Source organism: Vidua chalybeata, chromosome 1, assembly GCF_026979565.1.
Source record: "Vidua chalybeata isolate OUT-0048 chromosome 1, bVidCha1 merged haplotype, whole genome shotgun sequence".
NCBI classification, from domain to species: Eukaryota; Metazoa; Chordata; class Aves; order Passeriformes; family Viduidae; genus Vidua; species Vidua chalybeata.
In genome coordinates this window covers 37,989,402-38,260,599 of record NC_071530.1, presented here as the reverse complement: position 1 = coordinate 38,260,599, position 271,198 = coordinate 37,989,402, and the positions used below count along the sequence as shown (strand labels likewise).

The window sequence follows — 271,198 nt, the reverse complement described above, 5'->3', positions numbered from 1 at the left end:
AGGGCTGGCAGTGATTAAATGGTGTTCCTAGAGAGCAGGGGGAGGAAGCCCTGCCCACAGCTTAAGGTTATTTGAGCAGGAGGTAAGGTAGGAATCACATGAATCCCAGAGTGTTAGAAAGGGAAGGGAGCTTGCCTGCCTGCCCGTGGAATGGCTAATCCACAGCGATAAACTGCTGCATGCTCAGGGGAAAAATCAGCAATGAGACTGTGACAGAGAAGAGCTTTCATTCTTACTTTTAGTACTAAAATAATAAGTAACAAGTGACTACACAGAATTTATTTACTGACGTGTAAATGGGGCCCAGTGACTCACTCATTTTAGTGCTTTCCTTTATCAGTGATGAAGTTACTCTCTCTTGTGAGCAACTACTTCCCTCCCTTTTCTTCAGCCTGAGGATTTACATAGAGCAATACCAGATAAGCAAAGACAGTGCAAGACAGCTCACTGAGTTTATACCTCAGCTTTGCTTGAGTTATGCCTGGCAAAACTGCAGTTAGATTGAATGTGTCTGTGGGCTCTTCCTCACTATGCCTCTGCCTGCTTTCCCACACAGCTGAGAGCACTTTGAATCTGTGCTTACTCATGTCACTTAGAGCAATTTTCAAAGTCCACTTAACTTATCTGCCCTGTCATAGCTGTGACCAGCCTGGCACTAATCCGGAAGTTCAAGAAATATCAGCCAGTTACTCACAGCTGTCTGAATCAGCGAAGAGGAGAAACTTCCTTTCTCATTTTAAGTAGTTTCTATATGTCTAGAGACGTGTTACAGAAACAGAAACTTTACCTGATAAAGTGCCAGCATTAATCCATTTGATGTATTTAAGTGCGGCTGTTTAACAGCAACATATCAAGTTAATGTGATACTGATGGAATAAGAAATGGCATCAGAGGGTTTCAAAAGATTTCTTATCACAAGGAAAAAAAAATTGATTTTGACTTCCCATTTCATTTCTCAGTGAATGAGAACACCTTTGCTATTTACATTATTTACTGTTTACTGTAGTAGAGTCACTGCTGAAAATCAAAGTGATTTGCAGAGCCCTGCCAGTTCTTTTTATATCTCCTTTGCTGACTCAATAAACATCTGACACTCCAGTATTGTAACTAAGTGTACTGATTCTGCCCTCGTTGAAAACATCTTTCTAAGAGAAAGGAATTGTTCTTCTTCTGCTTAAAAATGTGATTTGTCTGGTGAAGCATTTGTAAAAGCTTTTTCCCCCCAGTGTTGCTGTGGCAATTGTAAGCAGTTAGGCATGTACAGTAACTTGAGAAGCTCTGTGAAATCTTCTGATATGCAAATACACTGCTGTATACATGGCAAAGAAGAGTTTTGGGCGCATTTACATGAAACAGAGTTGCAATAACAAACTATTCCCTCATATGCCACTTTGAACTAAAACTTGATCCTGAAAAATGATGCAAAGTAAATATTCCCAAAATCCTGTGGTAGTAAGGAAATGGTTCTGAGTTCAGACTAGTTCTGCCCCAGGCTAGTTCTGTTTCACCTGATACAGCCATCTTTAAACAAAATAGAGCAGGATTGAAGCCAAGGATCCTGAGCAAGGTGCAGCAAGGGAAGATATGCTGGTGGCAGCTGGCAAGGAAAGGGCCTTTCACGTCTCACCCATCACTTGGCAGAATCAAACTGGATGGATGTCCCAGTGGGAAAAGGTGGCCTTCCAGTCTGCAGAGGACACGTTGCATCTGGTCTCTTACATACAAATTCAGGCAGGGACAAAAAAAAAGGGAAATCGAAAGAATAGTCTAATGCAGCACCACTATGGTGTTCTTGGATGGCAGCCATAGGTGAGTCTTCCAGGTAAGCACAGAACACAAAGGAATTATAAGCACATGAATCATAGGAGCTGAGGATGGGAAAGACCACTGGAGGACTAGTCAATGCAGGCCTGATTTCTACTGGGAATTTCCCAATTGACAGTTTTAAGAATTTCAAACAATGGGGCTTTAACTTTCCTTTGGAAGCAGTTCAAGGTGGTTAGGGACCTATCTGAACCTTTCATCATCTCTGTGTGTTTCATGAGAGTAACATTATATAGATTCCTAGCAGCTCTTCCTGCAGGCTGTTAGATTCAGATTTCTTTTTTTGCTGTGTATTTCAGGCTTATTCTATAATGAATCAAACCCAGAAGCGGAGGTAGTTGCTTCAGGTTTGCCTACACTGGGGGTTTCCCTATATTTCCTCTCATGTAAACTGAGTCAACAGGAGACAGTGCTGTGAAAGGCCCCTGGGTGAACAACCTGGGTTACAGTGAACTGGGAAATGTATTAAAATAATGGAACAAGAAAGCCTGCATGTAGCATTGTTGTGGGATGGCTGTAATGTGTTGCAGTTACCCTCTACCACAATGTAGTCTGTGCAGCAGGTCCCTAAGATTTGAGCCACTTCCACAAATTGCTCCTAGAAGCTGGGCTGAGTTTCAATAAGGCAGATCACATCTTCAAAAGGCTTTGCTGGTCTGCACTAGGCAGGCTGTTCATCATAAGCTACTCCGCAATAGATTCCAAAGAAGAAAGAAAGGGCACACAGAAAGATTGAGGAAACCACCTCTGCCCCTTGCATCTGAGAGTAAGACTGTTAGAACAGGAACAGAGACCTGCCTGTACTTAAATTCCACTTTGTGTTCTCTGTAGAGATGAATAGAGTCTGGCATTGGCATTTTGCAATGACTGTGAGGAATTTTAGTGGTTAATTATATCCTCTGTTTCTTGCCTTGCTATCTCTGTGCACATTCACACAAGTCCTAAAAGGAGTTTACTGTTCAAGTGCCTAGGCTCTGGGCCAGGAGCAGTGCCTAGATAGAATACTGTGAAACATCTCCTCATGTGCTGTGATAAAATGCTTGGGGACATACTATAAAGAGCTATGAGTATGCCTGCAAAGTCATGAAACGTTATGTCATCAGTCCTGTGAGCGCCACAAGGTTGTGATCTCAGAGCAGGCTCTCAGCCAGAGTGGGAGAGTAACAAATCTAGACAGCATTAAGCATTCAAGGATTGTGTCACCATTAGATGGTTGTACATTTCAACTGGCTGGGCCCAGGGTGGGGCAGAGGTGGCTGGCCAAAATGTGCAGGTTAGTGCAGTGGGGGAAGTGGGGGAGTAACACAGTGGGTGAGAGGAAGGAAAGGGTGAAAAGTAGGTGACAGCAGTGCTGATATAGTGGCAGGACAGGGGGAAGCCAAGGGAAGATTTCCAAGGCAGTGATGTGCTTAACCATTTCTTCTTGCCCTGGATTGGTCACTTGCTATTGGTGTGTGAAAGGGAAGGCAGTGGTGTGCCACTGTGGTGTGCCAGGTGAGAGTCAGGAAGTGGGGGAGGAAGGGGATTTGGGGTGTGATAGTTAAGCCACATTTGGAGGAAGAGGGCTTGTGTTAACCTAGGGTTTGTTTGAATCGATCACTCTTCACCTTCCCTTTCACATCAGTCTTGCCACCATTTAAATTTAAAATGCTAATAAAATGTAAAGAAGGACAGACATTTTCTGCTGAGATTCCTTACCCTGGACTGGCAGTCTGCACATCCATGCTTGTGCACAATCTGCCCTCTCCACATGTCTCTCCCTCCTGTGTTACAGGGAGATCCTTGCTCGCAAGCAGGGATTCCCTTGGGGCCCAGCAATTGAGGCTGTCCCCTGAAACCCTGGCAAGGTGAGAAGAGAAGGACAATACAATCAGCTAAGAGAGAAAGCAGTAAACACATCAGTGCTGAAATGGAAGAAGGGACTTACATCCTAGCTTTCCTCAGTATCAATTCTCTGGCTAGGTCTCACCAGATACCCTGCCAGCCCCAAAGTATTCAGCAGTCTTGACTAACCTGAGGCAATCATAGTATAATATAGTTTAGTAGGAATGATCTACAACAAAGACCCCTCTCACCCATCAGAATTTGGCAGGTAGCACAAACCCTGCCAGAATCTGACTTCTTTCTTTATAAAGCACTTCACCTCCAAGATCCTGATTGAGACTTAAAAGGTGCCCTGACATGTTCTTGCTCCAACAGTTCATTAGCTGTGTCTTTTCACAATGATTGCTGTATTGCAGTATTTCTTCAGGGCTTCCTGGCTCTCCCCAGGAGACAAGGAGATGCAGGATCAGCGGTGGGGCAGTGCATCAGGCAGTGCAGCCGTGTCCTTAGCAGAGCTCCGCTGCTGATTCCAGCAGATTGCAGTCAGAGAGCTGCACTTGAGTGCAAGCCGGCACACTGAAACACAGGTTTGGCCATCTGGCCAGCGTGATTGCAAATGGATGTGCAGGTACTGATGCATTTTGGCGTGACACAAAAGAGAGCGGGAGGGCAGCTGGAGGCCAGTCAAACCAGCTGAGAAGCGTTAATCCTCACTCACAGCGCGTTATTAGTGGGCAGAGCACAGACTCCAGTGTTCATACCCACTGGAAACTGCACTATGTGGGTGCAAGGAATTTCAGTGAGGATAGAGCTGGGCTTGCTGGGAGTCTTGTGCCAATAGGCTCTGACAGTAATAGCAAGTGTGGGATATAGGAAGCATGCTGTTAATTACTGTGGGTTTCCTGAGACCAGGTCCTTCCTCTTGGCTTTTTGCCCTCCTCCCTGATACTGGATCATTGTGACTCCTTTGGAGCAAGTTCTGTCCCTTCAAATGGGCGTGAACACAGCAGCTTGAAGATCTGGTTTGGATAACTTAATCTGCACACTAGGAAGCACAAATATTCACAGGGAGGTCATTTCTTGCTTAACTGCCAACCTGTACTAACCCCTCTGCCTGTGTATCTGTGTCACAGTGGCAGAGAAATATGTGGCAGGAAAGGGTTAACTTGTTGGGGGCGGTTTGCAGGCAGAAGGGAGGAGCAGGGTAGTATTTCTGTATTAACATGCAGCTGGTTAATGCAGCTGAATAGCCCTGGCTCAGCTGTTACCTTTCTCAAAGCCAATGGCAAATGATGAAAAACCGTGGTAATATCTATTAAAAGTTTGTGGAAGGGGCCTGCTCAGTGGGAGCTTTTCTATCTCACATACAAGTGATGATTTAGAACAGAGAAAGATCCCCTCGAGGGGATTTTGTGAACCATGCAATGCTAATTAACTCCATTGTTGTATTTTGTTTTGAACATAAGAGTCCCTCTGGGATTGCAGCACTCTTTCCTCCTGCAATAGATTTCCATTTTGCACCACTGTATAAAATCTTCTCCACATCCCATCAGCAAAAGGGATTAACAATAGGGAGAAGCATATGTGCATAGTTTTATGGGGTTCTAGGGAGGAATGTCTCTCCCTTCACCTCCCAGATGCATTCTCAATGGGGGTCATTTTGTACATCCTTGTTTTCGCTGTTTCTTTAACCTTGAATTAAGAACAAGTGTACATCAGACCCCGGGTAGCATCTCCCTTTGATCTTTAGCATATTCAAACCACTTCCGAACATGCTGTGCTAGAGTTTGTTTTTGTGGTTGGGCTATTTGGGCAGAAATGCAAAAGTTAAAAAAAAAAAAGAAAACCAAAACCCAGCTCCACCAAAAAAAAAAGTAACAAAAGCCATCAACACCAAGAGTGGAAGCACTGATGAATGAGTGATTTGCTCATATACAGTACATTCTGAAAGGAAAGTAAGAGAATAAATGCTCTCATCTCCTTGAAGCCATTACTGGCTTGTGCCAACAATGTTCAGAAGAAATTTGACTCCCTCTATGCTGGATCAGCTCTTCATTTTCTGGACTTCTGGTGTCCCACTTCAGTTTGCCCCAGCCCTCTTCTCTCTGCTCACTCCTTTTGTATTGAACAGAGTGGATCCTGACTGAGCGTGGTGCTCTGGTTATTAAAATTTAGCAGCAACTTCAGTGAAGCCAGAACAAGGACAAGAACAAGATCTTTCAAGTGAATCAAATGGCTTCTTAATTTGTCAGCTTCAGACTCTGGCCTCCCTCCACTCTGAGAAAGCCCAGATCTTCATAGGGTGCCTTGGATATTCTCTTCTCTCCACTGCCTTGAGTTTCAGCTCTGTACAGCCCAAAATTTACAGTGTTGATTCCTGCTTTAAGCAATCCAGTTGTTTCATGGTAAGAAATACTTAGCAAGCTGTCCCAAGGGAGTGGCTATTAATGTACTGGAGTCTCACTTATGTCTTCTGGATGGTACTGGAACTGCACTGGGAGCTACCTGCCACCAGCTGTAATGGAAATTTTGCATGAATTTGACTAAGAGAAGCAGAGATTTGCAAGTAAGAGGCTTTCATGTGCACCATATAATACTGTAAATTCTTAAGTCCTGATTCTTAATTCATCCTGGAAATCAGGGCAATTTTTGAGTCCTCTGAATGAACAACTGGACAGATATTTAACAGCATCTTCAGGAGTGTAAAAAACACAAGTCATAGAGGAGCCCAAGCACTACTGCCGTTGCATTCAGGCCCCTGAGGGCATGGCTGCTGCCTGCAGACCCGGGTGGAGCTGCTGTCCATCAGAGACTCAGTGGAGACCCTACCCTCCCATCATGCCTTCAGTCAGCTAAGCACAATCCTGTGTATATTAAACAGCTTTATCAGGGATCCTGTGAGGATGCTCATTGAGGCAATAGCCTCTGTGGCATTGGTACTAGACTGATGAAGTAAAATTTTTCATGTAAAACTTCCCTCGCTTCACTGCCAACTCCTTTTATAATTTCCAAAAGGAGGGGAATAAATTAAAATATTTATACTGCCTCCACCCCAAAGCTTCCAGCAGCATATAGCTGGGTGTGTTTTTCTTTTGGAGTAGTGCATTCAGTGAACCCTGTAGTAGGTGCTCCTGACACCCTTTCTGTTCAAATGTTATGACATTGTCATATGTTGTAGGCTCTTGAGGGCTATTACTACATCAGTTTTAGTTGTCTATCACTGTAGTGGTCTACAGAGCATGCTAGTGTGTGTAAAGCAACATACTGAAAGGACAGTGAGAGTCAATCTTTCTGAAAATGCTGCCTAATCTTTTCTGCTTGAGTGTTACAGGTCCATCCAAATACATATTCTTCTCCTTTTCTTTGCAGTCCCTTTATGCAAATTGACAGAATCAAAAAGGCAAAATTCAAGAGAAGAGTCTTGCCATTCTAAAATCCTAAGCTTACTTCAAACACACGTAGTGTTTTAATGACCTCAACTTGTTCTTACTCACATCTGTATAAAAGGTTTACCCCACTCAACATCCAGAGAAGGAACGGTAAGAGCCATCCTAATTTTGAGAAGCATTTCCATTGCAGTGTTCTCATTAGGATCCAATTTGTCAAATCCTGCTGCTTTTTTCTACCTCCTAGTTTATACAGCTACAAGGGGAAATTTCCATTAACAGAAAACAATCCCACAAATCATTTTTTTCTAGTCCAGTCTCTAAGCTGGTCTTTATCACTTGCTGGCTGCTGGCTTCTTAATGAGCAGGAGGGGAGAGCAGTGAAGGTTCTGCCAGCGTGGTCCTCATCATGCCAGCCTGACAAGTGTGCAATGGGAACACCAAATGCCATGGGAAAAACAGAGTCCTTTGTTGACTTCTGAGACCACAGTAAGCCACAGAGTAGTGAAGGTTTTCCACAGATATAGGGAGTGTATTTTGGCTGGAGCTGCTCCTGCCCCTGGCACCATGGAGGCATCACACCCCTCACCCTTTCTCTCCCAGGCTAAGTGTGGAAGACAGTTGAACTCCCAGAAGTTTCATTGCCTCTTGGAGTTTAGCAGCACAGCTCTCGATGAGAAATCGCATCAGCCCAGGGAGGTCCCCACCAGGTTCTCTGGGGCTCTGCAAGAGGCTGCACATCCCCAGTGTGCAACCCACAGCTGGGCTTGCCCAACTTTGGTTTCCTTCTTTCAGCAGCAACGTGGAAATATTTTTGTATTTCCAGGGTATGGATGCATAATGCCAGTGTCCATTTGTCCTCCGTAACATGATTTTCCACACTCTCCTAGAGCGGATGAGAATCAACTCTACTGCCACTTGAGCAGCTTTTGCATACTGTTAGGAAGAAGTTGGATACAGAGAAGGGGGCACAAGGAAGGTTGGAGCTTATTTCACAGACCCTGAGCTTTCTTCCAGGTAGTCTCTGAGCTCTGCATTTCCATGTGAACATTTTTCCCTGTCAGACAGAAAAGAGTGGAAGGGTAGCTAACCCTGCACATCACACCGAGCAAAGGGTACTTGCAAATATTATTTTAATGTGTCCCTGCTCTTCCCTGGCTTGCCCTAATATTTGCAAGAGATAATTTTTAAAGCCTAAATAATATAGGCTTTTGATTGAATATGCTTTTTCTGAGCTAAACTCCACCCTGTCCCTGAGTAATTTCTTCGTCTCAGTTGCCCTTGTTAAATCCTCAGGAGAAGAGGGCAGAGGTTCAACCTCCAAGTCTCACAGCCAAGACACAAAGCCCAGTGGTCACCCCCATGTGCCTGGGGGCTCTGGGGTCTCCTGTATCACACCTGAATACAGCCCTCTGCCTTTTGCTGTCCCTTTCCACTTCACTGCCATGAATCAAGCCCAGATTTTTTTTTTTTTCCAGGAGAATAGCAGTGCCCAGCCTGGTGCTGGCAGCCCCACAGAACTCCTCCAGGTCAGGTCCCTGAAGTGCCCAAAGTCTCTCACTGAGCTGCCAGCCAAGAGGCAGGAGGCAGAGGTGGGTGTCATGCCAGGATGCATTTCAAAGCAAAAGAACCCTTGTTTTAAGTCTGTGCAACAACCTTTCTCCCAGAAGACTGGCAAAAAAGCTTTTAAAATTAATTTGCATAATTGGATCTTTAATTCTCTTTAAATGAAAACCAAAATGGCACTGTTCTCAACAAAAAAGACTTTCACAAAAGCCAAAGGATTGGTTGCAAGGTGGAGGTGTGTTACTGAGCTGAAACTAAGCCTAGATAAAAGATAATTAGGCAGACTGAGCAAAATTCTGCTTACAGAGAGAGGGGAAAGTCTAAGGTAACAGCACGAACTTCAGTAAAATGACTTCTCATTCACGTCACCATAACTGAGCCTTGGTCTGCAGTAACTACTTCAAGTTTTCAGCTCTGTGGTTAATTAGCAACTCTTTCAATAATGTGGATTTTTAAATTCAAGAATGTATTAGATTAATAAACACTGCAGATATTTTTGTAACAGCAGGGCAGAAGTTCTGTTTGTGCAAAAGACCAAGACACCATTTGAGTCAATTTGATTGTAATAATTTAATTCAGTGGAAATTTTGGCCCATTGAGATACTATTAGGAGAACTGTGCATAGAAAACCAGAAAGAGTTCAGCTAGTAAAAAGCTATTTTCATGTGCTTGTAAGTGAAAAGCAACCTTTCTAATGAAGAGCAATGTATTTTATCTCTCATCCTTCCCCGAATTACATGTGCAGCTTTATATGGGGCTTTTACCTTAAAAAAAAATTTAAAAACCCGCAATTTTAGTACATATGATCCACCCCACTTGTTTCTGAAGAGTTGTTTTCATTGTTAAAAATATCCAAATGGCAAGGTACAAACCTGTTCTACAAGAGAGCTCGGTTTTCTTCCCCTGCTCGAAACAATTCATTCTTTAATCAAATACAAAGAAGCTCCATTGGTGTCCTCACCAGGTCTTTTAGTTACCCAAAGCCTGAGCACCAGCTGAAGGCATAAAGCCATAGCCTCCTTAGCCTTTGCTTTAAAACAATAGCGAAATAGAAACAGAGGAGCTGGGGCAAGCTGGCAGAATACAAATGGAAGATCTCTGTGACTTGTCAGTCCTCCTGGGTGCTCCATCACTGCCTGTGCCATGGAAACGCAGCAGGAGCACACGGAAGCTCACAGCTAAATTCTGCTCATGAGTAGCCCAGTGTAAATCCAGAACAACACCACCAGAGCCATTGGACCTAACTGGGATTTTCATCTGGGCAACCACAATGCCTGAAGAAGTAAGACATAGCTGGACTGCTGCAGAAACTGCCAGGAATAAAGCTGAGCTGTCAAGGTTAGTTGCAACTAAGTACTGCTGCCTCGATCAATTTTAAATAGTTTACAGCTTTCACAGATATCAGTATTGCCCTGTGTGGGGGGGTGTACTTTAAAAAAAATTATAAGAATAAAAACTGTGCTGCTATAAATTAGAAAATCCTCATGAAATACAGTGAGAGCAACACATACTACACTGTGGCACCAGGGATGTGATCTGTTTTAAGAAACACATGGCTTTATGTTTAATGAAGGGAGCCTGTTGAAGGATTGCAGACCAGGAGGGCGCACTAGATTTGTTGCTTTATTAGGCTCTGGGTTATGTACTTCTCCTTTTGCTGCATATCCGACAACGTATGCCATTCCATTAAAAACTGAATGGGCTGGGGGAAGTAGGGCAGAAAAAGATCATTTATGAAGGACTGGAGCACTTTATTTTCTACCTTTTGATAAAATTGTTAAAGAAAAAAAATGTTGTCATTTTGTCTAAACTAGAAACAGAAACAGATGGAAAGAAAATGGAATTTGAACAGATAGAGAAGAACAATTACTCTCCACAAGGAAGGAATTGTTAGAAATACTTAAGTACACTCACCTGTTCATTGAAATCATACCCTTTGGATGTAGCAAAAATCTTTCATTATATCAGGGCCAGATCCTGAAAAGACTGCAGTATGAGTTGGAGGCACTTTCGATCCCACACAGGACAATTTGCACTTTATGAGGTCAAAAACTGCATGGTTATGATCAGACTGCTCACAGTTATGTGTTCCATGCTCCATCTCTGTAACTGCCTGAAACTAGGGAGTAAGGGGCACTGGCTGGCCTTTGCTGCTCCTCCTCATCCAGCACCATGGTAGGGCACCACCAGAAGGGTCAGTCCTGAATTCCTCTCTAGCACTGGCTGCCTGCAGGGAGGTCTTCTCACCACACTATTTTGGATTTTGTGATCTGGCAACCAGTGCTACTCCATTTCAAGTTTGCCCAGGTTCCCTTTGTCAGAAAACTGCTCTTTCCAGACATGCCCCAGAAACCTCTTGACATCAGGTTAGCAAGTTTTGCTGGTTTGTCTACAGATGTGCAGGGGGGAGATATGAGGCAAAAAGAGATGTACTGGAATCTGGGGCTAAGGAACAGGAAGGGCTGGATCATCCCTTCCAGGTCACATAGGTGTAACATGAGGCCATATGTCTGAAATGTGATTCAAAACACCCCTCGAGACATCCAGGCCCCCTGCCTGTACACTAAGGAGCTGCCAGAATGATCACACAGAAAATACAGACAACAAAAATGGGCTCCAAAATCCTTTCCCAACCCCTAACTTTAGCATTGGAGGATGGCTGCAGGAAGGTTCAAGTCTGCTTGTTTGAGCTTCGTAATCCCAGGCTGACTCCTGAAAGATGTAGAAACCTCCTTCAGCCTTTAACATGATAACCTTGCACTTAAGACACTGATTTGAGATGTGTAGGTACTTGGGCTCATCTCCCTTCAAACTCAGAAAGGAGTTTGACCCATACCTCCTAGAAATTGAAGGAATAGGTGGGAGTGAGGAGAGGGTATCCTCCTCTTGATAGTCTAACACTGTGTGGCAATGAATATGAACTCATAGAGCTGCAGCTAAGCAGAAAGGAGCATTAATCTCCTTTCCTAGATCACTGATTAGGTCAATGAGTGTGAATATAAACTGCTCTTCAGCTCTTCTCTTCAACCCCTGTCCACACCTGAGCCTGCTCACCTCTTCAGAGTATCATGGATTTCATGCTTTTGGTGGTTTGGTGCTAGCAAAGCACTTAACACTGGCAGGACTTTGCTGAGTAATGGCTTTGGTTGGAGTGCTTTAAGCGTGTTGCACAATTGTGGCACTCTGGTTCCACATCATCACCACCTCAGCTGGCAATTCTACATGCTTCCTGCTCTTTCCTTGAACCCCTTGGTGAACAGCTTTTAAAATGTTTGGTAAGAGTATTCTACACAGGCTCCAAGATATTAACAGTTGGATTTTTCACTCCCCCACAGTGCAAATATCCTTTTATTAGCTGCTAGAGATACTGGATATGCTGATGACAATGTCATAACAAAGCTCCAGTAGTAGTTCAAATAACAGACCCCATATTTACAGCCTTTAGTCTTGGATATATAAATAGACGAAGGCTGTGGAAATCAAAGATTTTCCTCTCACTATTGCTGCCAAAGAATAATCAGTGAAGAAGTTGGCCAGGCAGAAGCGTGAGGGTCCGCTCTCTGGTGCCCCAGGCTTCTCTCTGGTAGGGAATGTGTGCATCTTTCTGCTAAAGAGCTCCATACAGCAACACTGCAGTGATGGCTGACCATCCCCTGGGATCACCCCTGGGGGAACATCCTTCACTTTTAATGGTAGAGGCAGATTTCAGTTTTAAATTCACGCCACTTTTTTTCTCATGAGCTCAGAATAATAAGCTGTGACTCTTCAGTGAGAAAACATTTTAACATTTCTCTGTAGACGTTCAGAGAAAGTCCCAAGCCCATGGGGTCTTGTTTATAATTGCTGCCAGGCTGATAAATCCTGGTGACAGAGGCATCTACAGTAGCACAGGAAAACTGTGCAATACCAAGTTATCATCACCTTCTGATAGACAAAACATTTACAGTTTATTGTCAGGAGGACTTTGGCTACAAAGCCTGTCTTGAGCCAGACTGGACTGACCTTTTGCAGTATGCACAATCAGACAGCAAACACGGCTGAGCTGTCAGAACTTCTGCAATAACCCCAGATCCCTTTTGATAAGGGGAACCAAAAGCACACAGTTCTCCACTACCTCCTAATAATGCCCATGACCTCAACAGTGCCTTACAAATCTGCTACATAGTTTGAGAGCTAGGTGCAACACCTGCTTCCTGGCAGCAGCCATTTGGTTTCCTCTGGATAGGTTCTTGGGAATCTCACATCTAGTTCTCCAAGCATCATATAAGAGTTTTCATTTCTTATCATGCTATCTTAATGCTACCTGTCCAAGAAGCCTCATCCATATGACAGCGGTGAAGAGCTTGACAACTTCCTCCTAACTAACACCCTCCCACTCTGCTTTGTGATCTGTGGTTCATTCCTCACTGGGTATTCTAGGAATTCTATACATGTAGTTGAAAGTATGTAGTCTTTAAGAGTCCAGGTGCATTGCCCTTACTCCTACCACCTTTTGAGGCACTGCTTAATAAAGAAACAACTCAGAGAAGGCTCCAAACAAATCTGAAATGGGTACAATTGTTTTTCCCTCTCTAGTATGCATGTATATATATATATACATATGCATAATTGAAATATTTAGGTTGGAAAAGACCTTTAAGATCATTGAGTTCAACCATTACTCCAGCACCAATGTGTTCACCACTAAACCATGTCCCCAGGTGGCATATTGACATGCTTTTTGGACACTTCCAGGCTTCATGATTCCACCACTTTCCTGGGCAGCCTGTTTCAATGCCTGACCACCCTTTCAATGAAGATATTTTCCCTAATATATGTGTGTGTACATATAGATGTATATATATATATATGTTTATATAAACCCTGCTGTATCACATTAGGGAGTTTAACAACTGGTCCTTGCAACTACCTAGCATACCATAAATGCAGCAATCCATTCAAACATCTTGCTTAATTTGCATCAAAAAAGACCTTTTTTTTTATTTCACAGACGTTCACTAATAGGGGGAGTGGAAAAAAAAAAAAACTTAAGGAAAAAATGAGAACAAGCCAGATAATGAATCATGTTGGGAAGTTACCAGCCTTGGGTGGTGGACATGAAATGCAAGTCCACATTTAGAACCAGGGTACCATTACCTAAGCCACAGCACATGTGTTCAGCTGTCAGCTGTAGGGGAGTTTAAAATCAAAAGGGACTTTAGGCTTTTTGGGTTTGCTATTTAAATTGGTTTAAACTGTTATTTAGATATTTGAGTTCCACAGATCCCTAAAAGTCCCTAAGTGTTCACTTCATCAGTTTGCTCAGTGTCTTCCTTACACCCAAACCCCGTCCTGTGCTTCAGTCATTCCTCTGCCTATGTGGGGAGTCCTTTGCAAAATCATCCTGAGGTCAAATAATTTCGTTAAATAACTGGATATGACTTCTCTCCTTAGAAAATAAATGCAAACTCGATCCAAAGAGGGTAGGAGCTCTTCCATGTGTCTTTGATTCAGGCAGTGAAATCCTAAGTAGAAGGCAGGCTTCTCTGTTTCACATTTTTTGTTGGCAAAGTAGAAAATTCTCCATTCAGCACACAGATTTGCTGCAGTTTGCTTAGACACCAAGTCTCCATCTGCTCTACCAGGGTTGTAAACCTCTTGGCTTGGGTTCTGCTAGTCCTTTACTTCCCTTGCCTTCTTCTCTTCTCTAAGAGTAAGAAACAAACCATAGAATCATTTAGGTTAGAAAAGACCTCTAAGACCATCGAGTCCAACTCTAAACCCATTACTGTCAGGTCCACCACTAAACCATGTCTGCAAAATGCACATTTAATATTCAGTTCCTGTCTGCAAAAGGAATTTCAATTAAAACAAACAAATTGCTGAACGAAAGTGGGGATAATAGCATTTTATTGCTGCACAGCAGGACTGTGAAGTTAAGTAAAGGTTCTGAGGTTGGAGTAAAGGGAGATGTATATGTTACCTAGATAGATGAACTCAATTTAATTTAAAAATGTAAACCCAAAAGATGACTGTGAGTGTACATGTTTCCCTCCTCCACCCTGGACAATTGAATCCGTTTACCTAGAGTTTGATCAAGTTACAGCACAAAAAAATCCTGTTTAAAAACAAGGCACTTCTCTTCCCCTTTTTACTCACATCTTAATGCTTTACAAAGCAAAACTCCAGACACTTTGTGAGTCACATATCACTACCAAATAAGTTGCAGTCATTGAATGGTGCCTCATAAAGGAGGCAGGAAACAGGAAAAGCTCAAAATAAAGCTGTTTGTAAATTAAAGAACTGAGGGAAAGAATGGATAGGAAATGAGTCCCTTATTTCTTCTTCAAAATTATTCTGATTAATGAGGAGAAAGATCAATAGCCTATCTGCAGCTGCCATGGGGAAAACAGGGTGAAGAGTGAATCCAGATCCAAGTATCCCCGTGGTGCCAACACATCACATTCTGCACAAGCTCGATATAATGAGCTGCAGGGTGAGATCTCCTGCGACTGCATTACTTTACCTGTCTGTCCATTCAGTTCCTCATTATAGTTCGATGTGCTCAGTTACAGGATACCAAAAGGAGAAATGTATGGCATAGATTTGTGAGTAGTCAGAGAAAGGATTGCTTTCATTCCTGTAGCACTGCTTTCCTCCTGCTGTAACAAGAGCCCCAGACACACCAGGCTTCCTCCTGCACTGCTGCTGCATGCAGTTCGGAAGTCATGCATACAGCGTTTCCACAACATGGGGCAACATCCAGGCCCACAGCACACTGAAAACAGCAAAACATTCCCACTGACATGTTTGGATTTTGTTTTTAAACCAATCCCTAAATGAAGCACCTCAGATATCGCTGCTTCCTTTATAAATGTTTGGTTTGGGGACTTCGTAATTATGTTTAGCAGCTTTTGTGGGCCAACAGATTCCAAGGCAAAATGACCTGGCAGGATGCTGAAGCCATTTCCACTGTTTTTGGAGCTCTGTGTAAGGACAGAATGACTGTTTTTTGGATGGAGACCCTGGGTGAAACAAGGCAAGGCATCATGCTTCCATCCACTTTGGCTTGCCCCAGAGACAGGGAGAAAGTACCCAGCACTATTTCATTAAGGTTCTGGCATGTCCCTTAATGGCATCTGTGGTAGTTACAGGCACAAAGGAAGCATTTATCCCTGGTTGTTTTTCCCATCTGCAGCCATTCATTTGCAGATTTGCCCAGAGATCAATTCACACTGGCAAGAGAGATAAGAGGGACCTCTGACGCTGGAACTGAGAGATTACAGCAGCCAGGCGTCTCCTAGGGCAATTACAGAGCCGCAGAAGGGTGCTGTATTTTTGAGCATCCCCTAAAACGAGCGTCCCCTAACCAGGCACCCCAGGAACGCTATCCCAGCCGACCTGCTTGCTCCAGGCTCTGCAGAGAGTTGACGGACACCAGCCCTCAGATGCAGCTAGGGAGGGATTCCTCCTTTCTACAGCAACTGGGTACAGACAAAGCAACACACAGAGAAAGGCTAGTGCCAAAAATTATTACCGATACACATTTGTGAGGCAAAACTGGGTTTCCTTTCCCAGTTTTCCAGAAGACACGATCTTCTCTTTGGCATAACCCTGCTCCAAACGGGGAGGCAATCAAAGGGCTTTTAGCAGAAACCTCTTAGCAAGGGGCACTGCTCCCGCAGCCACAGGAGTCACTAGCAGTCAATGGGACACAGTTCTTAAAGAGCTGCTATAAATACTCTCAGCATTTAAAAATGCTTAATGTGTTTGTGAATTCAACGAAAACAGTTATTAAAACGTTCATATTTAGATTTACTGAAGAAAATATTTTAATTTGGTACTTAACTGTATCCTTACACTTGGGCTTAAGCCACCCCTAAAATTGGCTCAGGCTGCCACAAAACAACAGCTTAAACCAAATTAATTGCTGTCTGCCGCAATCCCACCCGACTTCCCACCCCTGGCTGCACATTCCCCATCTGCTTTCTTACGCCAACTCTCGTGCTTGTCCAGCCCTGCTCTGAGCCATCTGGGCATGCAAGCCAGGCACGCACCCTCGACACCCTAAAACCCACCCTTTTCCTACCGATTTAGCACGCTGGGGTGACTCAGCACCAGGTCAGATGCACATTAGAGCCAGTGAAAAGAAAGGCGTGGAATTGCTCAGCTGAGGCAGGGTGGGACCACGAGGTTCAGATCATCCCCGTAGTCCTGCTCCCTCCACCTCTGCCCAGGTCGTTTAATCCCATCCCGTGCTAAATTATCCAAAGTTTAACCTGACCGTCCTCCCCAGACACACACACAGAGTCACAGACACACACACAGACACACTCACACACCGACACGGTCAGTAAATCCACTCAGCTCAGCAGGAGTCCTTCCCAGCATGGAAATGCATGGCTGGAGGTGAGAAGGGCTTCTCCCTTTCAACACCAGAGAGCCATTAGATCATCTAAGTGGTGCTGTCAAGCCATATCCTCAGGCTTCTGCATGCATTTGAATCCCTGATACCCTAAAATCCGGGCTAGAGAATTAGAGACAAAGCTTTAAGCTGAAGAGAATCGAGGAGCTGAGCAATAACCATGTTTCCTAAGGAAGGCTCCTGCAACCTTAGCCTTATAGCAGCTGCTCTACCTGGTCGTTCTAATAGCCTGTTTTAGTATAAGGATGCCAAGGACTAAGTCAGATCTTTCTGGAGGAGATGTAAATCAATTTACAGGAAGTTGAAAAGAAAAGAAAAGAAAAGAAAAGAAAAGAAAAGAAAAGAAAAGAAAAGAAAAGAAAAGAAAAGAAAAGAAAAGAAAAGAAAAGAAAAGAAAAGAAAGAAAAGAAAAGAAAAAAGAAAAAAGAAAAGCCCTACAGCAAGAAGACAGCTGAGATTTCTGACAGGATATCCTTCCCCTTCTCGCAGTATGGATTTACCAGTGTTCTGTGACATAGACAGAGTTTTAAATACAAAGATAAGTGCTCCTCTGTAAAGAAGATTTCTCATACATTATGCAGCACTGTCTCTTCCACACTTCATATGCATCTGTCTGTATCTATAAATAGAAATTACATCTCACGTACATTATCATATATTACAACCTCTGATGATGTGGTAAAGGAAAGGAAATAAGCAAAGGAAGTAGTGTGCTTCAGCAGATCATGCAAACTCCACAGAGCTTTGGTTAGTCAGCTTTGGGCAAACCAGTGCTGGAAATAGTACAAAAACATGTGGAAAAGCAAAGTACAGTGTAGAAAAGCAAAAGGATGAGAAAAAAAGACAGTAAACCAATGGGTTTGTTTTGCATAACAAAAAAAAAAAAAAAAGACCAAGTAATCTTGTGGAGAGGCTAGAAAACCAAAAAGAAGCCTTGCGTGCTTAAAACTGGCACAGCACAAGTAGGGAGAACAGGCCAGAACAGGTCAGCTGGGCAGCACTGGGAGGAAGAAGACAGGATCCCTGCAATGCTGAGGCCAAATCCAGAGTGAAACCCCAACTCTCAGTCTGAAAGATAGGGGCCTGAACTGCTGATTGCTTTCCTTTTTCAGAATGTGTCATCTCTGCATTGCTGGAGGGTTTTCGTCCCTTCAAAAAAGAAGAACAATCTTCACTCTCATGCATTTTATGAACTGATGAAATATCTTCCCAACTTGTTCTCATCAGTGTTTACTTGTTTAGTATTTCAGCTTGACCACAGTGCCTACGGGGCTAACGAGCCATGACTGGCAATACAATTAAAGACAGATTTGATGGCATCCTGGCAGAAAAAAGTGTTTCAATTAAACTGAAAGAAAATTGTTGTTTATGGGCCAGGAGCCCATACTGAATAGACAAAAGTAAGCCTTTTGACAGAAAAAATCAGTGCCACATCTAAGGGATGGGGAAACTGAGGTTTAATTCTTGGCTTTAGCAGACTTGCAGCAGAGCCCATTACTTTGGACCAAGGGCATGTTTTAACTTGCCTTCTGGAAAACGTGGAGAGTTCAGTCTCAGTGTCCCTGAAACTTTCTGGATATTTTCACTAGGGAGGGCTGAGCAGAGCCCAAAGGAAGCTCTACACTGGTTAGCAGCAGCACCACTTCCTAGTTCTCCCCACAACTTCATTTAACAGTAAAACTCAGAGCTCAGTTGTTTAAAGGCCAAGCTAAATCTGAACCAGCCAGGGTTACATTGAAAACCACAAGATTTATAAATAGCAGTTCCCTCTCTCACCCTGTTAAGGCTCAAACAAATAGCAAAACTTGTTTTGACTTTCCTAAAAGTAAAGCTAAATCCTCCAAGTTTGCTCTTTTAATTAACTTCTGTTACTTCTCAGCACTTTTGAAAATAGTATAATTTTGAGCATTGCTTGATTCATTGTGGAACGAGATGGAAGGAGATTTTGGAGAGAGAAAGAATGGTCATGTATCATTTTCTCTAAGGCAGAATTATCACATATAGGCATTTTAAGGCCAGGTAGGCAGCTTCCCCTATTGAAGTTGTGCAATACTTTGCACTTAAATACTATATTATCACTTGCTTCACGTTGTCAGCTTTTACTGCTTGGTCTGAAAGCTCTCACTGGATGGCACAAATTAATTACATGTTTTCCTGGTTTTATCTAAAGGGTTCCTTATTTTTAGCTTTGCCAGAAAAGAAAACCAAACCAAAACCAAACAAAAACAAAAACAAAAACAAAAACAAAAACAAATAAAAAAACAACAAACCCCCCCAAAAAAAACAAAAAACAAAACAAAACAAACAAAAAAAATCAAAAAAGAAAAAACCAAAGCCAAAACCAAACAAAACCAAACAAGACAAAACAAAACAAACAAACAAACAAAAAAAAACCAGGGAAAAATTTAATATTAACAATGTATAGACCTCCTCAGGTGTAATGGTATACATTATATCAGGAGTCTGACAAAACAATGACCTATGAAGTCTATGAAAGACATGAGAAAAGGAAAGTTATAAGACTGACACTGCAGCCCATCTGAGTTCACCCATGAGTGAGTGAGAAGTGTAGAGTCTTCATTTACACAAGAACTGAAGTTGATTCAAGGGCACTGTTACAGTAAGCATCTCTCTTTCAGTTCAGATTTAAAAGCTATGGTGCTTTGCAGGTCTCTCATACTTTCTCTGGGTGTCCTTTAAGCTGCAGGTAAATCCCCCCCTTATACAGTAAACTTTCACCTGAAACAGAGAATACATCCTATGGTTTTATCACCTGTCATCTAAGAACTGAGGCACCTCCTGTGGCTTCAGTTGCTGAAACAAAACAGTGTTTTATTTTGCAAAAAGGCTCATACATAGAAATACTCATAATCCTTTCTCTTTTTCCCCCTCATGTGACACGAAAGGTCAGAAGGTACCTATAGTCCACAGCCTCAGATGACACTGTTGTCTAAATACACATTCAGAATACACGGTTTTAATTGGAATCAACTCAGGAACACATTTAAGCTCACAGAACCTGTCTAAAAAAACCAAAAAGGAAACTAAAAACCATTGCAGCCAAATTTCAATAAACAGAAATGGAATCATGCCACTAGGCAGCTCTCTTTAACCTCAAGTAAAAGTCCTACTTACGCTGGCTCAGCCACCAGCTTTTCTCACAGTCAATGCATGAACTGGTCAGCACGGAAAGTCTTCACCCCTTACCCACTCCCTATCCAGCTTCCATCTCCAGGGCTACCTGTGGTGGCCATCAGAATCCCAAGGACAGGCCACAGAAAATCTCTGGAGTTCACTCCACCACTTCCAGATCGCTTCCTCCTGGCAGAGCACAGCTGCTTAGAGCATCAGAGCCAGGCTGAACACAACAAGTAGTAAATCAACACCTCTCCTTGCTTATGCTACTAATGACACCCCAGATTACTAGCACTTAATTTAATTTACTTTTCAGTGTGTTTTTTACATTTTGCTTTTCTATCAGCTGGGACAATAAAAATCAATTCCTGTAGGGCAATTTAATTTAGGTTTACATGGTGTTTTATATTCAAATTTTCAGTGTTGCAACATTTGTGTGGCAAATTTGTGCAGGACTGTTTTTTAAATAAGTCTGTGAAATTAAAGTAAACCCATACTTAGGGTAGGCACTTTAATAAGCAAAATACTTAAAAACAAGTAAATATTTAGGAAAAACAATATAACGAAAAAAAGTTATTTGACCAACTGAAGCAGATTGGTTAGAGAGATCTCACACACATGCAAGAAATACAGTTACCTATATAAATATTTGGAGGATAGGTGACACAGATAGTTAATAACTTTTTTCCTGATGAGTTTTATGTTAGATTTGTTACAAAATACTGTTGAAATCTTCCCCCCTGGGCAAATCTACCTACCATATAAAAGGTCTAATTTGTGAAAAACATCTTCATGTGCTGAGCTTTGTGGATCAAGGATGGCTGTGCAGATCTACAGGTTGACTGTAACTCACAGTCCATGAATTTAACCATGGAGCAGGCTGGTTGAGACAGTGCATGGGTTTTGTGTTCTGTCCCTCCTGCTCAGGAAGGGTGAAGCACTGCGGTAGCTGATGTAGGGAAAAGGGAAGTAATTTCAGCCACTACTTAGCACCCTACCACTTCCCTGGAGAACGACCGCCTCCAATATATTTTACTTTTTCCAAATGATTTAATAGAGACATGGAGATATTTGTCATTTTCTCCTACCTGATGGGCTTTGCTGCTGTCTGGGAGCAGCAATGTTTATTTAGAGGAACAGGTCTTTCAAAGACAAGTCTTTAGTGTTAGGAAGTTCCTGAGGAGTGATTTTACTTTAGTAGATTTAAATATTTCTAGTAACTTTAATCATTCTTATTCAACCATGCAACAACAGCACGTATGGATTAGGCAACTAACATTTCAATATGTTTCTCTCTCACTGGACAAGGCAAGTCTATACATTTCAGGACTATGTACTAGGTGTCTAGTGGAACTGTCTTGTTCCTGTTTTACCATGGTATAGGGCAATACTAGACAGGGAAAATCTGATCTGTACTTTGGGATAATAATTTATGACTGGAAGGTGACATTTTGATCCTTAATTCACCTAGTCAGACAAGTGTACTTCTGCTAGACCTACAGAAGATTTCTACTGACATTTCCCCCTTTTTGAATTCCTAAGTGTCTCACCATTAGTTCCTGTTAGCATTATTTTTTTAATTTCACCTTCTGCATTGATGGAACCACCCTTGTGGGCAGCACTGGAGGTGGTTGTGCTTTCACCCAACACCACTGGAGGCACTTGGAGATTTAACCAAACCCTCTTTGGTCTTGGACGTGCCAGCAGGTGTCCAGAGCAGGGATATGTATATTAAAAATGCAACAATACACACACTTATCTGCTCCTGGGGACTTGACAGGGGAGAGGCAGAGGGAAGAGGAGAGGAAAGGATGTATATACATTGCTGGAGAAAATTTGTAGTGCATGAGTGTGGTGTTTATTTCTCTAGTTACTTTTTATTTCTTCTTCGTGTTTGACTCTTGTCCTTCTGCCTCCAGAGCTTCAGTGCCTCCTCTGAAAATTAGACAGAGTGGTTACACCTAACACTGCCAACCAGCATAATAGCAGGGCTCAAGTGACTACTGGCATTTTTTGTTTGCAGATCTCACTCAGTCTTTTATTCAAAATGAAAGGAAGAAGTTACAAATAGGATTATGTTTTTAAGACAAGTCTGCACATGCTACACTGCAAAAGAAATAGTCTTCTTCCACTAGAAAATTCTTGATCAAAGTTATTCCAATCTGGATTTATTTTAAGTAGATAAAATGGCAAATGTACATGGTAATGAAATATAGTATTTCATGATGTATATTACGAAATAGAAGAGAATTAGATTATTTCTTTAAGCATATGAATTATTAAATTATCATTAAAATGTATGTATGTAAATAATTCTGTGAGACTTTCTGATTAGATTACTTTGATATGAAAGAACACATTGTGATTATTCTTTGATGCTTTGCAATAAGGATTTAAATTCTAAGTAGATTTCAGGAAGATTTTCTTTTGAAACAGCAGCAAGAGGTAATGGGTGGACAATATTTAATGAAGCAGAACAGGAAACAAGAGCGACTTTTAAATTTACTCAATTAGTTTCCTGTGTGAAAGCTGATGAAGTTACCATAACACAGATTTTTGGGGAAAGTTTCATTTGGTTTATTAGATATTCAACATTCAGGGCATTTAATATAAACTCTTTTGCTACTACTTGCAATACTGGAAGACAAAAAGAGAGTGCTGTTGTGAACTTAGAGATCAGGAGATCTGCAGAGAGAGGATTTGTACCTTAGTGGAAGTGCTGAGCACCAGGAAGATTACATTCTCTTCTACATAAAGGAGAATTAAGCAGGTTTTCATCTCTCTTTTTGCAAAAATTGCAACAATCTCTAGTGGTGGAGTGGACTTTTCCCTTCTTCAGTGAGATGTTGGAGCACTATACTGAGACAGTGCTGGGCTGCGAGCAGCCTGGAGCAGAGGTTACTGGTGTTTGCTGGGCTAAAGATGGGATTGGGATGCCTGAAGCCTGAGAGAAAAAGCAGGTTTAGGAGATGGGGAGCAGCAGAGAGGAGTAGGGATGAAGGTTGCATGAGGTCCAAAGGAAAAAGCAAGCAGGACTTTTGCAGATCCCAGGCACTGCACAGTGATTACTAGAGAAATGTTCATATAATTGAGAGGCGTCCAAGAAATGTAAAAGGAAGAGTTTGAAGGTGGGCAAGCACACAGTTCAGCTGTGCTATCAGCAAGGTGTTTTGAAAGCTGAGGAGCAAAGCACTTCCTTTGCCCTGTTTATGACAAGTGAAGAAAGGAGCAGGGCTGTATTGAAATATGTATGGTAGGAGCCCCATTCATGTGAAGAGGCTCCATTCAGGGCCTTACAAAGGCTATGAGTCAACTGCAAAGAAAAGAGGCATTTCACAGAAACTGAAGTGTGACCCTTTGTTTTGCCTGACCCCAAGGTCCTCAGTGACACAAAAGGGGACCCCAGCACTGATTCTGCAGCAACAAATGCCTGTTGTGAGTGAGTGTATTTGAGGAGCAGTGACAAAAAGGAATGACCCGGGGTTCTTGTTTCCAGCCCTTGTTTCCCAAGGGACTGTCAAGAAGGGAGTCCTCTGTGCAGCCTGACTGAGGTGGGGAGATGAAGGCGCTGGAATGCTCTTCCTAGTGGATGCATTTCCCTTGAAAACCTCTCCTGAAATGCATGATCTGATCATCCACTATTAGGTGTACTATTAGGACACCTGAATAATGAGGCTTCTGGACTTTGCTCTGCAAAGTCTATAGAAATTAATATGTCTTTTATTCAGCTGTTACATTAAGTGGGGTTTTTCTAATTTAGGACTGGCAAGGGGTTAGAGTGTCTTAGTAGCCTGCCTTTGTTTTAACTTTCCATTACTCCATGACTACTTTCTTTCACAATCAGAGCAGACATGAAAGGGATGTTTTGCTTTGCTCTTTTCATTATTCCAGAGAGCTCTAAGTCCCTATTAAAGTTCATGATGGAATCAGGGTGCAGAATGATGGATTTAAAGGTATCATAAAACTCTTCCTGGAAGTAGTAGTCCCCAAATATATTCCAGTTGTGACCTGAGAGAGGCTGCTGGAGGCATCCCAAGCAGCCATGCACTGTCTCTACAGATCCTTTGAGCTGAGGAAATTCATTTGCATATGGATGCCATGCTAAGGAGGCCAGCCTGGATTTCATTACTGCTAATGATGTGTGAGGGAGAAGTGATTTAGTTTATAGCCGTGCCAGGCATGGCACAGTGAGGAAGTACTTAATTCATACAAAGCTCTTTCTTGCTTCTAAGACCTAGAAATCAGGAGACTTCAAGCAGCTCCAGTGTTACAGACACAGTGTCTTCATAATCATGAACAGAGCTGTGACTAAGGCAAGGGAAGGAAAGAGAAAGAAACATCAAGATGTAGTATATTGATGTCATAGGGGAAAGGATAGGAGGAGAAATGAAAGGGAATGAAAAGCAGAAGAGAAGAAAGACCAACGGAGGATGAAAAAAAGCCAGCAGGAGAATTGGCTCTGCTGGAACTGTGGCTGCCAAGGCTGAATGTTTGGACTTTGGAGGTGACAGAATTTGGGTCTTTGCTATAGGTTTCACAATTCAAAATGCAGGCCTGCGGTAAGATATCCATCTTTAGAGATAAGTTTCTGAGAACTGGAAAGGAGAAAAGGGATCCCAGGATACCACTGGAGCTGGAGTAGCTGGGAGTTGCTGCACTGCCTGAAAGCATCTTCCTACTCCACTGGAGCCACCTCTGCTTTTCTAACAGACATTGCCTCAGACAAGGGGGAAAGGAGAGAGGCCTGGGGGCAGGTTCTTGGCACCTGCTTCAGGGGTCAAAGGGGCTACTATGCTCAGGCAACTTCAGGAAGAGCTATTTGAACTGGGATCAGTGCCTTGGGTACTCTCTCAGCTGTGAATGATAAATTCATCAAGCAGAAGAAAGGATCCAGAAAGAAGGAATGGGTGAGTGAGGCAAATAAATCAGAGGGATTAAGGCACACCATACCAGCATGCTGAAAGTGTCTAGAGCATGCACTGCCCAAAGGACAGAATTTAAAAGGTTGAGAAGGCTTGGAGGAGGAACCCAGTTCTCGGGTTTATGCGTCCCAACTTGTCTGGTGTTTTAGAGTCCCCTGCTATCATTGCACAGGGTAGCAGGGAAGAAGGGCTGTGAGCTGCTATCCATTGCTTGGGCACAGGATCTGACCATCTACCTGCAGCCCACAGTATGAAAACCTGAACAAAGATCTTTCAAGAGGAATTACTCCTGCCTTATTCATGGCACAGCAGCTGGTTGTAATGAATTTTAACTGTTTGGCTGCAATCACCCACAATGCATGCAATCAAAAGGGTTATGGCCCTGCTCACTCCTGCAGTAGCCTGGAAATACCATCTTTGAAAATACAGGACAGTTTTGGGAACCTTGATTTAAGCATTGTTGTTGTGCAATTTTCTGAAGAGGGAAATCAGCTGGTCAGTTGGCCAGGGAGATGTGAACGCCACTTCAGTAATCTGTGAATGGGAAATGCAGTTTGAAGAGTTCCCTGATTTCTGCTTCATCTGAGTTGAACTCAAAGGGTATAGAACAGTGACATTTAGCTGGGGTTACTGGAAATTAAATATTGTTTACTTGATATTGCAATTGAATTCAGAACAGCTGTAAGATGTCCTTAAAGAACAAGTCCCAGCTTTAGCATTTGTATGTCCCTGAGAAAATACTGAGATTTGCTGAACCGATGGCCTTTGCATGTGGTTTTAGGCCAACTGTCGCCTCTTGAATGTTTTAGTATGTGCAAGTCACTTGAAGATCTTCATACCCAGCTGTCTGAAAACAGCTCACAGATTTTACCAACTAAAAGAAATGAGAAAGATGATTTATCATAAAAGAAGAAGCAGGAATCAGCTACATTTAGAGATGATCTGAAGAGCAAAGGTGAGACAAAATAAAATGCAATTATTTCCTAGACCAAGGAAAAAAAAAAGGAGAAAAAGAGATTGTGCCAATCCATTATTTTTACTGGGCCTCTATTGGCAGACTGAATTGTGTTGGGGGATGGCTCATTTCTCCTCAGCAACAACAGCAGGTTTTAAATAATGCTTCATATTTCCCAGGTTTAGCAGATGAAGAGAAGTAATTGCTTGGGAGGCAAGTAGAGCAGATTTGCAAACAGAGGAGAATGTTTTATGGCCAGACTTGCAAAGATTTGGCTCCTGCAGATGCCAGAACACTCTGCATCTGCTTTAATCAATGTGGGTTGGTCCTTGTTGATTATTTCTTTGAGATCCTCATGGTTCTTAAGGCAGTAATTTTATATTATCCAGGACAATGTGACTGTGCAACTTCACAGAGAGGGCAACTTACCTGCAAATTCAAAGTGCACAGCTTTTAAACTGTAAGAACTTCTGGTTCAGAGAAGTCTGAGTTTTGTGTTTTGTTTTGTTTTTGAAATGTCATTGTTCTTTCATGTCTGTATTTAGGACCCATTTGCCTTGAAATGTTGTACGGCTTGGCTTGCAAACACTTGGCTTCTACAGACAGCAGAAGACTCTCTATTTGCTTTGATCAAGAGAGTCTGATTATTTCTTTGAGATCCTCATGGTTCTTGGGGTGGTATAGACCAGCTTCAGCTACATCAACATTCAGCTTTTCTTCACGCAGAGGGCAGTTCACCAGCAGATTGAAGCTGAATGTCTGCTCAGTTTATTAGCAAATGACCAAGAGAAAACCAAAAGAGCCTGGAAGTGCTGAGCAATGCAGTGGTGGGTGTAGAGACACCCTGTGGTGTCACCTTGACTGCTTTAGTTTTCATGATGGTTGAATTGAGTTGGAGTCTGATGGGATTTGGTCTCCCTGTTTGGCCTTCCTGTCTCCCTGTTTATAGTGACCCTGCTGTAATGTATCTTCTTTAAGATAAGATCTTCTTTAAACATAAGAGGCAAGGAGAGAAGAGAGAGGGGAAGCAAGCACTGTATATGGCATCTGTAGCATTTAATTATATGAGACAGGGATTTTCCAATAGGCCTTGCAACACAAAGAACATTCAGCTATCAGCATCACAGTATATATTTTCTAAATCACAACACCCACACATTTCCTTAGCCAAGGAGAAGTTTTTCCTCCATAGCTGCATATCTAAAATTAGCCTGAAGGTCAAATCTGAATAGAAATACCCTTATCATTGAATGTGCTGGGAAAGATTGGTGCAGTGGGCTCAATTTTCCCATCGAAAACCTTCATTTATTTTTTTTTAAATAACAGTTCCTTTTACAGTCAAAGAGCTTCGAGAAAGGCAAAATGAGGCCTGCTGTATAAAATCAACATCAATATTCTGCTTTCACTGCAAGGCTATTTTTATTGCCAACTATTTTAAATGTAACAAGATGGATATAGTGAAGCCACAGTGTAAAAGATGCAGCAAGAGGCTTCTGAATAGCAAGTCTGAGCACAGACATATGAAAGAAAGGCCTTGAAATTTAGAAGATGTTTGTATATGAAGAAAGGCACAATGAAGAATTCTAAGTTAAAAAATGCATTGTTGAGAATAAGTGAATAGTTCAGGTCTAAAAATAGTTTTTTAACCTGCAGTTGTATTATGTGAGGACTAAGCAGCCTATGCTGCATAAACGCAAAAGCACTGTCCTGCAAGAAGTGCATTTATCAGCCACAGTGTTTTATTGAGTGCTTTAATAATACAAGTGTACATCAACTGATCCACAGTCAAAAGTGGCAGGTCCCTAAGAAATTTACAAGCACTTTTTTTTTTGTTTTTTTAAGTAAATCAAAATACATATTAATTTGTTCAATGCAATAGCCTTTTGTGTGGGAAACAGAAGGCTAGTGATAAACACAGTCTTAGTAATGCACAGTGATTCTTGATTTTAAGCTTTTATACAAAACTTGTTCCCAGTAGCATGCACCCACCATTAAAGACTTCAGTACAAAAAAATAACCCTAAACACTACATTTAAGTAGAAATGAGATATAATTCTGAATTTGTTTGTTTTCCCCAAATCCACATGAAAGAAAAAAAAAAAAACCAACCCCACACATTAATACAAAGCTTTCTGATAAAGCTCTATACTATTACAGATCCAACATTCTTTGCACTGATAACCAAAATTCCCTGTCTACATTTGAGGGAAACAACTTTCAAGTTAACAGAACAAAAAAACCCAGAACAAATAAAAATAAACCAAAATGAAAGAAAAAAAAAAAAGGAAGTAAGGACAACCTTTTGTCACAAAATGGTTCAAGATTTAATAAAAAATAAGAATGAAGGGAAGGGCTATTGATGCACTTAGTGAATGTGCTTGCACAGGTCCAGCAAATCCTTGAGGAGGTTCCTATGTGGCATATCGCTTGGTCCATTGTCTGGCCATTCTGTCGTGCTCTGCTCTGTTAGTCATGTACTGAGTGGCAATGCTTCCAACCAGGGGGTCAGCTGAAAAGGAAACACAAACCGTGAAACGCGCGTCAGCCCCGCGAGGACGAAAAAGCTGGTTTTAGATCCACATTCATTCAGTTCTCTTAGGTCTAACAAGGTGCCCACATATATCAGCCTTGTTTTCAAAGCAGGGAAGGAAGGAGATGAAGGTGGGATGGATGGCAATTAGCTACACATCTCTTAAACATATAACTGAAACAATTTTCTAAAGTTCTACCTCACAAAAAAAAAAAAGTTCTGTTAATTTTATTTTGAGCTAAAACTCACCTTCAGGTGATGTAATTTATTTATGGTATTGGACTCCCACAACTATTCATATTCTCACTTAAGAAGAGGATGAGCTCTAATTCTGTTATCAGGTTGAATGTTGCTTTGTTTTTTTTAAATACTTTAATTTCAAAGCATAAAGAAATGTAAGAAATTAGGGCAGCAAGTACTATTTTCAAAGCAAGAGAAGTTAATTCCAGATTTTGGGATTTTTAATTTAATTTATAGGATCTTTCTGAGCATTCCTATGGCCAGAATGCTGCATTACATGGTCTGGATCTATGAATTTCTTCACAAATAATTAATCAAAACCAATCAGTTGCCTAAAAAAAACAATCCAAGACAAGACATTCCCATAAGTGACTGCATTTCATCAACATTTTTCTTTTGCAGACAACATTTTTTCTCATTTTAAACAGACAAAATTTATAGCTTCCCCTTTTTTTGAGGGAAACACATGCTCTTGATATTTCTGCTGCGACAGTAAATGGTCTGAGATTGTACTGTGCAAGTCCAGAGGCACTGATACCACACTTTCCCCCGACTTAGGACAGATGAAGATGACTTCTTGTGAAAGCTAGGTATTAATCAGCTTTGTTGTTGTCTGAAGACGGTGCCACTGAACAATCTGAGCATTGGCTTTCTCGGTACAGTTGAAATCTGAGTGTGGTGCTTGCACTGTTAACCACGGAAATTCCTGGGACAAGATGTCAGGCCTTCTGTCGAGCAGAGGAAATCTGGGCTTTTTGTTTGGTTGTTGATGATAAGACTTTATGATAGGGGAAACATATTGGCTTAGCCAAAAATGATTTGATTGGCTGACTGCCAATCCCACCGAATATTAGTGAGTAATATCTAATAAAACAAAATTCTTTTGCTTTCCATGCATAACCTGCACTTTCAGGAAGAGCCTGTGATTTGAATGTTAAGTTTGAACCTTCTAAATTAGTGAGACAAGTAAGTAATCACTGTGACTGCAGTGTACTAAGTCCCTGTAGTCTCAGTCCTGCAAGCACTTACTGCATGTGCTTACCTTTAATATCTTAATATATCCAGAGGAGGTCACTGAGGCCTGGACTGGATTATTTTTACACGCACGTGTGTAAAATAAGTGTATCTGGTCTAAGATAAAATTTAAAAGCTGTAGACTGGAAAGCATATCACTTTTAACTCCACAACCAGGGAGAAAAACTGTATAGGGGATTATCTGAGGGATTTTGTCCTGTGCAAGTAGGAGGTTAACAGTCTCTTAAGTAGCAAAAAATTATTTGTGGCTGGAATGAGGTTTGAGAAGCACTGCAGGGTAAATGGGGAACCTGAGCAATAGGAAAGGGCAACATTTCTCTTCACAAAAGATTTCCCTAAATAGCAACAGGGAAACCTTGTCATTGTGTAATGGCAGCTTGGGGATGAGTGTGAGAGCACTGCAAATTCCCACACCCTCCTCAGACACAAGGCCCCTGTGCAAAGAAACACTTCCACAGACTCATGGAGAAATGTAGACTAATGGTTGAACTTGAAAGCAATCTTTGAAGCAAAATTTGAAGCATATCCTGGTTTTCATGCTTTTAGGGGAAGGTGGGGTTTGGCCTCCGAGGCCTCAGGCTGGGAAGGGTTGCAGGAATATCACAGCATTACCATCTGGAATGCGGCAAGTTCTTATTGAGGTTTAGTGTGTTTTTAAAGTGATGCCTCTGAGATCTTTATAAAACCTAGTATGAGTCAGTGAACAGTGATGTGCTGTAGTAAATAAAGGTTTATCTAGTTCAAATCTGGAAGTTTTTTTCATGTGCAGGATGAATGTTTCTGTGAAAGCATGTCTTTCACATTGAGAGCTGTAAATTGATTTCCTTGATATACTGCATGAATTGTGAGGATCACATCATCATCCCCAAACCTGGATGATAATTAGAATGTTTGGTTTCCTAGTATGGGGTTTCATCTATATCTCCTTTTAGGAACAAGAAAGTATTTCAAAACCATACATCTTTACAAGGCTTTGGAAAGTACAGGCTCTTCCCCCAACCTCCTCCCAGCATGGGACAGTGTCTCCTTTCCTTTGGGGTGAGAGACTCAGAGAGAGGCATTCTTGGTAAGGTGTGGAAATCTGTTCAAGTCCAGTAATGGACGAACTGGGCTATTTATCCGTGTGTTCAAGCCTTTGTCTCTGCAGTCTTTTCTTTGGCAGTTAAAAGAGTGGAGGTGATGGCCTGTAAGATGTCTGAGCTCTACAAAGCTTTTGTTGTAGGTGTGTAAATTCCTGCTGAGTGACCTGAGAATCAACTATCAATCATCTCAGGTGCTTCTCCCAAGCCAGTGCCTCCCTCCACTGGTGTCTGCCTGTATGAAGCAGGACTGTGGAAGCAAAGAGAGGTCTTTGCTTGCTGTAGCATGAGCAGGACCAGCTGCACCCACAGCCAGCTGCCAAGTGAATGCTACTAAAAGGTGCTTTCAGTAATTACAGCAATGAGATTGATTTTTTTTTCAGTTTGGCTATGTGTTTTGTTGGTTATAACAATACTGAATAAAAAAACAAACCCACAGTTTGGGAAAACCACTTGCTCATTTGAGAGCAAGGAATTTATTTCAAGGAATAGAAAAATAGTTACTGACAGCGAGGTTCAGCTATTTCGCATCTCTGTCAGAGGGTCTGGAACTGTGTCGCATGTAAATATTTATGAGGACTTTAAAAAGGACACTTTAATAGGTGCTTGAAGAACTGGCTTATTTTACCAGTTGCTGTGAAGCCATAAAGCCATCAGGAGGCACAACTGCTTTGTTTGGGAAGCCAGGACAGCTGGTGAGGAGGGAAATTTAAACTTCGGACCGGAGCCACCCAACCAGGGGCGCAGCGGCCAATTTGAAGCAGCATGCTGCATTTGTGCCACAGGATGTAAGGACAGTGTGTGAGCTCCAGAAATGCCATTGGTCCCTCCCTGCAGCTGTGTGGGCAGCTCCAGCCAGCAGGTCCAAGGAGACACATCTCTCAACACTTCATGAGTCACGAGTCACCACTGCTGTGTAATTCACCATGATGGGCCCTAACACAGAGATTACAAGATAAATTGAAGCATCTTAATTAAAACAATTAGAAGATATAACTCCCAGCATGCACAGGCCTTTATTATAGTGCCCAAGTCCTACAAAATATCAAGTATGAGGAAGAAATCCTACAAGTCTGAGGAAGAAACAATGGTCCCCATTTACCCCCCTATGCTATGTAGCACATGGCTGAGCACCACCTGGTGCTCATCTGGGCTGCACTGTTTAAGGGTTATTGTGAAATATCCATTAGTAGGACCAAATATGTATTTATAAAACAACCACTGCATAAACTGTCTAAGTAAGAGATGAAAAGGAAAATTGGATCCCAAAATTCATAACAACATTTTTCTTTTGTTTCCATTTCCCACTACCAGAAAGCTTTCTTATTTTCCATTTGTATATATCTGTGGTTTTAATCTTGATGCTAGAAATTTGTTTCTAAAACTAGTCAACTGCTCTAGTTTTTACTTTTTTTTTTTTTTTTTCCTTAAAGAAGTAGCATGATTCATCAATGAATCATGGTTAATTTCAGAATTTTACTCTAAACAGGACTGTGTCCAAATGACAACAATTACCAGGGGATAGGAGTATAAAGCTATGCCAGGAATGTGTTGGTGAAACAATCTTGTCAAAGAAATGAAAATAAACCCACAATAAATTAATAAAAAAGCATATCTATGCAACTCATGGCCTGGCAGGAGATCACCAGATGTGTGGTGGCTGGCTTGAGAGCTGGGATGGCACCCTCTGTGCACAGCTCCTTCCCTGTCCTGTGGGCAGGAACGGGCTTCCCAGCCTTTTGGGTGCTGCTGGCTGTGCCAGCCTGGAGGAGCTGCTGCAACTTTCTGGACCCAGAAAACTTTAGGCCTTGTAATTTACTGTTGCTTCTAAAAACCCACCCTGGGATGCCTCCATAACCTTTAACTTGTGTGAAGGAAATTTTTTATCCTGTACTCTGATTAACTCCATGCGAAATATTAACACACCAGGAATTACAGGATCCAATTTCACATCAGAGGACAGTGCATGAGTAACGAAAATGTATTAAAAAGGCACCATATTATACAGGCAAGAACAGAAGCTATGGTTCAGCAATGTAGTTTACAAGGGAAATGTCAATCTAAAAAACTAGCCTATGAAAAAAGTCTTCTGGATGATTTACAGGAAGACTGCAGCTGCTAAATCCCTCCTCACCTCACCATATGTAATCCTCAAGTTATATTAGAATTCATGAAACTGCCCTGTATTTATGTGATTTTGAAAGCTGGGTGAGCTGGAGCTTGTCCCTAGCTTAAAAAGGTTGTCTGCACTGCTCCACAATACCTTGTCATCTTCTTTTGCAGCCACTTAATATGACTGTATAAGGAAGAACATTTGTGTCTCATGTCTATTGTAAGGCTAATCAAATTTACAGTTCAATTCTAGGGAGTTAATGCTATTGGGGATTTGGATGAGCTGAGGTTTGGTCATTACAAAATTTCAGCTGTGTTTAATGCTAGTTAAACTGCTTTATCATTCAGAAGGCAGACTATAATTCTTCTTTAAAAACTACTTTCTCCCCAAATAAATGAAAATATATTGCTGCACTGTATTTTTCTCAGCTTGTATTCTTACAGCTATTTCTATGTCAGTAAATAGCAATTTCAGAGCAGAATTCATCTCCTGGGCTTTGCAATGCTCTTTTAAAAATACAGCAAACATACTCTAGTGAAATAAAAAACGGAGATGGTGTGTTTAACAGCTTGATTTCAATGTGCCTTCCCCATCAACCACACAATGTGCAATGAAATTCCAATTGGTAATGCCAACATGGTTAAAGAGACACACATTTAGACTTAAAAGGTACATTACGGGTGTTTGTATGCATTTTATATATTTTTATGAGCATTTATAAAGTAGAATTTTATTTCCATTGCAGTATTTTGCAGTTTTAATAGAGAACAGCTGATGGAGCCAGTTATTACGTCACCACAAGTGGGTTCTCAGAAGATTTCTGGAGTACCTTAAAACCTAAAAAATCCACAGCCCTATAAAAATCTCACAGTTTCTTCAGCCAAATATTTAGAATGTACTTTTTTTCTTGGTCTAGTTTAGATTCAGTTTTGTATCAGGCTGTAAAGAGTTGGACTTCAGCTGAAGAGCAGTATTAAAGTGGAAGAATTTCCAAAGGTTAGATGTAATTTGAAAGGTCTTATTCCTTCTCCTGAACTAAATGGCTCCATGCTCATAGCTGTGCGAGCACCCCACTGAGAGGTTCTACAGAACTACCTGATACTGAAACAGCAGTCACCAGAAATTAAATGTTTCCTATTCTTTGGACAGGATGTGTGCCATAAAACAAATAAGTAATTTTCTAGTTATTTTAACTTCAGTTACACATTTAGAAGAATTTTTAGTTTAGGGAATACTACTGTTTTTTGTTTGTTTCTTTTAGGACAGCCTCTCTTACCAGATATTATGCTGTATTTATTTTTCAATTAAAAGATGTGGAGTGCTTGAGGTCTTATTTTTAAGGAAAAGTTGATGTGCTCTCTATGTTATCTACAGGATACCTGCATTAAAGTCATCCTTATATAGCAGTACAGGCAGGATTGGTTACCCCAAAACCAAACCTCCCCAGAATAAAAGTTCATATTTTCAGTAGCTACATTTTGTTTGGTGCTTTCATTGCAAACAGCAGTGCAGGCCAGAATATACTCCTATACTGGTTTGCAGCGAAAGCCAAAATTTCAGAATCCAATATTTGTTGGTTTTAAAATTGTACCAATGTTTAAGATCCAAAAGGCAAACTAAAGAAAAAAAAAATTAAAGTTTGGACCGGGACAAGCACAGAAACTAACACTTCACCGAAACACCAGTTTTTTTAACAGCAAATGGTGACAGCTTGATTCACACCAAAACCACCTTAATTTAAAAATTATTTAATATGTAATTATACTTTCTTACTTGTTTTCAGTGGTATCCAAGTTAGTGTTACAAAAAGACCAGTCAGTGAAAACTGCAAAGGCAGCAGTGAGACATGCTATACCAAATATGTTGCAGAACAATTTAGTGCTCCAAGAGGAAGGGATTAAGAGAAGATGAATTGTTTGTGAGTAATTTTATTTATTGTGTCACTTTGCCCTGGGAAGTTTTCATAGTTAGTCACATATCACCTGTTTCTAACTCAGTGAACTCCTAGAAGACCATGTCAAGGATACTGTGAGTCTTGATGTAGAAAATGAGATATGTGAAATGCATCACAGCATCCTTCAGTGATCTTAGAGCAGCAGTCTTGCTCTCTTTTGCTATCATTAATAATAATGCACAGACTAAGTAATTCTTCAGGGGCAGAGACAGGTGAAGTGGCCCACTGAATTACTCCACTAACCTTTCACCTTTGAAAAGAGTGCTCAAACCCAGGGCATGAGTGAAAAGGAGCGCAGCAGCGCTAATCCCTGTTTGTGCAGCAATAAAACGAGCTCGCGGTTGGGAGTCTGATCAACACACGCGCACGAACTGGAACAACAGCGTGATTCAGGGCAGAACAAAGGGTGGTAGCAGGGATCTGAATTGCTTTACACAGCCTACAAGCTGAACTACAATTTATTCCCGACTTTCACAAAATCACAATTTCAACTATCCACATAGAATGTACTTAACCATCTGCGGGGCTCTTTGAAAGCAATACAGAAGAATGATAAAGTGATCAATGAACACTGCATTACAAAAAGAGAACAAATAAAATTAGTTTTTCCAGTAAAGAAAAATGGTTGTCACTAGAGGAGAAAGGAGCAAATTCTAGAAAGATCAAATGTCTACTAGGAAAAAAGTCAGTGAAGCTAATATCAATTTTAGAAATTATAGTTCACAGTAGAAACTTCATATAATGAAGTCTGCTTCTCATTTCAGGAACTAATTTTACAGATTTGTCTGCTCACTTCTCAACATTCAATAGAAACATTCTAATTTATATAGAAAGAAAGTCAAGCGGTCTTACAGTGGTGCCTTAGCTTCCCATCTGTGAAAGCTTTTCCATCACCCAGGCAAGGTATCTAGATAATTTCATAAATGTGGCTGTACAGATGTATATCACATAAAAGGCTGCCACCCATGAGTTGACTCTAAATTTTGAGCACCGTAGAATTGTCAGAAATACATTTGACTTCTGTGTTAAGTTTGCACAATGATTGCAGTTACACAAATATTAAGGCATACGTGAGTTGATTACAATGTCCAAACTGTTGTCTGGATAAAAAAATATTACCTATCTTCAAAAATAAAAGAACTCTGCAAATCTCGTTTAGGAAACATCCATTTACTAAAATATCCATTTTCTAAGCATGGAGGGAGAAATTCATTCCTCTCTCTAGACTTGTGTTTGATTGCTGTCAGGCTACCTACCACAGACCAGTGTGAAATATGAGGCTGCCTAAGAAAAAGATGTTTCAGAAATAAGGAGTATTATCTGGCCCAATTTTATTAACCCAGCTCTTAAAGGAAAGTGTTGGCAGTGATTTATCTCTGTATCTTGCCAAAGGAAATTATTCTTGTTTAAGGAGAAAGATTTTTTTTCCACTCTTCAGTTTTTAGCAGGATTTCTATAAACTTTACTGGCTGACTGGGAGTTAGCTGAGGCAATCAAGGATCAACGAAGCACAGTGTACTGATCTCGAAGAATTGCCTTTAATTAAGGAAGAACATGCACCTATTAGATGTGCCAGTATGCTGGAACAATTAAAATTCTAAAATAACACACTTCACTTTGATGCTTGGATGCGTCTCAATATTAAAAGCACAGATACATTAGCAATATGTCTGTTCATAATAACTTACTCCATTGAGAAGCAGTCGTTGCTATTAGAAGAAAAAAAATAATAAAAAGGTGTTAGTAACTGCAGAACTTAATTTGAAAGACATTACATGGCATGTGGTTTGATAAAATTTGAAGAAGCTACAGCAATATGCATTTACCTTGTGCAAGATGGCTGTGAGTGGATAATAAGAAAATCACAGCCTTCGGATCTCAACATGTTGTCAAGCAACCAAAATGCTAAGACCCATAATTAAACTGGCTTTTATCCATGGGGCCATAACTGTATTTTCAGAAAAGCACCGTGGATGTGATTTTTTTCATGTGTCTGAAGATTCACTAAGAGAGGGATAGCTATTCTGTAGGAATGCTAGTGTGATTGGCTTTTCTTGTGTCTAAAAATAACCAGAACCAGTTTTCCTCTGGATTTGTCTCTCCTTATTTCCCACTAATCACCTCCTCCAGGCAAAGGATTGACCTATGGGTCTTACACATCCTGAGCAAACAGTTTAACCCCTAAGTAACTGAGGGTAAAGCTATTCTCTGTGACCATGCTTTGTGAGGTGTTAGACATCCTATAATCACATGTACCAAAGGTAGATTGCTCTGCAAGAAAACCAGGAGGTCCTATAGGATCCACTTACCATGTGGACTCCCAGAGGACAGGAAGGGAGGAGGTGTTACTGCATGGTCTGGTCTTTTAGACACTGAGAGACTTCTAGACACTAAGGGACAAATGAGTCCTAAAGCCATTTTCACTCTTAGAAGAGTGTTTGAATGTAAGCAGTATCAAAAATCTTCAGCTTAAACATACCCATTTTAGGTCAGATGCAGGAGTCATCTGAATCCTGCTCTTGAATCTCTCCCTTTATACCTTTATTGCAATTCATCCTTAGAAAATAGAAAAGCCTACATGCGCTATGAATGCTGCATATTTTGGTTTAATCTGATTTTTCCATTCTCGTCCAATTAAACCTCATCATTAATTTGTCAAATTTAAATCCAAACCTCATTATTAATTTGTCAAATTTAAATCCAAAACTGCTATTAAGAATCCCATAAAAATGTCAAAAGAATACAAGAGGCTTTTATTTACAAAAGGCGGGGTTAGTGAAGAATTTTATCCCTTCTAAAGGCCTACTAAATGAAATTCATTCATAGCCCAGGGCCTGAAATCCCTTGGCAGGTTGAACATCCATTGGAACAGGAATGGGAGTTTAGGTGTGCCTTGCATGAGCACACCTCTTACTGTTACCCAATAACACAAAAAGCAGTCAGGCCTCTCCATTCCCTTCCTATACAGGTAATGACTGGGCAATCAGCAGGTGAGTGAGAAAATAATCCCATTTTAGCAACCAACTGGACTATCTACTTCTAGATTAATTTCAGAATATGAATATAATTATGACTAATTATGAACAGGTTATAATAGGACTAGAAGGAAAAAACAAGTTAAACAAAGTAAGTAGTACTCATCATGAAGGCAGGTTCTACTCCTGGATTAGCTGCAATGAAGTTACATGGCAACGCTGAAAAAAATTTGATTTGTGATATTTTGCAGCAATAATTTCTTATTTAGTAACAGTTAGAATAACCGTATTTGGAAATTTTATCTTTCTTACTTGAGGGGTCACATTGACTCCAGTGGCATGCCTGACTAAATGATAATCACTTTGTAAAATGATTTCAGGCATTGGCATAAAGAGTTCTGAGATTGAGCTGTAGAAAAAAGCTATACAAGGTAGAGATGAAAAAGACACAAAAGGTCATTAAGGAATTCCTTCTGCTAGTATAATATAATGTCTTACAGTAAGTTCTACTTTCATGCCACTTTATACAGCCACTTTATCTAATCAATATTATAAAAACCCAAGCAATGAGAATTCCAGCCCCTGAGAATTTTCTGATATCAAATTCATCTTGGAGTTTGAAAATGCTCCACTCCATAGAAGGGCCTTTTTCTAAGCCTTGTACAGATGGAAAATTCTATAAACAATTTACTAATCAAAGCTCTATTTCTGTTTCCTACATGAATATGAAATCTTACAGTACAGCCCATCCTTAAATTTGGGACAATTGCACGATATATTTTGCTATTTAAGTAGCTGTCTACAACTCCATCTAACGCACCTGAACTTAATTTGCTGTGAAAATAGGGATTCTGAAACACACACTGCATATAATTTGTTTTATTTGTTGCCTTTGATAGATCTGCAAAACTGTAAAAAACAAACAACCGTTTCCTCCTCCCCTGCTGAATAAAGTAGAAAATTAGCCATGCAAAATACAAGAGACATGTCTTGCAGCAGTGTAAATCATCTCTGAAGGTAGCATCTGAATGACTCAGGAATACTAATTTCTGAAATCTTATGCAAGAAAGTGAGAGACTAAATGATTTAATAGCTAACATATCCAGGCTTATAAATTTTGCTTTTCAGGACTGACTCGACATTCTTATTGGGAATCTGTTAGCCAAATGTAGCAGGCTTCCTTTCAGGAGCTTAAAGCATTTGGAGCAGTGTGATTTCTATGGTGAAACAAAAATTAATTGTATTTTAGGAACAGCAAAAATCAGTCTTAAAAATAGTCATGTTAATTAGGTTCCTTATGGTGGTTCATAGGCAGTTAGAAACGTATGGCAAGAAATTTGAAAACCTGTCCTTGCCTTCATGTTAAAAAAGGTATACAGGGAAAAAGAAAATCAACAAACACACAAAACAAACCCCCACTTAGAAAAATGGAACAAAGTCTAAATGAAAAATCTGGACTATAAAAGCTCAGCAGGACTGATGCCAGTTTACTCCATCTGAGATTTGAGCTATTTTTATTGACTGGGAATAATTAATATTAGATTAAATTAGAATGTGATGTCTAAATCTATTGATTTTCTATTTTATGTATTTTTCCTTTAAATATATACAGTTATATTAGTGAGACAAATATATTCAGTAGAATGGGTTAAGCCTGCAAGTGATGTATCTACGTCATAAAAGAAAAAAAAAATTTCAGTGTGATTAAAGACATGTCTGTATTGGCAGGCAAAACCTGCATGAAACAAAGAAAATATATTTAATGACTGTAAAATATTTGAGTATTTTAAAAGGCAATTTAGTTTTTATCTTGGAACTCACTGAAATTAAGCTAGAAATCTGTGTTTAATATATGAGAAATAACGAAGAGCTTTATTTAAATACTTCACATTATTAAACATTTAATGTTGCTGACTTATTTTGGTCTTGGTTCACTCAAAGATTTATTATGTGTATGCACTAGAGTACCTGTCTTCTCTCTGAGCTAATGGGCATAGGAAACCTCCACTGGTAGTATTTTAAATTACACATGTTTATTGGAAAGAAAATGAATTGTAACCTTTTGTATTTGTAGCATCCATCATTCATGCATTTTCTGAAGGACTTTTAATTTAACGATGGTTGAGCCTAAGCTTAAAGAAACTCTGTGCAGGAACTTCTTGAGCAGAAATCAACAAACTTTTAAAAGCCTGGTATGTATATTTATCATATAGCTTCTATAAGTTTAAGGTAAAAAAAAACCAAACCCAAAAGTCAGGTGTATATATTTCCAGCTCTACTTCCATTTTGTGATAAGACTTTATTCTAGATGTTCTAGAAACCCTTTCTGAGGAACAATAAAAATGAAGAACAGTTAAGTGTTGTGACAAGACTCTTTTCTTATGAGTGCCAGTTACATCCCTTTACATTTATTTCTTGTCACAGATGTACAAAGCTTCTTTACTGATTTGGAGTTTAGTCAATTTCTGATTTAATCAGATAAGATTTAATAAACTGATGGTTGGGTATTATTATGTCTGAGGTTCAATTTTTCTCACATCTCCTAAAGCAAAAACAAATTAGGAGCAGAAACAGTATTGAAAAGGACAAGAAATCATTAATAGCATGGTCAAAGCTTTTCCATTTAAGGAATGGTTGAAATCTAAGGTGATTTCTTTGAGAAGGAAAAAAACCCACAAAATAAGATGTGACAGGTAATTTGGTAAAGAAGATTTTTTTAAAAAAAGTGGTCTTTTTCTTTTCCATGGCAAGAAAAGAACACAAACAAGACTCCACCACATTTAGCAAAAGTTAAAAGGAGATGCTTCATACATCAAACTGTTAAGCACACACAAAAAGTATAGTGTAGAAATACTAGAAGGTGATTTAGTAAACTCAAAAAAGAATTAAAAAACTTGGTAGCCATGCAGCACCTGAGCTACCATTGCAAAGGCTGTACTGCTCATGCTTCAGCACATAATCTGTTTCTTAGCTGTAGCTAGGAGGGAATTTCCTCTCCTGTGTATTACTGTGTGAGTAAAGTGCTTTGAAGGATTTTTACACTTTTCTCTGAACCACTGAGGGATGAGCAGTTGCAGGCAATGTACCTGACTCAATGAGTAGCTCTGGTCTTCTGCTAGAGAGTGACTGTACTTCTACTCATTATTATTTGCAGAGTTCCAGATACATCAGAATAAATAAAGAACAGGGTAAGTGTGTGTGTGACTGGCATCTGGAGCTGTAGCTAATGACTGCATCATGCCTTGGATACCACAAAATCCAGATTTTATTTTTAAAAAATAATCTCTACCATTCACTTTCTAAATTACATAAACCCACCAATTTTCTCATGTAAATATTTCCAGACACTTTTCAGGAGAAAAAAAAAAAAAATTAAACAGACTGTAGACTTCTGAAACCATAATGGGGGGTTTAAAACGAAGTATTTCTAAACAATCTTACTTCTATAGTTGTGTTAATCTTTTTAATGAAGTCTTGTGAGCTTTGAATAGCCTAAATCTAAACACACTAAAAGCCTCTATGCTCACAAATAATGGTCTTCTACCCATAAGGTGTTGTCCAAGTGCAACTGAAAAGAGCAGTGATTTAGGCCAACATCAATAGTAATCCTGATCCAAGCCTCCTCCCCCTGCACACATAATTAGGAGATATTCCAAGACATATTTTTCTGAGAACTACTAAAGGGATGACAGTTCACAAATGTTTTCCCTGCTGTTATAATAATCCCCACAGTCATGAGTTCATGTTGAGGGGACTTAGTCAACTGATAAGAACAAATCTTGTAACAGTTTCATCAGCTTTTCGTGGCAAAGAAAATTAATTCTATTTCAATGAATATCTATATGTAATTTTCATAATGTGCTGCTGCATTTCTTGCATTTACATCTGTTTAATACCATGTTTATAGATCATGTTCAGAGTTGAAGACATATAGGTGTATGTGTCTGCAAATATTTAAAGACCAGATGTATATCAAGTCTCTTCCTGGCAGTGCTGAGAGGCTCCTAGTGAGACTTCAGATGTGTAAATCCCATGGGAAGTACTGAAAACCCTGCCAGCTGTCAGCCAGCAGCTTTAGGTGCCTAAATGCCTTTAACATATGGGTATTGTGTGTTCAGCTCAGAATATGAGAAGATGTAAGTGATTCAAACTATAGAAATTAGTATTGTATACACACTACAGCATAACTGGTATAGCACAGTATCTTTTAAAAGGAATGGAAAGAGAAAGCACTGATGAGCTACCAGGAATTTGTAAATATCAGCTCTAGATTCTGTGATACGATCAGTGCAAATACAAAAATGTACCTATGTAGCAGGTTCTGCAGAACAGGGAGGGGAACATACAGTATTTATAGACACACAAGTACTTTCTTGCAAAAAGAACTTTGTCACAGTTGATGGGATCTCTTTGCTCATGTTGTTCTCAAGACAACCCCACCTTTGATGTAGTCATTCTGCACTCACTGAGAGAACAAACTCCATCAGTTTTATGTTGGATTTTCCTTTCATGCTCCCTTAGGACAACTTCTTAGATGGCCTTTATGCTGAACACCCATTTGCTCTGCTCCCCGTCCAGCAGCACTGAGGCACCAGAGCAACCTCACACTGCACTTTGTCTTTGCTGAGCCAGAGCCTCCTGAGTGAGCTCATCCTGTTTGGAGACAACTCATGTCAGAGGTGTAAAAAGGAACAGAAAGGTTATGTTGCAACTCAGAACAAACCAAAAAACATTACTCCCTGAACTGATTCCCAGCTGCTTTAACTTTCATTTACTCTGTGTTACTTGTTGGCATGCTTGAGTGACATGGTATAGAGTATTTTCCTGCTTCAGATACAAAGAAAGCATTTTCCATTGTGCTGAAACAGCCCAGAAACCTGCCCACTTCCTGACAGAGTACAGTATACAAACTCTGACAAAAAGGGAAAAAACAGCTCCAAGCTAAAGAATATAAATAATCTCAGACAACAGAGCAATTTCATTGTTTACATGACCCTCTGCTGCTTACAAAAAGGATATATGTGAAAATTAGATTGTTTTGTTGTATGTCTGATAGTACTGTGTTGTGACATTGCACCTTGTAGCCTGTGGGTGCCAGGAAAGAAGCAAAGTAGCAGGGCTTAGCCAGCCTCATAAAATGGGACAAATTAATATTGTTTTACCAGCTTAAAAGTATTTCAGTAATTTTCCAGAATATTCATCACAGTTGACAAATCTACTCAAATATGGATTATTAAAGAATGAGTATTTAAAATTTTAATAATTATTTATAAGGAGTACTTATAATTTTTCTGTCTTCTATATGTCTTGACAAAAATGTTCAAAAAGGAAACAAAATTTCACTACAAACCACAACAGCATGTACTTGGGCACAGGAAAGCCTAAGAGTCCTTTTTGATAAACTGAACAAAGCTGGTAAGATGTTAAGTGAGAAAGAAAAAAAATCAGATTGAATTCTGAAGCAGTTTCTGATAGTAGCAAAACATGCAGATTATCACTTTAAGGAAAAAATTACAAGAATGAGGAAAATGAGAAGTGGCTCATCCCTTGAACTTGCTGTCATCCAGAGTTTCTAAATTCACTTCACAACTGGGGGTGAGGGGAAAAGAAGGAATGATAATTGGGAAGTCTAAAAAAATTGCAGAAGGAACACCTGATGTGAACTGGCACTGAGAGAAAGCAGCCTCTGCTATGGGGAAGCACCAGATGAGGAGGAACATGGTACATGCTTCCTGCTAGATTGAGATATATGGCATAATGGAGAGAAATGAAGATATACCCGGGCTGCTGAGTGGTGAGGAGCACGGACCTGTTCTCCATTACCTTGGGCTGGGTATCTATTTTAAAGTTGGAACATGAAAGCCAAATAGCAGAGCTGTGACCACAAGTCAGCCAAATTCCCACTCAGAGCCAAATGCTCCAGCATGGAACAGATTTTATTATTACAGCTATGTTACATTTTCCTTTATTAAGCTGCCTTGGATTTATTTTAAACTTTATTTCTTTTTGGCCAGGAAAGTGTTTTCAAGTATCACAGTAATTCTGAAAATAGATCTTTTTCATTGATACAGTAGGCATCTATTAGTGTATTAAAATGCATGCTGGTATGGCTGGGGCTTTGCTGGCTGAAGAAGCAGAGCTACTCCTGTGGAACCTGATACATTGACACACACTTGGTTTTTAAGTGGCTGTGGCAATTCTGGCTCTTGGTGCCCCTGTGCCAAACATGATCAGCCCAAAGCAGTGTCAGGAGTGTGGAGTGTGTCAGTGGGCATCAAAGTGTGGCAGCCTCACTCCAACTCCTGGTGGGAGATGCCTTTTCCTGAGAGGGCTTAAATGAGCCTACTCCCCTTTGTCTGGGGTGTGCAGAAGCCAATTCCATGGGTATTGTATATTGGGTATTCCAGGTAGTTCTGTCAGTACCTTATGCAAATTTGTAGAGATTGTGGAATTGCTATGAACAAACATTCAGATGAAGCTTAAGTTTCCCAAGTACTAACACAAATTCAAAATGTGGAGGCGCTCAAAGCTTTCTAGATAGCTGATCTATACATCTTGCACTTGGAGATATGAACCCTGGCTGGAGCAATTCCAACAGCTGGATTTGGGATGGCTGCTGAAGGATGGGACAGGGCAGTGGCATTGCAGCAGGACACCAACTTCCCTCCAAGAATGCTGTCTGAAAGGCAAATGGGCTGAGAAATCACTAATTCAGTTCCTTCCCTTGCATGTTGTCTGACTTAAATATCCCCACCTACTCGTGTTTTGCAGAGGTTCTGGTAACAGCAGCAATTCCAGCAGCTTTGTAGCAGGGCAAATACCATTCAGGCTTTTAGGGCTTTTAAGATTATGTTGAAAAATCACTCTCCAAAGTGCTGTTTTAGATTCCACTGAGGATCAAAGATATGCATTAAATTACACTATTGAATCGTTTTCTGCAAATGATGACAGAACTGAGATTTTATACCCTCAGCAACAAGAGTACAGAACCTCATGCACCCTTAGGAAAATGATAAGAGGGAAAAAAAAGGAAAAAGAAAAAATAAAAAAAGGAAAAAGAATAATGTAATAACTGAATCCCATCTCTAAATTTTCTTAAATACCAGTACCTTCATGCAGGTGTATGTAAGGGTGTTAATATCTTTTGGCAGACCTAAATCATGCCAAACCACATGGATAACTTGTAATTGTAACAAGAAAACAACAACAGCATGTTATCCAAAATTGCCTGTTATACCTACTCTGTGATAAAACCAAGAGGTTTCTGGGGAAGATAAAGGCAAAATGTAAGGATGACTCATATGAATAAAGCTTAAAAGCATGTCTTGTGTCCCTTAGTGAGATGTAAAGATCCCCATAACCTTAGGATCTTTGACTTTGTTTATCTATGCTTAGATAAATATAAGTCATTAAAATGCACAGCCACATTACTTCATGTAGGGTAACAAAGTATGAAACCATCTAGTAAATTCATGATTTATGGCAGTACTTATAAAAAACGGCACATCCACTTCTAACCGGGGTACAATATATTTGAAAGCCACAATGTACATTGCAGAATTTTTTAACGAAGTCTGCTTTTCAGATGTGCTGTGCAACTGCAACTACTATAAAAATGGATGGGTCTCACTTTGAAGTAATGTAGTGCTACTTGTCCAAAGTAACGTGGTGCTACTCATTTACTCTCATAAGTACATTTATTGTGAGGACACGCATGCTTCAGCCTCAAACTATGTTCACAGCAAACTTCACAGGTAACACTAAACAAACTGCCTCACACTTTCTGGTGAGTTTAAAAGGTAAATAGACAAGCATTTTTACACTGATAATATGTCACTGAAGCATCTGAGAGCAGAACAACCAACTTGACTAGTGCTGACCCCAGTGAAGTGGGTACTGCAGGCAGTTTTTTGATCATATCCTTTGCCAGAGGTTAATGCAGAGGTTTTGCCCTTTCTAGCAAAACCTTTTTCTTTCTTTTGCTCTTCCTTTCTTTTTATTCCTTTTTCCTATTTCCTTTTCCTCTTTTCCTTTCTCCACCATTTCACTCAGTGGGTTAAAAAGCAGACAAAGAGTGAAGATGACAGGGCTAAGACAGAAATAACCTTCAGTGGGGCTGCCAAGTGAGATAGGCACATCCAGCAAGGAGCAGTAAATATTTCCACCTGGATGATGGTGATGATGAGCAGGTTAGTCTGTCTAGCTGTGCCTTATGCCCCAGTGAACTCCAAGAGTCAGGAGCATTCAGGAAGGATGAGTGCAGTGAGGATGAGCAGGGGAACAAAAAGCCTCTCTTACAGAAGGAGACTCATAGACACAGGTCTGGTAGTGTGCATCAAATAAAGACAAGAAGGAAGAGGATGGTTCTTAATTAGTACACCAGGAGTGAAAACCAGAAAAATGGTCACCTAAGGTATGGGACAAGACTTGCTTAAAAACAAGTGGGTATAAAATTCCTGTGAGTCAGCTCAGGTTAGGAATCAGGCAGAGGTTTCTAAAGAGCAAAGCAAGTGAGGCTCTGTAGAGCTCTTCAGCAGTTACTTTGGCTACAGTAGCCATCCAAATGTTCAGGCTAATATTTGTGGGAAAGCAAAATCGTGGCTGGCCACATCACACTCTGCCACTCATCCTCTGTATGCACCCCCTGGCACATGCCCATTGCAGGAGCTCACAGAGGGGCGCAGCTGCCACGCAGGGAAGAGGGCCAGAAGCAGCAGCAGAGCATTTGGTTCCAGAATGTCAACTGAGGGATAAAATCACCACTGACCGTGGAACTTGCACGTGGGGAAAATGGTAAGGAGCCAGAGCCAAAGTATGACACCAGAAAGGAAGAGGCTGGATGAGAGAGAGGTAGGCTTTGTTCTGATGTTCTAATCAAGGCTTAGCTGCATGCTATTAAGCAGACATGATTTGATGTTAAGACTGTTCAGACATCATGGATAATCAGGCCAGCCAAGTTCAGATTTCGAATGTGAAGAAGGAAGCCATGCAAAGAAAAGTGTTGCAGTGTTACAATTTATTTTCTCTGAAGCATTTGCAAATGATATTTTTCCTGGGGCTCAAGAACCTTTGGCAAGGTCAGGATGGCAATGATCAACTGAGAAAATTAACATTCTGACCCAGATCAACATCACCAGCTCTGTAACTATAAAAAATAATTAATTTGCTTAGCATTTCAAACTCAGTAAAACACAAAACCTCAGTGGTCATCTGCACTTGAAAGCTCTTTGGATTAAGGCAGTATGGAAATTTACACTCCCCAGGCTCCGCTTGAACACTTAAAGTATAGTTGACTTTTAGTCCAAGCACGACAGGTTTTTGTAACTTAATACATTTTCAAAGTGGGGAGTATCCACACATGGAGTTACTCTGCAGTAACTAACTGCCCACACAGGCCAGCCCTAGCAGCTAACACTGGAAGCAGGCATTTTCAGCACTCAAGCATAAAGCCTATAAACATTCACTCACTCACTCACTCACTCACTCACTCACTCTCTCTCTCTCTCTCTCTCCCTCTCTCTCTTTCATGCAGGTAAAGGTATTTATCAGGTTTTGTGGGGTTGCTCATGCGCATGCCAAAGTATTTACAGGACTGGAGCCTTGATTTGTACAAAGAGACATGTGCTGTGGCCTTGAGTACCACCTCAAAGAAAAATACTAATGCCTGGACTGGGCTAGTGTATCCCACCATTTCTCCCATCTCTCTGATACACTTGGCTCTCTTGCACTCCCAGATAATGCACACGGGTTCAGTCATACACAAACCCTACAACACCCCTTCCCCCCATGGAAAAGTCAGCCAGCTGTTACAAAATTCAGACCTTTCATTAACACTGTTTAGTGGCTGATACTGCCAAGCAAAACAGAGACAATTAATAATAATCAGGACTGAAGGGTCTGAGACAGCTTATGAGTAAAGGATTGTATTAGTTGTTTAAAAAGGACAAACTTGCTCCTGCCTGGAGTGATAGGGAACAAAGGGCGGTGATGTATAACCAGGGAGGAAAGAGACTCTCTCCGTGGCTTTTGTAGATTACTGTGTGAATGACAGGAGCGGCAGGAGCAAACACCTCTTTTCATTTGCTCAGCCTGCCGGAGAAGAATAGCAGCGCTTGCCAATGAAGCTGCAGCTGTGCTTCAGCGCCGTTTAATCACTGTGTATGACTGAGGGTAAATTAGCTGCCATTCTTACTCCTATTTGTTGTTCTAATGAAGATTTGCATAAATGCAAGAGTAGGGGGTAACTGATACTTGATTCTTTGCTTCAGAGGCCAGGGTGGAAGACTCACCCATCCCGCGTGTTTATGTTTGTGGGATATTCAATGTTGCCTTTTCATTTGACCTGATCTGCTTCTGGCTGATGAATGGTGAAAAAAGAGTTCAAAGTTGCTTATCAAATTGAGACCCCTGTTGTGTTTCTGCCTTTAGAAAAGGGCAGACTAGTTAGATGAAGAGAGGACTGAGAGATTAGAAAATTACTCCCAGCTGTAAAAAATATATATGCATGTTTCTGCAGCTACTTATGTGTATATATATGTGATATATTTCAATGGCATATGTATCAGTGACATATCTTTCTATCCATCCATCCACCCACCCACCTGATGGTAAGTAATCAAGAATTTTTTAATGATAAAATACCACAAAAAATAATAGGACAGGCAGTACACCTGCAACACATTAGGCAATACGATGAAAAGTAAGGACTTGTAAATTTCTGTAAGCGTTCTATTGTACATCACTAACATTCAAAGTTCACTTTTAAATAAAAGAATACCTGGCATGAAACAGGCAATTTCCAAGGAAGGCAAAAATGACTCAGCACTTCAAAAATACCTGCCAAACGTGCCTTGTGAGACCGGGATACGAATTAAGAAATTGTGTTAATTCATCAAAAAAAAGGGGAAAATTTTACCATGAAGCAGTGACAAAATCCAAAACTACTTCATAATTAAAGAGAAGATTTGAAAATGAAACATCATAAAATTGTTCTATTTACTGTGGTTATGACAATGCTTATGGTTGTTAACTGAAAGAGGCTAAATGGAAGAACTTCCCATTTTTGGTGTGTTAATGTTGTACATGGTAATATGGTATGGTAACTGTTTTCAGTATTCCTCTTACACACTTGATATGCTAAAACTGTTGTTTGACAGCATCTGTAAGGATTTAAGATTGAGAAGGCAGAAGTAGTGAATTTCTAAATGTCAAATCACTGCTGGAAACTGTCCAGCTTTCAAGACAACTGTATCCCTTCAAAGAGAGTATCTCTAACCCTATGAGAGAGCATGTATTTACTGCCCTACACAGCTTCTCAATCCCTACACAGCTTTTCAGTGTCTCTAGCTCTTTACCTGGTCTCTAAGACACATGAGCCAATATTACTTGGTTTTCGTACACTTCTGTCATCTATCTGCCTGACTACCTACAGACACTTCTGCATATTTTTGGCCAAACACTAACAGAAATCAATTTTTCAGAGACGTTAGAAGAGAGCATTCAATCCACCTGAAATAAATGTGCCTAAAATGGTAACACTCTATCACTCCACCTCTCAGCTGAAAGGAACACCACAGGTTTCAATGTTCTATACAGCAACAAACCTACCTGAAAATAAAAGCAGTCAATCACATTTTTGCCCGCTCTCACCTTATTTTGAGTTTTGAAACATTTCAATATTCTATTACAGCTTTTGATTCAACCCCTGATTATGTCAGAATCTCACATTCTGCCCTTTTCAAAGCAATTCTTAGCCCTTTGGGCAAATTAAAAATAATATTGAAGTGTATAATAAAAAACAAACCAGCAACAACCCTCATGACATATAAACAGATCACAGAATTTTTCTTCAACGATTCTTTAGTAATTTCTATATATTACAGTTTTCCAAGGCTACAGTCAGAATTATGTGTTGGTAAAGAGGGTAAGAGAAAGTGGAAATTACAGATCTAGTGGTCAATGGCATAAAACAAATCTAAAAGAGCTGAGGGGAGAGGTTAAGTGCTATGCTAGTTAATAAGAATGACAGCTTGCTTTGAATACTCGTGCTGACTGTCCAAGATATTGAATAAACCTCATTTAAACCAATTTTCATTATTTGTAGAGTCTGCGTTAGGTATCTATCATTGTCAGTGCTATTAATATTCTTTTCAGAGACCACATTATCAGCATATTTAAACGAAAGCTTTCCTTTTCAATATTTATTAACTCATTAATATTTCTTGGTGGTAATATCCTGGTTGTAATATCCAAATTATGCATACTAAGGTATTTTCTACTGATCAAACTTTCTAAATTAAAAAAAAATTATTCTCCAGTACTAAAACTGCACTTGTTTTTTATACTACTTATATGACTAGCATTTAAATTTTACATTTTTGTGTTTTTTTTCAGTAGGCACCAGTAAACCAGAGCATTGACCAGATATTACTGAGCTGACCAAATGTGAATGATGAATGAACGAGGATATGAAAGTTAATTTGTCTTACCGGGGTTACAGTCTGTGAGGAGGGAGCAGATGGAGAGGAGAACTTTAGAAATGGTTAACGCTGGACTCCAGTTGTCCTTTAAAATGTCCAGGCAGATGACGCCTTGGCTGTTAATGTTACAGTGGTAGATCCGTGTCCGGAACGTTACCTGGAAAGGACAGTGTGTCTCAGTACAACAGCGTTCAAGCCAGTAATTACACAATTGTTAAGCAATGAAGAACCATAGGAACAAACATTCTGCTTTCCAGGCTGAAATTATGGTACTCTGCTACTGCTGGTTAAAGACTGGGCAAGACAAAATAAAGGAAATAAATTCTGCCTCTTGCAGCTGTGGCCAGCAGTGAAACCAGTTTGTGCAGGCTGAGAATGGGACACATTTCCTGAGCTTCCTCCTGTCGTGGTCTTATCAATCTCATTATTTTGTATATGGCCAAAAAAAAAAGCGGTTCCAGCCCCTGATCTTGACAATGTTCATAACTCAAGTCCACAGCTCTTTCACACTTTGAAGGAAGTCAGAACAAGACAGATTCTTCTACTGTCTTCATCTGTTCATCATTTGACACAATAGATAAAGCTGTAAAAAAAAAAAAAAAAAAAAAAAAAAAAAAAAAAAAAAAAAAAAGAAGAAGCAAAAGAGCAGAGCCATCACAGCAATGACTCTTGGAAAAACTTAAGTGAAATATTTTTGACAAAGGCTGCTCAAATAAAATCCTTTTATTTCCAAATTTTAGGTTACATTTTCTTTACATACACTTTTTGGGGTTTTTTAGTAGTTTATTTTGATGATTTCTGTATCTATTTTATATGGTCTTCCAGGTGATCCCATAGGTAACAAACCAAGGAGATTATTTTAGTCCAGAATAATGTCCTCCTTCTTCAAGGTGAAGACACAGGCTTTTTATTTTAAAAGAAGCTCAGCTAGGAGTTCAGAATGAATTCATAGTTCAGAATGAATACTGGGGCTACTGGATAAGAAGGGACAATGTGAGAAAACCACCTCTTGGAGGTCATCAAGGACTAATTTCTCCATCAGTTCTACCCAAATGACAAGTCACACCCAGATGGTTTCAATGACATGTTCCTAAAATCTAAACTTAAGACATAGAACTTCAGACATCTACCTCACCAGCAACAGCCCTGCCAGGAGAGGGGCTCGGCAGGCAGGAGACAACAGCAGGCAAAGCAATCCCTGACTCAGTGAATCTGTGCTCTTCACTCCACTGGGACAGTGCTAATGTAAGCTGAGGGTGCCTACAAACCCAATCCTGCCCTACCACAGATAAACCCCTGTCTGGAGAGTAATGCAAACTGGGGACAGGCACGCTCCTCTTCTGATTTTCTTCAGTATCAGAGATCTCAGTGGAACTATCATGCCACTCAGCAAGCAGAAGAGAGAATACAAGTGAAATAATCACTTGTATTTACTATTATCACTGGTTTACTTCTATTAAAAAATAATTATAGAAATCATTCTCTAGCCCACTGAAAAATTCTGCCTCCTTGGATTAAATCAAGAAGCTTTGACAAAATAATGGAAAGAAAAGATAGTAGATTTATGGTATTAAAACATTGCATTCAACAATAAATACCTTTTCTCCTAAGTACTTTTCCACATAGATCTGGAAAAATGTTTTGGAGCCCATTGTCATGCACCAGTGGGTTCTGTACCAAAGAACCCTACAAAGCAAGTTCACCAGTTTTTAAATGCTTCTATATCTAAAGGTATTGCTAATTAATTAGATAATGTGACAGTTTGCCACTCCATACTTGTAGGTTCTTTCATTTTTCCCCTTCACTTGTAGTTTTGCCTATTTTTTTCCAGCCTGTGTGCTTCACTTCTGGGACTTCTATGAGAATTTAAAATATTTCTGGCACAATGATCTCAATTAATCCAAATGCTATAGCCAGATGAAATATTTTCTCCCCCTCATGAGAAACCCAAGCACATTCAGCATTTGGAGGGAAGGAAATCTTCTGTGAGATAAAAAAAAAAAAATTATTTAAATAATTATAATTTGGTGATAAAATTAAATGTCTGTCTACAAAGGAAAGCTATTTTGAACGAGGAAGGTTACCAATGCACAAAAGCCATAAACTACCTTACACAAACTGCATGTCAAAAGTGCCCAGAAAGGGAGATGGTGTGGAGAACCATCCTGTAAATTGTAGGTGCTCATTAATTCCCCAGGTAGATTAACTCCAGGAACTCTTATACTCCAGTTAGAAGTGAATCAGTGACTGCTCCCTAGCAGGATGTCCCAGGATCTATGGTAAGCACCTGCTTAATTTTAAGTATTGTATGCTAACTTTTCACTACACTGTTGAAATAAAGCTTATGCTTAAATATTTTACCTCAACAAAGGTGCTTCCCTATACTTCCACAATGAAAAATTTGAGGACTTCATTTGGTGTCATCTAAATACACAAAGTAATAAGATATGTGTGGTCTCACTGAATGTGGGGGAAACACTGAATCCATTGCACAGATTAAATTATACCCTCTAAAATATTTACAGACAGGTCAGTCTGAGCTTGTAACCTGCTTTAGAGAAGGTCATCGATTTGAGTGTGTATTTTAAGTGTAACTGTTTTGCTGCCAGCAGAGAGGACAGACACTGACACTGCCTCAGCTGCTTCTGAAGCACTGAAGCAAGGACACTGGGAATTTGGCAGGATTCAGAGCCACTGAGATGAATGGAGGTAGTTAAAAGTCTTTCATGAACTGTTCAACACTCTCTTGCCATCTCAGGCTACCTGGTGGATAAATGTATGTGGGACTACATCTGTTTGCAGTTGGAAGGCTGTTTTCAGAAAATGCACAGACCTGAAATATTGCATTTTTTCACTATGAGTACATATTAAACCTGTGAGATTGAGAAAGGCAAGATAAGGCTTTCTGCTTACCACTGACAAGGTCACCAACTCACCAAATACACCACTGCACTTTAAAATGCCTGCCTAAGACAGGCAGGCATTTAAATAATCAACGTATTAGTTATTTTATAATTACAATATGTTATATTTATTAATTGTAATACTGAAAAATCAATTCAATTAATTAATGAAAAGAATCACAGTGTTCAGAATTGCAGAAGAAGCCGTATCAATGACAGCCTTAATACACTGGAAACTGTGGCCTGAAAGTGGCAGGTAACAGAGTTCTCACCCTGAGGCAGCAGAATACAAATGGGGTGACACATTGCTTTCCTCATCTGTGTATTGCCTCAAATTGCTGATAATGTGGGAAATGCTGAGATGTAACTTTCTGGATGTTGTGCTTACCATATTTACATTATAAGGTTACGCAGGGTCCTCCTATTGTACGTGTAGAGAGAAACCATGTGTTAACACCTTTCTATGGGAACTGCATTTTCTTTATTATGGTCATACTTTTACCTTTGATGTCACTTAAATATTTCCTTTGAATGGTGGACTCCAATTCCATTTGCCCCCTAATGAAAACACCTAAGCAGTCCCATGCAGGGGCTCAAAGGAGTGTGTGTGGGTGTGCAGGCAAAGTCACCTTCACACAATTAAATGGTAGAGGAGAAATGTATGGGTTTTCTTGAACAATAAGTGTTCTCTATGGATTTAGTCTCTTTCATTCTGGAATTTAAAGAGCATATTTAATTTTCGTTGAATAAAAGTACAGGTCAGGAAAATGCAAATTACGGGAAATAGGGAAAAATGGGACTACCTTCTGAAAACTGTGAGTACTACAAACAAACTTCCAAAAGGTAATGATAAAGAATTTATATTCAATCACTTTTGGAAGTAAACAAGAATAAACTCATCTGTTATCTACTGCTGAATGCCAAACATGCAAAGCTATGTCTGGCTGTTCACTGAGTAAGTTTTAGGACTGAAAAAAGACTATTTATAGAACCTGGGAAGAGGAAACTAATATGGATTTCAGTTCAGTGTTTGGAGGCAACTAGTTGAAGGCAAAGTAATTAATTTCTGGATATCAGAGTGATTTTGAACACCAGTTTTCCAGCATGATGTAGTCTTAAAATAACTTACTATTTCTCTTTTCCATGGAGGTCTAAACACAACAGTCACTATGGTGCCTTGTACACCATCTCACACACTTTCAGACTCTACTAAATTCAGTTGCAATCTTCCTCAAAAACATATCAGCAGGAAGAAATGATTCCCTAGTTTTACAAATTACGTGTAAGGGCTTACAGTGTGCCCTTAGGGTTTGCTTTCATCAGCCTCTTTGGGTTCAAACCCTCACCTCCTGCTTCTCAGTCACTGGAGCCTGGTGACTGCGTAGGGAGAGAGGAAAAATCCCCAGAGCCAACCGGAAAATAAACAAAAACAACCTCCTTTTGCTCAGCTAACACTGGAAGCAGAGTTCAGATCCCAGGGCTCTCATTCCCACGATTTTGGGAAGTTCCTTTAAAGAACTTTCATTTCTTACAAGGCTGGAATCCTGCATGCCTGCTTGAGATGAAATTTCTGTCTTCCTCTAATATTCCCCAGGAGTTCTGCTTTAATAAAACTGCAGTGGCACTATCTGAAGTGGAAGAAGTTGTACTGCATACAGAAAAGGTTGTATATATAGGAAAAATATGATGCCATTTATGATGATGTTCATAGAGCTCAGGAGAGATTAAGTTGTTCCCATCTCAGTTTGTCAGACTTTATGAGCAATACATTTGTCCACTCAGAGCAAATAAAAACAAGATCAGGCCTACACTCTTCAGTCATATGAGAAAAATAAAACTATCTAAATGAAAAGTGTATATAGCTCTGAATGACACAACGTTCATGCAATAACCTTTATATTAATTAGCACCCTTTAATTTCTTACAGAGTGCACTTCATTTATCAATGAGCACTGAGGCTGCCTTTCTAAGACAGGATGGACTATTTCCACTTTGTTAGTACATATTTGTAGCATGCACATGAACAATTGTTGAGATACTTCATCATTTATCACAGAGTTCGCAAAAAATGACTGCCCATGATGCTCACTATTTAAGAGTACTTTTTAAGTCTACAGCAAGAAATGAACTTCATCCAGTTCTCAAAACACTTGATTACATCTAATTTTACTTGGTAAAAAACAAATATAATTTATTTTATTGAAGGAAAATACATAGTATCTGCATTAGAAGAAAATAATAAACTGTAATTACATTTTCTTGACCTACAGAGAATGCAAACTGTGCTGTGCTTCTTTGGCGAAATGCACCATGCAAGACATCAGTAGCCAAAAGTGGTAACAATTTAAATGGATATAATAGCATCCACATGAGTTCATCTTTAATATTACTGAAAATGAATCAGTACGCAATGGGAGTAATTATTCATTATATTAGCTGTAATTATGAGGCTGAGTAACTACTCACACTGTTTCATTGAACAGTGTTGCAGGGGAAAAAAACTGAATAAGCACAGCAGCACTAAACATCTATATTATATAAATGCACTCATTTTGCACACAGATTTAACAGCAGGAAAGGTAAAAAGGGACCGTGATAATCTTTGATGTATCCAAGAGAGAAAAAAAAGTCCTAAACAGTACAAAGTTTTCTGAAAACAAAGGAAGAGAAGGAGAGGACAAGGGAAATGGATTACTGCTTGGGTTAGGGATGTTCAGAATAGAAACAAGATAGTAATATGCTTAGTATCAAAAGCTTTCTCTGACAAAGTCACTATGAGTTTTTATAAAATGATTTTCATATAATCAGCATAATCTTTCTTACAATTAGTAGTTCCTTATGGAAAGTCAGCAAAAAAAGTTCTTTTATAGAGAGCGAGTTTTTTTTAACATTTACTGGCCATTTAACTTTTATAAAATAAAACCTCCCTTTTGAAGTTCAAAGCATGCAGGCTGTACTGTCCTACATGTACGCCTCTCTCACTTCACCACAGTGCTCCTGCATGGTGCTCCAGGCATTAGACTTTATTCCTAGACTTTATTCTAAGAAACAGGGGCCTCTTCTTCCTCACCCAATTCCAACTTTTGGGTATTTAGGTACTCCATACATCAGAAGTCCTAGGCAGACTGACTTCAAAAGTAGTAGTTTTTTGTCCTGATCAGTCCATCTGCTCTCATTTTATAGTAATGGTGTGCAAAAAGAAGTCTATCTCTCACATCTGTGTATATTTATCTCTGTGTGTGTAAAAGAGGACAAGAAACAACATTGACATATTATGTATTTTTAGATCATATGGGTTTTATGCAGTAGTAAAACATGCTTGATACAGCAGAATTATGTAGCTTCTGAAATTTCCAACAGACAAATTGTCTTCTGAAAATATATTTGACAAGCAATATTAAAACCAATGCTGTGAGGCAGAAGATATTCCCCAAACAATGCCTCTACAGGCCCTCTTAAAGAGTTTAGTGTACTGGGTATTCACAGGAAATTGGATAAAACCATAAACCACCTAAGTCTTGGTAAGGAAAACAGGAGGTGTTTAGTTAGATAGAGCTGTTTGCATCAAGATTAAATAAATCAATAGAAACTACTGATATAAATTAGAGTATTGTAAACAGAGTGAATAAAGAGGCTATTCATTAGAAGAATCGTTGGCAATTCAATTTGCCAGTTACTAGAAGAATTATCAGATAAATGAATTGAAAGGAAATGTCAGAGATTTCCATGGTGTTGCCTTATCAAATACACATTTTGCATTTATCCACAATAAAGCATAGTTATTGATTCTCTCCTCAATCTAACATATTTCTGCTCACATCTATGTCCTCCACTTTAAAACTCTCATTCTGTCATTTTGAGAGACATTACACTTTCTTAAGCAGCCATCTGGGTTTGAGCTGTCCAGAGCCCTGGACCGCTGCGTGCTGGTTGAGCATCACCTGAAGACATCAGGTGATGATCAGACTCACAGAATGGTTTGGGTTGGAAGGGACCCTGAAGATTATCCACTGTGAACCCTCCTGCCGTGGGCAGGGACACCTCCCCTCTAGACTGGACTGTTCAAAGTTCTACCCAACCTGGCCTTCAACACTTCCAGGTCTGGAGCATCCTAGGGATGTGACCTGTGGAAGAAACTGTTTCACTGCAGGTGGTGCAAGCATGGGAACTGCACTCTGCAGCTCACACGCCTGGAAGAGCTGCTCGGAGGAGAGCAGGATTGGGGCTGATCCTGCTGCCTCTGGCAATGGCCTGCTGGTGGCAGGTTGTCCATTTCACCCTCTCAAAGACTCCCCTGCATCTGATTTCTGCCTGCAAACACCCAAAGACTTCACTTGTTGGGAAAACCTGCCAACTCCATTTATTGTCATGGATGAAGGATTCCTGGGCTGCTCTCAGCAAGAAGATGCAAATAGAAAGACTGGGTGAGGAGAACAAGGGAGGGCGGAGGCACAGCCAAGGGGCCGCAGGAGGCAGCGCTGTGGGAACGCGCCGGGTGAGGCATCGCCATGCCATCAGGAGGAGGAGGCTGGAGAGGGCAGGAGGCAGCTGAAAAAAGCTGTGAGCAGCACAGCACGGCGCTGAGAGCTAATAGGATGTGACAGAGGCTATGATAGAAGTATGACGAGGCAAATGAATGTAAAGGATAAGGTTGACAGGAGACCATTGCGTTTGAAGGCTACCCTTATGATGACAATATCTGGGAAGGGGGGGCTAGAGGAGGCAGACTGAAGCCCTGCCTACATCAGGGTTGCAGAGATGGTAGAAAGGGGTCAGTCAAATGGGCTGTACTTTTTTCTATTACACTGCAGATAAAAGTGTCCTTAACAGCTAATCACATATAAAACAAGTATGAACATGTAGAGTAGAAGCCAGGAAGAAAAAGAATTGCCCCTCAGACATGAGGCTGAACTTACAAAATAGGTCGAAAGTGTCTACCACAGAAGAAGAATTCCACAAAAGGATATTTAGTGCATTGAGATTAGTGCTATGTTACAACTAGGTATTAAAAAACTTGAAGAGATGTTTAATATTGCCATTAAGACCAGACTATATAGACATTGTGAATTATATTTAAAAAGGAAAAGGGCCTCCCTGGTAGTCCAACAGCTGATTTAAACCATCTAGGCTTCCAAGTGCTGAGAATGGTTTTTCCGTTAGTTGATAGGCATAGGAGACTTACAGGCAGGAAACAGAGTTTTCTGTTATTTTAATTTTGATTTAGAGGTGATTTAGCATATTGCAGCTTTCAAGCCCTATGAACCATTTTTCAGTCAACTGAGATTTAAGTCCCTAGCAAGATTAATTGTAGAATTGGGATTAAGAGATTCTGTAAATCACTCAAATTCAAAAATACAGCTAGCTGAATACTAGGATAATGATAGATATATCCATATTGTATCAGCCACAGCTAAATTGAATTGACACTGTAACAGACTGAACGTAGTCAAATATGAGAATAGAAGTTATTAATAAAGATTATTCTTGAGGAAAATGCAGACTCCACTGCAGTGACAATTCCTGGGAGGAAAGTTCTCTTGAAGAGCATTCATTTTTCTACAAACACCTGTACAAAAGACTGGTATGGCTTCCTGATTTGTCAGAGCTTCCTGCTCCAGAGGGAGAGTATGCAGGATATATGAAATTATTGCCTTTCCTTCAGTTGTGTAGTGTACACAAAGTTGCGGTGTTTGTATTGATGGCGAAATTTTAAAGCATCTCGGATCAAAACCTTGCATATTTGGGGAATTCACTGATTTCTTATGTGGACTGAGGACAGAAACTGAGGTGAAATTCTTTCTGTCAGACCAGGCTGACTAAAAGATATGATACCCCTACTCAAATACATATGGACATATAATCATACATGTACACCCACAGATATGCACACACACATCCTCCCACAAGAGACATCTAGGCATGGCTAGATCCCATTCAATACCCCAAAGAAGAGCTCTGCTGTACTGCATAGGATAGAGAGAGAGAGAGAGAGAGAGAGACCTTTCCTCTGTTAAAGCCAAGGGGTGAACTGTCTGAATCCATTAAGGATGAAAGGAAGATAGTTAGCAGGAAAAAGAAATCTCAAAGGTATTTCTAAAAAAGGTTGAGGGGGTCATTAAGCCACTGAAAAAATGTAAGGTTATTTCCTTGGCATGTCATCTAAGCATTTTTATTAATTTCTGCTCTGAACAGGGCACAGCTTTGTCTATTTTTCAGTCCCTTACACTACAAGGGATGTGCTGTATTTTTGGGCTGAAGTGAAACCTCACCTTGTGACTGAGATTGAAGCCTTAGCAGCATCTGGCCTTCAGCAGAAAGTGAGTTCATCACCACATCTATGCCTCACTTCGTGTGTTCCATACCTTGCTTCTGTCTGGCATCTCATAAAACCAATGTGACACTGAGGATGCAGCCGAGAGGAGAACAGTGATCGTGCAGCCCACCCGCTTTCTTGCTGACTCAGCCATCGAGGCGCTCAGCTCATTTCTGCAGTGATACAGCAGCTTCCTCACAGTGGAGGCAAGGAAATATTTTTAATTGATTAGAGCCTCCCAGAAAGCCAAAGCTAATTTGTTAGTTCTCAGAGAAGCTGTTCTAAAGATCTTGTTTTCTGGTTGTAGAGCTAAATCAGAGTTGCAGAGATTGGGCTGGCCCTCCATCACTCCTATCAAGCTGCATTGGTCACACAGAAGTGAACTTTTTTGGGGAAGAACAACTTCCTCCTCTGCATGAGTGCGCTGCAATTGTGAGTGAAGCCAAATGCCACTGATTTATAAGGAAAGCAGGGCTGAAAAGGTCAATGCAATGACCTCTGGCTCAAAAAATTTGGAGTCCAGTTTCAAGGCATGTGACAAAGCTGAAATACTGAAACAGACTGGCTTCAAAGGGGAAGAAATTAATAGTGTGAGAGCAAATTATACTCTGCCTTACCATATGGTTTGTTCTGTGATGGTAAAGAGGAACTTAATTTGATTCTGTGATTATGGTTTAACTTTGAAAAACACTGACAGGTAAGGACAGACAAAATGAAAACTATGGATCCATAGGGGAAAGACTTGTTGGTGCAGACTGGAAGGGAAACCTGATGACAGTGATATGTTGCTATACAAAACCTGAAATATGAACTGGATCACAGAGGAGAATTAATGTGGAAAATGGAGATAAAACTTGAAAATCGTAAGAATGTTGGAGGCTACAAAGGTACAAAAACTGAAGAAATACTTTAAAGTGAAAATTTGAATAGATATTTAAACAAAACCTGAATGAAAGAGTGATTCACTTTCTTTTATGTGATAAAGGGAAAGTAGAGAAGCAGATTAACTATCTAGAAGAGCAAATGAAAATTACTTTGTACACTTGTTAAAAAGAAAAACCAAAATATAGAACATCTTTACTTGTACAAATGTGGTCTCTGTTGTTTATTTAATTAATGTTTTCCAACATGCAATAGGGTGCCCAGCGATCAGAACAGGCATCACAAGTGTTTATAGAAGCAATCTGGATCCCTCAAAAAATATTAAGAACTTTGTATAATACAAATTGAACAGTGTTTACACCACAAACATATTTTAATGATGGTAATAAAGATAAAAGACACACATCCAAAATCAATTTTCAATGCATTTTTCTTACTTAAAAAATTATTTTACCCTCCTCAAGATCTATGTGCGACATACACATACGTGGATGTGATAATGGAGTGCACAACATCTGAGAAGAGATAAGGAAAAGGGATCTTTCTGCAGATTTTAACATGCTGTGGATTAGGCCCCTTAACAGTGAATGTGTTATGTGACGTGGGAATTTGGCTTTGGAACCCCAGGCTGGGTCAAGTAATTGCATCTGGGAAATGCAGTTTCTGTTTCTTCCCAGGTTTTTTGTGGTCACATTTTTGGAAGATCAATTTTGACAGTACTTGTTTAAATATTTCCTTACTTCATAGTGAATGAGGGACGAAAATGGCCCACAGAAATCTCAGGAGTAATTTATGAATTCAATCATAGTGAAAAATGTGAATTAGATCCTTTCTGCTATGTTCTTAGAGGGAGGTAATATTGCCAACACTCAGGATACATTTTATGTCTTTCTCAGTACATTTCACAGTCTTGTACTTTATCACTAGGTTTTTTAAGATGATAGAGCCATAAGGAGTTAGAAAAAATTAGAATATAACTACAAAGAAATGGCCATAACCCTATAATCCATGATTCTGAGAATAGCATAAAGTATCACAAATCTCTACAATCTGTGGAGAAGTAGAAGAGATGCCAACACCCAGTGACACAGATAGCTGTGTACTGTGAGGCCGTGAGTTATGTTCCATGTACTCAGTACCTTTCTTTTGCTAGAGATCAGCCTGGGGAGAACATATTTAACTACCCTTTCCCAGCAGTGCTGACAGGCAGCTACCTTATGATAAGCAGTGGTCTTCCCATGCCGCTTAATTAAAGGGATTTCCCTAACTATTTTACTTATGAATGGGTTTCGTAAGGTCTGGAAAATAGGTGTAATGAAATAGCAACAGTTTGCGAGGTCATACAGCAGGACTGAAAATAGGGGTAATTTAGAACTGTGGCTGAAATGAATAGAGTAAGAATTCATGTGCTCAACACATGCTTATGACACAGTTATATCTGACATTAGTCCCCTGTGCACATGCACCCATTACTTTCTTACAGATGACAATTCCCCTCAACATAAAACTGGCTGTTTACTGAGACAATATGGCATCATCAATTCTCTTATCCTTTACCAAGCAATACATTTGCATATGATTTAGATGCACACATTTCTTACAGTGACAACTGGCATCAAGATAAAGGCAGACAATCAAATCTATTACGAAGCAGGACAAGAACCACCTCTTTCCTTGACATTTCATTAATAAGCAATGCACAGCTGCATTACTCATGTCTCAAAATAACACAGTTGCTGAGCACAACTGAGGGCAGATTGAAAAAGACTTTACCTTGTGGTGAAACAGCAAACTGAACCTTCAAGTTCTATTTTAAAAAGGTGTCTATTGCATACACTGCCACAAGACTCAACAGATTCAACAGAGAGAATGACGAAAGACCTCCTGGTAACTTGTCTTTCAGAGCTAGTTCTTATGTATTAGATCTCTGAGAGAACTTCAAGCTCTATTTTATATGCCATAAAGCCATTTTATCCCCTAAAAATTATAATTTTTACTTTTTGGGGGGACTGAATCCTTGCACAGCAGCTAGCAGAAACAGACTAAGCCCAGTAAGGAAGTAAATAAATAGGGCTTGTTAAAACAGACCTTGTCCTGACAGTGGGCTGGACTGGGGGGAGGTAGGAAAAACAGGACAGGGGAAAGAACAGAACAGGACTGACCCCAGCTCAGCATGCCCAGAGCTTTAACAAACTGAAGGATAAATTATAAAATTTCAAATTCTTTCTTCACTGTGTAATAACAGCTGCCTAAGTCTGAAACTGTGCAGTCAGCAAGGTGTACAACTCCTCTAAGACCTCTCAGTGACATCAAGGCTTCTCTAAACTGGAACACTAAAAATGGGAAAAAAAGTTAGACTGCTATACGCACCCATCTTTAGGTTACTGGCTGGGAAAGTTCAATTTACAAAATGACAAGTGCTTTGCATTCCCATCTCTCATTTGTTTTATAAAACCTTTCCTGGTAATATAAATGTTATCTACTACTGTAAACATTACTACTGTGGCATTAAATTTCTATATATAGGCACTTATATTTCAATAATCTACTCAAACTAATCAAATAGGAATTGGCTTCTCTCTCTTTTAATGCAATATCCTTCTATTATAGACCAACATTGGCACACCCATCCTTTCATAAATGCATCAGAAACAAGGTAAATATTTTTGATCTCATAGCTCCTTCTGTAGGGGTCTTCCAGACACATTCTCCAGAGTGGCAAGGTGAACAATGCACCTCTTTTTACTTTGTTTCATGGAAGACAGCCCCATCAATTTATTTGATTCTATTAACAGCTCTGTGGGATAAATTTTCCCGGTTTCTGTTCCAATTATCGAACATGTGTGTTAAGACTTGCACTCAGTCTTCCAGATAAGGACTTCCAAGCATCACGTATCTCACACTGGTAATTCCTTCTCTCTTTAGACCAGAGGATGCATTTTAGGAGGATGTTTGCCTTTTTTATAAATACATTACACAGGTGGTTTGCAATAATCCTGTGATCAAGCAATAAAGTCCCATTCTGAGATCCTCCAGCAATTATTACTACTGGTTATAAATGACGCTCTGTATTGCCACATTCCACCCATTTTGGTTTTTGCAGTCTTCCTAACCACTAGATTTTTCATGTTTGACATTTCAAGTTAATCATGGTAATGATCTGTCACCTATATGTTATTGATACAGCTCTCTATTTCTGGCTGGTATCATTATAGACAGCATTATAAACAGAATTCCTAAGGATTTCTGTAAATCTCTGTCACTCCAGCTTCTGGACTTTAGTGCCATATTTCCACATTCTTCTGATGTAAAGCCATTACTTATAATATCTTGCACTTGCAGATACTATATGGGGTAGTGAAATAGGTGCACACTTTTGTCTAGACAGCCATACAATCCTGGTGAATTATATGGGTCAACAGGAAAGATTAAGTATCTTCAGCTACTTATAAAGGGTGCATCTCAAATATAAGTGCTTTCATATTAGAAACAAATCCAAATTTAAAAAATAGCTACTGGAAATTATGCAACCTTTTGCTGAATAAATCCATATGGATTCAGCTATACTGGCAGCATGCAAGCAAATTGTAGCCAGTTATTTAAATTCTTTCTATCAAAAGATTCAAGTTTAAGAATTCATTATTGCTTTGAAAGTTTTCTGTTTCATCCTAAAATGATATACCAACATACACATTAAAAAATATCAGCAGGAAAAGACTCCTATCAGACTTTGAATATCCTTCTACTAACCTTGGGTGGTTTAAAAGGATAGTCCGGTGAAAAGGTTATGTCAAGGAAGAAAACTCCACCTTCATATACAGACCCTGGAGGTCCCAGTATAGTTGACCTCCATTCATAAATGTTGTCTCCTTTGGGTCCAGCACTAAAATAGAAAACAAAAATATAATAACCACATACAATCAAGGATATACTACATCAGTTATACTATACCAGTAGTGCCGCTGGTTTTGCTGTAACACCAGAAACCAAAATTGTGTATCACATTTATTAAGTTAGATAGAACATGCATCTGATGTCCTAAGCTCTGTCAGAGAAGTGATATATTCAGCCAGGAAGAAGTATTAAAATCACATAATAAATTATTCAAATAAGCACAGAAAAATTCTCAACTGTCTTATCTCAAATATTTTAGTGGGCAGATGTGAAGTATTTACAGTGCAAGGATATAGAGACTTTGCTGAGATGTCTTGTCACTGTCTTGCTTCACGAGCCATCCTATTTTCACCTACCTCCTCATCCACCTACCTCCTCAGTCAGTAGCTGTGTAATTACACACATTACACAGCACAGGCTGTACTCAAGACTGAGCAGGGTACAACCAACCTTGCAGCTGCACTTGTTCCTAACCTAAGGTCTCCAGTCACTACCACAGAAGGCTGCTTTGCTCTGCAATAATTCTCCTATCTTAAAAAAAAATATAAGCAGGAAGTGGGTTATGTTAATTATGTTAAATCCAACAGGAAGTGTTGGATTATGTTAATTCAAAGTCCTTGGTTAAAAACACAGTACTGAAATAATATTCAAAATGTACAAAACATAATCCTGTATGAAACAAGAAAAATCTCTCACCCGTATGGTGAATTCCTGAAAAAGATGAAATAAAATGCTAACTAATAAAAGTTCTTGAGCATGACTCTTCTAAAAGCCAACACAGACTCCTTTCATACAACATAATGCCTGTCCATACAAATATGTATTTTACTCAGGATGCTCTCTTAAAGCATATGAAGGCTTCTTTTCTGTTCACAGACTGCTGATTACAGGACCTGAATTTTAATTAGGATCAATTGGAATGGTGACTTCCAGATATCTGATTAATATTTTTTAGAGGAAGGCAATGCTGGTAGATATCTCAAAAAATGACGTGGTATTGTCTTAAGGCATTTTTTGTGAAACAATTCTTGTTATGTTTGCAGTGAAGGCTTCTGCAGCGTACAGGAGTTTGTGGAATCACTCAGTGTGTAGAACAGCTGAAAGCTCTTGGCTATGCTCCTTGCCTCACAATGTACCCAAGGTATACAATTATTATACGACATCATGTCATGTTCACTGCTCAACTATTCGTTTTGTTCACTGGAAGTTAATAAAACCCGCTTTCACCTGCAATTCCTTGGGCTCCCTTCATTAAAACTTCCCTGAATACAGCTGCACAACTCAGTCCTGTGCAGAGCACTTCATTAGTCATGGTACCTACATCCATTTTCTATAATAGCTGTTAATGCTTCTTGGCTTTCTAAACTACCTTGCCTTCTCAACAATAATGGGTTACAGAGACAATAACATTATGGAACGTTCATTTTCTATCAGCCATAGTAACAAAACTAGCAATTGTTTTAAAGATGAAATCTGGCTTTTTAAGTGGCACAATAGCAGAAGTGTTGCCATCCATATTTCACAGTGTCGATAATACATCAGGTTGCTAGCTGCCAAACAAATTTAATTTACCCAGTTCTCAGTTTGCATTAACCTTTGAATAATAAAGCACAGCTGAGACTGCTGTAAGAAACAAACCAGAGAATGAATAATTAAAACCACCTCCACTGCCTTTAGAAAGACCAATCCTGAGTCAACAGGGAAGGTTTAATTGTGACTGAACTAGGCATTAAGGGGCTAATTGAACTCTTTGTAAGCCCAAACAAATGCAGTCCTACATCAGTGGTATGGTATACAATGTTCACAGAAAATAAAACTCCTAAAAAAAATGCAGGCAATTATTTCAAATAGAAAAGACAAGAAGCAAGGCAAGTTAAATCTTACACCAAAAAAAGCCCAAAATATATGAAAGGAATCCCTTCTCATTTTCTGCAGGAAAATGTTCTAACACTTAAAGGAGCAATTCCTCAGTCGATGCCAGGAGGTTAAAATGGAAGTGAGATAAATGTCATTCCCAGAGAAATGGTTGGAAATAAGTAACAAAAGCTTGCCCTAGCTCTTTCAGAACTCATTTAGCCAGGAGGGGATGGTTGGGCTCCTTCTCTGAGTGAGGCTGACTTTTTTTGATCAGAATTCTCTCTGATAGTAGCAATTTCATACTGTATATTATTTTTATTTGTTTTGCCTATTTATTTAATTGCATTAACATTTGAAATGAGCAGACATTAATTAGAATAGTTGGAAAATGCTCCATCTGCCAGTTGAACTGTTTCGGCACGTCCAGCTACAAGCCCAGCCTGATCACATTCTGAGGATGCTGATTAACATTAATTGACGGTTTTCTTTGCAAATGAGAGATGAAGCTTTATTAAGTATTATTATTAATTTGAAGAATAGCTTAAATTGTATGGAGTGTGGGAAGACTGCTGTTATTGATGCTGCCTGTTTGAGTGCTTGCTGGCAGCAGGGCTGTTCAGCCATGTGAAATACCAGCCCATGTGCACAGGCAACAGCTGGCATTAAGGGCAACAGCATGCACAAGCATCACAGTTTTTCATTTGTGCATTAATAATACAAAAGGTTTGACAGGTGTATTATCTTTGTTTTCCTTCTTTCTTAATTGTTAAGCCTTTTATTTATCTACAGTACTGGCAACACAAGCAGGCTTCACCAGAGAAAATTCCCACGTGTGCAAGATGTCAGCTAGAGCCTTAGTCTGTAAGGTTTAAAATGCAAGAGGATTTAATTACCCTTCTCTCTACATGGATATCTGCCCGACACACTGAAGCCCAAATGTTTTATATTCAGTATGATTTATATTCCAGCTCTATTAAAGTTACTGGCAACCAAACCACAGATCTCAAAGAAAGTGCACCAAACAGCTCAGTGCCTGAAGTTCTGTAATCTTTGGAAGGACAGATTCAGATGTGCACCCTCTCAGCAAAAGGCAGACTAAATCTGTCCTGAACTCAGCTGACCCAGGGCCAGAGCACACACGTGCTGCCTGTGACAAACCTGCTGTTACACAGTCAGCTCCAAGGGAGAGATAAGGGTGCTGGGCAGCTCCAGGTGGAAGTGGATGAACTGTAAGGTAGTTGGATGAACTCTTAGGAGGACAGGTCTGCTGCTGTCAGACCAGCAGGGCAGCCTCCCAGTGTGAGCCCAGATGCTGACAACCCAGTGACTCTGCAGGGTGGGGCAATTAAGGACCCAGCAGAGAGGTTGTAGTGTGGCTCTGGAACTGGTGTTCTCTATGTTTCCAGTGTTACCTCCCAGGTGGAATATGTGACATAGGACCAAGGAGGTGCAGCTGAGCTCCTGGAGACTTGAAAGTTATTAATGACTTGCCAAGAGCCAGCTGTCTGCTGCTCTTATTCTCCTACAGCTGATGAGACCCTCCACAGAGTACTTTGCCTCTGCAGAGGTTTGCTCAGTGGAAGAGCTGGAATAGGTGGACATGGAGCCAGTTTTCTTCCAGAACAACATCCGTATGAGAGTATGAAATTCAGGACAAAGGAGTGAAAACATGTAAAATGGTCCTCTTTTTATTTCACTCTCCTTTGCCTCTCCTCTATTTCAGTTCTGCCATGGCTTCCCACAGATACTTGAAGGTGAAATGTATGGACATCAGTTACAGTTCTTAGCAAAACACTTTAAATGCTACTAGAGCTGAATTAACTCTGCTTTAAATATGCTTGCCACATGGAGTATTTTCTATTCCCTCAATATGTTTTAGGCAGGCAGCCACTTGAAAGTAGTGCTGCTAAAAACTGCTTGTCCAGTGCAATGCATTATAAACACCAAGCTTTCCCTGCATTTAAAATATCCTAAAGTATTAAATGCAAAATAATGTATTGGAAGAGTTGTATGAAAACAACAGCACCCATGAGATACACCAGATGAAAACCTATCTGGAGAAGTTATTAAAGTACAGTTGATTTTTAGCTGTCCTTTGTATACAAATGTATGTAATTTCCAGAGAATAATTTTAAAAAGTGAAAATACAAAAGGTCAAAAAAATAAGTATGTCTACCTTGATTATCAAGTAGTCATACAAAACAGATTGGTCAAAATAATGTTATCATTTTTAATCTATCTTATATTACTTGATGAGGGGGTCACATGCTTTCCCAGTGTCTATGACTGGAGGTAACATAAACTTGTAGTGTGTTTCTGGTAAGGTGGAAAATGAGGACTATTTCAGTGTCTTCCCTTCTGTTCTTGGTCTCTGAATCCTGCTGGTATCCACCACTGAAGTGGGTACTCTTTAATACAAGGGAAAGGCAAGCCTGTAGCACAAAACATGTAGGATTTTAACTTCAATGCTTTTCTAGATCTGATACATGAACAGTGCATGGCAGGGAACTGATCCGGCCAAATAAAATAGGAAAGCACGTTGGTTGGAGGCCTTCCTATTCCTCAAGACTCAGAAAGAAATTGGAAGATTCTTGTGGAGAGAGTGAGTTTTTATAACAGTGAAGAATAAAGCAGAACAGGATATCATACTAACGTCCATAAACTCACTTTCCATGGCATTGTCTATAGCAATTCACTCCTGTTATTGCTTTATGTAATCTGACTTGCCTTAGCACACAGAAACACACATCAGAACCAGGCTGCAGTCTGTGGAGGATGCAGTCCCTCTCAGCTATCTCTGCTAACTTATGACAGTATGAAAAAGAAGGACACATGGAAGGCTCTTTCTCTTCCTCATGTGTTATTGTGCAGAGCCTTGGCTTCAATTTTAGGAGTTTTCCCTCTGAGGAGAGAAGCTCATTACAGAATGATCTCAATTTCTAAGTATTACAACAGTTTCTTGCAATCCCATTTCTTGCACATCTAACAGATATACAGGAGCAGATCCTGCCTCTATCTGCTTTCTCTGAATGCTTCTGGGAAGCCCCTTGCCTAGAGGGCAAAGTGGATACAAAAGTACCAGAAGATTGGCAAAATAATTTAAGTGCACAGCTGGTGAGGGGAGAAGATGGATGTGGCAAACCAGAAGACTGCAGATTCAGCTTTCAACGAGACACATCTCTTGAGAAGCAGATATGAAGCTTCATTAAAATAAACTTAGTATACTCTCTGCTCTCTGTTTTGAACACAGTGCCAATAATGAAACTAAGGTGCTAGTGATGAAACTAACTTCTAAACAAAAGTCTTGCTTTGTCTGCACCACAGCTCAAGGTTGACCACGTACTTGGGGACAACCATGAGATGAGCAGTGGGGCTGTGCTGGGGAAGTGGTTGCTGGATAACCTCAATCTGGGAAGAAGCAAATCATCAGCAGCTATGCTGATACATCACCAGGTGATTCACAACCACCTCCACAATCCACCTAGCCCTATTCAACAAAATGCAAAAAAAGTGCCATTGAGAAGCAGTGGCATCACAGTCCTGTAAGCCACTGCCATGTTTCTGTACTATGTAATGGATACAGGCAGTATTAGGATACAGATGGTGTCAGCAGTACAGGTTATCTGCTCAATTTCTTCAGCTCCTCTGCAACCTGGAAGCCCACCTGACCCACCACCTCTCGAGCCTTATTACTCCATTGTTACTGGCTATTATTCTTTGTAGTGCATGTATTTTCTAGTTTCTGCCTGAGAGTGGTTTCTCCCCCACCCTCTCTCTGTGTGTTGACAAATCATTGCTCCTTCATCACATGGATCCTTCCTCACTTCAGGTACATGCAGATCCCACTCCTCCTAACACCCGCTTCCTTTCCCCTCATCAAAAGCCATCAACACATTCTGCTATTTTTGCACCTTTTTCCAGAAGTGAGGAGGGGGTGAAAAATGCTACCAGGGTGGTTTATTGCAGTACAGTAATTTTGTTTCCTTCCTTCCCTGGAAAATGAAGAGCCAGCAGAGTGGGAGCTGCAGCAACAGTGGCGTAGGGAAGGGAAAGGGGAGTCACAGCTGCCTAACCAGATGCTACAGTGATATCAGGAGGTACTTTGGTAAATGTATGTAATAAACAGTTGCCACAGCAGCCAAAAGAATACACTTCTACAAAACAAAAACAAAGAGATAGCAGAGAGCACTGAGACTGCCTGTGGCAATGGGCGCTGTTGTGTGGTTAATAATACCTCTGCTATGAATAAAATTAGCAGGCTGGTCTCCAGGCAGTAAAATCAAAGAACAATTAAAGAAATAAACCCTTTCAGAATTAGAGATAAGTGCTTACTTGGACTATTATATTGATGACTTAAATTTTCCTCAAGAAATAAAGCCCCCATTTTAGAATGCATAGTATTTTTTTAATGTCTTTTTTTCCCCTGAAAATCTGCTGAAAATCCCAAAACTCTTCCTTTTCAATTAATCAATTAAATAAGTTATTAAAACTATCATCATCTCAACTCGTTCATCTAGACGGTGCAAAGAAGTGTCATTATTAAAATGCTGGAAGATGCTCATTGTTCTGACTAGTTATAATCTTGACCAAACTTAGATTTTTTCAGCATTAAATTTGAGGCCTAAGAGATCTACTCTAAGTACTCTAAGTAAATTAACTCTTTACTTTAAGTGAATTACCATATATATTTACATTTTTAAAGAGTTGTTAATTTTACTTTAAATAGACTCAACAGTTACTGAAAAATCTTGCCTTACCATGACCTAACACTTGAATTTGGGTCTTTGCTAGATCCAGTATTTTTGGTCACCCTACAATATAAATGGGAATTTATGTCTTACATATACTGGAATATCAATATTATTAGATAAGTATGATTTTTGAGTAGGTATCTTTCATTAGACTTAATTATTCACAATGGAAACAGAGGCTGAAGTGATTGGACCACTTGTCACTCAGAAAGGCTTTGGCAGAGAAAGACACATAAGACAAATCGCTTACACCACTTAGTTTCCATTGCAGTGAGAGAATTCAGCTGAAAGTTTTGAATCAGACTTTCTTCCAGCTCTTCCAGTTTTCTGACTGAGACCATCTTTCATTAAAGACCACATTTTTTTAGAAGTACTTTTAGGCAAGCAGCAAGGGAAGGAGGATATTAAGACATTTTTCTAAGTCAGGCTGCAATTCTTTCAAAGTGGTTATATCCTGCTCTTATTATGTGCTTTTTATTGAAGCCAGTTACCGTTTTCATGTACACTTAGGAATCAATATGTTTGTGGTATACCTGACTGGAAGAATATACAGGAAAACTGATCCCAGTGAGCTGCTAAAGGAGCAATAATATATTACAGGGTATTGCTTGACATTGCTTCTTATGCTTATTGAGACCACTGGAATTCAGTATGGTACAGCATTTTTTAATTGCCAGTCTTCTGCAGTTTTAGCAAGGTATTTCTAGAGGTTTATTTATCATCCAAAGTAAGATGCAGTTTACTTTAGGGCTTCCTGCCTCTTTCTTGCTTGCAACAAACCTGCAGCACACCTGATCAATGTGCCCAAAGTCTGCATGAAGCAAATCCCTTTTTCTTGCGTAAATTTTATCTGCCCTCCTATCACAGGAGTCATTAAAAATTATTGGCTGAAGCTGTGAAGCTGTGTTGTCTTTAAAATTAGTAAGTTTGGGCCACATTATTAATATCAAATAGATTAAGATCAATGTAAGCATCACTTAGTTGATTTTGTAATTTGCTTCTAAATAATATTGTTAAAAATTATTAAAAAAATCCTAGTGGTATTATTCAAAGAGTACTTTGATGCTTTTATTCTCCAAAGCCCTGTCCTCAGAGCATTCCTGAGATAGAAACCATCATGAAGAGAACTGCTTCTTAATGCACAAAATAGTTATTTATATTATACTATCTACAGCAATTCATTCACTGCAAACACCATTACACAGTGTATGATCACAGCATGCTGAGTATTCACAATGAGATTTTAAAAATGGCAATTTTGTTAAGTATTCTCCGCTTTGTTCAGATGAAGAAAATTACATAAAACCCTCCACAGAAGGCTTGCCTTGCTCAGAGTAGGAAACAATCATTCGCCTCCTATTACACACCCATGGGCTCAATTCCCTTTTGCCACACCTTTTGTTTCTTCTTCTTTTCAAGTAATACCAGTATCTGAAGTTCCAGCTCTTTTAAACTACCAGAAATTGACTGTATAGTTTAAAAAAGATAAAATATTTTTCAGCCTGATTTGTCTCTATGGGAAATTATATCAAACATGATTTGTAGCCCTATTTTAGTAAAAGAGAAAACCACAAGTACCTAGGAATGAAAAACACTACAGAAGAATGAATAGGCTGAGACCTTCTAACATGACCTCCAACCTTGCAAGTTGCCAAGTGATATTATTTCCATGTTACTCCAGATTTACTTTTCCTTGAGGTTTTTTTTTGTTTGGTTTTTTTTTTTTTTTTTTTTTTTTTTTGTTTCCCAGGATTGTAATTTATTTTTCAAAACATAACTACTTTTAAATTTCACAACATTTCCCTTTGCTGACAACAGTTGTAATTCACTATTATCTCTTCTCTAAGTTAATCAGAATCCATGACATGCAACAGTGGGGTGGCACCACCAGGCACTGTATTTTTAAATTTTAAATCTAATTTAAAAGGATGAGGTGACTAAGTGCAGACAGATAACACACAAACCCCAGAGCAGCTGGAAGATTTAAGAGGTGTAGTAGGGAAGAAAGCATTCTTTAAAACAGCACTGACTTTTTAGTTTCTGTGGAAACCTTAGAGGCAATGCAGGAGAGAGAGGTAGACAGGGCTAAAGCAGACCAGCTCAAACATACTAGAAAGACTTCTCATGAATGAGTGGAACACACTGAAAGCTTTGGATTTGAAATGCATTTGATATGTTGATTTGATCACTAATAAAAAAATGATGGCAAATTCTTATCAGACATGATGAAAAATGACAAAAAAGCCACACATGATGTATTAGTGGTGAATGGATCAACTGAACTTCAACTAACATGTCCTTCGCTTTGAGATAATGGATTGCTGATTTCATGACAGAAATTTTTTCAAGTCATATCTAAAAAAGATCTTACACTAATGTACTTTAAAAAATATTAGTGTAAAAATATTCTGCTGTAGTCAGACACTAAGAATGATTTAGACAGGATTATTTCTAATATAGGTACACCCACACTTTCTGATTATTATGAATGCTACAAGACAAGGCAGTAGTATTGTTCAATGTCTGCATATTCTCTGCTCCGCAGAAAGCTAGTCTTCTAGCTGGTCCACTAGTCATTGAATCCTTCCTCAACTGGCAAATGATTTATCCAATGGCCTCTAAAGAAGTTTGATTTGTTCAAGACTGTGACTTTTAAGAGTCCTTAGGCAGTTGTCTAAGTAAGAGCCTGGAAATTTTGAAACCTTATGCGACAAGATAATTTTGCAACTTTTTATTCTGAAGGGCCTGATTCTGAGATTTCTGTTTTGTGACACTTTATATAGACTTTAGTTTTTATACATAAGCTGCTTGTAAAACTGCTCCAAAATATTAATGAGGGGAAGCAATGAGAAGCAAATTTAAAGAACTGTTTACAGTTTATCTCAAGTATATAATACAGCTGTGTAACCAACAAGTCTGCTCGTGTCCATTTTGTAAACAGAAGAACAGGCTTAGATACAGACCCCCCCTCATTTCAGTGGGAGATTCACACATGCTTACACATGAAATGCTTGCTTACTCAAGGAAACAACTCTTTATTATGGCAGAGATTAACTAACATGATGTTAAACACATTATAAAACAAGTCATTTCCTCTTGAGTAAACAAGCCTATAAAGCCAACAGGCACAGAAAAAGGAAATTTGATTCTGAAATCCATATACTTCAAAAGCAGATTCTTTTTATTTAGTCAATTTAGTTGAAAGGCTGTCTTATTTCTCCAGATCTCTGGTAAACAGAAGAAAACACACTTGGAAACTACTGGCAAATGGACACATTTTCACAACCTTTTCCCCTTAATTTGAAATTATTCTCTTACTACAAATATGGAGACCAGCCACAGGTCCAAGGTGAGAGAAACCTTAAAATATATCAATCCTTGGTTGAGACTAATTGCCTCCATTGCAGCCCATTCTCTGACTTCTTCTGTGAGAAAAAACCACCATTTACAGGCAATTTTCTTAGCAGTGTCCAAGCTTTGAACTTTACACCACTTGACTTACCAGCCAAAATGAACGGCGACATGACAGAGTCAGACTGGGACCCAGTAATATGGCTTCTTCTAAGTCAAAAGAATATTGTTGAGACTTTTTAATGTCTCTGGGGTGAGGGGACGTATCTGGATACTGTAAACTGAAAATTAAATATAAAGGAATTTCTTGTTTTTTTCATCAGCGTCATTTTCTCCTAGGATCTTTTGGGAGAGTCTTTAGGGCTAAGGTTAGGAGGTCTTCTGTTCTGAAGTGGCTGGAATGCTTTCAAAATCACACCTGGAGTTACCAAGTGTTGCTGGAGTTACCAAGTGTTGCTACAATAGTCCCAAAAATGGTGATGCCACAGACCTCACTATAAGAACAAGATTGTTCCAATGTGTGGCTGGAATGCTTTCAAAATCACACCTGGAGTTACCAAGTGTTGCAGGAGTTACCAGGTGTTGCTACAATAGTCCCAAAAATGGTGATGCCCCAGACCTCACTAGAAGAACAAGATTGTTCCAATATGGTTTTCAGTAAAGTGTAGCTCACCTGGGACAACTACATGAGGCTACATTCTCCTCAGTACACACACCTCTATGGTGCCCCATGGATCAGAACTTCTGATTAGAAAACCGCTCCTATAAATAGCTTTGTTTCATTCTTGCCTGTATTTAAAAGCAGGATTGAAAAACTGAAAGTGCTTCTGAGAAGAATGATGGCAAAATCAGTTTAGGAAAAGGATGCTTGTTTGTCGCATAAAGGTCACAACGAAAGGGTATGGCTGGGAGGAGAAGTACTAAGGCAAACAGCGAGTGTACAGGTACCTCCTGGTGAAAGCAGTCTTCACCTTAGAGATGGAGTTGAGGAACTCAGAGCTCTGTAAAATTCCTCTCAAGATTTCAGGTGACACTACTTTCATGGCCTCACACATGATCTTTCACTACTTTCAGGACCTCACACATAATCTACATGAGAAATGAAGATTCTATCTTATCTAATCTAATGAAGAATCTTATCTAATGAAGAATCAACATTTCTAATTAGTAAGAGGGAACCAGCATTCTGATCTGTAAGTCATAATCAATGATTGTCATAGAAGAGTTAAACATCACATTTTTAAGGTGAGTTTTTTTATAATCACTGCGTATGTTCCCTACAACATGATAAAATACCAACAGTTGAAATTGCCATTATAATTTGTTTGGCAACAACAACTTGGAATACTCACACAGATGTTTTTTGCATGATGAAAATTACATTTGTGTTGTTTTCTTTCCCATTTTCAGTTCCAGCTCATCTCCTTGGCTCAGCTGCTGGTGATACCTGCTCTCATCATTGTTTATTTACTCGTAATACTACCAGTTGTCTGCACTAAGTGACAAACAGCTGGTCTTTGACTCAGAGCTACCACGAGGAGAACCCCAGAACACAGTAATACAGAAATTCACAATGAAAAAATAACATGTGGCGTAACCTATGAACACTAGATCTGTATTACTTATCTTTATCATGTGCTATTGCTTATCTTTATTATCCTAATCAAGCTTGCTTCAATCTTGTGTATTCAAAGAAAACAGCTGGAGCAAATGGCTATGAGCTACAGAAGTGTTCATCTTGTGGTCTGGTTCTGTTCTAGCCTACATGGCTCTTGTCCAAGTTGTTTGCACTGGAGACTCTTTGCCGGTCTGCATCTAATGAATAGTTTTTTTTACAATTCCACCTCTCATTGGAAAAACACCCCAAGTCCCAAGATTATCACTGCTGATTCCAGCCCTGCTGGCAATGGATGGCGGGGAAATACTCTGGCTGCATGTGCCAGGTCTTGGTGGAGGCCCTGAGAATGCCATGGGAACATAAGCCAGACAGCTGCCTGTCTTTATTGGTTATTCACCCATTAATTAGGGGTGTATCTCTACTAATTGCTGTAACCATTGGTAGGTACTCTTCAAAAACCCCATATTTGGTGTAAGAGCTTTACATAAAAATGCCCTGGTCTCTATTCTCTAATGCAAAGGGAAGGTGTGGTGGAAAAAATTCAAGCCATGTTACTATTTAAATAACTTGGATATGATCAAAGTCACCAATGGTTCACCTGTACCACTTGTTATAATTTAGTAGAAACCCAGCTGCCTGAGAAAGACTTAAAACGTATCACTTTCTGTATTAAGAGGAAAATGTGTTCCTCTTTGAGATCATACTGAATCACAACAATGTGCATATGTATTCTTGTCACAGTTTCTACACTTTTACTGTTTTTGATGCCTTCAAAATAATGTTTTTTAAAATTAATGTACTTGCCAATTGTATATTCTGGAAGGGAGAGCAGCTGTTTCCTCACAACTGTATGCATGGCCCTTTGAAGAAAATTTTGTTTATTAATAGTAATCTGTTTTTCATAGCTTCGCAATTTTGTAGATAATAGGGTAAAACACAATCTTCCTTTCATGTTCTCTGCATAGTGAAGAGACAGATGCAATTGCAACAGACTACTTATGCTGAGGGCAAAACTTAGTACTGCTTAATGTGACTTAATGACTAAAAAATGTGTATCATTTATGGATGACATCTAGTACTCTGCTAAGTTGTTATTATTATGGTCAATGAGTATTCTTCCCTGCTGGTTTGTAAAAGGCTTTGGAATTAAATCTGTTTTTATTTTATTTGTTCAAGTAGACACACTGAAAGCAACTGAGCTACCCACATAAGTAACGCAAATGGGTTTTAGTCTTTATTCACAGTCTTTTTCTAAACAGAAGCTCACATATAACAATATATATATTAACTTGAAACACTGGGAGAAAGGGAAAAAAACTCAGAACTGAAGAAAGGCTATTTTACAGCTACATAGACATGTAAACACCTCCAGGAACTTTGCTTAATAAGGCCAGCTACTTTCAGCTATCACTTCACTGCCTGTGACAATTTTTGCACGAAAGAATTTCTTTCTCCCTGAGGCAACACTAGCAAGTTAGTGCAGCTCCCTCAAAATACATAAATGCTGTATTTAAAATTAAATGTATAGCATATGGAGGACTGGAGCTCTGCTTTGGAAAGCGACCTCCTCACCCACCCAAAGGCACTTGGGTACACAAACATACATCCCTGTAAAACATGGTAAATGTGACTGGGAAAATGTCAGAATACAGAAATTTCCTGTAGATTTAAACTCATATCAAGACACACTCTTGTGTAAAAGATACCACAGGGTCCACAACTGATCTAGAATAACCTCAGAGCAGGATGTGCACAATGAAGAAGCCAATTCAGCAGTGTTTAATACATGAGCACTCTTCCCCTTACGGAATACATTACTCGTCTGAATTGATTTCACAAGAATCACAGAATCACTGGGTTGAAAGAGACCTTCAAGATCGCTGAGTCCAACCCAGCCCCAACATCTCAACTAAACCATGGCACTGAGTGCCACATCCAGTCTTTTTTTTAAATGCATCCAGGGACAGTGACTCCACCTCCTTCCCAGGAAGACAATTCCAGTATTTTGTCACCATTCCCACCCAAAACAGACAAGCTGTGACACACAACTTTCTGGGGAAATGAAGGCTCAGTTCTGTGTACTCAAGTGTAGATCTGGGTTTCAGTGATACCAGGGATAAAATTCTCCCTGACTTCAGTACAGTGCACAAAAGAGAGCATTTACGAACCACTTATAAGAACACAAAATGTGCATGATGCTGTGCCTGCAAATTTAAAATCACCTATTTTTAACGAGTCTTGTGGAAAAAAAAAGAAGAGTCTTGTGTGTATAATTGTAGATTCAAATTTAAAGCAGTTGACCTACTTTAAATTGTTTTTGGTTTATCATGTTAGGAAAAATATTCTAAAACTGTAACCTCAGATGATCAAAAAAACCTGACCCCAAACCTTCAAAATAAAAAAGCAGGGTATGGTGGTTTGGTCCCTGAAACCACCAAGCTTTGATCAAGGTTTCTTTGTTGCAGCAGTATTTCAGAATCATATGAAAATATGAACCACACTTGTTGGTTCACTTCCATTCCCATCACTTTAGAGGGAGTCTTTTTTTATGCAGAATGATTTAAACACAATTCTCTGACATTCAGAACTGAAATGTCTGATCATGTGTGAAAGATGAGAACTCATTAATTTGGGAAGCCTATTAACGTGTTTGACAAATCTAGATGTATTACATTTTTGGTGTACATTTCTCCATAAACTAATACTCCCTGTTTAAAATATTTTTTTTTCATTTGCATTTTTATACTTACTTTCAAGTAATTTTATTGTTGGGTTCAGGATTGAAATCTTACTACAATATAAAAAAATGAAGTGCTTTTACATGAATACTTTCTCTGCAGAGGTAAAAGGTCAAACAGAGTAGCACTAGACAGGAGAAAATGAATTAGTAAACTGAAGGAAAGATAATCAGTCTGGTTTCAAGGTTAACTTTCTGTTCTTTACTGCAGTGAGGTTTTTTTTCCTTCTTTTTTTTTGAACTTCTAAGAGCATGCCAATTCCATGTTCCAGCTTGCTATGCTACTGCAGCAAAAACTACACAAATAAACAAAATCTCTAGGAATCACACACACCACCTTACAGAACCCACCCCTGCCTCTCAGTCCCTCCCTCTGAAAAAATCTAGAGCAAAGAAATATCCTTTCTGTTGAAAATCAGGAAACTGAGGTCCTGGCAAGTTGACAGGTAAAGTATATTTATCTTCCCTAAAACCACGACTGTGTGAATAAGAAGTGCTCCCAAATGTGAGCATTCAGCTGCCTCCCCGGATGTGACTGTAAATACTGTGTTTAAATACAGAATCATAATATTTACAAATAGAAAATTACACACAGCATGTCCTTCAAAATCTCTCTGCCATTGTCTCCAGGCTTTTGTGGTAAACAAACTAGCATAAACAGTGGGTAGTAAAAGCAGTTTAAAAATAATTTTATTTTTTGCAAATGAAGCAGTATTAGCAACAGCCATTGCTCTTGTGTTGAGACTGCTGTCTTATTTCATTCCTTACTTTAATTTCATAAACCAAATAAATACATTTTACTTCACAGATTGAGGAAAATCTGCAAATATCAACTTCTTTTTTCACTTTGCAAGCTTTGGAAAGCTTATAAAAAATGTCCCTACATCTTATTGTATGAATAACTTAATCTCTGAACTTTCACATATTTTAAAAAAATGTCAGGAGAGATTTAATGTGGCAAGTGCCTCAAATACAATTTAAATTTATGTTTCTCAACTTAGGCAAATTAGGATTCCCCAACAACGTTATTTATAAGTTTTGCATTGCCATACCTCAAAAAAAGCACGTTCTTTTTTTCTTCCCTTTTCATCTCTGTTTTCCTATAATAGCCTCAAGTATTTTTCATCTGTCAGCTATAAAACATTATAGTTATTTATTACATATGGCCTTGGCATACTTGTTATAGCTACCTAGAGTACATTTCAATACCAGAATACCTTTCTCAGTTTAATACACTACTTATGAATCAAATAAAATCCAAGTGGTTTGGGGCTTCAGCTGACACTAACTTATTACCCCTGAAATCACATCATGAGCAGAAGTGGCTCCGTACATTTTGCTCCTTGTCTGGGACCTGCAGTGAAACTCACCACAATATTCTTGCTCTGTGGTTTATAATTACTTCCAAATCTCAGAAAATGTATTTACATGTACGTTGGAAATTATTTTTTTCTGGGGAGGTCATGTTATGCTAGCCACCACAGATGCCCAAAAATCAACATCCAAAAAAAGCCTATTCAAATATACATCCACAATTATTTTTCTGGCATTTTAAAGACAGTCGTTTGCTTCATTAAAATATTTCACACCAGTCCTCCTCACCAGAGACTGACCCAGAAGCAGAAACTCCTGACTGAGGAGTGGGGGTGGGCAGCCGTTCCCGTGCCAAATATATTCTCAAATCCTTTAACAACCCACACTAAAGACATTCTTCGTTCATTCAATAACATTTCTTATACAGCCACACAGAAGAGAAAAAGAAAGGTTCAGAGCAATGCCGAGTCCTTTGCTGTGGGCCATACAAAGAAAAAGACCTGGGTGAAGGGTGAAGGAATAACTTTTATGAAGTTATTTCTCTGCAGTCACAGGTAGCACAGCTGCAAGTCACTGCTCTACAACAGCTAAAACTTAATTTATATGGGGTGATGCCTATGAAAATATTCACAGTACTACAAAGAGGAGTCATTAATTATCTGCAGGTCATTACCAAATGATAGGACCTAGTACTAAAAATACACATGGAGGTAAACAACAGTGTTTTGTGCACATGAAGCTACTTAAGGACATAAGTTGCTCACTACCCACGCTTCCAAGAAGCAGTTTACTGTTTTTGACAGCAAAGTGAAGAGTTATATTCTAGGAATTGAAATAAATTTCTTTTATAGCATTATTTTTCAGCCAGTACACTACCAGAAGGCATTAATAAGGAAGGCCTATTTAGTTCTCAATTACCCAAGGATGGCATATTTCATAATAGCCTTAAGAGTTTAGTTTTGAATTTTCAGGGAGTATTTTTGCTTTTTGTGGTCATAGAGCATGTGATAAGTACCCACAGCAGGCACGGAATCCAAGACTTGCTATCAGCTCAAAGAAACATTATAATCAGGTCTTCATTTGTTCAGCAGAAGTTCAAAATCAGGATGTCTCGTGTTGACCATCTGTACCTGCTGTACCACACGACAATAGGAAACAGGTTTTAGAGCTTGAGGTGAAGAGACCCAACCTCCTCACACGACACCTTAGTGTGCTGGTGGCTGTCTGTTGTAATTGAGTCTTTTAAACTACAGAAGTAGGTTCAGCCTCACTGCAATGCATCCTGCAGGGAGAGGAAAATGAGAAAACTGACTGTGGTACCTCTAATGAGTAGAATACTTCAGCACATATTCAAATTCACTGTTTGTAAGGGATTTATTTACTTTAAGATAGGCAAGCAAGATCTCTGTCAATGGGCAGAATAAACACTAGAGTGGAGCCATTTGTAACATACTTTAATTGGCAATTTTTCCTTGATGACTAATGTAACATCTTTCATATGAGGATTCTGCTGCTCTGTGATTTTCTGTCCCTGTATTAACAGATATGAAAACTGATGCACAAAATGCATTCTCCTAATATCAGAGCTTAGAATAATACATCCATTATCACAGGGATCACACTTGTTTTCTGTAATCAAATGAATGCAACCAGAGTAAGAAAGTAAGGCAAAATACCACCAAAAAAAAAAAAATCAGCATATTTGCCTCAGAACAGATGGCAATACAAAATTATTTTCATTCTTTTTTTTTATTTTAAAAAGGCTTTTATAGGCTCTGCTCTTCTTCCTTAAATTGGGCAGTACCTGTCTGCCCAAGGGTCTGCACTGGGACCAATACTATTTGATATCTTCTCTGATGACACAGACAGTGAAACTGAGTGCACCCTCAGCAGGTCTGTGCATGGCACCAAGCTGAGGTGTGCAGTTGGTATGTTTTGAGGGAAGGGAAGCTATCCAGAGGGACCTTGACAGGCTCCTTGACAGGCAACGGTTTTAAACTGGAAGAGGGTAGATATAGACTGGATATAAGGAAGAAGGCTCTTTAAGAGGGTGCTGAGAATACCTTGTCTAGGTTGTCCATAGAAGTTGCCGATGCCCCATCTCTGAGGTATTCAAGGTCTGGCTGGATGGGGCACTGTGCAACCTCATCTGATGAAAGATAGCCCTGCCCATGCACCTATTTTGTCTAGATGATCTTTAAAGATCTCTTTAAACCCAAACTATTCTGGGGTTCTATGAGTCTGAGTCTATCACATTGTATCATATTAAAAAATACACTGGACAATCATAATACATCATACTCTATTGAGGACACACATATTTCCATGATTTTATTTTTACTAGAATAAACACCCTGCTTTTCTTTATGTTCCCCAGTGTGTTCTTATCAGAAAATATATCCTTCAAGATTTTGTCAGTACCAACTAGAGCTGCTTGTAGCAGAATGAAAAAACACCCCCCTTTTCTAACACATGCATATGTAAAAAACTTCTCATAAATTAATGTAATGGTACAAACATTGTCATGATACAATTCAGAGCTGTGCTGGCTTACAGAGGATTAAACTTGGCTGAGGAAGATCATTAGGAAAACAAAAGGCTACATAAATAATTTTTTTAAATCATTGAAGTGGATTGTAGAAGCTCACAATGGAGTAAAAATTAAAGAGCTGAATAAAGATAATTACACAAAACTCTCTCCCAAGATCAGCACCATCAGAATGTGATCCAATATAAAGAAATACACACTACCAGAGAAAAACAGAGTAACATAAAAATTCTCCCAGGTCCAATGCAGAAGATGTTTTCCCCTTAGAGAAAACTACATAAAAAGCTTCCTCTCTTCAGAGGAGGAAACAGAATGGAAGGGAATGAAAAGAGGCAGGTAACAGCTCTGCATTTCCAAACATTATTCAAGGTTAGAAAATGAAAATGTTTCATTACAAGGAAAAAGACAAATCTGATCAAAGCCAGTCAACTGGCTTATTTATATCTCAGCAAACACCTTGGGTCTGCATTTTGTCTATCTGCAGAAAGCAAAAGATTTTTCTGACCTCATAAATTGGCAAGAAATGGCTTGTGTACTGATCTATTCAGCTCAGCAGACACTTGGCACTATTTATCCTAGCTCTCACAGAACCAAATACACCTACTATAAGGGCATTTGCTATGGAGTTTCTGAAAGCCAAGAGGAAAAAGCGTCCTTTAAGCCACTGGTATGTCACAGTGCTGTCATGCTTACCCTGGTCTAACTGGCTGACACAGCTGAAGACAGTTCCACTGAATACTACCAGGGTCTCAGCCCTGGACACAGCAGAGCTGGGGTGCAGCAAGGCAGGACTTCTAAAAAATTGTCAGCAATGTCACACTAAATAATTATGGGGAGATGACACCTTGTCTACTGCCTGAAAGTTTCACTCAGCTTCCCAATCATTTGGTGTGCAGATGTCACCACCAAAGAGTTGCAATATAGTGATGTATTGGCATAGAAACATCTAAAGAGAACATGTCTGAACATACAGGAGGGACTGAATTTGATCTGATAGTCTATATTCACATTTACCTTCCTTGGGAATAACTTACTGTATGAATAGGAAATAAAGAGTTTATTCATTAGGCTAAATGAGATTTTACGGCATCACATTCATTCACTCAGCTAAGTATGAATGCTGGCAAGGTCTATGTATGAATTATAGACTTGGACTAGACTGCAGACCGTATTTACTATTTCTTAAATTATGTTAGCTTCTTTAAAAGTATTTACCTAAAATAAACCTCTTCTAAAATTTTCATTCTAAAGTTTAAAACTGTGGAGTCTCTCTCCCATAATGGGACTGGGTCACACGCACACGCTGATCCTGAAGCAAATGTGGCTAAGGAGAGAGCTTCTCTCACACACTGTTTCTAAAATCAGTACAACTACTTTGTATCTTTGTATCTTCCATATGCATGTGCCTCTTCAAGAGCACTTCTAACCTCAGACTCCTTTTAACTTGGTTTTCTGTATACTGATGTTTTCCTTTAAATAAATATTAGCATGGTCAATTGGCTCCACTACATTACTGCAACCTCTGGAGTGAGCAGGACTGGCCACTGAGCACATGCTGTGACAGCTACCCTTTAAAGCAAAAATAAAAGGCTGTTAGAAAAGATGCACCTGTTTTTTATTTAAGATTTCAAATTACCTCTTCAATGTTTTCTGCTTGCTGACAAGCAAATGCATGACCTAGGAATCAGCAACTAGAATTACCTATTTGCTGAAAGTGTGTATTTGCTGACTTAATGTGTTTATCATTTATCATATACACAGAGGAGTTGACAAATACAATCTTCTTGTCCTTAGTAATTTTGTGGAGGAAGAAATAACTCAGTTCATTCTCCTTCCTTACTTTACTTGTTCCTAACTATGGTACTGTGCCAAAAAACAGCTCACAGCTATTTCCCTTCTCTAACATACAAAGTCAAAGTAAATTTCCAGCTGGCAAATAAAATGCAACATTGATTAGGAATGCAATATATTTGAAACATTTGACCTTTAAAGCACAAAAATCCTGCATCTGAAATATAGTATGTCACATATCACAAAGCCATATCAAATCAGGAAACACAGTTGTTAAAGCTGATGAATGGTGACTTTGCAGTTTCATGATTTTTGTATATATGTGTGATAGTCCTAAGTTTGTGAAAAGAACATTGCAAAGTTCTTGGTTCAGAAACATGTTCTACTTTGAAACCTCTTATAGATTTATGTCATATATATACCAATTATGTTTAACTAAGATGTGGGATTTTACCTTCGAACTGATGAAGTGCATCAAAGAACACAACTGAGAGCTTGACACTGAAATACACTCTAAATCTTTCCAGTTTCATGCTATTAATAATTGTCATGTCACAAGTCATCAGACTCTGAATTTCCTTCATATTATTTAGAAGCTCATCCCCTGACAAGTTCTAGAGCAACCTTAAAATGCTTTTCCCATGTTGAAACAAACCAGTTTGTGGGCTTAGATACTCTCTATTGGGTGTCTAGCAATAAGAAGCACAAAAATCCTAAAACACTGGATATGAAAAAACCTTTAGTAATGTACCACTCTGTGACTTAAATTCAACTCATATCCTCATTCTGCATAAGTCTGGACTCAAATTCTATACATATGGTGAAGAAGGCTTATTCAGACCTTATGTTTCAGAGGTTACTGCAGCAGTTAGCCCTACCCAGGATTATCTCCGTGGTTCTTGGGGGAAAAATAAAGGTATGAAAAAGGGGAAAATCTTCAGATATGTACAAGTTCTTCAGTTCTTCCCATTTTGTTACAGGCTATGATGGTAAAAAATAAAACAGGCAAATTCTTCTTACAAAGCCCTTTATGCCAACAATAGGCTGAATATTATTCCCACTAAACACAGGCAAGTTGGTTGCAGAGGCTCCCAGTTAACTGTATGATATTTGGAACATATTCTGGGATTCAGATTCTCCTCTTAGAGAATAAAAACATTTACTTTTTATCCCAATCTTGCTATAACAAGACTGGAAAGAACTTTGTACTGATTCTAATTAAAAAAAAAAAAAAAAAAAAAAAAGCTCCTTCCAAATCTAGTTTTGTATTTTGTTTAGTTGAATGCATAAAACCACTCGCCAGTAGAGGGGGTATAGCTCAACGATTTCTTGTGCTAGAAGGGGCTGTCACAGTATGAAGGAGAGGACAATACAAAGAAGAAGTTGTGTAAATTTACATGCCTTTAGAAAGAGGCATGGGAGAAGGGCTTCTGGAATGCATCATGAAAAAGCAGTAGGAAAACAAATATTAATTTCAAGCTTTTAGCATTTTAATATAAGCCAACCAAAAGACAGAAAACATCACGAGTACCTTCAACTGATTTCAGACTGAAACCTCTTCTGCTCAGTATTTTAGCTCAACAGTGTAAATATCCTACTTAATTTGAATGCAGAAATTCTGTGTGTCAAAAAATTCCAGGAATAGACCCAAGCATCATGTAATTCAATGAGTTTCAGCATTACAGCAAAATAAGATGTTGATGTATTCTCCTTGAGAAATCATGGGCAAAAAACATAATACCATTATGTGAGTCCAATCTAGTTGAACTGGAACACTTGTATGACACTTTGCTATGTCCCCATTGGTAACAGTAAGTCCTGGTGAGGAAAATTCCCTCCCAAAAAAGGAACACACCTCAAGGTCAGACAGGAGATGTGTTTTAATGCTGCAGAATTCCTGGCTGCCATCACACTAACTGCAACTAGCAAAAGGGAAATTTTTTGGATTTCCAAAAATATGCCTGAAGAATGTTGACAAATATATGAGCTGTCACTGACAAGCAAGTTCAGGCTCAAACTACCAAACCAATCTCCTATTTAAGAGGTCTGGGGTTTTGAGTAACTATATTAGACATTTTTATATGAAGACCTCACAAATACCTTTGAGGCCAAGGTGTGGTTGCCCAGCACTTCCCAAATTAGACTCTCAGGTCATGATTCATGTAACCTCTTTAATAAGTGCTCAATTACTAACCTAAATGCATATGTGTTACTCTGAGCTTCAAAGTCAGACTCTGAAACTGGCAGCACCCAACACAGGAAATCCTTTTTGAGTTTGCTCCAGCCCAGTAAGTGAAGCATGCCTTGCAGAGCCTTTCCAGAAGGTTCCTGGTCAGGTATGAATTATGCTGAAGCTTTGTAACACTTCAGAGAAATACCCATTTTTTCTCAGACTTCAGCTGTACAGCAGTTTAAAATAAAAGAACAACCTTCTATGATGTCCTAGAAAGTTAAAAGCCTTTGTTACAGACCAAAGCAATTCATATTTAAAATGCAAAATACCCTGATGCTACAAGTCAAACTATTTCTGTATTTTAAAAGTGAAATAAGTATCCAGTATTGAGTCTTACAGTCCATGGCTTCAAATGGATTTAAAGGGGTGTAATTCAGGACAGCATTAGCTCTGTTGTCATCACTCAGTTTGAATAGCTAAAACCAGTATGACATAGGCAACCATGCACATCTGCTCTATTCATGTAACTGTTGGGGGCTTTATAGACATAAATTTTGTGTAATATAGGCATCAATCAGTTAAAGAAGCAAAGTGTACCTATGCTACATAGTTCACTTCATCTCTGTTAATGATATTCAGGGCAACCCCAAGAGGTGGTTCTTTGTACAGGCCACATACACATGCGATGACTGCCAAGATGATCCAAACATATTTAGAAATAATTTTGCCCATAGGAGAGGCTCTTTGCCCAGATTACACTGCACAACCTCTACTCAACTAAAGGCTTATAAGTCTATTCTATCCTCAGAGAAAAGAGTAAGAAAAAAAAAGAGAAAGAAAGAAACAGGAGAAAATACTGTAGTAAAGAACTGAATTATTTATTTTCTTATACTAAACTAAACAGACACAAGTTCTGCCTGAGAGTCTCTCTTAATCTCTACAGTTGATCAATTTTTCCCTTAATCTTTTGTAATTGCAATATTCTCAGATAGTCCTTGTCTCTAGTCAATTGCACCTTGCCACTCACATGCAACCCAGAAGAGGAGCGAGAAGGACATAGGCAGAAGGCCCCACTTCACCCAAAAAAAAGGTCACACAATTTTCTGGACTTAAAATGTGTATTCATGTTAAATTCTTCTCAAGTGCCAGGAGGCTAATTATATAATTAATGGAAAATCTGACATTAAATGAGTTAATTTTGTTCTCCTCAGTGTGGGTAGCATCTACATTTGAAATTTCCTCTCAAATTGTTAATTACTTTTTCTAATACAGACCATAATTCTCCCAAGTGAGAAACGTGTTTTGATCCCAGGAGCTCCACTGCCTAACAAATTTACAGGGTCAACACTGAATGGAGGAACACCTATTTCTTTTGTAATTAAAGCAATGGCCAGTTTGCTGCAAAAGCTTTCCATGGCAGTTCCTGGAAAAAGCTGGGAGTAATCTGTTCAAAGGACGTGTTGTGGCTTTAGGGTCTCTGGCTGTATTCATACCAGTCTGTATTGAAATCTGAGAGATCTGGGTTCAGTTCCTGACTGTCAGAGGCTCCTGGGTCATCAAACAGGGCAGAAGAGTCAATTAATTTCATTATGTCTCATTTCCAGTTGTAACATGAAGATATAAAGCTCCTTTATGGGGGGGGGGGGAGGAGAGGGAGAACAATAATTACGAAATGTTTAAGAATGAGTAACTGAAATCCTTCCCTATGAACAAATGAAAACAAACAAACAGACAAAAATACCTCATTTTAATTAATTAAGAGAAAAAAAAATATATCAGTGTATATATATATATATTTCCAGTAAAATAACCTGGTTTACTGGAAAAAATATTTTGAGTTAAAATGAAAAAAAAAAAAGGAATGAATGGCAAATTTCACCCAATTCTGCTCATTTAGGATTACTCACAAGTACAAGGATTTGAAAGAAATAAATCTGTAATTATACTGAGACTTTGTTTCACACACAGGCTGCAGTTTCCTGAATAACTTCACCTTATTTACTGCTACTGAGAGCAGCAGTCCTGCCCTCCCTGTTGTCCATGATTGTGTGCTCCAGCTCTCTTGTTTGTGCTGGCATCAGTGCTCGGGCAGCTGCGCAGCTGGACTGAAAATTAATCTGACTACAGAAAAAAAGGTTTTTTTTTTTAGCTAAAGCAGCTCTCTGAACCGACAAGCCGTGTGCTGATACAGAGAGAGGCAGCAATGAATGGCTGATGGATAAAGGAGAGCGAGGGACAAACTCAGTGACCCCAGGGACTTAAATAGGCTTAAATCCATCATGAAACCACTTCCTCAGCCTTATCCCCACTGGCCAGAGGAGAGTTGGTGGGGGAGAGCATCTTTGCACAGACAGAAGGCTAAGGTGTTACTTCCCATACATACTGCTTGTACACATATAGGAAATACAAAGATATTCAAGACAATTTGTCCTGGAATAAAACAAAGGTAAATGACATTTACCATGGGACAGACTCTGGGCGTGGCCAGTCATCACCAGAGCATCACATGTGCTTGGCTTATGCCCCTTTTATAATACTCATTTTTATTTAGCAGAAAATATATGGTAATACAATATAGTAAATCCCCAGATGATGTCAGGGAAAGATTTATTTGACTCAAATTAACCAAGTAAAAGGGATCATACATCTGACTTAATGAGGGGAAAAAAAAAAAGTGGTTTTGATCCATAAAAAATAATTTGTCCAGGGAAACATTCTAGAAATAACAATCTAAATATTCTTACAGGGGATCCCCGGTATTACAATTACAAAATTTGTAACATTTTGTCCTTCTGCATGCCTTTGACTAAGTATTGATTTTAATACAAACATAATTTGGATAATCTCACACTTAATTCTGAAGAGGCTTGCTTTCCTATAATTCAATTTTGACAATAAATGTTTAGTCCTAGTAAAAAAAAATTACTTCTCTTCTTCTGGTGAGAACTTTAAAAAAGGGTCCCTAGTGACATTAGCTGCATATTCCTTGCACATTTATAAAATATTTTGCAACAGAAGCGTTGTAGAAAGTAAAGTATCATTTCACTGCATGTCAAAACATAACTTAGTAATACCCTTAACTTTAATTTTTAATGATGCAAACACCACATTGATACTTCATCCTTGTCTTGATTACATTTCTAATACTCTTTTATGAGCAGCTTAAAAACATCAGAGTAAGAACAATGTCTTTATGTGATTTAAAAGCACCAACAACTGAAATGAATCTTCTGGTAGTCATGCTTAAATCAATTAAATAGATCCAGATCTAAGTAAAGTTCTCTAATTATACTTCAATTACTACCCAAGCTTTAAAAAAAAAATAAAGTAAGAGAAAAAAAAAGCTAGAAGTTATCAGATGCTTCATCTTCCTTGTTATTGCATTGAATATGCAATTTTAAAAGGCATCGTATGTTAAAAGACACCAGTAAGGAGTTCTTCATTTATGCCAAGTGAGCTGATCATTTCTTAATGATGAAAGTATTTCTCTGAGCAGGAACACTTAAATAGAAATGTTCACAATCTCCTTCTCCAGCTAATTAAAAGCACTTGGTCTGATTAAATGTAAGTCTGAACAATGTTTTCCATCCCTATCCTTCCCCGTTCCATAATAAATCAGTGCTCTTGAGTGAGACGAAGCTCTTGGTTCAAGTACTGACCCTAAACTAATTTTATTTTTATTATTTAAGAGTTCTTAAAAAATATTAGCTCAAGTGAAAAATGAAGGCACTAAGTCTTTGCAGAAAGGCCTAACAGATGCTGCCAGCACAACACTTCAATGAATGACCACTTCCAGAGAATGGAACAGATAACATTTTGTGCTGAGCGGTCGTGTGGGCCATTCAGTAACTGGAAGGGAATGAGCTGCTTCCCTCCACAAGATCTGTGCTCTTCTCCCCACCACCACTCTGCTCTGCTTCAGGCTAGGGCTAAGGTGAATGTGAATTACACACTACATTCACTTTTCCTTCTTTTATTAAATTAATTTACCTGGTTAACTTTTTAGTTGTAAAAAAAATTAACCAAGCCTTGCCACAAGGAACAGTACTACTATTTAAGCTATCGATAAACAGAGCTTTTAAAACAGTTTTGTTTCAGGTAATAGGTATTTGTAAATGTATCTCAGAGCTGTACTTCATTCTCCTAAATAAAAATAAAAATGTTTTTAAATATATTGTCTTAAGTTTTAAAAAAATGTTACCACTGTAAATATTAAAGAAGGCAGAGTTAGACTCTGGTGCACCTTTTAGTACTTAAAATACCATTTGCTGTTAAATTTTTAGTGCTATCAAAAACCTTTTTGTTCAAAAGCTAAGAATTATGCATGCAGTATATTTTCAAAGGAAGTCCTAGTCCATATGAACAAAACACCACAACACCAATTTAGCTCTCTGCAAAAATAGTTGTCTTAAGATCATAGCCTGCTAATGAAATCTTTTCTTAATTTTGCCTGTGGAGTTCCCATTCACATTATGCAGCCTGAGAGATGACTGAGACACAAGAAATATGATAATTATTACTCTTCATAAAAGGCAGAAAGCAGAGCTGTAAGATTACCTTCTAAAATGCCTCCAGCTATCTGAATTCAGAATAGCACCTTAACAAGGGCAGAAGGTAACACCTCACAGTATCAGAGGTTGGGAGGGAAAGACAGGAGTTTAAAGGAAAATAGCAACTCCTTTTTCTTGAATTTGCAGCCTAAAAAGTTTGAGGTAATTGTACCACTAACAGACCATGTTTAGTCTTTGAAAGTACATTTGACAGATCAAACACAGAAGCTGCAAATTACCAGTAATGTCAGCAATCTTTCCATTTAACTATCAGTGTATCATCAAACCACAAACTCAGAGAACACAATAATAACTTGAAGATAGGAATCTAAGGAGATGCAGACTGTGTATTTATTTGGTTCTCAAGTACACAGTTAAGCTGCAAAAGACAAATATGTTTGGTTTTCTCAGCAATAACAGGGATATAAAAAGAGGTATATGCAAAAACTAGAACACTGAGTGCCAGAACAATTACACTTCCCAAACACTGCAGGTACAGAGCCAGATGCAATAGAGCATTTTGAGCTGGAACACCAGCATGAAGGGAATGACTGAGGGTTATTTCAGTGCAACTGCTGGAAAAAGGGGGAGTAGCCCAAAGGCTGATCTCGCTTGTGCTCCAGTGCACTCTGCCTGGCTGATCATGACCTTGAGGGAAGATTAGGACCAAGTGCAGTATGGAGATGAGTAGTGCTGGAACTCCTGGCTAAATCTCCTGTACTTCAGAGAGAATCCATTGGTCTATTACTGGTATTAAAACACTGGGATGTGAGCTTAATATTTTGTAAAAAGTTTTGCGGAACTATTTGTAAGCCTGGGAGACTGGCCTGGTCAAAACCTGACAACTGCAATGAATTTACATGTGCACTGTTTTGGTGCCAAGACATTTCTACTTGGAAAAGGCTTTATAAGGCTTTAATGATAACTGTAGCAGTGTAGCTATTCCCTTTGCTAAAGCAAAAAAGCCACGAACATAAGGAACCTCTGTTTGAGAATAAATGAGCTACATGATGATAACTGTTTTAAATACATGTATCGATTTAATTAAAGTGATAACATTTTATAATGTAAATAACACAAAAACAATCAATGATAACCAGCCATAATTTAGGCTGTAACAAAAATAATAAAATCAGGCAGTAAAACCATGTGCTATTTCAATTACTATGACTTCCGGTTTCCCTGATGTTGAAGCACTTCATGCAATAACGCATTTTCAGAGCTCAGTGTTGAAGTCTACACAGGAGAATCAAGACCATACACCAATGTATTATTATTTTTCCTTCTTTTTCTCTCCCATAAAGTGTCTCTGTGAAACAGGATTCTTTGAAGTTGTTTCTTATCAATCAGAGCCCATGGCTTGCAATCCATACATCACACACTGTGTGATGTCTACATTACTATCTAACCAAACACCATATCAATTTTTAATAAATGGGATAACATCTCTCTTGCCTGCTTTTCTGCTTACAACAGAACAGTGCCCCATACAACTTGAAGCCAGTTTATTACTGGATGACTGAGGATGTTTCCTGCAGCAGCAGGAGATGAGCATGTGTTTGGCATTATACGTACGAAGGGATATGGGTCCAGCAATGCTGAGAGTCATTACTTCTCAGCCTTAATGCCTGGAGTACACACTGAGCCTCTCAGGACTGGATTAAGTGCCTGAGGTCCCAGCCTGTGGGAGAATACGATGCCTCAGAAAGGAATCCAGACTAGACAGTAAGGTTGAGCTGGGAGCTGTTGAAACTAGCCAAGAAAAACACTAAGGGAAGGGTGTGCCTCAAATTCTTCTTTTGCAGCTAAGGTATCTTTTTTTTACGGCTTGTAAGGCAGTGCTTATGTCAGCTAGGGTTTCAGAGACCCAAATCCACCCTAACTTGTTCAGGTACCACAATTCCCCCTTTTACAACCATAACACAATAGGTGTTCACTTCTAAAATACTGCTGGAGTGTCAGAATACAGACAAAGTGGAGTTAATTCCTGCTTTAATTCTTTCTCTAGCTTGACATAGTTTAAACCTACATTTCTCACTTCCCAGCAGAATGTTCCAATCCTATTATGCTGGGGAAAACCTAGGGGTGGGAGAGAGGAAGGGGTTACTGGCCTCTTTCTCCCTAAATTGTGCCACTGCTGCAGTGAAAGCAATTTACTTAGTTACAGCAAAAGGTAAATTACAGTAGTCTCTTGCTTTTCAGACTAAAGTTTGAAGTCTATTGCTTTTTATATTATCCATTACTCTCATACTCCTATTCCCTTGCTATATAACAGTCTCTTGGGATTCTTCACACTTCTATTTAAATTCCAGGGACACACTGCTTAGCACTGACATTCAATTAGTTCTCCACTTTATAAATAACTGTATATAATTGAATGTTTTTGCAAGTATTAAACATAAAACATATTCATTGTTAAAATTTAAAATCTTTCGTTATATGCTTGGAGCCAGTGAATGACATTGTTCACACTGAAATACAATGAAAGGATTACAACATGGAATGCTTATGTTTAGAAATGGGTCATTTGCAATTTCAGAAAATAGGTAATTTATAAAGTTTAAAATAAAATGCATGATTGCATTGTTCTAAGTATTGAGGGACTGAACAAAAGGCTTCTGCTTTTTTATCAGCATCAATTATGGCATGACTGTGAATAATATGAATTGTGGTTGAATCATTATTAACCATTTTTGCATAATTTTCCACTTTCACTTCACCAATAAAACATTTTTGAAAAAGATGAAATTATAGTTCTTCTAAGAGCTGTAAAGAAAAACCACAGAACTTGATCTGACAATTATCAAGAAGATACAGATGATCTCTCCATCCCTAACAATAATAGCTAACAGCACTCCTGTATTTTATTTTCTAGCCATCATCCCTCATGCAAAGGTTTTCAACTCAGTTTTGATGAAGGTAGAGTTGGGAAAAAGTTTTTTCTTCTGCAGCCTCTTAAGGTAGTCCTTCTTACGCTTTCAAGACAGAAACCAAGTCAGAATTTGGGGACGAGGTGTGCCACACAAACTGGTTGCCAGTACTGTGTTTGCTCTTTAGATAAGCCATGGTCGTTGTGGAAAGAGAAGTTGGCTTGCTTTTGCCCTGTGTTACAGGGTTATACTGAGTTGCACAGAAAATTGGATAGCATCTGGTGGGAGGACAGAAATTGTGGCTCTACGTGTGTGAGAGACATAAGCAGGCTGGGCTCTACAACCTGTTAATGTAGGGGATGGGGGAAGAGTGATCAATCCTGTGTTAATGGAGCCAGCAGATCGTTCAGCAGCTAATATTTCTTTTGTCTAGAAGGTGATTTGAAATAGTGACAGCAAAGTATGATTACCATATAAACACTATACATTTCCTTAGCTTTCAAATATAAGCCTTAATTTGGACTAGGGAATAAATGACAGTAAAAGAAACTTGCACTTAAAGCATGTGATAATCAATCATCCAGAAAAAAGCGTTTGATTACATGTATTGTGTTACTTAAGTGCTCTTTGAAGGCAGATGAGATGAAATGTATGTTTAAATGTGTCAAACATGCTCAAGGAGCATTTTAAACAGCTCTTGTACAATAAGATGACATAAGGGGTGGGCTCATGGCCACTGTAGACTTGGGCCCTCATTTCAGTGCGGAATGCACTGAGATGCTGGACTTTGGGTCACATACATCACTCCACATATGCACATATGGGGACTAGGGACTAAAGGAGTTGCTACATCTTCAAGTGAAAATATTGCTTTTCCCAAAAGTTATTTTACACGCTGAAAGAACCCACAGAATACACCACGAAGAAATGCAAGACGGTGTTTGAAAAGGATTTCTCTCAATCTTTGTACAGATATGTCTCCAAGGATCATATTTTGTGAAGTTTTCTTTAGGAGTGCCTGGATTAGTAAAAAAGCTTTTAGTTTTTTTGTCCTCTGCTGTTTATATCTTATCATGTATCAAAGGGACTACTGATGCATATAAATCATTAAACAAAATTTAATGAAGGACAATGCAGATGTTTAACTGTAAACACCTGCTATATATCTTTAAAGGAATCCTGGACAGTAGGGGACACTGAGATTTATCAGGTTCTTATTTGTGGCAGCATCTTGATTTGAATGAAACTAAGTAAAGCATAAAGTAAAGATCTGTGAGACAAAAAAACCTGTATTATTAGTAGAAGAGTTTTTTCTATCACATAAAAAATGAGTGACAGGTATAAGCCAGTAACAAAAAAGAGGAATGAAAAAGCAAGTTGCATGGTTACTTAATCACCTTCCAAAAGACATTTTATATCAAGGTTCCAAATTTCTTTACACCACACAAGAGGACAAATATAGCAGCCTAGGTGAACATTCACGCTTTTGGCACTCCTTGTAAACATTAACGCATTAAGACGAAACCAAAGCCCTGCCCAGCAATAATGCTTGAAAATACTGCACAGTCAATTCCAACATAACAAAAGAGAAAAAAATCAGTCTCGAAGAAACTTGCAGAAGAATTGTATGTGTTCTATAGCCCTTTTACCACCCAACTAAAGCCCTGCTTTACCACCCAACAAAGGTAACAGAAGGAATGCCTGATGATCAGAATAACTGCATTTTAAAAACCCACTAATTATCAGTCAAGTTTACAGCTAAATCAGCATGGCTATCCTAGGGAATTCAATTACTTCAAAAGCTCAAATTATGGCAGGTGGCTGTAGGATGCTCTCCTTTACAGATCTGTGCTACCAAACGTGCAGCTAAAATGAACTTACTTATTCTACACCCTTCATTTAGGTGGATCTACCCTAGGAGTTGGATGGATCACCCTTGAACCTCCAGGGAATGAAATGGCCAGTGCGCTGCCCCCACATATCTGGGCGCTGTGGTATTATTCAAAACAAAACAAAACAAACCCTTCCCAAGCTTCCCCATGTTTAGTGTTTCTGTTTAGCACTTGACTCTGAGCATTGCTTCCCTGTTGCCTTACCATACTCCTGTGGCTCTGTGCAGACCTGCCCATCTGCAGTGTGGCATTCTTGCAGAACATTTTTCATAGGCTGGGATGAATGGCTGCTACACAAATTGGAAGGCTTTTTATGGAGGACACCCCTTGTGACACGGCTTCCCACTATTGTCTGAGTGCGCTTCTGATACCACAGCCAAGATGTGTAATTATGTAAATATGTAATTATGAGAAGCTTTTTTCAGCTGTAAGGATTCACTCATTCCTTGAACTTGTCAGAGTATTTGTTTCTCTAAACCACATTTTTACAAACAATTACTTAAGGCAGACACTTTAGGTATTGCTGTGGCCATTATTAAACCTTTGCTTGAAGATGCTGGCAAACAGCTTCATCCCACCAGCAACCCCACTAGCCGGTGCAGCCAGATATACCTAATTTCATAAAGACACCTACAGTATCAGTAGTCCATGAAAATCTCTCCCTCTCCATGGTGCCAAGTATTGCCATCATCCTCACAGGACTTGGGACGGGGAAGGCATGTATGTGCCATGACCCTTCATCCTCCATACTGCCAAGCAGTCCATGGGAACCTAGGGAGGCACAGTACAGGGAAGTGAGTTCATGCAGTCACTTGGACTGTTCAGCCTGGAGAAGAAGAGACTGAGAGGAGATCTCACTGCACTTACAACTTACTCACAAAGGGAAGTGGAAAGGCAAGGCACTGATCTCTCCTCTGTGGTGACCAGTGACAGAACCTGAGGAAATGGCACGAAGCTGTGTCAGGGGAGTTTGGATTGAATATTAGGAAGGGTTTTTTCACCCAGAGGGTGGTCAGGCACTGAAACAAGCTCCCCAGGGATGTGGTCATAGCACCAAGCCTGACAGAGTTCAAGAAGCACATTGACAACACTCTCAGACACATGGTATGATTCTTGGGATATCCAATGCAGGGCCAGGAGTTGGATTTAATGATGCTTGTGGGTCTATTCCTACTCAGCATCTTCTATCATTCTATGAAAGGTAGTGTAAAAAATATGCCATAAATATGTAATATTTCTTTTGGAATAGCATTTGATAATCTTAAAACAACCTCCCGAACTTCCTCATCACTGTTTTCTTTTATGAACACCATGCCATACCAAGATGTAATGTGGGTTTTCTTGATATCCATTTTTTTCCCCCATAAGTTTTTAACGGTAATGCTCAATAAATACTTAAGTGCCAGCATGGAGTGGATTATTGCTAACATGTTGCAAGAAAATTGCACAGTGCTGAAGCTTGCAATAAAAATAAGCAGAACGCCCACTGTTAATACACTGTAGTTAAGTGTATTAGCTATTTTCAAAAGCATTAACTCCCACACAAATAGCAATGCTATTTTGTCCAATATATTATTATCAGACAGTGAATATCAGTTGGGGACTATCTAAAGCCTTTATGCCCACATGTATTAAAATAAAATTGCTTCATGAAATTAGGAAATTGTGTGGGGACAGTACTTTAGATTTTACCAGGTGTAAACAAAATAGTAATAATAATAATAATAAAAAATAATAATAATAAATTATGAAATTACACACTACTTGTACTGATGACATTTCCCTTTCCCCACTTGATATTCAGAATCACTGGAAGGAAAATATTTGTTTCTCCACCCCTAATTTTTTATTGTGTTTTCTGTCTCGGCTGATAAGATTTCATAATTTTTGAGCTCTTGTACTTTTCCTTCACCAGAATGGGAAAACCAATATTGGATAATAATGATACACAAGAAGAAGCAATTGTTAATGATCCTAATGTGGCAATGTAAGCTCTTCACGAATCTACTGATTATCCTTTTGTTTCTACTTCCTGTTCATCTGTCTCAGAAGTGACATCACGAAAATAATAATAATTTGCACCAAGATTCTCAAAGTGGTTTGCAAATATTAATTAATTGCGAACCTAATTATGCCTCTGAGACAGATTTTATGTTCCTATTGTGCTCTGGAGACCCACGTGCCTCTTTCCTTGAAGCATATTTCTTCTCCTTACAGGGCTATTCAAATCCCCCTGAAACTAAGGGGAGAAAAAAAATAAAAAAAAATATTGGGCAGTAGAGGGGAGGGGGAAAAGAGGGTAGTGGGGGAGGGAGAGAGAAAAGAGTAAAGAGAGATGAAACAAAGCCCTCATATTTTACTGTGGTCTACCTACCTGAATCAGGCAAAATTCTGTATTTTCATGGCATTTTCTGTTAGCAGTTTTTTTAAAGATAACTATATTTTGTCCTGAGGTACTGTTATGTGGCAAAAAGTAAAAAAATATTACTAAAATGCCAAAAAGCTGTGCTTCAATTTTACACATTCTTAGATGACGAGAGTCATCTGGCACCCAGCAAGTTCTGCTTCACACGTGGCTGTGGGTTTGGGTTTGGGCTGAGCTGCAGGAGTGCACTGTCACACCATCGGGGTGCTGTCATAGAACAATTGTGAACTCTGCTGCCACATCCCCTTTCTGGGGTCTTACTGTCACAAGCTCACATAACAAGTTTTGAACGATGACAGAAAAACATTTGACAATGCATTTTGTAGGGAAGCTACTGACACATTTTCTGCCTTTTTGGGAAGCTTACTTTGGTATAAAGCTAGGATGTGTCCCCCTTGGAATAAATATTAGAAGAAATGCTTTTTTCACACCCCCTTTCACTATGGTGGTCCTATTTCTTTCTCAGAAAATCACTCATCACTCTGAGGGATAAAAATATGGAAAATACTGTGGGTTACCTTTTACCTCACTTTAACATCATAGATAGTCAGTCAGGTAATTCTTCCCTGCAAGCCCTATTCTTTTGACTTCAAAAAATAAGGAAGAATTATGTCAGTCCTAAGAAAGCTGCCATTTAAGCAGCTCATCCCCTTAGAGTAAGAGCAAATAGAAGAATAGGCCAATTAGAGTCAATGAAACAATTAACTTCAAAACTCTGATTGTCACCAAATTATCTATTTGCCCTAATAAATAATGACTTGCCCTTCCATAACACAGGTGCTGTACCAAAGGAACAAAAATACTATGCGGTTCTCCAAATGCCTTACCAAAATGAAATGTTTCTCCTGTAAACAGCACGCAGACTGGTGAAGGAAAACAGAACATACAGAACTCAAGTGATGCTCAGGACATTGCAGGAGTGCATATGGGATGATAAGTTTAAGATATTTCCTTTAAAATTCAAGTAAATAAAAGTGTTTGAAATCATCTGTCCTGACTAGCAAAATGCAAATATATGAATATCCTTTGAAAACCACAATCTTACTTTTTCTTTTCTTCATCCAATAGCATTAAAGTACACTGGTCAAAAAAATTTACAAATAATTTATTAAATTAATTATACCAAAAAGTAAAAGTAGATTCTAAAATTAGTATCTGACTTTTAAAATGAAAGCAACATCTCCAAAATTTTGGCCAAATTAATACTCTAAGTACTCATTTTGTTTTTGAGAAGAGTAATTGAGCAGATGACAGTGGCTTTGATCCTTCTAGTATTTCTACATTGTGGAATATAAAACTATGGATGATTAAGAGGTGAAATTAATGTAAGAGGAAATAGAGTGCATTGAAGGAGTCAATAAAGCAAGAAGATAAAACAAAAGAACTTGTAGCTTTTTCACCCAATCATCCCACATATCTTCAAAGCAAATTTTTAGATAAAAAACAATCTACAGACTGATAAGTCAGAACCTAATTATAAGAAATTGAAAGCCTGAGATTTGAAGCTGTAGGAGAGCTGCAGAAATGATCTCTGGAGCAGCAGATGGCGGGAGAAACTGCCTCTTACCTTTATTCACCATATGCCATTTGACTGATTAAACTGTATTTATGTAGCAAAAAAATATTATAAAACAACACACATAACTATAGCTCTTTAGTGCACATCATCACACCCATTTTTTTAGTGTTCGGGCAACCCATCTGCAATCTTCACGCATTTTTGTCCAGGTGTCCTCCTCCCTGTATGCAGTTACTTTATGTTTCCGCATCCCTACAAAATAACACACACCCTGATGCCTTAAGTTTTTAGCTTTTGCATTTTTTCAAAACCTGTACCTCATTCGTGTATAACTCTTAACTCCATATATAGTGTTAGTTAACTGTCTTCACATTTTGGTCAGACATAACAGTCCTTCCAGGCCTGAGAACCAAGGACACCCTTCTCCTCAGGCCCTGAAAAATATAAACAAAAGTGAATCGGGGCAGGTGGAGTAAACTGGGGGAATACGACTTCCTTACCTGAAGCTGTAATTGGACAATTAACTTCTGATATGCAAACAGACCAAACTTATATCTGTTTGAAAAACTCGTGACCATCTTCCATCTTGGGTGTAGCCTCTGCGAGGTTTTTGCACTGCCCAAGGTGCATCTGTTGTAGGCCTTTAATAAATACCTGCTTTATTCTCTTAACTCTGTCTAGCCTCTGCTCTAGGTAGCCACTCCAAGGCATCACCCCAAACTGTTAAAGCTGTGATCTTCCGATCTGGCTGAGTAAAATCAGCTGATACTAGAAGAGGAGGGAAGAGGAGGGAAGACCTCAGGATTGGGGCACTTAAAAAGGCACTTAAAAAGGTTTTGGTAATTCAACAGGAGGCAAATTTCTCTGTCAGCAAGAATTGGTAGTGACAGTGCATTTTCTTGCGAGAACGAGTCTCTTCTATTTTACTTGATTTTATCACCACAATGACCAGTCATGGTGAGCAGCAGATCAGCTTTCCATGCTGACCTTACACATCCTTACGCAACGGCTTTTCCTTTTCACCGGTATCCCACTCTTCCTGCCCCAGCCATCCAGGGCACCACAGCACGTGTCACTAAGACAGGAGGTGCTGAGAGTCAAGAGAGAAGTGGGCATGTTGTCATTGCTTTAACACTGCTGGTGATGTGTTCTAACTTGCCTTAATCAACATGTAACCATTAATTTATCCAAACTCTGTCAAGCCTTACAGGTAGTCCAGCACAGGCCTGTGGCTGCTGCTTTTAAGCTTGGTCCTGGCACATGGGCTGGCCACAATGTCCCCTCTGGAGTTCTCCCCAGCAGGCCTTTTATTCATAAAACTGGCAATACTCTGTATAAAAACTGTGAATGGCTTGGAGATTGGAGTTGAAGTTCAGTCTGCTTTATTTTGATCTGATTTTCTTATTTTCCTGAGTGAGGCAAGGATCATTCCCACCTTGCTGATGGAGGCTCTGCTGGTGCCAGGTACAGCCTGGAGTCAACTGAGTCAGGCTTGGTAGCTAAAAGTGAATGTGGGAAGACTCAGGGAAAACTCAACCCCATCAGGACTAACGCAGCTTGAGGAAGGCAGCAGGCCACAAGGAGTGTGACAGAGGGACATCAGCTATGCATACAGCTGATTTTATTTAAATCAGGCAAAACCTCACTTTCAAAGAGAGCTAAAACTTCCCTGCAAATGACAGAATCAGCAAACTGGGAATGACTGGTTCCCATGATTGCATTGATGAAGAACTTCTCAGTCTGACTTCAGTGCAGATTTACCATCTGCAGCAGTTGACAACTGTAGCCCATTGTTAAAGACTGTTTCTAATAGCTTTGGGCCATTATTCTTTATCTTGATATCTTTCCAGTCTGGGAATAATTCCTTATTTCATCTACACAGTTACTCTGAAAGTGTTTGTAGATGATAATTAGGTCCCTTCCTTCCATCCTACTGAGTTTCCTCTAGGCTGTAGGACTGACTTACCACTTGGTATATTATCTTATTCAATCCTACTTTTACTTAGAAAAAAAAAAAAAAAAAAGCAGCTTCAGATATACAGACAATCAGAATCACTTCTGATATTGCAGGATCATTTATAAACAATGGAAAATAAAGTCTAAAAAGAGAAAGTGATGAGAAATAGCTCTTTTTCCACACTCAAAATATTTTCTTGATGGGATCTGTGAATATTCATCAGACAGGTTCAGATTTTTGTTCGTTAACACCAGTAAAATACACAAAAGAAAAAATAATTAAGGTTTTAATAACATTCAGTAATGAAGTCAGTGAAGCTTCTGCTAGCTATTAAATCAGCAGTGGACTTAAAAAAAATCCAAATTACTTAAGACATACAATGAAATGGTGAATCATAATGTCTTGCTAAAATGTCTTCAATGATACAGATAATTTCAGCTACACACAGATCTTGTTTCTTAATTCTAATCTTATTAATTCTCTTTCCTCTATGACTGCAAGTAATAAACCAGATTCTTATTTTACCTAGCTCTGGATTAAAAGTGGGGCATTATCCTTGAAAATTACAATGCTAAAAGATGCCCTAAAGTATCCCAATGAAAGTATTTCCAGTAGCACCATTTAATGGTTTTTTTAATGGATTTGGCATCAAATAAAACTTTGACACCATACATAAAGCTAACCAAAATTTGAAAGAGGTGTACTAATCTGAAACAGAAACTTAAAAGCTGGATTAAAATTTCCCCGGTACACAGAAACGAACACAAAGTAGCAAAGCTAGTTAGAAAGCCCCATTTTCACTTGACACTGCCAATTTTCAGGCTATTCATTTTTACCCTCCCTATTCCAAAAAATGAAATTAGAACTCTTTACATGCTGTCTATCAGTTAGTTTGTTGATAACTTATTATTAACTACCTTCAAAAGTAGAAAACATTATTTTATTTGCACACATGTGGTAATGATATTCCTGGGTGAAATGATATTCCTGTAGTGAAATGACAGTTAGACAAGATATCGTAGTGAACTGAGTTATACATTTACAAATAATAATAAGCTAAAACTGGAGAAAAGTGATATTTTGTTACAGTTAAAAACTCCCCAAAATGCTACTAAAATGTTTTATTCAACCCTTTGGAAAGGGAAGTAGGGTTTCTTGTGATCTCTAGTGATACAATAAAGTAATACCAAATTAAGCATTAAACTGAAACAACAAACCCATTCTAGCTGAATGAAGGAATAAATAATGAAAAACCTGTTTTGTTACAAAAACATGGGGGAAATCCTCATTATCTTTTTCTTCTTAGATCTGCAAATATGACATCCTGCATTCAGGTTTGTTTCCCTGTCTCGGTGTTGAGAGACACGAGATTATTTCAGTGAGATTTACCCTGGACAAATCAGAGACAGAATCCCAATCCACTTAAACTATTATCTCCATGGATTACATGTGTTAAGTGAAAAAAAACCCAAACCAAACTAAAACTAGCCCTTCTGCATATAAAAACAGTATAATTTTTAAAAGCGTCACAGAGTTTTCTATCAATTGGCAGAAGGATAAGTCTCAGAGTAGATCAGTTTTGGATATAAGGGTCTCTATCCCATATAATAACAAACATGTTAGAGTAAGGCAGTATTCTCCTTTCTAAAAAATATCAACAGCTTGTTTTTATACCTCTTGTAAAACAACCAACTATCCAAGTAAGACCTTCCTTTTCACTATCAAAGTTTGGAATCTTTATCTATTAGTTTTTGATGACCTGTACAACATTTAACTGATTTCAATATTTTATACACACATATTATATGGCTGTAACATAACATGCACTGTAAGTCTACTTAATCTGTATGACTTTTTTGTGAATTCAAGAAAAATGGTACTCTATTCAATGTAATTATAATGCAAATTGCTGATTTGATAACAAATTTATATAACATCCTAACTGCACTGTAGTTAAGTAAATACTACGTAATTCCTCCTGTAACAGCAAAACCAGTGTGAAGACTCACCCAATATGTCTGTTCCCACCAGTTTCAAGTAGGTCACCTGAATAAAGCCAATTTCTTAGGATTTGCAAAGGCAACAAGGATTTTATCATAATATTTAGAATTAAACTGATTATCTTTAGAAATCTCCCCAAATCCTTCCAGCTAGTTACATGAGACTGTTGTTAGGTTGTCTTTCCTCCATGAAGGACCACAAGAACTCGTTTCTGGGGTTTTTTTCACAGTTTAGAAAAATCTACAGTGCTTTAGTTAGTTTACTTTGCTTGTGTTGCTTTAATTGAAACGCTGCCTTGGTCTAAGGAACTTCTCTTCACGACAACACAAGGTTACAAGAATTAGTCCAGACAGTAGAAACCAGATTAAGCCTGTATTAATCTAAACACCAGTACCCAGATTTCCACCATCACAATTTTCTTTATGTATTTATCCCAACGAAAACAATTATCTTTATAAATAATTTCCAATTTTCCTGGAGAACAGATGGCACTCAGTGTAAATCAACCCAAACTTGGTATTCACACAAATCCTTTGAGAACAATGATAACGCTGTCACTTCAAGTACAACTGAAACAATATTATTTATATGTCCTGAAGTGAGGTATAGCCACCAGGAAAGGACAGAGAATTTTGCTGAGAAGTTTGTATCACAGTGGAGACCAGCAATGAGGGCAGAAGGTGGAGCTGTAGCTTGTGTGAGGTTACTGAGTAGGGGTCTGCAGTCACTGAATGGGGCCAGGACACAGGTAGGGGAGAGGGGAGGAATGTGCAGGGAAAACCAGGGAGGACAGCTATTCCTCTGAAAGAATCTGGCTAGGAGCTTGTATAACTTGGACCACATGTGGCTCAAACATGTCTGGTTTCATAGAACAGCAAACACAACGGCTGAGATAAAGAAGAAAGTTTATTTGTCTGTGAAATCAAAATTTCAACAGTAAGGTTCTAGACTCTTGCAACTGAAAACTATGTAAAATTAACATTCCTAAGCCCAAAACACTGATTTGTAATAAACTGTATATGTTTTATATAACTTTTATGGAAGATTTTAATATAAACTGTTATGTATAGATCTATTGCTTCTCATTATTGTATTAATATAGAATGATAATTTCTGGAAACCAAGTAATTAAAAACTGTGCCTGAAAAGTGTCTTATTTGCATTTCATTGTGATCCTTTTTCAGTCTATTTGTTAAGCATTTTTTTCTAGCTTGTATCCTTTATTTGTGCCCAAAATATTTTAAAATGATCTAGGACTAAGCAAACAAGAGAAAACTACATGGAAAAAAATGAGGCACATTTAAAAAAAATTAGACTCATCATCAGCTAAGATCTGGGAAATTTCAAGCACTCAACAAAAATTTGCAGCAAGAGGCCCATTGCTTAAGTTTTACTGAAGGCCACTCTTTGCCACCAACCACTTGATTGAGATTTCTTTTATCATTCCTAGCTTGAGTAAAGAATCTCTTTAGGAGTGGAATTATTTTTGCATGAAACAAAATTGTTCTCAATATTTAAATTATACAGTGTCATTTTCTTAAATAAATCTGCTTTAATTTCTTTGTTCAACTAGTCTAACATAAAAAAACCCCACTTCTTCCTTCATGAAGATAATGTTTTTATGTAGTACCATGGACATTACAACAAATGAAATATTCTGCTGCCTGATGATAACCACTCCTTAAAAGATTAAATTATTTATTTGTACCTTCTATGATATCCTCCATTTTTTCTCCTAAAGACTTTAAGATCACCTAAAAAAAGAAAGAATTTAAGATTATTGTGCTTATTTTCATTTGTAGCACAAACACACAACTATTTTAGAGGTTGGCATTTAAATTTCCTTTTCTGCTATTTCAGTGGTATTATAAAAATAAAAAGCAGCTGACTTCTGTGTTACTGTAATTGTGCTTAATTTCTTGTAATGCCAAGTTGTGGTTAGTCTGGACTAGCGACACTGTTTCCTTCTGATGACTCCGTACTAGAATTTGTTATGAAATGTTTGTATTTTTCTCCTTTTCTCATTCTTAATTTATGTAAGTGAAAAGGTAACAATTGTAATTAAATTGATCATGGTGTCTTCTATATGTGTGTATTAGTCTGCTAGTAAGTTTTACATCCACACACATGAGCTTGAGAACTACTTTAATTTCTTTAGTGATCGTAAGTGATAAAAATGTGTTGTAATCAATCTCAAAAATGAAAAATACCACGGAAGGTAATTTTTCCTAACAAAACATTAGGTTACATGGAGTCCTGTTTTTGCAAGTATATGGTTCATTAGCTCATGGCCTGAATAATACAGATATTGTAAAATGAGGATCTCTCTCTAGACAGGTGCTAACTCTTTAATCTCACTGGTATCTTGCTAAGTGTCTTTTAATAATTCAAAAACAAAATTTTGCGAAGTAATATCAACTATTGATTTGAATAGGACCCAATCTGGCACTTGGAGACATTACCACAGTCATTATAATATTATACAATTTTATGTTTGCTTTTAAAAATTAGAATAAGCTTGCTTTTCACTAGAATGGGGCATAAATGATCCAGCACTCAAAAATCCTTTCTTAGTGCATCATTCAGCACCAAGGTGTGCGTGGGTGGGGTACCTTGAGTAGGTCCCTGACTGCATCTCCATCTGACATGGTCAAAGAACTCAGAAGACAACTAACAAGGCTGAGTATTGAACCCATGGGACATGGGGCTAAAACATGCTCTTTTTCCTCAAATGGCAGCTATACTCTTGAAAATACTAAATCAGCATAAACATTGAAAGATGTCAAAACTACTGACGGCTAAAACTGAAGTCATATAACTTTTATTTTGTTTGCACTTAATTGGGCAATAATTTTTGAAGATTTCATTTTATTAAGTATCTTGGGAAATGGTCTTTATCTTTCCCTGTAATGATGGGAATATAATCAAACATAGTAAAAAATACATCTAAGAAATTTAATTCTTTTTCTGCAATATCTAACTGCAACAATTGAAATACTTCTGGTGTGAGAAACAAAAGCAATCACTGTTCACAGAACAAAACACAGAGCTCTAGCTCCATGTTTTTTATTGCATTTAGCACTTCTGGGTAAATGCAGTCAATTAAATGGGTCAGAAATGCAGAGCTCAATATCAATTTATTCTCTTTAAAAATTGTTTATTTCAGCTGTTCTCTATATACTTCCTGGTCGCTCTTGTAAACACATCATCTTTACTCTCCTGATACTTAGAAACTTCTTTTCATGGTGATCCTTGTAAAAGGAAACAGTTATATTACTGATTTTCCTGCAAGAAGAAGCCTTATTAAATGAAATTGCTTCAAAATACCAGTGTGCCAGAAACGTAAAACTCTGTTTTCTGAAATTTAGATACTTCACATCCTACTGATGAAGCCAGCAGCTTCCTGAATCTTTTAGTAGTAGCTGCAATTGAAGCAGAGCTTGCAGAACAAAGCTTTCAGGCTACTGAAGCAATAGGGCTCTTTGGTGTGGATTTTTTTAGATATTCAAGAACTGATGGCCAAGGTAAATTCAGTAAGATTCTGTTAAAATTTCAGTAACATTCTGTTAAACATATTCTGTTTTTAAAAATGATAGATGCAGAAGTGAAAAAGATGTAAAAAATTACACAAGCCCAACCTCACTGAACACTACAAACTTTTGCTGCTAAAATACTTTGTAAAAAATTAGCAAGGGTAAAAAACAGCAGGACTACAGATTTTTAAAACATGACATCTTACTTCAGAGAAGGAATTACAGTATCTGAACAGCTGAGTTCATTGTATGGCTTAAAAAATTGTGTAGCCACAACAAGGAACAAGATGAACAACTCCACAAAATAAAGCTTGTACATACATAGACATGGAAATAAATAACTGTGTTTAAGATGCCTAGATTTAATGCCTATGTCTCTCAGTCTCCTTGATAATTTCTTTTTTATTGCTTTTTTTTTTTCAATACTTCTTAATGAACATAGCTGTTATGGAAGTCATAATTGCTATCAGCTTATGTATTTTTCCTTCTCATTGTAGGCAAGCACATAAAGCTACAGGGATGACTGTCTTTGTAGTCCCTGAGAGTCCTAGATTCCCCCAGCTTCCAAAATCTGTGCTGCTGAGAATGATTTTTTCTCAAGCATCCAACTAAGTAGGGCTGACTGACATCTTCACAATTCTAACTCCAAATATTTTTATGATATATATCCTCTTGCTAACACCAACTTATCACGGGTTTAGTACCTCATCTGTCCAGTAACTAGAACTAAACACACTGATCTCACCAAATCCATGAGACCTGCTTATTACTTTTCATAGAGCAATGACAAGAGGTCCAAATCAAAGGCCAAGGTTCCTTTAGGTAATACAGTCATAGCATTTAATGAAAACATGGTCCCAGTCCAGAAAGGTAACCCAGTAGTTTTCTAAACAAACAAGTAGTGAATCATACTAATCTGAATAAATTTCAGTGTAAATGAATCCAAAGAATCCAGTGCACTTATAGGCAAACGGAATTTTAAGGAAGAAAGATTACTGTATCGAATGCATTTTAAGCACTGCTTTACACATGTCCATTAAACTGATGAAGGCAACACATGATGAAATTACAGGATTGCTCTGACAATCTTTGAAGGATCTTACTCACTACAAACATCATCCATAGAGGAAATACAATGATATACATATCAAAGGAGCTAGTTTTTCCTGACCATATTGTATTTCTCATAAACATTAGTTACTACTGTGCCTCTAAGGCTCCCATTATGGTAATTTCTTCCCTTTGGTAAAGAGGCGACACGTCCTGGCAAACAGATGAAACATTACACTGCTACTTTAATTGAAACTGTCACTTCTGATATAACTGTGATTTCCTTTTCCCAATATATAAATGAAATTCAAAATCATAGGCATGGACCTTTTTCCCAAAATTTGAAGAACTGGACTTTTTGTGGTTTCCCTTGACCACATGGTGGAATTTGATTCACCACAAGCAGCTACCTCAAATTGTACTTTTATGAGTCCATGAAACTATGAAAATATTTCTCAGCCTGATTAATGAAACAACTGTTAACAAGCAACAGAAGATAGCTGTTATGACACCACTGTGGTTGGAAAAATTACTAAGTCAAAACAATAGTTTTTCTCACGAGTTTTACTCTCGGAATGAGTTCACAATCGAGTTTTGCAGCAAGACTACAATCTTTTTACCACACTTTATTCATTGGCACTGCAGCATCAGCACAGGGGTGAGAGACCATGAGCACAGCTATTATCACCTCACATTTTAACAAGTAGGTGGCAACCATCCCTCAATATGTCTTTGAACTAAACAACTTGAAGATGAGAGACTGCTTTAAAGTGTTATGCTACATCCCACAGAAACACTTCAAATGAAATGAGGATCTCCACAGGAAGGGTATAGTAAATATAAGAATTGTTTATAAACCCACTACACTATTTCCTAAAAAAGTCAAAGTTGGCCATTCTGAATTTTAGAATATTGGTTTTATTACATTTACATTTACAAACAATACCCTTGCCTCACCCCTTTCCTGCCTTTCCAGACTTTCTTTTACTAGGCTATCTTCAGTTGCTTTTTTCTTTTGGCCAGAGTGGTAGTGTAAACCTGGCAAATGTTCTGGCTGCACGGGCAAGCTTTTAAAGCTTGAGTTCTAGAAATAATTTTTATAAGTTATAATAACTAAATTTGTATAAATGACATAAGAACATCCAATGAAGGAAAAAAGACAACACAAAACATGGCAGATAAATGCTGCAATTTATTTTTACAAAAGGATTAACATGCAGATCTGTTTTTCAGAGATCAAGGAAGTCTAATATTAGTTTTACAAGCTTAAAAAAGTAGATGCACAGAGAAGAAGGGAAACATGATTAATCTGATACTGTTCTTTTGCCTTTTTTCAATCATCTTTCAATGCAAAGCACTGTTCTCCCAGTACGGCTGTTTATTTGCTTTCTAAATATGCAGGACTAGATATCCAGACTAAGTGCCCTTAAATGTTTGAAATAATACTGTGATAGAGAAGGGCTCACAAAGTTTACAAATCTGCATTATTTTCACTCAGCTTTTTACTGTGTGATAACATCTACAGATTGCCTTGGAAATCCACCATGGCAGGTGCTATGCACACAAGTAAGATGAATTGCTTCATCTTCCAGGGTTTATGGTTCATTTTGAAGTTAATGGTTGATCTTTCTGGTCCTTATGAAAAAAGTCGAAGCTCAAATGAAATAGGCATTAAAGTTTCAAGAGCTATGAAAATGAAAACATTCTACCATAATATTTACTGTCACTGCTATATTATTTAAATACTTTGTTTATTACTTGATTGGACTTCTAAGGCTTTACTGAATCTCTCAGGGTTAAAAACTACACACACTTTCTCCCAACAGTTTGGGCTCAAAGCATTACATTCCACCTGTCCATATGAATATTACATATCCATATGTGATTTTCTTTCCTCCACTTCTGTTTCTCTCTATCCCTTGGGGTAGATAATCTTAAATAAATCTGAATAGAAAACTGAGAATGAATAATACTACTTCACTTGAGTAGAGTACAACTTCCTTAAAAAAAGCAAAACAAACTGCCTCCCAGTATTTTTCTCCTGTTGCTGCACAGTGCAGTTTGGACAAGGTCACCCTGGGATTTCTCCCCCTGCAAAGTGGCAGCAATAAGGTAATGACATGCGTAAGGAAAACATCAATAAAGCAGCCGTCCAGCTTTCTGGATTTTAGATGATCTGCCTACCCTGGCAGGATAGATCTTTCTCTTTTCTGCAGTAGCACCAATCTAAACCAAGTATATGAGGCATACATCTGAATATGAAAAGGGCAATTTCTGTATATAGCTGTAAAATAAAATATTAGCCAAATGCCTGTAAAAGCAGCAGGTGAGCTCAGTGTATTTAAAGATGATATAATATCTACAGTTGATAGCATCCTATAATCCGGTTCTTAAACTATGAAATATTTAGTCTTCTAATAAGATCTCAAGGCCATAGTTATCTATTAATTAATCCATTTTAATATCTTGATTTGTGAGATAGGAAAAAAAAAACCCATCGCTTGCTTGTGTCATGTGATACCACAAGCTTAATTAAAGCTGTTTAAAAATAAAATCCATTAAATGCCATAAAAGTGCCAGGTGTACAAGTCATTAACTCAGGAGAGAAAAACACATTTCACTGGCCATAAAAGCTTAATTTTTCTAATACCAGCACCAATAAACCTTTCAGTTAATCTGAAAATGCAGAGTCTTGTAAAAGGTAAGCACAATGAAAGTATTATCTCGGACAATGTTTCTTCTAATGAACAAAAATGTAAAATGAACTGCAAGGGACCTCCCAGCACTGACTGAGCATAAACAACTGGAGAATGTGGATACTGCGACCATCTGTATATTGTGGAGAGTCAGTCTTAAAAACCCACCCATTTATTGGTTCTTCCAGAGCAATCTTACACACTTAACATGTATTAATAGGAAAACAGTGGTACACCAGCCTTTGCTGTAAAAAGCAACTTGGGATACTCAGTGAAGAATGATGGTAAGAACTCAAAGTCTGTTAGTATAGGTAATAAGTCTAAAGCAATTACTACATGCTACGGAAACACTCTATTGATTTGGCCACTTAAGTTTGATAAATGGGTATCATAGCAGAAACCATAAGAAGGAAGAAGCTCATAATCCTGGCACTGAATCTTAATTTATTGTAGGAATGTCAAAGTCAATATTTAAAAAAATGAAAACCTGGTATTTGTGATAATGCAGGCTGCTTTCAAATGACACCCTCTCCCCCCCAGCATGGTAAAATGTCAAAGCATTAAAGTTTCATTATAAACTGCTTTTTCTGTCAGAGAAGTTGCAATATACACCACACAATTGCCTGCAATCTGTAAAACGAGAATAATACTTATAATACTTATCAATTAAGATAATTTTAGAATCTTTCATATCATCTGCTGGCAACAGCCACATCCACGTGCCATTAGTATTTTCACATCATCAGTTTACTTCTCCCTCTGTGATTTATTATACAGGATTCAGATGGCTGAAGGACTGCACCACGGAAATGATAATGAAAATGCTCTGTATGTAGCAGAAATTTGTTTCAAACTTTAATAGCCCATTGAAGCACTCTGCCTTATTATTGGTTTAACTAGTTAATACCGGCAGAAACCATTCTAAAATGTATATACTCAAATCACTATTGGATACAGTTTCATTTAAAGAATTTCTGCAAATTCTGTCAAGAACTTTTAGCAGTATGTAAAACCAGAATAAATAAAGAATTCCTAAACATTCATGAGAAAAGAGATTTATTCCCCCAAAAGGCATGAAACAGCTTCTAGATCATCAGTAGATAAGCTCGGGATGGAAATGTTGTGAAAGTGCACTGAAACAGAACATTTGAATGAATTGGCTAAACTTATGGGTCCTACATCTGGGCAAACTTCTGGTTCAGCTGTTAATTTAACAACATCCCAAAATTTCCACCAAAGTTTTTGCATTCACATAATGGCCATGATTGAGGAATATATATTCATTATTTAAATAGGTGGTTCCAATACTCTCTTCCACAAATCAGTTCTAGAATAAACACTATTCAATAACTTTCACTACCAAGCTGAAAGGTGATTCCTGATAAAAACACAGAATGCCTTAAAGACTGCTGAAAAGTGAAATGTTTAGAGGAACAGTCATCAGGGCTTGTCCATAACGTGCAGTAACACTTAAGAGAGGAACCCAAAACTCATGAAAACCCAATGGGAATCACTAAGCATTCCTAGCATACTCCAGTGCATTTACAAAAAATCTGCAGAGCTATAAGGAAAAGAAACATAGAGTCAAGGCCTGGAAAGTTGTGAAAGAGAAACTGCTGAATACTGGACTCTAAATGTAACTTATTTGGCAAATCATAATGCAATATGTATGTGAAAGCTGAAGCCAGATGAATTAAAATCAGAAATATACCATGAATTTTTAGTAGTGAAACTGATAATTCATTGGAGTAAGTGCCCAGAGGAAGTGGCAGATTTTTCCAGTCGTGAGAAGTTCTCTTTCTGGAGGACTAAGTGCGAGATCAATCCTGTGGTAAAGGCAAATGGTAGAAATGAGGGGCTGTGATTAACAGGAGGTATGAATCTAAAAAAGTGAAAACCAGAGAGCAACAAGCATAAGATTCTCATGTATCCTTTAATTTCATAGTTATAATTTAATGTATTAAACCCCATTTTCCTCTGGAGAGAAATGGATCAATAGAACAGGCTCACAACAAGAAAATGGAGTTTGGCTCTAAAATTGGTAACTAAATCTTCTAAAAGTAACAATCTGGATTCTATGCTCTGATTGAGAATGTACTGTACAAACAATTGTAAAGTTTGATACAATAGGAAGAGAGATGAAACTTGGGGCCTGATATTTTTAGGTAATTTGAAATAAACTCAGGGGATTTTAAGACCTAATTTTAAGACCCATTAATAAATGCAGTGAAACTATTGTATGCAGCATTTACACTTGCTAGATCAGTAAAAAGAACCTAACTTCAAACTGGTCACTGAGCCAGGGAATTATTTCAGAATGCTACCTCTTAACCAAACCATCAGTACTTTAGTACAGGCTCCAAAGGAGGTAAATGCCTATCGCCATCGCCAGGCCAAGAACTCCTCTAGGACACCCACAGAGAAACAGATGAGACAGCAAGCATCCATAAGAGCTTGGAGCACCCACTGTGCCATCAACACATGAATAGTGTGTGGCTTTTCCAAGATTCATTTGTTAAGGAACAAATAAAAAGCACATTGAAGTACCACACATCTCTAGATAAGTCTAACTGGAGTTCTCCTCGACACTGCAAGTGGACTGCATGCCAGGTGACTATCCTCTTGAGCTGGGACACCTCTCAAGGTGTGGGATTCCTTTCTTCTGAGACTAAGAGATCCTTCCTTACCCAAGGCAGTGAGCCATTTTATTCCAAGAGATCCTTGATAAGTGACTAATATCATGCTGAATTAATACTAATGGAACATGTGTAGTTAAAATTCCATTAGATATAAACTGTTGTCCAAATCTGAGACTAAGACTGGAAATAGGTGCACCCAAACTCCAGTGGCATATTCTGAACCCTGTGATTTGTTGAGAGAGTCTCCCTTACCCTTTTGCATCTCTGGTCTCCATGCAAAGAATTCTAGCTCAATTCTAACTCGCTTATCCTTTGTATGTTTCATTCATGCAGGAGAGTGAGTTTTGCCATCAAACCTTGCTAAGCTGCACTTCTACAACATCATATTAAAACCCTTTTTACTATTACCTTTAATGGTGATTCTTTAAGTGATCTGAATCGCTCAGTTGTGACAATGGTAAAAAAACATGAATATTGCCCTAAGAACTGGTAAACAAGTACTCAAAATGAGAGAGGGGAAGAATGGCCAGACACAGCAGTGAGATATTTTTTCCACTGCTAGTCAAAGGTCAGTAATTACACAGAAAATCTGTGAGCAGTGTCACACAGCAGGTGAGGGAGGAAATGCAATATGATTAAGAGTTCTGTTTAGGCACACTGTTTGAAAGGCCTCTCTATTTGTCATTTCAGATAAAGTTGTTGAGGATATTACACTATAGAAAGGTCCTTTTAGAAAAATATTCTTCTGATTTGCATCTAAAGATTAGTGTTCCATATGCCTGTATTGAGAACATGATCATTAGAATTTCAGTCACGTTAATGAGTCTTGTAAACTCATGATCTTATGCATCAATTTTACTGCTGCTCTTCCACACAGATTAGCAGGAGAGAGAGCACTGCACAACAGACTTTGGATGCAAAGCACCCTTTTGACAAAGCCAGTGCCTGGCACTGGGGCAGCCACCAGTCTGCGACATCATGGGCCAGCCAGAGGAGTAAGTGGAACTCAAAGCTATTCCCCAACAACAGTTCCATTTCATCCCAGAAGGGCATAAAAAACTCCTTACCAAGCTGCTTGAACAACCCTTATAATTATATATATATTCACAATGAGATAAGCAGTGCATATACCTTATCCTAAAGGTATGAAGGCTGATTTGAGTATCCGAAATGCTGATGTTCTCCTAAAAGTACCTTATCTGGAATTGAAGGCATCAGATAAACAAAAGTTAGATGAGATTTTTTACTGAAAGGGAGATGAATTTCCATACTAATTTCAGGACTTGAAAATAATTTTCAGTTTTAAAAAGAAAAAATATCCCACAACACCTTTATGAAATTTCTGTGTATTTTTTTTCTTACTAGCGCAACACTGAATAAATTAATCCATTAAGGTGCTTTAGCAAAGGAAAAGAAATGGACTGACTTTTGCCTAAATAGTTTGTCCATATTTTCAAGTGGTTTTCCTAGCAGGCTGATCTAAGGCTCACTGAAGCTCCTCAGATTCTTTCCTGCTCAGTACAAGGCAGTTTGAATCCAGCCTTTCTCAATTTTCTTGGGTACTTTTGTCCTGTAACATTCTTAACCAGAACATAGAGCATCATTTAATTGTCATTTAGATGATTTTCTTAGTAACACTCTGCCTTTTGTATTGAATATATCCTGGTATTTGGTGCAACTAATGCATTCTATGATATTTAAAGGATAGCTTTTGAAAGTTTTTTGGAAGATTTCCTCATTCAGCTTCGCTTAGGATTTTTCTCTTTCTGCAGGACAAAGAATTCGTTTACTTCCATTCCCTACAAGTCAGCAGTAGCTTTCAAAAATTATTTTTACATGACTGCAGCTTCTCTCTTTGAACATATGATTTTCACTGTCAAATGGGAAAGGTGACTGAAATTACACAGGCTTACTCTCATGGCTATTATACTGTTTTTCATGGTTGGAAGTATTGTAATGTTCAAGGGAGCAATTAAAATTGCTCCACTATGTAGTAATAAAGAATATGATTCTTAATTCAAGTGTCAGCCAAGAGAACACTGAATGTTTCGGTTTTAATATGCTATGCAGATATTTACTCTGAAAATAATAAACTTCATTATAGTTCTGTAATTCTAGCAAAGAAAGTTAAAATAATTTAAACTTGGAAGGCAAAACATTTGAGCAGTAAGATTAAAAACCTATAAATATAAACAATGTTGTTTTACAACTGATAAACACTTTCTTTCGGGAATATTTTAATTTTATATCACATACCATAAAATATATTGGTTTCAGTGGCTTCACTGACCTCTTCAACACTGCATTTTGCTACTTAGAGAAACAAATTTAATCCTATTTCTCCTATTATATATTAATGTTTACAAAAATATTGAACCCATGAGAGTTTCATTTCTATAATTCAATTTCAGTACTTGAAACAGCACTGATTCAAAGGCTTATAGAAATAATATATGAAAGCATTTTGATGAAACATAACTGCTTTAGGTTCTCCCTTCAGTCCCTTCATGACACACTTAACAGTGTTTCTCACACTTTCTAAGACATCTGGCCTCCTAAGGAAAATATAGACAAAAACTGTAAAAATAAAGAAATTTGACAGGTATCAAAGAAAAGTGCAGAAACGTTAACACATGGCAAATGGTACCTCTTAACCATGCATAAATCCTTTTGCAAGAAACACGGTTAGAGGTTAATGTAACTTGTAACACCATCCTTTCCTCTTCACCTTTTAATTACTCCCAAGCTCTCAATTTTATGCAACTGCTAAACAAACTGCTCTCCAGCTTGGCATTGTGTGCACACCTGAGACCAGGTATTCCAGAAAACTACCCTGGGCAGAGCCAGCAGGGCTGCAGAAGACCTTTTTTCTCAACCATGCAACTCGTACACATTAAACCCCGAACTTTTTCTAACTGCAATGTCAATGGGATGAAAGATGTCAGTGGATGCACGTAACAGGGAGTTTAAGGATACACCAAAAGCTGCACTGGCATTAACTGCTGTAGTGTGGTTGAATTGCATCATATTTCGCCAGTATGACTCCTTCTGTCTCCTGTTTTACATGTATGTTGCAACGACCTGCAAGTTATTGTTTCTTGCCCATAAAACTAGGAATATACTAAGAACACTGCTAGTGTAAGTCAGAGTTGACATAAAATCTACACAGGCTACCCTGGAACCACAGAGTCAAATAACTCACATGTTACATTTTGCTGAAGAGATGAAGTAGCACTTTTCAGAGTTATCTCATTTAATTAAATCCTCCACCATTCTAATTTTGTCAGTTTTATAAAAGTAATTCTATTCTTCCATGTAACTATTTCTCAGAAGGAGCAAAGTGGGCACAGAGCACACTGACACTGGGATCCTGGATCTTTTTTCTCATGGTAGATATTTCTTCAGCAAGGCACTCAGCATATGCCTTTATATAAAGAAGCTAGTCCTCCAACATATGCTGTACATCTATAAAGTTAATTTATGCATCCTGCTCAAGGCACCCCCAGCCTGGGGCTGGCAGAGAGATACAAATCTCAGGCACCTCCACAGAACTGTACTTGAACTGGTCTCTCCCACTTTGGCGATGGAGAAAAGGAGCGGACAGCCCAAGGAATGATTTGCTCTATTATCTTTAAATTTGTGGAGCAAGAAACCCTTGCAGTGAGTGTGCATTGAAATATGCAAAGGGATGGAGAAATATTACACAGTAAAGAAACAACTTGAGACAATTTTCTTTCTCGTATTTTAGAACTATTATGCTTTGATATGATGTTACATAAATGAGACTTTCGGAGAAGTATCTTTCCATGTAAATAAGAGGTAGCATCCTCCATGTAAATAAGAGGTGGCATCCTCATTAAGACATTAATTCCTATTATATTTTTTAAAAATAAATGTCAGAGTATCAACAGAAGGGTCTAAAGACAGCCATAGCCCTACTGACAGTACATATAAATTACTACTACAGAGTCAGCACACTGCATTGTAGCTTTGGCAGAGAGCTCAGAATTCCTGAACCCTGGCCCAGGGGATCAAAAGGTGAAGGTCTGAACATCTGGCTGGTGGTGGGAGAGAAGACAGTTTAAGTTTCCATTCTCTTCAAGCTGGCTAATATGTCAAGCTGCATTTTCAGCACAGTAATTGATCTCTTGATTAAAACAAAGTGTTCCAGATTTAAAGGGGAAAAAAAGCACAAACCCCCATATATAAAAAAGGAGACTATTTTTAAAAAGTTTGGAACTCTCAACGCATTCAATTCTTCTATACTTAACCACGCTCAATTTGCAAATTAAAATGAAGTCTTCTGAGGTTGTGTGTAATTTTTTTACTTAAGTATTTGAAGTAAATTTTATAGGTATTCTTCGCTTCAAAACCATTCAAGAACCATATTATTTTTGCATAGTAAAGCAGCTTTTAGTGTTCATAAATGGCACAGAGTGAACTCAAACTGAATGTACAGTAGGGCAATTGCACACCATCTTTTTATCAATTTTTCAGTGGGTCAATTTAACAGTAGGGGAGCAAGTAACACCTATAATGAAAAAATCTAATGGTAATGAAATAACCATAGTCTTTCATGTTTTCCTTTATAATATGTTGTGTGCGTCTACAGAAAGTGTTACTCTGTCATTTGAGAAATAACTGCAAGACAGAGGTGTCAAAATAGTCACTGCCTAAAACAAAAAAATACCTAATTTTCCTTCAAGCAAAATAGACAAGAGCTGTATGAAATAAAATGTCCTCTGCTGAGGATGGAGGCTAAAATGGGATGGGAAAAGAAAGTATTTAAAAATCTTCAACAATATAATAAGAATTAAAACTAGAAGAGAGTTGGCATACAATAAAATCCAAGTGCTGGACTAATCACTAAGAGCACGGCTGGAACAGCAAGAACAACAAAGATCTGTGTCTCTTACATTCTTCATAAAGCAATGCTGTCTAAAAATTTTTATCCGAGGATCCCATGCTTTCTGAGAGATGCCCTACCATTATGCAGAGGGAAACCGAAGCAGTACAAGGTCCTTTGACTTCTCTATGGTCACGTCACTAACCAGCTTAAGAAAAGAAAAATCTATCCCATATCTCTTCTTGCCTACTCTTGTACTCTCAGGATGTGTGCCATTCTACCCCAGCTTTCAACTCATTTCAGTTTGCTTAAACTCCCCTGTCAGGGCAGCCAGTGTGAAATCTTTGGAGTATGGAACTCCTGAAAGTGAGCTTCAGAACCTCAAACACACATAAGCAGTTAAAGACAGTGTAAGTAATACAGAAAACTGAAGACAACAAAATAAATCCTAAATAATGGGCTAAATTAGTTACTGCTGCTGGAATTTTGAGCCTTCTTGGACTCTTTCCTTACTGGCTGTTTCAGTTGATGGAACTCTTCCAAAATCTACATTAATTTCTCACACTTAACAAAGCCAGAGAAACACAATGAGCAATGAGAAGAAAATTACATTCTTTCAAAAAACTGCAGGGTTCAAGTGGCATAGCAAATCCAAGGGAGTTGGCTCTGCACTTCTCAGGCTTACTCAAGCTGGAAGGAAGGAAAGTTCCAAAGTGGGGATCAAAGGGATGATTTCATCTGATATGTGACAAAATGTAGAGAATGTTACACCTACTGAAAGAAATGCTTTGGTTTTGTGTGCACTGTTTTGGACTTGGGGTGTCTCTGTTTTTCTCGGGTTTTTATTTCTATTTTCTAAAAAAGTGAAGTTCTCATTCAGAGAGAAATTTTCTTACAGAAGTTTTTTTTAAGGGATAGCTGTGATAAGAGGGCTTTCTGATTTCTAGATATTACTAAGTTCTCTTGGTTTGATTTATTCAGATCTTTTATTCTAACCTTCAAGTGTCTTCTGCAGACTTTTTTGCACAGACTCAATACAAGAAATGGAAAACCTCACAAATAAAAATAAACTGTCACAAGAAACTGAAAATCTGGAACTCAAGTTTCTTGGCCTGTGAATGGTATGAAAACTCAGCCTTCCTTATCCTCATCCTTATCCATTTTCTCATTTGTATAGCTATAAATTACAGGAAAAATCTTTCAAGATGAAATATGAAAAATTATAACAGAAAAGAATTGCTTAACACATGCACAAGAGTATGACCTGAGCAGTAATGCTGTGATTTTATTACATTTACCACATTTTTATTACATTTACCACCTGAATAAGGGCTTGTCTTTGAGGAAAAGATATCCTCTCAGAAGACATTGCAATAATTACAACTCCTTTGAAATGAATATTATACAAGTCCTTAGAAAGCATTATACACAGCTAAACAATTTCTTCAGCTAATATACAACAGAGCCTGTAAGCCCCCTGGTAGATGCTGTATCAAAACACGAACTGCATGTTGCATCTCTTCATGAATTTCTCTTAAAATTTGGTATCTCTCTGGGAATGATCCTCTCTTTACTTTGTTCTTTCTACATGCATAAACACTACTAGGGAGAGAGAAAGGTGGGTGGATATCCTTGGAGTATATGAATATTGTTATCTATAGCTTTGGTAAAAATTCTGTAATAAATTACTTCAGTTATGTGAAAAAGTTTGCATCACTCTATCCTGTCTGTGCAAACATGTCTTGGTAACTGATCTTTTACTACAAGCTGTTACACTTCTGTTATTTTTCGCTGACTCTGAGCAGGATGCCCTCAGGAGCCTTGAACTCCAGTTATAATTGCAGCTACAGTTTTGAATACATCCCCTCATCTGTACAATGGCTTATATTGACCATCATACAAAAGATATAAATCGAGATTTGTCATAAGCTTCAAGAGAGCTTATGTGACCTCCATAGGGAGAGAGTCGGGGTTGTTCAGACTAGAGAGGTAAAGGCTCTGAGGAGACCTTAGAGCACTTTCCAGTACCTAAAGGGACTACAAGAGAGCTGGAGATGTACTTTTCACAAGGGCAGGGGTAGAAAGACAAGGGAGAATGGCTTTGAACTGGGAGAAGGTAGATTTAGATTACATATTAGGAGGAAATTCTTTGCTGTGAGCATGGTGAGGCACTGGAATAGGCTGCCCAGAGAAACTGTGGATACTTCAGCTCCAGAAGTGTTCCCAGCCATGTTGAAAGGGACTTTCCACCTTGTCTAGTGGAAGGTGTCTCTGTTCATGGCAGGAGAAAATAGAGAATCTTTTAGGTCCCTTCCAACCCAAACCACTCTAGGTTCTACAAATATAATTCCATCTTTATTGTTTGCTTTGCTTTTTCTTTACTTAGCACTGTGCAGCTGCCAAAAAGATGCACACCCTCACATAATGCTTGTCTGTCTTTGGGGAGACCACCACCTCTTCTGGCCTTTCCCACTGAGTACCTGCCTGCTCCTTCAACAGGCAGCTGCACAGCTCTTGATTCTTGGCAAATGTGGCAAGAATTCAATTTTACATTATATAATGATCTAAAAATGTATCTTACTGGTTGCTTCAAATCAGCTGATACTTCACAAAATAAATTGTGGGGGCTATACTGTGGGGAGTCTTGAAGGAAAGAGCAGTAATTCCTGATAAATGCAGAGACAAGTTGCGATACTTCTGATTTTAAAGTACTTTTTGGTATTTTCAGTCCCCTCTCCCGTCATGAAATTGTTTCATTATACTGTAGGTATTCTTTCAGTTCTTAAAAAATGACCACATTAAGTATGTGCACTTCTATTTTACACATGTAAAAATCTTTGCTATACTGATATATAGGGCATTAGCAGTGTTTTATGGCACTCAGCCTATTTCAAACACTGAGAGGAGAATTGGTGCTTTTTGAAAAGACACTTTGGTCCAACACAGCCAAACCCTTCTGACACTTCGTCAGGATCTGTCACTTCTCCTGCACATGGCCAAATTCTCTCACATCCTTCTTTTAGCCTGGCATGTACTTGTAAAGAAACCACTCCCATTAATGAAAGGCAGATAAAATGCAGAAGTGAAGCATATAATAAGTATTAAACACAAAGCTACTTCAAGCAAAATATTCCCAAATCTAAACCAAATCCTACAACAGTTTGAAGTTCTTTACAGCAACTACACACACTCTGCACTCTCTTTTACACCCTTCATGTGGACCACCCAGAGTTTTTCAACAAGAAAGTCCCTATCTGAACCAGATACCTCCTCTACAGATTTGGGAAAAATCATGCCTTGGTTACACCTTCAGAGGGAGAATTCCTCATCCCCTTCAGCCCCAGTTTCTGCTGTGTCCTTATCCATGCTGTGCTGCTGAAGAAAAATCCCTGGGTAAGTATGATCACAGGGGGAGAACGCGTGCAACAGTGAGTTGTGCAGCACCAGACAACAAAGATAAATCACAGGCTCTAGGTGGATACAAGTATTTGCAAGACAGCCTCAAACGAAGGTAGCTAATGTTCTGGCTTGTAAACCTGATAATTCTGTGTATAAGCCCATTACTAGCTCCTACTATGTTGATTTATTTTCCGTATTTGCCTACCACAGGATCCTAGCACTTTCTTTCAGAGGGCACAGTAGGAGACTAAAGAAAATGCCCACAAAGCAGGACCCAACATGATTAATTAATTCTAATTTCATTCACTGCTAGAGAGTAGTAATTTGATTGATTTTGGGTTAAAGTCAAAATCAGAAGTATCTCTGATCTCTGAAATGTTACATGGGCAATTTTTGCTAAATTAGGACTCAAATCTCCATGAGTTGGACACACATTCTGTGTGACAGATACATCTCAAAACTGATACATTACTTAAAAAACTTGCAGTAAAAATATGGTGAAGTATTTCAGTAAAGCTTAAATAACAACCACAAAACACCAGAAAAATACTGTAAAATACTCTTAAGAGCTTGGTTCAAATAACAGAAACAATAAATTAGGGTTGAGGCTTGGAACCATCAGACAATCCCTTAAATCCACATGAATTTCAGGGGACTAAAAGATGGTTTCAGGCTCTACTTTGCATTTGGGGGCATCTATCATGATGAAACATGTAATGAACAGTATTTATTACTAATCACATGTGAAGCTATTGATGTTTTAGTTTAGTCACATAAACAAAACCAACCGTGAGTAAACCTGATGTTTTAATTCCTGAAACGGCAACTGGAAATCCTGCTTTGCTTATGCCCCTGACCTTGCTACGCTCACACTGTGTCTTTGCAAAACTGCTGAATGCTAATTTTTTAGCATGTTGTCCTTCAAGTGCTGCTTTAAGCCCCTCTGCTCCAGGAACAGATGAAGCGAGCTGCCGACAAGCTGCAGTGCTGGAGCCCACACAGTGTGGTTAACAAACAGCCTTCTGTGAAAACACAAAGCCCAGCTAAGTCTCTGATTAAGTCAAGCGAAATCAGTATTGTTACGCCAGGATTACATTTATATCCAACTTAAGTTTTAGGCATCTCTATCTATTGAAACACAGATGTCTTGAAAAAAATTTCTACTCTCACTATGAAAATATTAGACAAAGCTAAGCCTGGTCTTGGAGAAAATTTGTAGAAGGGGAACAAAGCAGCAATTAACCCCTGGGACTTGCACTTCCATTTTCTCCCCTTCCACTGCTGACTTTGAAAATCTTTCTGTTATTAAAGGAATGACAAAGGTTCTAGGCCATTAACCACCAACTTGTGGACACCAAGAGGCAGACAGGAGAAGGTGCATTAAAATTAGGTTTTGTTCAGGAAAGAAGAAATAGACAAGGTGACACATAACTGTACAGAAAGGAAGCTGATACCAGAACAATTAATAATCTGAAGCTTTTAAAAGTATTTAAATATCTGTAGCTTTAGAGGACTTGGACTTTAAAGACTTCCTGTTAACCAAGACTTCCTTCTGCAGTATTTCTTCCTTTTTTACCCCAACAAGATAAAACACATTACTTGAAATGTCTGAGAAATAACTGAGAACAATTTCTTAATATATGTTATAATAAAGCTGATAAAGAAAGCACTCAATTTTATAATTTAAATGCTATTCTAACACTTTACTGATTCAGTGTGGAACATGATGTATCTATCAATACTAAATATTATTATCAGATGTGGTAGAATATTTAACTATAATATTTAATTTTTACTTTAAATTTAATTATTTAAAGTAAAAATGCTGTTCATTTTCATGGCTTTATTTTATATATTTAATATAGCTTTCTACATTGTAAAATACATTCTTAAGGGACAACATATTACAAATAATCAGATTAATGCTCTACTGATTTAATATGCTCACTAAGAGCAGTAGTTTTCATAACAATCAGGTAGCTCTTTGAATCCTCTTTGGGAAGTTAAAAAGACATTATTTCCACTCCTAAGATCTTTGCTCTTACTCTCTCCAGACATAGACTTGCTCATAATATTAGCTATCAGGAGATTAACATAATGTGCTAAAAGGCTAATAAAATATTTTACATGTTTTGTATGTATTATTTGAGAATTTCTACTTTCTCTCTTTATCAACAGAGTGCTGTGACAAGGATTTGGAGAGAGGTTCTATGAATTGTCTTAAATTTTCCATGAAAGATTAAATTATATCTGTATTCACTTATAATCTGACACTAATGAATTTTCTTCTTGAGCTCCCTGTGTGGAAGTAGAAATTTTCTTTTAGGTAATAAAGTTCATGATGTCTGATAGAGAACTGTTCTTCTGCCCACCAAGCCAATTCACACAAGCACAGCCCTGAAATGCCCAAGCTCCACTTCCCGCTCCAATCAAGGAGTGATTATTTATACAAATCCAAGTGGTTCCCCAAGGACACAGCCAGAGTGCACCTCCCTGGAATATGCCACAGCACAGGATTTCCCCAGCCATCTTCACAGGAAAATGAAAATGCAGATTCAAGCCTACTCAGGTCATAAAGGAAACTTACACGAGGCCTTCCTGCATCTGGATGCATTTCTCCCTATTAAGGGATGAAAACAATACCAGTTCTTCCTTTTACTCTTTTATATACATACTCCTTCATTTTTTGCTTACAAATTTTCTTACGAATTCATGAGGGCAATTTCGAAAATGTTTGAGATTTTAAAAGATAAAATAAAAGGAAATAAAAAGAAAATGAAAGAATCTGAAAACTTGCATTTCAAGCTTCTCCCTCTCTGTCTTCCCAAACTCTTCTCCAACTAACATTTTTTGAGTGGGAAATTACAGATTCACAATGAGATTTCCCACTGTATGAACTTCTGCATCAAACATTTTTGAGTGTTGCATTCTCTGCATGTCAGAGTATAAACACTACAAGCTTCATCTTAAAGTTCAAGTTTAGGACTTTTTTTTTGTCTAAATGACCAAATATGGTTTTGTCCCTCATTTACAAGGAAGCTGCATTCCATGTGTTTACATTTACACAAATCTACAAGGAGTCCAAGACTACAGCTTTCTGGATGCTAATTCTAAAGGTCAATGTTTAGAGAATCCAACCAGAGCACAAGCAGGGGTCCTTCCATGAGCCAGGAGATTAAATTCAAAAACCCTTATTACCTATAGCTGGAGATAAGTTTCAATTACTAAATTGGCTTTTCCATGATTTCCTTTGCAGATTAACTGCTTAAGGAAGCCTGCTTTTTCTAAGAAGAACAGACTACTGCTCTATCAGATACAAAGGCATCCTTGGCCACTCTCCCTGCCTTAAACATCAGGAGTCTCACAGCAGCTCTTACATGATTAACAGAGCCATAAGCAATTGCTGATTTTCAGAACTGCCTTAATTAACCCTGACTCCCCTTGCCACATCTTTTACCTTTGTGATCCACAGATCTGAGAAAGCACTTCCAATCCCCTTCCACACCTTTAGAAGTATCTTTAAAAGGTGACAGCTGCTAGTATCCTTATCCTCAAAATAATCTAAGTAGCTTCGTGGGGATATGTACATTGCTTGGTCTTGTGATGCCAATGATGTCATTATTCCAGGACTGAAATTCCCACAGCAAAATGCAATTTTAGGAGGAACCATGCTCAACATCTGCAACATCTTTCTATCACAAGGACACAAAGCTGCCCAAGATGGAGAGAACCACCTTCCCTCTCCCCAGTCTCCATGGTAGTTGCTCAAATAGGAAAAAGCTCCTAGAGCTCTTCTCTTCCCCCTTGTCTTTATGAAAGCATAAGAGAGCAGGAAACATTTTTTGATCCTTGCCCATAGTTGAATAGAGAAAAAAACATCAGCTAGACCCAAGCAGCTCAAACCCAGTGCTCACAGCAAGAATGTTGCCATTTTTCTCAACATGAGACAAGCACAACCTGGCAGATTAATATTCAGACAATACTTATCCAGTGCAGCTACAGACCAAGGGACACTTACCTAACAACTTCTCCTCTTATATCAATAAACATCAGCAGTTGTACCTCCAAAGAGCAGACAGATTTTTTCCATGAAAAGATTAATGTTACTAATTTAGTCACATGTTTCTTCAACTTGTTAAATTCTACAAGGCACTTACACAGATGCATACAAATATGCCATTTATACATCAACAAAGAACCAAAGCAATTAGAGAGCATTTTTAAGTGTTATAGTACATACTCTATTATGCAAGTGAGGAACAATATATCAATCTCACTGTTCTCCTAGTTGAATATAAATGTAGTATCTGTTTAATCCAGCCATTCATATCTCAGACAAATATTGTAATTACTCACTGTTGCTCTGCAATATCTTATAGCAGGTTGGTATCCCTTACAACAAATGGCAAGCTATGGGCATTTGTTAACACCAGCCTTGAAATATATACATATAGCATGGTTTGAGGAACAATTCTTAACTTAAACTGCAGGACATGTATGAGAAGATCACCTGTCAGATTATTCCAGGGGGAAAAGAGCCTGGAGTACTGCATATCATTAGATAGGACATACTCATCAGTGTTGTGGCTGTAAAGAAATAAGGGAACTGCCACAGAAGATGCTACTATAGAACTCAGTATCCCACATGGGCAAAAGTAAACAAAAAGAAGAACCACCCAGCATTCAAAAAATCCTAATTAAGTTAAAAAATCAAGTGCTTGGAAGATCATGAATGTCAGTTTTACTGTTTTCCATGCACTTGTATTTTCTACCCATTGTGTAATTGTCTTCTGTACTGCATAAAGATAAACTACCCATCTCATCACTGTATTTACACAAACATACAAAAGAATCATCCCAAGTATTTCTTTGTTCACATATTCAGTGTATGGTTATCTGAATTTATTCTGCATTTACCACTAATTGACATGAATGTCTCACATTCACCGACTTAATGATAATCTAAGGACTTTTGGAGATAAGGGCCACAAAGAAACAAACATAAAAAATACATGTAAAACCCCATAACCATTTCTCACTTTCTATTTTCTTTTTTCTCTCAAGTGGATTGGGATTGAAGCAGAGTAAGGATTTACTAAAGACACTCTCTGTTCTGCTAAGATGAATCATTTCACCTCACTCTCAAACCTAATTAGCAATATGTTAGTGAGTGGAGAGAACAGATAACAGGCATCTAATCTGCCAAATGCTGCATCCACAGAGGCCCATTTATCTAACCTGCGTAGTGTTTGGTGAAAATCTGGACAGATTGCTAGGCATTTAGAGAAGACGGCCTTTGGATCAGACATGACCTTGCAGTTTCTGAAGCACCAGGTTTTAAGTTTCAAGTAATGAGTATTTGGGTATAAAACACTGAGCACTGAGGCAACATGAAAAACTGATTAACAGCAATGCTTACTGTACCTATAAAAAAATAATCACCATTTAGGAGACATTACCACCATTACTTTATGAAAGTGACTAATCTCATCCAAAAATACTGTGTTTGTAGTTTGGGACTTGCTTTATTTAATGTTCTAGGTAATGACCCTAGGATAAAAATAAAGAGGCACTAATACATTTTCTTGAGGATACAAAGTCAGTATGTAGAGTCTTCCTAGAGAAGGAGGATTTGAATGTCCTGTGGGAAGAAAAGCATAATTCTGAAGATCCCAGAAATAAAACTGGTTTGAAAGTAATAGTCCAAAGGGCACATGGGACTAGTAGCAAGAATTCCTGGTATATACTGGGAACTCATTAGTTGGAAACAGCAGCCTATTTTAGGCAGTCAGAGGATGACTATGAGCCATTTAATTGAATCTGACCATGAAAAGGGCAAGGCAAGGTATTTTCATAAAGAACAGGGAGTATTCATACCATTGTATAGCGTGTACTGAGACCTCATCTGAAGTATTTTGTATCATTTCAGTTACCCATTTAAAAAAAGAAAGACTTCAAATTTTAATTATGTGCTGAACAGGACTGTTACAGAGATAAAACATAAGCCTCTCTTATAGGAGGATCCTGAAGGGGCTTGTTTTTTTCATGCTGAAAAATGCAGCCCAGGAAGAAAGATGATTGATTGCAGTAAAAGCACTGGGGACAAAAGATTTGCTAAATCTATGAGAGAATGTGTTAGAACAAATGGATAGAAACTGGTTATTAATAAATTAAGGATGGAAACTCAGAGGAGGTTTGTACATGAATGTGGCCCTACAACATTCTGGAAGGAGAGACTGGGGTAAAAACAACTGGGTGGAAAGGGATGAAACCTAACCAGTCTATGAAAAAGACTGTATGATGCCGCACCATGACCTCAAAAGTTACTCAAAATCCAATGTTTCTATGGGCTTAGCTGAAAGACCCTCATGTCTCTAAAGAGCTGACTGCAGACACAAGTAGCACAGCCCATACAGAGAGACTGAATTTATTTTAAACAGCATTTTTCATTCTGAACTATATTTATACTTCAAAACAGCCAACTGTAAAACCTTAATGAGGCACAATTGCCCAGTCATATTTTCAGTACCCACAGCAGAATTATGGTGATGCAGCTCAAGATCACATTCAGTGTCACAAGCTATCTGTGTCTGAGGAGAACAAGTTGGAAGTGCTCTGCATCCAGCGGGCATATTTGGCTTTTAAATCTGATATCTTGTTTGAAGCAGCCAGCCCATCTCAGGAAAAATTAAGACCATAAAAAAGAAGTCATCTTAACCCATACAATAGAGGATGCTAATAGCTAGGACAATGACCTCTGGATATTTATTCTGTATTTAATTAGTTGCCTACTATATAAAGCCACTAAATAAACCAAAGGTGAGAGAATAAATAAAGTCCCTCAGCATGATATAGGATAAACAATGATTCCATATTAAAGCACTATCATCCATTTACTCTTGCTTAAGCAGTTACAGCAAGGGCACTTACCATCTCCCATAATCCAAGCTAAGCAATCCATAATTAAAGCTTGATGAATGCAAATTTCCAGTACTATTTGGTTTTGTCTCACTAACACAGGTTTTTTGTGGTTTTCTATGTTCTTGCTATATAAAAGTTGTTCCAGATAAAATATGCTATCTCAAGATAGAAATAGTTTCACACAACTGTTGAATGGAGGAAATTGTTGAGTTAGGAGCTATAATATGAGAGAGAGAAAGAAGCCTCATGACCTCCTGTAATAGTAAGATTTCTAAAGGAGTATTTCTATAATATTGACTGAATCTTCTAACTATTTAAAGATCTGAAGAATTATAATCACAATGGTTAAAAGGCATCAGTTAGTCAATGTTCAAATTCAGGTACCGTTAGGGAACCACCTCCTCATGTGGAAGAAGATTCATGGCATCCTAAGCAATTTCTCAAGACACATTTCTGTACAAAAAGAGTTGTTTAAACTGTTGTGCTGCCTGTAGAACACTTATGTGAACACAACAGGAGAAGATAAGCACTCAATAATTTAGTGGAACAACAATATAATTCCTTCTAAAACAGCATGTTGGAAACACTCTGATTTTAACGCTATGGAAAGAGCTTGTTATCTCATTATTAAGGCCTGCCAGAATAAAGTAAATAATGACACAAAAGCTAGAGTTCTTAATATTAATTCAAATGTAATTTTCAGCAAAATTAATCTCTACTCAAAGAGTAATTCCTCTTTGTTAGAAGAAGATACAGCATGTTTCATACAGCACAAACCACTTTGATTCCTGCTATAAATGTGAAGTGAAGCTATTCAGGCAAAGTCAGTACCTCCAGAATGTAAAGTCAAATCACAGAGCTTCAGAACATGCTTTGAAGGCAGGAACATTTGGAGCTTTACCCAGAACAGAACTGCATATACACAACGTGTGACACCCTTAGTGAGAGACTAATGTTTCAATTAATCAGTACACAGAAAATCATTGCAAAATACAACATTATTAAGCAAATATTAAAAATAAAATAATATTCAAGTTCTTAATAGATGAAACCTTCAAGGACTACCTGAGCTAAAGGAATGTGTCTCTTAAAAAAGAAGGCGAATTATATCCAGCTAGTTTATCCACTTAAAAATCAGTGATTCTGAAGCATTAGTTTTACTCATACATAATGAGATCAAATTGTTACATTAGAAAAAATATGATTAACTTTGATAGATTTGCCTAACTAAGGAAACTACAGGATTGTGTTAAATACAGTCCTGCCTATAAAGAATTGAACTGAGAACTCACAGTAGTAGGGGCTCACTCTAAACTCCAAATTACTTTGCAATTGCAAGGGTCAAGTGATATCCTAGAATCAGTACACTTTTGCCAAATTGTCTTGGCAACTTACTAACACAAACATGAAACACATTCACTTGACACAGTGATTGATGAAAATACAAATAGTATTCAGCTTACTTACTAGAACAATTACTCTGTCTCTTCAGGCAAGCCAGAGTTTCTTTTACAAAACTGAGTAATCTCCAAATTTTTTTACAGGTTACAATGTACATCAAAGGATCTCTTTACATTTAAAATTACCCAAATCCCAAATATTATGTGAACAATGAATAAAAAGAAAACTTGCCTTTCCCTGATATGTCTTACGTCCTCCAAAACTGTTGGCACAATAATCTAATGTCCTGTCAGATGTAGATGTTCTCCACAACTGCCCTCTGCTTCAATCCAATACTGTCAGCATCTCCTCACTAATCATCAACCCACCCAACTCACACCTTCCATGTCTTGTCCCGTTTTCCTCCAAAAAATTTTGGGCAGAAGTGCCCAAATGTGTGCACAGATTGGCTAAAATATTGAATGGGGCCAAATGAATTTGATCTTTTCAAGTTTGTCCTGTGGACCTTCCCTAGGCAGAAGAGTGGGGGGAGAAGTGATGAGAAAAGCTCATAAACAGCTCTTCTGAACTGTTGCTTTTCCTAAAACTTGAAAAACAGACTAGTCAATACAAAGGGGGACAGAAAAAGAGTGAACATCTCATTTAGTGAGAAAAATACAATATACAGATTACAATTATCCAGGCCAACTCAAAGAAGCAGAAGAATTTCTAAGAATGATAAGCTGTATTTATTTTGCCATTTGTGGCCAAAACTACTTAATCCTGCTAACTTAATTTACATTTATTTCTTATCTGTACTTATTTTTTTTTCTTCTCCCGCCTGAACCTTTTTTTCCCATTTTAATTTTAAGGCACAGCAGGGTTCCTGCCCTGTTCCTAATAGCTCTCACTGACAAAAGAATACACACCCATAATAAAATAGTGAAAAAATTATAAGCCGAAAGCAACCAAACCAAAACAAACCAATACCCAAACATGCACATATCTATCAGCTGGAGAATTCTCATTGACTTTATCTGTGGCTAGCTTTTTCTTTGGCAATTTTCTGTTCCCTTGAAAAGCACCAAGCTCATTTAAAACTAGTAATTCCACTTCATGCTAATATACAAGATGTTTCCATAGAGATGCCAGGGAACTCTACAGTGGTCCAAGGAATGATATTTGATTCACTTGAGGAATTGGTCCAAGAAAAGCCAAGTTGAAGACAGTGGTGCTCCAAACAAATTGAGGCAAAAGGATAGTTCCTCATTATACCACAGGCAAGCAAGGCCCCTAAAAGAGCTTCTCGGTCAGCTGTGCTTCAGAAGAGAGGATTTCTCTATACAGGAAGATTCTCTGCCTCCTCTAGAAACTTTAAACCCTGGTGTTGTGCATATGCAGCACAATATAAAAACCCCAAACAAACCAGAAAACACACGCTGCAGCACAGGCTGGGATCAACCAGACCAGGGAGCAGCTCTGTGGAAAAGGGGCTGGGGGAGCTGGTGGACAAGCTCAATCTGACTGAGCAGTATGCTGCTGCAGCAGAGAGCCAACAGTATGCTGGGCTGCACTGAAAGGGCATCACCAGCCGACACAAAGAAGTTGTTATCCCACTCTACTCAGCACTTGTCAGGCTACACCTGTAATTCTGTCTTCAGTTTTGGTCCCTGCTATAAAAAAGCAATGTGGGCAGGCTGGAAAGGGTCCAGTGAAAGAAAGGCCACAACTGAGCAAAGGACTGGGCAGGCTGCCATATGATGAAAGACTGAGAGAACTGTACTTTTTTGAGAAAGAAGGTTTGGGGGAGACCTTATTACCATGTTCCAGTGTTTAAAGGGTGGCTACAAAGAATATGGAGACTTCCTTTTTACAAAGAGTCACTTTAAAAAGACAAGGGGAGATTCCAATTACACGCAAGAGGAAAAATTTTCACAATGAGAACGATCAGCCACTGCAATAATCTCTCCAGGGAAGAAGTGGTAAATTCCCCAACACTGGACAATTTTAAGATTCCAGTGAACAAAATGCTGGGACAACTTGCCTAGACTGTGCTTTGACCAAGAAAGGTTGGACCGGATGATCCTTGAGGTCCTTTTCCACTCAGTGTTCTGCAATTCTATGACTACAGCTACAGCAGACCAAACAGTTTAGTTTCTATGTTCTGCCACTAGACTACTATATATCCATACTACTCAAAGAGCTGGGAAGTTTATAATACAGTGCTACAAACTGACACACACGCACACAAAATATGTTTCTAAGTGAAATGTATCTACCCTTCTAACAAATTCCATGGTGCACCATCTACATCAGCCATTTCTCAGCCAGCCATTATAAAAACACACATTTTGCTCAACTTGAAACACCTCCACTTGAAATTCCATGTCAGCAACAAGCTGATAACACAAGAGGAAAGGAGTAATTCGTATTAACAAACAATGTAATGGAGGTGATACAATATGTGGCTATTGTTCTTTCTAGTTGCTTTGCAAACAACTACATAAATTAAATGCTCCTTTTTTCATTATCAAATCTCTGAGGTTATCATGTGCTGTATTTTATTAGTTTAGCAGACTCATTCAAATAGTAGCTATCTAACATGATCCTTCCAATTAGTACCTTATGTACATTCTTGAACCAAATTCTTCCTCTGGGATTTAAAGATAACCCAGGGTCTCAGGAGTCTCTCCTGTAATTCAGCCACACACTACATTTTTACAGCTATGCAAATTAGCTGCAAGGAAAGCTGTGATGTACAGCAAAGCAAGAGATCTGAAAATTAAAATCTTGTAGTAGAGAAAATATTTAAAATTTCCTTTACATTTTTCCTTTTGTTTGGCTAATCCCTAAAGGCAGCATGTTCCATCTTGAAAGTCTCTGTAGAATCATGTACTACTGAGCATAACTACAAATGTGATGCTTTGAGCAGCCAGATAATGGTTTTTAATTGGCTCATCATTGCAGCTTCAGCCCAAAAGCACAAAAATTAATTTAGAACCAATATTAACAGGTGATAATTAAATTATGGGGTCTGCATGCTTAATATATTGGAATAAGGCAGATGAGGCAACAAAGACCATTAAGTTTAATAATGGAAATCAGTATCTACCTCAAGTACTATTTTATAGCACATTAGCAATGGTTGATTAGTGTTAAATCATAAAGTAGATTTTGTTTTCTTACTGAAGCTTTTTAGATTTCTTTTTCTCTTTACCTGTGTATTAGCATACATGCTAAACTAAGGATGCCCATTTAAACCATTGCAAATGAGCAAAACACATAAATAAACCAAATTAATTATTTAATTGTGATGACTTGAGTACTTTGTTTCCTAAATAAGACATTTACTTGAACAAGCTATTTAATACTCCTTAATATTAAAGCATGTAAAGACTGTATGAGTACCATGGGAAACTGTTTTGAATCAAACTGTCCTAGTAAAAATATTCATCATTAAGTCAGCAAGGTCCATAACCCAGATTTCTCATTCTCCCCTGGTGAAGCAGAACCACCTGGGTGCACTCTTCGTACCACTGTAAGAAACAATGTCATGTACAGAGTAACCCTGCACTTCATCAAAGCAACACAAACAAACTTTGGTAATGTCTCAGCATCAATTCAAAAAAGGAAAATGCTGGCTTGGTTTTAAAAAGAAAATTAAATTTTATTTTATTTTTTGTAATATTTTATTTTCTGTTTCGTGACTTTACCCCTCAGGAAAGAGGCAGACTTTGATTTTTCTCATCTTCTTTACACAGACTCCACCATATGCCTTTTTCTCCACCTCTGCTCTTTTCTCCATTCAATTTATCTTATCTAATGCAGCACTGTTTCTTCGATCTTGCAAAACTCTGTGTCTCCAAATTAAAATTTTCATTCTGCTTGTCTTTCTGCTGCTTGCCATTTCTGCAGCCTATCCTGTCAACTTGTTCTTTCTCTTTACACCAAAGTTCCAGGGTTCCTTTTTCTACTTCTATGTCTGTCTCTTAGGCTTGAGCTCAGCAATAAGCTGCCCCTCTTTCTACTCACACTCAGTAAGACCTATCAAGGGCTTTAAGAAGAAACTCAGTTTTTCTGTGAGACTTTTCCCCATTTGTTAAGTCTCTCAATTCCACTTCTCTTTTCCTGCTTGAGCTTAGTTTTGATCAGCACTTGTACCTTTCATGTTCATATACCTTTCCATATTCAGCCTCCATCTCAAATACCCGTCTTCAAAACCTAGCCATTCATTCTCTGTTGCTTTCTTTTCTTGCCTTTTTACTTCTTCTAATATCTTTCATCTGGATGGGCATATATGAATTGTGTTCCTCCCTATAAAGAAAGCCTCACATCCTCACCAAACCCATAAAAATGGTCTATAAATCTTTAGAGTGAAGCAGCCATAAAGTTAATACAAAGTTACCTTCCAGTGGACCCAAGAACATACATAAATTAAGCCACGGAGGAGAAATATGGAGGTGTAACCACCTGTTTAGGCAGCTCTGCATGAAGCTATTCAGAAGCCTGGGTACCTGACTCTTTGAATGAAAGCGCATACTGAGCTTGAAGGATTGAAATTATCTGTGGACCATGAACCACAAGGTTATCACCGGCCCTCAGGGGATATATTCCATAACTCTTTTGAAAGGTGCATGGTTTCATATCCTAAGTACTGAAGTCAGATTTCTTGTAAAATGCAGAAGCCAGAGGTAAGAAGGTGGAAATGGCACTTCAGAATATGAAAATCAAAACTTGGAGAAATTGCCTACAAGTCAAACGTGATCTGCAGAAATTTCCTATGACATCACTGCCACCCTACTGTTGTTAATGTCAAATTCTCATGGAGTGCCATGAAGCAATGAAGACTGTGAAAAGATTAGATACTGAACCAAAGAAACATTTTGGTTTTTTCTTAAACACCTAAGCCAATAAAATCTTCCAAAAAACCCAAGACACAAAGTCATTTCATACTGGAAGTCAATTTTTATATCCAAACAATATGAAATTGTTGTGACACCTGGGATTTTCACCAAAGCCAAAGTAAAATAAATGTTTAATGTCTTGATGTCTTAACTTGATGAAGTTGTGGTGAAGGTTAAGGATTGAACAGGCCTTCAATTAAAATTAAGTTTGTCAGTGGTATAAAAAATGTTAGATAACACATGTGGTTATAACACATCCTCATGGCTGTAAATTGTTGCACTTACCCAATGAATTTTACAGCTAACATTCTACCATGTATGAGCCCGGTGATAAGCCTCATTTTAATATATATCATCCCAAGAGAGTGCTCATAATATTCTCTTGTGTACCACCATTTATCATACTTATAAGACATTTTTTGCAGACAATCTATTTTAGATCTGTTTTAGAGATTTTTTTTTATTGACAATATTTTTTATATATCAGCATGAAATGCCACTTGATTTTACTATCATGAGTTCAACTTGATTTTATTAGCTTGAGTTCAACTTTATAGGCCTTAAAGGAAGAATAAAACAATAAGGAATATATTTCAATAATCTATGAAAATTATTAAAATTTATTCCCTATAAGTCATGGTACTACAGTTTTCACATCCAGTAATTCAAAGCCTACCATGAATTGAAAGGAATGTCTTACAATACCAAAAACAAGAATTTTCAGCTTTACTGATTAAGCTTTCACTGGCTCACAAAATATTGGCTTTTAGATTACAGAGTAAGGCAAAATAAGACAAAAGCATTTTAGATTTTTTTTTTCTAAAAGAGTATGGTGCGGGGAAAAATAAATTTCTATTTTGCAGGGTGGTACTTCCACATAACAGTGAGTCTAAATCAAAATGAATAGAGACACGAATGAAGATGAGGCAGGTAAACAGGCATTGCAAATGAAATTTATCTGATGGTTCCACAGTCTGTCACAAAAATTCCACTGTCAAACACACAATTTATGCACAAAGCATATCCCATGTCCTGCATCCTTCAAAAACATGGTAATACTCAACACTGAGATGGCATTTGCATCCCACATGCAGAGAAATGGAGCAGAGAAAATTTATTCCAAAAAAAGCATTTATGTATCTTTCAAAATGAACCAGTACAAGCTGAGAAACAATGTTCGTTAAAGAACCTTCAGCTACTGCTTAAGAAATTCCTTTGAACTTACAGCAGTACAATGGAAAGGTCTTTCAATGAAACTATTCTTCAGACATTGTGCCATTCATACGTGGAGTACCTTACCTACCACCGTGGTCTTTTGTGACCCAGTAAGAATTAACAGCATTATGGGGCCAGTAACACTTATGTGAAGTGACAGCAGCACAGAACTCACTGAATTCTTCTGCAATTTTCATTGATTTTGACAGCAGTGCCATCTATGCTACCAAGAGAGAAACCTATCTAGCTGCCCCATGGCTTTTAAAATGCACTTTTATTCTGTGTAGAAGTCTTAAACACACAAAAAATGTTAAATCAGCATTGCCAACTCCAAGTACTCAAATAAAAATGATAAAGTAATAACATGTATCCATTTATTCAACTTCATTACTAACTTTTAGACACACACTTTTGGTTTTCTCCAAAACCATAGGAATTAGACATCTTATTCTTCTCAAACAAGGGCTGAGTTTTATAACATGCATGCACATCTCCTAAAGCACTGCATATGCACACAAAAACACAAGAAGGATGAGAGTCCAAATTAAATGTTAAGATTTGTCAACATTAGCTATACATGCACACATCTTCTCCAAAGGGAAGCTAAATAGTAGTAGAACTTGAAAAAAAAAAAAAAGTTAAAAAAACCAGGCCAGGAGTTGTAGCAGGCAGGATTAAATCAATAACAAGTCAAGTGTCAAATAATGTGAAGTGCTGTCAGCTCTCAAGTCCAGCAAATGTGGTTCCTCTTAAATGCTGCGGCAAGTGTCTCAGGTTGTTCACAAATTCATCTAATTGAATGCACTCTTTGGGCTTGCTATTCAGAAAATATGTTTTTAATTCAGAGTCAGATGTAGTGAAACACCACACTCAGAATTCCTGCTGCTTCTGTGTCTGGAGTTCACAGAAATGGAAACACCCAGGCAGACCTCAATTTGCATGGAAGTACCTGTGAGCAGAGGCAACATTGGGCTACCCATGGAAACAGAATGTGGAATAAGGTATTTCACTTTTCAGGGGACAAGAGTGCTCCCAAAGCCCTTTAGTTTTGACCTCTTTACTGCAGACTTAGCTTCATAGGATCTTCCCTGCAACACTGCAAGGAATCCAGAGAGATCCCAAACCTCCCCCAGAGCCCTCCAGCAGCAAATGCTGGAGCCAACAGAACCTTGGAGGGGAGAGTGAGCAGCTACAAGAAGATGAAAGCAGCACAGAGAAGAAGAACTGAAGGATATATTTAGATAAACAGTTTGTAGATGAAGCGCCACAGAAGAGACCTGAGGACACATATCTCACTTGCTTTTTGTTTAATGCCCAGATATTGCTGTATACTGCAAACCATTTCCTTTGTGCAGCTCGTTATTCAGCTATTAATAATCTGAAACTCAAATTCCTTTTCTATTATTGCCTAATATTACTATTATTGATTTATATGACACTGCTAGACAGAGAATTTAACAGAGCTGATTTCAATACAAGAATTTCAGAATGACAGTCTATAATTATAAAATAAACCAGAAATTTTAATTTTAAAATATTAAACAGAATGAAAATGAAGTATTCATATTTATGAAAATAAAGAAGACTGCAGTTATTGCATCAAACCTTTAAAGTCATTACACTTTTAAGTTTGGAAATGGAGAATCCCTGGCAGCAAAATGTGTGAAGACAGAATGTTTATTTATTAGTGTTATTTTTAAAAGGATGTTCCAAGTCAAACTCAACAGCTTGTTTACAGTGGGGTCCTGCCCAAGGGTGGCTTAAAAGATATTAAACAGGCACACACCAAGAATATCATGTTACTGTATAAGATAGAAGTTTGCCTATGGCTTGATTTTACTGTGACTACTTTAATGATTTCTTATTTATTTTTCAGGAAGTGCTAATCTGTTTTACTTTACACTCCCTCTTAAAAGAAAAAGAAATGCAAGGCAAAACCTTTCAGGTATACAAATATATCTAAAATATACACACTTATATTTCTAGCTGAATCAACCAGTGAGGTGATGCATAGAATCCATGTCAAGTGTCTGCTGATGGTTGCAGATGCTGAATTTATTCATAGAATATTAGCTTTTTTATATTTCTAATAATTTTAATGAAAGCCAGTAATTTTTGCAGATTTCTCCATTTTCAAAATGGGTCTTAAAAGGCTGGTGATTCCATTATGGTGTAGTGTCTGGTAGTCCTTCCTACCATACAGTTTTGGAAAGGGGACAGCTTTGAGAAGGGATGCATTCCTGCAGGCAGTGCTCTTGGTAAAATAATTTAGGGGAGAGTTATCTCAGAAACATGGCAGCTGTTTCTGATGCTAGGAACATCAAACTGGAAACTGAGAGTGGGCTAAAGAGAAACTACCATGACAAACCTTATTTAATAATGACTTTAATTTATAAAAACTTGTCTTCAAGGAATATTTAAGTCATCAAAAAATATTTTCCTTATTTTACAAACACAGAGTTTTCTTAAGAGTTTTAACACTAATTCTCAATAGGAAAAAGAAAAAAAATACTTCAAAGAAGACAAACCCCTGACTCCAGGGCCTCCAGTCTAAAGTGGCCTCAACTTTAAGTAATATTAGAGCTTCAGGTTCTTAGCCATATTTAGCTGAGCAGCATTTGGCTGAGCAGAGCTTACTTGAGGTTGATTATTAAAACTGCAAGTGGAATGAAGTGAATACTTCATTCCAACACGAAGGCACATCTGCTTGCTGAACCTTCAGACAGAACACAGGCAAAATACCTCCTAAAATATCAAGTTTAATATTAGTACTTTCTAATTTTTTTGAGGTGTGGTTATGCAAAACCAAAATTCAATTCATGTAGATGATGTTACATGTGACATATGCCAGGTAATTTTTGTGTCTCCATATGGTACACACAGCTACAGAATTCAAAATGGATGTCTACAGAAGAGAAAAAGTGGAAAGGAAATCATGTATTTGAACTTCCAAACTACCACAACAGAATTTCCTCTTTTACTGCTGCACGTCTGGAAGTAATAGATGTGATGTGCAACATAAACTTCTATAGAATTGAAAATGAAATACATATATGAAGCTACAGACGGTGCAAAATATATTAAAAGACATACCACAATGAATGCTGTGCACATAAGGAGTAAGCAGAAACTTTTCAGACAAAATTTAGCCCTAAATTACTTTTTATCAGCATCACTGACATAAATGGGAATAGACAGGTAAAAACTGAGGCATAATCCAGCCCCTTGTAGCTATGTTTGGGTTTTTCATTTGAAGCAAGATCTAATTTGCAATATTAAAATAGCATTATCAGTCATTTAGGTAACATAGCAATCAATTTACCACCCCTCCCACTCCAATAATAATGTTTATCAAAGAATTACACAATCCAAGCTTAAAAAATTAGTTTTGCATTCTAGATCAATTTGTCGAGATAGTAATTTCTTCTTGGACAATAATAAAGAGGTTTCCTGAATTACTGTTAAAGTTGGCATTTAGATGGAGCAATCTTTTACAATGCTCTGGAAGTTTACACTGAAAACATGGCCTGACATGCCTCCATTTCAATGGTATGCTGGCACTAGTTCTCATGTTTTCCCTGCTTTTTTTTGTTCCTGCCTCCAGTTTGCTAGTACAGGGAATTGATCTAGCTCAAAAATAACCTAATATGTTTTTTTACCCTGTAACTTGGCTTAGGTCCCTGATCTGGTTCACTGCATGGCTGCACAAATACTTCTACCAACACAGCCTAGGAGCTACAAGGACTGTATAAGCCTGAACTGCAGCCAAAACCAATTACATGTCAAACTAGGGTCTACATTTGAACAGACAATTTTAATGTACAAGATGTCAGGGATGTTGAGAGGTCTGTAAATGTTATGACTACCAGCTAGGTGATAACATTGATTTATGATGGCTGCTGTGAGAAGAGTGTAATGGGTTAATTCAAGTGCTTTATTTAAAGAGGTTGGGTGCAACAGCTTCGTATGGGTCCAATCAAGAAGACAGATGTCACTAAGTTTTAAATTTTACAACTGTAAATGTTTCATATATATGAACTTCTCAAATCTGTGTGAGTTCTAATAGGGACCATGTCAGAAGGACATCCCAGGATCAAGGACTTTTACAAAGACTTTGAGAATGAATAAAATGTCCATACTTCAGAGACACTATTAGGAAACTGATGGTGAACAGTTCAGTTATTTGGAGAAAACAATGACACTTTTCCCAATGCTTTTTTCCTTTTCTTTTCCACTGATCACAGCTCCAAACTGCTCTCTCTAATATTTGCTGGGCAAGAAGCCAGGAAAGAAAAATAACCTCTTACTAAACTAACAATATCAAAACCAACCAACCAAACCCCCAACACCAAAAAGCCCACCCAACTGCAAAGCTTATGTCTTACTAGGAGGTACCAAAAAAACCACACAAAAAGAGTTGGTTAATATGACTACTTTTTTTCTCTGACATTCATTTCTCTGATAAAAAAAAATTGGGAAAGAAATTAAATATGGAGGAGTTTCATAAAGATTAACTTCAGTGTATAGAGACTAGTCTTCCTTTTCAATTAGTGGTTAAGGACATCATGGGAGAGAACAAATAGTCTCTGTGAAATTGCCTTTTGGATGTATCTTTCTTTTCATTTGTTCTAGAGAAAGACAAAAACATAACCTACCCAAGGAAGGTTATACACTAGTTCTATCCATCACCATGTCACCGTGTCACAGTTAGCACTTGAAAATCATCATAGAGCCCCAAAATAATCCTAGGGCCCAAAATAAGGAAAGGAATAATGGGCTCCTTCCCCTTGAAGTACAGAACAGTCCCTTCTCTGCAGAGAGAACAATGTACAGCTGCTCTGTGGATCTCAGGCCCTGAGCAAGTCCATGCAGGTGGCTGTGAGCTGAGGGTGTGAAATTGCAGCACTTGTACAATGCGAGGTGTCAGGAAATTTGCAAATTCACAGCCCCAGCTCCTGTGCCTGGGGCCCAGAGCCCTGTGAAGCCATGAAGAATGTCACCTCCCCAGCACTGCCTGCCCTGGCAGCACAAGGCAGCACTCAAGCAGGATCTGCTCGGGTCACAGCTGATGCTCCCAGACCCCAGGTATTGTTAACTGCAACTGCTCTGCTGGCTGCGTATGACAGGAATGGATCTGAACAAGAGTTTTTTCCCTTTTGTAAATTCTATCTGTAGTGTGCTTTTGAAAGATAGCATTTCCTTAATCTAAAATGATCAGAGGTAGTACATCTCTGTTAGTTTCAAACGTGAGAGCCAAGATTCATGACACCATAGTTTAATGCTGCTCTTATCAGAAACCTGCAGAGATTAGAAACTGTAAGAAAAACATTGATGGACGTTTTCAGGCTTTCTAGGTTAGTTTGGCATTAACTATCAGTGGCTTGGTTTCTTTGAGAACTCCTTTTTAATTGGGCACAGATGGATGAAAATACACTACAAACAGTGAGGTTTTCTTTAATCATTAATTTTCACTTAATTTGCCAGATGGCTTTGGTTTCTAGTGCACACTTTATTTGCTGTTGTGTCATTTGCAGGGTTTTACTTTTTTTTGGCTAAAGTTTTATGTCTCCTGTAATCTTGATTTTGTTATTGTCTTTCAATCTCTTTCTAAAACCTAAAGAAGATGAATTAGTCTATTTGATTATTTTAATTTCTTTTAAGCAATTATTTTGATTTCTTCTAAGCACTTCAGTTTTCCCTCTCAGAAGTAGAAGACTGTTACACTACCAATAAAGTTTTAATACTTGAAGTTAAAATTTTCCAAGCTCATATATAAAATGCTACTGTAAAAGTAGCCTTTCCTAATGCTTGTGAGTTGTTCATGAAAATGGGGCATGTTCATTCACATATTTGCATCACTTCTCCTACCTACTCTTCTCTCTGCCTCGCCTCACACTGTAATGGTTGATTTCACACTCCTTTGAGAAATTATTTGAATCGAAAAATTAAACATTCTTTTCAGAATAAAAAAGTGTTTTTTAAACCTGTGCTTTAACTACAGTTAGGAGTGGCTTCAGAAATCATTTGTGTTTCATGTCAATTCATTTCTGAGGCTGTTTATTCTTCAGGTATGCCAAGATGCTTCTTTATAAGCTTTTCATCAAGTCCTTCTCTTTAACCAAGATGCTATTGTTTTTTTGATTAAAAAAGGAGATCGCTGCTAAGTATGTGGAAAACTTCTTTCTGACATTGAGTTAGGTGTACTGGAGTTTCTTGTCTTTTTATAGCCCAGGATTTACTCTGAGCTGCTACCATACTTCCCCAAGGACAACATTCTGTGAGAAATGCACTGGATACCAGGGAGGGCAGCATATGAAGATCTTTTCATCACAGGGAAAACCAGGAGAATCTTTTAAGTGTCAAATCTCTGATAAACAAAAGGATTAAAGGCAATGCTAAATCTGAACCTGAGCATTTTCCTGCCCTGGGGTTCTTTGCATTTATGTAACCTTGGTTTGTTCTTAGTGAGTGTTCCTTCACTGAGGCACTGATGAGACTATGTCTGAAGGTCATGTTATGCTTTCTGCTGATGCATTGGATGTAACATTATGCTGAACTGATGAATGAAGGCAGAAAGAGGAATGGAGAAAGTGTTAAACGGATATGAAATGGAATATTCAGAAAACAGCCATAGGCAATCAGAACAGGGCAGGGATGAGTGAACAAAAGAACAAGGTTATCTACTCTCATGTGTTAAAAATTCTCAGGGGGCTCTGTGTCAACATTTAAAAAACCAAACGAGAGCAATGCAGCAACTGAAACAAAAAAGGAAGAATGGAAAAAAAAAAAAAATCCCCATTTCTTTCCTGCCTGGAAATGTTACTTTATTTTCCATTGCAGCAATGGATGCCTTTACAAGAACAAAAGGGAATGAACAGGAGGTATAATAAGACTTTCCAACACTTAAACAGTTACAAAACTATTTTTTTCCCCCTGGAGAAAGGTGATTCAAGTTTCTAAATACATGGTATTTAACTTAAATAATACAGGGAGCAATGCAACTACAGCAAAGGCTGAGAGCCAAGATTCTTTTTACTTTAAAACTTTAATTCTTTTCTACTTTAAAACTGGTAGGCAAAGTCATTTTGTAAAGCAGTTTGCCTGCTTAGGGATACAGGCAGCTCTCAAAGTGAAGAAGCAATCTGAACAATATCAAAACATTGAGTGTGCATTTCCACTGAGATTCCCAAGACTTCTGAAAATTCCCCCTTGATGTGTACTCATCTTTATAATAAGAAAACAAACTCTCCTTGGATGAGTAAGAATTACAGCTATGAATCCATGTTTCTACTGAGTTTCACATAATTCCTATTTTTTCCAGTTTCTTTTTGACAAAAAATAAAATCACACCAAGAAAAGACTCCTAATATAATAACTGTTATTAAAATTCCAGTAAAATGCTTCAAATCTTCAAATTAATGCTACTGTGAAATTTAAATAATACATCCGACACTTCAAAATGCTATAAATAAAAAAAAAAAAAAGAAGAAAAAAGTAAAACATTTGTATGTAGAATCCAAATGGTACAGGCAGCTGTATCAGTTGTACTATTCCTACCATGTCCTGCAGAAAACACAGTGGATCCTGTTGAAATCAATGGAAGCTCCACATGCAGAACTGAGAAGAGGCTTTGGGATCACAATGCAGTTGATGGCAAATGTTAACGTCATTTTAATCCCATCTGATACATTCGTGGAAGATATGGATTTCAAGGTAGGTATAAATCAAGAATAATGAGCACTAGGTGTGACACTTCAAAGAAGGGGATTAATACATACGAGAAATGCACAACTGAAATTAAGTAGTTTGGCCTTTCTTTTTAATGAAGAGATAAAATTTAAGGCTGAACAAACTAAACAGATATTTTATTTGACTAATATTAGCTTTAAATGGAATGTGTTACCAATGGCATTTAAGAAAAGGGAAAAAACAGAGTTAGTGAGGCTTAAAAACAGCAAGGGAGTAGAATATGTTCCAGTAAGAAAGCATATGAATCACAGAGAACTGCTTTCTGTTATAGCAACAAGATCAATTAGATCTGCAACAGCTGAAAACCATTAACTGCTGTTGGCTGCTGTTAGCATAATGGGCTTTTTTCTGCTCCTTATTCTGGTGTCAGTTTATCACTTTACTACCCAAACAGTTATGCCTGAAGCCCTGGTAATCTTAAATATAGAATTGTTAGGAACAAAAGAAAATCTCCCAGCATACAAATTGAAGTATTAAATATTACTAACCTTTTTATAGATTAAACACAGCTTCAGCTGCCAAAATTGTTCAGTACAGTGTCAGAGATGTCTTTGTTTTATGTTTCCATTTTTTTATTTTGTGAGAGGCAGAGACAGTTGCCTAATGTTAGTCAAGGTAATTAATTTCTAGCCAGCCATATAAGGGGTAAAAAAATAGGGAAAGAAAAGCTTCCACAGAGCAGCCAGCAACAGCACTTCTTATTTCTTCTCCTACTTTATGGAAAACAAGCAAAATTAAGTGAGTCAGACCCGTTCTTCTCATTGTCTTGGGGCTCCTGCCATACCACATGTCTCGCTGCCCAAAAAGTTCTGTACCACCTGGGCTTGGTCCTTTCCTCTTTCAAATTAGCAAAACACCACCTTCTCTAAAACCATGCCATCTTTCTGCACAGTTTATCTATGGCACAATGCTCTTGATTTTGAGAAGGAAAAAAATGGTATGTCTTTTACTATATTTTCATTTAAATATTCATAGCATAACACTCAGAGTGACAGACGGTCTTCTAGATGAGGTTTGTTTTCTTCTGCTCATTAATGGCTCAACCTCGGGCAGCATTATTTCTGTAACTTGTCAACTCGGTTTTCTCAGCTCGGTGCTATTCCCTTTCTTCATCATCTTGGTGGCTGCTTTTACAGGGTTTCAAATTGTTGAGTGGGAAATATCAGGAACACCGCTGCTTACACCCTGGGCTAAATTAATGCCTCTTGTATGAGGAGCTGTGTAAGCACGTGTTAGATTTTTTTTTTTTTTTTGTAGTGGGTGGTAGGGGAAATGAAATGCCAACACTGATTTATGTTCTCAGAGTTCAACTGAGAGATAAGCCTGTCTGCTTCAAACAGTGAGGTGTGGTTAAGAGATCCACCAGATAGTACTAAACCAATGAAAAACATTTGCACAGGACATTCAGATACTAGGTTGATCTAGGGTCTTCAAAGTAAAACAGACCCCAGCTTTGATGAGGAGTTTAATAGTTGTGTCTGTTGGGATTTCACAGTTTAGATTCCTACACTGCCTGCATTTTAGAGTAAGTCACCATCTCTGGTGGCCAACAGTAGTGTGCTTGCATGACTGCCTGGTCAAAAGGGTCATGGTTGAACACCCCTCTCTCTGTCCTGGGCACGGTTATATCATGACCCCCCACTGACGAGGGCAATAAAAACCTGTTTCCTTTATCATCGTAGTCAAAATTCTCTTCTTCCTATTGTTGTGCTTTGGACAGAGGCCCCTCTGTGGCTAGGATGAGACTGAGAAGTATAAACATCTGAGATGTGCTTTCAAACCCTTAATACATATATATTTAAAGAAATATCCCACAGCCTTTCCTCCCCTGCATCACTTGGCTGCTTGGCATTATCAGAGTATCTGAGCACCTGTAACTCAGCAGAAATTGTATGGAATTATAGGAAACAATGTTCTCAAGAGCCATCTATAAGCATGAAGAGGAAATTGGTGATGATCGACTCTATCTTACCCTTTTGCGGCATATAAATAATAGAAAAAAGAAAAAATGCAATATTTAATAATAATTTATATAGCAATTAATCCATATTTCTTTAGTTGTCCTGACTTACATTCAAACTTACAATGTTATAGCTTTACAGTTCAAAGCCATTTAATATTTGCCTGGGTCTTAGAGAGGAAAACACTTAGAGAAAGTCCCTGTGCAGCTGAGGGAATGGGACGGAGGGTAGACAAGGTGTAGATGGAGAATAATGCAATTATTTCTATGGATCAGTTAAACAGCAAAATTCTGATTTCACCTCAGATGTACAGTTGTGTAAATTATGAAGTGTACATTTACAATAGCCAGCCTGGAGTATAAACAACATTATATTTTATTTTTCTGAATGAGATGGATTTTTTATAAAAACAGGAGAGTGCTTCAAAATCTTCAACATTTATCTCTCGGAACTTGGTGTGCAAGCCAGTCCTGTAAAGAGGGATCTGTTCTTTCTCTTTTCTACCTTTCTGTTACCAGGATCAGAATAGAAGAATGAATTGGGCTATGAAGATGGTGAAGAATCTCGAGGGGAAGCCATATGAGGAGCAGCTGAAGTCAGTTGGTCTGTTCAGCCTGGAGGAGACTTGAGGGGAGACCTGACTACAGTTAAACTTCCTTGTGAGGGAAAGAGTGGGGGCAGACACTGATCTTTCCTCTCTGGTGACCAGCGACAGGACCTGAAGGAATGGCCTGAAGCTGAGTCAGGGGAGGTTGAGGATGGATGTTAGGAAATGATTCTTCATGCAGTGGGTAGTTGGACACTGGAACAGGCTCCCCATGGAAGTGGTCACAGCACCAAGCCTTTCTGAGTTCAAGAAGCACATGGACAACATTTTCATGCACATGGTGTGACTCTTGGGGCTGTCTGGTGAAGGGCTAGGAGTTAGATTTTCAGTGATCCTTTTGAGTCCCTTCCAATTCAGGATAGTCTCGAATTCCATTAAGAATTTCATTTGGTAAAAACCATTTTAAGATTTACAATGGTTTAGCATAAATACTTCTCAAGTAAAATATTTTGAAAGCATCTTGTTTGTGAAGCAGAGTGCAAGTAAGAAATAAAGCAAGTGCAAACAAAAAACATTTTCTCAGGAGAGAGTGTTTGAATTCAAATGCTGACCTTAATCTCCCTGGCAGCTCATGGAATAATGCTGCCCACGTTAGAAAGTGGTGATGACTGTCAATCACTCCCAGTTCAAGGAAAGAGACATTAGAATGCTATTATGGAATTTTTACCCCCCACTTCCAGCCTCAAAGAACATCCTCTGACTGACTAATCTGCTAAACTATAGGACTTGATCAGATATTTTATATGATCACTAGCTTAGGGTAAAACCAGGACTGCTTTGGAATTTGCAGAGTTGGAATGCTTCCATGTATAGCCTTTCAAGGGCTGAAACAAACTGTGCTGCCAAGATAACAACAGTGTAGCCTGAATAATAAGAAAGTATTTTGGACATGAATTTAATTTCATGTTCATAATTAAGCTTTAATGAAAGTTACTCTTCAGGGAGAAATCCAGGCTTTGGGCCACTACAATGCTGCCCTACCTCTATGCAAAATTTTATTTTTATATCACTGTATTCTTAGCATACAGTGTTGATACAAGGTCTGATTATAACCTGTACTGTACATAAAAGAAAGAAATCACTTAAGATCTTTGCTAGCTGCTGATGTAACCAGCAATTTCTGTTAGAAATTTTTATGTGATGACACTAAGGGAAAATTATTTTATGTTTGCCACTTTAAAAAAATCTTGTATCTCCCCCTAAAGGCAGACAGTTTTTACTCTGAATGACATATGAAATTTTACATTCCCATAGCAAAGAACATACTAAAAAGGCAGTAGAATCCACTGTACAAAACATAATAAAGAGAGTTTTTTTTTAAATGAAGGACAGGAGAATTGACTCATTTGATTAAAGGGATGTGATACTTGAATTTATCACACTTTGGCAGTGGTAATTTTGCCATTCTATCTAGAAAAGCAGAGCAAAGTATCTACGCAACAAATAAAATTTCTCTCCTTGCATCCAAAAGATTGTAATGCGAAAGTAAAAAGATACAAGCTTGCTGAGGAAGGGAGAAATTATAACTTAACAAGGAGGCAGCCCACAGCTGTCATTCAGGAACCAGACTGGAAAATGTTCTGGTATATTATCATTTTCTAAAAGGTTTATTTTTGTAAAACTGAGAATAATCTCAATGTCTAAAATACCAGATACCAATAGCAGGAATAAAGGATTAAACACCAGTTAAAGTATGGGACCTAAATAAGTACCATTTTCAGAAGTAAATTCACCTTGTTACGTTCATCTACTTCTATGTTTGAAATCTATGCTTCAAACTTAAATGTAAATGAATTAAGCACAATGCTGAAGCCATTCTAAGCATTTATAGGAAAGAAATACTAATCTTGGCTTTTAACGTGTTTATAGGATTTGAAAAGTCAACTGCAATCATAAAAGATTTTCTAAGCTGTACTCTGAGACAGTTGTGTGAAATACCTTCATTCATAACAATGGAACTTTTATTTCAAAACTTGATGGTATTATTTAGTTTTAGTATCTACTTAATGAGGTACCTTGTGTTAAAAAAAACCCTGTGGACTTTGTAAAATATCACCTGGCATTTCTCTCCTTCTGTAAAAGAAATTCTATGCCGAGAGTGTCCTTATGAATTCCCTCTTTTGCCTGTTAGACAAGCAGGAGGATTTCTTGAAGATAAAGATTAGGGGGTGTGGGGGAAGGCCTGTTGTGAACACTATTTTTTCTGTGAGATTAAGCTTTTTTGAAGAAAATGGTTTTGCATACATTTTCTCTAACCTCAAATAGTCAGTCAGGAATGGGTTTTTTTGCATGGAGAGCATGTTGGTAGAGAACCTTCATCCCCACTTCTCGCGTGCTTTTTCTTGGATGTTGTCTGAGTGAAAATTAATAATTTCACTGTTGGTTACTTTATTAAAGCTGCCATCTGAAATAAAGTATATGCATAATTGCAAGGTTACAGGTTTAAAGAGAGAAAGCTGTAAGGAGAGAAGGGAAGTGCTTGCTTGCCTTGGAGCTTACACCAGTATCTTGAATGGGATACAGCACTTCATCATCAAGGGAGCTGCTTCCACACAGTCTTAAGTGCTTCCCAACCAAGAGGTTTTGCCATTGGAGCTATGCCTGGTGGTGGCACAGTATTTTCCACATTAAGACTTAAACTATGACAGTGGCAGAACCTGAAAGCATAAATCAGCCTGATTCCCATGAATGAGATCAAAGTAATGTCTTCTTTTTTCTCTCTTTTTTTTTTTAATTAAAAAAAAAAGTCTCAAAGGCTTTGTTCTAATAGTAATAGTCATCAGAAAAGCAGAATAACCTGATGATTACTCTGTTTTTTAACAGATGACTCATCCTTTGATGAATCTTGAGGGAAAAGAGCACTGGGTTTCTTGTCTTTCCTGGAGTAGCTTCAGGCCTCCGTGAGTCAAACCTTATGCACTGAGAAAGACAAATCTACAGTGTTTACCACTGTATTAGTAATGAGCGCACTGTGCATCAGCTAGGACACATTCCTTTTTGAGGCACATATTTCAAACATATTACTTCAGCAAACAGCAGATAATTAGCAGCTCTTAATTGTAGTTTAATTTCTTACCTTTTCCTGTAACTTTTGAAATGCTATCAGAAATAAAAGTGGTTTCAGTGCTTCAGAGTTTTTCCACATTGCATCAATCCACCAAACAGATATGTCAGAAACCCAGTTAAAATGTTTTACAGTTTCCTTACGGGGCTACAGAAGGGTTAAACAGCCAAGCCAAAAAAGCCTTTAATGAAAATGCTACAATGACTTCACAATAGTTTCACAATAAGCGTGATATTTATAGATTTTCTGTGCACTAAGAGCACGACAGAAAGCTGGTCCATGTAACAAGTTTGGTTTAAGATGACAGTTCAGTGGGCACACAACACGGAGTACAATTGCACTGATGCTCTCTTGACAATGTCTACTACACAGGCTCAGATATGGTTATTAACTACATGGGAACTCAGCTTTTTACAGTGAGGAGCCGCTTGTACTAATGAGGCTTTGACATATGAAAGCCACTTTTGTGATTCAGTACCATAACACAAATGCTCCTTTTAAGATGTGTGCTACACGCATGATCACAGCAAAACAGATGCACGAGACAAAAAGTGAGGAAATGGGGGGTAAAAAGCTTACTCGGTCATTTTAAGTTCCTACCACTGCATTTGATTTTTCAGCCCCAGTATCTTCAAGATTCCCAAATCCTTTTTTTCTATATTATGCTTTACATCAATCTACTAAATTATTGAAATTTGATCATATTGTGTGCATTTTTCAGTTGTAATGGAATTTTTCCGCATATCTGCATGCACTAGTGATCATTAAAATCTGCTATATTCTTGTAGAATTTTTCTTCTAGAATATTTCAGTTGCTATTTTGCTTGCTTGCCAACTCACTTCTTAAAGATGACAAATTAAAAAATAGAAGCCACAACCATCAATCTGTGAGGATCTTATTGTTATCTGGCTTTAAAAACCAGACAGGGAAGTATCTGAAAATGTTTTTTCACATGAAATATTATTGGAAGAAAATCTCTATGGCTTCCTGTGTTCTAGCATAATTGCATATGAAAAATTTCAGGAAATTGATCTTTACAACCACCCTGCAAGACAGGAAAACATACTATTCCTATTTTACACATAGGCAATTAAAACACACCAAGACTAAGTAACAGGCAATATTATAAAAGAATGTGGAAGTGAACTTTTGTCTTCCAAATCCTACAGTAGAACTCATATCACACAAACCTAATTGCTTCCTTGGCTAGAGATAAATTAGCAGGCAGCCTCCCCAAAGGTGTATATTAGTGTTTAAATGTAGAAATCACATTTCACGCAGATTTAACAATCCTGCAACTATGTTTCCCCATCAACTTAGCTCACTCCTGAAAAGTACTCAAACCTATAAAAAAAGCCAATCAAAATTACCTCAGCTGTGAATCAAAGGTACAAACTGATCACATACTAACTCAGAAGGAAGATGCTAGCCTTTCCATATATTAACTTAAACAAGGATGTTAGCCTTTCTAGATGACTGAAATGGGAGTTTGACAACAGGAGTTCAAGCTCAGAAGACGTCCTTTGCTTGTTCCCTCTACAATGATGTAAGTATGTAAATATTACACTTGCTCACATTCAGTTTATCAGTTATCTATGTTGTTCTGAGGAATAACCCTCATTGTCCATTGCAACTCCCCCAATCACTTGTGCGAATCATGCACAGTGCAAGTAATTTTATTCCTATCAGCTTACTGATTAAAATGTTATGCAGTACAGAGTGAAGAACTGACTCCTACAGGAGCCCAACAGAAAATGTGCCTGGTTTACAGGTGTATTGACATCCCTTTGTTTGCCAATTTCTAATTCAGTTAGAAAGCCAGATTGATCTTGTATCATTATTTTTATACAAAAATGTTAGACAGTGCTATGTCAAACCTTACAGAATTCTGTATAACTTATAGTAACAATATTAGCTTTTATCAGCCAACATTTTCATCTAATAAAGATGGATGCACAGTTAAACAAATATTGATTGGTGTTACACCTCTCTTCTTTATTTCTGTATCAATGGAGACCTGCATTACATTACTTCATCTAGAAATGATGTCAAGGGCAGGCTATAATCACATCCATAATTTTTGTTAACTTTGCTTACAGACAAGAGTAAGACACTAAATTCCAGTTAAATTAAAAAGAGGGGAAAAAAGAGTAAGAACCTAGGTTGGCTTCTAATTCTGACCTAGTTTCCTTGTTTCTCCAGGAATTTATGACATGCCTCACACAAGGACAACAGGTCAAGATTTTAGTTGTTATTGGAGTAATTTCTGTATGCTGTACAGCTGTATTTGCCAAAACAGTGCAGGGTATTGTCTGAAGAGGCAGGAAAGCAAGAATAAAGGGGAGGACTGTGGAGGGAAGAGGGAGGACAACAACTTATTTTCAATCCTCTCTTCCCATGGAAACAGAACACCTCTAAGGTCAGGCTTCACGAGTTTTGGCTGTAGGCTGACTGGTCTCGCCATTTGTGACCTTGCAGAGCACTCCCATGGCATTAACATTAAATGTTTACTAAAGTGGAGCAATTTCAAATGACTGAAAGTCATATGTGCATTTACTCATTTTAAGTGAATACAAAGTCTTTTTTTCAACCATGTTCATCTCAGACCTGAATCTTATTTCCTCGCCTTTTCAAACGTGCTTTCTAAATCAAGATTCATGTAGGAAGCAACCCAAGGCAAGTACTGTATTTGCAAAGTATTTTAATTTTCCACATTCTGATATGTACAATTCCCAGTTACGTTTTGGTTGCACCCAGGCCATGGAAGAGAAGACTCAGCAGCATATTCTAGAACAACTCTGTAGAATAATAAGGTAACACCTTGAAGAAACTCAAGACTGCCTTCAAATTAGCCACGTATGCTAAACACAAAATAGCTGCAAACTCCTCTACACAGGAGAAATAATCAGGCTTGGTTGTATTAAACAGAAGATAAAGAAAATACTTACAAGGATAAGATTATAAGGAATGTGAGCAGATTGTCGTCTTTCATTCAGAGTCTTATCACAGAAAAGAGGATATACTAGATGTAAAGTTGTATTTGGCTAGACTTAGACTGACTGAATGAATATAAGCCACCATTTCAGTTTATTTAATTTAAAAAGCAGGTCAAAGTTCTGCTTTCAACTACCTATTAATATTGAAAGGATCTTCTGGTTATTACAGTTATACTCCAAAATGTCTTCAAAGCAGTACAACTATACTAAATTGTACGCTTCGCTGAACAAAAAAAAAAAAAAAAAAAAAAAAAAAAGAAAAAGATAACTAAACAATTTTTTAAAGACTTTGGAGTGAAAAAAGATCATTAATAACAACAGACTGAAAAATAACCAACTTATCCTTCCATGGTAGTTTCACCCAAATGTATCTGAAAACACTACTTCAGACTAATGGGAAAGAAATATTTCCTTGAAAACTAAATTCTCCCTGATCCTCTGTCTTCCCTTCTACACTGGTTGTGAACATCTTTTTCCTCGATATAGCAAGTCCTAACAAAATTAATAACTTAAGAATACAAATATTGTGGAAGCACAATTTAAATTATGTTCAACAAAAATAATGATAGCATTAAACTTAACCATACAAAATTTAAAAAGACTGATTTTTTTTTAATTTGAGGGATCAGAGATCAAAATAGGGAACAACAAAAGTCAAATTTTAGCAAAATTATCTTTCCCATATTACACCACCTATTCTGTAATACCTTGAGCTCCTGCTACGTAATTCCATTACATCTTTCTGCCATTCATTCATACTTTATTTACAACAATGTTAAAATGGGTATAAAAAGCTAGAAAAGAGGTTCCAAAAACAGAGGTTGATAAACACTGTTGCAAATGGTGTAAGACAGACTCTTTGCATTACAAGTTGGTATTAGGCTCCAGTTTTGAAAACTTGTACACACTGTGAAAAGTGAAGAGGACTAAGCAGACTGAGCAAAGTTAAGCAGATGCCTAAGTTTTTGTGGGATCACAACCTTATTACTACATCAGGTGGGGTTTGCTTATTTCTAAGTACTAGAGGGTTACTACAAGCTCAGCTTTGGCTTTTTCCAGACAAGATTTGCTATGAGATGTCCATAATGTTCCTCTTTACCACAGCAAAACATGAGTTTGGCGCTTTTTTTTTTTTTTTTTTTTTAAGAGAGAGAGAGAGAAGTGAGTATTATTTCAGCTAATTATTATTAGCTAATCAAAACGGAAATTCCCAGGCTATTAGCCATTTACATTATAAGCGGATTGCTTTGTGGACAGAAAAACTGACAATCATTCAATATTCTTGTAATAATACTGTAAGTATCTGTTTGATAACAGCAATAGTCTCATTTGTTCAATTTATAACTAATCAATAGCAATAATTGAATATTTTGCAGTAAGGAATTCTATTAAGAGAGCACCATTTTGTGCAGGATGACAAAGGCTATCTGTTCACAAATTAATGCTTTGCTTCAGAATTAAACATCAAGAGTTGTCCTCCAAACAAGGACAGATTTGATGGGGAGGCTGAGGGGAGTATAATGCAGCCCACGTGCTCTAGGCAATCTCCCCATCTGTATTATAGATGCATTGAGCCCTCTCCAACACCAAACACTCTCTGTCTGAAAAAAAAATTAAAACACTGAGCTAAGTGACTTCGAACTTATTTGCACATTACAGGTGCAACAAAAACTCACAACATTAAAGTATGTCATTCTCAGAGAACAGAATGGGCAATGGTAATTGGTGAGTGATCTCTCCCTGTTCTTCATTATATTTTCTTTTCTTTGTCCAGTTGTGGAGCAAAGTGATAGAGCAGCTTGGTGGGGATCTGGCATCCAGCCAGGTTCAATCCACCACAGACTGATTATACATTGCTGCTTATAGTGGTAATTTTCAATATATCATCACAGCATCGGACAAATACAATCTATTTTTTTTGCACTGACAAAACACTTAAATACATTATCTGAAGCAAGTTATTACTTAAGCATTAAACTAATGAGACAGTCAAAATACTGGAAAATTATAATCTCATCACAAATCAGATCACAATGTATCTCAGCTAATTAGCAGAAGAAAAGCAGTAATAAATTACTTGTGTTTCTTGTTGGCCACTAAATCTGCTTTCAACATATTTTAAACAGTACTAAATATGAAACCGCCGCTTCTTAGTAACAAAGAGTTGGTAAAATACCAAATTTCTACTGGTTTTAAGTGTTTATTTTTGGAAAACCCTATAGAAAATAACAAAACTTCTTCTGAAGGGGAAGCTATGGATGTTTTCAGAACATATGGCGGTAGCAGCATTTATCGAACGTACCTAAAAATATGTGCTGATATCTAATGGCCAAAGTCATAAAGACACTACAGATAACACTTCCCAAGCACTTCAAACCCAAACTCGAGGGCAGGTCCCCAAGGCATCATGAATATTCACTGAAAGTTCAGGTCTAGGACAAGGCTGGTAGCTTGGCTATTCCCAAAGGAAGGCGTGTGTTTCTCATACCTCCCCAACTGAGGGTTCTCAAATCAAATTATGACTAAACTTCTGCTCAGTCCAACATCTGGTGATAATCCATTGAGTTCACTTTCACCAGCTGTCCTGTGTAAGTACTGGTCTCATTCCATGGTTGTAGATCAGTGCGATGACCTGATTACCTCCTTGTTATTCCATATTACAAATTTCCAGCCTTCCATTCTCATTTACTGCTTTTTATGTGATGGTGCAGAAAATGAGGCAGTAGTCTCTCAGCAGTTAAATAACCAGAGCAGGACTGCTCCTTTCTGTGACATTCACCCACTGAAGAATTGCACTGCTACGGATGAAAGCACTGAGCAGCATCTTTTGGTGAATTCAGGGAAGGTGAATGAATAACATCCTGATGCTGGGAACAAAAGTATATGTGAATTTTATTCACTCTACAAGGTAAATAAGCAGATCAGTAACACATACTTCTTACACAGACTAAATAGCGGTTTTTTTGAGAACCAGAATGTTCAGAGGAAGGACATTATTGTCTTAAAAAAACAAGTGAAAGCAGTTGTGGTAGAGAAAGAGCAAGAGAAAAATGTTATCACGCTGCATCACTGTCACTTCTTTTGCTGTCCAGCTTCACGCTGTTTTTCACGGGAGTAACTGCCACACTGAGCTGCACTCAGAGAGGAAGGTCCCTAACCTGTGAATATCCCTTCATCAGGACAAACTGAGACTGGTGAGAGAAGAACAAAGATGATGACTATTACTTTTAAGCAAAGGGAATGGAAGCGTTTTACAAGTTGAGTCAGAGCACTGACACACTTTCAAATGCAGGCATGCTCCCTCCCCCACCACTTTCTACACAGACTCATTCACAAAACAACAATAAGTAAGTCAAAAGTAAACATAGAAAACTGCTCAGTTATCAATTCAGAGTTGCAACTGCTTCCTGAAATTAATTAAAATAACCAGACTTGCCACCTCATCCTTGTTAGTTTGAGTCTCATTCCCCTGTACCATTATACCAAATGTATTCCCTCTATTTGCTTTCTTTTCAGTCACTTGTAGTCCAAGCATCCTCAAAAGTCTCCAAAGAGGGTTTATTTTCCTTTTCTTCTTGGAATAGAGCTGATACGCCCCAGAAGACTTTATTTGCATCTGTAAACCACAAAGACCCGTCAGCAGTGGCTGGGGAATGAATGGTGGTTGGGGGACTCTGCAGAGGTGAGTGATGCTGAAAGCAGAGAAGCCATTGGAACAGACAAATCAACAGCAGAGGAGAAAATACTTATTTTAGGCTTTTAAGCTGTGCTGGAAATGGTATGGTTGCCCCCTGCAAAGGAGATCCCTGGGGAACAGCTCATTGTACTAGCAGTGGGAAACATGAAGGCAGGGGAAGTATGAGCTCAGATGCAGAGACAATGAGCACAAGGCTCCTTCCAGAGTGACTCATCCAGCCTTTGGGACAGAGGAAACCGATCACTCCATAAATCAGCTTCTTTTGCTAACTATCCAAGTAGTGGCACTTGGCAGTGGGGAAAACAGCTGTTCACTCTGCCTAACAGCTCATGGGATGGTGCTGGGAAATGGGAGTTAAACAGAGCTTCTGGGGAGATGATATCTGGTGACAAGGAGAGAAGGAAATAGTACAATAAGATAAAGGAATTCCTTTGACTTTACATAAATAATAGGGAACAAGATCAAAGTATTCCAATAACACTGAAGTTCAGCTAGAGAAAAGGAAATTTTTTTCAAACTTGTGGGCCACTCATGATTTTTCTTTTATGCAAGAGTTAATTTTTACATAATTTATGTGCCAGTAGTGCAGTTTTCTCAAAACAAAGCCCTATCTAATATGTAATAGAAAGGAGAGAGCAATTTGGAAAAAACATGTTGGTTTGGGGGTTTTTCCCCCCACAAAATTATTAGATTTGAAGTAGTAAAATTACATGCAAATTAATTGGGAAAAAGTCCAGTATGTATTTCTCAGCTTTATTACTTCTACATTTAGTGTATTAGCAATTAAGAGTCTTTCTTGAGGAGCACTGGTGTCCCGTCCTGTCTTGAAAAACTAAAGAGCTTCTATTCTTATGGAAGGCAAGTAACACACTAGACCACAGAATTAAGTGATGCACCAAATATTACATTAGTTTCACTATTAATCAGAGCCAATGGTTAAGAGTAAGATACTTTACTAGAACTTGCTGCTTTCAGTTTGTCTTATGGTCTAGTGTTTAGGAATGTCTCTTCTGAGCACTGTCTCTTGGCCCTGTCTAGCCCCAGAAGGATCTAAGGGGGAAAAAAAGAGGGGAAAAATAAAACCTACCAACTCTTCTGGTTGGTTTTACTATTATCTTCTCAAAAATACCAAGGATACAATGTCAAGCACCACACAGGTTTCCAGTTCTACTAACCAAAAAAATCTGATGCAGCTAGCTCAGCCACCAAAGCTCCCCCTAGATGATGAGAATCAGACTGGGTGCTCTCAAGCTGACCTACCACCTCCAGCTGCCTGTAGAGCCCTGCAGCTCAGCCACTTGTCCAACAGTGTTTGGGAAGGACAAAGGCTACCAATATCTGGAGCTCACTGATTCTCCAACCGTCAGGGGGCCGAGGTGCCAACTGGTCCTATTTGACCACCTTTGATCTCATGTTATACGTGGGATCTGAAGCAAAGGACAAGTGGGTCTTGTAAGACTTACTTTCAAGATGAAAGTTTTGAAATCATAAATCCTCTCCCTCCCAGACTCCTAACAGGCAGCCATAAAAATAATTAAAGGAAAAAAAAAAGAAAAATAAATAAAGAGAAGAATGAGAGGTTAGTTTGCAAGCAGTGTTTGCAACCCTCAGAGAAATACATTCATCCATTCATCCAGAGGTGACTAAACATTCTGAAAGCCATTTAACTGTTTTTCTGTTGGAGTAAGGGAAAGAAAGGCAAAAAAGAGATTATTACCCTCTCCTCTCCTCTCCTCTCCTCTCCTCTCCTCTCCTCTCCTCTCCTCTCCTCTCCTCTCCTCTCCTCTCCTCTCCTCTCCTCTCCTCTCCTCTCCTCTCCTCTCCTCTCCTCTCCTCTCCTCTCCTCTCCTCTCCTCTCCTCTCCTCTCCTCTCCTCTCCTCTCCTCTCCTCTCCTCTCCTCTCCTCTCCTCTCCTCTCCTCTCCTCTCCTCTCCTCTCCTCTCCTCTCCTCTCCTCTCCTCTCCCACTGCTCTTTCAAAAACAGAAGCCTATGGCTACCAATTCCAAGCCATTTCATTTTTTAATAACTGTATTTACAGATGAATAAAGAACAACTGTCTATTGATGTCCCATCCCTGAGACCAAGAGAAGAACTCCTAAGGTGAACACTGAAATATCTATTCTTTTTCCAGGGGAAAAAAAATATCATAGGACTGCCTTTTTCAAGAAAGACATATCATAAAATCATTGAGAAAACTTTCGTCTGCTGGATAAAATACTTCTTCAGCTTTAACAATCTGGAAAAACTCTAGCTGTTACAGTAAGCACAAAATAAAATGAAAAAATAACCCTGGAATAAATAATCTTACTTTTAGCCTTTCACACATTCTCAATTTCTCCTACCAAGAGCAGAACAGACTTGAGAGGATGAGCAGCAGTGTCTGAAACCATGGAAACTGTAGTTTGCCTGTTTTTCTTAAGAGTTGGGCAACAGGCCTTGTCTGAAATCTAGTTTCCACAAGGTTTTGCAATTAGAGAAGTCAAGTATGAATGCAGCAAGTTAGGGAACAAAAATAAGCAGCATTTCATACTTCATTCTAAGAGTTTCTAAGTTATTATGAAAGTATTTTCAGAACCACCCTTTGAGACTCAGATTATTGGATGATCATCACATTTTCTGGCCAAGAATACTTGCAATTTAAAGAAAAGCATGATAATGGGCTGCATCAATTGGACACAGGTGTTTTGCAAGATAGAATTTATATACAATCTTTTCTGGTAATTTCACTGTTCTCTCTTTGCTCAGAATGTTTAGAGGATGGAACTATGTAGAGGATGTATCTTTTCATATTACATACACACCTTAGAGTCAGCTTAATAGACCTTTTGGTCTGTTGGATAGGTGCAATTTAGTAAAGATGCTAAGATTCACAGTTCATTTGCACTCCTTAGTTGACCAGACCTGAAGTGAAAAACCTTAAATTTTTCACTTTTATTCCCCAAAAACTTACCAGACATGGTGAAGGACATGTTTGGTTTCTCTTTTCTTTTAAACAAAGTCCCATCTTCAGGAGAAAAACTGTTTCCACACTCAAAATATGAGCAAAGATCCAGGACCAACGAGAGAGACTCACATTCAAACACTGACCTACTTCCTATTATAGCTTTCCTCATAGCTGAAGAACACACAGTGCTTCCTTAGTAAAACCGAAATGGTGTGGCATATGCTTCTGTAGACAAATAAAATGCTGACAGGCAATGCAGTAAACTGAGCCACACCACTTTTTCCTCCTGTGAAAGCCCTTTAAACATCGGTATTACATTATTCACTGGAATAATGACTGAGTACTTTATAAATGGGACAGAAAGTCAATTATTCCACACAATGCACCATCACAAGCAAGACTGTAAGATCGATGTGCCCATAGCCTGTTTTACAAATATTTGAACAAAAAACAAACAAGAGAATTAAGTTCATAGCTTCTTAACACTTTCCAGAGCTGGTAATGTATGTACTGTAACTCACAAACGCTATTTATAGAGGCGAGTTTCTGCACAACATTCCTAGAAAATCGTTTCTATTAACCCTCGGATACCATGTTTGTTGAAGCCCTGAGGATGTGTTACAATTAAAAATTGGTGTGAAATTTCAATTTCAACAGTGTTTTTTATTACCCAGACATAAAATGCCGGTTGACACTTTGTGATTAAGATGAAACACTGAGTATAATTTCATTAAAACCAACAAAAGAGCAATAAAAGCCATCAGTCCTAAGTACCCCAGTTTTAAACACACTCTGGGAGACCCCAGCCACCGAGATATGCAGCAGACATACTTGTTGAGAACCTGTACAGCATGGCTTTGACTTGCAAACATGCAAAATTAAAAGATCAGAAGTAACTGTATACCAAAGCAGAATAGGTTTAAATGGTTTCTTTTTTTTCAGCAGTTTGGAAATGAACACAATTACTAGCATTTACTGCCTCAAGTTTTTACAAATGAAATGTTTCAGGTGTTTTTTGTAAAGCAGAGCATACCTTAGTTGTGCTATGAAAAATAACATAATTTCTGTGGAGATCCATTTGGTGCTTTATCCTAATTATTACAGTAAATCATGTTTATTGTTTTGTTGCCTGTATACAAAATACTAAATCTACTTGAGTTGCTAAATTTAGGATTATCCCTGGATGAGTATATTAAGCCTGAAACTGAAATAATTCTAGATTATGCTACCAAATCTCTTTAAATAACTGAAATGTATATTCATTAAATATGCTGTTCCAATGGATTTCTCCTCTATTTTAAAGAAACTAATGAATTAAATATATGCATGGTGTTTAGGGGTGTAACAACTACATCTAATTAGAGAAACCTTACCAACAGCTTCTTTCTACAAATTCACACCAGCCTTTTAAAGTTAGACACAGCATGGTTAATTGCATTTAGCAAAGAAACATGCCAGAGGGAGGTTTTCTGTTATCCTTCTAAAAATACTCTGTGCTAATTATTTTTGCCAGATACTTAAATTTCATTGTCTAAAACTACAGCAGAAATACTGTCTGCTACATTTAGGAAATTTCATTGAATAATTCAATGAAATAGTTTATAAAAATCTGCAATAACATTCTCTGCTCTAATGTGCTAAGCTTGCACTTAGTCTTGCTTATTAAACAAAAGGCAGCACTGAATCCAATTCTTCCTCAATAATTAAGGAGAGATGAACAAATGCATTTGATAATACAAGGTAATAAAAAAGACTATTATTCAAATATTATTCAAATTCTTGAATATGAAAGAGATTCCAACAACTCTGGGCAGAGTATATTATCCCCAATATGAATACTTGTGCCAAATAATGGTGAGGCTACACTAAAGTTTCTTTTGTAAATGTTACCAGAGTGGATTATTGATATATTGGCTTTCTCATATGAAGGCCCAACTAGAATCCAAGAGTGAAAATCTGTCATAAAAGCATATGAAATCCCAGACTATATCACTGATTCACTGCTCTGATGCCAATAATTAAGAGTGAGACCTTGCAGAACGTACTGCTTGATCAGCACAGGTAATGAATTATAATTAAAGAAGTATACTTAAAAAGCATTGGTGACAATGAGTAGGTAATTTCCATTTATACTCTTAAGAGTTTAATTAATAATTTGAACCTCAACCACATCCTCTTCAACATTCACAAGCTGCAGCCATTATGTGATAAGGTTGAGGAAGAGGAGCAGGCAGTTCACACCTGTAAATTTTAGCTCCTCTTTAGACCATGCTGACCCATATGGGAGTGAGCCCTGTTTTGCACTAGGATTAGCCCAGAAGAATTAGCCCTGGCTTAGCTGGTTATTTAACATGGAAACTGGAACCCATAATAGGCAGGCCCAAGTGTGTAATTTATGTATTTGTCGCAGTATAGTGGTATTTGTAAAATATGCACTGAGACATAAATAAGTAAATATGAGATAGAACCTGCTTTAGAAATTCAGTGTAGTTGTATAAATCAGAAGTTAAGATAAGCAGATAACACAGCCATTATTGCATTCAGAAGCATTTCAGAAGGTGAAAATATAATCTGTTCAGGAAATACATCGTTTAGTTTTAAAAACACCCACAGGGAAACTGATGATAAAAAGCAAGAACAAGTTATAACTGAGTAGATGCAGATTTCATCAGAGAAACAGATTCACTATGCATAAATATTGTAGGTGGTTGCAGATTAGTATTTAGGATATCTGCCTTTTTAGGGTTTGTGTTCCAAATGTTCTATGTCTTCTTTTTCCCACTAATCAATGTATTTGTAAAATAGATAATTTGCAATTAACTTAACATCTTATTGTTTCTTCATAACTAAAACATAATAACTGTTTTGGGAATAAAATTTCCACAAGCACACCTGGTAGTATGATTCATGTGAGAACCAAAGAATAACTTAGAATCACTGGCATCTGCAACTACTCTTGGTGGCCCTTGTGGGTTTGGAAACCACTCAGGAAAATTTAGAGTTGGGGAAGCCCATCAGCATCATGCTGTAAAAGAGCTGTAATTTCTGTAACAAAATCAGTCAAGAGAACAAATCTAAGCAGAGCAGTTCCAACCCAAAATGAGTAAGGAGTCAAGTTGCAGGTGGTGCAATTGGTGATGGCAAGAACTGAATTTATGTCTGAAAACAAAAGATAACACTATGTTTACACACAGCATGAGAGTATTATTTATTCAGGTTTTAGAAGTATGTAACTTGGACTTGACCCTATTCTGAAATCCAAAAAGAAAAAAAGAAATCTGTGCAATGGTAATGAACTATTAGTAGATAGTCCTGATTCTAGAAGTTCCATAGTCAAGGTTATGTGATTAAAATTCTCAATTAAATAAGTCTGACCATTTTTGTTGTTTCAAAGGAAATTAAGCAACAGTCATAGCCACGTGGAAGACCATGACTCAAAATATAAAGCAAGAGAAACAGTCAGTTTTATTTTTATATATTTGGCTTGAAACACTGTAGCCATGTTATAATATCTGACACCCTGTCCCATTGAAAGCAACTTTCTTTCTGAATTCTGATGACAGGAGATGAGACATTGTCTACTACACAGAATTCAACACCCCATCAGCAAAGAACTCTACTTTTCAGCTCCTGGTTTTATGGAGCAGTAGTGAGAGCTTTGTAAAAAGATTTTAAATGTTAAGCATCAGCATCCAAAAATAAACGTTCATCTATTCAGAAACAATAACCAAAAAAAGCTTTAAGAAGAAAAATAATTTAAGGGTTTATTTTTAAACAGCTATTTTTAAAGTGAGCAGCCTTGACATCAGAACATTCTTCTGTCATCATAAGAAAAGGGAGTTTAATTTTGAGGGATCAAGCTGCTTGCTTTACTTTGAGTTCCATAATTCTTCCTTTCTAAACTTAAGAAAAGCTACCAGAGTGTAAATGCTCAGTGGCAATTGACTTAAACATCTAGAAAAAAAATAACAATTAAAAAGGTACAAAGGGTTCCTTGCTGTACAAATACATTAAAGTAGGTAAATATGAATTCTGAATAAATGAATTTTTAATACATTCACTCTTTGAAAACAACTCTTTTATTCTGTGTACACAAGTGTCACAAACTGTTTATGAAAACAGCTGTTCTGAAAAGTAAATAAGACACTGGCAAAGCCTGTGTTGTGTCCTACTTCTCTGGCTCCTCTAGTAGTCGATAATTCACTTCTTTACTTTGTGGTTTCACTGCTTCAGTTCAAGTATCACAGTGTGTGGATTGAAGGGTGACCTTCAGAAAGACAATGTATTCCAGTGGCTTATTTCAGTGTTCATAATATCCAAAGTGGTCATACTGATGGACAATAGCATGTGATGACATATGTCAACCATAGGAGATAAGTTTAATAAAGCAGGACATGCCGTGACATAATTTCTGGCTCTGATTCAGCTTTTCTTTATGTGACAAATAATTTCATCTGCCTAAACTGCTTTTCTCACAGTTTAAATGAGATAGTATTCATTTACTTTTCCAGATTCTGTGAAAACTAATTTATTCGTACCTGGGAAAGCATTTCAAATTTATAAAATGGGAGCCTTGACTGGACCTTAGTATAAAGCTGACCTGCAGACAGGGAATAGTTCTTGTCAATAGCAAGCAGTCAGGCTCAGATTTGTTTACAGCAATTTGAAACCCCTTTCAAGCAACTTCTGCCACAAATAAGAGAAAATGTTTATTCCTAGTACTATGACATTGGCAGTCATAATTATATGTGAACACACAAAACCAGTAACCAAATTAAATATACTGCACTAAATTTATAGCACCTTTGTGGTCACTAGGACAAATATAACATGTTTTTATAACATCTAGAGAATTCCTCATTTTACCACCAATCCCTAATTCACTCCTACAGTCCCAGAGGTCCTTTTTTACTTTCTTGGTAAAGACTTAAGGCTCAGGTATTACTGCTCCAACAGTGTCCCCTCCCCCACAACGGCCTGAGTGTAAGCTATACTCATAGCTTAGTAGAATATAAAAATACACATAACATTTTAAAACTCAGCATATCAAGGCTAACAAGATTAAGGGGAAAAAAATACTGTGGCACATTGTAGAAACAGAATCTGAGCCTGAATCATTGTCAGAAAAAACTGTCTCAGCACATTCACTGGGGACTGGGCAGACCACAAAGGTTCCTTACATGCATATTCTATCAGCCAAAAGGAAGATGGATTTGCTCATTAAATCACAAGTAAGTTATCAGAACAGAGCTCTCAAAAAAACGCACAAATTAAAATGACGACCTTTGAAACTCTGACTATGCCTAGTTTAACAGCTGCTAAAGAGTAAGAACCATACAAAGAGGCTTACTGTCACGGCAGCAATTTTACAGAATCTAATAGTGTGAATGGCCAAACCACTTCTCCTGATATCACAGTTAGGTGCTGCTAAGAGAGACAGTTTAATCCTAGATTAATTTTTATTCCAAATAATTGGAAGAAAGCTCTTGATAACAGTTGTGCATTCCTGGCAAGAATCCAGATGGTCTCAGGTAAAGTATTTATCATTCACACAGCACTTCCACCATCTATTTAGCAGAAAGCATGACTATTTTAATCAGCTGAGATTGTATTCTTATACCAGCAGTATTACATTCACTTATTTAGAAGCTGAAACTAATGTAAGTTGGTATAATTTAATAAGGAACCATATGGTCTTGTAAAAACAAATCTAAATATTTATATATACATTCTTTAAGAAAATCAACTAATTTTGAAAACAAACAAACAAATGTACCTCAAACAAAATTTCAATTTTTTTTTCTCTCCAATCAGGTGTTTCGAGAAGAATTGAGATAATTCAAATCAGTTTACTCATGTTTTCATGATCTTTAAAGGCCTTGCTTTTGCCAATGATTAACAGCACATACAGAGACAGATTGGTTTGTGTTCCTTATTTATCTGTCTAAATCCAAAATTAAGACTAAGGAAAATAAATAGCTAGAGTTCTACTGTGCATGGGTTCTAGCCCAATAGCCACGAAATATGTGTTCAAAATCATTGCTGCAACTCACTAGTCTCCCTAAAAAAAGTAAATGGCAAGAATTGTCAAAAGAATAAAGTGCCCACTGAAAAAGGCCAGCTGTGGTGCAAACCCAATGCTGTTAAATTATGGAGTGGCAATACTGAAGCACAGATTATCACCTCTTGCAATTTTATTCTTAGAATCCAAAACCAACAATTAATTCTAAATTAAAAATGGATGTTACAGTCATTGAAGAGTTGCAAATACATACACCACTGAAAACACAAAGAAAAACATCAGCACAAGATGACATCCTACAAGTTGCTGCTGCTTTAGGAAAAAAATGGTGCTTCTTCAGAGAAAAACAGTGGCCATGTGCAACACAGGTGCCACAAGGTGTTTTAGTGTAACTGCTGAAAAGGACTGAGTGACAAAAAGAATCAACCCTTTCTATGAACTTCAGAGAGCCCCAAAAGAGACCATGATGATGGATGCATCTGTTTATCTTTTGTTTTGTCTAACATGAAGACCAACAAATCCTGCACAGCCTTCCTTATGCTGTTCTTTGGTTTGGTGAAAAAATATTTTGAATTCTGTATTATACTAATGGTGACACAGCTGGTGACACAAAGTCCTTTCAAATTCAGACAACCAAGGAAGATGACCTCTGTGAGATGTCCTCCTTTGAAATATCACTAGATAAATCTACTACTCCCAAAATGAAAAGATAATTTCCCACCTAATTATCTGCAGAGTACTTTTAAAAATGTTTCTTTATCTTATTTAGCTAAGAGTATTAAAATTCTGAAGAAAATAAATATTTGTGTATTAATTACACTTACAGAATGTGAAGGGACAACCGTTACCTAAAGGATGATGTGGGACATCCTTCACTGTTTTGTGAAGAAGACAGCAGCAGCATAACTCACCATGTACCTTGAATTTAACCTGCACACACTGATTCCATAGGGAAATAAACCCAAGGGATCCATGTAACAATGGAGATGGACAAGGGCTTGATCATAAAAGCTGGAGAGAATTCAGTTTAAGCAGCACACTCATTCACTCACTGTCCTTCCCTTCCATTATGTTTTCTATGGCTTTTCTCTACCATCAGTCTAAGTTATTGCCTGGAAATAATAAAAACAAAGAAGGACCTAAAAATCCTGCAGTTGATGTTCTCTTGCCTTGGATTCTGAACAGAGCAACATATTTTCGTTTTAATTCAGTGAAGCAGATTTTACATAAAACTTCAAACACATAGTTTAGAGTATGTGACAACATCAAATGCTTAACCTGCGCCTAACAGAAAACACCCGAAACACAGTCTTGTTGTTTCTATGAAAATGGAGTAATTTAGAGAAAATACTAGAAACCTGTTACATTCTGGAGTTTTTTTTTTTTTGTTTTTTTTTTTTACTATTATTATTATGTGGCAATGCTGGGTAGCAGGGATTAACCTGAAGATTTTCTTCACTAAATCTCCTGCTTTTGGAAATTCTATCATTTACAGAGCTCTGTCACCTAGCAGCATTGTCCTCTCCCTCTCCCATCCAAAACACTGTATGCTCAAAAGAAACCTCAGATGATTTAGATAATTTTAATTATTTCTAAAAATTTCCAGATCTTTATCAGCTCATTAATAGATATTAATTGTGCTTAATTTTAAAGGGCTGTGTATGCTAGCAATTTATGCTTTGTCACAATGAAGAAAAATAAGATAAATGTACCATCATTTTCATGCTTTCTTTCCTAAGAGTGTATCCATATGAAGAAGACCATATTGATGGATTTTTCCTTGTTTCTTAATGTACATCAGCTGCTTTCTGTGAAAAATACTAGTATATCAGCAGCCCAACTCTCATGTACAACCTAGATGCAACAAATCCTTACAGAGGCAGTAGTGGTGAAGCAAAAAAACAGGGGGATATTTCAGTTTTAAGCTTTTGTTGATTACAAGAGATGACAAGGTTTTGAATCCAGTACAAAAATAGTAACTATGTCTTGTTTTGTTAGAACAACAAACTCCTAAACAATGGTATGTTTTCTGAGTGCCTGAGCCAGTGATAACATCAGCTGAGAATCTGACACTCAGAACACTGTCAATTTTGTTTGCCAACATAGTTAAGCTCACTACCCTATGTCACAACTTCTGAGTAGTTTATCTACAGTAACCCCAAAGAATGCAAACTTTATTATTAAAAATTAATTGCTAAGCCCAAATATTTAGGAAGAAACATCATGTTTTGAACACATTGGAATATTTCTCATCACTGAAAGCCAACCCTACAGCTGGTGGCAATATAAATTCACTACCTAAAGTAGAATTACTTGCATGAAAGACATCTTATGTTATAGACAAAGTAGTGGGTCTGGCCTGCCCTATCTGACTGCTGCCTTGTCCCAGTTGCAGCTGCTCAAGAGGTTTCTCTGGCTGCAGCAGAGGGAAGCAAGGGAGTCCAGCTGCTCCGCTGCCTCGCTGAGCTCTGCAGCTCCCGCTGGAAACCACAGCATGTGCCTCCCTGCGAGGAGATGAACTCACTTCAGCCACACAGCCAGCTTAGCAGAAGGCCAGTGCAGAATCTGGGAGCAAAACCACATTGCCTGCTCCTCTCTCCTAGGCAAACCAAAGAAAAAATTATTCTACCTTAGCTCATCAGAGAGCCGTGGATAAAAGTGGAGATGCCCTCCTCCAGCACCCTGAGTTCTGCCAGCCTCTGGGTTTCAGCTGTGGCAGCTCTGCCCTTACACTGTAGCTCTATGGATCGTGTCCTTGGTGTAACTTGCATTTCTTATATATCTTGAGCAAAAAGTAAGACTAAACATTGCAGAGAAATATGTCAAAATTACCACTGTGGTCTCTTAACCTTTCAGTAAGAGAAGTATGTTCAACTCTCAGGCTGCAAACCATGAGCATCACTGTAACTTACGCTTCACTGATATATGTGATATTCTCCCTATGCATCACTTTTTATTGTAGCTGTGGAAGGGAAGAGGAGGAAGCTAAAGAAAACCATTTTTAAAAAGTGCATATTTCTTTTAGCTGCTGATTTTCCTGACAATTACTAATGAAATACTTCACGGTCCTGTTATTTTTATGTAAAATATACTCCCAAATACAACCTCCTTCTTCTTCAGCCTTCTCATTTATTTTATACACATGGACAATTGCACAGTTACATCATCCAGGTGCCTCACCAGTTTCTCTATCAGACCAATTTATGATGAATAGCAAGGTTGTTCAGATAACAGGGATGGGGAAGACTGACAGACGGGTATGAATTGTATATCTACCTTTTCACACTTGCCTTCATCTGCCCATTCCAATCTCCCTCTCCCTCTTCTAATTTTCGTTTCTCTTAAAAAATAAATGTCACGCATTTCTTATTAGGTAGTACAGAAAGAAACTTACCTTTACTCATCCACTGGTCTCAGAATACTCTCTTCCACAATGATAAACTGACAAATGATGAGCCTTACTTGTAAGGAATTTTCCTGCCACTTCTAGAGTATAGATTTGTGTTCTGTCTTTTGTCACCTCTAGCCTCCACAAGTGTCAAAAATGATTGATTTGCTGTTGAAATATTAATATTTTCATATCCTTTTCCATTTTGGTATTTTGAACTGATGCAAAAAGAGATCACTGTCCAATACTGTAGGTGACACAGGACACAAACTGTCACATCTTCTGTTTTCCTACCTCTGTAATCAATCGTTCAAGCATGTAGCTCTTCTATCTCAACTCAAGAACAGAAGCGCCCCTTCAGATAGGGAGGACACATTCTACACTCTTTTTCTAATTAATTCCTTTCATTCTTTGCAAATTTTTGCCACTCAAACACCTGCCATTATTTTAGATACGCTGGATTCCCTAAAATCAAAAGATTAAGATCAAAATATAAACTCATCTCTTTAAATACCTGCCATCTCATGTCTAGCTATCAGCCCTGCCTCCTTCCTTCTGCTCTCCAAGCACTAGCCCACCTAATCATTATGCAAACTGATAGTTAAAGCAACGTATTTTTATTTGGGTATCCTAGTTCTTTGTATTTGAATCATACCTAAATGCATTCTTTGTCACTGGCCCATGACTTACATTTTCCCACCATCCATGAAGTATATTTCTATTTAGGATCATATCGAATCTCTTCATTGCACCTCCTGTTTCTCTGACCTTTTTCTTCCTTATCATTTCTTTAGCAAATAAAGTTTACCACATTCAAAACTGCTTAGAGTGCACCTGCAAGCATCAGTTTCCTAAGCCCTTTGACTTAGCATATAACCTCCTTTATAAGTTCCCCCCATTAACATCAGCTCCTCCATCTTACTTGAATACAAACTATTTGTCTTTGCTTCATGCCCTATTTCCACCTGACCATTACTCATCTTATCAGCTCTTATCTTCAAATGGCCAATATTACTTCCCTCCATCATCCACTTGTAAAATTCCAAATTGCCACTGTCTAAGGAGCTGGTCCATGCTCACATTTACCTGACACTGTGGTAAAGAATGTTAACTCTATAGCATCCATTGAGGATTACCAATCAAATGTAGTAGAACAGATCTCACGCTAATTAAAAAAAAAAAAAAAAAAAAGGCCATTCGTGCCCATTTCCTGGCTGATCGGTCCTACTCTTTTTTTTCAGCTCTAGCATTCCAATCACTGCTGGCAATCATCACTGATCATTTAAATATTTCCATTTTCTTTTTCATCATAGGCAGGTATGCTATAATTGATCAGGTGACAGCCTGTGCTTACGTGAGTATGAGTTCATGAAATCTTACTCATTCACCTACAGCCACACTAGTTGCTTTTATTATGAAGCCTTTTCAATTGAAAATAAGACAAGTTATTTTCACTTAAGAATTTGAAACTCACATTGTAACTGAGAGCACATTTTTGAACCACTTTTAAATCTTGCATATAACACTCTACAACATTCTAGAAATATTCAAATTTCAAAAAATATTTTGAAATATTTTAGAAGATTTTTCATAACATATTCTACAGTACTGCCTGCAGCAGAATCTCAAAATCCCTTCTTTCAATCTTGACTTACTTTTTTATTACAATTCCCACTCAGACTTACACTTTTGCATAAGGAAATGGTTTCAATGATCTTTTCATTTGTTACTTCCAGCCTGGACTATTTCAATTCATACAAGCAAAGGCAGCAGAGACCTGCATGGATAAACATGCAACTTCTGCCAAAACTGAAGCACAAAAAGGAAGTATTCAAGAAGTGGAAGCAGAGTTGAGACGACCCAGGAGAAATATGGGGCTTGCAGGAATGGAGTCAGAAAAGTCAAAGCAACCCAGAGTTGAGTTTGGTGCAGGTATGTGGAAGGTGGGAAGGGATTCTACATGAGCAGCAAAGGGAAGACAAAGGAAAACGTGCACCTGCTGCTGAATGGACACAGTCCCTGGTCACAAAGGGTATGGGAAGGGCTGAGGTACTCAATGTCTTCTTTTGCGTCAGTAAGGCATGTAATATCTGCCTTCAGGAATCTGAAGCTCCTGCAACCAGGGGAAAGTGTGGAGCAACCTAAGGTGTACACACACAAGTACATGGGACCAAACAGGATGCAACAGAGAGTGCTGAGGGAGCTGTCTGATGTCCTTGCAAGGCCACTCTCAAAAATTGTCTTTAAAAGTCACAGCAACTTTTTAAGTAAGAGGTTTTAAGTTGCTTTTTAAGTAAGAGGTTCTTGATGACTGGAAGAAACTGCAAGGTGAACTCTGAACTCCAAGTGTCAAGAAGGCCAAGAAGGAGAATCCAGGGAATCACAAGCAGGTCAGCCTCACCTCGATCTCACCTGAACACAAGAAAACACTTTTCTATTACCATGAGGGTGGTCTAACACTGCAACAGTGTGCACAGAGGCATTGTAGAAACTCCATCTTTGAAGATATTCAACTAATTGGACACAACCTGCTCTAGCTGATCCTGCTTCGAGCAGAAAAGTTGGAGTAGATGATCTTCAGAGTCACAAACACTGAAACTACTCTTCCAGACCAGCTTTCTATATAATTATCCTGAGCTCTGTATCTACCATTAGATGCTACTGTGTTTCATTTGTCAAATCTTATGCCAAGTGTACTTCCTTCTAAAGCTCTCAGTGGACCTGACACCGGCTTCAAAGGAATCTACTTCTACCAGAAGAAAACATGTGTTCGGTCCAGCAAACGCAGCACAAAACATGCGACAGCATATAAACACGTATACAGTGGAGGGAATCTGGAACAAACTTGCAAATTAAATAATATTTAAAATGTCTTGTTAGTTTTAAAACATAGCTGATAATTACTCCTCAGGCTGCATTTTTCCTAACATTATAAAGAATTTATACAAAAGAATACTTTTACTTACAAATGTACCTCAAAAAGGTATTCAGAATTGGAAAAACACCACTCCATGAGAAAACCTGCTGGTATTCCAAAACTACTTAAACTGCAGTATGGAAGCAGCCAGGAGGTACTTTAATGGATTTGATGCTGCCTGCTGGCAAACAAGTATCATGGTGGAACAGAAGCCATTATGGGCTTCAGAGCCGGCAGCTCTGAAATTATCACTGCAAGATTCTGTCTTCTTCATCAGGGCACATTTTGCCTGACTCAAAAATCTGGGATTGTTTTCAATTAAAGCATTAAAAAACGAGGGCAAAAATTTTTATCAAGAAACTTGAATCCCATGGCCAAAGAATACTATATGGATTAATCATTTCTGTTCCCATGCTTTTGTTGTTTCTGTCAGGGCAGGAGATTTAACAGCGTATTTGGGCAAATACAGTAAGCACATGACGGTTGCGATGCTCTAAGAGACAACTCATGTATGGCCTTGTTTCAGATTAAGACTTGGATCCATATAGCTGATTTAACACTGCTACAATAAACAACATGGATAATTTCCTGCTTTGTCTTAGATTGCAGAAACTGGAAGCTATCTGCAGTGTGAATCACAAATTTTACAGCATTATAATCTGGGGGCATAACAACTGCAGCAAGTATGACTGAGCTTTCTTTTGCCTTTTATAAAGCCTTGAAAATTACAGTAAATATTTTTTAGTAAATATATAACTAACATTATTGTTATTTAATAGGCCTGTTTTCAGACAGTTATTTTTGGTTTGTATACCTTCATTTTTCTTTAGAGTTAAATCAGATGTACAAAAGAAATCATTATTGAAATCCTGTAACATAACAGAGCCAACATAAAGCCAATGAGAACAGATACAGTGAGATTACACTTCAGCAGTGGACAAAATAACAGCCTCCATAAGAATGATTTAGGAGTCTAAAAGGATGTGGTATTTCTTAAAAACAAAACAAACCCCCTAGTTCCCTGACAGAAAAACCTATTAATATTTAATGCAATATTCTCCAGGCTTCTCTTTTGTTGAACTGCTAAACTTTAAGAAAACCAAATTAGTATTTTCAGTGAAATAAAAGTTACCTCCTATACTCTCCCAGACACTTAAAAAAGTCTAAATGAAATTGGCAGCTGTATAAAAAACCTCATTTAATTTTCACAAAAGCTTTCAGGTACTGTTGCAGTGAGAGATTAATATTACCTAGGTGACATAATGGTGAAATAGTTGGGTACAAAGCAAAAATATGTAAGTGCAATCAAAGTAAATGAACTGTGATCATACCAGCAGGCCTAACAAAATTTGCTTTAATCTTGAGAATATTTATGAAGTGTATGTGCAATTTTTCATTATAAACTTTCACTTACGGTTCAAGGCATACCAATATAACATTATTTGATAGGTACACAAAACAGTTTGATTGAAATTATCTCCCAAGTGAACTTGCAATAGAAAGCAGATGAACTTCACAACCGAACAGAATGCTTTTGTCTAAAATTCTGGTTTCACATCTGCTAATTAGGACTGTCTCCTGACTGAATTAATTAGCATTAAGGAACCACACACATTGTATCCAGTCCCACTAACAATATCTTTTAAAATAACCCTTCAGGTATCTTGGCAGACATGGAAAAATTAGTATTTAAGACTTCTCCACTGAACTAATTAGCATGAACAAAAAATATGAAATGCAGGATTTGTAAAAATATTTTCTTATGAAATTATATGTAATTATAGCCTTTTTCAGGTATGTGTGCCTTTTAAAATGGTACTTAATTTCTCTTCTCATATATGAAAAATGGGAAATAATAGCAGGACTTATAAGACTTTTCTTGTACCAATCAGCTGTAGAAAACTCATCTGTATTTAATGCAATATTCCCTTTGCATTGTGAACATATTAATTGTACAGAAGTTTCAAGGAAATAGAAATTGTGTAAGTATTTTCTATGCATTATTCACTACAGTTTCCATGTGTCAATAATTTGAAGTGTCACCAAAATAATTTTGTGTCTGTTAGAATCAAACTGACCTTTTTGATTCCATCTTTTACTAATTTGCAATATAATATAATCATGTTGGCTAGCTACCTTGCCATTATGCTAATGTTTTGAATAAAAGTATTATTTGCTTAAGACTAATGATAGGGATTAAATCTCCTACAAAGTAGAGTGACCGTGACAGCAACAAAACCCATCACAGCCCTATGCATATTCTCTGACTCTCCACTTTGCCCACATGATGAGCCACCTGCCAGCAGAGCTCTCTAGTGGAGCACCTACAACCCTCAGGACTATCAGACAAGCAACCACGTTCCTCCTTTATAAATGTTCCTACTTCAGTAGAGACTATATAAATCCTCAGGAAAACATCTGTTGAGAGCAAGATCCACTTTGAAAAAGAGATTTTGGCAATGGAAGTAGGAAATATGTTACCACGCACAATAAAGAACACCACAGGGAGTAAACTGATGAGAAAAAAGGGACAGACCAAAAGAGGAAATATTTGGAACTTCCTTGGAAAACGTTCTTTGCAAGCAAGGTGACACATACCTTGGAATAAGTATCTGCTAGCTATAAATGTCAGTAAAAGAGAAAATGGAGCAATTAAGGGAGTCACAAACAGCATACTGAATAAATGTGGGAAAAGAAAACATGGCTTTTTCTGGTTTTGGAAGTACATATTCTTGATGTTTGTTAAATATGATATTTCACCTGGAGTAAATGTAAAGTGGAAAGTAGAAAGATACCTAACATGAAAAACAAATTTTGCCTTACAGGGCAGAGGAGATAAAAACCTACTGTATTTGCAGAAGGTGTTGCTCTGGTGTTTATGTAATGTAATATAATTGGGAAGCAGAAAACGGGACAAAGGATGAAAATTCCAAACTCTCAAAAAATTTTGTCTCTTCTGATTACTCTTTACTGCTTTAATTTCTGTAAAACTTTTACTTTGAGAAGGTGGGGGGTAGGGACGAAAAGGAAGGCAAAAAATAAAGAAAAGCAACACAACAAAAGAAGAATTTAACTTCCAAAAATTGCCAAATCATCTACTTTTCATTTTTGCAACAGATTCTGTAAACCTAGCCAAATCCTGTGCTTAGTTAAAAACAGAACAAGCTAAAATAGATGCTGGAAACCAGGCAAGATAGCACAAAAGTGAAGCCAAACAATGAATTCATATAAAATCATGGGACATGCTTTGTGAACTGTGGAGTAACTCAGGATGATTTATCACCAAAATAAAGTCAATCTTCCTAGAACACACTGAACAATAGCGGTTGCTGGTGCTGAGGTGGTGGAATTGAACTTCCTCAGTGGTTATCTGTTGTGGTTAAGGGAAAATGTTTGCATACCCTACCAGCAGCTCATGCAGGCTATCAAGTACCTCATTGTACTCTGATATTCCATGACAGCAGATTTTAAACTAATCCTCGTGAGTGTACTTGATGTTAAATTTTATTACTGCTATCAACTTGACATTAGCATTGCCACAAGGCTCTTTGAGATTTTGTGGACTATGCTATGTGTAGCTAATCCAAGATGTTACATTAAAACTTTCCAATTTTTATGGCAATAAATTATAATAGAAAAGAAATTTGACAGTCCAAGTAAGCTAAAGGTATGAGACACTTTCTGTGGTTTATTTCCGCTTTTGCCATTTTTTTCCCTACACTAACTTAGAGGTTTGGGTTTTTTTGGCAAACTGAGCTTGTGTCTTCAAAAAGAATGAAAAGCAAATCGAAAAAGAAATCCCTCTTTCCACGAACTTCTGGAAGTATTGGTAACCTCAGAAGCCCCATTCACAGAGGCAGTCATGAAGAGCTCTGCACAGCACTGGGTCATTCCACTGCGATGATGCAAACCTGCCTCGGCTGCCTTGCCTGTTTGCAGGTGGTTAAGAATGGAGCTTCCCTGTCTGCAGAAGTATGGTGGAGAGAAGGAAACCTCAAACATGAAGTGCTGTACAAGACAGCTTAGACATGCCTCTGCATTCACATGCACAAAATACCTCCTGGTCAATTTTAGCATTTGTTGTACACTGGGATTTAAATCGGATACTTTGTGAGCACTGTCAGGATTTTGCTCTACTACCACTCAAGCCAAGAAAAGTGAAGGCTTAGGCCTCAATTAAGTAAATACCTTCTACAACTTCTATTTTAACTACATGGCCAAAGTTAATAATCTGTTTCATGCTGAAGGACTGATTACTTGATGCTGTGCAAGGCAACACAAAAAAGCGGTAAGATTGGTAGATATAAGCAATCCACCAATGACACTCAAAAATCAAACATAGGTCTCAAGTTGTAGAATACTACTAGGGTCAGTAGTACTCTATTTTATCAATTAGTCCACAGAACTTACACTCTGGTGTTAACGTGAGCAGAGCACTATTGAATGTACTCTTGTTTCTGCCTATGAGTATAACTGAGCCAGCCCAGGTCACAATCTTGTTTCTGACAGTGGCCTAAAGGGACGTGCACAAAAGAAATCCCAGCAGGGTCACTATATGAAGTCAATTTTCCAGCGCTTTCCATTCTGTAACTAAGGGACCTTCTGCAGCTAAGGAAAACATGGCTTCTACATGCATCATGGATGTAGCAAGAACTTATCTTTTGAGCACTTTTCCAGTCTCTCCTCAATTCCATGTGACATTTCAGCATCCACAGCAACTGTCAGAAAGGACTTCCCCAGCTTAAATAGGTATTCTGTGAAACCTTCCTTAAATGAATCAGCTGCTAATTTCACAAGCCTGTGTCTCTTTGAATTAATTTAATTCCAGAAGACAGAGGGCAACAGGCTTCTTCAAATCTGACCTCAGTTCTGATTATGAAACCCCTAAAATCCCATATATTAATATAAACAAATAATTTCACTTTTATTGGGTCCTGATCTCTGATGTGGATCTGTTAAAAATGAGTAGCACTTTCATGATTTTTTTTTTAGTGTGAGCTATATCCAAGACAAATTGAAATCTTGAAAATTTCTCAAAACACACTGTAAACCAGATATATTTCTCTGTCTGAGGAATATGAAAATCATGAAGGAAAGTTTTAAACTTGAAGACTGACAAAAAGAAGACTATATAGGGTTAATACTTTAGTGTAGACAGCAGCCAGTGGGTGAATAGTTTTGCAAAAAGCTGAGAATACAGCCAAAGCATGAGTAATTACATAATGGCTTCACTATTTACCTTATTCATTTATTTATTCACTGCACTGAAAGCATGAATGTTGCCTAATTATTAAGAAAACAAGGAGACAAGCAGTATATAACATCAGTTGATTATATTTTATATATCCAGTTGCATTCATTACATAAATATAAATTGCTTAATTTGTTAATGCAGTAGACCTTAATGTGCCATTGCAAAGGTGATCAACAGGAACCTTCTTGGCAATTATCTGACAGAAAAACAAAACAGGCTGCAGATGAAACATTAATCACTTCAGTTTATCCTTTTGTCCTGTCTGTGTTGGAGGGAAAGCACTAGGAAGTTAAATACAATGCTCTAACTTTAAAATGCCTTTCTTCACATTAGGCTTTGAAATGTTCAGGTACATTCTTGCCAACTCTGCACAACAGCTTCTCTCTTCTCCAAAGCTGCACTTACATATGCAGAAGACAATGTGTATGAGGGAAGAATTAGCAAGACTATCTTATGTATTAAAAAAAATAGGTTTAAAAAGACCCCAAACTAATAGTATTTTATGACAGCAGATGGTCTGATGACATAGCCTGGCTGTGGGCACCAAGTGCAGCAAGGGATCAAGAACTGAACATAGCAGAGAAATTATGCACTTTCCCATCAGGGCAAAATGAGGAAGGAAGTTGTCCATAAAGCAGTAGTAGACTGCCCGAACCATTTTAGCCTTGTGTTAATAGTTTACAAAATCTCTTTGCTTTTTTATCATTGTAGATAAAGGAACAGTGCAATGATGCAGCCAACCAGGAGCAGTGAAGTTGAGAACATGTATTCCTGGACATCAAGGCCATGGCACGACAGCAACATTTTCAGAGCAAAGGGAATTGCTGTAACCATGCAATTTATCCACTTTTTTCCTATTTTGATTAATAACCTTCTGCCATGTTTGTTGTGAACCAGAATGGCTTTGCCATCTCTGAGGGATACAGATATTCTCCTTACATTTCTCTTTTTGGAAAAAGTCAGTATTCTAGCAAAGGCACGTACATTTCCTAACTTATATTCATTTTTTCTGCAAATATGAGATTTGGACTTGGGCCTAATGATACAAAATGGCTAAAGGCCAGAAAATTTGATGTGTCATTTTGTGTAAATGCATGTTGTCAAGTAAGTACCCACCTCTAGCAGAGTATCAGAGGTAAATTCCTAGTGAAGATATAGCTGCCTATCTTTAACAGCTTAGATTTATTTATTAGAAAGAGCCTGAGACAAACTCATCCACAGCCGTCTGACCACCTATCAACGCCAGAGGAAAACAGGGCATATGCCCACATACTGACTTCTGCATTTTACAGCAGAGCATCATAGTCAACAAATAATTTTTATCAAAGGGGAGATCTGTCCCAGGTAGCAAGTGCCAAAAGACAGATCAGAAGCAGCTGGGGATGGTAGCACCTTAAGCTGTTGCACTACAAGCTGCCAGAACTCATTTGTCAGAGTCCAGAGGCAGCAGGAAGCTGCCGTCATCTCCCCAGATGCGAGTCAGACGACATGTGCACAGTTCTATGGGCCTGAGGGATGCAGCGTCCTTTTCAAGGCTTTTCCCCTTCAACCTCTTGGCTTTCAATGTCACTTGTGACTAAAAGCAAAAGTTAAAGATTAAGTCCTAGTAAAAGGGTTTCTCACAGCCGGATTCCTACCTCCATCCATAAGATAGAAAAGAAAATCTAATGCAGTCCATAATGAGTCACTGACCTCTTCCCTCAGAGCTCTTTTAATTAATTCTCATGAAGCAGAGCTGGTTTTAAGGAACCAGCTGGGAGCAGCAGACTGCTGCCCAGCAGCAGGGCCCCTCCTCCTCATCCCTGTCCCTGTGCTGGGGAAGGGACCAAGCCCTGCAGCACTGCTGGAGCCCAGGAGCTGCCAGTGGGGCAGGCAGCTCCAACAGAACCAGGCAGAAAACACCTACCATCAGCTTGCAGCAGTCCACCAAACTGTCTAAAACAGCTTCTTAAATGTCCTCAAATACACTGATGAAAATGTAATATAAAGGTGTGAATATTTCAGAGAAACTAAAGTCAAAATCTCAATAAATGTTGTATTTTTTTGGATTGGTTGGATATATCTTTTCTTAACAGAAATCAATACCTTTATAGAATTCACTGAGAAAAGCAGAGGAATTATAGCAGATTTATTGTGAGAATTCAGAGGATGTCCAGGTTCAGAATGACTGTCTGTCATGCTACTGGGCAAGTAGGATAGTTTTGCTTCCTTATCATAAATAGAACAGTAAATTAGAATGACAGTATTTTAAATGTGAATTTTGTAAAATGCACTTTGAATTATAGAGAGCATTCAAAAGGCCTATTCTGAAGTTAAACCCATGTAAGGAAAGGAAGAGAACATAAAGTATTTCCACTCTGTCTTATTTTTTAAACTATTTGCCCTGTAAATCCATACCCTTAAATCAGTTGAATTTGCACATTAGATATTTGGCAAGTATAAGATGTTTAAAAATGTGTTTCACTAGCACTGTGAGATACATATAAAGACAGGTTCCCTGCTTTTGCTACCCTAATACCTTCATGAAAAACAAGAGGGAGCAACTGAATGACTGATCGCAGGTCTGGCAAAAATACCTCATCTTTAAATTACACCACTTCACATCATTGTATTTTTATTTGACAAAGGGCACCTACTGCTAAAATAGCATCTGCAGAGATGATTGCGCAGAGACAGTAACTGAACAAATACCTGACAAATGATAAGAAGTTCAGTTGTTTGATGTAATAAAGCTGCCAACTACTATTTGGTAATACAAAGCCAGGAGAAAAAGTCTGAAATTTGCAACAGAGCAGACTAATATGGAAGTGAATCAGCAAAGCCAGTTTTGCAACAAACTACAGCTAACAGCTAGAGTTAACGAGCATAACAGGTACAGCTAACGCCTTTATTATCTGTGTGCAATAAATACACCTGGAAATGAGCTGCTGAGATACAGTGGATACATGTGTACAAATACACACCTGCACATTATCAGCCCTAAGAATGGACCTGTGAAAGCAAGCATACCATTCATGGCTCCCTGCTCCAATGGATGACCCAGAAGTGACAGCATTACCAGTGTCCAGGCTGTCTAGTACACCTGCTCAGGGTAGCAGAGTAGCAGCACAAAGGAACAGTTCCTTTTTTATTCTACATCTCTCCATTCCAAAAAACATGTCTGGAATCTACTCTGACCTACAAAAGATGTCAAGTCCCTGTCCCGGCCTTCTTTTTGTAAGAAGCAGCTAAAATCAGAGGTCAAAAGCACTATAGATACATTTTTACCACAGGGACCACTGGGTAGGAGAGCATTTTTATAGTCAATATTAAGCCTTTTTCCTCTAAAAAGGTGGGCAGAATTTGCAGCCAGACAAAACAAACCATATCTTTTGTGTCAGGGGCAATAGTTTTGATTAATTAAAAAAAAAAAAAAAAAAAAAAAGAAAGAAAAAGAGTTAATAGGAAGAAAAATAAATGTCTGGAAAATGATGGAACCAAGAAACTTTGGTGAGAATTTCTGAAGTGTAACTGGAGGTTTTAAGAAAAAGGCCCAGTTATTTTTAATGAATTCATTGCTTTTGGGATTGAAGAATGGATACAAACCTACATTTATGCAGTGCACTACTGCAGAATGATGCATATATCACTACAGCAGATATAGCTATACAGGCTATTGCCTGTATAGTGAAATTATGCAAACATACTACATTTCATGTGAAGTCTTTTTTTTGTTTTGTTTTTTTTTTTTTTTTGTTTTTTGTTTTTTTTTTTTTTTGTTTTTTTTTTTTTTTTTTTTTTTTTTGTTTACTACTTGAGGAGTGATTCCAGACAGAGGTAAAATTTGGTTTGTTACCTGACATACTTGATTGATATCAGAAAGAGTAAAACCGTCATGGATTAGTTAAGCAAAAAGCCAGCTGCCTGGAGTAGTAAAAGGTATCATATTGAAGCTAAGAAAACACATGATTTATCAGGTGAGCCATCTCTTTTTTATTTCTAATCCAATTCAACTCCAATTTCGCTTGTGAAAAACAGGCAAAGTTAGAAAGACCTGATTAATAATTTTGAAAGGTGCAATAATCCAAAAAATTGCAACAAATTTAGGAGAGAAATGACTACGCAAATAGCCCTTCCACAGAGCTGGATAGTTTCACATGGGAATGAGAGAGCACAGACAACTACACAACCAGGCTAGGTCCATGTCTGAAGACTCTCCTGGTCTGTATTACTCCTCTGCATGCTGCCCTTTGTTTACATCTACTACTTCCATGTTTCAGTCTGGTGCTGTGAAAGCTGTAGGCTTGATGAGAAGGGGCAACAAAAGCCCCTGCACTCAGAATGCTCTTGTGCATGGAATCTTCTTTCAGGTAAGAAAGGAGAACTACTTTATACCAGTGTTATGAAAATTCCTTTCCCTAACTATTATATCATAGAGTCATAGAGTGGTTTGGGTCAGACAGGACCTCAAAGATCATCCAGTTCCAACTCCCCTGCCGTGGACAGGAACACCTTCTACTAGACCAGGTTGCCCTTCAACCCTTTCCAACCATCCAGGAATGTGGCATCTACCACCTCTATGGGCAACTTGCTCCTCTGTTTCACCAACCCCATCATAACAATTTCTTCCTTACATGCAGTCTGAATCTACACTCCTTTCATTTAAAACTATTGCCCCTTTAAGCCCCCTGTACGTAGTGAAAGGACACAATAAAATCTTCACTTTCTCTTCTCCAGGCTAAACAACCCCAAGTCTCACAATGGTCCACATGGGAGAGCTGTTTCAACCCCCTGGACACACTCCACACTCCTTGTCTTTCCCATGTGCAGTACTCTAGTACATCCTATGTACATTTTTCCATTTTTGTTACATTGCAGTAACATGCAATGATACTGGGTAATTCAAAGTGGCATTCCTGCTTGTCTGCATCAGTTCTCACTGAATAAAATCTAAGTGCTACTATAAATATGTAATTATGTTTTTAATATTGTCTCAGAAAGTATGACAGAATCCAATTACCTATGTGTGGCAGCAGGGGCTTTAGTCTTTTGGTTAGATCACTTCTCTCAAAAGCACTAATTCTGCAACCCCTATTTGTTCAGGCAGTCAGTTTTCAATCCATTCATTTAGAGAATATACATACATATAGGTTGAATTCAGGCATAAAAATTGCTACACAAAACATGAAATTGCTGCATCACATTTTGAAGCTAAGTGCATAAATGTGGTCTTTGACACAATGTAACTATTCAGATACTCACCATATTGAGTTTGAATAATCCTTTGCAAAACTGGCACTGTAATTTTAACGTCTACGTTTGTTGCCTATAACCTTTTTTGATTTTTGTGATACACTTAATTCAAGACAGTCATAAAATGAATTCTACTTTACAAGGGTGCTTAAACCCCTACCTGAAACTGAGCTTAACAAGAAGCAAGAAAAATAATGGTATGCTCAATAGAATAACTCCAATTATTGATCGCAAGAACACAGCTCTAAAAAATTGTACATTTAACACATTAACTAAGATGCTATTAATGTTATCTTGAAATCCAGTTGAATCATTAGCAGTATGACTTGCACAAAGATTAAATTTAACACTTCACTTTTGAAACAACTGATTTTAATGTGATTAGCATATGTAAAAAAAGAAGTTGATGTAATAAGGAGGAACTTGTTCCTTGTGAAGGCACTGCTGCATCACTCGACAGACAGATTTGTCTAGTGATGCAGCAGTTTGTTGGCTTCTACTATAATGCCTATGTTAATTATTATACTCCCAAGACATCCTGGTATGATGCAAATTGGATAAAATCTTGTATGGACTGGTGGGCAAGGCACGATGTCTTTATCTAGAAGAAATGTAAAAGATGGTGAAGCTTCTTGAAGTAAGCAATGTGCGAATAATATAAGCCACTGGTTCAACCACAGCCTGTACAAACCTGCCTAGAGATGGAGCGGCATGGACTTTTAGTGGAGGTTGAATGCTACCTTAGGGACCCTGGCATGGCTTGATATTCCTCTGATATTGTCGTCATGGGCAGAGAAAAATGTTGGGATGCTAAAGATACTCTGAAAAAAGAACAGATAATGTACTTCATCATCCTGATAGAACTTCATTGCTCGCAGCTGGGACTGTGTGCTCTGGCCTTTGGCATTGATTCATCCTCTCTGGCATGTCTCCTGTTGACACCAGCTCTCTCTGGTAATCCTTCAAGGAAAGACAATCTTAGGTGATGTTTCACAGATGCTTCAGCAGCGCTTAGCACATTTTCCCAGAGCTTCATCCCTTGTGGTGCTGCATTTATGGCTCATCTCTCGAGATAAGCACACAAAAAAATTAAACAAATTGATATTTTGGGCACTACATGGAGCCCTCTGCCCATATTTTAAGCAGGACAGGATATGCACAGCTCTACACATAAGAGTGAAACATTCAGTTCACCACTTCCCTGCTTGTTTCACACTATTCACTAACTGAGTAATTTTAAGGTTCAGAAAACAGGAGCCCATTGTATGTAACACATTGTTTTTTCACTTTCCTTCTCTTTTTGCTGCCAGTTTTTGTGGAGATTTGCCATGCATTTACAAGCACTCGTCTGCGAAGAAAACATTCCTATCTGTTCCTTTCTTTTGTCCATGCTTTTTCTGCCTCCTGCTTCTTCCAAGATCTATTTTTGTAGAAGAATCCCCTGACTGGCCTAACTGAGCAATCAATACTTGCTTTTGTTACTTCTCCCCTAGGACCTAACTTGAAAAGTTGATTTGTACAAGATAACTGACATCCTTTTGTCTACTGATAATCTGTCTGAAATGGGGTCAAAATTTTTAGGCTAAACTAAGGCAACTCCACCTTCCTCCAAAGCTTAATAACAGTATCCATCACAAAAAATTATCCTGACACTGTCCTGCAGTTTTTAGCTGAACAGAGAGGAAAAATGCACCCTGCTCTCGTACGAATTTGTTAGTGAAAGTTGCATGCTGACCCAGAGAGGCCTGGCAACCCTCAGTACTGAGCAGAATAACAACTCCCCGAAATTGGGTTCCCAACTGTAGCCTAGAAAGTCAAAGCAGGACAATATTGTGAGAAAAGAATTACATAGAGGGAAACTTTAAATTACTGAAAATATTTTTTCCATTGTTGACACGTTTATTTATAAGATTTGTAAATAAAATGGTATCGAAGAAACATGAATTTTTGATAAAAGGCATCTTGGCAACCTTGAATACTGCCAATGGTTTGAGCAAAAATACCATAAAGAATAATGATGTGAATGATAAGGAACTCTTAACATTCAAAGCCTCAAACAATACTATTTTGGTATTTAAATGTTTAACTGAAAAAAGTACTTGAATTTGGCTAAAATATATTATGTAGCTGCTCTATTCGAAACACTGTTTAAACATCTGTAGAAGTAACGTTTTATTAGTGTCACTTTCAGTGTATAAAAAAATCAAATTATTAACATCTTCAGGCAATTACTTAAATCTTTGTTTATTTTCTTCAGAATTTAAAATAACAGCTTGTAAAAACTAAGCACCATACTTTTAAAAGTAAAATAGGTGCAATATTAAATTAGATAATAACTATGTTACATACAGTAGGCTGCTTAAAATTGTCCATGACTGAATATGTTCATTTAACATAAATGGTTGATTAAAATAGGATCCCACTCAAGAATTCTAGAACTCTGACCTGGAAGTTCACAGAGCTGCAAATAAGCCAGCTGAGATTTGAATTAAATAGGGATACACAAAAATAACAGAAGTGATGCATGTAGTAGACATGCTACTGCAGTGTTAGTCCTGCTTAGTAGTTTAAAGTCCTACTGCACTTTTTAGTCCTGCTATAGTTTTCATTCTCTTAAAAAACTTTGCTGGCATAAATTTGGAACAACTGACATCGATACGACAATCAGTCACCCATACCTCTCTCTCCCTGAATCCTTGCCTAGCTCCATCACAATGGTGACAGCTTGCTGGATGGACAGTTTTTAGTTTCGTAAGAACTCTCAGAAAGTCCAGTTGGTTAAGAAAAACACACAAAGAAAAGTCCTCACTCACTCCCTAAGCACTTACAACCATCTTCTCACCCCCACCCCTCTCCCATCAGCTGTTTATTTAGTGCCACAGTTGCAATCTTTCCGACAAGAAGCTCTGTACTGCGCTAAGAGCAGATCTTACCTCTTGACCCTCCCTGAGAGTCAGCTACCCAAGTAAGTCTCCTGGCCACTGATGGGAGGAATTAATTATTTAGCTGAGGTAAAATGGCACCAAATTCTTGATACATTTTCCCAGGAGGAGAACAATTTAGCACCTTTTACGATAATACAACATAACTCCAATGTCCTTCTTGCAAAGTTAATGGATATAGGTAGCACGCCTTCACTGACATTGCAAGCCATTCCTCTGCTCTTTTTTTTAAAAAAGCTTGAAGAATACAGATTTAGATCCCAAGACAGAACTCTTCTAATCTGCAGTGACATTTTTCCCAAGGATCAGTAAAACTGTGAACAGATGCACAATCGATTTTGCTTTCCCATACATTAATAGATTTTCAATAGAATTCTACAAAACAATTAACAGCTTCTTTATTCCAAATAAAAATTAGCATTTTAGCTTCAAGACTGCCACACTACTAAACTAAAATACCCTCCCACTCTGAAAGCATAAACTTATTTTCACTTTTGTTCAGTGCCCCAAGTTGACGAACAAAGCTTGACACAGTAACGAGTGCGTCTTTGTTTCACAATTTTAACGTCGATTATATAGTATATTTAAAAGAATATTTAAAATAATAATTCTGCTACAATGATCTGACCCAAATTATTACATTCTAGTTATTTTACAGTTATAGTTCATAGCAAAAGAAAAACCTTTTCTTTTGATACAAGATCTACTCCCACCAGAAGCAGATTGTCAGTGTATCTCTAATTGTATTTTCTTCAATATTAGAGTGAAAATGTCACTTTCTTTAGAGGAGTGATGATCCATTCCACACATCTCCAGCATGCTGAGTTCACTACAACACATCTATTGATGACAGCTGTTTGCTCTCATCCTTTGTCCTTTCATATTCAGTTATTTTTTTTCCCCTGGATCTGATAGAAGAGATTAATATTGCTTTTTCTGACAATTAAAAGCTTTGTCATCAGATATAAAGTTCTGCTATTTCTAAGACACTAAATAAATTGAGCCCACCATCCCACTAGAAAGTACATGATCTTTTATTTGGAATTACATTTCCAGGATTTATTTGTTCTATCTTTGAGTTCCAACTCAATTGCCTAGAACAAAATTTGATGGTCCATGGCAAGAGGGCTGTAAAACCCACTCTTCTGAATATCAGTGACAAGTGGAAAATGGTTTAGAACCACTTTGTCATCTAACTCAATAATATTTTTATGAAAAATAATTATGTTTTGCAGCAAAAGTAGCTTCCTCTCTTTCTAGGGTAAAAATGCAATTTTCCAATTATGAACTTAATAGCCAACTGTAAACCAGTAAGGCTGTATTCCCAAGCCTAAAGAAAATTCTATCTGGCTGCACACAGGAGCAGAATGAAAATTACCTTTTTTTTTAAACTTGTGATTCTTTTCTTCAGCCATGTGTCCAAACCAAAGTAGCAATAAGTATGTGAATCTCACTCTACCAGTGGAAAAAAAAATCAAACAGAAAAGCTTATCATGAGTAGTAGCAATGACTCATTGGAAAAAGAAAACTCAGGATAACCCAGATAACCCTGGGGAATTGTGTGAAAGACTTTAAAAATCCCTTTTTAAAGTGACAGCAGGCAGGCTGCAAAAGAAGCAAGCGATCTAATCCTAGCATTCAGCCTCACAAGCTCCAAAATACTTTGGACAGCCTGTTCCTTCCAGCTGCTAGAGGCAAGTGGAGCTTCAAATTCATAAGATACTTGGTATTCAAAGACTGATAGAGAAGGCAAAAACCCTTTTGCAAAAATCTAAGCAGTAAGGAAGGAAAATCTTTATCTGTGCCATTCACTAAAATTTCTTTTTGATACAGGTAATGTATTATCTTTCAGTAATTTTAAGAAGTGGGCTAGTTATTAGCATACATTAAGTTCTTTCTTGCAACAACTGAATTCACTGTTGTAACAGTGATTTTTTTTTTCTAATTTATCCTTGCTGGTAAAGCAGTTTATTTCTTTTCCTCCAGAGGAGTTGATACTCATGGGGATATGGAACAAAACATCTGCCAGCAAGTAGAGAACCTGATTAACCCATCTTTGCATCCCATACATCACTTTTTGAAGTAAAGTCCTTCCAGAGAATATATTCTTTCTTCTGCCTTACCAATAACAACCAAATCCACATAAAAACATGTTGGACTATCTGAACCCCTTCAATGTACCTTCCTGTGCTAAAGTGAGTAAGTCTTATGTGACAAAAATACCACACAGATACTAGCTGAGGAGATCATAAACAGACAGGGCTATTCAAGTCTATCCTGAACAAGGAAAAACATGGAAATACATATTTGGGTATAGCATTGCATAAGACTATGTGAGATATATATGCCTGTAAAAGGTTTGCTTCATCACTACTGTTATTTTTATGGGGTATTTTTTTGTGTTGTTTTGTTTTTGTAAATTTGGAGATTCAGTTTGATCCACAAACCAATTTAATTAGGTCTTAAGACATGAAATAACAAATGAGAATTGTAAATAAAACATTTTTCAAATAAATACATACAAGTATACCCCATAGGGCTCCCAGAACATCAAACTGGTAGCAATTTTATCTATCATAACAGTAGCACAGAACACCTTCTGTCACATGGAAGGAAAGTAATCTGTAGAACTATGTCATTCAAATGCAGTTTCAAAACACCTTAATGATCTGCAAGGCGGCCCCAGAGGTACTAGACTTACAAAGGATGGCTGTGAAATAAAAAAAATATCAATAACAAAAGCAGAACGAGATTAAAAAAAAAATATATGTTTTTATAATCTGCTGCCTTTCTGGGCAATTGCTGCTTAAATACACACTGTCATAAATCACATGACTGCCAGATGCCAATGTCTACTGCAATATTAGTAACATTCTGCTTAAACATTTGCTTGTTCTCAGAAGCATTTCCTCTTCATACCTGACATATTCATCAACTTACTATCTTTCTCACCTCCTTCCCCCTCAAGTATGCAGAAATCCTGGAGAACTATCAACACTTTTGATGGTTCTTACTGCATCTTATTAAAATGACAGTATTTATGAACTGCTCAAATGCTACTTTGATTTGTTTGAATTTATATTATTATTGACTCTCTTCCACCTCCGCCATAGTGATCAATGCTCATCTAGTTTACAGGTCTCCAACAGCACTTTCCTGTATAATTACAAATACATTCGAAATAACATCTCTTTGCTTGCTTACACTATGTAAATTAAATTCTCTGTCATACACATAATGAAGTGCACACAGTTGCCACTGCCTGAGATGTTTCCATTATAAACTCAGCAAAGCAGAAGAAACATTGCAGCAGTTGTAATATCAGCTCAGTAATCACCACTACCATTTGGAGCAAGAAGTTTGGTATTCTGGGAAAAAAATTAGATTTCTATAAAGTAATTCACATATTTCATTACTATCTTATTATTTATGATCACTTTTAATAATTTACTCACCTAACTTCCTGCCAATGATTTTATTCTGGTTTAGGAATGATCACAGAATCATAGAATGGCTTGAATTGGAGGGGACCTCAAAAATCATCTACTTCCAGCTTCCCTTTTGTGGGTAGAGACACCTCCCACTGGACCAGGTTGCTCATCCAACCTCACCTTGAAGAGATGGCCCTGAAACTCTATGAATCTGAAGATATGTCAGACCACTGAAACACAAATAAGGATTTTTCCAAGCTGCAGTCAACTGCATCATTCCCTCTTCTGCAAAGCTCACTTGTGTAGCAACTCTTACCAGAGTCTGAGATGGAAACAAAAAATACCAGACTGGACACTAAAGATGCCACAAATTAGATACTAACTTACTCTTCCAATTACAAATTAGGCAATGTGAAAGACTATTTATAAAGAATTTTACACAAAATTGGAAAAAAATTGTTCTGATGAAGAAATGATTGTTTAAGCACAGCTCAATCAATTGGACCAGCTATGGGATGTCAGTCATCTAAGACTTGTAAACTGGAAGAGGAGGAGAGAAGGTCATACTCTTCCAATCTGCTTGCAGCATAAGAAAGAGAAAAAATAAAATGGCAGGGCTTTACGCTCAGTTAAAAATGGAGGAGTTGAAACAGTCTAGCAGTAACCTGTATAATCAAGTCTTGGTGCTCTGTGGCTTCACATTTATATTTGCAACCTGAAGTAAACTAAACCATCACTGATAACAATTACAGCTTCAACGGAGATGGGAGAAATGGAAAAACCCTGAATTGCCTAGGCCAAACAACCCAAACTTCTTGATAAGATCAATACAAGCAAATAGCAGCTTTGGAGTATCAAGAAACACAAACTCTTATATGCAAGACACAAAAGTGAAGACAGTACATTCAGAATAACAACAAAATTTGATTTGGGAAAAGACTCAGTAATGTGCCACAAAAAAACAGCTGAACATGGGCACCTTACACAACAGTAGTCAACACCTAAAAAGCTTACTGTAGAACAAGAATACTCCAGGAACTGGAATTATTTAGCTTTCAAATAGGAAATTATGGAGGAATATAAAGCAAGGAAAGTTAATGAAAACCACAATGCAGCAAGAGCACAATCAGTATTTAACTACACTTAAAAACCCCCAAAAACCAACCCAGACTGCAATTTACCCAAAGTATAACTGAGATAAATAGTCAAGGACCATGCTTGTCCCCTTCATTAATTTGTTTCAATCAAAAGTCAGTCTTTTCAAGGAGACATGCTTTAGTTCAAATGAGAATGAACTTGGAAAATCTTAATGCCATGTGATAGGCAAAAGGTCACACTTGATGATCACAGTTGTCCCTTCTGACCTATTGATCTATGAACGAATGTTACATTAACATCTTTGAAGGCTGCATTTTATTTATTAATGCTGAGAGTATTCTGCATGAAATAAAACTAAAGCAATGTGTCATAATATGGCATTTCACTTGAAAAGGACAAAGCAGAAAACCCAACTATCATTACTTTGTCACATACAGAGATGCTTAAAACTGTAGCTACAAAACATTTTCATTATTTTTTCTGCTTAAGTTAATAAATCCCAAATGATTTACTGGTCTTTTGAATCCTGAAATAAATATCTATATTTAATATATACTCCCATTAACTACCAAAGGAGAATCTGAAGATCATCAGTATTTGGCACTGGTGAAAGCAGAAAATTGGGTAAAGCACAATCCAAAAGAGACATGAGATTGTGTGAGCAATGTGTAAGCTTCACTTCTCTTTGCATTGGTACTAGTAATAATGATAATTTTTATGGTACATTTTTTAGTTTCAATATTAATACAGCTTATAAAAGAAGTTCAATATTACTCCCTGATGTATTACTATTCTGCCCGTGTACAGCTGCCAACAGTAGTTAAATCTGATTAAAGCCCCCTGCTGAGTTAATCAATCTGATAATGTCAGACATTATTAAGGAACCATACATGATATGGTCACACTGTCTATTATCAGTGGCATGTACACCAGTGCCTTTGTCTTCACAGAGCACTGAAGCTATTTAAAACAGATAAGCATAAAAAGAGTAAAAGGCATTATAAACTTTCAGTCGCAAGCATTTGTATGCTAATTCCTGGTAAAATACAGCTATTTAATACAAGATACCTTTATTTATTTTATGGGTTTGAGGAATAACCAAAACCTGAAAATTTTAGAGCAATGAAGTACAGCTTAAGAACACGTTCTATCATTCCAAACAATGCAAACACATTTCTGTGTAAGTCAGTCTTTTTGTATTAGAATAAATTCATTTTACAGAAGGTGTTATCTCAGTTTGAGCTAAATTCATGCACTAAAAACACAGGTCTTCCAAACAGTACATGCTACTTGACCTACTCAGAAGTCAGCAGACATTACTTCAATGCTGTCATTACACTAATACACCCTAATGCTGAAATCATTTGCGTTTCAAAGGGAGCTGCTTCTTTTCTGTTTACATTACACTGAACCGCAAAGCCATATCTATTTACATTGAGGAGCATTAAGTCTCTGGATTTCAGCACTATCAGCAGAAGTATCTAACATTAGCTCTAATGCTAATCAGCTCCTCAACAGATGAAGTTGTAACACATGACCCAGCAAAGTCCCTTTGCAAAGCACGTGAAACATTGCACAGGACAGAAGGACACCCCGTGTTGTTTCTGAATGACACTCAGCACATGTACAGGGATCTGAGGGAAAATAAAGGCAAAAGAAACGTGGCCAATGAAACACAAGTTGCAACTCTAAGGGATCAGTAACTATAGTCAGCATAAAAGACAGGTTGAGATAAACTCCTCTCCTAGGACTGGTGGAAAAGCAATTTCTACAGTGGCTTAGGATACAAGAAAAGTTGGACGGTGATCCAAATTCTACCTACAGATGATTTCCTAGGAAGCCAGTGCTAGAGTCCCAGATAAATACATGTAATGAAATCCATTTGACTGTTCCTGACTTGGTGCAGCACTGTAACATCAGTTACCTACTCTACACTGCTATCTCTTTTATTGGCATCCCCTATAAAGCTAATATTCAATCCAGAATGAAATAATCAGTAGCCTGCAGAACACTCACACCTGAGAATCATAAATGCAAGACAGATCTACATCTTCTAGCTAAGAAACAGACTGCCTAAATTGTTATTTGTTTTGGTGGGTGATTTTTTTCGGTTGTTTTTTGATTTTTTTTTTTTTTTTTTTTTTGGCAGGGGAGGCAGGGGATAGACAGACACAAACTACTACACCACAAACCTGAAGACCAAATATACATAGTTTTGTAAAAATTATACGTAGTATCTTTCTACCCCCCTAGAAGTAGAAATTCTTTAAACTGTTATGTAAATGTACATGCAGTAGTAAGTGTATTTGGCGGATCCAAGTTCCCTGCAATTTAAATCCATAGCTTGTCTAGGAAGAAGCACTCAGTTTTGATCCAGGGTGACACAGTCTCTACAGACCATGCTGTAATTATCCATATGTTTATGAATATGAGGCACTTCTCCTAACTGCAAATCACAAAAATAGAATTGAACAGCATAATATTTCTTTTTCCACTACTTCTTCTTTTACAAGGTTTTGTGTCCCACGTTTGTTTCCTAATATTTAGCAGGACTTTAACTGATGCATTTTTTCCCCATTTAAGAATTAAAGAGAAATAAACCAAAATGCTGCTTAATTGATGGATTAACTCTAGTTCAAGAACTGAGATGAAACAGGTATTTCCAGTTACAACTGTCAGAGAAAGGCTAAAGCATAAGATTATTGAAAGACTTAACTTATGTTCAGTCAAGGACATCTAATCCTTTTCACACTGTCTTTTAAAAGAAAAGGAAGATTTAACCAAAGTTACTTCTTTGAAGAACAGTAACAAAACTTTCAAAACTTGCTACAATTTAAAAAGAAACAGAAGTGAACCAGTTTTTTAGTTTTATAGAGAATCCTATTTTTCTCTTTCTCCCCTGCCCTCACAACCCCCAAAAGCCCCAAACTGGAGATCAACTGGTAAAAACAGGAAACAAAAAGACAGTGCCAGTAAGCAACAGTTTATTATGGGTTTGTGCCTCAGGGCTGAGTTCCTATGGGGATTCTCCAATGTCTAATACAGGTTGTATTTGCATATTAATATTCCCACAGGGCAAAAGAAGCTTCTTTATTAGTCATCTGATTTTCAGGAACTTCATATGAATTCAGTGTCTCTGAAACCTCCTTCATTCCGTCAGCATTGGCTGAAATTTGGCCACTGAGGGTAGGGGACAGTACTGAGAAGGAAAAAGCAGCTGACAGGATTGATACACATACATAAGCGAACTGCATGTCACAAGAACACTTACCTAAAATCATATCATCTGAGCAAGACAATAAAACTTCACACCTCTACATAGACCAAAAGAAATCTGGAGTTGAGAAAACTCCTAAGTTTAACACCAGTAAAACTATCCCACTCACAATAGAGAGACTTAAATAGCAAGCACAATCTGAAATTCCAATTTCCTTAATAATAATAAACACCTTGCTCTCCTGTCTTCCTTCTCCAGAATGCACCAACCCCTACAATATAATCCAGTTTTGTTTTGATTCTCTGTTTTACCTTTAAATGTGGTCTATGCTAACATCATACAGCTGTATGATATGACTTGGAAGGTGAATATTAATTCAGCACACCTAACAGCTAAATTATCAACAACTGTAGGTTTCCACATATGCTCAGACACAGGGGAAGTATGCTATTCATTCCAGACAAGCTTTCAGGAAAGTATGAGAATTGTGACAGAGGGCACTTTTATCTCCTTGGCTACAGCATACTAAAAGGTATATCATTTATCCATTGATCCAGAAAGATACTGCACTGCCTTCTTGTCAAAAAGATAGCTGAAGAATTTAGGGAGTGATCACAGTTTTGCAGGAAATAATATCCTCCCATCCTTTGACCAAAGAAATCTTGAATCTTGCCTCAATCTTGTCAGGTACTTCACTGACAGTCAACTACTTTACCAGGAACCAGCCCTGAGACTACAGCCCCTCACACCTTTTCTTAAAATTACTGCCTGCATAACAACAGCTATATCAGATGTCTGAAGGCTGAAGTTCAAAGACAAACTCCATATCACTTAAAGAATGCCAGTCAACTCACTGTCCACCCACAGCACCTGGTATTTGGCAGCCTGAGGCACAGAGCAAGAGAGAAAGTACCATGAAAACTGTCTTCTCTACCTCTTTCCAAAACAGCTCTTTCCAAATATTAGAGGTACTTCCAAAACTCAGCTCCTTAATATTAAACACACCCCTAAATAGGGACTTGTGCCTATCCAAAGGAAGTCAAGAAGTGTGTTTTGACCCTTTGTGCTGCTTGTGAGCTTATTCACTAGAGAAACTGTTGGGAGAAATTGGCTCTTCTGTTTTCCAGACGATCCGTTGAATATGTGATGAAAGGGAACATGTTGCCCCCTGGCCACTGGCACACGAAAGGAATAGATACAAGAATTACAAGTGGGCTTTGGGCCATATGGTGTGTAGGCTTATTGTAGGAATTTAGCATTTTTTAGACTCCTACTTTCCTGTCAAACTCGTTGAAATCAGACACTGAGCTTCCTCTCTGAAGACTTCGGAAACCACACAGCGATGGTATAATTTTTTGCCATTGAAAAACCAGATTAAAAATTACATAAAAATAATATAAAAACTAGATATCTGCTCATCATAAAGGAAAGAAGAAGAAGTAGCTATAGGAGGTGCTTTCACAAACTGGGACATTTATTGGAAGCTGTAGCTTTGATAAATGTGTGCTCAGCATTACAGAAATGAGCATATATTATAGCATACAAGCTTACTGCTATGAAGGTTTAAAATAGAGGCTAGAAGCTAAGCCAGTTTAAATACATAGTAGTACTCCATTATCCTTCCAGAGAATGGTACAGAGTACATATGACTGTCATACAAAAACATAATCTTATTTGCTATTTAGCTATTTCTAGAGATCAAATATTAAGATGTCTGCAAATACTACAAATGCTGTTTTGTGAATGAAACAATACATCAAGTAAAATAATATAGTATTGAGGTCTATACCTGATTAAAGGCTTCTAGCCTCCAGACAGTCATACCAGAAATTAATTTATTTTAAATGTATAATGACTATATCTACTCAATATGTTGATGTTTTATTGATACTCAGACTGAAAAGGATATTAATTGTAAATCAGGATTGTAGACCAAGCTGAATGAGCACAGTCAGGTGTGGAGGGGGGCATTAAACATGGCACAGTTCCTCATACACTGATGCCAACAGCACAGGCTTGGCATTTCATTTCAGTTGAAAAAGTTTCATGTAGCAGTTAGCTTAACAATATTATCTATTCATCTGCACTAGCGCTCCGAATTATTTTAATGGACCTTCAATTGTCTACCAAAATACCTTCCCACATTGTTCCCCATCAAAAGGTGAAGTTCAACTCCACAGATCCTAAAATCAAGCTTGTTTTGGCTTTAACAGGGGTTTTGCAATATACCCTAGTACTCTGGATCTGTCATGATGAAGGGAGCTAATCAAGCTATCAATTCATTGAGACTACAAAAGGTATGTACTGGCTGTGCACCAATCTTCTGGCCTCTACTGGAACACACACAGTCACAAGTTTAAAGCTATGAACATGAATAATTTCTGGAGCATGTTATGGCCTTATACAATTGTTTAAGACCAACTTGGTAACTGAAGATTCCTTGATTAATGTAGGATGTGTAACAACTGCAGCATGTATGTACTTGTTGCAGGCAGCTTATAGATGCCAGGCATAAAGAATACTCTCCTTTGAACAGAGTTTAGCCAAAAAAAAAAACCAAACAAAAAAACCCCCAAACAACCACAACACCAACCACAAAACAAACAAAACCCCCTCTCCACAAACCTAACAAAGAAAAAAAAAAAAAAAAAAAAACAAAAAACAAAAGAAACCAAAACAACCAAAAAACCATCCCAAAAATAAACACACATAAGTAGAGGCATACATCAACATAAGGGACAGCAAAGATCAATTGACAGTCATTATATTATTCCCTATTATTGATTGTTGGGAGATGCTCAGGAGAAAAAAAATTTCATACAGTGGGAAGGAAAGTGGACAGCAATTTAATATTAAACACATAGGTAGTTTAATTATACCAGGAAAGACCATATCATGTCCAGACTTGTAAGCCCAAAGCAGCAGACCTGACTTGCTATCTGTATGATATCCCAGAGAGGGTTTGAGGGAAAGAGGTGCCCATGGCTCCTAAGACTGCTGACAGTGGAGGAGGAAAGGCAGCAGACCTGACTTGCTATCTGTATGATATCCCAGAGAGGGTTTGAGGGAAAGAGGTGCCCATGGCTCCTAAGACTGCTGACAGTGGAGGAGGAAAGGCTGGGAGAAATCAGGAAGCAAATTTTGTGAGTTAGGCTGAAGCTTTGGGCTTGAAGTTCCAATCTGTATGCTCTGGAGTGTAAATAGTGAAGAAACTGATGTAGGGAAGAGCTCAAATTTATTTTGAGAGGGATAATTTCGGGATTTAGTAGAGTTGATACTGGTACAGAAGTCACGGGGCAAGGGACCAAGGGGGAATAATCAATCCATATGCAACCTTTTAGGATATGGAAGAAGCCAAGCTTGCCATGTTTTCATGCAGCGCTTCTCTTTAAATTTATGTGAAAATAACCCTAAAAGAATGTTAGGATTCTTCTACAGACTGTGATCTAATCAGTTCCTTAAGGTAGTAATAATATATTCTCTCTCAAAGAACAGAAAGTTTATTTGACTTACAATTACATTATATTATCACTGACTGATCTGTTTTAGGTTAGGGGAATAAACACGTTAGGGGAAAGGCTGGTATGGCAGAGATAATATTTACCATGTTCCAACCATATTCAAGGGTTTGGTGAACCCTGAAACAAAAGTGAAAAAGAAAAACAGAAATCTGCAAGGAAAAGCAAGAAATACAGTAGATAGAAAGGGTTTCTTGCTCTCCCTAGACACATTTAAATAAAGAAACATCCAACATCTTGATTACTGGACTTCACGATACAGAAAGGTACGTTAGGAATCAAGTACAATCAATCAGAATTCCACTTAGGACTGAAGATGACTGAAGAGTGGAAAAGACTCCAAGATGATGAATCATGAACTACAACTGAGGCAAAAAAGAGACAACTAGGAAAAAAAAAATAAAAAAAAGACACAAGCCTACAACTGAGGCAATAAAGAAAAAAAAAAATCAAAACGGGCAGTTAGGCAGAATCAGCCAAAGACAGTTGTCCTTATGTCAAGCACAGACACAGATAAGAACAAATGTTATTAGAATACCTTAATTTATTGACCATGGCTTTTAACTACAGAGCATTCATCATAATTATCAGAATCAAATAAGCCCTTTCTCACCACATGAAATGATTAAATAGTTTGATTTCACAATGGTAAATACAAGTGCAAATTTCTTTCAAAGCTCAACTACAGGAAAATTAGGCTCAATGAAATTAAGAAATTAACGAGAGATTCACACACTCTCCATGGAGTAAATAATTAAATAAATAAAATCAGGAACACTGACACTGGGGCTATGTAACTAGTACTGGTTATTTCAGGCATACAAAGTTTAATAATTGCCTTCTGAGCGAGCTTTTGGTCCACACACAGTGAGAGGACTAATATGCTGAGTGATGGTCAATAGCTCAAATTCAATTTTAACCTGTGGTAAAAAAGTGACAAGATTGATAGTAATGTGCCATCCATTCTCATCAGTCACACTTAGTCCTCAGACTTCTATTATCCACAAATCCTGCTATACAATCAAAGAGAGAGTACTACTGAATTATTTATTAAAAACTGACACCGTCAATTATGATCCCATATAAAAAGTCACCAAGCAACCACTTAAAGAATTAGAATGTACATTTTGATCACTTTTAACCAGGTTAACAGCCACTCTAGTTTGGGACTGGGTTGGAAGCTCTTCTTATGTTTTTTATGTCTGGGAAGTTAAACTTGAAAAAGCATCACTTTCTGCCAGTACAAAGTGAAGTCTTGTATTTCTGGCCAACAAAATCCTCCAGTAATTCCTTTTCCTATTTTTTCTTCCCCTCCCCCATATCACCTTTTGACATAATCTGACAGGCTTGCAGAGGCATACCTAAAGCAACAGCCCTGGAATAGTGTTTCCACATTGGAAGGCCAGCAACATTGACCATTATCAATGCCAAAAGCCCCAGAAAAATAAATGGGGTACAGGTGCTATATACATTGACAACCAGCTGGACTCTTACACCAAACTTCTTGGTACAAGCAAGCCATGCAGTTGCCTTGTTTTGTTTCAGCACATGAAACCCCTTTCAATTTACACATGATTTTCATGAAACTTCTATCACCTTTTAACACCAGTGTTATTAAGTTCATGTTTTAAGAGACGTGAATAGCTATACTACCGCTGTGCAGAAATTCCAAAATACTAACACAACACTGCATTCAGAAGGGTGGGTTACATTCCCAAAACATCCTGTCTAGACAATTATGCAAAACCATGGCCCACTGAAGTATTTCCCAGCATGACTTGGTGGCCCTTGCTCTGAGTAAATACAGCTCAAACACAGCTATGAAAGTCACTCTTTCAATAGCACCCATCAGCAAGAGAGGAAACCTGGAAGCAATCTAATAGAAAAATGACATATAACCCCTCATATATATGCCCAGCATGGAAAGGTGCCTAGATTCATGCAGTTTCTGCTTGGGATGCTGTATAAGACAAAGACTGTACCTATAATAGTAAATTAAACATGCCAGCACTGTCTGCTGGCACTAAGGCCAGCTGGCTCAGAACAGCCTGTCCATACTCCCTCATCCTTCAACCTTTGGACAGGAATCTCTTCAGTCTTCCTTCTCCCAAGGCATGCTCTGAATTTGTTCAGGAGAATACTGGTGGATGATGTGCAAAGTCTTGACAGATGGTTCCAATAAGTTAGTAGCATTAATAACAGCAGTCCAAAAATGCATTCAGCAGTTGGTAATTTTATCCACATAAACCTGGGTGACAAGTGCAGAGGGCCCATCTTCCCCTTGTAACAAGAAGGGAAAGAACATGAACAAATAAACAAAGAGAGGTAACTAAAGTGTCTAGAACAAACAATGAAACACCATAAGGGATGGACATCTTGTTACCAAAAATATGAAACAGCTAGTTTTCATAGTACTTAAGAATAAGGAACAGAAACTATTAGAGCAAGAAAGATGCTCTCAGCTTCAAGTACCCAAAATACTTTTGTTTGTCTTAATGCTATTGCTATTTTAGGTAATTACCATTACAAAGAGTACTTTTCCCAAATTCTTGCCACTTATAACCCAGTAAAGTCCCCATGAATAAACTCAGTTTTCTCCATAATTTTCAACATTTATTGTCAACAGGATTACATAGTTAATATAGTCTCTTTTAGTTTCTGTGGTATGAAAAGGCCACTGCTACATCACATGCTCTATTACTGGCATTTTTAATGATGAACAGGTTCACTAACCACATGATGTATATAAAGTTTTTGCTTAAACATATGACTATTTACAACATGAATGTTTATACAAGAACAAACTGGCTGCAGAGGTGCTCTTGTTAAATTTATCCTCTGGATTGGTTACTTAAAATTGGATAACAATTTAAAAGCTCTTTTCAAAAGGGTTTTCAACAATATTTATTTCTTACATGAGGAATCATCTGGCTGCTTAGGAAGGAAAGTATCTCTCTTGAACAGTACTTGGATAATCAGCAGCAAGACATCCCTCTCCTACTGTTGCCCTTACCTAAAACAATGTTAAAGTTTCTCTGCCTGCTCTCATTAAACTGTAATTAAATAATAAAATTCCAACTGTAACAATAAAATTACTGGAGCAAACCACTCAAAGTCAGAAGCATTAACTCTTAAGGCTTCAATTTAAGAGAAGCAAAGCTTCACAGTATGGAATGGACCAAATTGTCCACAAATGAAATTTAAATGGTTTATAAAATTAATGGACTGCAAGGAACAACTAGGGGTTCTTTTACATATATATATTTGATCAAATTGAAGCAAGAAAAACAAAACCCACCAAAATGATGCAAAAACTGTACTCCAGATTGATCAATATACTTAGGCTTAATGCAAAAACCTTCAAAGAATCTCTTTGAGATTTGAGGTTAGGTTTTGGTTTGTTGTTTTGTTTTTTTTTTTTTAAAGTTCTGAAACAGAAGAAACATTGTTTAAAAAAAACACATGATCATAAAATTTTAAAATTTATTCCTAAACTTCATAAACTTGAAATTTCAACACTAAATTACATGTATATGATATTGACCCACATGCACTTATTTGACAGACTTCCAGATTATTTGTCAAGCAAAAAATCATCATATAAATATTTTTTAATGTGGTCTATATGCTGAATTATTGTCTCCCAACCTTTTAGCTATACATCCTCCGATAAATTCTTCTTTGGTGAAAGATGCTTCTATTTTCCATCTCAGGTAAGCCACTCCTGCCTCTCAAGAGTAATCTTATGAAACTTAGTCAATTTGAAACTTAATGCATGTGACTTGAGTGCAATGAGCCAATACAGGTCCAGACTTTTTACTAGTGTATTCAATGCTAGTTCTTTATGCAACCTATAAAGTGCTCAGTGTGCCATCAGCAAAGCCTTTTTTTCAGGATTGAATACCACCGTAAGTTTAAGTGTATAATTTACTCCTTTTTTTGTTGATCTATTTAGTTACTGCTTTTAGAAGAAAATGAAGAAACCAAAATGCTTACTGCTCTGATATAAAAGAATATTTTGAGTAGTAAGTGTGAGGGTTATTTAAACTATTTACTACCATCCTGGCATGTCAGGGAGAGAGTGCTAGTGCAGACAGGGATCCTCCTTCATGCAGAGCAGGAGCCACACCACTGCTAATAACCGAGGGTTGGCAACTCTGCAGGATGGCTCTGAGGTTAAGTGCCGATCGATCTCTTCCTGTATTTGGGGTTGGATATGTCTGAGTGTGTGAAATGGGTTATAAGATTAGGAGGGGTTTCAGCTGCATCTATTTAGAAAGTCTTAAGGTGCTAGCTGGCTCTTGTTTATCATTCAAAAGGACATAGAATAAATCCAAAGGAGTCCAGTAACTTTCAAGTGTGTAAAAACCATCCAACTAAATTGTTCAGTATAAACAAGAGTTCTTCAAGGCTGTGTACACACTTCAGTAAAACAAGCAAGTGGAAGCACTTAACAGTATTAAACTTTGCTGTTATTAAAAGACAACAGTCAGTCAATTTCATTTATAAGAAGTCTAAATATAAAACAGTACAATCCAGGTGATAAAAGTCGTTGCATGCTGCTCAAATGAAGTGGTTCTGTAAAATTTTCAATCAAAGATTTAATTAGTGAATTTAAATGTCAGGCCAAAAATTAACTCATTTCAAAAAGGGCGAAAGCTGTGCACATCCCTTTCCATGGCTTCTCTTAAGTTCAACCTTTAGTCTCAATCAGTTATCTGCAAACATAAGTCATATTCTAATCCAAAAAGAAACACTGAAGCTGGTTTATTAAGATATAACAAAAGCAAAATTTGCAATAAACGTGTTTATATGTTACATACAGATAAACTCACAGAATGTGAACCGACCACCACACACTGTCTGTTTTTAAACTGCATCTCACCTTCATTGCTTCAGCCCACAAAAAGGATAGAAACTGAAACTTAGGTTCTATTAATGACCTGCTCAAAAAAATGCTGGACTATTTATGCTTTTCAACAAGAAAAAGGAAATCAACAACCTGACCCCGAAAACAACGAACAAATTATAATTTAATTATCACAGAATTCCGGAAACAGCAGAGGTTGACATGGTCCTATGGCCCAAACCCCCACCTTAAGTAGAGCCACCTCCAGCCAGTTGCCTAGGACTGTGTCCAGACTTCTTCTGAATATCTCTGAGGACGGAGACTCCACAACCTCCCTGTGTGAGCTGTGGCAATGCCTGGTCAACCTCACAGTGAAAAAAAGTGTTTTCTGATGTTAAGACAGAGCCTCCTATGTTTCACTTTGGGCTTGTTGCTTCTTGCCCTGTCACTGGGCACATGTGAAAAGAGCCTGGCTTCACCTTCTTTACACCTTCTTGGTATTTATACTTCACTTACCTAAGATCTCCCTGAATTTTCTCTTCTCTACAGAATTTCATTTTATAGAAGGTGTACAGCAGATGCCATCAAAAATGATGTTGTACAACATATGATTATCTTGCTGGTTAAAGTAGGTTTCCTGTCCAACAAAATCACTGAAACCAATAAAATTTGTAGAGGTGAAGAATTAGCTACAATTACTTGATATTGCCCCAACACACTACTTAGATTTTGGACTTTCTGGGTTTTTTTTCTTCAAGAACTAAGAATAAAGAAGCAAAATGGACACCTAGCTGAAGGCTTGCCTATGTATAAACTTTCACTGTTCAAGAAAAACACATAAGACAATTTTTAGCTGAAATGGTCAAAAAGTTGAAAGACCATTTAGAAACAAGGTTTACATTGATTCTGTTTAAGCATCAATAGACTCAATATAACCCTAAGACAGAATCTAAAGAATTAAAATCTGGACACATTTTAATTAAAATCAGTTTAAAACTAATAACCAATTCAATAGCTTTTATAGCCTGCATATCTAGAAAAAGTTGATGATTCAAGTCACTGTGTCGGGGTATGAAAGAACACATAGTAGAAGCTGGAAGAGCATAAGACTTGCAAGCCAACTGTTTTGCTAAAGGGTGAGTGAAATGGTGAGCAAAATTAATCTGCAAACTCAGTGGAAATTTTAGGACTGAATGGTATTTACTCTTGAAAAACAGATACTAATACACTTTCTCTCCACAAATAAGCAGCAAATATACCTTTTTCTATTTAATGGACAAGTATTTTTTGTTCCTTTTTAGTTTTATTCTTTGTTTTAAAACTTGCTTCCAACAAACTCAACAAAGTAAGATTGAAGAGCAGTAACAGCAACTATTATGCAATTGAGTCTTCTCCCCATTACTTATCACACTGCACTGCTATTTCCAATTCCATTTTGTGTCAATCGATACACAGCCAGAAAGAATGCCTATTTTGTAGCCTTTGTAATTGCTACAATATAAATGCTGAAGTTACTTACCTATATCTTTGATAACCATCTGATTAAACATTTTATTGTTCAAAAACAATTGTCTTTCTGCCAGATATTTTTTCCTCTTTTTAATTTGCATGAAGCAAGCTCTAATCAGTTTGGTAGTTTGTACAACATGTAGCATTCACCACACTTCTACAACACATCCATTCATCCCAGAAAAAAAAAAACCCTTTAATGTATTTTTTCTTAGTAACTCAGTGTAAATGGCTACTAAAATCTGACATTATCAGTGCCCCTTACGATAAGAAAATGAAAGCATATCCTGCAGTAAATTAATAACCCAGCAAGAACACTTCTGTAGTTGGACAGTTTCACATCACTGTGCTGCTTACTAATCATGTCCTCGTGTTTTCTCTTTGAAACATTCTTCTATTGCTGAGCTATAATAAACAAACCATGTATGGATGATTATGCCACTGCACTCACAATTATAAGTTGGCCCTTTTCCATTTTGCTTGTTAAAATCTGCATTAGTCATGTCGAAAGCTACTAAGCCATACAGACTCTTAAAAATGTTACAGGAACGTATGGAAGTGTTTAGAACTGAAAACAAGTCATTTAAGCACTTATGTTTCTTAGCCACAGGACTATAATGCATATGAAATAACAGAATTAACAAACAAGTGGTCTCTTGCCAGTTAAGTAATAAACTGTCCTCCTACAAGGTAATAATATGCAAGCACCTTAGCGATGAATTTATGAATTGCCACCAAAAAATCATTCTCTTGACATAAATCACTAAGGCAAGTTTGTTTTTACTTCTTAAAGTCTTGAAAGTAACAATTCTATCATTTTACTGTGCTTTGTGCAAATTCTTGGCATATTTATAATATAGTCTGTCTAGTAGAGTTACATCAGTTATTAATTTAGTCCAAAAATTGTATCAAATTAACATTCTAAATAACTAAAAAACCCCAAACAAACAGAACCCACCTACTTCACTGGAATATTAGCAACAAACAAATTGCTAAACATAGATTGGGAGTTTCCATATGAATTAGGAAAATGTCAGTTTGACAGTGCAGAAAAGAACAGCAATGCAAGTATAAAGATATATATTGCTGTATCAAAATTAACTAAAAGTTCTCAAGGCTAAGAAATTCCTGAAGCCAATAATTTCCAAACAGCGCAGGAGGGAAAAACAAATCCTCTCGAGGGGTAGCATGTGGAAGTGCATGCACTCTACTCAAAATCTTTTGAAATCCACAGTAAAACCTTAATCTTGAAGACCCTAGGATGAAAGGGGTTATATAAATTGAGTGAAGTCAGTCCCAGTTTTCGGGACAGCCCCATTGCCTTCTGGGATATAGAACTGCATTGTTGCATACAGCTGATCATCTCCCTTAAAAAACTGTGAAGCTACCAGGAATACCAAAAAATCCAACCTTCTCATTTATAGTAATATTTGCATGTTTCTGCACCGTTTCTTTGGGTGCTGAGCTGCTTGTAATTCCCCAAGCCCAGAGGGAAAAATTTGAAGTTACCTTTAAAACCACCATGAGATACCTGGAGCAGGGAATAACCCTTAGAAGTCACAAGTCCTGGTGCAGATTGTAAATGCAATCTCCAGTTAGGAGAAACTGGAGTTAGTCAGGTCCAGTTAGGTCAGGTCACAGTGCATAAGTAGTCATATATATGCTACAAACAACCAGCCACATAGAAGAATTAGGATGTGTTGACAAGAGGAACTCAAGTTAAAAGTATTTCCCTTCAGCCCACACACAGGGGGAGGAGGAACCCACTCCTTGTAAGTTCTGTATATACTTAGCATGTCTTTACTACAGCATCCATTAGTGATTATTTCCACATAGCGATGACCTCATTCTTTAGCACAGTGAATAAACATGAGAGGAAAAAAATGAAGTATTTTGGTTGCGTATTTATCAGCATTTGGGCTCATTTAAATACTACTTGAATAACAATTATCTTTCTCAGCTGAGCACAGCATCAGGTTGGCAGACTGTGCTTCACTTCTTCTCAAAGTGACAATTAACCTTGATATCAGTCTGCAAAGTGCTCTGTACTGGCAGCAGAATAAAATTATCATTATCATATAAATCATAAAAATTCTACTGAAACTGAGATAGCTGTCATCCCTCAGCTATTTGTATTCAATAAGGAGCAAGCAGGTTGTTGTAGAACATCTTCAGAATGCATCATCCTACAGCCACCACATTGTGGGCTTTTGAGGCTGCATTTGTAGCAACCTGAAAATGCCAGCCCCACATGTATGCCAAAAGAGTCATGGTTAATATACGTTATTAATTAAACATCACTTAGGAAGGTTTGTGATGAAGAAGGCCATTACTCTTGAATCATGAATTTAAATTTGATTTACACCACAGTAATTCCAGACACAAATGAGATTTCTGAGTTGATTATGTGATGCCTATCAGCTAGACAGTATTACACAGCAATGATACTTGTTATCACCTGACCTTATTCTTCGAACTCTACTGCTTACAAACAAACAAAAAGAAGTAGCAACAAAAAAAACCCTCAAAATTAATTTTGTTAATGCTGGATCAAAATTCAAAATAGACCTCTTGAATTGATACTTAATCACTGTGTCGACAGATTGTTGAGGAATGTACTCAGACAGCTAGAATTGTAGTAGTTGTGTCCACAACAGCCCATTGAAATCCCAGACTAAGTAAATACATCTTCCCTTCTAGGCAGCCTGGACATGCAGGGAAGCAAGAAGATTGAGTTGTCTTCTCTAAAAATTTCCCACCTTCAAACATGTAATGACAAGCGACTGTGAAAATGTTTACAGTCATTTTTGATATGACACTTCATTTTTGTAATGTGCACACTGTGTGTCAAAGTGTTTTACTGTTCTTACTGCTACCAACAGGACATTGCTGTGAATAAGACATGGCAGTGAAGCAAGCCCTCTTTTTATAGGCTGACAGGTCTTATTTTATGTGCAACACAACCCAAATAAACAAACAGGCAATTATGAGGAAGGGCACCTTGAGTGTTGGGTTTTTACCCTCCACTACAGCAGATCTCACACAAGTACCTTGAAAGGGAGACAAAGAACCTACTCTTTGTACCTGAGGCACAAAGTGACTCCAGGGATTGTTTTTGGCAGGCAATGTGGCAGATTGTATGCAGGAGATACAAGAAGGCACAGCTGTTTTGACCCAGCCAGCAGTATGAGTTCTGTGAGAGGTGCAGTGCCAAGAAGTGCACTCCTATGAAGTATTTTGAATGAGCAAACCCAAGTGTGTTCCATGATCCCTGCTGCAGAAAAAGGGTCATGCTCCAGTGTAACATGGAGCAAAGCTAACTTTTCTCCTGTAATCAAAAGTCAGACACTCTTCCAAGAAAGGTTCAGTCATGAATGCCCTGCTTTTCAAGCTATCCAATAAATCTGAAATAATGGGAAGGTCCATTTTAACACTAGAGTCTTTCTCAAAATTCCTGTGGAACGCTCAAGCCCAGTTAACTCCAGCCAACAGTTTAACCTAGAACGCTTAATGAATCCCATCCATGGTTAATTCATGCTGCTGCAAAACCTGGCGCTGTGTTTACTGCAGTGATTCTGAAACCAATATTTCCTACGAATCCGCCCTGCCTCCAAGCCCCAAATCTAGATTTTTTTTAAATCCCTGGTTTGCAACCCTAAATGCCACAGCTATGAGCTTAGCAATCAATTATTTATATCAACAAATCTGAAACTGCATACTAGGCAGACATCTAATTTTTCAGTCTTTAACTTCTCTGAAAATTAAATGCGTTACATTCCATCCATCTCCTCTGGAAGGGTTATAACATGCCTAATTTTGTATGCAATATGTATATTTATCCCATATAGGTTACCTAAGACAACAAATAATGAGACTGTACTGAATTTTAAAATTCTCTGTATCCCATCTATGGTAAAATTTCCATACAGTTAACACCATATAGTTATCCCAAGCATACTTTAATCATCTTTAAAAAATATTTATCTGTGTAGCTTAGAAGTATAAAATCCTAAATACAGCCTTCTTATGTGTAAACAGGCTAATCATAAACTAGTGTAGTAACAAAAATAAAAGTCACTTTAGAATTAAAACACCTTAAAGTGTAAAATCCAGTTTGTTACCATAGGTTTTGTACATTACCCATAGAATTATGATATATGCAGAAGATACTGCACTGCTGTCCTAGAAATAATAGAATTTCCTTTGACAATTTTAAAGTTATAATAAAAAGGATAAAAATCTCTATTAGATTTATGATGTGAGTATTCAGTGGTGTTTACTGTCAGCACCTCCCAAATGAAAGTTAAATCAAACATCAGCTAATCTGGCAGAAATAAAAAGCCCTCCTCCCTCAAAAAACCAATGTGTAGTAGAAATGAGACAATCATTTTGAAAGAATGGAATTATTCACTGCTTCTCCACTGCATAACAACACTGTTTTCTGATAAAAGAAATTTTACTATGAAATCACTGCTGAATTTTATACAAAAAGACTGCCTACAGCAAAATAATCCAGAATAAATAAGTTTAAAAGCTTTAAAATTGTTAGAGGCTATACTAAACTCCAAATTCCATAAAAGTTACAGTAAGACATAAATAATTAAAAACCCCATTATAACAATAACACCCAAACCAGAAAAAAACTTTAGAAATTTAAGATTTAAGTTGTCTGCTGTGTCGTTACTCTAAGAGTAATTGCTGTAACTGTGTACAGCTTATTCTTTAAATGTAACTCAATCTACTAAACTGAACACAAACCCTTGTATTTCAGTCTTACAGAATCACCATATTGGCCTCCACAATATTTACAACATTAAAAGGCTACAAGTGTCATGAAAGCATATTATCACTCACCTATAGCCCTCTCTAGGCACAGTATGCATCTCAAGTTAATAAAGGCCACATAAATATGGCTTTTGTGCCAAGCAGACAGTAAATTATGTATTTGACTACACATTTCTCCCTAAAAAAACCCAGAATGTTAACATTAATCAGAGGAAACTTCAGATTCTGGCATAAATTTGACTATCACATAAAAGGTAATATTTAAAATACATAATGCCTTACCACACAAACACGAGCTGCCATATGTGAGGCACTGCTAAGCATGGTTTCTATTAAGTCAATACACAGTAACTGGCTTCTTTCCAAGCAACATGGAAGTATTTAAAAACCCTGTTTAATCCAATTCCACAGCCTTGAAACAAAAATAAATTAAAGTGTTGCAAGAACTGTTAAAATGAAAAATTAAAGGCATGTAAATAAGTGAAAAAAATTGTCAGAGAAAATGAAAACAAAGATTATTTCAAGTAGATATCTTAATTGTAATTAGTAACATTTGGCATGTTTATATGATTCAAAGCTGCAGCCAATTAGATACCCCAAAAAGCTTGTAACAAAGCTGCAAATGTGTAAGTACAGCATAAATAAATTTTATTGCTCACCAAGAAAACAGCAACCAGATCAATTTCATAGTTTGTTTCCAAAGTATTGCAAAGCATGCTCTATTACTAGTTCATGACTTTTTAGTCCTAAACTGCAGCTTTTCTGCCAGATTTTGGAAAACAATTTCATTAAATTCAATCTATTAATTGTTAATCTGCACACATTCCATATATACCAAGAGCAAAAGAAAAATTACGGCATTGCCTTAGACTGTCATGACTATGCAAAAAAACTCAAAATAAACCCAGCAACAACAAAAAGCCAAAACAAACAAACAAACAATACGCCCCCCAAAAAAAAGTGCACTAAAAGTTAATAGCTGTTAAAAAGCTGTACAATTGTGTTATTGGAACTGAGAAAGACTGATTTTTTTTTAATAGATTTCCAAGGGAGGGGATTTAAGTATTACAGGGAAGAGCAGAATTCAAATTCTACTCAAATGCGGTTTACTGAAGACAACAGTGTTAGGCAGTTATGAGATTGTGACATTTACTGAAGAAAACAAATACTTCATTATGCTGTCAGTCCCAACCAACAGACAAAATATCTTCCATTTCCCTCATTTATTCAATAATGAGTAAATTACTAAAGGGTAACGAGCTGCTAATAAAAGCATGTTTTCTACATGATTATCATGAAATGGCAGTGTCTGCTTGTTCAGTGCAGTAGTACCTACTACACTCAGACTTTCAAATAATTCTCCTCTACCAAATTTCTGTAAAGAAATTGACCCTTTTGTAGTTTTCATACTAGAAATTAGTTTACATTTAGGGAAAAAAATAAAAACCCCACAAAAATAGCTAACTATATATAAAATCTACACATTCAGGTATTTCTTTGCAAAGTCTTCTAGCAATGACGCCAAGTCTCAGTCAAGGTGGTTTTGCTTCCCTTGCTGGCAAGTAATGATTGTTTATTTAATGCACTTATTTTAGGGGTTGGGGGGAAGAGGTTTTTGTGTGTATGTGTGTTTCATGAGGGCTTTATTGAGAAGATTACAACAACATGCATATAAAATAATAGTTTTATAATAAAATCAAATTCTGGCTCATAGGAAAAACAAACAAACAAAAAAAAAACCCCAAAACTCTCCCACCCTAAACCAACACCTTTGTTTAGCTATTTAGGAGAAGGCAAAAGAAATGTCTGTGAAAGGCAGTCTGAAAAATTCTGGAGCTGAAAGCATTGGGGACTGCTCTTGTACACCGTAGGAGACTGACTTACAAAGACCAGCTGTAACTCAATATGAAACTGCTGGAAAAGAATTTCTCTGCTCAGAATTCCCCACACTAAAAGCATCAAAGTGTTTCGTTTTACCCTTGTAACAGTTCTTCACACTGCCTTACCCAACTTACAATTTAAACCAGAGATTTAGTTATCTTCTACACTAAGCACATTGCAAATATCAAGGAACCCTCCCGTATCCATCACACGCTGCTTTTTGAGCATTTTTTTCCCTTTCCTGCTTCAAGGAACTAGTGATCTTCAAGACCCCTCCTTATGCCCCAGTCTCATTTCCTTGCTTCAGCTGTGCCATAGGATGTGCACTGGCATCTCCCTGACCTTCCAGATCTGCACTCACACGGTGCTTGCTGAAGTACTCTTATTCTTCTCTAACACTAGTTTCTCTTTTCTTCTCCTCCTGGGAGAGAAGTTGTCATCATTCAAAAACCGGGAGAACAGGCAGGAATCATGTGGAGGTATTGTTAAGCTGGGAGGTATTAATGGGTGTTGTCAGTTCCTTACATCATCATCACTGAGTGAAGTTGCTAGACCTGGCAGGCAGCCAGTGGCAGGTTCCCTTTACTGCCTTCCTTTTATTTCGTCTCCTGCCTTCATGAGAGTTGCTAACATTTCAAGCCACCAATGGCCACAACACATCCTGAAGTTTTTGAGCATTGCCTGTAACCAATCCTAAAAATTGCCCCACAACCACAAGCAATAATGCAATCAAGCAGATATTGAAAACTTAATTTACTCAATGACAAAAAAAAAGTTCAGTGCACTCTAATAATTTTTCATATCAAACACAGATTTTCAAAGATATCAGATCACTAAAAAAACCAGCTATATTTTTGATGGCCTTCCAAGTACATTGCATCTTGACACATGGAAGACCCATGAAAAGAAACATCTGTGTTATTTTTAAAAAACAGATGCTTTGTAAACCATATGACATTGAAAGGTCACTTTTACAGTGAAAATAAACAGATATTTTTAAAGAAATGTTTTAATATAGTTACACACTTCAGAGCTTAAAGCACAAATTATGGTTCTGCACTGTCTAAAAGATAATAACTAAAAGAAAGAAAAGTTTACATATTAAAAAGTAACCTGACACTTTTCATCCAAGGTACTTCAAGGTACCACGGTAACACAATCTGAAAATCTCACCAGTTAAAAAACACAGCAATCTAATTCAAGTGATAAAATACAGTATGATTGCTATTATAAAATTTAATCCCAATGTGATTCTTAACTTGCATATCTTTGGGACATGTTTCTTGCTGCTTTTGAAGCAGAAAGGGACTCAAAAGTAAAACATAAAGCAGTTACAGTGAGTACTGAAATTTTTCACCCATCCTTATCCTCTGTTGTTGATACATCATGGATTTAAAGCCAACAGGATCCTGCACCCTAGTATAAACCACTTCCATGCTTATGTTTTTGACTAAGTTTTGCTATTTGCTGTAAATTCTAAAGAGACCAGGCTAAGGTATATACAATGTTCAGTGTCACATGTTCTCAAGAAGGTGACTAGCAGCAGATCAGAATAAGTCTATACAGGCAGACAGTAAACTCCATAAGTAAAACAATGGGAAGGGAGCCTGAATTCAGGCTGGAAATGTTTGCAAAGAAAAACGTTCAGAGAAAGCATTTTTTACTCCACTTTTTCATCCTGCTCACACATTAGCATCACATGCATCACAGCAGTGTGCCTGTGGCAACAGAGTGTGCCTCCCCAAGTCAAACAATCAAAATCACTGAGCACAATTGCAGGGTAGATACTTGCTGTACCTGCTGCTCCAGGTCCCTCCACTTCTCTCCCTCTGCATTTTAGAGCAAGGCTGACCATTTTCTCCCTCCCAGTCTTTCCCTGATACTGTGCTCCCTTTTGTTTTCTGCTCCAGACACTTGTGCCATCCCTTTAACTTTAAAGTAGCAGTAGGAGTTTAAACATGGCCCCAAGAATAGTAACTCAAATTGTTAGAATTCACATAATCCCATGGAGTTGTGAAGATGCCAGCCTCAACATTTCAGCAAAAACATAGTCAAAGCAGTATTAAACAGAAATGTTGGACCCCATACAGACACTAATAATACAGGAGATATCCATGAGGCACACTGACCTCTCTCCCGAAGTCAAACTGAAAATTTTGCCATTCCACTTGGCTCTTCTCAGCATCATCCCAAAAAGTACTGTTTTAAGTATTATCAGTGTGATTAGTTTTCAAAAGCAAAATACTAGAATCACATATGCTGGTTGCTTATCAATTTTGCAGACAGTATAAAATGCAAGGAATTAATGATTCCAAACAAATTGAAGAGATACGACTACAGACAGGATTTTTAACTATTGTTTTAAAATGACAGTCATTCTGCCCACTAAGCTGCACAGTCCTTAACAGTATATTTCTGAGCCCCAAGCATTACCTATATTACTAGAGAGGAAAAGAAATGAAATGTAAAGAATATAATAGGAATTGCAGTAAATACACAGAAAAGAGAAGAATGATGAAAAGTACACTAGAGAACACCACAAGAAAACATGAAGGGGAAGATAGGTAATATTGATGACTTAACAGGAAAATTTTGAGCAGTTGCTCCAAGTGGTGTCCACAGAGTGCTGCTATTCACTTCAGGCTGGCTCTCCTTATTTCCAGCTGCTAAGTTCACACTGAAAGAAGCTAAAATTACATTAAATACTTTCCAAATATTATTTTCCCATGTAAGCAATTGGTATAAGTTGTCACAGAGATGTTGTCCTCTTGCCAGTGAGAAGGGAAATAGTATACAAGAAGTTGTATTCTGTGAAATCTTTTGTCTTATGCACAATGTAGCCGAAAATATGGGGAAGCTTGAAAAGGCATTATTTTAGGTACAAGTATTTCCAACTGTTCCCCTCTTTCAGCAAGGCAATATAGGAAAATGACACTTAAATATGAGGATCTTATCGCCTGTGAGAAAAGCTATACTCTGCACTACTCAGGAGTATAATATGTGTGCCATTTCTAGCAATCAAGCTTTGATATTTCAATGAGAGGAAAAAAAGACAGGAGTGGCAAATGTCTACAATTTGGGTATACCATCTTCTGACAAACTGAAATTTCACAATGCTGCAGATTTAAAACATAAATGTACCACTTTGCATTCAGGACTGTCCTTGCCAGTAAATTCAGCTCAATACAAAAGTAAAACAGGGGAAGGGATGGGACAACATACTGAAAACCATCCAGTTCTTTCTGTTAAATGTGAAGTATAACAGGCTTTTTTATGACATGCCTTCCTCCAAAAATAGCAATGATTACACTGCTCAACTCCCACACCCCCACCTCCCCCCCAGCTTGACTTTTTTACATATAGAACATTATACATTTTACAGTCCTGAGGAAGGAGCCAAAGTTTGTGGAGCCAAGAGGACTCACTCCATCATCCAGTACCCAAACTACAGGAAAGGAAGTAGGGAGGCAGGCAACTCTAATTTCTTATAGGATAAAATCTTCTTTTAAAGCCGAAGTGCCAGATCTTTTAGTTTCAGATCTCTGAAACCCACAGCTTTCCAGAGTTTTGGAAAGACACTGCAAGTCCCAGCAGTGATAATCTGCCAATTCCAAGGCACATTTGTGAGCAAGACTTTTTTTGTCTTCCAAACAAACACAAAGATTATACAGTCTATTCTCTTCACAGGGATGAGGTGGGGGAAATGTTAAGATCAGAGCTGCTGGAGCAGTGGAAGCTGCAGCTGCCTCGGAGCTTGTAGTGACTGTGCAGCCTACCATGCATTCGAGGGATGCTACTGTGCTACAAATATTGTTCCATTTGGGGCTTTTTTCATGAATGGAAGAAACCTGAAGCTTTGGCCTGCTGTAGTTAATGAAAAGTCATGCAAATTGTTTTGCAATATTCCACCTAAGTTCCAATTTAGCTCAACAGCCTTCCTATCAGAACTTCCTAAGTAGCTACTTAAGATAGCTGTATTCTTGAATAACACTTTCTTCACACCTCCTATGACATTTAGTTTTCAGAATTATCACATTCCTGTTGCCCAGTAATGATTTATTTTATATATGAAGGAGTACATACAATGAAGATAACATGGAATCACAACCATTTCAAGCAGCCTACATCTGGAATGAACTTACTTTTATGAAATATGGTTAGGCTTTTTAATAGAAAAAGCTAATATGTCCTTTAACAATGACCTAAATTTCACTAAAACCAAGAAAGGATATATCAATACTTTAGGGTAAGATATACTGTACAATAGCTTAGCTTTCCTCAGTTTTCTGAAGAATCATGCCTGGCTGATGTATTTCTTTTGTAGCATTTAACTATAACAAAAAATAGATGAAGTTCAAATGAAAACACTGTTTAGACTATGTCAGCAAAGCATAAACTAAATGAAGTGATTCTGAATTGACTATAAAAACATATTTGCTAATATTAAAGTTACTAATGGTTATCTATCAATCTATCACAACATGAAGTGATTCTGCATCTTAAGAACTGTGTTAAAGCAGCAGACACATGAAGTTAGATGTGATTTTGCAAAACAGCATCATGGAGTGCACTTTATTGCTGTTTTATCATTAGTGTAAATAATTCAACAAACGCAGGAAAGCTCCAGATTACTTGGGTTTTTTTTGTAAATTGCAAGTCACTAAAGGGCTTTCCACTCAGACAGTCAATTCTTACTTTACACTCGCTAGCAAAAAAAAAATCAAATATAATAGTATCTTGTATACTGAAACAACTGCTTTGTTATAAAGAGAAGGCTTCAGAAAACCAGAAAAAAATGACACTGCTGTAAAAACCTGTAAGCCTTTTACTCTCAGTTCAAAGACTTAACCATTCTTCTACAACAGACTGAAGTTTCATATTCATCTCGGCAAATCAATCCGCTAATAGGCATCAGTCATCAACACTGAAGTAAAATCTGCCACATGAAACAGCTTTGATGTGATTGAAGACTCACACATAGTCGTAAGCATGACAGAACAGCTTAGCTATTAAAATGTTTTATCCAGCAAAAAACTGTTCATCCTAATTGACTGAAATACTCTTTGAATGCTATTATTGCAAGGCTACTTCACTAAGCAGCACCTTGGTACATAGCCACTTGACTTATATCTTGAGATCCAGCACAACCACATCAAATCTTGTTAGAGTATTTTCTTACACATACTTTTGTCAAGAGACCAAAACAATAAAGCTGACTGTCATTTTTACTACCCGTTGCTTAGTTAATTCGATACTGAAACATACTGGGATTCATTATAAACGCTGCATGCAATCAGCCACTTCTATCAATCTTTCTTTTTAGTGCAGTAACAGAATGAAACCTACTAACCACATCAGTCGAAATGGGTTGGCAGGACTGGGTGGAAGCTATACTTCTGCACTGAGTCCAACCTCTCACCACAAGAGGTGCAGTAGCTTTAAACAGCAATGTGCAGCCCTGGCCCAGCTCCAACACTGACCATATGTCACAAGCGGATAGATAAGAAGCCTGAGACAGCCATCTGAAAACAACTGTACACAGCCCCAGCCACCAGACAGTGAGGGTTTCAAGGTCTACATCATCATTCATTTAAAAGCTAATTTTAAACATACCAGAAGGAAACATACTGTCAAAAAAACCACAACCTGCCCCCCACCCCATCCCCCCAAACCAAACCAAACCAAACCAAACCAAACCAAACCACAACAAAATAAAAAACCCAAACCAAACAAGCACACAGTCATTGTCAGAAAGTCTATATGATGCCATACTCTAATTCAGGAAGCATCCATCACATATGTCAATTGATTGCAACAGTCAAAAAATTACTAACAGTTTGTGCCCATAACATTTTCCTTTCTCCATTATATTCAGTGTTAACAAGTTGAAGAAACAACTTGAGAAAGGAATCAAATATACCAAGCAACTGCCACCAAGATTACAGAATCAAACAAAATACTATTGATTTAATATCTGAAATGAAGGATAATTTGATATTTGTCCCATATCTATTTATACATCACAGAGTTCATCCATGTATGCCACTACATTGGTTACCAGAAAGTATGTCATATCAATTCTTTATATGTAAGCAACATATCACCTATCAGCTCTTATTCCAAAATTACTAAATAATCAATTCAAAGGAATAACTAAAATTTACTTCATTCCCCAATGCAATTTCCACAGCTCCATACATTTCATTTCCGTATTCCAAATTAATAAAATCCAGGTGAACTTACCTACAGTTCGGAGGAGGGTCTAATGTAATTTCTGCAAGTTCTTTCTGAATTCTTAAAAGAAAAAAAAATACTATTAGGACTTGTTTTTCAGTCTGTTTCTTTCAACTTTATGAACATTTCTACATCAATCAACAGTAACAAAATATAATTCTTAGAATTTCTGGTTGAAAGCTGATCTATAATGTTTCATGAAACTGTGCAAGAACATGTAGAAGTAAAAACCAAATATTTTCTGAAAAATGAACGTCCAGTATGGAATAAATGCCATGAGCAGCCACCTAGAAAATCACTTTTTTTCCATAGGTCAGGAATCACAGCTCCTTGGCTCACTTACACAATTACTAAATATCTCATATACCCTCCTTCTCTATTTCCCCTCCGACTGTATGTCTTACTGTTCTTGCCCTCCAGAATATTTAGCTTCTTAATGTATATTGGACTGGCAGAGCAAAACCCCCCAGCTCAAAGCATATTTGCCCAGAATAAGCCCACCCAGGACTTCACAACCTCATGCATACTGGGGGGCTGATATTGGCTTTCCCCAAAGGGAAGTGCTTCAGCTCCCTGGTCAGCCTGCGGACCTGCTGCTGGACCTGCTCTGATATCTGCCTTCTTTTTACAGAGGGGACAAAATTGGGTAAATGCTATCCCAGATACAGTTTAATGAGAGCTGAGTAAAGGCAGATAAATCTCTTTCATTTGTCTATAGACTTTGCTTCTCTTAATATCTCCCAGGAGGCAGCCCAGCCTTTGTTGCTGCCTCACACTGAGCCTGCTGTCTGACAAGGCCCCCACATCCTTCTGAGCAGAGATGATCCCCAGTGTATCCAAGCAAGGGGTAAGTCCTCCCCACGTACATGGTGCTCATTTGTACTTTTTGAATTTCATGAGCTCTCTGTTAACTCTCTCCTGCAGCCTGGCCTGATCCCTCTGAGCTGTAGCCTTGCCCCTGTGTGTACAAACTGCTTGTCACTTGAAAACTTCTCAGTGCACTCTGCCATGTCCTCCAGGTCACCAATACATTACAGGCATCCTGCCAGAGTTCTTTCTCCAGGGAGAGCAGCTTCGTTGTTAAGGATTTCTGGATATTCCCAGGCTGACGCTTCCCAGCCAAGTCCTTGAATACCTGATCTCTGCCACAGCTGGCACTGGGAGCTCTTTTCCCTTGCACCAGCAACTGCATGAGAGCCAGTATCTTGACCTCTGAAGAAATTTAAGTATGCAGAATACGATACAGAGCTCCCAAAGGAACTTGTAGGAGTTTACAGTTCCGGAAGACTTGCCAGATTATGATGCCATAAGCAGGACTGCGAATGACACCTTCCCTATAAACTATGTCCAAGACTTTTTTCATAGGCTACTTCAGTGCAAAAACATAAACATTTAGAAGGAGGAAGGAAAAGAAAAACAATTCAATACATCCTCAGTGGTTTCTTCTTGCCTTCTCCTTCACAAGATTTCATGCACAGAGGAGATTGCTATTCCTATTATTCCCTACACTAAAAAAGAAATAATAACATCATAACACCACTCAAATTCCTGAGATAGGTGCTCAAGCCACAAGCCAAAGGTTCAGGCCTGACGTACACATATCTTGTTAAAAACAACTGCTACCCATTTTGCATATAAATACAGATAAAGAAAATGCGTTATCAAAATAAGCATTCAGGTATATTGGCATATATAAAGTAAAAAATAGCAGTTTAATTCTTTATATAATGCTACAATCCAAACACAATCTTGCATATTAAGGAGTCTCACAGCCACTATCAAAATTCCCCTTATGCCACTATGAATTGATTTTATGGCTCTTATGAATAAATGGACCAAGAGCAGTAGAAGAACTGGCCTGAACCAGGAACTCAAGCCTTTATCATTCACATTCTGAAATAATTAGGACATACACAGTCAAGACTTGTAGGCAGAGATAATAATAATTTTTTAAGACCTGATGAGATCATTGAAAAGATAAAAATACTCCTCCAGATGCTTAGCTTTTCTTTAACTTCTATGCATATAAATACAGGCAAAGTAAATGGCTTATCAAAATAAGCATTCAGGTATATTGGCATATATAATATAAAATGCCCCTGCATGTACCAAATGCTCACACCCAACTAGGTACCATCTGAAAACTTTAGAGTGGATTCTGCCATATCCTCCAGGTCACCCATCAAGACATGACAGGCATCCTACCAGACTTTTAACTCTAGGGAGAGCAACTCTGTTGTTAAGGATTTCTGCACATTCCCAGGCTGATGCTTCCAAGTCAAGTCCTTGAATAGCTGATCCAGCTGCATGTATATACCCTACATACAGAGCTGGTGTATACCCTACGTACACACAAACACACAAAGTTATTTCTGTAGAGGGAAAGCAATTTGATCTTTACTTTTTCTACTCATTGAGATGTTTGTACCCCTAGCATACAGAATTCCTCCAATAAATATCATAACTTTCTTATAAAAATACAGGCACAGGCTGCTTAATCAAGCACAAAATCATTGTAGTAACACTGAAAGTCATCTCATTTTGTAATTAGTGAATTTTAAGCACAACAAAAATGTTGTTTTAAAAGCTAGCCCATTTTAAACAATCCTAACAAATCACAACTTTTAGAAGGGAGATCTTATAACTGTGGGAATGCTTAAAATATTTCTTCTGTATATTACAAAATTCTGCCATAATTTTGAAATTTATATTTCAAATTTTATATTACCACAAATTCAAACTACAGAAAACCTAGGCTGCATGGAAACTTCAGTTTTGTGGTTTATGAATTGTTTTGCTTTCTCAGCCTTTTTTGAAGCTACAGAATGACGGCATTGCACTTGTTTTTGGAGTCAGATATCATTCCTTTGTTTTACATATAGTAGTAAAAATAGTTACTATTTCGTGGCATTAGAGTGAGTATGAGGCACGTCAAGAATGGATTGACAACTTCAACAACTTCAGTCCTAGATCAAAAACTTTACATTCCTCTTCCTAAATCCTAACCCACGTTCCTTACATTCTGAAAACAAAATGATCTCTCATTTTCTCCATCTGTTCTAGTACGACCCAAAGCTTCTAATGCAAAGAGCACTAAAATGGCCCTTTATTAAACTAATCTGTGATTGAGCAGACATGGACAAACTACCTTGCTGCTTCAAGACGTAAAAATTGATCAGATGGTAATATCTATTAATGTTCAAAAGACATCATTGCCCTTGCAAACACCTAAGACAAAGATGTTTAATTCATGATTATTTTTAATCAAACAAGATAAACATATTAATACAATACTGTCCATTAGTTGCTCCTCAGCAAGCTGTCCATGTTTATTCTCCCACTCTGTGGTGTCCCAAACTAAAATTAATTTATACACCTTACATTTCTTTTGTTGCAACCTTAATTTACCTTGCATTCACGCTGAGAGCTCATTCATAAACAGTTTCTGTAGAACAGCTGACACATAGCTTGTTCACATGTCACAGCATTCAAAGTTACAATTAAATCATCGGACAGCATCCCAGAGAGCCTTGCACTGATAGAGACCTCCAATGTGCAAGCTGCCCTTTGTCTGCACGTGCTCTGGCACTCGCCCCATATCCCCATTGAGCTGCCCTCAGAATCTGCCATAGGAGAGGACGTGCCTCATTTCCTTAGCTGACCACAGAGGATTCACTGCGAGAATATGCGGCCTCTGGCAACAAAACATTTTTTTCAGGGTCCTTTCTGGCATCTGTTTCTTTGGATTTTCTGCCTCAATAACAGTTATGTTTAGAAATGTCAGAGAGGAAAAACCCTCTAAATTAAAATCACTACATATATCCAGTTTATATTTAAACCAATGACATTATGGTTTATTACATACTGGACAATGGGGATGATGGCAGGGGGTGAGGCCCTTGCTGGTAATCAAAGCCCTGGGCTGCACACATAAGACATTTAATGTGCAATGTCAGATCTGATACTTTGTTTGGTCTTAGAGAAGTCATCTAACTCTTCTCTCTCATATATATACAGACACATATTAAAAAATTTTTCTCTCCACTTAACTAACAGAAAAGAACAAACACAGTTGCCTCCCAGTAATGGTGCAAAGGTTAATCTACTCGTAAATTCAGAAGCATGAAAGTACATTGTGGATTTCAAATATTATTAATTCTCACAGACACATATTTACTGCTGTACCATGCCAAAAGGGACTGAATTGTTTCCTTCATGAAATAGTTCTCTAAAGCTAAGAAAGACGTGAACATGTTAGAGAATTTCCCAAGATTATTAATAGGAAAAGAAATAAAATAAAGGACTACATGACAGTAATCTGTTTTTACCACATCCACTTTTCTAAACTACATGTCTCTCTAATTATAAAAGCCAGATGAATCAATACCCTATACCAGAGAATATACTACTTAGAACATACTTAAAAATGCAGTCACTGGTATGTATTTCAATACTAAATAAATTGTGACTGAGCAGGAAATTGATCTAAAGACGGTTAGGTTCATACTGGAGGAAAAGAAATATTCTCACCTACTTACTAAATGATGGATAAATGAATAGGGTATTTCTTGTAAGAAAAATCACACCATATTTTGCCGTCGTATTCAACATGCTAATTATAATTTCCAGATTCTGTGATAAACCCCTCAGGAAAAAAAAAAGGGGGGAGGGTGGGAAATGCTATGTTTTGTTGAATTTCGAACCAATTTCATCTATCACTTATTTGGTCCTACTTAAGGCTGCAACTGCTTTGAATAATGAAAATATTACAACTAAAGTTGTACAGTTCACAATTCCTTGTAGGCACAGATATTTATTTTAAAAAGTCAGGATTGGACATAAAGCTTTACAGATTTTCAATCAGCAACTTCAGGAGCCAAGCAAAACAATACATTTATTTGTTGAGCTACTATGTCAGCCAAGAATGGTTACACTTCTCTCAATCCAAAGGTCATGCTAAGATTTGCTACTTAAGTGGTAACAAGATGCCTGCTGTTTTCAAGGACAGCAATTCAATTCCATGTCTGAACTGTAATTGTGATATGCAGTGAGTTTCTCAATCTTGACATGTTGGGTAAGAAAGGTTGCTATTTAAGGTGATGCCCTCTGGGTGAGGAAAATTGAAGGACCGGTACACTACACGACATACGCCGTAAGCTATTACACCTGTATAGCAGCTAGTCCTGAAGTATTAACAGAGAAGGACAGCATGTGATGGCATTCTGCCTTCTTGATGCCATCCACAGCAACACTAACAGAAGAAACTTCATATCTCAATACCAAAAATCTTACTCAGAAATATGAGTGGTTTCACACAGCCTCTGTAATCAGATCACTTTGGAAAGCAGCTAAGCTGCATGAACAGTATATTCATACATAAGACATGGGAGCAGTTTACTATTACACAACCAAGTCAGCACACTGCTAAATCTTGATTTATACAAAACCTCATGCTACTGAAAATTCTTTAAATCTAACTGACTACCTAAACATAAAAATCAAAAAGTCTTCCAAATAGAGATGCACAAACCTTTCTCCATATTCAGTAGGTATCATAATGCAATCCAAAAAAACTGTGGCTACCATTCCATGTGCACAAAAAAGCTTTCCAAGTGAGAAAATCTGATTTCCAAACTCAGGTTAGAATCAAGCATGTAGTCTGTGACTTTAGCTCCAATGAACTTGTTAGATGCTTTTAACAGGAATTAAGGAGTCTTGACAAAAGCCACAACTACGCTACACTCTGTTGAGTGCTTTACTGGTTTTTTAGCAGAGTTGACTCCTCTCATCATAATGAAGGTACCAGAGTAAGGCCTTATTAATCCTACACTAGTCCTCATTCAAAATGAACTAAAAAAACAATATTACTATGAAGATATTTTATAAAGACTGTTTCTGGAATACCTAGCACATATTGAGGACTTTAAGACATTTTTCCTTCCTTTATGCTACTCCTCTCCTTTTTAGCCTCTAATTTCAGATTTAGCTTTCTTGACACACTACTGATTTTAATTAAAAAGCACAGAAACAAAACCTGTAATATGAAAACCTGGCCAGATTAGAGAAAGTGCAATCCCAATTCTAACACAATGACAAACTACTGAATAGTCAAAAACAAAAAAAAGGGAAAAAATACAATGATACGAATAAAAACCCCCATTACTACAACAACTGTTTCTGAAATCCTTCCAGAAAGGGCTACTCCTAAATTACATTTCTTTTCAAAAATACTGTACACACAGCTACAGAACTATTGTAAATCATGTCAGATTTTAAAATGTATAATCAAATGTATATTTCTAAAATATATAATCAATATTACTACACATGTGAAACTAGCTTTAGAGTCTAACTGGCAAATGTACTGAAGTCAGCAACTGATGGCATAATTAGTTTCAGCAGAACCATAAGCAGATATGATTAAACTTTAAAAGGTTTAAGTAATTTTATCGCTGTAAAATGCTTATTGATAAAAGCTCTAAGCTTTGAAGATACAAAGCTAAGATTAATAGACCAATTTCTGACATATCATTATTAATTTTTTAATAGGATAGTATCCACAGGCCCCTGTCAGAATTGTAGCATCATTTCACCAGACATTGTACAAAGTTCAGAATACACAGACTGCTTTCTAAAGATGCTGGAAACTGTTTCTATGACCTTAAAATTCATGTCTAATCCAATATTCCTAATATTTAAAAAAATAATAACAGCAGCAAGCAGACAAAAGAGAAGACCAGAAACCATAACAGCTGTGAGGATTAACTACATGAATAATATAATGATTTGTAGTGAAAGTTGGGTGGGGATTTTTTCCCTTCTTCTCATAAAAGGAAACACAGGCAAGTTTTGCTGGCCATTCTGTAAGTGATATGACCAGGTAATCTCCTAATAGTGTCACAGTAGGAATGTGTGTCCAGAAAGTATTTCTCCAGGGAACTGAAAATAAAACTAGCTATAAGAAAGGAATCTATAGCAGAAGAAAAGCATGACATAACAGTACCTCATTGAAAAGACAAAAGATATTTTAGTATCCCTATTAAGGTATCTAAAGATACTTTAGAAATTTATTTAATTGGTAAGGGACAGATTAAGGTAAAACAAAGACTTGAATCCTGACTAGATGTACACACATGTTTATATGGTATTTTATACAGACTCTGACTACATGCATATGTTATAAATTATGGCAGCAGGGGCTTGATGCTTCTCCTTTACCATAGCACCACAGTGGTACAACTCCAGTGTTTTCTCTTGTAGTTTACACTGCCTTGGACTAGCAAAGAAACGAGATCTGGGAATTCTGCATCAGGACAGTCTGCAGAATTGGTCTCTTGTCAGATTATTTTATGAGTGCTTTTTAACTTCAATCACTATAATCCCACTTGCCCAGACTAACAACCTTACATGTACTAGCAAAGTAACACTATGCTGTAAATTCCTTCTGTCTGGTCCCAGCAAGACAGTCGTTATCTGGAGATGGACATGATAGCACAGAATAATTTAAACAGCTATTCTACAAACCAACCTTTCATCTCAATCAGAGAAAGGGAAGGGAAATAATGGGTATTAAAACAGATCACAGTTTAAAGTAATGAAACCAGCATACATTTGTTGTTCACTCAAGTATTTCTGACCTGACCATCTGGAAAAAAAAAAAGGCAGTACTTCATGGCAATAGGTATTATGGTAGTCTTAACATGCTGAGTTACTGAACTGTCTGAAATGTTTATGGCTAATTAACTGTAAGTTACACTGACAAGTTTCAACATCAGTCATACATACATATACAGAGATATATTTTATAAGGCTACAAAACTGTCTGAGTTTTATTAGCAATAAAAAAATGTCAGCTTTTATCATGCAAGCAACTATTAAAACCATGTGAAAGAAGCAAACTGACAAAGGAAGGGAAAAGTACACAGGTCTAATTATTGTGACCAGTCTCAAAAGGTTATTACACTGATACAGTAGTGTTATAATAAAACAATCAGAAAATTAATACACTGAGTCAATACATGGATCTGATGGCCAGCTGAAAGGAAGAAACAACCAGGAAGAACACTGTACCTTTTAGCACTAGTTGACAATTTAGCAGCTGTTTTGCTTGATATTTTCCCCTCTTTTTTCTTGGGTTGAACTTGCTCCCTTTCTTGTTCCTGCTGAACACCTTCACGCTGATCTCCATCAGAGCTCCCTCCACTAGTGCTTGGACTATCATCCACTCTCTGCCCCTCTGTAGACATGGCAGATGCTGCACTGAACAAAGACAAACAATTGAAGTTAGCTTTTTGAGGAGCAACTGCCTCATTGTATTTCTTACATGCTTAAGGAAAGGACACATGGGATATATGTCTTTGTCCTAACAAAATAGTGCTTGTATCACAGTAGTTCAGTAATCTCGTACTGAAGAGTTTTGCCACAAGCATCTTAACAATAATTCAGGAGCTGGCAATTTTAAACCTATACCACTGCCACCCCCTAAAAAACCCCAACCAACCCACAAACAAAAAACACAAAACAAACACACAAACCAATCCCCCTGCCAAACTCTTCACAAACACATATATATATATATGTATGAAAAACAGAAGTTACTGAAGTTAAGTGGGAAACATAATCCTGAAAGTGTAAAACCTTTCACTATGAATTATGTTTTTCAACTATTCAGCAATACCATGAGTTAGCTGTCCCATCAACTATGCCACCAGTTCAAATCTACCACAGCTAGCTAAAAACTGAGAGTTATTACTATCTTCAGACTCTCTGTTATCCCATATGAAATAAATCTGCAGGCTCATTCCAAGTGTACAATGTGGGTTTCCACATTACAAAATCCACATCTTGGCATGCTTGATGGAAACACAGAACTAAAAAGCTTTAACACGGGACTGTTTGTATTTACTAAAATGGTGAGCCCATTGGTAGAGGATATAACAAAGTTTTTTCCTGACATTTCATTCAGGCAACATGAGGCAACAAACTTGTCAGAGAACATGAGCAACAAGAAATCTCAGCATATTTCAGAAGTCAAGTTAATGCTTTATTTGCACACTTCTGATACTAGTTAGCTATTTTAATTTCTTCCTTCATTTTAAACAGTATAACAATATGCCGACAGATGAGGAATTACAAGCCCACTGTTACAGCTGTCATGACTTCTCAAACTCTCAAACTGTTCTAATGAAGGGCAGATGTCCATGAAAAACTCTTACTGAATTAGCATATCTGGTGGCACACAATGATTCAAAAAAAAAAAAAAAAAAAACCAAAACCAACAAAACCAAAACCAAATTAAAACCAAAGGTGAAACCCAGGTCTTTCCTTTAACCCCAAATCAGTACCTTATATACCTATGTTACATATCCTTCTCTAGAGATTTTTAATAAAAAGCACACAGGCCCAAACATTACTTGCTTACACCCATGCAATCCATATATCTGCTCTATATAACTGGGTGGTTTTCTGATCAAATCTGTCTGAATGAAGAATTTGCTCTTTCATACACAAAGAGTTTCAAATTGCTGTGAACTTCGACTCGCTTTTCCTCTTACCTATGTACAGACATCATCACAATTAAGAACAAACCTATTCACCTTGACTATTATGTGTTTTAAGACTCGCTCAAGGGAGAATAATGAGATTTCAGGCTCAGATTCAACCATGCTTGTTCTATGGATTAAACAAAGTTCATCTTCCTGTACATATGTATGGAAAGAGACAGCAAAGGAAAAGTAAATTAACATCAATGCCAACAGGGTTATGTTGAAAAGGATGCTTTTTAAAAAGGCCTAAGCGTTCTTGTTACAGAATAGAAATAAATTTACTCCTATACTGAAAAATCCTTGCCAAGATCTAATTCTATCAAATAATACACACTATGGAGCAGAAGAAATAATCTCTTCAGGCATTATTGAAACATCCAACTAACTTCAGGAGGAATTAGGTCTTTTTCGTCTATCTTGTGAAGCTATACTGAAAAAAAATTCTGGAAGTATGGCAGCCATTCAAAATGTTTAGACATTAAAAGAAACAGCAAGCAACACCAAGTGATAGACATGTGACTAAAGTTCCCCTCCGTCAGCTTAGGCTACATTTTTGATTTTATAACAGAAAATAGTATTTTTGTGTATTTATATATGTTTAGATACAAGACCTAACCTGCTCAGGAAGGTAACTGAAATGATGCAGAGTTTCTGCCCTAAAATTAAAATATAAAAATTGTCCACTCTTAAAGAACAATTTCTCCTATAGTACAGCTACAACAATACATTTAACATAGCCCATAAATTTACACAGGCTAATGTTCAGATATTTAAATCCTATTGTATGATTTCAAGGTAAAGCAGCAGAACACTTAGGGGTAATAAACAATAAAAGTATCACATTCTGACAAGTAAAAATATGCAACTATAATGCAATTTTGGTACTAAGTACCCATTTTCCTTGCTTCTACATAAAGTTAAAATACAACCTCATCTCTTTTTATAACACTTATGTTGGCCTTTATTTGCCCTAGATTTTACTTCTGACCTTTGCTTAATACATCTAATTTTAAACAGAAAAAATCTCTCTTCACAGTGTACATAGGCTTCAACACTGCAGGCCAGAAAGTTAAAAGCATATTTAATAATGCTTATATGCATAGGACATCTGCTATGAATAATCTTGGCTATAAATATTACTATTATCCAAAAAACAACTGTATTCACTTCATAAGTTCAGGTTACTATCCAGCAGACAAACACTGTAACAGTAGCCCAGAGCATATAATTACTGTAACATGTAATGCCAGCATTTACAAGGGGAAAATGTTTAAATCTGTCATTTGATGTCTGGCTAGTTTCTGGCAGGGGTGGGGGGGGAGGTTTGGGTTTTGGGTGGTTTTTTTTTTCCTTTCTCCTTCTGTCCCTGTTCCCCCTTCTGACATCCAGGCAATTCTTTCTATTCCCTCTCCTCACAATACCTGCAACTTTAGGGAGTTTTGTTCAAGAGATGCTCAAAATTGCATTAAAAGCATGCTTTAACGGGCCTGAAATTCGACATTTCTAATGAGGTCAAACTTAAAAGACACAGAAACATATGAACAAGTAAGAGAATGGGGGGAAAAAAGTCAACTGAGAGGATGACACTGTGAAGAAAACATTTCGCTGCCACCAACACAGACAGAAATACAAGATACTCTTTGAATCTGAAGAGCCGTAAGTGTGTTTGCAACTGTCACACAGGGCAAGAGGGAAGACACACGATGTCCAGGTTCCCGGCTGCCAGGCTATTCTACATTCACACAAGGGTTGATAACCTCCCTGCTGCTGTGCAGAGAAAAATGAGCAGAGGGGACAGAGGAAGGAATGAAGGGGGACTTAAAAGTCTCTCCCTTAACGTGAGATGAATCAGCACCGAGACAGATTACAAGTGTAACTACAACTATCAATTCGAAGTGAAGGGCATCCAAAATATTTTGCTTTTGTCAAATATATCCACGGGCACCTTCCCTTTCCTCCTCAAACTAAAAAAAAAAACCAAAACAACAACAAAAACAAACAAACCAACAACAAAAACAATCAAACAAACAAAAAAAAAAAAGACAAAAAACCCCCAAACCACCAGTCATTATCACATATCACACACCAGAAAAAAAAAAAAAAAAAAATTAAAAAATAAATCCACCAGTCAGGGACAGCAAGATCCTGGCAATGTGCAGATAGTCCCAAGGGCGGCAGAGCTAGTGATGATGTCTTTCTAAAGCGCTCGAAATTTCCTATAAGCCAAGATAAATTGAGTATTTCTGCAGGGTCCACCACGAGCAGCAATGGCAGCAGCCGCCTTACTTCATCTTCATTAGAAACCATAAAGGGCAAAAAGACCACAACATCGCGGGACGGGAGGCAGGAGTCCGGTGTGTCCGCCACTGAGAAGGGCACCCGGAAGGATGGGACGGGACAGCCCCGGACTCCCACGGCCGCGCGTGGGCACAGGCGCGACTCTCCCGTCGGGAAGCCCCCGCCGTACCGGAGCGGGTGGGGGCCACGAGCATCCCCAGAACCACGCACCCCCCGCACTCCCACGGCCGGGCGGGCGGCGGCCGGGCTAGGGTGAGAAGTAGGAGACAACCGAGGAGAGGAGGAGGAGGAGACTGCGAGAGGAAGACGTCGGGGGCACATGCGAGAAGGGAGAGGGCTGGGCTGCGGGGCTCCTTGGGGCGCGGGAGGGGGGGGGGGGTAGTGCCTTTTCCGGGGGGGGGTTCCAGCCCGGGGTGCCCACCGCTGCAGCGGGGGGTGTGGGGATAGCGCATCCCAGGAGGCTCGATCGTGGTGGGGGGAAGGGGGTACCCCGGCCCCCCAGCGGCGCAGAGAGTGCCGCGGGGACCATGCGGAGCAGAGCCAAAGGGGTGGTGGGGAGCGGGGGTGGTCGCTGCTCCCGCCCGCAGCAGGGCGAGCAGGACAAATGGACACGGAAGAGTTGCTGAAAGGGTGTGGGGGTGCTAAGGAGCAATGGAGGCTGGATGGAGCCTGGGGGAGCGGGGAGCGCCGCCAGAGATGCCGAGGTGGCCGGGGGCGGCGGGGGGGCGGCCAGGACCGTTGCTATGAAAGGGCACAGCCGAGGATGACAAGGGGGGCAAGGGGGTACCAGGCAGCACTAGGGGGATGCGGAGAGGGGAGGGAAGATGAAGGATAAAGGTAGAGACCGAGGGTCGCAGATAAATGCAGGGGAGAGGGTGCTGCCGTGGGGGAGGGATGGAGAGCGACATGGGGGTAGGAGCCCGGCGGGGGGAGGGGAGGCAGACGGGGAGCTCAGCCGGGGCAGAGGTAGGTGTACCCCGGCAGAGACGGGGGGGAAGCCGCTGCTACCTGCAGGCGAGCGCAGGTCTCTCTCTCGCTGGTGCCGGGCACAGGCTGCGGGACAATCCGTCGCGGTCGCCCCGACTCCGGCCGGGCGCGGGGCTGGAAAGGAGCTGTGGCCGCTCACTGAGTCATGAGCCCGCTGCCCCGCGCTCCTCGCTCTCGGCTTCCTCTCCCCTTTCCCGTCTCTCCCGAGCAGCAGCGACGGCCGCTGCCGCTTCTCCCACCGCCGCTCCTGCCCCCGCTGCCCGGAGAGAAGTGAAGCCGCTGCCGCGCGCGCGCACCCCCGCTGCCGCCGCCGCCGCCTCCGCGCGCGCGCGCGCCCGCCAGCCAATTATCCCGGGCGCTCGCGGGCCGCCGAGGGAGGGGCGGGAGGGCGGGGGCGCGCGCGCGCGCGGCTTCGGCAGGGGAGCGGGGGGGGGGAAGTGACGGGATGGGGGCGCGGGCGGGCGCGTGTCCGCGGGGGCTGGCGGAGGCCGCGCGCCGCCGGGCAGGGGGGAGGGGCAAGAGGCGGCGGCGGGAGCGCGCGTTAAAGGGAAGCACCGGGGGCTGGGCGGGGTCAGCGGGGCAGAGGAAGAAGGAGGAGGTGGGAGGGGATGGGCCGGGACCTTCGGCCAGGGATTCGGGGGGGATGGAGGTGAGGGTACCCGGTCTTTTCCCCTGCCGCCGCCGGGCTGCCGTGGGCCCCCGCGCGACAGTCCGGGAGGTGAAAGGGGCAGGCCGGGACAGGGCAGGGGGCGGCGGAGGCCGGCATCAACTTTCTTGGCGCTTCTCGTCTTTTTCGGCTCCTTTGTTCCTCTCGCCAGTCGCCCCCTCCTCCGCCCCCTCCCCGGTCCTGGCGGCCCGCACGGCCCCAGCGTCTTTGTCTCCGCGAAGCCGGAGGGAGCAGCCGGAGGGGACGCGGCCGGTGCCCCGGGCGGGGAGGGACGCGGTACCTGGGGAGGGGCGGTGCGAGGGCACGCTGTGCCTCGGCCGGCCTGCAGGGAGGGCCCAGGCCCTTGGCACTTGGCGGCCACACTTTGTGTTACCCTGGTAGTTTCGACCGCTGCGTGGCATCAGCACAGCTGGGTGGCACAAACCGCCCCGGCCGCTGGCGGCCCCGCTGACGTGCAGTATCCCGGCTGGAGATAGGCGCTGTCGCCTGATTGTGGCCAGGTAAATGAACCTCACCTCCCACGCAGGCAGACGTTGCCTCTGTGGAAAGCATCGCAGTCAGGAATGGGAGAGGCCAAGGCAGAGCCGCACTTAAATATTACTTGTTTAGTGGGAATATTAACCTGGAACAGACCAAACCTCCAGCAGAACTGGCTGTCAGGTAACCCCGGCTGCGCTAGGCGAGTGAGACACTTCTGTCCCTGTGCCGACCCTGCTGCTTTAATCTTTACATAATATGCTTAGCTATGTTATGTAAACTATCACCTCAAACCTTTCTTCCTCAAACAGGGAAATGTACCAGCCAAGGGTAAAGGGGTAATGCCAAGTCAAAATGTTTTCCCTCTTTTAGTAACTAAAGGAGATTAAAAAAATGTGTTCTCACCATTCCACATGTAGGAGGAAAAGTTTCTCCCTGCTTGAACTGTGAAGTGTTGTATTTTTTCTGACTTATGGTTGAGGTGTTGGTGGAGCCTGTGCCACCAAACATACAGAAGTTGAGAACTTGAAGCATTACTGAAATATATAAGGATTAGAAACATCATTGATACCTGCTCTCGTACTATATCCGGATAACATAAGTGGTTTTTGCAGTTACCCTGAACATAAAATTAATAATTTTCTTTGTTGAGAAATTGTTTTTAAATTACTTGGTTTATTTCCTGTTCCTATTTCTTTGCTAAATAATCCCAGTGATATTTTCACCTAAACCTAAAAATACCACAGTCAGCTAGTTCTTCCTATTCCATGTGCATTTACAAGATATTTTCTTGCTTGTGGTGGAGAATATCAGCTAGGTGGGTTTCTATCTGCTAAGCATACATTGACTTCTCAGAAGAACTAATAATGAAGTTATTTCATTATTACGAGGTGTGAAAGTCCTTCAAAAAATGCAAACTTCCTGCAAGTAATGCTGCTCATTGTGCTGAAAAGTGTATTGCACTTTTGACATCATGGTTCCCTTTTCTAAAATCACTTAAACCATGCTTTCTCCTTTCAGTCATTTGAAAACAGACCTCCTGAAAACCATCCAGGAAGTGATAAAATTCAATTCTAAATGATTCTTCTAACCATATTTCCTTAATGTTGCTCTGACGGCTTAAGGGTGCCTTAAAAGGAGGCATACATTGATCTGTGTTAACTCCTCGGCCCGTCTCAGGACATCGCTCTTTGGTGGCAGTTCATGCTGCTTCATTACAGATCATTTCTGCTAGGATTTGCAGGAAGCACAGAGAGAAAAGCTGAGTGAATAGCCTAATTGAGACAGGGGCAGGATGGGGCCATACAGTGTCCCAGAATCTGGGTCATAATTTCCCAATGCCAAAATAATCAAGGGAGCGCTGAAGTGTTTCAGCACCGAGTGAGAGGTTTGAGTCATCACTAGTCAGGCCCTGATTTTTTTCTTTTGGTGTGTAACCTCTGGCCCGGAGCCCTAAATGGTAGGGCTTAATTTAAGGACAACTAAACTAGGCAGAAGGTTTGTACTGCCTTATGAATAGAAAAAACTGAGGTGTGCCCTGTTCTAAAAGCAGAGGTTTTGAATGAGCCCTACCTATGCAGTCAGCCGCTCCCATTTTTATCCTTTTGACCTTTCAGAATAACGTGTTTGGCCCTCAGATGTTAAAGGTGGCATAATATTGCTCAAAATCTTTTGGAAGACTTTTCTAAATTTGGATTATATAGGTTGAATCTTGGCCCTTTTGAAGTGAGTGGCAACACTTCAGTGTTAGATTTCACCCATGCTGGAATGCTAAGGCACACAGTTACACTTCCCCCCCGCCCCCCCCCCCTCCATGCTTAGTTTTGTGTGGTTTCTAAAAGCTGACACTATTTACACCACCAGACACATCTAAAGCAAGCAACATGAACTCTTTACTCTCATAGAGACTTGGAGCTTCCTTGTGGAGACATGCCGGAGTTCATCTCACCTGGCACAGGCAGTCATGCTTTAAAACTATTATGGTTAAGGACACTTTTGTTAAGGGCTCTTGATTTGAGTGTCTGTTATAAGGGCAGATATGTCAGTCAAAATCTATGAAGTTGGAGAAACCTGAGCAAAGTTTCCATTTAGAAGTGTTTAATTTAAAGAAGTAATAGATCTATTTAGAGTTTTCAGGTTTTTAAACTTTTTTTAGCTATACTGAGAGCTGTACTCAGTTATAGTGAGTTTTAGCCATTTCTGTTTAGTTTAAAAAACAGGGAAATATTGTTCCATGTCAAAAAAAGAAATAGGAAAATGCATCTTTGATTTTTTTTCCTGCATTTCTATTTATGCACTACTGTTCATTCCCATTTAAAAGGACATGTTTTTATATCACTGTTAAAGTCATTGAATGAGCACTATTGTCAAGGTGTAACAGGTAAAAAGGGTTTGGTTTTCTAAGGTAGAGAAAAGATGAGAAATCATCTCAATTGTGGTATAGGTGAAGACATAACTATCTCTCTTGTGATAGCGTATCTCTCTTTCAAAACTTTATTATTTTATATTAAACAGTGAGATGATAATTTTCATTTGTCCATGATGTGCCTGATTGTTACATCAATCTTTTCCAGCCAAGTCCTAATGAGCCAGTTTGTTTCATCCATCTGAACTATTATCAGCAGAAGTTTGGAGGAATGGGGACAAAGGTGCCTTTATTCATTTTTTACCTGATTCCACTTTCCAGCTCCACAGGAGCTATCAAAGCCTGTGTTGTTCCCCGCATCGCTTCCCTGCTGGGAGTTAGGCCCTGTGGGGCTGTTTGGATAGTGGACAGCAGGCAGCTCTCAGCAGCAGCCCTCTCTTTCCCAGTGTGCTCCTCCATCCTGAGCTGTGGTAGGGGCACAGAATGAGGAGTTTCTGCAGTAGCTTTATGCTGTTCCAGGATTCTTCTCCCATAGCTGGTTTTCCTTAAGCTACTATGATGGCACAAAGCTATAAGGACCATTCAGAGGGTCTAGCCTGTTGTCTATTTTTTTCCTCTTTGGTAGTTCTCTTTCTCCTATTTGTAGATGGTTTATTCTCACACTGCATCTCATTTTTTTTTTTTTTCTACAATCATATTTTGCTTTTGTTGCCGCATGGATGAATCCCACTCTGTATGTTGGCAAATGTAAACTGAAATTCGCAGGTACCCTGATCTCTGAAGTGCCGGCTGTGTTTGAAAATGCAGTATCTGAGTGATTCAGAGATCAGGATTCTTCTTTTTGTTTCTCTTCTATCAGCATGTAGAATGAAATGGTATCGCAAGGAAGATATCTGCAGCAGAAATTTAATTAGAGTTTTCAGTTAATTGTGTATGTCCTCATCACTTAAAAAATGACATCCTATATCAAGGAAAACATTGATTGAATCCTGAACACTAAGTAAGCCTATTGTTCAAACAATGCTTTGACAGAAGTCTGTTTAAAGTATTTTCATGGCATTCTGAAGTAAAATGATTGTGTGAACATAGAGGCAAGTTACTGCTAGCCTGACTTCTTTATTTGCTCTACAATACTGCAAACCCCCAAATCGTTAGCATTTATTCACTCTAATATTTTCAGGCCATTAAATACAAAAGGAGTTGTAAGTTGTGTGGCAAACAGCTTTTAAGGTCTCTTTCATTCCAGTCTAAAAAATGAAGAATTTGCAGCTCCTCCTCCCCTTTGCTGAGAAGCAGAACAGCTCCCACTATCATTCAGCTGGAACCAGAACAAACAACTGGGACAATAACCATGTGGCATCAGAAATCCTGGTGGCTCTCAGTTGCTTTGCTATCCAGGATTGTAAAGAATAAAGATAAAACTTATTAGGAGTGGGTAGGAGGGAGGTAATATAACTTGCTTCCGTGTCCTTAATGAAAGCCTGTATTTTTGTTTAAGGTAGGGAATAAATTAACTGCATAGTGTCCAGAACAGAGGATTGTTTCTATGTGCTGGTTTAGAGCCTTGCTTAGAGCCTAAGTGCAAGACAATTGCACAGGATAATTCTGTGATAGTTTCTACACAGAAATTGTTGACAACTGAATCCTACACTAAGCTGCTGCTTTAAAAATCTCATATTGCAGGTACTGAAGGGAAAAATCTTTATTTCCAGAGCTATTGTAATGCATTGACCTGTAACTGGAAGAATCCCTTGCATTGCCTGTCTTAATTCATCACCATATGTGGGAGAGAATGTTGAAAAGTGAAGATAGGTTAGAAAAGAAAATTGGGGTGTTTTAGGTGTTATTTCCACACTCTCTTCAGCACCTCCGCATTCCTATTATTTTTTGTTGGTTTCATAACATCTTAATTCACAGGATCAGAGCTTGGTTTTTCTGATTAAAGATGGGTAAAATTCTGAGGCTCTCTTGTGGTTCTGTTGGGAAAGTTACATCTTTACACTGAAAAAGAAGTCGTGGGCACTCATGTTCCCTTTTAATAAAGTTAAAGTTCCAGAAGAATGTGGGCTAATGTTCTCTTATGTTTAATGCATGATTAATGCATGCCTAGGGAGTAAGCTCTGCATCCTCCACAGCAAACCAAACCCCATTAGCAGGCTCGTTCAGTCCCTTCAATAGGAGTGACCAAATACATTTCAGGAACCCAGTGGATCACAATCAGTCTAAAGCAGACTGTCTGCCTTGTACACGGTGGAAAATACCCGCATGTTCTCTACCAGGGATTCCCCCATGAAGTGGAAGTCCCCTGCACTAATAAGTCAGACTGGTCACATTTTGTACTTGTTTCCTGAAAATCCCAGCCAAAGAGCCTGATTTGGGCTGTAATTGGAAGGGATGAAGGGGAATGTGTGCAGTTTGATAAACCTAAATTATTCCTTCTGCTTTATGGAATCTTATACACAACTGGTGCCAATACAGCAGCTGCCAGTGGCTAAGTCCAAGGACAAAGAAAGGAAGAAAAAATCAAACATCTTTTGTCTCATCCTTGGTGGTAACTATGGCAGGGAATAAATGGAATATCTTGCCCATAGTTCTAGGCAGAACCTGGCAAACTTCTCTCTACTCTTCCGTAAGCTACGTCTGTAGAACTTCAGGGAGCAGGAATCAAACCAGCAAGTGCTCATCTTCCTCAACTACATGAAATGAAGCAAGCAGTGGGTGCAGCAACTTCAGGGTAGGGACACACTCTCTTAATTACCTTAGGACTATTCCCACGACTGCAAAGTCATGGAGAGGCAGTGGGGAGCACACAGGTGAAGCAAACATTTATTTTAGGAAGCTGGAAAGCACAAGACAGGAACACATATCTACTTCCTAAGGAAGCAGACTTTTTTCCTGTGTCCTTACCACAGTTCAGAGCCCTGAGCTGCACAAAAGTGGACTCTCTGACATCTTCATCTTATCATAATGGGTATTTGAAGGAATTTTGCTTAACCTCATAACTCAGTTGTGAGCCTCTATAGCTGTATTTATTCCTGTATTTTAATCCAAATGAACCCTTATTGAGACCAGCTTTGCATCTTAGGCATTTCTACCTCTGCAAAGTGCATGCTTCTTGTGTTTTACAGTTAATTTGGAAAAGTGGAAAGTAATTACAGAATCCAGCACACAGTTTCTCTTTGTCTCTCTTTCCTGTGTTTGACAAATTTTTGGAACTGGAACCCATAGCATAGCTGAGGACTAGGCCCACAAAGGCAATTTGATATCTGTTGCAATTTCTAACTATTGATGCTGTAAAAGCTAGTGAAGTACACAGTTCTCAGGGAAGGCCACACATTTTAAGGGAGATAGATTAGCAGAGCTAGATATTTAGAGAGAGGAGGTCCACAAATATTTGGCTGAGAAGTTATCCACTTAACCTAGTCATCAGGAAGTGGTAGGGAGAGATGACAGTGGCACAGAGTCTTCCACAACTGTGGGTACACACCTCTCATTGGGGCTTTAACTACAGGTACATTAGCTGAGCTGGTTGGATCATGGTGCCAGTGAGTTCATGATCTCCTGTTCCTAGCCTGTCCAGTCTGTTAACAGAGGCATCATTGATAATGTGGGAAGTAGAAATTTAATTCTGTCTGCTGCCTGAAAAGATGAAACCCCTGCAGTTTATAACTCTCATAATCGTGTCCTAAACACTACAGCATTTTAGTGCTTGGCTTATTTGTTATCTCTCATTGTGTCTCTTCTCTCTAAAATGTACCTACATCTTCACTGGGTTGGAACTGAAAACGTGAGATGCCTAACAAACAGGCTAAAAGTCATTCTCTATCTTTTGATCTTTCACTCTTTTAATATTTAATGATCCCATTCAAAATGGAACAGCATTAGCAAGAGAGATTAGGAAGTCCCCTGTCCCTTTCCCACACCACTGCATGTTTGCAAGGTAGCAATGTGAGATTAAGAGTCCCTCCAGGAAAACAAGTGGCTTTTGCCTGTGTCTCTGACATCCACAGTCAAAGCTCTAACCGCTTCACATTTTGAAGAGGTGCTTTTGCCCGTGCTTTGGTGAAAGTGAGAATGCTTGCTCTGCTAGGACAACATCTGCAGACAAGATAACAGGATCTTTAGCTTGTGAATCATGGTTGTCAGGATCACAAATAGGTGTTAAATTGCTTGATGACTTCAAGGCTGAGTTTCTACTCTTCAGATCAAAGGTATGACTTATTTAAATCAAGAAAACACCACAATCCACCACTAATGGGAAAAATACATTAAAATAACTAATTGTGTGTTACTGATTCAAACATGCCCTGCAACTGTGTGCTGATGCACTCGTGAGGTTTTCAAGTATCCAGTTCAGATAAAGTGGGACAAACAGATGGGTGAATGGTCAGTCTCAATGAGGACATTTTTGTTTGAAATTCCTTCCAATACAGTGCACTATACTCTGCCCTGGACATTGGGAACCTCCCTTGGGATGAAGCTGACAGTCCTGGGGATTTCACGTGGACCCCTGGGCAGGGTGGGGAATCCCCAGGGGAGGCTGAACAAGGAGAATTGGGCTGGCAGGTGCCCTCAGGGCCCTGACACTATGTCAGTAAAATCACTTTCAACAGCCATGTATTTTTGCTAAGAGCATTTTATTTTTTATGGACACACAAAGAGTATGATTCTCAGTATAACATTTCTAAATTTCTTAAATTTAGTTTCCATATAGTTATGTATACATAAACCCTGTTTTCCAGAGAAGAATTATTATCTTTAAGAAATGAAAAATGCTCTTGGGAAAAAGCAGAAATCAGTCACTCTCAGGAAAGCCCACTAATTCAGCTAGATTATTATTATATTCCACAATCAGCCAGCCAGGGTTTATTATTCCTTTGAGACAATGGGAGATATAATTTAGTTTTGGAAGAGATTCAACAATAGCTTTTCTCTCCTGCACGCCACAGCTTGGATTGCACAGTGTTACTGGACCAAAGTTCCCGGTGGCGGGGGATGCCAGCTAAATGGCTTGCTGTGCTACATCTCTCTTGAGGTGAAATGCCATGGAAGCTGTGAGCTGCACAGCTGCCTTGGCATCTGCTCACAGAGCCCATAGATCTGAAACAACGGGCCAGAAATTGGGTGGTAATTTAAATATAATGGTCTGCCCATTACTGGTAATTAAAAATCCATTGGTAACAGCCCAGAAGGTAAGGGAGGCCTGTGAATCAGACACAGGTTTCCTCTCACCTGGGTGGACTAGGATAGACTTAGAGACCAGTGTACTTTTTTTTTTCATGTGGACCTACTGCAAACTCCTTGGAAATAAATGGAAACATTTCCATTGGCATTAATGGACTTTGGATAAAATCCTAATTGCCACTATAAAACCATTTTTAGTGTTGCCATACATTATTTGCCATGCATGTATTTTAATAAAACAGTCCTGAATGTACCATAGGGAATGTGCTCCTTAAAATCTGTCTCTGTTTTGAAAGTCTAACAAGGGCAAGCTCTCTGACAGGAGATTTCAGCTTTACTCTGTTTCTGAAGGAAGGCTTAAAGTGCTCTTTAATTTTATAGGGAAAATAGAAAACTGTGCCAAAGTTTGTGGGTTTCTTTAGGGAGAACCTCACATGAGCATTTTCTTTATTCTGATTAATAACAGTTCTTTCCCTCAACTGTGGCTTTGGTCTGGAACTCAAAAGGCAAACCAAAACTGACTTAGAAGCATCAAAGCTTAGGTGATGTGGTTTCATTCATTTCATGTAGTTTGATCACCAAAACATATCTATAGGCAAGTTTGCTCAAAACAGTATCTAGATTAATTGAAAAGTTAATGAATGTCACAGTGAGCCTTTTTCTAAAAATGAACTAGGTTTTAAACTTACAATGAAACTCTAAACTGGTGTCGTTTTATGTGGCATCAGATTTAGTTATGAGTGTTGTGGAGTAATAATGGTCTTTTCGGTTAAAATATAGAATATAAAGCAAGAAGAGCTAAGCAAACTTGTGTAACTATACAAATGAGCACGTTTCCCTCAGTTCCTCTCACAAATGTGCATAATAGTCACATGGATGTTAAAATCTCAGCCCCCCCCCCCCACCCCTGCCGATATTTGTATAGATTTATCAATCCTTCAGGTCAAGATGCCAAATATTGATAAAACTCTTGGAAGCATCAGAGTTTTAATTTTCCACAGCATAGGTGTAAAGGCGACTTGAATACCATTTTCATACCAAAACATACTTTTGATGTCTCAGGTTGCGGCTGCATTCTTGGTAGCAACAATAATGTACAGTTTTAACCATGATATGGGATGACAGAGATCCTAAGCATACTAAAGTGATTATTATCAGAGTTTCAGACTAAGCTGGGAGATTCTTTTAGGTTGTTTTGTGGTCTTCTCCACAGTGAACTTCCCATAAAGGTATTGGTGCATAGCTAATGGCAGGTGAAAGTGCAGTGGCTGAAGCAAAAAAAAAGTGCCCCCATCTCTGCTGTCTTCCATAGGCATCTACCTTGCAGCAGGGGAGACTGAATGGCTTGCAAGTCAGCTTCTGAACCTTGCAGTTCAGCATAAACCAAAATCAATGTTGATTTACCTTAATAGGCCAATAGGCTGTGGTGGTTTAGAGCTGATTCATGTAGTGTTCAGCTCCCTGCTCTTAGGAGCAACCTCGGGGAGAAGTCTGGTAACCTCGGTAAGGATTCCTGGGAGAAGAGCAGCAAACACTTCAACACCTTCTGTTTAGTTTGTCACTATTTACTTCAAGCTTTAGACCTCTAACTATCATTCTTTTACGTGGGATCAAGATTGGGACTTGATCACTTTACTCCCTACTTGTAGTAAGGCTGTATGCCTTGGTGTGCTATCCCAGGAATCTCAGTTTAGATCCTCATCTAACCTTGTATCTCAGGGTCATAGAAGAAATCAACCAACTAACTTTACTGCAAAGAAAAATATTACTGAAAATGTTTACTTCAAAACAGTAATCAGTCAACAACACATTTCATATGCCAGGTATTTCCCTTTTGCATGAATACTTGTCATCTTTGTATATAGTGGATATTTAAGTTTTTCAGATGAAGCCTATTTCAGTTTTCTCTTTATTAATAGTTTTTCATATAAATACAGTAGGTTTTGAAACCTTTTTTTCTCCAAACCACACTTCTGTCACAGTTTATGTTCTAAAGCCACATACTCTTGCAAAGAGTCATGGAACCAAAAGCACCCTGGCAGGATATGTGCCTCAGCAAAACCTTCCTCTTCTTTTGCTTACAGTCTTTTTCAGATTTTCCATGTACACAAAGTACTAGGTAGCCTTCTGTCTGCTTCAGAGGATTTTTCACATAGATGTGACAGTGAAAAACCACAGCCCCTCTCACTCCCCTATTCTTTCCCCTATGCTTCATTCTTCATCGTCTGAAGACAGGGATTACTTTCATAGCTCGCCGTCGGCAGCCACTGTGACTGTTAGGACAACTCTGTATAACGCCTGCTTTCCACATGATGTTGCCCTAAAAGGCTGTGATCCAAGGCAAAATGTGTCTTTCCATGAATAAGCTCTTTTATCCCTCCTATCCCTTCAGGGAACAGATGATAATGTGTCATAAATTTGACTTGTCTGTCAGCTTATGGCCTTATTCATTAATTTATTTAGTAGCAAACAGGTTTTGGCATCTGGAATGAAGTCCGCTTTCATTAACTACTTTGAGATAATGAAGATGGAGCTGACTATTTTAAGCTTTAAAAATCTACAAAATCAAAGTAAGAAAAAGGCCCCTACAGCAAGTGGAGAAGAGGTGAATTAGGGAGAAAAAACTATGGTGAGCATCTCACATTTAGTTCTGTTTGAGTAAGCCTCCCATTGTCCTTTCTCTGCCTTTGTATTTGCTTTTTGCCTTTTTTGTCACTTACCTTCTACTTTTTCCCTTTTTTTCTTCCCTTCTTTCATACCTGAACAGCTTGCTATTTTTTGTATTCCTTCTTCCCTTTCCTTTTTCAACACTATTTTTTCCTGTTGTCTCTTTACACACATTCTTTTTCTTGACTTTGTCCCTGGATAATCTTCTCTCCCCCATCCAATCTGTTGTGAATTTTTTTCCTTTCAGATGCGTGAACTTGTACCTTAGTCCCTCACTTCACAAACTGTAACCCACAGACTGCTGGTTGATGACAAATTGGGAAGCTGTTAATCAAAGAGCTGTTCTCTTCCAGATATTGAGTATCTGAGCCACTTCAAAGACAAAGCCAGTCAGAAACCTATCTAGTATTATTTCCTGCATAACTGTAGATGTAATTATAACATCATGAGGGTACAGGTCTATGGAGTTGTAAGTAAAAGAAGCTATTTATGCTCCCTGCATGAAATCTGCAAAGATACCATCTACACTAAAAGTCAGAATTGCTAAAAATCTGAGGCAATCATTGAAATTACAGCCCTCTCTATACTGGGACATATATTAATCTGGTAATGCCCCCTAACCTCTTACAATATAGCATTTATTACTTGATGATCTTCCTTTTTAGTTTGAACACCTTATGGTGGCCTTGTTTAATACTTTTAGCAGACCTGGAAAACTCTAGATGGAATTCAAATGCACAGTAGTAGCTATCTTATTTATGACTGATTTCAGAAGTGGAAAATATTTCTAGATTAGCAGCAACTCCTAAAGATATTAGAACTACTGTAAGGGGGAGATTTTGATTAAAATAAAAATAGTACTGTCAGAAGAGAATCTTCTTTAACTAATTATGATATTGTGGGGTTATATGGGTAACGGGCCAGACATAAACTCTACATTAGATCTGAGCTGTGTGGATTTGAAGGGCCAAAACTAAAGTAACTGCCTTAGCTTCTTAATACTTTCTGCCGAAGAAAAGAAGAGCCTCAGCTCCTAGGAGACTCTATTTCCTTCAATGTACTGATCAGCAAACTGGTCAGGTTGGCAGTATTAGAGCAATGACATGAACAAGGACACTTGTCTCTTTGGGGCCTTTCTTCTGCTGCTCTCTGAACAATACCTGTGTGTTCTGCCCTGACCAGGCTGTCATTTTACAGTTTAGCACAAATGCTTTGGTCCAAGGTGCTGTTTAAGTGACAAAAAGGAATGCTTTGATAAGTCAATCTTAGTATGGAGGGAGTCACTTAAATAGTGAGAAAGAATTTCCCTTAACTTTCTGCCATAAAAAATTATTTCTTGGAGTCATTTTACATGCAGAACAAATACAATCTGACTAAACACAAAATGCCAACCATATTTCCAGAATCAATGTCTTGGAATGTTCTTTAATTAAATTTCAGCAAGATTCACAGAGTAAGCATAGATCAAGAGGAGAATTGTTTGAAAAAGCTAGCCTCAAGTATCTTGCTGGTATTGATTTATCAGTACTCCTCCAAAACACTTTCAAGGGGGCATTCTCTCTGTTCTATTAAAGAAATATTTTTAGGTTTAAAAATGACATATACAAACAAAGAGCATAACTTATTTCAAGCTGAAATAGACCAGCTTTGGAAATGTAATATTATATCAGGACTTAACCATGCTTGATTCAGCTGGGTAGTATGACATTCCTTAGGGAATACTTCAAAGAATGATGCAGAGCAGCAGCAACTGGGAGGATACAGACAATTCACACAGACTGCATGCTTTCACACCCTTGCCTCAGATCAGCACTCCCAGATGGTGATCACCCAGAAGAGTCTCAATCTTTCTATATGTAATACTCTGCAGTCACAAAGTGGTTTAACACATAAACTCAGTAAACTCAGTTGAGATTGACATTACCTTCAGTAGGCTGAGCACTCTTCTACATCCACTTAGTGAAGGGAATAAGCGTGATCACTTCAGGGACAGTTCATACCTCTGTAATTAACAGTAGTACAAAGTGGCTACAAGGACACATTCCTAAACATTGTTGAGGGAGGCATCTGAGCCTAGGAAAATAATATACATCTCAACATCTGGAAGGCTAGCAAATATAATTATCAATTACACCAGTGTAAATCTGTGAGGTACATGTTATCATAGGTATGGTGCTCTCAGTAAAGAAAATAGCAGAGTGATTTTGGCATCTCCTCTGCTAGAGTAAAGCACTCAGTTTGCTCCCAGTGGGCATCAGTTACCAATATTTATTCCTTCATGCAGGTTAAGCCTTAGCTTTTTTATCCCTATCTCACCTCAAACCTCTTGAGAATGTATTATGACAACAGAAATAAATGCAAACTAGTGTCTAGTCTGACTATTTTGTGAGGTAAATTGTGGAAGCAGTAAGAGTAGAAAGGATATGAAAAAGAAAGAAGTAATATTTCTTATTTTCTATCCCTTATATACAAACAAAAATTAAACAACTTTTTACTCTACCTGTTCAACCTGGCCATTATAGATTTGGTCATCTATATTAATGTGCAATGTGATCCGCATGATTTTCTACCCTGGTGAAAAATCCATTTGTCCATTTCTTATGGAGGGTAGTGTTTGCCTGGCATGGGTGATCCCATTGGTGTAGAGACTGGATCTCCAAGCTAAAGCACTCCTTGGCAGAAGTCACCATTCACAGCATCATGATAGTATGAATCTGTTCCTCACAGCTGTGGAACCAGTGTGGCTTCCTCTACATCAAACATCTTTACACCACTGTGTCTTTACTTCCACTGAGAGGCCTCTGAAGCACAATAATTCCTGATAATGGAATACACATGTTAAACAGACAAATCAAAATTAAATTAAAATTAAAATTAAAACGAATCTCATTATAAAAAAAAGATTATTACTAAAGCACCACGTTTTCCACATGAAAACACTGGAATTCTTCCACTGCTCTCTGGTCTTTCTAGAATGCCTCGCCATCCCATATCCTGTCCTTTAAAAATAATTTTACAGTGAAAATTCATTTTCTCTAATAACTTGTAACATTTTATAAAATTATTCCATTTAAAATTCTATTTTAATCATTTTTTCACAGCAAAGAAGAGATACTAAACCACGTAATTTGTATTCAAGACGGCAGGCATCATTGCATCCAGACAATGCTGGGAAAATTTTGTGAGACAGAGATAGGCAAATCAATTATAATGAAACTTTTGTTTACTGGATCCTTCTTGTTGGATTTTAATGTTGGGACATACAACATGCATGTATAAGCTGTTTTGGAATTATTTAAAATATTTTGTGGGACTCATCAAAAAATAAATTAGTCTGACATTTGCACTTTTGGGATTAGATTAAGCTGTCTGCTCTGCCCCCCTTGTGAAGTGCAAAAGAGAAGACTTTGGCTAGAAATTAGCAGTTTAGGGAAAGCCAATATTTATGAGTTGTGGACAGATCCACTTTAAAATTTTAGCAAATGTCACAAGTATTCTTTTATTCAGACTCCGAGAGGCTTTGGAGGAAAAAAAAAAATAACAAGCATTAGAAAAAAGAGCAAGGAAAACAGAATTTCCAACTTTCTGTAAGGCAGTTATTATTGTGGCTCCTAGATATTACATTATTTAGACCTTCCTTCTCCTTCTGGGTGCATTGGATTTATTTTATTCCGCCTATGCAAATAGTTTTGGGATTGTGTTTGTGCTCATATTTGTATACTATAAACATTAATTGCGCTGTTTTTAAACAAAGATCTTCAATCAGCCAGACCAGGTATAGTTACAGCTGGGAATCCTGAACTGCTTATCTTAAGCAGATAATTTTTTTCTATTCTATTCACTTGTGTGTTATGGGAGGAAGAAAATTAAAGGCAGAGATGTAAAAGATACTGGGTCAAATCATCTGTCTTTACTAACTCAACATTTGGACAAACACGCTTTGCTAGTAGTAAAGATTTGAAGATCTGGCCCATAAAAATTCTTACAATAGTAGACAGTATTTTGTTCTTGGCAGAGCATCAAATCTAATTTACTCTGAGTTTACAGGAGAAAAAAATATAAAAGTGTTCTGCCTCCCATTTGTTACAGTAGCATAATCAGCAGTGAACTGTCACTCTAAACAGCAGCAAAAGAACCAAAAGAGGAATGCTGGGCTCTGCCCATGCTGGTGGGTGATGTCAGGAAATCGCTGCTGGGTGACGTCAGGACATCAGTCTCTTGAGGACAGACAGCCAGCAAGCAACCAGCCTTTGTTCTACTCTTTTCCCTCTTCCCTCCTCTTCTGGCACAATAGCTTTAGCAGACAGATAAAATGTTAACAAAACACTGATGTTTTCATGTGTGACAATGGTTCCCTGTATCTAGGGCTCACAGGTAGGGAAGAAGGGCTCTATGGGCAGTGCAGAAATGCAAGGAGCCAAAGCCAAAGGCAGTATAATGCCAGTGAAAATCTGCCCAACTCTCATAGGGAGGCTTTTCCAAGCAGTAATAATTTGCATGTAGTAGCCTGTGCACCTACATATCTCTCAGGAGCAGAGGATCAGGGGCTGAACACTGGCACAAAACTCATGGGACTAGTGTGAGAGTTTGAGCACCATAAATATGCAGATGTCCAGTGCTTGAAGAGAGTGATATGCCTTGCCTCCATTCCTTTATTTTTAATAACATTGAGTGTCATTTTTGAAGGCAGATGTCTGGTTTCTAAAAGACTGCCTGCAGGAACTCAGCCTGAGGCAGGATGCACCCAATCAGCTGCCTCCAGCAAGGCAATAGCTTAAGTTCCTGCTAAATTTCTGCAGGCAGTGTGGAGCAGCCTGCTTTGACAGATACCATGGAGGTCCAGCACCGTTGTCCTTACTGAAGCACCTCCTCTTCACTTTACTTTCTCTAAAAATAAAGTAAAAACCCCATAGAATCCAGCCATGTTTCTCTAGTTTTATGTCAGCATCATCAATTCTAAAGTCTGACACACTGCCCTTTCACTGTTATGCTGTTTATGATGATTAAGCACATGTATTTTTAAGGTGAGGCTCTCTATTGTCACCCGTATGATTTCCAATACTGGCTAGCATAAGTCTTCTTGTATGTCCAGCTACTCATTTCAAAGGATAAATTACCAAGGAAGAAAGAATTGTTGAAGGAATGTACATCCCAAATCAATTGTAGGAGACAGAGTTTAAAAAGACAGTCATGGAGAAGAAGCTTCTTTGCAAACAAAACTAATGAGGTGATGAAGGGTCTCATCATCTGGGGCTGTTCCCACAGGAGATTTCTTCAATTTTCCTCCAGATAAATCAATATCTTAAAAAAGAGGAAACACTTCTATCCTGGCCCACTGTATTCAAATCAGGTTAGCTCAGCTGTGGTTTGGAGATTTGTGAATTTATTTGCCATTTGTATGGGATACAGTTAGCCCAGGATGAAGACATCTAATACAGAAGAGATGACCATCTGCTAAACCATAACAGATTTGCAATTCCCTGCTGTAGAGCTCTGTTTTCCTTTTTGGCCTTGTACTATATAATTTTGACTGTGCAGATTTTTAAATCTTTATTGCTAATAAAAAGATAGGAGTTTCCTCTGACTGCGTGTTCAGAATCTTTATGTCTGGTGGCCTCTGAAGCACCACTAACACCTGTAGAAAGTTCACACTGCTTTGGGGTTCTTGGACTTGAGGTTTTCTACCTTGTTGTTGGCTCGAGTTATTTCGGGTTTTTTTGCTAAATGTTGTGGGAAATTGATTAAGGCCAGCGCTGTTTAATATCTTTATCACTGATTTGAATGATGGAATTGAGTGCATCTTCAGTAAGACACTAAGCTGGGTGGGAGTGTTGATCTGCTGGAGGGTAAGAAGGCTTTGCAGAGGGATCTGCACAGTCTGGGTCGATGGGCTGAGGCCTTTTGTGAGGGGTTCAACAAGGCCAAGTGCTGAGTCCTGCACTTAGGTCACAACAGCACCCTGCAGTGCTATAGGCTTGGGGCAGAGTGGCTGGAAAGCTGCCTGGTGGAAAAGGGCCTGGGGGTGCTGGTTAACAGCAGCTGAAAATGAGCCAGTGTGTGTCCAGGTGGCCAAGAGGTTCAATGGCATCCTGGCCTGTATCAGCAGTAGTGGGGCCAGAGGGACCAGGGCAGTGATTGTCCCCCTGTGCTTGGCACTGGTGAGGGCACACCTCAAATCCTAGGTTCAGTTCTGGGCCCTCTCCTTCAAGAAAGACATTGAGGGGCTGGAGGATGTCCAGAGGAGGGCAGTGTGACTGGTGAAGGGTCTGGAGCACAAGTGCTATGGGGAACAGCTGAGGAAGCTGGGGGTGTTTAGCCTGGAGAAAAGGAGGCTCAGGGTAACTTTATCATTCACCAGCTGCCTGAAAGGAGGATGTAGTGAGATGGAGATCAATCTCTTCTTCCAGGCAGCCAGAACAAGAGGAAATGGCCTTAAGCTGTGCTAGGGGAGGTTCAATTTGGATATCAGGAAGAATTTTTTCACTGAAAGGATGGTTAAGCATTGGAATGAGCTGTCCAGGGAGCTGGTGGAGTCACCATCCCTGAAAGTGTTCAAGGAATGACTGGACGTGGCTCTTAGTGATAAGGTTTATTTGGCAGGGTGGAGTTCAGTCAAAGGTTGGACTTGATGATCTTGCAGGTCTTTTCCAATCTTAATGATTCTATGATTCTAAATAAGGTTTTTTCTTAGCTCTCAGAGGGAACAAAAATTCTGTCTTATAAACTAACTTGATAAAGAATTCTGAACACCTAAATTGTCAAATTTTGTTCCTTAGTACTTCTTGTTATCAGATATGGATTGAATGGTTCCCACAGTTATATTTTACTCACATAAGGTTCTCATTTGACACTAGTCATGTATTTATATTAATGCAATCTTGCTGTGTGACTTTGTGTATCTTTGCATTTTGAAGTCTTCAAATGAAATAGAAAAAAAATGCATTCACTCACTTTATTAGCACAGTAATCAGATTTTCAGAGTTTCACAATAACAGGACAAGCTTGAAAAGTAATTAAGAGATTCTCAACACAGCAGGAGTTTTTGTTAAAGGAGAAAACTAATTCAGACTGTAGTTTGCAGATACAAGAGAAGCTGGGGCTGGAGTCCAAGAGACTCCTAATCTTCAAGAAAAGTAGCTGCTCTGAAAGCCGTGGGGAGGTAGAGGTCATTCATATACTTTCACTTTCCTTTAAAAGAAAGCAAACCATTAGGAGCTTATCTAACAATTAAAACATCTGCTTCACAAAGGAAAAGCACGTCAGCTTGCATTGCCTTGACTGAAAGGATGCATTTTATTATATAAGAACTTGGAAATATAAAAATTACTACATGAATTTGCATTTGTAAGGAACAAAGTTGATTTCCAAAGATTACTAACAGACTGTACATATGCCTTTGAGGAAGCACCCAACCACATGAATGACTGTTTCCAAATGCACGTTTATTTAGATGTAACCAGATCCTGTAAGTAATGTGCATGTAAATCAAACCGGAGATTTTGGTGATCAGCTTTGATATTATCATAAAATTCTGGCATGTTCAAAACTGTGATTCTTCTAAACTTCATTTTTCCCTGATGTAGGTATTGATGGTAATGAATGGCAACAAGTAACTAATTTGTAAATCTTTGTTATCTCCTACTATTTCACGTCTCCCTTGTAATTCTTTCCCTGTCTCATCTGCCCTTTTCTGTGGCTAGCTGACACCTCTCCTACTGCTTTAGTTCTGCAGTGCTGTCCTAGGGTGACGGTATGGTGCTTGTATCCCAAATCGTGTGTTCTGTTTGTGCCTGATATTATGTTCTGTGCCTTCAGGACTGACTCTGAAAGTGAAGGATTGTTTTGTCTTGTTATCAGCCGGCTCACCTCCCCCCATGATCTGTGTCTAGGAGAGGCTTGGCTGGCTTGGCTTGCTGGCTTGTTTGCTTTTGCTTTTGCTTATTAGTTAGTTTAGCTAGGCAGTCCACTTTTTACCCTGGACTGTTTCTTTTTCCCTTCCCTTTCCCTTTCCTGAATATCATCTGAACCTGCTCTGGACCTGGACCTGGGAAACATCAAGAAACACCAAGAGTCTGCATTTTGTGACCTGCAGCAGCCATCGCCAGCGCCGGAGACTGATAGCTGGGCGACCACTCCCAGGAGAGACTTTCTGAATTTATCATCTCTTCAGAACGGTGAAAGAGTTTTGTCATCTGGTGTTTTTTTTTTTTTTTTTTTTTTTTTTTTGTATTGGGGAGTGTTTTGCTTGTTAAATAAACAGGTTTTTTTTTTCATTTCTCTCTGAGGAAATCCTTCCCGAACCAGGTGGGGGAGGGGCCGTGGGGGGTTTGCTTTCTGGGGGCTCCTTCCGGAGGTCTTCTCCCAAATTTTGCCCTAAACTAGGACAAGTGCAGACACAGGTTTCTTTAATACTTTTCAGCAGTTGTACTTGACTTTGAGCTTTTATTTTCTATGAAAGTAGGAATTATGAAAAACTGCTTTAATAGAAAAAAAAATTGGTGTCGCCTCATGCTAAATAATGTACTGATACAATTCATAATGTGGTTTCATTTCTTTAAATGTAATAATTACCTTTTAAAATGTGCATGTGACTTAATCTTTTTATGGTGTATGATAATGGAGTTTTATATGACTCACTAGTGATGATAAGGACGTAGGTTGTAGATTACTGCTCTATCACCATGCATTTGAAGAGAGCTCCCTTATGGCAGTAAAATAATAATAGTACTGATTGGCTTACCCTTGCCACCCCCCCCTCCCCCCCCCACGGAAAGCACCATTCTGGGTTATTTCAGGACATAATACAGAGATTTGTTCTCCTGTGAGCTTCTCTTAGGTGGTAAGGACATTCAGCTGACCTGTGGAAGGCACGGTGCTCAGTTTGTCTAGGTCTCCTAATCCATACCAGAATCCTCTCACCCAAAAGCTGTGCCTTGGCTCTTACTTTCCTATGCTCTCTAGGACTGGAGGGAAGGAGAAACATATGGAAAGAAGCAGAAAATTAAAATGCATCCTAAGAGGTCAGTGGGAAAACCAGTGTGCACCCACTTCTTGCTTCTGTCCCCTCCCATCTCTCTCTACTTGCAGAGAAAAGTGCTCTTTAGGCATGTGGCATTTCCTACAGGAATGAGTGTGTCTTGAACCAACTCCAGTGGAGTTTTGTGGACTGAAATATCTAGATTTGAGGGAGTTTCTTACACTGACCAAGTGCCATGCCATTTTTAACCTGCAATAGCCAAGAAATCTGTATTGAGGGAGTAAATTTTAAAAGGCTAATAGAAACTGAAGAACAGGCAATGGTTTTGTCAGAAACTTTTATTTTAAAAGTTGTACAAATGAGACAGTGGCTGTTGCCAAACCTCTTTCAGGAGACTTGTTACAGATGCTGACCCACAGTAGGAATCAGTCCTGAGGACTGGGACAGAAAATATGACCAAATGTGATTCAGCACATCAGCACTGTATTTGCATGTGTAATCCTCTTAGTATCCATTTCAGTTAACAATAAACCTGTACCCAGACCGTCTTTATCTCAGCTGTTTCAGCCTTCTAGTTACCTTAGTGTAGTGATACCTGTTTGAATTGTAAATCAGAAAATAAGTATTTTTGCCACCTAAATTTTACAGGGCACTCAGTTAATCCAGATTTGATAGATTTAAGCTTTTCAAGCCAGAACCACAAATTGATGGAAAATCCACAAAATGAAAACACGCAGTAGCATAACCATCCTTTGTCCCACAGGCAATGATAAAAAAATGTGTGCACTTTTCTAGGAGGTGCTAAGAGGAACTCCAACTCTCATCACTTCTTCTTGTCCTCTCTTGCCTACAGGAATTCCTGCCATGCTGCTCTGTTGCTGAACTGAGTTCACTGCATCCCCAAAAGAAGATTTTGGCTGGCAATACTGCAGAGGCAAGCTGGCAGTCTGCATATTAATATTTTTAGTGATGTGGAATACTCTCCTGAAATCATCATATTCAGATGTTCTGAGACCATGGGGACAATCTCAGATTTATATAAACCATGTAAAAATTTTTGAAAAAGCAAATCCCATGGTTTCAAAATTCTTAGTAAAAGCACTCACCCCTCGTTGTCAGGCTTTTCAAGCCAAAATAGTGATTTTTCCCTCACTATTTTTGAATGCTTGTAGGTAGCAAGTTGTGTCACTACTGCTGCTGCCTTAGGCATGTCTAGGAGGATTTGTGTTTAAGGTTAAATCAAAGTTTGAGGTTAAATCAAAGTTTGTAGGCAAAAATCTGTTCTTTTTTGGTGTCTTTCACTTAGCTCTGGTTCTCATCTCTTCAAGCAAGCCCCTTATTGCTGAGGTGATTTAGGGTGAATCCTCACTAAAGGCTGTTTTACATGACAGAGAGAAGTGCTAGAAAGAGGTCAGTGTTTCATTGACATAATCCTATCTCAGGGTTTGGAAAAAATTACCTTTGCTGGGGTTCAGTTGATATCCATGACTTTGATTTGAGGAGGCTGCTATTCCAACACAATGGTTCACCAAAAAAAATCTATGAAAATTTGGAACTCATTCCAGCCAGGAGTTTGGAGTATTTTTTGAGTTCTCAGGAATCACTGTGGGTTTTCAACTGGCTGGTTCAGAGGTTTTCACCTTCCCTACCTTCAGATGTCTACTAGTTGTTCCAGAAAGACCTAGAAGTTTTGCAATAATGGTTCTTCCATGCTGTCAAAAACTACATACCTGAGTGTTGCATGTTGGGTTGGTTTAGTTAGGGATTTTAATAAATGTTAGTTAGGTCGGTTCTCTGTACCCCTATTTTCCCCCACAAATAGTTTGCTCCAAGTTGTTTGCCACGGGAGCTCTTAGCCACTCCCTGCTTCTTCATGGAAAGTTCTGTGTCAATCACCCCACCCTTACAATGCTATTTGTCCCAGAACACTGTACCCACCTCTGTTATGTTCCCATAGGTTGTTATGTTCTATGTCACTCCCCTGTTGTCTGTCCCTATTGGGCGAGGGGGTTTTCCACCCCTGTCCACCCGCCCCCTATTTAACCTAATGCCCTCTATTGTCCCGTCGCCATTTTGCCTCGCACTGAGCTGGGAATGGTCGCTCTGACCATCGCTGCGACCACGTGGGAAATAAACCTTCTCAGCCAAGCAAGCAAAGTGCCTCTCTCGTCCCTTCACTTCCTCTCAGCGTGAAGCTACCAAAGCTGCTTACCCATGCTGGAGCCCTCAGCACCAGCAGGGAGGCAGATGCCATAGCCCTGGATCACCCATGCACGCAGCGGCTACGGTCTCACCAAAAGCGGCGCTGGCCGGGCATCCCAGCTGCTTGAGGCCGTAGCGGAAAAAAGCCGCACCTGAGGAACTGTCATATCTTTATTCCGACTATTTAAAAAATGCACATATTTCTTACACGAAAAAGGTGGAATCACACAAAGGATTGCTTTCAGTTGAGTGGTTTTTGTTTCCTGCCTATAAATTTATGACATAGCTCAGAGATGGTAGAAGTCAATAGCTGGTAACATAGTTACAGACTATGGAAAGAGACTGGCAGAGAATAGTCCTATGCTGCTATTACACTTGGAATGAAACTACCTTGTGCAAAAATGACTCACATGTGTAGAGGAGATGAGTCCTGGAGAAAAGGTACCTGCATCCTATAAGTGATGGTTTGTAGAAACAGTGCAGTGGTCTTTAAAATATCCTGTTAATTGATTGTGCTCTCTAGCACTAACAAGAACACTTGGTGCATAGTGAAGTTATATTGGAATTGAGAGTGGCAAATCTTCCTATTCTCTGCTATTTCTTTTTTTTTTATGCCCTATAACTGGTATATACATGGTTGCCTTCTTCTACTGTCCTACCCCTCAGCCTCCAGGGCCACATTTGTGGTTGGTGCATGAGCTGGGGATGAGGAATTACACGTAGGCTTCCTGCAGGTGATAAGGGCAACAAGCACTTCACATAAACGTCTTTTGATGACATCTGGATGGTAGCTCATTTAGGGAAAATGCATATAAGGTAGATTTAGATTGGATATTAGGAAGAAATTCTGTGATGTGAGGCTGGTGAGGCACTGGAGCAGGTTGCCCAGTTATAGGTGCCCCATCCCTGGAAGTGTTCAAGGCCAGGTTGGATGGGGCTTTGAGCAACCTGGTCCAGGGAAAGGTCTCCTTAATTGTTTTTCTTTTTAAAAAGTGTAATGAATGGCAGTATTCAAATCATTAAGAATAAGATTTTCCCCTATTGCTTCAATACCTTAATGTTAAGCATTATTGTATGCATAACAGCATGGTACATATTAAATGAAGTTCATACTGAGTCAAATAATTTACATAATTATTAGCAGGTCTCTTTGCTAGTTGTACAACCTTTAAAAAAAACAAACTAAAAAAGCTGAAGAGTGTAATCTCATTTTTTAAATTCTGCAGAGGCCATTTTATATTTCTGAGACTTGGGAAATCCCAATGTCTCTTTATCAGATATATCTAGGGATAATCTAAAACTGGAGTTAATTAGTGCAGTGTTTATTCTGATGTTAATATTATTTTTCCACTCATAGCTCCTGTTTGAGTATCTATTAAAGTGTTGTATGTTACTACACGTCAGTTTAGACCTAATCCACCACGTTCCTATTTATCCTTTTGCTTTTTGTGTGGGTGTAGCTTCCTTGGTTTAAATAGAAGTAGGCTTAATCAAATGTTTAAGTGTTTACAGGATACAATAAAGGTATCATACAGTAATACTGTTTTTGCTAAAATGTGCTTCTAACATTGTTCCTTTTCCCCAGCTGTCAACCATATACTTGATTTTCTTATCACTTTATCTCAAATTATTTCAGCATAGCTGTCCCAAATATTTTACGGATCATATGTAAATGAAAACATACTTTAAGTAACCTTCTTAAATAGTTGAGCAAACACATCACTAAATGGAGAACAATAAATAAATAAAAGGAAAACCCAGTCAAACACACTTTTACAAAACCCAGCCAATGAACTATATCTCCAGTATAGATATAAGGTTACAAAGAGAGTTGAGGAGGTGGATAATGAGGGACTGAAGGGCCTCTGTCCCTGTCTTTGTGCTTTTGAGGATAGCTTTGCCAAGTATGTTTCATTGGGCACTGGGGAAGTGTGTAGGCACTGAATTCTTGCTTACTCCAGAAGCCAGGCAGTGAGCTATTGGTCACTGAAAGCTGTTTTGCCCCATTCCTTCCCTTCTTGGTTAAAAATATCTTTTATTTACAAGGTTATATTTGTTCCTGGTCAGTCCATGGTCTGATTCACCATACAGCCAGACAGACCTTTGCATACCCAACTGAGACATTGCTAAAGGAACAAGAAGCAAGAATTACCTAAGCTGCCAAAAGAAGTGAGCTTCAGGAACAAAATATCCTTACTATGGACAGCCATACCATGGCCTTGCTCCAAACTGGCATAACAGGGGCAAGGGGGACCCTCTTCACTTTTGTAGAGCAGGAGTAGCAAGAGGCTACTTTCAGCGCTCTCTGCTGTAGCAGCAGGCTTTTCCCTGGAGAAAAGCACCTGGAAGGAGGGGTGGTTGTAGATAAGCCTTCCAGTCCTTACACTCTCTTAAGTGACTGTCTGGGACCTGCCACTGTGCTTGTCACATCCCTGCTCATCCCGAGGGGCTGTTGACAGGATCTCGAGAGCACTTTATTCAGACACTATTGACATTCATGGGGCGCTTCGTGTTTCCCAAAGTTAATGATCCGGACTGTCTGCAGATGCAGGCAGACATCACTGCTCAGACCTGTGGTGCTGATGAGCTAGTTACAAAAATCATGTTTTACCTAGAGTGACTAAATACATATAAGGTTTGTGAAAATTGACCTTTCTTGTTGGCTGAGTTTCAGAAAACAATTTTTCACTTAATGACTGGCTTGAATCTAGGCCAAATTGGTAAGTCTGTAAGTCTGGACTAAGCAAGTAATTTTGAACAAATTATTTATTCAGTGAAGATAGCTGCTTTTCCTCACTATTACATAGTTCATGGACAGACTGTGAAACTCTTTAACTTACTTGTAATTCAAAGTTATTCATACATTTCTTCACATAATAATTCTTGGTCTAAAACTATTTATGAAAAGATTATCAGTGCCTGCCATGAAGAGACATGAAGGAATGGAAATTATGTCTGGTTCAGGATCAGCTTGAAAATGTAGATGGATATGCTTTAACGTGAAGAAACTCTTTACTGTTCAGTGAATGTGGCTGGTTTTTCTCAAATCATTTATTTGACAGACCAGTTTTTCTGGCATTTGACCAACTCCATAATTCATAGAGAATTTCCCTCCCCCTTGCCCATCATTTTCCCAGCTCTGCTGAAAGCCTTGCAGCCAGACAGCTGTTCTGAATGAAGTGTATATATGGCCTCATATTGGTTCCTAGTAAATAGGTACACTGGTGTGAAGCCACACGTACTACCTTGGGGCCATCTTTGCAGAGGACAAAAGGACATGGACACTTGCCTGCCCACTTTGTAATAGAATTGGCCCCTCTGGTATGAGCTGCAGTTAATAAACATTAGTATAGCAGCATGAACTTTCTGGTGTGAAGGGCAACACCTGTACCTGCTGTGCTGTCAGAACAAAGCTAGCATGCTCTACCTTTTAGCATTCCTTAACTGCTCACAAGGAGAAAGGTGAGGAGGGAGACCTGCTCTTTCCAATCCTAATTCTCTCTGCATCATGGGCAGAGCTCATTTGGGCATTGCTCACTGAATCCTTCAAGTCTTCTGCAGAAAAGCTGGCACCACCTGGGGTTTCTGCTTGGAGTCCCAGACCAGGACATTTATTTAAACCTTCAACTCCCTTTCCTCCAATGGTAACATAATTCCTTTGGTTAACCCTTTGGTTAACCTCCAACCAAAGAGACTGATTCCTTTCAACTCCATCATCTTTCCTCCCTTCATTCTCCACTATTCCTCTCTTGCAGCCCTCACCTTGTTCTTTCGCCTGCTTCACTTCTTTTTTGGTTTTGTGATTCATAGCTTTTCTCTTTAGTCTTTGCTATTTCAGGGAGGAGGATGTCTTTCCTGGCCCCAGTTAGTGCTCTTTCAAGGTCTGGCTTATTCTTTATAATATATCCCATTTTTTTTTTCCTTATTTTATATTACAATGGAGCCTCCAGCTGGTATTAATAATCACTGAGAGTTCCTACCAAAAGAATTTAGAATGCAGATTAATTAATTCCACAGGTTAAAGAGACACATCCTTTTATAAACATACAGTGTGCAAAAACAGTAATTAAAATTATTAAAAGCCAGATTTGGTTGTATCAGGATTATAAGTATTAATATAAATACTAATTTAGGGAATAGACCATTTTAAAGATTCTTGCTTGCCTGTAGGTTGTTTTTATTCTGGCCTTGCAAGATTTTTAACCTATCTTCAGTGTTTCAGAGAGGTAATAAAGTCAGCTATCCTGGATCTTATCTTTGATGTAAAATACCTTATTCTTTCTCACTTAGCTCTGCTCTTTTGGTTCTGGTAGCCCTCTGCAAAATAGAATAAGTATTTTCATTCAGTTCTGCAGGTGGTGAAAGACATAAAACATTAGAATGGGTTCTTTAAAACAGCTGTAAACTAAAATGATGCTTGTAAACTGAAATACTGCAGTTTTGTTCACCCTGAATTTTAAAATAGTTTCATGAGGTAATTGAGCCTTAAAGGATCTGTTTTTTTTAACTCTGTAATGTTATTATGCAGTTGCCACAGGGGGAGCATATGCTTACTGCCAAAATCTAAAACTGGAATCTTGGATGTTAAACAGATAAGATTAAGTCATAGACTTCAGCTGTACTAGAAGCAAGCACAACATTCATCTGAAGCATGTGACAGCTATGTCCTGGAAAACTGTTTCTAGACAGACATTCTTGCCTGCTTACATAGACTGAAATAGGCCATTCTCATTCATTCAGTCTACTGAGTTTTAAGCACCTCTGTAGAACTATTTGCTTGAATGTTTTCCCCATTTTCCTGAAGTGTGGCATTGCTTCTTTAAGGAGCCTTGTAAATGAAGCCTTTCACCTAAGATGGTTATCCTATTAAGGATTTCTGCTGTTTTTATTGGTCACTGAAAATACACCGTGACATTTGGGTTTTAAGACTTACTTTTCTTAATTGTATCAATGGGTTTGAGTCTATGTTGGATTTCCAGTATAAGTCTGTGCACATTCTGTGTTACATTTTATTGTGCCCTAAAACATGACAGGCATTGCACTGAACAAAAGAAAGATATAATCACTTCCCTGAAGAATTTACTATCTGATTTTAGATTAAAAAAGGAGTAATAAACAGCAGGAGGAGATGTAGTGAGAAACTACCTCACACATTACAGCAGTAAGATCAAGCTGTTAAGTTGTAGGTGCTTGTAAACACCTCAATTGCTCAACTAAATGGTTTATTTAAAATAATTATGATCAGTGAGCCACTAATTGTAGGCACCACTAAAATGAACTCAAAAGGAGGGATTTGAATGAAAAGTTCAAACTCGGTGAACCAGAATCAGCATTGCATCTCACAAACCAGGCAGCATGAGGCAGAAAAGCTTGCTGGAGAGGTAGGTAAGTGGGACATCAAGCCTGATGTCACTGTTAAGTGGAGAGAGCAAACCTCTATACACAGAAAGTGTGCAGTTATACAGGGCACTAAAGGTGAGAGCAGACAGTTTAAATCTAATGTGGTGGATAAAGGAGAGCTAGTGGACTGATTTAGAATGGATTTAAACATCTAAAGTGTTCCAGCTGACTTAGCAAGGTCAGCACCAGTGTGTTAGGGAAGGCGTGGACCTGTTGCCAGGTGAAGCAGACTGACAGGAGAGGAGGCATGTAGCTTTCAGGGATAGACCCTGGCATGAGTGCTTATCTATTGGAGCAGAATAAAAGTCTGGAAGATTAGTCCATAAGCACTGCAGAAGGTTTTTTACCTAGATCCCAGTCACCTATCCCTCATCGCTAGAGTAGCCCACATCTCTTCCTATCATGGCTGCACATTAATAGCCCTCCTGAGTCTCCTTCCAACAGTGTCTATCCTGAAATATGTATTGGAATGGTATTCAAGTGCTGTCTTCTAGGTTATATGTGGTTTGGTGGCACTAGTGCACTTCATACCAGGTAAATGTACATTGCAATAAGTACTATGTTTGGTCAACAGTGAGGTCAAAGACTGCCCAAAAAAGTGGCTTAAACTGATCTTCACATAGAGATAAGGCCCAGTGGCAGAACTGCACTTGCACGTCTTTGTCGTTGCTGTCCACAGTCTGTATAACAACAATATAAAAACTCAAGCAGCACTAAAATGCAACCATGCAGTTGCCCCATCTAAATAAAACCCACTTCAAACCACTTGTTAAAGAAGAAACTTGGATGTCCCAGATGACTTGGTTTTTGTGCTATTGCAAATCCCCAGTCGTCTATACCTCTCTCTTTGATGGTCTCAAATGGTTAACGTCTAGACTTTAATATGTTACTGAATCTTGTACGTTGTCAGGCAGCACCACATCGATTAAATCACACTCAAGAGAGCTAACCACAAAGCCATAAGCATTCTTGACAGGTCATTCTTGCTTGAGCCTGGTTTCTTCTGTATAAAGATTAAAAATGTTGTCACTGATGGTGAAGAATGAAGTACATGCAAAACAATGGAGCATCAATAACTCATAAAAAGCACTTAACAGAAGTGGCAGAATTTGAATTTGTTTAATGTATACAGCATGAGATGCTGTATACATTAAACAAAATAACACTAGTAGTAATATTGAAGATTGAGAGTACTGTAAAATAATTCCACTAAATATTGAATGCAAGTACTAATTGACAGTGATTGTTCATTTTGGTGATGCATTAGTAAGAATTTTATTTTTATTCTGCACTATACCAAACCCAGACAAATAAATCCTTTGAATTGTTTGCATCTCTTTTTTCCTGAATATTCCCTATTAACAATATTTGAAATTAATGGGTTCTCATTCTGTATTCTGCTGATTTTCTCTGCTCTTTTAGAATAAAGCAACCCTAAAAGAGGCAATCTACCTAGTAGATTATTGTCTTCCATTGTGGCATCTACTTTATTCCTTTTTCTTGGTTACCGGTGTAAGAATTTTGGCTTTGGAAGAAAGACTATGACCAATATACACTTGCATTAGAGTTTATTTCTACCTTCTGGCCTGCTATAAGAAGCTGGTGTAAACTAGAGCTACATTCTCAAGCAATGAGGAAGCCAGTTGGCAGAGTTATGACTTGTTCAGAGGCCCATCCTGGTAGCCAGGTAACCCTGGGGAAGAGAGTAGAAGCAGCCCAATACTTTTTACCTACCTTCTGTCTCTGCAGGTTTCCATCAGATGAACAGAAACCTTGACCAGGGGAACCATGGTCTACATTTTTCCTCCTTCTAGTACTTTTGATTCTAAACTCTCAGAAATGGTAGGCAGTCCTGATGGTTGAAAGGCAGCATGTGCTGGGGGTCTACTTTGGGAAATAAATAGCAGTGATTTCATTGGACTTAACAATATTATCCTATCCCAAAACACACATGATGAGGGAAAAGAACCCAGAATTTTACTGACAGCTCCTGAAGTTTATATTTTTAAGGTGTAGTCTTCAGCAGCTGGATTTGAATCAGGTGCCAAGATTGAAAAGAAGGCTGACAAACACAAGTGGCTTGAAATGGTGATTTTTGGGGGGACCTTTCAGTCCAGAAATACCTTTGGTTTTATGGAATGCTAACATAACTATGAGGCTGACTGAGCAAGCATTTTGTCTTTAGGTTTCTATTAATTGAAGAGAGCTGTACACCTCCACAGGAAAAAAAAAAAAAAAAAAAGTAGAACCACAAAATTGAAAACATGAAGGCCTACAGCTTCTTGATAATCTTTATCTGAGAATCAGGGCTGTCTCTTAAGGTATGTGGAATAACTATTACAAATACAAAGAGAAAAGTGTTCCTTCTGGAATTGAATAATCTAAATGACTACTATGGCCTCCCTGTGGATTTCCTATCCAAATGCCAGCTCAACCTGTTCATGATTACCCTGTGAGAGCCAAAGAGTTCACATCCTGCAGTGGGAAGACTGCAGAACATGGTAAAAATGAACCTAGGAAAACTAAGACTGCTTCACCACATTATTATTATTTAATAAATCATTAAATTGCAGCAGTCTGAGTGAAGATGCTCATAAGGTTATGCTTTGTGTGTCCCTTTTAAATTGTCAAAGGATTCAAGCACTTTAAAAAAAATGGATAGAACAAAGTATGCTACGGAAGATTTACCACTAGCACTTAGACATTCTTGCTGTACTTCAGACAGGCCACCCTTCAGGCAAATGTATGTAATCTACACAACACGCAATTTCCATAGGCATGAACACTTGCAGGGCAGGATTCAGGTGAAGATTTACACTGCTGGAGAGCAGACAGGCTGCTTCTTCTAGGGATGGTTTCTGGAGCTGTTTGGTGTATTTAGTATTTTTGGAGGATAGAGAAGCATTTTTAAACTCTTTAGCCTAAAGTTTAGAGTAACAGGGGTTGTAAGTAGTCCCAGATGTTCTCAGCACTTTGTTGCTGCAGGCAGGATGGTGATTTCAGGGAATGCTCATGGGCTGATGCAGGAATACAGGATGTGAAGGCATGAAGTGTTCCAGTCCCTCTAAGTTTGCAAGCCAGAGAAGAAAGGAGAAGTGCTGCAGGGCCTTCAGTGGGATTTGCAATACCTCCCTTGCAGGATGTCTGATTTTTGTCTTATCCTTGGCAGAAGAGCACACAGACTATCATCAGATATGATATGCTGTGGGGTTGCTATTCCTCTGCTGCTAATTCTCCCAACTCTGCACTACTGGGATTTACAGCTGCAGCAACCATCCTGAGGAACACAGACAGTAAGGCTCTGGCCCAAAGCTGCAGCTGCTGTTGCAGATGAGGCTGAGCAGTGAAGAGCATGAGCAGGCAAGGAGCTACCATTGCCTTCTCTTTCTTAGAATGCAGAAGATCCCTGATCATTGCTTCCAGCAGCAGGCACGGCAATACTGCCTATCCCAGTGCAACCTGTCTGCTAAATGTGGCCCAGCTGGACCAGACCCAGCTTGCTCAGCATAAATAGTTCTGGTTTGAAGCTCTAGTTAAAACAAAGTGAGGATAATAACCTTCTGAAACTATGGAGGGGAAGCAAAACTTCAAACAAGCCCTTTCAGTAAGAAGTAAAATTTGGTTTTTGTTTTTGTCCAAGCTTTTAGAAGGTGCTTGTTAGATCAAGATAGCTATTGTGATCTAATTTTATGCCTTAAAATGCCGATACAAATAAATCCCTGGTGAATTTTCAGGTCGGGAAAGACTTTTGCAACTATGAAGGAATAGATCAGCTCCAGTTCCTATTTCAAAGAGTCAGAAAAGCAGTTTTCTGCACCTTAAAGAAAAAAGGGTTATGTTTGATATATTATCTAGGGAAGACTATTTGGGACAGACACTTCTGACCCAGAGGTGGATGGGAAGAGAGGATTTGCAAACAACTGATCATGTGTGTTGGGTGTTTGCATTGTGCTAACAAACAAAGGACTCAAATACCTGTAGGTCTGTCAGCTCCCCTCTGACGGTGTGCTTGTGCATTTGGTGTTTTAGCAAGTGAGAGGATGGAGAAGGGTTGGCTGCAGAGGTTTGGGCAGGTGCTAGAATGAAGTGGGCCGACATTGGAGTCTGGTTCATGGCCGTGTTGATAAGCAAATAAAGCACAGCAAGTAATGAAATGTATGTGTTTTTTCACACTGGGCCAGGTAAATCCAGTTTAAAAAAAGAGTCTGGTGGCATATTAGATTGCTTAGAGGAATAAAGTACCTACTTTGTAGTCTCACTTTCACACTGGTAATTAGCATTAAATTCCTGTTTTGGAAAACGGTTGGGTTCTGCTGAGGTTTTTTTGGAAACAAAATGAAAAGTTTCTGTTCTCCTGAGTGCTAACTTATTTATTCTGTTCTTTGCATAGGATAACTGGAAAAGGCTTTCTGCTTCATGCTGAATTTGGCTCAGGTTTAAATGTGCTTTTGCATATTTTCTTATCCTGTAACTGTAATTGCTTTCAGTGAGCCTTGGTTACTGTCATCTACTGTCATGCCCCAGTGCATCTGACCAGGTACAATTGCATAGTAAAATAGCACTTTACGTGATTTTTATCTGTGTCTACATTTTTTATGTTGCAGTTGTATAATACCCTGATTGTACCTCTGATATTTTAATGCTTACTCCCTTAAAGTGGATCTTGAAAAGATCCACTGAAGTCCTGTTCCTTAGTATATTACCTGGAACGGATAAGCAAGTCAAACACGCTTACAGGCCCTCTTTTGTTTTCCTGCTTATGCCAAATCCACTTATTTTTTCTTGGCCAGCTGTCTGAGACATAATTATCCAGAACTGCAACTATGAGACTTAGGTGAAGCTTTTATGTGAAGATCAAATGCCTTCTATTTCATAGGAAAGCTTACACTACAGAACAGAAGAGCTTACTGGGAAGCTTTGACTTACGTCTCTGCTCCCTTGCAGGCAGGGTGATGCTTTCTCAGTTGCAGAGGGTTCTCCTAGGGCTCCACCTTTACTATTTTTCAAAATTTTTTTTTGTTCAACCAACCATTTACTCATAGCACAGCCCCCACCTCAATCATAGCTTTTAACTGTCTTGTCTCTTCCTGTGCCTGTTTCTGGATATGTTTTGCTTTCTTCTTTGATGGTTCAGTATCCTCCCTCTCCCTCCACTATCTCCACTAGGACAACTTTGGATCCTGCACATGATCCACCACCATGATTTTCTCTCCTCTACAGAGCTGTGTCCCTGCCACTGCCATTATTCCTAACCCAGCACTCACCATCTGCTCTCCCTCTTCCTCTCATGGCCTCTCTAACACCTAAAGTTTCAAAAATGTTTGTACCCTTCCAGCCTCTCCTCACACCTTCCACAACTGAGCCCTTTGGTCCCTTTTTGTATGACAACATGGGGGTTGGCCCCTTGAGGGTTCCTTGCTACCTTTGCCCTATTTAGCTTTATTCCCAAAGGGGATAAAGTGGACCAAGACATATAACAGGGTAGGTCATGTAGCTAGATCAAACCTGGAGCTGCAGGTACAAATATGGGAAGATCTAGCTAGGAGGCCTGTTAATTAACAATTTTTTTGTAGAGGTTCAAAGGAGCAGAATGGCTCTGTGAGCTTTTATACTCAAATGAATTCTCTCTACTGCCAGGTAAAGGATCTAATTATTTAAGGCTGGAGTATGAAGGCCAGTCCTCTTAGCAGAAGCTCAACCAGAGAATAACACAAAATCTGCACTCACTGTTGCTTGGCTTCACTTGGAACATTTGTGTCTCCCTAAGTCATGTCTCTTCCTTGATGTCTCTTGTTTTTCACTTTCATTTGCTTTTTCCCTCAAATTTAAAAGAACCCTTCATTGTAAAATGGTAGCAACCTCTCCTTACACGTGTCTATTGCTAAATGAACTACATTATTTAATTAGCAATTGTCTCGTAAATAACTGAATTGAGTCATACATAGATTTCAGTCTAAGGTACTATTCAGCTTGGTGTTAATTAAGGTGACTAATAAAAGAGATAAGAAAACATGAATAATGAAGTCAGTCTCTCTACCACATCACCCACAACACTTACATGGCCTTGGTTACCTGGAGATGTAAGATGAAAAGGTCTTTTTCTCAGCCAAGGGAATCTCTGGTTGTGTTTTCCCTGGATCCCTATTTTAAGCTATCCAGGTCAAACTGACCCACAGTTACATTGTGCTACTGAGGGCAATTAGATTTACTTAGCTTTCCTTTTATTTGAGACAAACTAGAATATGATTGTGTAGGTTTTTTAATGAACTTTTAAGCACTGTTTCAATCAAGCTTGTATAAGCAAGAGGTTTTTTTGGTTTTTTTTTTTTTTTTTTTTTTTAATGTGAGAAAGAACTGCTAGATTTTGAAAGGTTTTTATGGGTTTCATATCAACTTCTAAAATTCTGCTTGTTTCAAAGGAACTGCCAAATGCTGGAAAGCTTGCTTGTTCTTGCTTTCTAGTTATCCTGGCATAATACCAGAAGTAAGTCTCAAATGCTGATTAAATCTCAAAGAGAATGGAGATCCAGAATTAATTGCTTGCAGGATGTCATACCTTATAAACACCAGAGGAGAAATAAATTAACACATCTCAAGTTGGATTATGGTAAAGGTCTAGAATACATAAATAATTGTTTAACGATGTGACATCTACACTTCCTGTATTAAACTATATTAGCTGAATCATTAATGGAATAATTAGCTGAACCAATACAGACAATAAGAAGTCATTGCCCTGGTGAGGCAGGAGCAAGATATAGAGCAATAGATCAGGCAACAGGGCAAAATTTAAAGATCACTTTTCTTCCCTGTGGTAAAACTTGAAAGCTCTGCAAAAGAGGCACTGAGCCTGCTTTCAAGGATGGTCTCCATAGCAGCACTCTAGACTTCAGAGAAAGCTTCGTCAAGAGCCTATCTTGTCAGTTTTTACTATTCTGTCACAACCCGGCTCTACCCACATCTGAAAAGTTGTATCTGAAATCAGGCCTTGCTCTCTGTTTGAATGGGAAACTTGGCATGTTTCTACTGAACCCTTGGGTGAGAATATACTGCTGTGGCCACGGCATCTCTGCTTCATAAGGTAGGGCCATGGTACACAGCCAGGGTTGACAGATCTGAAATATTTTGAGCTGCCGGTCATGCTAAGGACAGTGTGTCACGAGACAGAACAAAATCACTGCTTTACCATGTATTTTATTCCTGAGAAGTCTAATGCTTTGATGGCTGAAAAAGAACAAAATCCACCCCCCAAGACAAACCAACCACTTCCCCCTACCAAACCTCTTCTCACTGATAGAGGTCATAGTGTGTAGGGGGGAAGGCTTAGTCACTTAGTCACTGTTGATATTCCTTATGGAGCTGCTCAAAGCTCCTGACTGAAGTCTGATCTTCCAGCTGTATTTGGGGCAATCAAGAGCTAGAGTTTCACTGCCTGGGCAATAAAATAAAAAAGTCCATGAACACAAGGAAAGGCATTAGAAACCCCTCTGTTTGGGGTCCCCAGTATTACCCATACCTCTCCCCCAACTATATTTCATTTTAAACAGCTCTTAATCCTGCCCAAGGGAGCAATAGGTCATTGTATCTTGCTAGATTAGCCTTCAGACTGGTTAAAGGCTTGTGTGCTGAGCCACTTCAGCTGGGACGACACCAGCTCACTCACCTCTTCAGACAAAACCACAAAAGCAAAGCTAGACACCAAAGCACCTACACTGTTTATAGCTGCCATCCTTGCTCAGCAGGTTTCCAGTGTTTCAGGACTGGTATGAGTCCACAGCTGGCTTTAGAAAAGGTCCTGGCCAGGCCTGGGAGGACCTTTTCCAGACATATTTCTGGAATATCTGCAACGAATAATTTTACTGGTCATCCCCAAAGCCTCTGAACTCTTCTGACCCCTGGCTGAAGAAATGCAGCCACCAGGTTCTCCTCTGAATACTTCTTAGAGCTCCTTCTTTTCCTCAAGGGCCTCCATTCTTCCTGGCCACAAAGTCCTGATGATTTCTTCAGTCTGACAAGTCTGAAGAGGTTGTGGAGCTGAAGAGGTTTAAGTTGGCATTATGGGCAGTGCTTAAGGGACCTAGCCTGGTTACTCTTCAAGGTGTGGAAGAGAGGAATTGTGAGTTAAAATCAGTAGGCAGAGCACACTGGCCACTTGCAGAGGCTTTAGTCAGGTTGAGAGTTCTCTGCTTGCTTTTCTCTGTGATACCAACCAGCTGCAGCAGCAGGGAAAGGGGGAAAGAGGAGCTGTCACAAAGCACTGGCTCCTACAGCAGGCTGTGCTTGCCTGGCATCACTCCTGGATAGCTGAGTAAAATTAGATCACCTGCCACCATATTCTTGGATTTTAACATGATATTTGAGGTTAGGTAAATAAATTAGTGAGAGAAAGCTGGCTCTGAGAATGGAGTGGTAGGTGGAAGAAAGTTTGGGTGCCTTAATTTGGTATTATACAAGTCCTGATGGTCCTGAAGAAGTCCTGGCTATGATCACAGCTGCAGATTCAGTCCTTTTGCTGTGGGAGAGGCCCCCATGGGACTCCTGTAGAGTGGAAGCTGATACCTTGGGAAAAGAGGGGGTAGATGTGCTGCCTGCAGGGGAGAGACTGGTGGGGCTGGGTGTCTGGTGAGCTGTCAGACTGGCCACATAGCGGGATGCTCTGTGAGGAGTGAAGTTTTCCTGCTGCCATGGCTTCCTAAGCCCTCCCCAACAGCCAGAGAGAAAGGGTGCTTGGGGAAGCATGTTGGTTGGTTCCCCCCACTCCCCCAGTCCTGAGCTGATGGTACAGCTGTTCTGTCAAAAGTGAATGTTTTTTCAAATAGGCACTAGCTGCTGTGTGAGGAGCACAGATGAGACGTTTCAAGAAAGAAGCAGAATTTTAATTCAGAACAAATGTAGAAGACTGCAATATGTGTGGTATGTTCAGCACAGCTTTGAGGCTTTGCTGTCTTGTTTTTAATTATATCCTAATATGATAGCATGCCACATTATTCATGTTCTTAATAATGGCTTGTATTGTTTAAGGAGATGCAAACAAAGAGACCCTGGGGATATACAAAGCTCAGACATTTAAAAAATGGTAAGATTCAACTACTTCAAGTGTTTGTTTATTTTAAAGGGGCATATCTTTATCTTCAGCAAACCCAGCATCTCTCAGTCCAGGTCAAGAGAGACTTCAGTGGGACTGCACGATTCTTAGCTCAAAATTAGGGATCCATCACTGATTTGTTTGGTATAGGTTGCTACAAGATGTTTTACAAAATGTTTCTGCATTATATTTAAGCAGAAAACTTAAGCTTGAGTATTACTCTCCATGAATAAAAATGATTTACCCTGGCAGGTTTGATATAATTACTTTACATATCAACGAAGGGACTGACAGTCACGTTTATGTGAGAAAAATATCTGCTACTAGAACACAGTGCTCTTAATGGCATTTGGTGAGGAAAGTTTTATCTGCAAACTGACTTTTTTTCCTTTTTCAATATTAATTAATTATTTTTAAACCACCTTTATTTAATTTAACTATTAACATAAATGAATTGCTGGAGTTCTAATGTTCTACTGCCAAGCTGCAGGAAAAGGGCCTGTTCTGTGATGCTGGATGTTCTGTGATGTTTCTGTGATGCTGAAGGATGGGGATAGCCTCACATAACAGCATGGACATTAATCTGAAAAAAAAGATTATATTGTGCCGGGATTTAGAAAAGAATAGCAGATGGGAAAGAATTGGATTAGAAGGGAAGTCATGAAACAATTAGCTGAGCTAGGTGATACAGAAGGAAATATTCAAAAGGCAGTAGAGATAACTAGGTGAAAAAAATCTAAACTTAGTGGGAGAGAACATCCAGTAACCTGGAAAAAAAGAGTGTCAAGGGACAATGCTATCAGTGTGTACATCCAGTGATAGCAATCCTCAGTGATTTTCATACCTCACTGCTCTGAGCTCTTTTTAGTGACTGCACACAAAAGCCTTACCCTGTTAAGATAGGCACAATCCAGGATCAATATTGTACTCACATCTAGGACCACATCCTGTTTGCCTTGCTTTCCTAAATAGTGACATTATTGAAGTAGAACTTATTTGCAATATGTTAGTAAATTTTATGTATCAGTAATTCCTCTTGAACAAGGAGACTAAATGCCAAGGAAAGAGGAGTGGGAGAATCTCAGTGGGCATTAGAAAATAGTATGGTATATCTCAGTATCCAGACCTATCTTAAACCATAACTCCATGCCTGCATGTAGGGATTATCAGTGATATCTGTTTCTTCATTCAGTTTGGACTAAAGTGTCATGTTCTGCTTAATAATGGCAGATACAAACTAGGATAACAGTGTGTATCATCTAAATTTTTCTTTAAAAGAAAATTATTTTTTTTATTATTAGCATCTTAGCATAATTTCAGGATCTAGTTTCCTGAAAATCAAAAGAAATTACCTCAGTCAAAGTATAGATTTGGGTTTTACACAACTTTCCTTTACTGGAAATGGTTTTAAAATAATAAATTTACACCAAATCTCGTATATACTTAACAGTATATATATGTTTCTTCCCAAGTCTGGATATTAGTTTGGCTATATGGAATGAGATCTCAGAAAATACCCTGACAGATGACGCCAGTTATCTGTAACTATTTTCCCCTTTAAATTTAAATATTGAAGTACCTGATTTTACTTATAAAGGACCTATACCTGCAATGACCTAATTTTGTAGAGACGACTTGCTTCTACTTTTCTTTTTTTTTTCACGAAGGATGCAAATGAAAATAAATCTGTGCTTTAAAATTTTGCCTGAAATAGTGTAAAAGTTATTTCATCTGCTAATGAAAAATATTACAATGCCACCACAGCGACACAGTATCAGCACTGTGTATTAGCATGGTGCTTACACAGAACACCAAAATTCTTTTCAGCTCCTTGCAATACATCCTGGAAGAGTGGAAGGGCATATCTCTTCCAGTTGGTCCTGGCATGAAATCCAAGACGAGACAAATTGGGAATGAATCACAGTTTGTGTTATAAATATGAGCCTGGAAATGACTCAACTGGAAAATTTCAGAGCTCAGTTTTATGCCGAAGGAAGAGCAAGTATTGCTGAGTAGACCACTGGTGCTTAGTCACTTTACAGAGGGGTTGTGGTGTGATCATGGTCTTACCTTGAGACAGGCGGGGTCTCCAGTGTTATGAAAATGGATCCATTTTACAAGGCAGGAGGTTCTAATCCCCTGGCATCATCTTCTGAAAGCTGATCCAGCTTATTATTCTGCAGATACTGTTTTTTTGTATTTCCTCCTTGGCTTATAAGGAAATACGACTTTTTCTTTGACGTGTGATGGGGATAAAGATCGGCACTTCTGGAGCTACCTGTGCTTGAAGTGGGGTAAAATACTCAAAAAAAAGCTTTTTTATTTTTCCTCTATTTTGGTCTTAGAAAGCTTCTGTAATTCTGTTAGCGGAGTAGGAGTTGCAGAAATGAACATATATGCAGGCTAAAGGGGAACTGAGGGGAAAAAACTTTGATTCAAGTGCTATTATTATTGCTAAAATGTCAGATGTTTATTTATATTATGTAATACAGATATTCCTAGTATTTTAGGAAATAGCATTTCCTGTGAAGACAGGGAATGCCCTCTCCCTGGTAAATTTGCATGAATTGATAAACTGAATGATTAATGAAATCAGAGTCTGGGTATTTAACTATGTATAAAAATGGTAATGTGCCAGCTTGTGTCTTGGGATAATGGAGGCAGACTAGTCCTGACAGTCATCCAAAGGGATTTAATTTCCCAGACATTTAATCCAAGTTGTTTTGTGCCCTGGTCTGCACAACACTATATTTCAATGCAATCTTATATAGCAAAGACATTAACATCTTAGAAAGTATATCATATGTGATAAGTTTTTCATTCAGGAAAGTCATAGGACAGCACCGAAATGCCATGTTGTAGAGTTTGGCTGTCATGATCAATTTGTAGAATGAAATAAGTATCTGTTTTATTACTTGTAAATCAAAATCAACGGTGAAACCTATTTATTGCCATAGGGACCATATTTACAATTCCAGAAGCTTCTCAGTTGATTAATTTGATCTGAGAAGTTTACAGACTGTTTGAATAGTAAATATCATCTTAGTTTAAAAAATTAAATCCAGCTTTGGTAAGGATATATTATATAAAAACCTCCAACAAATCAGGATTCTGAGAGGTGATCAAAATCACATCAGTGAGAAGATGAATGAAATTAAGATCTTGCACTGAAAGTAACATTCCTATCTATAGCTCCTCACTGTGTGTTTCTACCTAGATAAGGACTCTAAATAGCACATAATTACAATGTATAAGTGTTTCTTAAGATTATTATTCTGTATAGCATTGGAAAGATAATGTATTCACTCATTCTTACACCCCATTCCTGTATTCAGGGGAGGCCTTCTCAGAAGCATGGGAAGACACTCATAGTCTCCATACAAATTGATCAGCATATTAAAAATAACTCATTTTTTCCCTCATAATCGAAAAAAAAAGCTGTACTTTAAAATATGTTTTCTGATAAAGGAGCTCAATAATGTGTAATTTCATTTTAGTAATGTTTTACGAGAACAGATATTGTCTCTTTTAAATTATATTACTCAAGATAGCTATCTGAAGCCTCCAGTAGAAGGTTACAAAATCAGCAAAACTATGGAAAAGGCCAGCAGCAGTATACTTAGGAAACACAGTCCCATCCAAAATAGAAGTGATTTTACCAAAGCATCAGAGCTCAGGCTTGTATTACTCGTGTTTTGCTTACTTCTCTTATTTCCCATTAGGAAAGACACATACTCAAAATTTTTTCATTTGTGTGGCTTCTACCTTTTTCTTCATGCCTCAGTGAGATGTAGAAAACAGGAAGGAGACCCTAACTTCCCCTTCTTTAAAAAAACACACCTCTTTGGATTCCAAATATCTACCACAGCTCTGGTGGATTGACCTTGTCTGGATGCCAGATACCCACAAAGTCTCTCTATCACTCCCCTCCTCAAGTGGAAAGGGTAGATAAAATATAATGAAAGATCAATGAGCTGATAAAAGGTCAGGGAGAGATCCTTCACTGATTACCATCATGGGCAAATCAGATTGAATTTAGGGATATCAATTGAATTTATTACCATCAAAACCAGAGCAGGATAATGAGAGAAGTAAAACAAACCTTGAAAACAACTTCCCCCCATCCTCTCTCTACCCTTGCTTTACTTCTCCCCCCGCCCAGCAGCTCAGGGAGATGTGGAATGAGGGTTTTGGTCAGTCCATCACACGTTGTTCCTGCCACTGCTCTTTCCCCCTGCTGCACCATGGGGTCTCTCCCACAGGAGACAGTTCTCCATGAACTTCTCCAATGTGAGTTCATCCCACAGGCAGCAGCTCTCCTTAAAAGGGCTGCAAACATGAGCCACTCTTCCACCCAGCTGCAGTCCTTCAAGGACAGGTTGCTCTGGGCGTGAGTCCCCCACAGGGTCACAAGTCCTACCAGGAAATCTGCTCTGGTGGGCTGCTCTCTCCAGGGGTCTGCAGGTCCCTGCGAGGAACTTGCTCTGGCACAGGTTTCCCAAGGGTCACAGCCTTCTCTCAGGCATCCACCTGCTCTGGTGTGTGTCTCCCCCATGGGCTGCAAGGGGATCTCTGCATTCCCATCGGCTGCAGGGGCACAGCTGCCTCACCATGGGCTGCAGAAGAATCTCAGCTCTGGTGCCTGGAACACCTCCTACCCTCCTTCTCCACTGACCTTGGTGTTTGTGTAGCTGTTCCACTCACATATTCTCACTCTGCTTTTCTCTGGACACGATTACCTTTGTGAAATAACTTTATTTCCTTCTTAAATCTTGTGTCACAGAGGTACTACTGCCATCTCTGATTGGCTTAGCCTTGGCCAGAGGCGTGTCCATCCTGGAGCCATCTGGCATTGGCTCTGCTGGATGTGGTGAGCAGCTTCTCACAGAAGCCATCCCTGTAGCCAGTAATGCCCTACTACCAGAACTTTGCCCTGCAAACTCAATAAAGCAGCTCAGTCCTTCCCCCATCCCATCCCATCCCCTGTCATTTCCCACATGAGGTGAGAAGACTAACTCTAAAGCAACTCTCCTTTTCGCACAAGCTTCAAATATGAGGGAAACCCTCCCCCCCCCCCCCCCCCCCCCCCCCCCCCCCGCCCCCAGAGCTCTATCAGCTTTCCCTTGTAAGAAAAAGGAAAATAAACCCCAAAACTCCAAGGACATTCACAGCCAGTTGTTATTCCCCGTTTTGTGGGTAGCTGAGTTTGGTTTCACCCTTCCCTTTTCTGATTGAAGGTGGGATGAAGGCTGGCAGGCTGGCCTCTTCCCTGGGCCGCAAAAGCAGGACCACTTAGCAGTGAGAGTATCAAAAACTGATCTGGATAAAATCAGGGTAACTCATCTCTGAGAACCACAGCAAGGCAAGTGGCTGGGTTAGACTTTGCTTCACAGTGCAAACTATGGCATGGGGCTATGCCTTGGATTTGTGCCGAAAGCATTGTTGCAAATACTGGGATGTTTTTGATATTGCTGATCAGGGCTTACACAGAGCCAAGGCCTTTTCTGCTAGATACTGCCATGCCAACAAGGGGATGAGGTTCTCAAGGCATTGTGAGGGGACACGGATGAGACAGTGTTAGTCCTCATGTGTGTGTTTAAAACATGTGTGTTTTAAGCCAAGAGAAAATCTCAAGCTAACTTGTGAGTTTTATTTATTTGTGTACAGCCTTGCTCCATCCCTTGCTCCAGATCTGTG

At 38.5% G+C, this 271,198-nt stretch overlaps 1 protein-coding gene across 3 annotated transcripts; it reads right to left on the bottom strand.

Moving 5' to 3' along the window:
- Positions 1 to 27,733: 27,733 nt before the first annotated feature.
- On the bottom strand, positions 27,734 to 229,527 carry LOC128798552 (ubiquitin-conjugating enzyme E2 E2). Of its 3 annotated transcripts, XM_053962227.1 has the most exons (7): positions 229,425 to 229,523; positions 228,499 to 228,733; positions 223,718 to 223,901; positions 215,657 to 215,707; positions 64,270 to 64,402; positions 50,431 to 50,578; positions 27,734 to 28,525 (listed from the first exon to the last, which is right to left on the bottom strand). In XM_053962227.1, the coding sequence occupies exons 3-7, from the start codon at positions 223,891 to 223,893 to the stop codon at positions 28,428 to 28,430; spliced, it is 606 nt and encodes a 201-aa protein (XP_053818202.1). In that variant the 5' UTR covers positions 223,894 to 223,901; positions 228,499 to 228,733; positions 229,425 to 229,523; the 3' UTR covers positions 27,734 to 28,427. The 3 variants fall into 3 exon arrangements, with proteins under 3 accessions (XP_053818202.1, XP_053818192.1, XP_053818208.1); XM_053962217.1 differs by lacking the exon at positions 228,499 to 228,733 and having other exon boundaries at positions 223,718 to 223,906; positions 229,425 to 229,527; XM_053962233.1 differs by lacking the exon at positions 229,425 to 229,523 and having other exon boundaries at positions 223,718 to 223,906; positions 228,499 to 228,618.
- Positions 229,528 to 271,198: the final 41,671 nt, after the last annotated feature.

What these genes read in the sequence shown, in the direction of transcription:
- LOC128798552 (XM_053962217.1), bottom strand. Translation starts at nt 223,893, where the DNA reads ATGTCTACAGAGGGGCAGAGAGTGGATGATAGTCCAAGCACTAGTGGA. An exon ending in TTGTCAACTAGTGCTAAAAG is followed by an intron (nt 215,708 to 223,717) that starts GTACAGTGTTCT and finishes TTTTCTTTTAAG; the next exon opens with AATTCAGAAAGAACTTGCAG. An exon ending in ATCCTTTTAAACCACCCAAG is followed by an intron (nt 50,579 to 64,269) that starts GTTAGTAGAAGG and finishes TGTCCTTTCCAG; the next exon opens with GTAACGTTCCGGACACGGAT.